At 38.4% G+C, this 248,112-nt stretch overlaps 27 protein-coding genes and 1 long non-coding RNA gene across 57 annotated transcripts in view; 12 read left to right on the forward strand and 16 right to left on the reverse strand.

Moving 5' to 3' along the window:
- The window catches only part of LOC116427197 (uncharacterized), an 18,505-nt gene extending 15,964 nt beyond the window's left edge, over positions 1 to 2,541 (forward strand). For all 4 annotated transcript variants that reach the window (XM_031977243.2, XM_031977244.2, XM_031977245.2 and 1 more), the window contains exon 10: positions 1 to 2,541. This exon is cut by the window's left edge and continues 9,777 nt beyond it. The gene's annotated coding sequence lies outside the window, so the exon portion shown is untranslated.
- Positions 2,542 to 3,404: 863 nt separating this feature from the next.
- SC35 (SR family splicing factor SC35) lies at positions 3,405 to 7,949 on the forward strand. Of its 2 annotated transcripts, XR_004235038.2 has the most exons (5): positions 3,405 to 3,719; positions 3,905 to 4,048; positions 4,169 to 4,366; positions 4,477 to 4,566; positions 6,762 to 7,949. XR_004235038.2 is itself a non-coding variant. In XM_031977141.2 (4 exons), the coding sequence occupies exons 1-4, from the start codon at positions 3,538 to 3,540 to the stop codon at positions 4,481 to 4,483; spliced, it is 531 nt and encodes a 176-aa protein (XP_031833001.1). In that variant the 5' UTR covers positions 3,405 to 3,537; the 3' UTR covers positions 4,484 to 5,629. The 2 variants fall into 2 exon arrangements, 1 of the variants encoding a protein (XP_031833001.1); XM_031977141.2 differs by lacking the exon at positions 6,762 to 7,949 and having other exon boundaries at positions 4,477 to 5,629.
- Positions 7,941 to 10,684, reverse strand: frj (membrane bound O-acyltransferase domain containing farjavit). The gene is made up of 6 exons (XM_031977140.2): positions 10,416 to 10,684; positions 9,589 to 9,860; positions 9,355 to 9,506; positions 9,067 to 9,275; positions 8,676 to 9,000; positions 7,941 to 8,559 (listed from the first exon to the last, which is right to left on the reverse strand). Exons 1-6 carry the CDS (start codon positions 10,625 to 10,627, stop codon positions 8,341 to 8,343), a joined length of 1,389 nt encoding a protein of 462 aa, XP_031833000.1. The 5' UTR covers positions 10,628 to 10,684; the 3' UTR covers positions 7,941 to 8,340.
- A 278-nt stretch (positions 10,685 to 10,962) lies between these two features.
- LOC116427134 (28 kDa heat- and acid-stable phosphoprotein) lies at positions 10,963 to 12,492 on the reverse strand. Its single transcript, XM_031977119.2, has 5 exons — positions 12,344 to 12,492; positions 12,108 to 12,205; positions 11,638 to 11,754; positions 11,444 to 11,574; positions 10,963 to 11,363 (listed from the first exon to the last, which is right to left on the reverse strand). The coding sequence occupies exons 1-5, from the start codon at positions 12,351 to 12,353 to the stop codon at positions 11,147 to 11,149; spliced, it is 573 nt and encodes a 190-aa protein (XP_031832979.1). The 5' UTR covers positions 12,354 to 12,492; the 3' UTR covers positions 10,963 to 11,146.
- Positions 12,385 to 146,694, forward strand: Arl4 (ADP ribosylation factor-like 4). 6 transcript variants are annotated; one of them, XM_076373762.1, is made up of 5 exons: positions 12,385 to 12,533; positions 13,144 to 13,287; positions 83,759 to 84,795; positions 88,493 to 88,708; positions 91,778 to 114,730. In XM_076373762.1, exons 3-5 carry the CDS (start codon positions 84,585 to 84,587, stop codon positions 91,972 to 91,974), a joined length of 624 nt encoding a protein of 207 aa, XP_076229877.1. In that variant the 5' UTR covers positions 12,385 to 12,533; positions 13,144 to 13,287; positions 83,759 to 84,584; the 3' UTR covers positions 91,975 to 114,730. The 6 variants fall into 6 exon arrangements, with proteins under 6 accessions (XP_076229877.1, XP_076229878.1, XP_076229880.1 ...); XM_076373763.1 differs by having other exon boundaries at positions 12,456 to 12,542; XM_076373765.1 differs by lacking the exon at positions 12,385 to 12,533 and adding an exon at positions 12,932 to 12,970.
- Positions 138,259 to 152,026, reverse strand: LOC116427140 (coiled-coil domain-containing protein 38). Its single transcript, XM_076373759.1, has 9 exons — positions 151,876 to 152,026; positions 149,018 to 149,177; positions 146,719 to 146,929; positions 146,052 to 146,309; positions 144,314 to 144,674; positions 142,967 to 143,196; positions 140,173 to 140,496; positions 139,065 to 139,419; positions 138,259 to 138,584 (listed from the first exon to the last, which is right to left on the reverse strand). Exons 2-8 carry the CDS (start codon positions 149,134 to 149,136, stop codon positions 139,111 to 139,113), a joined length of 1,812 nt encoding a protein of 603 aa, XP_076229874.1. The 5' UTR covers positions 149,137 to 149,177; positions 151,876 to 152,026; the 3' UTR covers positions 138,259 to 138,584; positions 139,065 to 139,110.
- A 4,033-nt stretch (positions 152,027 to 156,059) lies between these two features.
- Positions 156,060 to 164,232, reverse strand: LOC116427161 (uncharacterized). 5 transcript variants are annotated; one of them, XM_031977168.2, is made up of 8 exons: positions 163,957 to 164,232; positions 163,786 to 163,868; positions 163,443 to 163,688; positions 161,630 to 161,928; positions 161,423 to 161,527; positions 158,752 to 158,991; positions 157,691 to 158,086; positions 156,060 to 157,328 (listed from the first exon to the last, which is right to left on the reverse strand). In XM_031977168.2, exons 6-8 carry the CDS (start codon positions 158,986 to 158,988, stop codon positions 156,594 to 156,596), a joined length of 1,368 nt encoding a protein of 455 aa, XP_031833028.1. In that variant the 5' UTR covers positions 158,989 to 158,991; positions 161,423 to 161,527; positions 161,630 to 161,928; positions 163,443 to 163,688; positions 163,786 to 163,868; positions 163,957 to 164,232; the 3' UTR covers positions 156,060 to 156,593. The 5 variants fall into 5 exon arrangements, with proteins under 5 accessions (XP_031833028.1, XP_031833031.1, XP_031833030.1 ...); XM_031977171.2 differs by lacking the exon at positions 161,423 to 161,527 and having other exon boundaries at positions 163,543 to 163,688; positions 163,957 to 164,231; XM_031977170.2 differs by lacking the exon at positions 161,423 to 161,527 and having other exon boundaries at positions 163,447 to 163,688; positions 163,957 to 164,231.
- A 95-nt stretch (positions 164,233 to 164,327) lies between these two features.
- On the forward strand, positions 164,328 to 166,151 carry bug (thioredoxin domain-containing protein bug). The gene is made up of 4 exons (XM_031977174.2): positions 164,328 to 164,704; positions 165,119 to 165,252; positions 165,326 to 165,561; positions 165,637 to 166,151. Exons 1-4 carry the CDS (start codon positions 164,659 to 164,661, stop codon positions 165,989 to 165,991), a joined length of 771 nt encoding a protein of 256 aa, XP_031833034.1. The 5' UTR covers positions 164,328 to 164,658; the 3' UTR covers positions 165,992 to 166,151.
- Positions 166,152 to 166,580: 429 nt separating this feature from the next.
- Positions 166,581 to 170,910, forward strand: LOC116427159 (uncharacterized). 2 transcript variants are annotated; one of them, XM_031977160.2, is made up of 7 exons: positions 166,581 to 167,278; positions 167,347 to 167,449; positions 167,522 to 167,787; positions 167,912 to 168,280; positions 168,365 to 168,719; positions 168,794 to 169,098; positions 169,216 to 170,910. In XM_031977160.2, the coding sequence occupies exons 1-7, from the start codon at positions 167,018 to 167,020 to the stop codon at positions 169,765 to 169,767; spliced, it is 2,211 nt and encodes a 736-aa protein (XP_031833020.1). In that variant the 5' UTR covers positions 166,581 to 167,017; the 3' UTR covers positions 169,768 to 170,910. The 2 variants fall into 2 exon arrangements, with proteins under 2 accessions (XP_031833020.1, XP_031833019.1); XM_031977159.2 differs by having other exon boundaries at positions 167,522 to 167,841; positions 169,216 to 170,907.
- A 139-nt stretch (positions 170,911 to 171,049) lies between these two features.
- On the forward strand, positions 171,050 to 172,774 carry LOC116427141 (neuropeptide Y receptor type 2). Its single transcript, XM_031977132.2, has 5 exons — positions 171,050 to 171,365; positions 171,441 to 171,850; positions 171,921 to 172,146; positions 172,216 to 172,418; positions 172,486 to 172,774. Exons 1-5 carry the CDS (start codon positions 171,267 to 171,269, stop codon positions 172,772 to 172,774), a joined length of 1,227 nt encoding a protein of 408 aa, XP_031832992.1. The 5' UTR covers positions 171,050 to 171,266.
- A 116-nt stretch (positions 172,775 to 172,890) lies between these two features.
- On the reverse strand, positions 172,891 to 177,529 carry TyrRS (Tyrosyl-tRNA synthetase). 4 transcript variants are annotated; one of them, XM_031977164.2, is made up of 12 exons: positions 177,351 to 177,529; positions 176,602 to 177,082; positions 176,419 to 176,520; positions 176,209 to 176,330; positions 176,038 to 176,126; positions 174,765 to 175,169; positions 174,408 to 174,670; positions 174,119 to 174,334; positions 173,847 to 174,041; positions 173,497 to 173,761; positions 173,278 to 173,419; positions 172,891 to 173,203 (listed from the first exon to the last, which is right to left on the reverse strand). In XM_031977164.2, the coding sequence occupies exons 1-12, from the start codon at positions 177,405 to 177,407 to the stop codon at positions 173,090 to 173,092; spliced, it is 2,451 nt and encodes an 816-aa protein (XP_031833024.2). In that variant the 5' UTR covers positions 177,408 to 177,529; the 3' UTR covers positions 172,891 to 173,089. The 4 variants fall into 4 exon arrangements, with proteins under 4 accessions (XP_031833024.2, XP_031833021.2, XP_031833022.1 ...); XM_031977161.2 differs by lacking the exons at positions 176,038 to 176,126; positions 176,209 to 176,330; positions 176,419 to 176,520; positions 176,602 to 177,082; positions 177,351 to 177,529 and adding an exon at positions 175,536 to 175,701 and having other exon boundaries at positions 174,765 to 175,151; XM_031977162.2 differs by lacking the exons at positions 176,038 to 176,126; positions 176,209 to 176,330; positions 176,419 to 176,520; positions 176,602 to 177,082; positions 177,351 to 177,529 and adding an exon at positions 175,488 to 175,660 and having other exon boundaries at positions 174,765 to 175,151.
- A 1,581-nt stretch (positions 177,530 to 179,110) lies between these two features.
- LOC143175291 (ciliogenesis-associated TTC17-interacting protein-like) lies at positions 179,111 to 180,711 on the forward strand. The gene is made up of 5 exons (XM_076373900.1): positions 179,111 to 179,472; positions 179,547 to 179,808; positions 179,865 to 180,149; positions 180,231 to 180,321; positions 180,431 to 180,711. The coding sequence occupies exons 1-5, from the start codon at positions 179,111 to 179,113 to the stop codon at positions 180,709 to 180,711; spliced, it is 1,281 nt and encodes a 426-aa protein (XP_076230015.1).
- On the reverse strand, positions 179,304 to 184,839 carry lt (vacuolar protein sorting-associated protein light). 4 transcript variants are annotated; one of them, XM_031977154.2, is made up of 14 exons: positions 184,689 to 184,839; positions 184,485 to 184,622; positions 183,930 to 184,212; positions 183,662 to 183,860; positions 183,419 to 183,573; positions 183,094 to 183,334; positions 182,757 to 183,021; positions 182,190 to 182,681; positions 181,781 to 182,117; positions 181,474 to 181,710; positions 181,356 to 181,400; positions 181,213 to 181,286; positions 181,082 to 181,140; positions 179,304 to 179,452 (listed from the first exon to the last, which is right to left on the reverse strand). In XM_031977154.2, the coding sequence occupies exons 1-13, from the start codon at positions 184,707 to 184,709 to the stop codon at positions 181,087 to 181,089; spliced, it is 2,541 nt and encodes an 846-aa protein (XP_031833014.1). In that variant the 5' UTR covers positions 184,710 to 184,839; the 3' UTR covers positions 179,304 to 179,452; positions 181,082 to 181,086. The 4 variants fall into 4 exon arrangements, 3 of the variants coding, with proteins under 3 accessions (XP_031833014.1, XP_031833017.1, XP_031833018.1); XR_004235039.2 differs by having other exon boundaries at positions 179,366 to 179,452; positions 181,363 to 181,400; XM_031977157.2 differs by lacking the exon at positions 184,689 to 184,839 and having other exon boundaries at positions 183,930 to 184,231; positions 184,485 to 184,605.
- Positions 184,840 to 185,160: 321 nt separating this feature from the next.
- On the forward strand, positions 185,161 to 186,747 carry Nse4 (SMC5-SMC6 complex kleisin component Non-SMC element 1). The gene is made up of 7 exons (XM_031977173.2): positions 185,161 to 185,305; positions 185,373 to 185,465; positions 185,541 to 185,671; positions 185,743 to 185,857; positions 185,934 to 186,224; positions 186,305 to 186,420; positions 186,499 to 186,747. The coding sequence occupies exons 1-7, from the start codon at positions 185,200 to 185,202 to the stop codon at positions 186,544 to 186,546; spliced, it is 900 nt and encodes a 299-aa protein (XP_031833033.1). The 5' UTR covers positions 185,161 to 185,199; the 3' UTR covers positions 186,547 to 186,747.
- A 29-nt stretch (positions 186,748 to 186,776) lies between these two features.
- ATPsynbeta (ATP synthase, beta subunit) lies at positions 186,777 to 190,018 on the reverse strand. The gene is made up of 7 exons (XM_031977175.2): positions 189,846 to 190,018; positions 188,795 to 189,001; positions 188,449 to 188,712; positions 188,018 to 188,361; positions 187,713 to 187,938; positions 187,406 to 187,635; positions 186,777 to 187,317 (listed from the first exon to the last, which is right to left on the reverse strand). The coding sequence occupies exons 1-7, from the start codon at positions 189,949 to 189,951 to the stop codon at positions 187,144 to 187,146; spliced, it is 1,551 nt and encodes a 516-aa protein (XP_031833035.1). The 5' UTR covers positions 189,952 to 190,018; the 3' UTR covers positions 186,777 to 187,143.
- A 52-nt stretch (positions 190,019 to 190,070) lies between these two features.
- Positions 190,071 to 192,105, forward strand: LOC116427166 (protein FAM136A). Its single transcript, XM_031977176.2, has 3 exons — positions 190,071 to 190,639; positions 190,736 to 190,876; positions 190,952 to 192,105. Exons 1-3 carry the CDS (start codon positions 190,553 to 190,555, stop codon positions 191,153 to 191,155), a joined length of 432 nt encoding a protein of 143 aa, XP_031833036.1. The 5' UTR covers positions 190,071 to 190,552; the 3' UTR covers positions 191,156 to 192,105.
- LOC116427218 (DAZ-associated protein 2) lies at positions 191,499 to 208,431 on the reverse strand. Of its 3 annotated transcripts, XM_076373769.1 has the most exons (6): positions 208,261 to 208,431; positions 197,967 to 198,041; positions 197,790 to 197,896; positions 197,232 to 197,393; positions 196,920 to 197,089; positions 191,499 to 196,025 (listed from the first exon to the last, which is right to left on the reverse strand). In XM_076373769.1, coding segments are annotated over exons 1-6 (531 nt in total). In that variant the 5' UTR covers positions 208,277 to 208,431; the 3' UTR covers positions 191,499 to 196,024. The 3 variants fall into 3 exon arrangements, with proteins under 3 accessions (XP_076229884.1, XP_031833167.1, XP_031833168.1); XM_031977307.2 differs by having other exon boundaries at positions 191,499 to 197,089; XM_031977308.2 differs by lacking the exon at positions 197,967 to 198,041 and having other exon boundaries at positions 191,499 to 197,089; positions 208,261 to 208,410.
- LOC143175279 (uncharacterized) lies at positions 204,340 to 206,094 on the reverse strand. The gene is made up of 2 exons (XR_013000058.1): positions 205,944 to 206,094; positions 204,340 to 205,861 (listed from the first exon to the last, which is right to left on the reverse strand). It is a non-coding gene; the product is annotated as an uncharacterized LOC143175279 (long non-coding RNA).
- On the forward strand, positions 208,428 to 212,735 carry LOC116427216 (putative ATP-dependent RNA helicase DDX23). Its single transcript, XM_031977298.2, has 8 exons — positions 208,428 to 209,971; positions 210,043 to 210,387; positions 210,467 to 210,889; positions 210,954 to 211,080; positions 211,169 to 211,408; positions 211,484 to 211,744; positions 211,832 to 212,006; positions 212,074 to 212,735. Exons 1-8 carry the CDS (start codon positions 209,397 to 209,399, stop codon positions 212,295 to 212,297), a joined length of 2,370 nt encoding a protein of 789 aa, XP_031833158.1. The 5' UTR covers positions 208,428 to 209,396; the 3' UTR covers positions 212,298 to 212,735.
- Positions 212,560 to 218,255, reverse strand: LOC116427217 (testicular acid phosphatase homolog). Of its 7 annotated transcripts, none has more exons than XM_076373760.1 (10): positions 218,119 to 218,255; positions 217,741 to 217,913; positions 215,076 to 215,130; positions 214,768 to 214,972; positions 214,496 to 214,584; positions 214,021 to 214,119; positions 213,707 to 213,946; positions 213,405 to 213,590; positions 212,996 to 213,331; positions 212,560 to 212,918 (listed from the first exon to the last, which is right to left on the reverse strand). In XM_076373760.1, the coding sequence occupies exons 4-10, from the start codon at positions 214,817 to 214,819 to the stop codon at positions 212,742 to 212,744; spliced, it is 1,179 nt and encodes a 392-aa protein (XP_076229875.1). In that variant the 5' UTR covers positions 214,820 to 214,972; positions 215,076 to 215,130; positions 217,741 to 217,913; positions 218,119 to 218,255; the 3' UTR covers positions 212,560 to 212,741. The 7 variants fall into 7 exon arrangements, with proteins under 7 accessions (XP_076229875.1, XP_076229876.1, XP_031833165.1 ...); XM_076373761.1 differs by lacking the exons at positions 217,741 to 217,913; positions 218,119 to 218,255 and adding exons at positions 215,370 to 215,607; positions 215,697 to 216,042; XM_031977305.2 differs by lacking the exons at positions 217,741 to 217,913; positions 218,119 to 218,255 and adding an exon at positions 215,697 to 216,042.
- On the forward strand, positions 216,325 to 218,606 carry fest (wurstfest). The gene is made up of 7 exons (XM_076373771.1): positions 216,325 to 216,436; positions 216,876 to 217,079; positions 217,309 to 217,575; positions 217,778 to 217,902; positions 217,963 to 218,080; positions 218,136 to 218,302; positions 218,381 to 218,606. Exons 2-7 carry the CDS (start codon positions 216,885 to 216,887, stop codon positions 218,604 to 218,606), a joined length of 1,098 nt encoding a protein of 365 aa, XP_076229886.1. The 5' UTR covers positions 216,325 to 216,436; positions 216,876 to 216,884.
- Positions 218,607 to 219,104: 498 nt separating this feature from the next.
- On the reverse strand, positions 219,105 to 219,887 carry Pbp45 (proximal sequence element A Pbp45). Its single transcript, XM_031977133.1, has 3 exons — positions 219,726 to 219,887; positions 219,321 to 219,634; positions 219,105 to 219,237 (listed from the first exon to the last, which is right to left on the reverse strand). The coding sequence occupies exons 1-3, from the start codon at positions 219,885 to 219,887 to the stop codon at positions 219,105 to 219,107; spliced, it is 609 nt and encodes a 202-aa protein (XP_031832993.1).
- An 868-nt stretch (positions 219,888 to 220,755) lies between these two features.
- On the reverse strand, positions 220,756 to 223,645 carry AspRS (aspartyl-tRNA synthetase). The gene is made up of 12 exons (XM_031977068.2): positions 223,458 to 223,645; positions 223,207 to 223,244; positions 223,056 to 223,140; positions 222,765 to 222,948; positions 222,597 to 222,699; positions 222,215 to 222,536; positions 221,979 to 222,150; positions 221,749 to 221,896; positions 221,472 to 221,661; positions 221,305 to 221,385; positions 221,128 to 221,239; positions 220,756 to 221,054 (listed from the first exon to the last, which is right to left on the reverse strand). The coding sequence occupies exons 2-12, from the start codon at positions 223,242 to 223,244 to the stop codon at positions 220,891 to 220,893; spliced, it is 1,599 nt and encodes a 532-aa protein (XP_031832928.1). The 5' UTR covers positions 223,458 to 223,645; the 3' UTR covers positions 220,756 to 220,890.
- A 165-nt stretch (positions 223,646 to 223,810) lies between these two features.
- On the reverse strand, positions 223,811 to 226,060 carry Phb2 (prohibitin 2). The gene is made up of 6 exons (XM_031977069.2): positions 225,783 to 226,060; positions 225,379 to 225,641; positions 224,996 to 225,313; positions 224,805 to 224,882; positions 224,626 to 224,722; positions 223,811 to 224,393 (listed from the first exon to the last, which is right to left on the reverse strand). Exons 1-6 carry the CDS (start codon positions 225,907 to 225,909, stop codon positions 224,200 to 224,202), a joined length of 1,077 nt encoding a protein of 358 aa, XP_031832929.1. The 5' UTR covers positions 225,910 to 226,060; the 3' UTR covers positions 223,811 to 224,199.
- Positions 226,061 to 226,272: 212 nt separating this feature from the next.
- On the forward strand, positions 226,273 to 227,603 carry LOC116427215 (succinate dehydrogenase cytochrome b560 subunit, mitochondrial). The gene is made up of 5 exons (XM_031977297.2): positions 226,273 to 226,505; positions 226,583 to 226,639; positions 226,849 to 227,048; positions 227,126 to 227,268; positions 227,377 to 227,603. Exons 1-5 carry the CDS (start codon positions 226,486 to 226,488, stop codon positions 227,479 to 227,481), a joined length of 525 nt encoding a protein of 174 aa, XP_031833157.1. The 5' UTR covers positions 226,273 to 226,485; the 3' UTR covers positions 227,482 to 227,603.
- Positions 227,604 to 227,642: 39 nt separating this feature from the next.
- RfC38 (replication factor C subunit RfC38) lies at positions 227,643 to 229,395 on the reverse strand. The gene is made up of 6 exons (XM_031977296.2): positions 229,258 to 229,395; positions 229,066 to 229,185; positions 228,802 to 228,939; positions 228,557 to 228,722; positions 228,158 to 228,476; positions 227,643 to 228,080 (listed from the first exon to the last, which is right to left on the reverse strand). The coding sequence occupies exons 2-6, from the start codon at positions 229,150 to 229,152 to the stop codon at positions 227,723 to 227,725; spliced, it is 1,068 nt and encodes a 355-aa protein (XP_031833156.1). The 5' UTR covers positions 229,153 to 229,185; positions 229,258 to 229,395; the 3' UTR covers positions 227,643 to 227,722.
- Positions 229,396 to 229,722: 327 nt separating this feature from the next.
- On the reverse strand, positions 229,723 to 234,114 carry RASSF8 (ras association domain-containing protein 8). 2 transcript variants are annotated; one of them, XM_031977292.2, is made up of 9 exons: positions 233,322 to 234,114; positions 233,135 to 233,245; positions 232,625 to 232,936; positions 232,178 to 232,537; positions 231,940 to 232,092; positions 231,753 to 231,869; positions 231,541 to 231,680; positions 231,137 to 231,444; positions 229,723 to 231,059 (listed from the first exon to the last, which is right to left on the reverse strand). In XM_031977292.2, exons 1-9 carry the CDS (start codon positions 233,391 to 233,393, stop codon positions 230,959 to 230,961), a joined length of 1,674 nt encoding a protein of 557 aa, XP_031833152.1. In that variant the 5' UTR covers positions 233,394 to 234,114; the 3' UTR covers positions 229,723 to 230,958. The 2 variants fall into 2 exon arrangements, with proteins under 2 accessions (XP_031833152.1, XP_031833151.1); XM_031977291.2 differs by having other exon boundaries at positions 229,743 to 231,059; positions 231,940 to 232,101; positions 233,322 to 234,113.
- Positions 234,115 to 234,812: 698 nt separating this feature from the next.
- LOC116427212 (uncharacterized) lies at positions 234,813 to 242,177 on the reverse strand. Its single transcript, XM_031977290.2, has 8 exons — positions 242,033 to 242,177; positions 240,821 to 241,049; positions 240,416 to 240,586; positions 238,805 to 240,004; positions 237,876 to 238,628; positions 237,512 to 237,680; positions 236,276 to 236,633; positions 234,813 to 235,461 (listed from the first exon to the last, which is right to left on the reverse strand). Exons 2-8 carry the CDS (start codon positions 241,046 to 241,048, stop codon positions 235,101 to 235,103), a joined length of 3,240 nt encoding a protein of 1,079 aa, XP_031833150.1. The 5' UTR covers position 241,049; positions 242,033 to 242,177; the 3' UTR covers positions 234,813 to 235,100.
- Positions 242,178 to 248,112: the final 5,935 nt, after the last annotated feature.

Raw genomic sequence — 248,112 nt, forward strand, 5'->3', positions numbered from 1 at the left:
CATACGCTTATATGGCATTGCTACGTTAAGGGTTAATAACTAAGAGGAATATTATTTATTCCATTAGAATTCACGAGAATCAGAAAATATCAAGAAATCGACTTAACCGCATCGGCTTCTGACTCAATCGATGTTACATAGACAGCAGACAGAACAGAATGTTATACGCAGCGGTTCGGCTACCGCTGGGAAAGCCAAGGTGTTAGCATGCTGCCGATTTTCCTTGCCTATGTGTATTTTTAGATTTCAGTGTTGACTTAGGACGCAAGAGTTATACAGTACCGTTGTATCACAAATAACAGGACACCCTGCACGCATACGTACAGACACAAACACACACATACACACACGTATACGGGTATGTATGTATACATACGGAGTTGCGTGTACGCGTACATACATACTTATGTATATATTTTAACGTCGTACTGTAAAGAAATCGCGGGTCCCGCGCGCGAAACCGTTGGGACGGTATTAATTTATAAATATCGAAGCACAGTATGCGAAACCTCCCATGACAGTGGTACCTAACTTCGATTTACTTACGGGTCTAACTTGAATCCATGAAATTTTATTGAATTCTCTATCGTGTCTCTATCTTTTACACACACTCTCTTTCTCTCTCTTTCTCTCTCTTTCTCTTTGTTACTCTTCCCGCCTTGATACTTCAGTTAACAAAAACCCCCTTTTTCTCTCATCGAATCGCTATCTTCCCCGCCCTAGACCATTTCCAAATCTCTTTTTTTTTTATACTGTAACGATAAGCGAAAGAACCCTGTTAGACGTTTTAAGCTATTTATTGGGCTGCTATGTGATTTGTTGGAAATTAATTCGAGGCTGAGATGGACAGATGTATTAATTAGAGAAGATAAGGACCTTATTATTAGACTGCGGATTTTATGCATTTATGGCATGCACACACGATTGTGTCATTAAATCCAGTATGGTATGAAGTTTAATAAAGTTTAATGAGGTTTCTATTTTATTGAGAACCCGGAGACGAATTTCTGCGCCGCTCGAATTCGTGTTGGATTGTTCGGGCACGCGCGGCGATTGTTGCTCGATACGTCGGATTACTCGAACCGCTGCGCGAATCGCGCGTTAGACGCATCGGCGAGTATCTTGCTACGTTTCTTTCTCAACTACCGATTCGTTTGTTTCGGCAAGGAGCTCGGTTAGCCGACAAATTTCGCTGAACGTCCAATACTTCTCATTCGAATTGATCGGTGTACCCAACTATACAAGACATCGGACGAATTGAATTCTGTTATTAACGCGTTGACTACCGAGGACTAATTGTGCAACTAGTCCACGTGTGTTAGCCCTGTACCCCGAGACTAACGTACAAGTTATATGAACGGCGAGCAAACTAGTTCTTGAGATATCGCAGTTGAATAAAACTGTCGTACCTCAAATGACAAGTTTACGGACCGTCGAGAAATGGCATTGAACTGTCAAAGTTATCTGTCGCTTAAGTATACATCATCAATATGGTAAAACAACAGAACGATGTTAGAAACAATAGCGACTTAGGGTACAGGGCAAATTCTCGTATTTTCTACCGGCAGTGAACGCGTTAATCGAGTCGAGTTCTGGAGTTCAACTCGGTTTCGGTCGAGCCAGAGAAATCCACAATTGCACGAGGCTCCGCATTCTACACCTGCGATCGATTATACCGCGATCGAGCAAGCATGAGACCGACAATCACGTGTACTTACGATCGTGTTCGATCGGTGAAAACGCAGGACCGAACCCCTTTTGCTTGCCATTTCTGTCTGTTTCGGTTTCGAGGCGACGCTTTTTCTCTTCGGCGACGAGCGGACGAGAGCCTCGTTCGCTCTGGGAAAAGACGAAAGGAATTGCGAGTAACGAAAAAGAGAGAGAGATTTGCGATCACTCGAATTGCCTCTTCTACTTTTCTACGCCTACCGCCTAAGTCAATGAACGTTCGAGCGGACACCGTTGTTCGTCGTTGGCGTCGCGTCGTTTTGCCTTTTGTTCAATTTCTCGTTTTCTCTCTCTCGAATTTTCTGTCCCGTTCGCGGGATCCGCCGGGACCACGCGTTCCCATGTTTTCCCTTTGAATCTTCCGCGAGAGAGCGGAGAGAACCGACGATCGCGCGTGCGCGTCGACGCCACGATATCGTCCCGCGAACGGAGACCGTAAACGCGACAGAGGCGCAGGCGATCGGCGGGCAAAGGACCAAAATGTACAACAATATCGCGTTCGCCCCTTTTTTCTCGCACGGTTGGCACGGATCCGTTTTGTTTCTTTTTGTACAACGCGTATACAACAGAGAGGAAAGGAACGATCGAAGCCGCGACACGTATATATATATATATATATATATGTACATGTATATATATGTATATATATATATACGGACGACGAGTCCGACGATTATTTTTGAGCGATGTTGACGGATTATGTTTTTTTTCTTTTTTTTTTCTTTTCTTGGGGGGCATCTTATTGCAAAAGGGCATTGTTGTGATACCACGGATGCGGCTTCATTGAAAACATGAATAAAAAAAGAAAAGTAATGCGTTAACGATTCGTTTGCGACCAGTGTTTCACTACCATTTTAACGGCGAGCATTGTATAAATTTAATTTTTTATATAAAACTTTATTCGGAAACGGAAATGAACGAAGTGATTGTGACTCTGCTTCGTGCGGATGCAACGCCTCTCAACGAATGTTTTCTCTTCTTGTTTCTTTTTTTTTTATTGTACTTTGTATTATTTGTAAATAATACGGTTGAAAATGAATTTGTTTGATTGATTAATGTTCTCGAAACGATCGCGTGTACAACGGTTCCGGTACCGATTTCGTTGAGAGGAATTGTACGCCCCATGATAAATTGCAGTTTTCTTTTTCATAGAATAATTTTTCATTTCGATAGTCTTTGTTTCCTTCACGACGAGTACTTTTACGAATCTCGTCTGTGAAACGGGGATATCGTAATATCAATACGTTTCCGTTGTGCGCCGCGCGTTCAAATTTCAGATTGACCGGAAGTGGACTACGCGAGTCGTTTCACGTCACGAACGGAACGAATGTAACGCGCAATAATATAAAATTTATCTTCTTACTAATCAATATGAATCTGTAGAAAACGATAGAAATTCTAATCTTACGGGGCGTATTAAAATACGTTTTATTCGTGCCGTTTACGTGGAAAGTATTTTGCTACGGAAAAACGAATGTCAGTATTCGTTGACTTCCTTCTAGGTTATAATAAAAATAGGAAATCGATTAATAATTATTTATTCGAATAACCATCGTTTCCCGAGCGAGTAAAAATAAATATTTCCAGTTGGAAACAAAGCGAAGCGTTTCGTACGGAACGGAATTCGAGTCACGTAGTAGGAAGTATCATTTACGTCATATCCCGGCGTTCTGCGCACAGACGTCGTTCTTCCGTTATTCGCCATCTTCTCTTTGACGTGTGTAGACGTGTTCCACTTAATTGGAAACTGATTTTTCCGGTTAAAGTGTTAATTTTATCTCTCGAAACGAGTTCGGGAATCTCGCCGAAATGAGTTACGGCAGGCCCCCGCCTCGAATTGATGGGATGGTGTCCCTGAAAGTGGACAATCTCACCTACAGAACGACGCCGGAGGATCTAAGACGCGTGTTCGAGCGATGTGGCGAAGTTGGCGACATTTACATACCCAGGGACCGTTTCACTCGGGAGAGCCGTGGATTTGCGTTCGTCAGGTAACCGGAGAATCAATTTTTGGTATTTTTTAAAAGCAATTAACGAGCGTCGCATAAGCACGCTCTTCGAATAACTGTATCATTGTAGCTTGGGTGCTAACAAATGTTACATCTATCTGTTGCCTATATTGCGGCTTGTTCTTGGTTCGTTGAAGAATCGAACTTTTACGTGTGTGGCTTTTCAGATTCTATGACAAACGAGACGCGGAAGATGCATTAGACGCTATGGATGGAAGACTGTTAGATGGTAGGGAACTTAGGGTTCAAATGGCACGATATGGACGACCGACTTCTCCACATCGTAGTCGCGGCAGCCGACGAAGAGGAAGGTGATTATTATTAATATATTAATATAATGTATATTATTGTTATAAATATTGTTTAGAATGATTGTAATTTATTACTGTATTAGTGCATTACTATATAAGTGTGTTTTATATTGTTCCTAGATCACGCAGCAGGAGCAGGGACCGTAGACGCTCAAGGTCCAGATCACGCAGCAGGTCTAGAAGCCGCGATAGAGACCGAAGACGATCTTATAGTCGTAGTAGAAGTCGCTCACGTTCCGACAGTAAGAGCTCTCGAGGAAAGTCTCGTTCCAGGAGCAAGTCTCCTGACAGACAAAAAGACAGTCGTTCCAAATCAAGGTATGTAAAGTATTATACGAATAATTATAAAGTGGAATATATTTTAGTTGTAATTTTAGACATATTGAAGGAGTACTTTAATATATAACACATTTCCTTTCTTAATACAGGGACTGAAGTAATTGAACCATAAGCGAGTACGACTGTGAACAGATGCACGTGCCGCGAGTGCAGAATAATCATTTCTTGAGAATGAAAAGGTATTCTATTACCCTCTAATACCTAGAGCAACACTGTCGCACGTTCACATTTCTTCTATCACTTACATATTAATTATGTCGACGCACTTGTTTGGGTTGAAACCCATAACTAATTTTAATGTAATGTATCTAGACTATGAGTTTAAAGGACTCTTGAAGGTTCTCGTTTGCAAGTTTTTTTTTCTCGTAATTATTCTTACTTCGTTAGGTAACACTGTCACATGCTTATTTTGCTCAGAGAGAAGTACATGTATTCCTATTTTTTTCTATGTATGGTTAAGCTGTTGTAACAACTGAAACAGCTTGTGTTCAAACCATTGAATTCAAGTTTCATTGTGTCTTTGATAAGAGTTTTAGAGACGTGCACTAGCACTATATATTTGATGTTCGAACAATCTTTAAAATTAGAACAGACGAAATAATTGATTTTGCACTCTGTGAATAAATAAAACGGAAGAATTGTTGTCAGTTCGAGCGTACATGATTTTTTACTTTTCGTTGAAGTATAGTGTGCACAACATCTAGTACTTGTCGAGTTATAAGATTGTCGAGTAAGTGAGTTATAACGCAAGTTTATTCATTTTCTTCCATTTTCTTCCATTTTCTTCAATTTTGTTATAACTACTTTAAGCCGTGTCGGCGTGTATAAGTAACTGCACAGGAAAACAACTATTTAGGTCAAATATGTCCATAGCGAAAATTGTTTTTTTTTCCGTCAGTATGAAATTGTTCGAACCGGGCAACATGGATTTAGATATCTCTGGAATTTCATCGGGGTATTGATGTATAATGGTAATTAGCAGGTAATGTAGAACGTATGTGGTCGATTAAGTCCGGTTTCTGTACAAATTTTAGACTGAACCCTTAAATCACATAATCGTTGCCTGAATTTTCTATTATCTGTCGTTGAAACTTGATCGACTTTAATTAGCTAACAGAAAGAAAAGAAACTAGAAGTTCTGGTACACACGATTTTTAGAAGTAAGTTCTGCGTTTCTGTAATAGTATACAGGTTTATTTATGTAAGTTTGCCATTTATAATAAAGTGTAATAAAATGCGGAAGACGGAACTATTCGCATAGTTTTAGACAGTGATTAAAAGTTAAGCGTAATCGTAGGGAATGCAACAGAAAACATGATCAAATCATTTTGTGTTACCTATTTAATTCTATCGGCTGGAAACTTAATTTTCACGTCAGTTAGTTGAATCTTGAGAACGAGATTAAGTTTCATCAATCATCAATCGATACTTCGACATTATGTAAAGTGTATAAATACAGAACAGCTCTCTTCCTAATTTTTTGCTCTTCCTTTAACAAGAAGAGAAGTCATAGCAAAAAGTTCGCAATGAATATTGTGAATTTAAAGAAATATACATGGTGTCTCAGGTTTTAATATTTAAACTTTATCAGTATATTCTATGGCACTAAATAAGAAAAACATGTTCTGCAAACATAGGCCACATAGAGCTTTATTAAAAAGTTATAACAGAAATACGGAATACGAGTAATATAGGAATAGTAACCGACTTGCTGTTACTGGGAACATTGACTTAAATAGATCCATGTGTTTATTACTTAACAATGTCACTGCTAGGGTTAATTAATGCTGCATTTCAAAATATTTAGCTTTCTTGACAATGTATGAGCGACAGCAGTTCAAGATCGAATTTATAATTGCCTAATTATCCATTGTGTTTCATTTCGCTGTGAATGCATTATACATTTTTTGTATCTATTCATTAATATAGCTAACGAAAGCACATTGTATATAAATATTACTGACCTATTTAAGTCACTGCTCGCAATAATAGCAAGTCGGTTAATACGTCAATGTTAATTGTATTCCATATTTTTGTTCTAACTTTTTAATAAAGCTCTATGTGACCTACGTTTACATAACATTTTTTTCTTACGTAGTGCCATAGAATATACTGACAAAGTTTGAACATTGAAACCTAGGGTACCATGTATAGTATCAATTCATCACCGTGTTAAAGTAGTCCTTGGGGTTGCATAGATTTGATAGCATCGTTCATTATTGGTTTCATTCACGTAAAACCGTTTGTTCGTCAATATCCTTCCAACCAAAAAAAAAGAAAAAAAAAGAAGAAAAAGAAAAATATTAAAAATCCTCACACACGGATATAACACGTTTATTCGTTGTAACTAAGTTGTAATTTTATGGTGCCACAGGCGGTGGAAAGGAGTGGCGTGGCGAGTGTAGCCGATGATGGGGTAGCTGAGAGTAAGCAGTAAGCCGAGAGTAGCAGGGCTGTAAGCAGTTTGCAGTAGCGAGCGGTTGGTGGTCTGGTGAAAGCAGGTTCGCGAGTCGAGATCAGGGCGAGAAAAAGAGAGAAAGTGTGTGAGCGAAAGCTGTCTCTCTGGGGGGTCGGCGTGTGCAGAAAATCGCAGAGGGTACGGTCGAGAGCGCAGAGAAATAAGCAGAGGGTACAACCAAAGCTGCCGCGATTGCTGGTTTCGGCCGTCGTCCGGTTCGCAGGTAGCACGTGAGCATCACCAGACCTCGCGAGCAACGACTCACAATTTCAACTGTGTTACGTCTGCCAGATATACTCCGCGTGTTTCTTGACGATCACTTCCAGCAATGGTGTTGATTAGAGGACGCAATTTCTTTTCAGCGGTGTAGGTTCAATTTTGTAAGTTGTGCGGGTGGACTGTCTGTGGTATTACTTAAGGGGGTATTTATACAACCGGTAAAGACATGAGTTATCAGGCAATTTCTTTTGAGATTTGTAGAAAACAGTTGGATAGAGGTCCACGCATAGATGTTAACTTAATTGTGTATTGCAAAAGTTAATGAAAATCCTCCCCACTTGGATTTCTGCTTCAGAAAAGATAGATTGTTCAATTGCTTAAATGAAAATGACCCCCTTGAGAATACCATTTTGAAGTACAAGTTCTTATTTTCCATTCAAATTCGATCCCTTCGAGATACTTAATATTTTATTTGCCATTTTATTATTTTCTTTTCACTTTAGTATCTTTTAATGTGTATATATATATTTAAAAAAGTATATAAAAAATATATATATACACATGTACTTCTTGTCGCGACTGTTTAAGATTTTCATCGGGAAAGTGTAGAGTTTGTAAAGATTTAAATTTTGTGATCATCGCTTGAAACACTTGCCGCCACATTTTCGAAGTAATTGGGAGAGTTAAGGGTAGGGGATGGAATCCTTTTTGCTTTTCCTGTGTTCTTTTTTTCAGGTGCCAACGTACGTCACTAGAGTAAGTATTTTTAGAGGTAAAGTGATGTTGGAATATACAGATGATTTAATTTCTTTTCTTAGAGGAGAGGAGTGAGGCATTGTAGACACGTGGAGGATAAAATCAATAAAGATTACCGTATTAAACAAATGGAATTCTTTATTATTTCTGACTTTACTCATCATTACAAATGGAAGAATAGAAACCTTCGTCATATCCGAGATTATTTCTCTTTTCTTTTCAATTTAATTTGTTAATTTTAATAACAGCTATGGAAGTGCGTTAAGTCAGAATAATGTACTTGGTATCATTACTGACTGACTAGCTCAATCACAATATTAAAGTATGTAATACATACGTATTTTGTAACATAATCATATATTATTAACTTGGCGTTAATAATATGCTACTAGAATTCGTAAAAAGTTGGTACTTAAAAAAAAACTCTATTGCTAGAAGCTATCTTAGAGAGAAGACAGATCGAATTACTGAGGAAATAAGTACATGCAATTTTAAATATATTCCATACTAGCGTAGCAGACTAGTTGTCCTTGGCCTTATTTTCTATGGGTTTTAATATATAGGGTTTTAAAAAGCGGAAGCTTACGTACAGTACAATTGCTAAAATATGACCCGCAAAATATATGCTTTTGTAATATTGTAGCGACTCTTCCATCCCTAACAATAGGAATGGCACACCTAAATATGCCATGCAGGTTGTTTTCTCGTACCACAAAAGTAGGCGCCAACCCATTCTAGCCTGTAAGAATAAAAGTACACATCGTTTTTTCATCCATGCGTAGCTGTTGTTTAACTGTTGATTCATTATTGAAAAAAAGAAGAAATCTGTAGACTGAGAGATTAGTCAGTACTCACCAAACTTCCCTCCTTGCTTTGATTATAGAACTTTACTCCTATATCCTCGCTCATCAAGAATAAAGGAATTTGACACATGCAGAAGTAGTAACCGGCTTGCCAACCGTGCCAAGCAGCCGATAGCGTGAACGTGGCTAAGGTCCGTAAATTTTTATACGGGAATCTTTTGTATATATAAACACCCATCCAGTATTGGATACAAGCATTCCATGATTTCATAGCAGTCCTTGTCAAGTGACATGTTTCCAATTTTGCGACATTCATATTGTACACAGTATCGAAATTATATTCTTCATCTTTCAACTCCCCGGGTGCATTGTGTGTCCTATGGAATTTACTTAGTTAGTTTCTCCTGTTGCTGTAGGATGATAAAATGGAAAGGAAACTTTACATAGTTTCAATGGCTTTGTAATCTCGAGGCCCTAGTCCTATAACAGGATTAGCCTTCACGGGATATGCTCCAAGCCCAGCCATTTGGCAAGCGCATTCTGCTAAGGACATACCAATGTACATTCTTAATTTGAAAGAGAAAAATGTAGGATACATGTAGAAGTATCTGAAAAGAAAACTTCTCTCTGCGAATGCATCTGTGGTGACATACTAGAATTGAAAATGCACAGATTAGAAAATTGACAACTTTGTTCAGCTTGGTTGTTAAAATAATTTTAGTTAATATTACTCTTGTAGGATAACTCGCGTTCATCATAAGATATAACACAATAAATGCTGCAACTTGTTTGAGCTTGGAGTATGTAAGAGGCTTAGGATCCACATATTTAGAAAATGGTCTATGCAAATGATCCCAATATGTTCTATAACGATAATAGGGACCTATAAAAGAGAAATACGTTGTACTTAATATAATATAATGTAAAGATCCAATTGTTGATTGAAGTAATTGGAACAAATTTACCAGTCAAGATTCCCATGTAGCTAAAGCCGTAGTGAAACACATCTAGAACTCCTACATTTTTCAATGCATCAGAATTTACACCTTCTGGATCATCAGATGGTTGACTGGCAGCTGCATTTACTTCAAAGGCTAGCCCAGATAATTTCAGTGTTAATATCATAAGCAGAAGATTTGTGTGGGATGGTGATTCTGGTAGACCAATATATGTCCCTAATCGAAATAGGAACAGTAGATAGAAGAATGAAAAGAAGAAACTAGCCAGGTGACATTTTCTGTAAATGAAAAGTAATTTTAACATATAATTGGGTGCTCATTGAAAGGCACTTAACATTAATTGGTAGTTCCCTTAATGATGCATCTGTGTTTGCGTTCTTGCATGCTCGGATTCATTAACACATTCACAGAAATGCTAGAATGAATTAATCAATGCCTGTTGCAAAATCCCGTGAACTTTGATATTGCAGCAATCAAGTACTATTAATAATACACTGACATTGCTGATTGATATTAAATTACGCTTATCATTTACACCATGCGTAAGATCTAATTTCTCGATAAAGCTGCGGGAAATCGCTTTTTTCTTTCCATGTCTTATTTATTCAGTTCAGCTTGATACATGCATATTAAAGGCAATGAACAGGCGACAATCGAGAAGATAGCACTTGTTAACATCACTGATCACTGCAGATGTACCGCATAAAACTCGAAACGTATTTATATAGCACTGCGGTACTTCGTTAATAAAATAATGAATGCATTAACGAAGCTAACTAAAATAATTTCGTTCTGAGGTAATGAATTGATATAATATTATCAATAAATCGTACTTTGGAGAGATCTTGGTTATAATAATCGCGTTAATCACAGAACAGATTATAGGGTGAATTACATGACTTCCAGAAACTGTAGTGGCTAATATAAATCCCAAGAGTGTACATATCCATTGCTTCTCGTGTACTCCCTCGATCCGTTTATAAAAGTCCCCAATGAATACGCAGAACACAAGTATCGCCACATAAAGCACATCCTCCCAAAACATCGTGTCGGCTTGACTGCAGCAGCTCGACTGCGTCTCCCACCGTGCTACATTTCACTCTGTACTATAGTGCTATAGCGGATCTGTAGAAACCTTTGTACCTAGCATGAATTACAATTATCCTGTAATAATGCATTGATTCATTTAAAAGTATAATTCGTTTACAACCGATAGCTACGTAATTATTGATAATTAAATCTTATTAGAGAAGTTAAAGCGTTTTCGATGATTTTACGACAAATCCATCGTCTTCGATTAATTCGTTACACTGTTAGGTACTTGGTCGTGCACGCGATAGGAAAATGGTGGATCCGGGTAAAGAACTGAATGAAACTATGTTTAATTTAGTTACTATAATAATTGTATTTATACAAACAAGAACATCTTCATCAAACGCATGCTGAAAATGCGTGGATTTAGTCAAATAGTATCAATATGAAAGTAGAGATTGGACTGCTTGTAGTGTTAATGTAATAATAGCAGTGATGCGAATTATTTATAATTGACATAGGTTTCAAAGTTCTAGGACTTTTTGCCGAGGGCTTTCTGCGTCAGTTCCGTCTTCTTTTGCTGAGCAAGTTCTTTTTGTTTTTTCTCGAGTTCCCGTTTCCTTGCAGCCTCCTCTCGTTGCTGCTTAATTATGGCTAATCGAGCTAAATCTGCGCGAGCTTCATCGGTTTTACCCGCCGCGTGTAGTTTCTGGTAATTGGCATAAGCCCTTTGTTTTTCTAGTTGCTCCCTGAATAGAAGGTTGGCTTTATTAATATTTGAGAGACACGCTTAGGCGTGTCCAGTACAGGTAATATCAACAAATATTACCTTTCTCTTCGAGATAACTCAGGTTTCGCAGAGTCTAAAGATTGGTTTAACGTTGATAACTTCTTTGTTTTCTTTTGTACCCTATTTGGATTTTCAACTTGAATTAAATTCTCTACACCTTTCGCTTTCCCCTGAAAGTATTAGAATGTAAATACAGTTGCGCAATTATTAAATATTTATAGTATGTGTACTACCTCTCCTTTAGACTCCGATTCTGAATCACTTTCACTTTCGCTACCCGAGCCACTAGCAAGGGAAGCTTTCGGTTCTTCCTCCTCTTCTTCTTCGCTAGAGCTCTCTCCTCTATTCTTCTGTAAGAGAGAATTTCATTGTAACTTTTACATGTGTATCGTTAGATCTGCAATAAAAAATGTTTATTTACCAATTCCCTAAGTAACATTTATGCAAGATTTTTAAAGGAACAAAACGCGACAGTAATAGGGACACAGAGCATATTTCTGTTTTGCGATTCTTAAGAATTTCATAAGGTTTTCTGCTCGACCTTGCAAATGAAATTCGCATTGCTGTAGAATATTGTGCTCCGAACAAAGTGTCAGCAAGTGGTGCATGGAATCAGACTCGACCATCAAAGGACAATTCGACCTTACGTACTTAACAATAATATCTAAGCCGTTGTGCTGTTGGTTAACCTAAAAATACTGACTCTCCATTGGAGTTTTTTTTCCTCCTGACGTCGCTGCTCCTCCAATTCCTCGGGGCTGGTAAAGTGGCGATTCCGGCCTTTGTGACTGACATATTTACCTGCAAAAATATTTCATTAGATTCAAGTACATTGTTCGAGGTCAAAACGAGCGATATTGCGCTTTTGATTTGAGCGAATGTGGTGGGGACAAGAAGACATTTTTCTCAAGGGAAAAGCGTAATAATTGATGCGCTTACCGCGCGGCATTTTTTTGTAGCGAAGGCCCGAAGCAGCCTGAGTGATATTCTACGAAAATTTATCACGAGAAAGGTTTCAATCTTAATGCGAAACGACAATTTCGTTTGATGTCAGAACAACACTGTGCTGCTGCTGATTTCAACGTCAACCACGAGCCCTAGCGGCATAAAAGCATTGCACGGAATATTCGTGAGTATGGTTAGAAGCTTGCATCATTCTGCTGTAATGTTCCAAGGACAAAGTTGATGTATTTATGTGATTTTTATCTGTTTTATGTTCGTCAATCGTGTTGATATACTAAGCATTATCTTTTTATTTTAATTAAAACGTTGGCGAAAATCAGCACTCGAACTTGTGCTAACACTTGACTCGATTCTCGTATGAATTCTTATTCTCCTATTCATGTAATTCAATTATAAGTAGTTATTTTTCATTAGTATTTTACATGCAAAAGTATTCATACAGTTAACTTGCACCGTTATTACAAAAAATTTATTTAGGAGAAAGTACGCATTTCCGTTAGAGTGCTTCCATATCTTGTACTACGTAGTTCATGCTTTAATACAATTTTTTAACGACGCGGTTTTTGTTAATATTAACCGAAGAACGATGCAATTTATCTAAAAGTAAACAATAAAACAGTAATAAGTTCTATTTGTTTTAGAAACAGTAGAGCACTTTTTATCTATTTCTCTTATACAGTTAATTTTCTGACATTTTTTTTTTTTTTGAATATTCAAACACGGTGTTTCTGCTTAGTGATCATAATAATACTTGTATTCAAATGGCTTGTTTATAGATTCAAATCTAAGTCGGTAACCTCGCAATAATCATTTATGACATCTGGAAAATTGGATATCATCACTGCAAGTCACGCGACCGTGAAATTTTACTTGGGAACTATGGAATTTAAACGTCATCATGCAGTTGTTTATGTTTCCAGGTACTTTGAGTTTTTACTTTTAACTTAACGGCTTGTCGCGTTATTCTGCAAATTCCATTAGAAAATATGTTTCTTTCCCATTTTCTTGGGAACATCATTATTATAAGTCTATTGAAATGGCAATTCAAATGTTCGGGTAACATTTTTGTATGATGATAGTTACCGAGGAATATAAGTTATCTCATTGTTTATACTTTTTTTTAACAGTTCTAGGAACGTCTCAAATTATCTTGTAAAACAAAATTCTATAAATTATATGATTTATTTTTATCCGTGTTCACATCGTGCGAATGATTGAAAAACATTCAATGGACAGGTTAAATTTATTTGAACATTCAGAATCACATAAATGGTGTTTCCGTTGGATTTTGGGAATTTTTCAAACGTGGACCCGAAGTTTGAGTGGTCGGAGGAACGAAGGGCCGGTTCACGAACGAGCAAGCGATCCAGTCCCACGACCTCGGATCCAGCAAATAAGGGCAGAGCCCCAGAGGAGCACAATAAATTATTTGATGAATCGAGGCTGGGCGTTCACTCTCATCCTTTTTCTCGTGCATTGTGTTACGCTCGAACACATGAGCGAAAGACGGATTGCTCGTCCGAGACCGGTCGCTATTGGGGTACGTTCTTAGTCTCCAATTTATATTATTTAAGAACAATTGACTCGGACTGTCTGTCGCTTACTGGGAGGGGGGGGGGGGACCAATCACGGAATGCCGACAGCCCATAAAACCATTATACAGGGTGATTTGTCTGATTCTACGCCGTTGTGTACCCTCATCATTTTATTGAATATTACATACTTACATATTGTCGTATAGTAATACAAAATCTAAATAGGTAAGCATTGAAAGAACCAGAACAGCAAGATATTCAAACATTTCTTACCATGCACATTTACACAATGCATATTCGCGAATTCAATTGTCATTATTCTCCACTTATACCTATTGTTCTATACACTATGGATAATTATCAAACAACGTTAAACAATTTCCAAAACGTCCATATAACTATAACAACATTCATCAAATTTTATAGTGATTACAATATACCATCACGCGAATAATTAACAAAACATTATATAATTGCAAGTGATGACATCAGTAGACCAGATTTTCAGATAGAACATCCCCTTCGTGTTTTACCAATGCAATAATCCCATCGTTAATATTCGCGAAATAAATATTCACCATAAAATTCTCAGACGCCCTGTAGATATTCCAAACGAAATTTTGGTGCGTTCCTCGGCTCTGATTGGAGGATCGTTCGCGGGGTGGCGCTTCTATTGGCGGCATCGTGCCGTGTCGCCGTCTGGCGGGACCTTTCGAAAGCTGGGACCGTTCGTTGACGATCGGCAGCCAGTCTGTCTCGGGTGTTCGTGTCAGTCGGACGTGATACAGGGTGGTGCTTGCAAAGTGTCAACCGGCGGACGATTGTTTTGTTGTGTTGTCCGATGTCATCCGTTTAAACTCACTATCACCGGTCTAGTCGCGAGTGTTCCCGCGCAATTCTCGATACCTGCTCGAGCTGGACCAAGGTACCTTCGACTGGTTGCCCCAACTATCGCGACAAGTGTGTCAAAGCCGATGTAACGTGTTTTCTGTGCGTCCATAGTCACCGTAGCCGAGCAGTCCGTCGAGTTTCGGATACATTTTTCACCGAATAAATATGGTGAGTCAGCGAGCACAGAATCTAGTATTTTAATCGCGTTCGAACGATGCGATAAGGGTAGGACACGTTCGAGGGTACTTTTCTGTCACGTATGCACGCGAGTACAGTGGAACAGTAGATTCCACTTGCGTATACCGAGAACAGAGATGGGTCATGGTATCATTGCTAGGTAGAGAGTCGAACATCGAAGCTGCAACATTATTACTAAAAAATTAGTCAGTAACAGGTTAACATCAGTCTATGGATATTGAAATATTTGTCTATTTTAGAAATTATGTTGCATCTTCAACGTTGATTATTATTAAAAAATCAGCCAATAACAGGTTAACCCCAGTGTATGGTTATTGAAATATTTATCTATTTTAGAAATTATGTTGCACCTTCAAGGTTGATTATTACTAAAAAATCAGCCAGTAACAGGTTAACCTCAGTCTATGGATATTGAAATATTTGTCTGTTTTAGGAATTATGTTGCACTTTTAACGTTGGTTATTACTAGAAACTCATCCAATAACAGATTAACTCCAGTGTATGGTTATTGAAACATTTGTCTACTCATTTTGGTAATTACCACTTCCATGGCTGCACTGAAAAATAAAAAGACTTCATTTGACTTCATTCGTCATACCAGCTACCATAGTACCTATGAATATAAACACTATGATACAAGAAAAAAAGAAAATTCATAACTGGGAAGGTAAAGGTGGATACGAATGACGAGTTAACTCATGTTCCCGGTCAAGGGGTTAATAGTTGAAACATCCGAACTACAAATACACCCTGCTGTCAATAGTTTAAATATTCCAAGTAATATGTATTAACCTATTGTTCCCTTCGATTACATCCTATCGAAAGAACATTATATTTCTCGAGTTGCCAAGCACGGAAATCTCGATTGTGGCCTAGGGAGAAATCGTGCTCCGATATAGTCGAACACGACACAGCTACTGTGCGGCCCCATAAGTTTCGTTCCGCAGCGAAGTGAGCTGCGTATGGAATACTTGTTGAGAGCTAGTATTATTATATATTAGCTGAAATACTCGGCGACTTCTGTTTTCTAATCAGACACCAGCGACATTCTTTCAAACTGACTTGACGAGAAATCGCACGTAAATTTAAATATTTCACATCTCGATGCATTGTGTAAAGTTTAACCCATTGCACTCGGAAGTTTCTCACTAGAAGTATTTGAACAGTTTCTAATGAGATAACGACGATATCTCGTGAAACTAATTTGGAATAATTTGATTTCGAACGTAAATGCTATAGCATTCATTTTCATTGTGTTACAAAATGACGTGAATGCTATATCATTGAAATTTATAAACCACGTTGTCATGAGTTTCATTTTATACAGCCTGAATTTTTTTCAATTATACATTTTAACCCTCGGAATATGGCGTTCACATTTTTCCTATTTTTCCGGCTGATTAAAATTGTTACTTACTGTTCGAGCAATTAAATCATTCGTTCGCTACTTAGTATTCCAAACACGAACTGGCAAAATTTCCATGTATTTATTTTCTCCTTGGCGTTACACTTAAGACCTCAGAGAATAGTTCTCTTATGTGTATAAAGATGCAAATAAATTTGTTAATTACAGTAATCGGTTATTTAAATGCTATGACGCGACAATAGTTCATGTACCACCGGTGGTACATTCCGTCGAGAACGTGTTAACACGTTGACCGCCACGGTCACCGATGAACAAAGTTTCCGAATTAGTGAAGAACAATCACAATAAAAAGCTTGAGTTTAAATAAAAATATTTGGTAACACAAGTAGCTACATCATAGCATAATACGACTACTCTAATACTAAATCATTAATAATTATTTTCAATATCATTTGCCTTTGTTGTTAAAGAATAAATATTGCTATTCGAAACGCTGGAAATTCTCGTGGCAGTCAACGTGTTGACCCTTAGCACTCCGCATAGTTTTGTGATATGTCAGCAACTCCTACCAATTTTGATAGTAGTCTTACTGAAAATTAACAATGTTCTAACATTTCTTAGACCTTTAATTCCCTTCTCGGTACAAACTCTGTATATTTGGAAGATCTAATAATCTTAAGGTAGTTTCCTTAAAATTCATTAAAATATTTAACACGTTGTTGACCGGTCACGAGTTAACTTGTGTTTGCGCCTGCATTAGCTATTTTAATTTTTAGCAAAATATACAAAGTTATATACAAGATATGCTGTAAGTTTCATTTTAATTCATTGTTTATAAATAAAGTATGTTGAAGTTTATTTAGATTGTTTCACTTTCATACTTGATTACAGAATAATAACCGGCGACATGGGATGGCTTTTGCGTAAAATTGCCGGTCAACAATCTGTTAATATTAGAACTGGTGTAATATTGGGGCCTACAGAATTTAAAGGGTTAACACGTTGAACGCCGCACGATATCATAGAGCAAAATACAGAAAGTGGAAAACATATAATATTAAATCATTCGATTGAATCGCGTTATTATTATTGCGCGCTCATCTTGCTTAATGTCGGCGCATTAGGTAGCATTTTTCGTAACATATAAATGTCTTCAAATAATCGCCGTTTAATTGCATGAACTACAGTAATTCGATTTGGTTGAGGTCACCGGTGACCATGGGGGTCACATGTGGTACACGTTAATTTTTATAACAAAATATTTTTAAGTGACACATGGTCAAGAATAGCTATATACGTTACAAAGCACCGAAAACATCAAGAAACGATATCGAACTATATAAAATTAAAAAAAAAACTTGGATATAACTTAACCCTTAGCACTTCAGGTTGTTTTGTAATCTATCAGCAACTGCGACTAATTTTTATAGTATTCCTAGCGAAATTGAGAAATGCTATAACATTCCTTCGATCATTTATTTTCCTTCTTAGTACAAAATTTGGATGTGTGGAAAATCGAATAATTTTAGGGCAGTTTCTTTAACATTCATTAAAATATTTAGTATTGTAACTGGTGCAATATTGGAGCCTACAGAGTTCAGCGGGTTAATATTTTATTTAAAAAATCAGTACAGTTCATAAGCAAAATATGACCGAAATTTCCGCGAGGTTCAACGTGTTAAAGGTAGATTTGGGATGCTTATACGTTTTCGTGTATAACACTGTTTCCTCGTTGGTATCTCTGAAACTTTCAACGCGCACAAAGATCCTCGGTCCGTTGGTAGGAGGTCTAGTTGAAGCCTAGCGAGGTCGGGATCGCGTGTGAATGAATCGACTGGCGACGAGGCGCACCGGCCGATGCGACAGCCTCCGCCGGTGTAACCAAGGTTATTACGTTCCCCTCGGCCGTGCCTTATGAATGGATACCTGTTCCCCGTGTGCCCTTTAATCGAACGTAGATTCTGAAATACCGTCGTCGGATGCTGCGCCCCGATAGAAAATCCACTCTACACACACACATACACACGCATTGTCGGTAGATCATTTGGTAGTTAGACTGAGGAATGTGGGTCCGATCGGTTTTATAGTTATATACCTTTTTTCTCTTTTCGATATTGATTTGTTATTCGCCAATAGGGTTACACGTAACCACATAATCGAACCTATAAACAGGACATCCAGGGAAAAACAACTTTTGCCCCTGTACCATTCCAACAACCATAAAGTCGTCTCCCAATAATACTCGCACGGCAGCCTATCGGGCAGACCCTCTCTCGGAATCCTTGCCATTCGCGTTTCGCGGACCGAACGGCTCCGTAAATTCGAAACGCATCCGACCGGTTGTTGTTCTCGTTTCTGTGATTCCCCCCTCGGCCTTTAATGCGGACAGGCATAACGAAAGAAGAGAAAAACGCGTGAAACGAGCGTAATAACCGCTGAATAACACTAGAAAGACCACTGGCGCGTTTACGGCTCTGGAATTCCCTTGTGCGTGCAGGATTCCTCTCGGTACCTTACAGTTTTTCTGTGCCATCTGAAAAATACCTTGAAAAACAAGCATGCTAGACGGTATTATTAAAAGTAACATATTTCTACGGAGAAAAGCGACGATAACTCCGTGAAATACGCGTATTCCCTTTCAGTCGTATCGCTTCCAACCGATTCTCGGAGTATGAGGCATCGTTACGCGTGGTCAGACTTATATCTGAAAGATTTCACCCTTAACCCTTTGCCCTACGATTCACTTCTCCGCTACGATACGACTAATTTGTCATGAATGATTTACTAAGGGAGTAATAATTGATAACAGAATAATTCATTCGAATTGAAAAGGGTCGAGCAAATGTCCATGCTAGTTCAATTCTGTTTGAAATCTGCACCGTGTATCTGACACGTTAAGGTAATCTGTACGAATGTTATTGAAATGAAATGAAGGAATCTTGTTTGAGACAATTTTCAAAGATTCATTGGAGGAAAACCGATACGGAGGTACCTGAATATTTTTCTTTCTCAACAGAAATTTGATAATGCGGATGGTACCGGGTTGTTCAGGGTTAACGAACCTTTTTCTTTCGTTTTGTCTTAATAATCGATTCGCTGCGGCGGCTCTGATCGAAATTCCAGACGCGAGCCTCGTTTCTCGAATCGTTAGGGAAGCGGCCGGTAGATTTTCCGGATGATTTTCGCCGGGTTTCCCGTGGCGGACGCGGCCCGCAATCGGGTACACCTAGCCGTTGCGCTCGGGCCGCGTTTAGCATTCGGCCGGAGTCATTGCCACGCTTTATAAATATTCAATCGCTCTATAAACGCGATGGGCTCGCGCATCGCGGCGTCGTTTCACGTGCCGAGCTCTCCTCGCGTCGAGGTTGTTGCGTATTCGGTGTCGATACGCTTCTGAGGAGTTCGACGCCTCGGCTGACGGATGCCGGAGTCAGCTTTTACGAAAACGCATCGTTGTTCTCTGAAAGAGAATTCTGTGACACACGAACGATCCTACGAAGTTGCTCCGTGAAGTACGATCGGTTTTCAAGTTGCCGAAGCAGGGTTGGATTAACCAGTTAACTGTGGCGATCTCTTTGCAAAGCGCCCAGTGTGCGTCGCGATAATCAAGCGATGACGGGTATAGTCGTCAAACACGGAGTAAGTGGCGTTGTTGAAATATTGGGTCAAAAAGACGACTTCATTTTAGAAAATGATCAATTTTATTAGTAATATTTACACAGTCGCTCAACGTGAATATATATTTATACATAATGAACGGAAAACTTAGGAAAAAAAATCAAATATTTATAGGTTTTGATACATCAAGATGAAAATCGGGATAAAGATCCAGTGTTACTGCGCTGATTACGAGTTAGCTCTCAGGAAGTTATGCATCCAACTCAAATTATTTAAAATTTTCATTTGTTTGTTTCATTTCGTCTTGACCTCTAAACATTTTAAACATATTAAAATTTACGAATGTAATTTAGTTATCGCCAGAATTACAATTTAAATATCAAATTGTAACAAAGTTTTACGCATGACGGATATAATCGTCATGACACAAGATTCTGCCACATCTCCATGACGGATATAGTCGTCAAACACACTTAACTGGTTAACCCTTTGCGGGCGAAGATTCTCTGAAGTGTACGAAACTTTCTTCGGGTTCTGCTGAATTTGATATCGAATGCTTAAATAATAGGGAATAAGAGAAACTGTGCATCGATTTATTGCTCACCGTGGTTCAGTCATTTGTTTACAACTTGGTATTCCGAACGTGAAGCTTCCTTAGAGTTCCTATAAACAAATTTAAAAATGTCGCTTCGACTGTTGAGCAATTCTACTGTTAACACATTGCGTGCCAGTTAATTCTTAGAAAACTTAAAAATTTCTCAATGAGATCAACCTATAAGTTCGTGATGTATCGCTGTATGAAAAATATTTAAATATCTTATTATTTCATAAGTATTAAATAACTAATCAGTTCTAATAAAATTTAATATTTCTTCAAATGCTGTGGTAGTTCGCGAAATTACAAAAATAGGTTTAACCCTTAGCAGTCCTATGTCCAGTCAGACTCGACATTCTATTTTATTGCAACCTCTGCCTGTTTTAACAATTTTTTCTGTATTTATTTGTAATGTCACAATTGTACCATTTAAAGGTAACATTTCAATGACTCCCAAATATTCTTGAATAAATAAATAGAGCGTCATGTTAAGCTGTAATTGAATGAACTAACGTCGATGTGAACCTCAAAGTGAGAGCACTTCGGACCGCAAGGGTTAATTATCATCTTCGAGTTATAGAAATCGTTTAGTATTACTAATTACTTAAAATCGGCGTGTTCTGGAAAGGTTTCCCGTTAGTGAAACCGCAGGATCTTGGTTAGGTGGTTAACAATTGACTCTCTTACGATGTCACGATTCGAAGTGACCAAAAATGCCACCTAAAGCGTATCGATAAATATAGTTGACCCTCGATTTTTGGAAGCATATTTCCGCGGTAGTTTTTACGCGTGATCTCAATTTACCCGACCTGAATTTAGTAACAGCGAATAAAATATACTTTTGTTTTTTAAAATGTCATTATTATTATTTCCTTTGTTAAGCTGTGTGAAAGAAATACGTATTTCTAAAACTTCTACCAGGTTTTCTCTTCAATATTCTGTTTTCCCTTGTACAGACTCCGTTCACGCGATTTTCGTTCGCGTAAAACGAACCCACGTGGAACGGATTCTCGCGTGAACCGAGGGGTCAGGTGTATACTGAACTTTCTAATTGTAAGTCGAGTAATCGCTTCGAATGTTCACCGATATTTATTATTAGCAAAACTTCCGTCTTTGGTACAAATTCCCAACGGTTCGCCTGCTCGCCCGATCCGGCATAATATCGTTGCATCTGCATACATGTAACCGCGTTCCATTAATTGCTCGGACGTCGCAGCCCGCCCTTAATTGTCCTCGTAAATGTAATGAGCTGCTTGTCCTCGTGTAACGTCGATGAACGGTTGATATAATGGCCGTTCTGCCGTTTTATCGGGGCCACGTTTCGCCTCTAGAATTTTATCACCGACGAATGGTGTAGTTTCCAAGTTATTATTGTCCGCGTCGAATCCGTTAATGACGGGCATTAGGGCTTATCGATGAATTATCTTTGCTCGGCGCATTACTCGGAGGATCGATGGCAACAGCTGGAACGCGCGGGACTCGGGGAATTCCCGCGTTCGACCGGGACTATATTTCCAATCTTTCCTGCGGTCGATCTCGACGCATTTGAATCTGCTCACCTGTGGTCAACGTTAACCTCTTGCGCTGAAGATTAATTCCGAGATTTAACGAGTTTTGAACAACTTTGTTTTTGAGGTGCCACGTGTACCACATACGTTACAAAGCAGTGAAAGCATAAAGAAACAATATCGAAATATATAAAAATGACCAGAAATTTGAATATAACTTATTATTTTATTGAAAAAATCAGTACAGTTCATGAGCAAAATATAACAGAAGTCTCTGTGGCACGGAACGTGTTAATCCTATGCACCCGAGAGGTGACTCAGTCAGCGCTTGATTCGACACAGCGAAACTATAAAGTTGAATATTTAGTATTCTGAATGAAATTTTGTATTGCTATGTGAAATATTTAAATAAAGTAGCTTTGCTGCTTAATTTATCTGTGGATCGTCGTTAAATTAGTTTGAAACAATGTCGTCTCCATCTTGTCGGGAAATGTTGAATAAACCCAGTGAAAAACTTCTGAGCAAAGAGTTAACCCTTTGCACTCGGAAGTTTTTCATTAGAAATATTTTAACATTTTCTGATGACATAAAAACGATATTTTGTGAAAGTAACTCGAAAAGAAATCACACGTACATTGAGGAACAAAGCTATTTTATTTCAATATTTCTCAAGTTGATGCGTTATATACAGTATAATATTAAATATCAAATTTTATAATTTTACTGTATGAAATCAAATGGTGAGTGGGAGTCACCTCTTGATTTGATTTGCAAAATTATAAAGTTTTGTATATAATATTGAGCATTGTATGATGCATCAGTATATGGAATATTCAAATAAAATAAATTTCCTTCTTAATGTATACGTGATTCCTCGTTAATTAGTTTCAAAGAACATCGTTTGTATCTCATCGAAGAATATTGAATATTTCTAGTGAAAAACTTTCGAGTGCAAAGGGTTAATAGTTTTGCATCAGAGTAATACAGTTCAAAGCGATCCAATATGTGTATTGTATCAGGATCATCGATGTATAAGACTTGATCGCGAATCTTGCAGCAAAAGCTTCTCGATATGCATGGCACGTCTTTCCAGTAAGAGGTCAAACACGATCCTAATGGGCCCACAAAAGGTTCACCTTGAACTTCAGCCTCTTCGCATCGTGAAGATCCCAAAAAACAGAGCACCTCTGACCTCGGATTTCATTCAGAACCCTGCATTTCCTTTCGTCCGTTTCTATCAGCCTCGTATTGTCCGATTAATCAGTTTCTCAATTTCTCTTTCATGTCGCTCCGCTTTTCACTGAAAATTTACCATCCAACTCGATTATCTGTATCTTCTAACTATTCGACCAGTTACAGTAAGAATACGTAGTTACACGTAAAGTCTCGTTTAACGTTAAATACCCAGGAGATGAAGTGTTCCCGAAATTGTTCAGAAGAACGCGCAAATTGTCCCGTCAACAATGTTGTTGGCTGTCCGGGATTAATATCGCCGAGTTATTTACTCGTCGCGCGGGTCCGCGTGCCTGGGATCCCACGAATTTCTCGGAAAAACGTGTTGCTCGTGTTCGAGAGAAGGGATTTCGAGCAGTTTCCATCGCGCAGCTATTCACGCGGGAATGTCGCGGGGCCCAGAATTTCAGCCTCGATGACGGTACCGTGGAAAATGAATATCGCGATGCACGGACACGTCCGGCGAAGAGCCTTCGCTCAGAAGTAATGGATTTCCGATAATTACGCGGGCAACTAAAACGATCAAAGAACGATGCACGCGGCCCCGTGACCACGGGGTTAAAAGCCAAGGCCTACGGATCTCCGGTTTCTATTTTCCACTCTTTTTCCCCATTTTTTTCATTCGTTCTTTTCTCGTTCGTAACAAGAGGCAGTTTACCTGTTCGAGCTATTACGATGTTGAAAACGACTTTAATTGTTGCACCGTTACCTTCAGCGACTCGATTAAACTTCAGCGAAGCCTTTTATCGCCGGACTCGGCGTACTTTAAATTCATAGACTTCGTAAATTCGTTGAAGTTACGGCTCTTAGCTGTGCTTTTTATCCTTTCCCGAGAACGTTTAACGTATTTATCGCTGTTTTCCGTGTCGCGAAACGCCGAGGTGTTGCTCGAGAGCGACGTTTTGTGTAATATGAAAAGGGGAAATCCATTTATTTTCCCATCGAGAAACGTCCTCGCGTTTCACGACGTGTCCCACGATCATCTGTACAAACAGCTGTAGCGATTCCTAACAAACGGGGAACACTTGTAGCCCCGCGTTCGAGTAAATAATCATGGGCACCCTCGACGCGGTGTCGTTCTCGCCCCGGCGCGAGAAAACGCCTCGCTCGTCGGCCGCGGAGCATTAGTTTTCGCTCGACGCTTCGCGTTCCTGCAGAGTAATTAAACATTAAACTTCGCCGGAGAAGCTTTTTCGATTCCCTTCGGACTGCGAACAATGTTTCTAGCTCGCTGATGGGAAAAGGTTTATTTTCAGAACTCTCGAGCTGTCTCTACTCTCTTTTCATTCGACTTTCGTTCTCGTGATTGTTTTATTTCTGATGTTGAAATTCTCTCGCGTGAATGCCAGCTGTAATAATAATTTACCGTATAAACGGAATGATTTATAAACGAAACGGATGCGGTATCATGGTCGAGTCGGGTTATTTTGGATGCAAACGGAGATAATATTAATGTTCTTCGTATTCAATCCCGTTCTACCAACGCAACGCCGAGAACGTGATTCTTATGCGATCCGACGGCGGTAGATTACAATTTTCCCGGCTCGTCAGCAGTTTCGGGGTCACGTTCGACGTGATCGGTCTACGAGAAAACACTGTTTCACGATGTAATTAAACGAGACGTTTCTGACACGAATTAACCGATACCCCTCGGAACGTATCTCGGTAACACGTGTCGGTGTATCGTTGTTTCCACTGAGTTTCGAGGAGGCTACACCTCGGACGAGATAAATAACGAAACGCGGCCTAATCTAATCGCGATATCGCAGTCAGGTTCTACGCGAAAGAGCGCGGCCGTCTCGGGCCCGCCGCGATAATTACCTTGAACGATTTACTGCGGTTCTACGCGCAGCGTTCCGGCCCCAAACAAAATACGCCTGTTTTTCGGATCGGTTCTTCTGAACCGGTTAGCTGCTTTCGACGAGTATACTCGTCGTGAGGACATGGCAGAATTTTGTTATGACGAGTATACTAAGTAATTGCAAAATTTTTTGTTATTACGAGTATACTTGTCATAAAGGAATTTCAAAATTTTGTGTTGCGACGAGTATACTAAGTGATTGCAAAATTGTTTGTTATCACGAGTATACCAAGTAATTTCAAAATTTTGTGTGTACTAGCTTTCGAGTGTACTAAGTAGTTGCAAAATTTTTTGTTATGGCGAGTATACTCGTCATAAAGAAATGGCAAGGTTTCGTATTATGACGAATATGGTCGTCACATGTGAAAACTGGCGACGAATTTGTTTCTCGCGCATGCGAACTGTACATGTCTCTGTCGAGTGAATAAATCAGCGTCAGTAATAAAATTCAAAAGATAAAACAGTCGTTCGATTACAACTTAATTCTACGTTATAACAGCCACGCATACTCGGCGTTCGACGAGTATACTCGCGACACAATTTAGGTATGCACATACGTTTCAAAGAGGTCGGCGACGGTTAACTCGTTAATGAGACTCGCGAGATGATTTCGAGCACGTACGCGTTTTTTTCTTCCTTAATCGAATTATCGTTGGATTACCTGTGTTTATCTTGATGAAACTCGGATTGAGTCAGACGATCTTTATGCGACGTTACATAACGAATGATTGAAGTCACGATTTTACCGCAGGTACTACAGCGAGGTGTTCGATAGTACTCGAACCGAGTCACACGATCGCGGCTGATAAAGCCTCGTGGTCAGCGTGTATATCTTTCGCGGAACGTTCCGTAAATCATTTCGCCACGGAGAACAAAGGATATGATAATTACGTTTCCATAGAATATAAAGTAGAGAAATGCTCGTAAGAATTCAAAACTTTTCCATTCTCAGCTTGCTGACGTTCTCGAAAGAACGAATCTCCGCGTGCGTCGTTTCTCTGCTCCGACTTCCGGAAGTTCGTGTTTTACACGACGAATTAGTGTCTAGCGATCATTTCGCTCAATTATTCGCACAATACGAGCTTCACCGGGATATTGTCCGCGTTCGATTCACGTCGATCCGATACGGTACACGGTAGAAAATCACTTTCCTGCGCTCGCCGCGCGATCGAGGCCCGATCCTAATCGCCACGTGCACCTAGTAACGGCATTCTCGGGTGCCGTTCCCTCCGCGAAAGCAGCTTGTTTCGATGCTAGACGAACCCGGTGTTATTTCGAACACGAGGCCTGCTGCTGCCCGTCGCGTCGGGACGATTATTTTCTCAGACGCGATCGTCTTCTACCTCGTTATCGTTGTTCCGCGACAGCTTTTTCTCCCGGTATCCGTGAATACCTTCGCAAGCCATTATTGACGTTCGGACATTCTGCATTTTCAACTTGTCCGCAGTGGAGATATTACGTGACGAATTGAAATATTTGGTATTGAAAAAGCTAGATGGAGTCAGGTAATAATCTTGTCATTTCTAAATTCAAGAGTATTCTCTTGGTAGGATGAGAACACGACTGAATCGAGAGAGAATAAGGATAAACGTAATTAAATTAGAAATGGTCCTTGAAAAGACACCGGAATTAAACTCTTTAGGAGAGCAGAACGATCTAATTCTAAATGAGTCCTCCCGCAACAAAGGAGCGGAGGATGTTTGGAAGGAGTTAAGAAAGATTCGCTGACTGATGTAATTTCCGAGCCTCTTTCCCGCGGTTAATTACTTTTTCACCCAGACACGTTGACCAATTAACACCGAACGTGCCGCGACCGGTCGAGTGACCGGTTTTAAAATTTCATTTAAAATTCTGCATTTTCTTCTGTCCGTTTAACTGTGCGTCGGTTCTTATATTGCGCGATTAATCAGTCTCTCGATTGTTTCTGTTTTGTTTCTGTTCCCGCTGAAAGAAATTTATCGTCTAATTTGATTACCTTTATTTTAAATCAATTATTGGTCACCGTAGGAATAATTATATGTAAAGTGCAGGTACGCGTTAAACTCTTGGTCCATAATATCGTGATAGTCAATTTGACGTATATTGAATTTTATAAACATTATTATTTTAAATCCATGCTTCCTATGATCCAAACGAACGAACAACTTTTCTGGGAACATAAAATGAATTATACAATAAATATCCGCGAATAGTGTTAAACTAAATTTATAAAATTTAACTGTTAGTTACCTTTTTCCAACAGAAATGAAATGTTATATAGTTTTCTAGCATCAGTTGGTAATCTTTGGAGTAAACGTAGACATAGGAGAAGTATCAGATTATCTTCTCTTTTTAATCAATTAACCGTTTGCACTCGGAAGTTTTTCGCTAGAAATGTAAGATTTTCCGATGAAGTGAAGACGATATATTGTGAAACTAACTCGAAGAGAAATCGCACGTATATTGAGGAACAAAGCTATTTTATTTCAATATTTCTCAAATTGATTCGTTGTACAAGGTATAATGTTAACCCTTAGCACTCCAGATGGTTTTGTAATTTATCAGCAACTGCGAGTAATTCTTATGGTATCTCTAGTGAAAATGAAAAATGCTATAACATTCCTTCGATCTTTTAGTTTTCTTGCCAGTAGAAAATTTGGATGTGTGGAAAATCGAATAATTTTAGGGTAGTTTCTTTGAGTCGTTAAAATATTTGATATTATAACTGGTGCAATATTCGAGCCTACAGAGTTCAAAGGGTTAAATATCAGATTTTATAGTTTTACTGTGTCAAACCAAATGGTGACTGAGAGTCACCTCATCACGATGAAGTAGTTTAATCAAGCGAAGTTGCGAAAGAAATCGAAGGGCAAAGGGTTAAACACTGTTCACGTGGTTCTCGTGAATCCGCAGCGACACGAGGCCTCGCCGTCTCGTTAAACAAATAGGACGGTCAAAGGGATGGGTCGGCGAACCTTCGGGGAGCCTAACAACTCGATGGAAAAGGGTCGATCGAGGGCGGAGGTCGCAGACACCGTGAACGCGAGGCCGAGCCGGATCGGAAAAGCGGGTCAGTTTTCACTTTCGGGAATCCTATTCTCGCTCGTTCACCTTTTTCCGCCGATACTCTCCCATCTGCGATACCTTTGAAAGCATTTTTCCGATCTCACGCTGCGGGGAATTGCCTGGCGATTTATTTTTCAACTATAATCGATACACTTTCTTCGTGATTAATAATTCACTGGAAAAAGAAAGAAAAAATTGGACGAAAAATTCTAGGCGTACACGTTTGCTGTGAAACATAATAATTGATAACAGAACGGTGATACTTAGCCCGTAGCGTCATGAAAAAGAAGGCTCTTGTCTCAGTTTTTGTTTAAATTTGATTTAAATAGGAGAATTACAAGTAAAAAGGACGCTAAAGGAAAATACAACGTCATACTCAATTCTCTTGTGATAATGATCAATAAAATTGAGTGATCAACATTAAAACTACCAAGTGCTTCGAATCGAGCATTAACCCTAAAACTACCGAGCAAGTTGAATTAACCTTTTGAAACTTCCCTAAAAAAACTGCAAGAGGGCATCTATTAAGAGTTTCATTGATTTACAATTCAGTTTTCTTATTGCTAAATCAATTTCATTAACAATATCTTCGAAATCTGTTGTCTTTCTAATAATCGGAGAATATTAATCACCGAACTTCCACAATTGAATTTCCTCTTTGGAATCGACCAAATTCTCGAACAACATTGTTCTACGATATTCTTAGAGCGACAATGTTTACCAAGTTAATTAACACGTTCCGTGCCACGGAAACTTCGGTTATCTTTGCTTATGAACTGTATTGATGTTTTAAGTAAAATAATAAGTTATATTCAGGTATTTGATGATTTTTTGTAATTTGATATTGTTTCTTTATATGTTCACTGCTTTGTAACGTATACCACTATCCGTGATCATGTGTCCATTAAAAATATTTTCTTACAAAAATTGGCACGTACCATAGGTGGTACACGTGGCACGGAACGTGTTAATATTCAATTTTGGCCACCGGATAAAGAGGATCTAATTAAAGTTTCCTCGCAAACTCTCGATCCGACGCGTTCCACCCGAGAACCACATCCGCGACTAAATGAAAGGAAAAATATAAATATACATAAAGATCCCCCTACGGCTCGCTACGTTGCGTCCACGTTATACATCAGCACTCTTTGCTGCCATTTTTCGCGAATCACCGTCTTGTACAGTTGGGAGATGACTTGCTGTCTAGCGGAACGCCACATGGGCAACAAGTGTCTTCCGAGTTTACAGTTCCATAGTTTTCATTAGCTACGCGCAACCGTATTGGCGAATAGCAAACTAGCTATCGAAGGTATCAGGAATCAAGAAATACAACCAACAAAAAACTGTCTGAGAATAAATGAAAATCGATCAGTCAGCTGAATCCCTCGCTGAATTATAAACACAGTTGTAACGTTTCTCAAACGTCGTTCAACCGATCGAAACAACGCCAGTGCTAAGATAAACTACAACTGAATCTAGTAAAGATATTGGAAATGGGTGGTCAAATAATGAAAACTAGCTTGGCTCTTTCAAGTTCTCGAATGCGAATGACTCGGAACACCCAAAAGTAAGTTGGGGTCCGCTTTCCTTTACAAGACCGTTTATGACCTTGCCTGGAGAAAAGTCTCTTGACTTCGCACGATAAAATCCAGACGTCTGGTTGCCTTTCTATCGCCTTTGTTTAGACTAAAGATATACGACCGTTGGGCATTTTTGCTTTAGCTAGCTAAGCATTAGTAATAATTCAACAAAAGACAACGCAAGTTTCCCAGTGAAAAACACGGAACTTTCATCTGCAAACTTTCATCTAACGCGTGGAATCTACATAGTAAACAGGCTGCGCGAAATAAACCGTGAACAATGACGAACAGTCCTCTGTCGGGTAGCTGAACCGAACAATGTCTTCCATCTGCGAGCCGAGCGAGTTGCCAAAAATCGTTGCTCGGCAGTTTCGGACGCACAGAGCCAGCTTTATCTCTCTTCGCCGGGAAGAAGGGCAAAGAGAGCGAGCTGGGCGAAGAGGTACGCAGGGGATGGGGGAGAAAGCCGGAGATTATCCGTTCTGCATCCCGAGGCTGCCGGTTCGCGATGACCGGGTGAAGAGTTCGCTGCCGGATTGCTTTTCCTCTGTAAACATGGGCCAGCCACTCGGGCATCGATCCCTCCGCGGATGCTCCACGACATTTCCCCCTTGGTCAGCTTGTTTGCGGAACTGTTTCGTTGCTGACTAGGCCTGCCCCGGGAAATTGGGCATCGGGGTTACCGAGGAATTAGGGGATGTCGCTGGGTATCGCTGAGTCTTGTGTGAGTAAGCCTTCGTGCGTTTGGCGGGGGAAAGGACGATGGACTTAGCAGTGATAGGCTTAGCAGCGATGGACTCTAGTCTGATCGTCTACTTGAATTTTTCTGAATGTCGATTGAATTGAATCAACTATCGCTGAGTCTTGTTTGAGTAAGCCTTCGAGCGTTTGGCGGGAGAAAGGACGATGGACTTAGCAGCGATGGACTCTGGTCTGATCGTCTACTAGAATTTTTTCGAATGTCGATTGAATTGAATCAAGTATCGCTGAGTCTTGTTTGAATAAGCTTTCGTGCATTTGGCGGGAGAAAGGACGATGGACTTAGCAGTGATAGACTGAGCAGTGATGGACTCTAGTCGTCTGCTTGAATTTTTCTGAATGTCGATTGAATTGAATCGAGTCTAGGATATCTAGGTATACTTATTTAACACTTTTACGCAATTGTAGAGAATGGTAAGATATGTTATACGCTAAACATGTATTTAGGCCTCAACCTTTCAGCTACGCGGGGCCGGAGCTATCTGCATGGTAAGGTTTGAGATTGATAGAATTTTCCACCGTGCAATTACGTTAGATCAGACTGTAACGTGCATAGTTGATAACAAAAAGAATCGCTATAGTGGCGTCCATATACGATATACGCGGAAGCTGTAGTGGCGTACAGTAGTAGCTAAAAGGTTGAAGCTAGACGCAGTCACGAGTGAAGTATAACAAAGCTAAACTGAAAGGCTTTGTTTGCATTTCTAGGACACTATGCACTTGTAATCAGTGATCCTCGTGATTCCTCCAGTCCTTATCAAGACTGATTTCCTCTTACGTTGTCCAAGCTAGGAACATTCGATCAAGTTGATGGACAGCTCTATCTCCGTGTTTATCGATCCGCATTGTTGACCGAGGGATTAGACCGCAACGAGCGTCGGCCAATAAATAATTTCGTTCGTGTTTATCAGACCCGTGGAAGCCAAAGTCGCGGTATCGCTGTTTGGAAAGCGTATCTCGGCGATATGTTAATCAAACCTTGATAATTCGCCGGGACGTTGCATTGAGTGCGTTCGTTGTCCGTAGGAAATCGGGAATTTAAACAAGTTCGCGTTATCCGCTGGTTAGATCCGCGGCTCGCGACGATGTTATCACCGATCGAGATAACGCGGTGATCGGTATTCTTCTAATTGGTCACGGAATATTAGATCGGTTGGAAATTTGCGGCGCGTTTCGCAATCGCCGCGAAACAAAAGCGTTCGGTTGCGGCCGTTTCGTGCTCGTAATTGCTCTCGGATGATGCGCAATTTCACTTTCCGCTTTTTAATATCACTCCTCGCGTGTGTCTCGTCGATGGACTGCGAACGGTGGTTGCCTGGAATTATGTAAAACACAATTAGCTTGTTTCAACGTTGTGTACCGGGTGAAGAGATCGGCGAGATAAAGTACACTGATATATGAATATGTTTCAACGTTGACGTCGCGTAGGTGAATATATTATTATTAGCGAGGACGACGTAGATACAAAGCTTGCGGAACAGTTCGACAGAGTATCGGCACTAGGTCTGAATTGATTATCCATTTTACAAGTTATATTTCCGACAAACGTGCGAATAACTGATTTTATTGTCATTAAATTGTACAGTTTGAAACTAATAGTGAGAGAATGATCAGCGAGAAACTAATAGTTAATACTTAGAATGAACATTCGCCTTCGATATCGGTAACAGAAATTTTAAAGAATTGAAAAATCGTCGTTTTACAAGCAAAAAACAAGCAAAGTGAGAAATATCCGATTAGCCGAAAATTCCGAGGAGAAGATATTCCTCACTTTTCAGTTTTCTGCTTATACAACGAAGGTTTTTCAGAGTTTCAATAACTTCTGTTACCAATATCGAAGCTGAACGTCTATTAATAAGAAATCTATGACAAAGAACATTGACTCTTTCTAACTATTAATTCTTCACTATCCAATCAGACCCGATTCGATTATTGTCTGTCTTCTGAAACATAGTTTCCCGAGTCTTCTTTTTATCTACGTTATTTAATACAGTACCCCCTATATTCTCTCCTGCAGGATATTTCTCATAATCGAAGAGCTCGTAAAACACTTTTTCAAACCGGGAATTCTCTTGAATATCCACGGTCCGCGGATAAACGCTGCGAGCGAGCGAAGCGTTGAATTTTTCTTTTACGCGAACGGAGTCCGTAAACATCCGCGGATGAAAAGTTGGATGAAAATTCGATCCCGCTGGAAGAAACGGAACGAATAGCTGCAAGCCGGGGCTTGTGGAGGGAATCCGTGAAAAGAATCGGGGGGAAAGCGCGTAAGCAGATATCGGTTTCCCCGCGGAAAGAGGCGAGGGAACGGCTTGATTTTGACGAGCATCGCTCGTTCGGCTATGGGAAATCAATATTTTCGGGCGACGGTGCATCGGCGTTCAATGGCCAACCAGTCGTACGACTAAATGTAATCCGATTGCGCAATTATTCCGCGTTACTCGCCGCGCTCGGCGCATCTCCGAGCTTTCCCGAGGCTGGTTCTTTAGCCTTTCGAGCGTGGCACGCGTATCTCGTAATCGGAGGATCGGTGCGGCATCTTTCCCGCACGATGCAACCGGAGTGCAACGAGCTCGGCCGAGGCCTGACGTAATTCTCCAATTAATCAATCCGTTCGATTGCGATTACCTTTGACCGTGCTTCATAAATATTCCATTTCGGCGTTGCATTTCATTTTCGTCGAACGGAACTCCGTAATCCGGCTCGCCCGGCATTCTCGATACGAAGATTCGATTGCGCCGCAGAGTTCGAGCTTCTAATGAACGGAACGGATAATGGATGCTGCGGCTGCGACCGGATGTTCTGTAGTTTCCGAACTCATCGTTCTATCTGTGTATTTCATGTTTGAGTTTTCGGAGTTCCGAACTCGATTCCTAGATTCCAAATGTTGAAAGTTTCAAATTTTCGAACGTTCAGATTCTCAAATTTTCGAAGCTTCGAATTCCCGAGCGTTCAATTTTCCGAACCTTTAAACTCCCAAACGCATAGATTCTCGAACTCTCGAATTACCAAACGTTCGAATCCTCAAACTTCCAAATGTCCAAACGATCGATCTTCCGAAGTTTCAAATTTCTGAACGTTCAGATTCTCAAATTTTCGAAGCTTCAAATTCCCGAGCATTCAATCTTCCGAACTTTTAAACTCCCAAACGCTTAGATTCTCGAACTCTCAAATTACCAAACGTTCGAATCCTCAAACCTCCAAAAGTCCAAATGATCGATCTTACGAAGTTTCAAATTTCCGAACGTTCAGGTTCCCAAATTCACAAATTCTCAATTCCAACGTTTCACACATCCAAACCTCGATCGTACGAAACCAACGGCCACCTCCGCTTCAACCCCAAATGATTCGTCTATGGTGGCGAACAGCGCCACTCGAATTGCTTCAGAAGATTCGCAGCGACCGTTTTGTCTCCGGGCTAGAGCCGCGGACGCAGTGACGTCGAGAGAGAGAGACAGAGAGAGAGAAAGTTCGGGGAAAGAGAGAAAGCGGCTCTTCTCTCGTCGAAGAAGAAAGAGACCTCTCTGTTAATTTCCCGGGTTTGATACGAATGGGAGCCGACCGGAGGGCGCCGTTTCGCGCGGCGCCATGGTAACCGGGATACAGAGGAGCCAGGTATGTACCATTTGTTTAGACAATTTAACGGCCCCCTGGAAACGACGAGCACGTCCACGTCGACGTGTCCCGTGGCAGGATGGGGTTGGCTGGCACGCATGCGCCCCGTCGCCAGTCGATAACACCACCGATACGCCGGGCGACCAGCCTCGGTTGCCAGCTGCAACACTGACACACAACTCCACATTGCTAATCCCGACTCGCCAGTCGATGTATTCTTGCCGGGACCGATATAGCGAGTTCGTGAAACAGCTCTCGGATCTGGCGTTCATTGGCTGCGGCATCACGCAATGTCACTGCGAAACGTCGTGGGCTTGTTGATCGATCGTTTCGGTTCTGGGGAACGAGCGACGGTGTAGGCAATTCTTAGAGGGAAGTTCAGAGTTTCGGTTCCCAACGACGCTTTTAGTTGGAATAGATTCTAATTAACACATTGTGCGCCGTCCCCGCAATAATGCGGGATTTTTAGACCATCATTTAATTGATAGCCCTATATTAACCCTCTGTAGGCCCATGTAACTTTGAACATATCAGTATATTGGCATCTTGTTGATTTATTTCATTTTGCACTGAAAGTGGTGAATAAAATTAAGTGATCAGTTTACTTAAACTTCTATATGCCCAGGCGTGAAAGTTTAACGTCGTTGTAACTTGAAAGTTACAAAATATATTTGTTTGATGAAATTATTGAAACTATTGAATACGTTGTTAATTCGTATTCATATGTGGATATTTATTAATTTTGCACTGCGTAGATTTTGTTATAATCATGAACAAAAATTCGGCCCATAGAGGGTTAATGTGACATTTTAGATATGTATAGCACAAATCCAAAATGAAATTACAAAATCGAATTCCTTATTCTTTTTCGTAAGTTACAAATTTTGCTTTGATTGATGTTTAAAAATATATTGATATCATCATCGGCGCTCGCGTTTCTAGCAGCTGCAATTTAGCCAGAAAAACCTAGACAGCTTCGGAGTCTCTGCGAATATTAAAGCGTTCAATTAGATTAGCAACCGGAATCCAATGATTCCGAGTTCCTTGGCGCCTCGAAGACTAAAAGGACTAAAGGATTAACGTAACAGACTTAATGGTTACGTTAAACAGAAGCGCGGTGTATCGGTTAACTGCGTGGCAAAGTGAAATTGAGAGTTATCGCACTCTTTGTATCGAATCTCATGAAGCGGTTAGGTGACATTGGTGGATTGAAACGGTAGGAGTGGACACTGGCTTCGGTGGAATTGTCCGAGAACTTGGAACAGCGAGAATGGGTTTGTTAACACTAGAACTACCGTACCAGTCAAAATGACTGGTTTCGATTTTTTTGTTTAGCAATTATTGATATCTTCGAAGCATTGAATATTCGTAATGATTTTGGAAATAAATAGTTTCATTTGAGTACTATAATGAGTGTCCGAAGAAACTGAAAATAATCTATTGTTACAAATTTTATAGGAATTGCATATTAATCGTATTAAATGCTCGGTAGTTTTAGTGTTAAGGGTGGTTTTCTGGACGAAATATCGCGGTCGCTCGTATGTCCCACTTGGTGCGCCCTGTCGCTTTCGAATTCGATTAATCCTCTTAGCATTGGACGCTTCGTTGTGTGCATGTGTCTTAAGGCATAAGAAATTTGATTCATTTTTCGAGATTGTTCAATTAACCCCTTGGCGTACTATTTGCTTTCGTTACTAAGCTCGTGTAATACTTTACTATCGACAATTTGTAAGAAATAGAACAAAATTTTCCATTCTACTTCAGGTGGAAATTTCATTTGAAGATAATACATTGATAATAGCAAAATAGATGTTTGCTTTGATCCGTGATTGATGAAATTAGTTTGGAAATCTTCATCGCGAGTCCCACTCGTCATTGTACGGCAATCTTGGGGTTAATCTTTAGCCTACAAATCAAGACTCGTCACTCGAAAAGCTTAACACATTCAAACCGGCGCATTTTTTCGAAGTCTCTATGTCCGGCGTACACAAAATGATAAGTTGTTCATTCATTTGGCAGTGCTTGTTTACTTCAGTACTTTTCACGTTATCGGTAACAATCATCTGAGTCTGAGTAGTTGTGTGAGTTCTTAATAATACTGTGATGAAGTTTTCTGAAGGTTTCTGTAGGCGCCTCTCAGTCGCCAATTGATTTGATACAGCAAAATTATAAAGTTTGATATTTAATATTAAACTTTGTATATTTCGACATGTGAAATATTAAGATAAAACAGCCTCTTTCTTTAATTTATGTACGATTTCTCGTTAAGTCAGTCTGAAAGAATATCGTTGATATTCCATTAAAAAATGTTGAGTGTTTCTAATGAAAAGCTTCCGAGTGCAAAGGGTTAAGTCTGCGACAGGGCAGGTTGAGAAGTCGCTAGCAACTTGCCACCACGCGACAGCACGGTTCCATTGAATTTTCGGCGAACGAATCGACAAATGGTAACGGCACCCAGTGAATTCTCGGTGAGTTCTGCTCGAGTTATCGTCGAATTCCCGCGGAATCGCGGTCGAATGCGACTGAACTCGTAATCGAGTTATTATTAAGCCGGTTCCAGGCGGAGTTAGAATCGAGTTTGAATGTTTCCCAGAGTCGTGTCCCGTTGGATTACTGTACACGCGCTCGCCCCGATGACATTGTCGCCGGCCGCCGTCACTGATGCAATATCCCCGTGAGTCGGACCAACCGGCCGGCCGGCCGGCCGAAATGCAATTAAAATTTGCTCGAATTAGACCGCCGCGGTGTCGTCGCACTGCTGGGGGAGACACCGAATCACGGGAGCAACGATCACTCTTGTTGCTTTTCGAGTTGCTCGATGCGCCGGGGTATTTTCGGGCGACGTCCAGGCGCCCGCCAGCAACTTCTCCCCTTTTCTTGCGCACGATCGCGAGCCGTCTTAACGAAGTCAACCTTTAACCTCTCGCACTCGAAAGTTTTCTGCTGGATATATTCGATATTTTCTTGCGGGATACAGACGATGCTCGTTGTAACTGTTTTGATCATTCCTGCGATGAACCGTCAACTTCAGACGAATACCTCGGACAGTTATCGTTAAATTGTTCTGCTTTCCTCCGATGGCGTCAAGAAGACGTTTAACGCGTTGAATGCCGCACGATTTTAACGTGCAGAATATGCGAAATGAAAAAAGTACAATATTAAATGATTTCATTGAATTGCGTTGTTATTATCACAGGTTTGTTTTGCTGAATGTCCCCGCATTAGGTAGCGTTATTAACACTGTAGGAATGTTTTCGTATAATCATTGTTTAATTGAGAGAATTATAGTGACCGAATTTGGGCGGGGTTCACCGGTGACCCCCATGGCATTCAACGGGTTAATCACACTGGTGAGTTGACCCTATCACCACTAGATTTCATATAAAGATGTGCGAAGTACTCAAATAAAATAGTTCCTGAATTCACGCACGTTGCATATTAGTTAGTTTCAAAGAATGTCGCTTACACCTCATAGAAAAATGTTGAATACTTCTAATGAAAAACTTTCGACTGCAAAGGGTTAATTCAGCAGTCTCTTAACGCTAGGATATTACTTTGCCCTCATGATTTTTAACTGTGATCGACACAACATTGTCATTAACCCTTTTCACTCCAGAGGCGCCTCTAAGTCACCAAATGATTTGACACAGCAAAACTGTAAACTTTGATATTTAATATCAAACTTTGTATAATGCATCAATGTACGAAATATTGAAAGAAAATAGTTCTCTTCCTGAATGCATGTGAGATTTCTTAATTCAATCGAAGAAAATGTCATCTGTATCTCATTAGAAAATATTGAATATTTCCGGTGAAAAACTTTTGGAGTGCAAAGGGTTAATAATTCATTAAGGAAAGAGAAAAATTCTATATACATATATTCTATATTCATTTCGCTTTGAAATATAATAATTGATAACAGAAGAATATTTCTTTCGAATCCACAATTGAATAATATTCACGTTCGTTGGATTCTATTTAAAATGTTCATCATGAGTCTCACGCGTTATTGCAAGGCAGGGGTTGAGTTGAAATTTCTCCGACCGCGTAATAATCGTTTTAAAGAAAGGCGAGGGAGCAAGACGAGTCGCATAATCGTTAAAATCGAAGGCGACGGCGGCGGTGATCCGCCGTTGGATCACGATAAATCTCCGCGAAGAGAAAGGGCCCTTCTGGCGATGGATTTTAGGCACACGTGCGTCGATCGCGTATCGGCTTTTACCTTGCCGGGCTTTAATCTAGGTAACGAACAAGAGAAACGAGTTGTCCTTTCTCCGAAAGGACCGTTAGCCTGATTTCCACTTCGTTTCGGATATGTCGGAAGCGAAACAGGTGCCCGTTCCACGGGGCCATGCAAAACTCGTCTCCTCCGGCACCGCTACGCTTCTCGTTAACGTGTCCCCGCTGTCCATTCTTTCAAAACATTCTGCATTTTTCATTACCCTCGGCGCTCGGGAACCTTCCCGCTAAGTCGCGTCGCCTTTTTAGATTGCTGAAAACGAAAACGCTTCGCCGCGCGCTTCTTCCCAGAAGATTTTAATCTATTCTTTAGCAACATTGTGCTCGTCGATGTTGTATTATTAACCCTTCGCAATCGGAAGTTTTTCATTAGAAATATTTTAACATTTCCCGATGAGATAAAGAAGATATTTTGTGAAAGTGACTTGACGAGAAATCACACTTACATTGAGGGACAAAGCCGTTTTGTTTGAATATTTCTCAAACTGATGCATTATACGAAGTTTAATATTAAGTATCAAATTTTATAGTTTTACTGTATGACATCAAATGGTGAGTGTCACCTCTCGAGTGCAAAGGGTTAACACTAAAACTACCAGACGGGTCAAATGATGACCCATGCCTGATGTGTTCTTTTTGCAATTATTAGAAAGGTAACAAATGTTTCTCTGAGAAATTATTAAAGAAATTCATTTAGCACTGCGCAAATCGAATTGTGACTCAATTAAAGTCTGAACAGATGCACTCTTGTGAAACTTATCGTTCCGAAGATACCTGAGGTGCTAATAGTTGTTGCCCTACCTTGTATATAAAAACAGTGGTGCAAGGCGGTGTCCTTAGTATAAAATCGGAAAGCCAAACGATCGGAGTGTTGCCGATGACAGAGTTTTTGCCTACGCCCACATTAATTGTGGTGGAGGTAGGGGGTACGTCGTCCCCTCTGACCTGCAAGGGTACCGGTGGCTGCGCGATCGGGGTTCAAGTGATTGAGTTGCCGTTTTTTATGGTATGTCAACTGCTGGTCAGTTATGACACCAGATGGTAAAATGCAGCTATCAATAAAATGCTTCCAAACGTTAACACGTTGAATGCCACACGATTTTAAGGTGCAGAATATGCGAAATGAAAAAAGTACAATATTAAATGATTTCATTGATTTCATTGCGTTGTTATTATTGCGCGTTCATCTAGCTGAATGTTGCCGTATTAGACAGCATTGTTTGTAATATAGAAATGTTTTCGGATAATCATCGTTTCATTAGGCGAATTATAGTAATTCGATTTGGTTGTGGGTCACCGGTGACCCCCGTGGCGTTCAACGCGTTAATTATATCGTGTTAGAAACGAGCGAGCATAATTGTCCATACCATAAATCTACTCGCACCGACGGCTGTCGCATCCAAATAAACCGTGCCGGAGCACTACTTTTACAGTATAAACATGAGGGTTCGGTAAACAACGCGAGACATACACTTCTACGGTATTCCGTTTTGTTTAGTACAATCTCAGGTTGCTAGATCGATACATAAAATTTCAATCAATTTTGGAAAATCTCATCTGCAGCTCATTAGGAAATATTGAGTATTTCCAGTGAAAATTTGTGGAGTTCAAAGGGTTAACCCTTTGCACTCGGAAGGTGACTCTCAGTCATCACTTGATTTCCTATAGTGAAGCTATAAAGTTTGATATTTAATATTATACTTCATATAATGTATCAATCTGAGAAATATTGACGTAAAATAGCTTTGTTCGTCAATAAACCGTGCCGGAACACTACTTTTACAGTATAAACTTGAGGATTCGGGAAACAACGCGAGACATACACTTCTACAGTATTCCGTTTTGTTTAGTACAATTTCAGGTTGCTAGATCGATACACAAAAGCGAAGTGATTATTATTGTAATTATTGTTTCTAATGAAAAGCTTCCGAGTGCAAAGGGTTAAGTCCGCGACAGGGCAGGTTGAGAAGTCGCTAGCAACTTGCCACCACGTGACAGCATGGTTGGAAGTTGTTAGCGACTTCTCAACCTGCGACGGCTGTGTCGCCAAATAAACCGTGCTGGAACACGCGCGATTTTCATTGAAAACAAATCCACGTGGAACGGATGTTCGCGAAGATCAAGGTGCAGCGGATTTTCAATGTTCTTCAGCTGGGAATGACGAGAGAGGCCGATTTATCGCGACGAGGATTGGAAAGTCGCGGGTTCCGTCCCTTTTCCAATTCATCTCTTATCCCGGCCCGCCTTGGACGATAACGTAATTACACCCGTAGGACCGGTGCCCGGGCATTTTCCCGGCGCCGTTTTACAGCTTCATTAAGGAGCGTTCTCGCATTCATCGCGGAACTTTCACCCCGGTTTTGGCCGTGCTCTGCCTTTAATTCGGTTATTAGCGTCCACCCATTCACCTTGCCCACGCGAAACATTCCCTCCGGCGAATAAACAATGCATCCGAGCGCATTGTTCGGCCGATGCCTTTGTTCTTTCCGTTGCTGCCGGCTCTTGGTCGGAAACTGCGTGCGCGTGCGGGAGAAATCGGACCGATGAAGATCATTAACTCGACTGGAGCCCTGTGATCTCGGTGTTCTTTCTCCCTGCGTTGTCCTTTCTGCGGAGTTCTCTCTCCGTCAGCGAAATTTGATCGACCGTCTTCTTTCGGAGGGTTGGGAAATCTATGGAAAAAGCGTACGTGGAAAAAGTGAGCATCGCGAGAAGCGCACATGGAAAGAATCGCGCAGTGCATAACAAGTATGTATATGAATTATACAATTGTAAAGCAAAAGCGTGGGCGGCACCCCGTGAAGAAACTAACCACACCTGTGCCGATCTTTATTGCACAAATAAATCTCCTCCGGATGCACGGCAGCAACAGCCGTTAATACTTGCAACAAATTATCAGAAGACTGTCGTGTTTCAGAAGAATTTGAAAATACAATCGCGTGAACCGCTTGTTCGGGCAATATCGTGTTGGACCCGTAAGATTTCTATGGTTTAACCCTTTGAACTCTGTAGGCTCCAATATTGCAGCAGTTATAATATTAAATATTTTAATGAGTCTTAAAGAAGCTACTCTAAAATTATTAGATTTTCCACACATCCAAATTTTGTGCTAAGAAGGAAAATAAAAGATCGAAGAAATGTTAAATCAAATTAGTTGTGTTAAATTAATTGCAGTTGCTGATAGATTACAAAACAACCGGGAGTGCTAAGGGTTAACAAATCTGTGTCATTCAGTTTATTCGAGTTCAAATGAATCATTACTTTTCTTGTTAATGATTTGTATAATTCATAGTAAATGCGGATATACAGAAAGAGCATGGGATTTTATTACTAATCCATTATCAACGATAAACAGTTCCAACAAGCGCAACCGCGAAACATCGTAGGGCAAGGGGTTGAACCAGTAATTTCAGTTAATGAAATTATAGTACTCGAGCGACATCTTTCTTTTCGAGATAGCTGCTTTAACCCTTTGCACTCGAGAGATGACTCTCAGTCACCAGATGATTCGATACAACAAAACTATGAAGTTGAATATTTAATATTTCAAATTAAAGTTTGCATTGCTACGTGAAATATTTCAATAAAACATCTCTGTTCCTTAATTTATCTATGAATTATCGTTAAATTATTTTCAAACAATACGACCTATATCTCGCCAGAAAATGTTGAATATTTCCATTGAGAAATTTTCGAGTGCAAAGGGTTAAGGAATCCATCGATTTCTGTAATCATTTTGTTGATCATAGTAATAGTTAATGAAACGATAGTACTCGAGCGACTACTTTCGAAAGCCGTTTCAAACCAATCGAATATGCTCGCTATTTCAAACCGTCAATCCCGGCTGATTCTAATATTATCCCGATCCGACCGTTATTCTGTCCAAAGTAGCCATATTTCTTTTTCAAACCATTAACAATCGATGTATGTACAGCGATTCGACGGCGTCGCTTTATCCTCCATTCACCGGATTCCAATTTCATTGAAAGATTTCCCGGCTTTTCAGTCCGTTGTCCCTCCCCTTCCCGTTCGACATCCATTCGGACCGGCAAGAAGATCGAGGAGATCAGCATGTCCAGGACAAAGGGCCACCTGTCGCGATCGTCCCGCTCATGCAAATGAATTTTCATAGGCGACCGAGCTCGCGGCCGCCTGGCACTTTTACGAGCCTCTCTCATCTCGTTCCCAATTCGATTTCCTCCCCCGCGGATCCGTGCGATCGGAATGGATTTTCTATGGGCACCGGTAAAAACTTCCGAATTTTATCCTTTGAGCTGGAATTATCGGGGGGGAGATATACGAGTCGAGAAGCCAACGCGGTTCAGTCCAGAAAAGGACAATTGAGAGAAGTAACGTTTTCGCTTTTGAACTTATTATTTAATATATTCGAACGCTGTAAAAAAGGGCTTTCTGATCGTAACTATTGACACTAAGAACGGAATATTTCATTGCTATGGGGAAAAAGTAACAGATCTCGTGAATTCTGTTTGATACCAACCCTACCGGACAGGTGAAAACTGATTTCTCGTTTTCGTAATTATTACAAAGGTAACAGATGCAATATACAAATTATATGCATCAAAGAGTGTTGAATATTTCTAGTGAAAAACTTTCGAGTGCAAAGGGTTAACCCTCTGTAGGCCGAATTTTTTTTCGTGACTATAAAGAAATGTGTGCAGTATAAAATTAACGAATATCAACCTGTAAATGCAAATTAACAATATATTCGTTAGTTTTAATAATTTCATTAGAACGAGTATATCTTGTCATTTCGAAATTACAATGACGTTGAACTTTCACGCGAGAGCGTATAAGAGTTTATGTTAATTAACACGTTGACGCTCATTTTGAAATCGGTGAGTGCTTCCAAAAACACACTTCTTCTTTTTTCTGTCAATTATTTGGTTCTTGGGGAGTTCGATCGAGATTTCATACTTACAGATTAACATTATTGTATTTTTTAATCAATTTTCCTAAAAAAAGGTAGACGTCTGTAGCCGTCATTTGTTTTTCACAGATTTTTCGATTTCTTTGATACGCAAAAGACGGCTATAGACGTTTTGGTATCTAACGATATTTTTTGAAAATAATTTAGGACGAAATAAAAGAGGTATATTTTTATAAACATAACTTTATTTTGCACATGAATTTCATTTACATTCTTTTGTAATGTAACACAAAATTGAAAGATACAAGAGGAAAAATTTCTAATACCATATGAAAAATTCAAAAATTCATTTAGAGATATAAAATTTCATTTTAAGAAACATTTGTAGCATAAAGCAAATGATAAGGCTCAAAGCATCCTGGACATAAAGCTGGTTTTTTTCCAGTAATTATTAAAAGAAGGCTAAAGAATTTAGAGGGTAATAAATTCAGCAGTGATATACATTTCTTTAATTGTTTTATAATACTAAAAATATAGGACTACTACAGACTTCGTTTGTATTTACAAGCAATGGACGTCTATAGACGTCATTTACGTCAACGTGTCAAACGTGCTAAACTAAGAGTTATATCAACGTATCAACGGTACATCGTTCGTCCGCGCTGTAAGGGTTAAAGGAAACTAATTATTACACAATGCGCATCCTTCGTTGTTTATGGAGCATCGCGTTAATTGGTACATTGTTCCCTCCTCGACGGGCAGTTTTTCACAGTTCGATTCTTGTCTGAGTGTAATTAAATCCAATGAAAATCGTTTTATCCCCGCGTTCGACGGATCAAAGATCCGATCGTACGGAAAATGAATTTTGATGAATTCCCATTAGATGGCTATCGCGACGAACGTGTTATTTAGATAGAGAACCTCTCGCTTTCTATATTTTTTAATTAAACTTCTCCGAAACCCTCCCGCAGCTACTCGCTTTTACGAAAGTTTCTCTCGGGAAAACACGTGATGGCCAGATACGAAATTTATCGTCGGCCGTTAAAATCGCGCGACAATCGGCTTTCTTTTCACGGGAAGTAAACCGTCCCGCGAGAAAGTCGCCCGTAAACGAATCTCATCGCACCGATGGGTCCCCGTTAGTTAACGCGTTATGTCTGGCCACGGTGGTCCACGGTGACCAGTGCTTCCGAATTGGAAACGATTACGATGAGACGCGAGACGATCGACGTCGAGTGGCAAGTGTTTGTTTAATAACGTAAGTAACTAGATAGCAGTGTAACGCAAGCATCGCGATGCCAAACAATTAACCCTTTGCACTCGGGAGGTGACTCTCAGTCACCACTTGATTTCCTACAGTGAAGCTATAAAGTTTGATATTTCATATTATACTTCATATAATGCAACAATCTGAGAAATATTGACGTAAAATAGCTTTGTCCGTCAATTCGCATGAATTTCTCGTCGAGTTGGTTTTACAAAATATCGTCTTTATCTCATCAGAAAATGTTGAAATATTTCTAGTGAAAAACTTCGGAGTGCAAAGGGTTAACCGTTTGGCTGCTGACGGATTTTTTCGGATATATGCCAAAACTGCGGCACTAATTGCGCGTGTATGGGAAAAAATGGAAAACACTTTTCATGCAATAAACTCACTTATTGCAGCAAAAGAATTTTTCAAAATACCATTTATTTACTTAAATTTGTTTTAATTGATTTTGTGGATAAAATTAGTGAAAAGCACTTATAATTCACTCGAATTGACACAAATAATTTGTTATGATCCTTTACACGAGTGGTTTGCTATACAAAGCGCCTGAATTCCCTTTTTACAAAAACAGCAAATTAATTTTGAACGAACAAAAAAGGAGCACTATCGCGCTCTCCGCAATTTTGGTACAACACAAGAAGAGCGCTATAGTGCTCCTCAGCACTCGAACGGTTAAAATCGTGCGGCGTTCAACGTGTTAAATATGTATCGGTATAATCAGCGACGCTCGCGTTTTTACTAGCTGAAATTTCGCCGGCGTACAATGCGTTAACACTTAGCCAACCGAATGGGGAGATCTCCCAATTTTCACTTATCAACGTACTGCCTTTTATTCCGTTTATCTTTTCTTTTGTTATTTAGTAAGTCTTGAAGTGGGATTATTTGCAATTTATCAAATGCGGTTCTTGTTTTTACAAAACACAGTTTCTAACCGAATTAACTGAATGAGTTCAATTGAAGATAACGAAGGAGTTTGTAGTTATAGTTCTTCTTATATGGTCGCCTAAGTGTTAAGAGCCCGGTGAATAATTACAAAATGGCTGGCCGCGACGGTGGATGCGATTTATTGTTCGCGGGCCGGCGTTTATATAATAAAGGAGCCTCGGTGCGGCAACAGCTTTCACTTCTCGTAACCCCCGTATCAATTTATCGACGCGGAGAGGCTGGTCGCGCCCCGTAAAAATCACGCACGTGACACGGTCATGCATAGCCGCCGCCGCCGCCGCCACTCGGCGTTCATCGCGGAGACTTTGTCTCTCGACCGTTCGTTCCTGTTACCTAACCAGAAGACCGAGGAACGGTTCGTCTAACGATCCTCGATGAGCGGGAAAGGAGCGGACGCGCTCGATCATTGTTGCTTCGAGATTACCTCAGCTGACGGACTTCACGTTTCAGATGATTACACTGTGGAAGAAATTTCAACTTTTTCTTGTGTCTTGCAGTAATCGCTAGGTGATTCTTACGGGGTACGTGCATGTACCATTTTCATTTCATATCAGTATCAATTATAATTTTCTTACTATATTCTTCAAGAAATAAATCAAAGTAACTTTATTCGAAGGGTGAATTTATTAACCCTCTGTGGACGAAGATTCTTTGAAATGTACCAAACCTTCAACACATGAAGCTAAATTATATATGAATTGTATAATTGATAGAACAAAAGAAAACTGCGTGCTGACCTCTTGCTGTTCGAGTAATTAAATCATTTTGCGACTTAGTCTTCGAAATATGAAAATTTTGACCCTTTGCACTCCACAGGCGCCTCTAAGTCACCAAAGGATTTGACGCAGAAAAACTGTAGACTGTGATATTTAATATTAAACATCGTATAATGCATCAATATACGAAATATTGAAAGAAAATAGCTCTCCTCGAGCATCCAAACGGTTAAGCAATTTTGAAGCTCCGGTCACCGGTGACCACCGTGGCAGTGAACGTGTTAACACTTTGACTGCCACGTCACCCGAATTCGGGTGACATTATATTTTACAGAAACGTGGACATTAATTTCTTTTATGACGTATCGAACGAACCGAATTTTGTTGGATATACGAGATGTAAAAAAGATAGTGGAGCAGTTATTAAGAAGAATCTTGATTTCTTAGTTTCTGGTTAATAAAGAAAACTGTTTCAAGTACATGGGAGTTTTGATGAATGTTTACGTGGCAGTCAAAGTGTTAATGGATCACGATAGATCTCAGGATCCCAGCAGTCCCCAGGATTTCCTGAACGAGGCGTAGATGTTCATTCGAATGCTCGTGGCTCGAGCACTCTCTAGAAACGTTGCGGATGCAACTTAAAGGTCTCCGTATATCCTTAAGGCCTCGGCTAAATGACACCGCAATTGTTGGGGCAATCTTCCCCGAGCCTGTTTCTCGTTCCTGCTATTTAGCGGAATGATTGACCGACGGATTAATCGATAAGCCGGCGCAAGGAACGACCCGCTTTCCTCGTCCGTTACAGTACGGAACGACACGTTGCATCGTTGCATCGTCGCGCCGTTGGATCTGTGGCTTATGTCCCATTTACCCAGTTCATTACGCGCATGCATGCGTGAAAACCGAGCCTCTCGCGATTTCACGTCATTTTCTCGGGACGCTTTTCATCTGCGACACACGGGATGGGCGTTCCCGAAAAAGAAAGAGCTCCGTAGAAATCGCATTCCTCTCGCGATTGTCGAAACACATAAATATCCACGTTTAACGTGTATTTACTAGGTTATGTACTTGCTTGTCTTTTGCCAAGAGAAACATGGGAAGAACCTTTCTCTGTGATAGACAACGTTCTTCGATATTGTAGGAGAAAGAGAATTTTGTTTGAAACTGTATAATTGTTTCGTGACAACTCACAATAAAACAATCAATCCAATCAAACAACGCACACACTATTACACTCGGATGCTCTTGTCTCACTCGCACATTCTCTAGAACATTCTTTTTTTACCATGCATTAACTTCACGTATATTTGGAATGTTCTAGATTCATAAAAAACGAACGTTATTAACATAAAAATCAATATAGAGAAAATCAATTTAGTCTAGAATATTCCAATGCTTTGAACATTCATTCAAAACGCGTTCACACATACAGTCGCATCGTTCATATATTGCACACACATTCATCACTCATCAATATATCTATTCTCGCACTCAAATACATCCATTCCCACAATATACTATGTACTCTTAATTGTTCGTTGTTTTCGTTAAGCTGTTTGAAGCAAATACGTATCTATTGCACACACACATTCATCACTCATCAATGTATCCACTCTCACACTCAAATACATCCATTCCCACAGTATTAACCTTTTGCGGACGAAGATTCTTTGAAATACACGAAACCTTCAGCAGATTAAGCTAAATAATACACCAATTGCTTAATTAACAGGAAAAGAAGGAAACTACGTGCTGATCTCTCGTTGTTTGACTAATTCAATCATTCGCGACTTGGTTTGCCAAATACAACAATTTCATCTCGCTAGAATGAAAGACTCGTGATGAAAATTATCAACTGAATTCGACAGATCTAAATGTTATTTATTTAGTTTTCGTGTGAATGAAATATTACTTGTCTATTATCAATCTTTAACCTTTAAAGTAAACTTAGACATTGAATAAGTATCGAATTTTTTTCTGATTCTATGAAGTTATTAACGATAAAGTAGCTTTATCGGACACAGTTGCGAAAGAGATCATAGGGCAACGAGTTAAACACCAATTGGTTCTTCAATTTTACTGTCTGAATTAATATGTTAATATTAACCCTTTGAATTGGAGAGGTGACTCTGTCTCGCGCCATTTGATTTTATATACAGCAAAGTTACTCAGAGTACTCTTTTCATACAATAAACTCACTTATCGCAACAACAAGAATTTTTAAAAATACCATTTATTTACTTAAATTTGTTTTAATTCATTTTGTGGATAAAATTAGTAAAAAGCACTTATAATTCACTCAAATTAACACAAATAATCTTTTACGATCCATTACACGAGTGGTGTGCTATACAAAGCGCGTGAATTCCCTTTTTACAAATAGAGCAAATTAATTTTGAACGAACAGAAAAGGAACGTAGAAACGACAGAGAAAAGAAAAATGGAAATCAATGGTAGAGCGGATTAATCAAGCGCAATCAATCAACGCGTCGCGGATTCGATCGGCTTCACCTTTCCCCGCGTTCCGTTACGTCAGTAAGCGCGGACCGTGCGATCATCGGCTAAACAGAGTCGTGATATTAATTGAATTCATAATTACAGCGACGACGATGCAACTCGATTGAATATTCGATATAATATTCGTCTCGTTCCGAACGGGTTCCGCTCTGAGAAGTCATTCGCGATTCAGCGCGACGATGCCGCTCGTTCGTCGTCTTCGTCAGCGATCGATGCGCAACGGTGACGGTGACAACGCGGTGCTCCGCGAAAAAAATCCCCCGGAGCGTTAATTGCGGTCGATCGTTCATCCTTGAAGTCGCCACAGCCTCATCGACTGACTTCGCGGGACGGTGAAGGCCCGTGCACACGGTTTCTCCTTTGTCGGTGTGTGCGTGCTCGTGCGTGATCGAGCTCGTGGCGCGGAGTGGAGTTTACGGGCCGGCAGGTACGTTACATCAGTGTGTAACGGTATGTTATCGAGCATCATCCCGGTTCACCGCGTCACGAGTTCCACGGGTGAACAGTTCGCTGGAACAGAGCACCCGTGATCCTTCTTCTTTCGACGGTGTTTTTTCTCTGGGAAGGAAACCTCAATGGAGACCTGTATGTACATGTGTAGCCGAGTCACCGTGAAATCTGTAAATTGCATTGCTTCGGGAAAGCGGAGAGATAAACGAGCTGTGACATTGGGTTTGCCAATTAGCGTCTTAATTCTGAGTGGTTGCTGTCCTGTGTTGTTCAGCGGTAGATCGTGTGGTTCACACCTTTCTTTTCATAGTTACTCTGGAGAGATTGGAGTCTTTGTTATTGGATATTGGAAACTTGGACCTTTTATGGTTGGATGTAGGGTATTTAGATCACTTATGATGGAATACTAGGTGGATTCCTTATGATTCGATTTAGGACACTTGAATCGCTTATGATTGAATACTGGATATTTGGATCCCTTATTATTGGACTCTGGATACTTGGATTTTGGAAACTTGGATCCTTTGATTGAATTATAGATACTTGAATCTCTTGTGATTGGATCTAGGACACTTGGATTTCTTATAATTGGATCCTTTATAATTGGATCCTAGATACTTGAATCCCTTATAGTTGGGTCCTAGATATTTGGATCCCTCGTAATTCGATCCTAGATACTTGAATCCCTTATTATCGAATCCTAGATATTTGAATCCCTTATAATTGGATTCTATATACTTGGGCCCCTTATAATTGGATCTAGGATAGTCGGATTTCTTCTGACTGGATCCCCGGCTATAATCAATTCTCCGGTGAACTGCTCTTCCAATAAACCACAGCTCACTGCTATCGTTCCAGCCGTCTTTCTCCCAGACTTTTTCCTGCCTCTCCGTGTCATGTTCCCTGCGTTTCACTGCAGCGATCAGACACGGTTCTAGCCCAGCGAGAAAATGCTGCTCCGAGCCAGCGTCTAGACCAGACCTAGACCTTGACTCGGTCTATCTAGACTAGACCTCGAGTGAACCTGGACTGGACCTAGTCTCGAGTCCGCTAGACCGACTGGGCTTCTAGATTAATTACTTCCGCCTGTTCTCTCGGTTCACAGTCCACCGCAGATTATTTCTTTTCCACTAAACAATCGAGCGTCTTTCCTTGGATTGCCCATTGACCTTCTTTCGTTATTACTTTCTCTCTTTCTCTTTTTGTTAACTTTAACCCTCCGCTAACGAAGATTCTTTAAATTACACAAAACATGCAACATATGAAGCTAAATTATACATCCAACGCATAAACAATAGAAAAAAAAGAAACTATATACTAATCTCTTGTTATTCAAGTAATGAAATCATTCGCTTGCGACTTAGTCTTCCAAACATGAATATTTCATCTAAATTCAAACTGTCAGCGGAGATCGATCTATGCTCGAATTTACTAAAGTATAACAGTTATACACTAGACTTATGAAACAAGTTGATCTGCGGAGCGATCCAATATTTAACCCTTTGCACTCGACAGTATTCTTTATTAAAGATATTCATTACTTTCTGACTAAATATTAACGATATTTTCCGCAACTGACACAATTGATTGTCTTCTATAAATTAAGAGACAGAACTGTTTTACTTCGATCTTTTATGTGTTGATACATTACATAAGGTTTAATCCTTTGCACTCGAAAGTTTTTCGCTTGAAATATTCGATCCTTTCTAGTTAGATGTTGACAAGATACTTTAAAATAAATTTATCAAGAAATCACACATAAATTACGGAACAACGCTATTTCCTTTCAATATTTCATGTCTTGGTGCAGTATACGATGGTGAATTGTAAATACCAAAATTTATAATTTTCCTGTATCAAATCATCTGGCGACTGGAAGTCGCCCCTCGAGTGAAAAGAGTTAATATTGTAGGAGAAAGAGAATTTTATTAGAAACAGTATAATTATTTCTTGACAACTCACAATAAAACACTAACTAAATCAAACAACGCACACACTATTTATATACTCAGATGTTCTTGCCTCACTCACATACTTTCTAGAACATTTTTTCATTACCATGCATTAACTTCACATATATTTGGAACATTCTAGATTCATAAAAAAAAACGAACATTATTAACATATAGAGAAAATCAATATAATCTAGAATATTCCAATACTTTGAACATTCATTCAAAACGCGCTCACACACACAGTCGCGTCATTCATCTATTGCACACACATTCATCACTCATCAATATATCTATTCACACACTCAAATACATCCATTCCCACAATATTGAATTGAAAATTTGTTAAGTTTGCTGCGTCGAATCAGGTGGCGACTGTAAGGCGCCTCTCGAGTGCAAAGGGTTAACCCTTTGCTGATGACTGTTCTTTATAGTACACGAAACTTTTGGTAGATAAAGCCAAATTATATCTCGAATGCTTAGATAATAAAAAAAAAGAAACTAGCTACCGATCTTCTGCTGTTTCCCTAATTAAATTATTCGTTTACAATACTATATTAATATTCCAAATATGAAAATTTGATCGTGTCAAAATGTCGACATTCGTCCTCAAAGGGTTAATAGTCGAGACATTGTCTCTTGCGGTTGTTCCGTTTGTCTATGCGAGTCAGTGCACATACACGGATCGTTGAAGCGGAGCTTTCTATCGTTAGCCGCCGTATTCTACGGCCGACTCTTTCGTATAACGAGTATGTATCTCGTCTCAAATCGGTCCGCGACTTTCTTCCATTTTTGCTGTTTGTTTTGCTCGTTGGTTATCTACATTCGGCTTCAATTGAATCTAGATTGGATCTAGCCTCCGGAGCCCCGAGCCGGAGTAGAATGGGCTCCGGATTAATTACTTCCGCCTATTCTCCGCTCCTCATCGCCGGCTCGTGTTCTACGAACGGTTCTTTCATTCATGGGGTAATGAGTGTCTTCCAACAACGAGCCTTTCTTCAACTTTCTTCTATTTCTTTCCATTTACTTTATTTCCATTAATTCGCGACTCCGTGAATACGGCTCGCAGATTATAATTACTTACGGGGATTTATGTTTCCATTGTTGAACCGTTTGCGGCCGCGACTGTCGACCCCGAGGTTCGATATCTCGAACGAAAACCGCAGTAATTTCATTATTGAAGCAACGAGAGATTGACACGTCTTCTTCTGTTCTGATATTTAACCCTTCGCGGACGAATGTCGACATTTCGAGATGAGATTCTCGTATTTCGAAGGCTATCTGTTGTCTTTTTCACCCTTTGCACCGCGACCTTCAGTCGCCATTTGATTTGACCGAACAAAATGATAAAATTTAACCCTTTGCGGACGAACGTCGACATTTCGGCGAGATGAAACGTTCATATTTGGAGGATTAAGTCGCAGGCGAATGATTTAATTACTCGGACAGCAAGAGAGTAGCACGTAGTTTCTGTTTCTACTATTATTTGAGCAATCAATATATAATTTAGCTTCATCTGTTGAAAGTTTTCTACATTTCAAAGAATCTTCGTCCGCAAAGGGTTAAAATTCAATGTTAGATTTTATATAATGTATCGGCACATCGAACATCGAAATAAAATAGTTATGTCACTTCATTTATACAAGGTATTTCTTTATGTTAGTAGCAAAACATATCATTGATATTTCATCGGAAAATAATTAATATTTGTCGAGGAAAATATTCTCCAGAGCAAAGGGTTAATAATTGTAGAAGGAAGAAATGAGGAATGCGTAGTTTTCACTCGTGTAGATTTAGCATTAACGCTAAACCTGCCGAGCAATTGAATTGATTTTTTCGTAATTCCTCTATAGAAACTTTGAGAGTGCATCTGTTGAGACTGTAATTAATTTAAAATTCAGCTCACGTACTGTCGAATCAGGTTCTTTAACCCTTTGCGAACGAATGTCGACATTGTCGGCGAGACGAATTGTTCATATTTCGAAGAGCGAGTCGCAAACGAATAATTTAATTACTCAAACAGCGAGAAACCACGGGCTTTCCTTCCTTTCTATCATTCAAGCAATTGATATATAATTTTCCTTCGTCTACCGAAGGTTTTGCATATTTCAAAGAACCTTCGTCTTTCAAAGGGTTAACGCTTCGAAGTGTTCACGTTCAAACTGAAATCTTCGAAGACTGTACACAACGAATCTTCATCCGCAAAAGGTTAATCGTAAAAAATAAACTTTCCAAAGAAAATCAAAGAAGCACCTCTGAAACCTTTACGAAAATCCTTTCCCATCGATACCACCAACAATACCGCAATCAGATTTAAAAATTCGATTCCAAATTCTACGTTCCATTTCACTCGCTGAACTTCATATCAACTCCGACGTTATCCGATTAGTCAGTTTCCCGATCTATCTCTTCCCATCGATTTCTATTCCCACTAAGAAAAATGGGTCAACCTTGTCCACGTTCGCTCGGTGATCAACTATTCGTTTCCTTTGGAAACAGGCGTACTTACGGAAACTGGTAGTACGTTTAGTGTTCAAAGGGAAAAAATCCTAGTGAATATCCAGACGCGGAAAAAACGAGTCGATCGAATCGCGCGGCGCGGTTCGATTAATTGGCGCTTAATTGGCGTCTCCTAGTGGTAACCAAGCTGTCCATCCGTCCGCCCGTCTGTCCGTTCGTTCGCGTTACCCAGTGATTTCAGAGGTCGTTAAAACCGCGCGAGCCGCGGAATCGGAAACGAAAAGCCCTCGAGACGCCTTCGTCTGTTCATCGGCCGTGAAGTGAAAGCCTCCTTTGCCGCGATTTTTTTCTCCTCTCCTCTTCCTTTTTTCCCTCCCCGTTTGTTTCGCCTGCCTGTTTTCGTTGTTTTTTCGCCGACCGCGTTTGAAACCGCGCGCGCTACGGCCTGGTTGCATAGCGGCGCGGACGCGCCGCGAATTCCCCCGGCTGGAGGACTCGCTGCACTCCGCGGCGACAATATTTCCCTGTATTCTCATCTCTCCGCGAGCGTCCGAGCTGCGAGCTGATCGCATCCGAATGCACCGACACGATCGATGCAGTTTCTCTCTCGCGTGGTACGGAGCTGTTTCAATGTGTTCTCGGTCCTCGGTTTCACGTTTTCCCTGCGATCGTATTGTTAGTCGGTTGTCCAGACTTTGATTGTTGAACTTCGTCGGTTGTCTCAGTTTTGATAGTCAACCTTTCTTCGGCGTTCGGAGTTCGATTACCAAGTTAGTCGAGTTTCTTCGATTATCTAAGTTATCAACCTGTTTTCCTTCAGTTACTTCGACGTGAATGATCGATCTATTTTTTTGAACTATCTTCGGTTGTCAAGCTATTTTTCTTCAATTGTTTCGTCTTCGATCATCGATTGAATATTTTTCGTCGATTGTCTAAGCTCCGATTGCCAATCTATTTTCCTTCGATGCTTTCGAATTGAATTATCGCTCCATTTTTCGTTCACGTTATCAGCCGATTTTTCTCTGATCATTTCGACCGCAATTGTGCCTCTTCGGTTATCTCATTCACTCGTCGAGCTTCTATTTAGCCCACAAAGTGAAAATAAGAAGATATTTAAAAAGAAGTTACGGCAATTTCTTTGAAATACCCGAAGCGACTCCGGCGCGTCCATTAGAACGTCCATTAACGGAGACGCTCCGAGATTCAATTTTCCCCGGGCCGAAAAAATTCCATTGTCCCCGAAGGATCGTCTCGTCACCACGAAACCTTTCCGATTCCTCGTTCAGACGGGGCCGACGTTTTCTTCGTATCGTTCTCCGTCGAACAAAGAGGAACGGCTCGCCGTTATGCAGATTTTCTTAGAGGCGTGTAATCTTCTTATTACGCGCGATTCCTCGACAAAGGCGATCCCTCGGAAAGAAGTTCCTCCTTTCGCTCATCCGCGATGCTATCTAGCGGCTCCCGGATCATCCTTTGAAAAATTCCCTACTCGTTACAACAAGAGTAGTGCAATAATTTTTATTACCGCGGAATAGAAGGGAAGTGTCTTTCACTTTGTACCTTAACGTATCGTTAACGCTGTGCTCGGGTTCTGAGGAATATCTGTTTCACTTAATGAGAAATTTTCTTGAATATTTATTAATCCTTTGCTATTGAGACTCTCTGTTGCCAGTGGGATACGGGGAAACTATAAAGCTTGATATTTGAAATTAAGCTTTGTGCAAATAACGCGTTAATAAGGTGAAGTACTGAAAGAAAATATCTTTGTTTCTTAACGCTTCACGAACGGTTTATTTCTCTGCCTTATCTCGATTCGCGGGCAGTTTTTAATGCATATAAAAATGAGAAACTAACGCGGCGTAATAAAAATTCAAGCAACAACGTAACATTTACGTGACCGGTTTATTAAGCGTTTATTTATGCGTAAATTAGGGTATTTAATTTATCGTGTAGTTAGTTTTGAAAAGTGTCTGTAACCTATCAGAAAATGTTGAATGTTTCTGGGAGAAAATTGTCGAATGTAGAACATTAAATAATCATACTTCGGTATTCGAGAATTGAAATTAGATGGATGTAGACTAGGTTTCTTCTTTGTTTCCGTTTTGCCCGGCCGCCATCTTGTCGCGACTTCGAGCGCTTCGATCGCAATTACGATAGTTTTCGTTGACTCGTTCGGCGCCAGGCTCGGTTCTCGCAGCGAAGTAACGGGAACGGGACCAGTTCACCGGAAAAATAATAATCACGAATGCGTAAGACGCACGCGGAAACTGCAATTATCCCGTGGCGCGAGTGCATCGGTGCAGAATGCACCGGGACAACAGCGTGCTTCCTCGAGGTAACCGGACGAATTTCGAGCAGAACGCGGAAATATAAATGTCGCTCAATTGTTCTCGATAGAAATTCAGTGTTACTCTTCTCTAATTGTTATATTTTTAATTAACCTGTCGAATATTGCGCGATTTCGCACAGCAGAATACACAAAATCGAAAAAATATAATATAGAATCATTTGATTGAATTGCATTATTATTATTGCATGTTCATCTAGCTGAATTTCACTGCGTTAGATAGCATTATATATAATATAGATATTTTTTTCAAATTGTCGTTTAATTGAATAATTTCATAATTTGCTGGATTCACGCTCATTCTATGTCTACGTTCAATCTAAAGTATCAGAATTGATAATAGAACATTTCATTTGGATTTCCAAGAATTAAGAGACACTTTCGTTTATTCTTCCTTTCTAGTTAATTAATTATCGGAAACAAATTAGCTTCCTAGTAAAGCAGTCGCGAAAGAAATGCCAGCGCAATAAACTTAAGAATGAAAATCGCCTTACGCGCGTGGTTACGCGTTGCTTCCCGATTGAAACGATTGTTTCCCACCTCTGAATGAACCGAAAACGATTGTATAACACACACTTTGCCAGCGCGACTCCTAGGAATTCCTCGTTGCGCGTTTTTCTGGTATCGTTGCATCGAAAAAGTCCGTCGCGTGTGAAGCAGATTATTCCGACGAAAGATAGCCGTGCATTTTTCCGAAGAAATCGTTTCTCGTTTACGTAACCAGGCTCGTTAGGCATTCCTCGGAACCTGAGCCCCGTGTTTCCCTTTCTTCGTTGCGCGTTCGTCTCATCTTCTCGCCTTCAATCCGATCCGATCAAAATCGACGCGTCAAGAATCTTGATACCGTGATCAACATTAGAACTACCGAGTGCTTCGAATCGAGCATTAACCCTAAAACTACCGAGCAAGTTGAATTGACCTTTTGAAACTTCCCTAAAAAACTGCAAGAGTGCATCTATTAAGAGTTTCATTGATTTACAATTCAGTTTTTTTATTGCTAAATCGATTTCTTTAACACTCGGTTTACGGGCATTTATTGTACACTTCATTCTATTATTCCTAAAAGAATTGATGCTCGTTTATTTAGATTGTGGAAACTGGAGATTTGATAGTAGGTAATTGGGGTATATGTCAGTGTGATTGCATCAATAAAAATCGGCGTAAACATTTACAAAATAATATTTCTAAAATCCAATATGCGTCAATTTGACGCGTTCCGTAAACCTAGTGTTAATAATTCCTTCGAAATTTGTTGTCTTTCTAGTAATTGGAGAATATTAATCACCGAACTTCCACAATTGAATTTCCTTTTTGGAATCAACCAAATTTTCGAACAACATTATTCTACGATATTCTTAGAGCGACAATGTTTACCAAGTTAATTAACACGTTCCGTGTCACGGAAACTTCAGTTATCTTTGCTTATGGACTTTATTGATTTTTCAAGTAAAATAATAAGTTACACTCAGGTATTCGATGATTTTTTTGTAATTTGATACTGTTTCTTTATGTGTTCACTGCTTTGTAACGTATAACACTATCCGTGTATCCATTAAAAATATTTTCTTACAAAAATTGGCGTGTACCATAGGTGGTACACGTGGTACGGAACGTGTTAACCAGCGTGAAGTTATAAAGCTGATAATTCGGAAATTTCGTATTCTAAACTCCATGGACGAGACGTTCCGAAGATACGGAACCAGGATTCAGTTCGAAGCTTCAAGAACGGAATCATGAATGAGAAGCGTGTTGTTTCACTGCGCACCGTTGCGAAGTTTCATGCCCAGACTCTCGGTTATGAGTCACGATACGTGTTAAGGGGATAAACGGATGAACGTGGCTAGAAATTTCGATTCGCGTGAACGCCCGCGGCGGTTTTCAACTGGGTCGTGAACGCCGCCGCCGCTGCCGCGTGCATTAGCCGATCGCCGATCGTTCCGCGCGCGCGCGCGGCGAAAGAACGTTATTATATACTTGTTACAGATTACGCCATATTCCAGTAACGATGCCGGCGTATTTTTCGCGTGCTCGTTACCTTCGATACCGATCGCTTTTTGCCATCGCTATATGGAACGACGGTCTAGCCTCCTTCTCTCGATGGAAAATGGAGGATCAGCGGGAAGCGCGCCATTGTTTTGCTTTCGCAGCGCAGCGAACTGTCTCGGACGTTCGATCGAACGATCGAATAGCGAATCGGAGACACGGCAAATTAAATTGGGAGATTTTGCATGATTCGTACAATTATTTTGAAGATATTTGAATAGATTGACATGTCGAACGCTGCACGGCTTCACGTAGCGAAATACACGGAACGAGAAAAGATGTGATATTGAATTACTGAATCGAATCGCGTTATCGTTATCCCTTATCTTGTCGAGTGCCACCACGCTAGGTAATATTATTTATAGTGTATAAATATATTCAAATGGTCACTGTTTAATCGAGCGAAATATAGTCATTCGATTTGGTTTACTTCGGAACTAGAGCTACAGTCGAATCGATCGAACTACGAATAGACTAAACAAATCTCCAGTCTACAGAGAACAAACACGAATTTTCCATGATTTTTGAACAACATACTATCGAATAGACCAAAAAACAGTAATAAAAACCACTGTTGAACGCGCGGATATCGAATTCCCGTGTCTCGATCCGCCGAATCAGGTATCGAGCTGCGCCGAAGCTCTTAATCGCAAAAACCGCTCGGGGAACAATACCATTATCAAAGTCCCGAAGGATTGCGCCGTAAATTATCGTGCCGGGCAATAAGTTATCGGCCCGCAACGGCGAGATATTGGATCGGGCTCCGGGCAAATGGAAAATGCGTTCACGATCGCGCCGGGCGGGGCGTTGCTCAAGAAATTTCCATTGAATCGCGGCGAAACCGAACGGGACGGGCTCCGGTTTCGTGTCCCAACGAAAGCGAACACCCGTGGCTTTCCCAGGGAGAGGCGGCCGCGGACGGACGGACGGACGCAAGCCGCTAATTCAGTCATTCGTCTAATTAGCACCATGTTTCTCACGAACACGACACCGGGAACGTGTTTCCACCGCGTGCCGCAGTTCGCGTTCGGCGGCCGTGCGTTCCATTCGTTGCTTACAATTAGATCGTAGGCAAGCGTATCGATTTATAGTCGATTCGAGACGGTGATTCACGTTTGTCGATAAACACGAAGTTCGCGGAAGCAATTCTCAATTAGAACATCGTCCCTCGTATAAGTTGCGTTTGACGTAGAAACGCAGACATCGTGGAAAGTGCTGGTTTTATTTAGGTCAATCTTTATTGCTACGATGTTTGGTACGATTCAGAGGAGATTGTGAATATCACCCGTAGGATAAAGCTACCTAATATGGAACATCTGATCCGAGAAGCTTGCCAAAACGAGAGTCCGTGCAGTTCCTTCAGTGAAACCTTCCAAACACGAAGAAATTACTAAACGTTCGTATACCGATCGATAACAATGTTAAAGTTTAAATGTCCTTAAACCGTGATGAGAAAATGCAAATAAAGCGGGAAACTGCAATCCGTAAAAATGGCGCCTAATACGGAACACCTAGGTGATCAGTAAGCAAAATTGATTTTTCTCACGAGAAATGAATATTTATAGAATTAAAAGGAATTTTGTATCGAAACGTCGTTCCTTATGACTTGAATTTAACGTGGTAACGCGAAAATTGTGAGAAGTACTCTATTATTTAGGTCAATCTTTATTAGTCCGATATCTGCTGCGATTCAGAGGAAATTGAGAATATTATCGGTACGACTGTATTCTGGACTAATTGCAGATAATTTTTCGTTTTTTGTTTATTGTAAAAGTTCGTTCTTTATTAGCGTGTTGTACGTTAATTGAGCTCGTTAGAATCCGAGGACGGTAAACAGGGGTTTTCTCGAGAAACCGCGTTCGCGGAACGCCCGGTTCAACGGATGCCAGATGCAGCAACCCAATTCTTCCGCGCGATCGCGCGAACGCATCCGCCGGCGATCCTAGAATCCTATTTTCTATTATTAAACGAGGCTAGCCTTGACACCATACGAATTTGTTCGACGCCCGTTGCTCTCGGTTCCCACAAATGCTGCCAAATCGTCCGGTTTAATTTCGTCCTGGCCGGGAATTTTCACGCGATCGGTTCTATTTATAGCCGGCGATCCCCGCGTAAATATTGTTCCGTCGTTCCCCGTCGATACTCCACGCGTTTTCGTCGACCGGACCGGTATTACGCCGAAGCAATGAAATTCAGAAGCATTAAGGTATTCTCCGAATGAAAAGTACAGCGCCGACGTTGGCGAATGTTCGGGCACTCTTTAATTGAGGCGTGCAGCATAGAAATCGAGAACAAAGGATCATATTTTCAATGAAAAATGAAGCATTGAAACGCTCGGTATCCTTGACACGGGAAACCGAGAACCAAATCACATAGAAATTAACAGGTAAAGATATTTTCCAAACGATAAGTAAAACAGCAATTAAGAGCTATCGAATGCCGAACGAGTTCACGCAGCGAAATCCACGGAATGGACAAAAATATAGTATCGAAGTGTTTGAATTGCGTTGTCACTGTTGCTATCTTGTTAAACGTCGCTGTGGGTTGCATTATTATTAATATAAAGAAGTTTTTAACACGTTGAATGTCGCACGATTTCATAGAGCAAAGTACAGAAAATGGAAAAAATATAATATTAAATCATTTGTTTGAAATGCGTTATTATTATTGCACGCTGATATAGCTGAATGACACCGTATTAGGTTGCATTATTTATAATATAGAAATATTTTCAAATAATCATCGTTCAATTGAATGAACTGTAGTAATTTGGTTTGATTGAAGGTCACCGGTGAACTCCATCATCAACTTCAACCAGTTCACTGCGTTCGACGCGGTAAACAAAATTAAAACAAATAGATGAACTTTATTTGATTCTACTAACCGATAGGCTGACACTTTTATAAGTGCTCTATAAGACCGGTTGCAGATCGTGCGTGCAATAATAATAATGAGCATTTGCTAGTTATTCTGAGTAAAGTAGTCGTCGAGATAAGACTTTTTTTGAATTAACAGTATCTGTAAAGTATAGAGAAACGAAATAAACATACTCACCAACAATAAGAAAATTGAGTTTTTATGGCTATCGTTTAGAGACTTTAAAAAACTTTACTGGAAAGCACCGCGACAGAATTTCGCTTCTGAGGACCCTGTTCGAAAAAATCGCCGTCTCGAATGGGTTAACGGATAAGCGCGATCGGTTAACTATTCCTACTGCGAGCAGTCAAATGACTGTTTTTAAAATTTCGATTAGAATTTCCTATAGACAACGTAATTGAATCGCCTTTATACTTCACGACTTTTTGTACAATATGTGTATGAAAAATTTTTCAGTATTCACACCTTTTTTTGTTGTTTATTTTCTGAAAAAATTTGTAGTATGTCTTACCTACCACGACCGGTCATCTGACCGGTAGAACGATTTATATCTTTTTGTAATAGTATTCTCTCAAAGACTCAATTCCGATACTATAAAGTCGTTACAAACGAAACATAATGCAGTTGTGGCATGATTTTAGCCAAGAGGTGCCTTTCGGGGACTGCTTTGCGGTACTTTCAAGTGTTTACAGTTCTCGCTCGCTTATCGGCCTTGGTAAAATCGGTAAAATCTAAATGTCGGAGATGACCTTTACAGGTATTTTTCTATATCCTAGATTTAACCGGGATAAATGCATGGCTTTTATATAAAGAATCCACGGGAGAAGAAATTTCGAGGCAGGAATTTATATTTTAATTGACAGAAGAACTTGCCATTGAATATCAAAAAGAACTAGAGTTAGGCAAAGAAAATCAAGCAACACCCGTCACAAATACAAGTACAGGTTCACGTGAACGGAAACCATGCCAAATAAGATATTGCACGAACAATAAGACTAACAAAATCTGTCTAAAATGTAAAAAGTACGTGTGTGGGAAATGTACAATCAACAAACCTATTTGTAAAATATGCGGTGGAAACGAATAAAACGTAAATTATATACTTCTAAATAAAAGAAACTATAATTGTATGCTGTCAAATTGGCTATTATCTTCATTCTATATTAAAAAATATAAGTTGTGCTAAAGGTCAGTCATTTGACTGGTCGCGGTAGGAATAGGTATACGTGGAGTTAAATATTATTTATTCCATGGAAATGTATGAAAATCAGGAAACATCGGAAAATCGACTTGATCGTATTGGCTTCTGAACGACTGAAATCATTCCTGTCGATGGAACGTTGTCATTACCGCGGCGCGCGCGTGATAAGGGCGCACGGGAACGGCCGTCCGAGCGTTATCAACACGATCGTGAATTACGAGGCCCACTTTGCCCGACAGACTGATTTCCCCTCGCGGACTCCCGCGTTCCAGATACCGCACACCACCGACACCACGGGAAACAAGATTTAACTAACGCGCATAACGGGGTTCGTACTCTGTTACACACGATACTATTATTAGGCATCCTCGAAACGAGGGACACCGCCGGTGCTCCCCAATCTCCGGCCGGATTTTTATTAAAAATAATTCCTGCCGATCGTCCTCTCTCCCCGGGGAATATTACTTTAGCGCGTAGAGCTGCGTGGAAACGTTGGGCAACGTTTCGTCTCACCGTTTCGTAGCGTCCTTGTTGCATTTATTTCTGTAACAATGCTTGCCTGTAACACGGAATTCATTTCCAAATGATACAGAGGTGTATGGAATGTTGGGAAATCATTGTCTCCTTGTTAACCTTTGAACAGCGTTCGACGAGTGCACTCGTCCTTGCTTATTTTCAATTACATATGGAGGATGCAGAATTCTGATAGGATATTGTTATTTTATATGGATATCGTCATTTGAAGTTGTAAACTAAGACATTACTAAGGAATTAATGACACAAGTATTGTTGTTTAGAGTTACAACACGTGACGTTGTATTTATGAAGTCAATAATTCTTCCTAGTTCCACTCTTCAAATATTTCAATGAGGAAATTTGCTGAATTCAATATAATATTGTCACTAAGAAATGAATGGTATAAATATTACCATTTATGGTTATAAAGTACGGAATTCATTTCCGAATGATCCAGAGGTGTATGGAATGTTGGGAAACCATTGTCTCGCTGGTTTGCCATGTCTGTACCGTACTGATTCCGTTAATAAAAGCATTTAACCGAAGAAGGTCGATTCGTTCGGTAAGTGGGAGGAGACGATGGGACAATGAAAATGGATTGGTCGGATGAAACTCGATTCGTCGCTTAATCGATCGAAATGTGTGTTTCGTCGGGGACAGCAGTATCAGCGAGCAAATAACCGAAATTTGGGTTAATTGTTGCGCGCGTGTCGCTCTTTGAAATTTGGATCAAGTGAGGGGAAACGATCGAACGAATGAAATGAGACGTACGGTCGCTGCGCCGTCGGTGTTGTTGCTTTTTAATCACTTGAAAGTCACACAGATTAATTTCATCTGCAGTGTTTAACTCGTTCGCTGCCGGCAATTTTTTCGATAACAGTCGCCGCGGTCACGATATTTTGTTCAATGGAACGTATCGTTTTTATAAAGTATAAATAACAATTAAGAGGAAAAATATATTCGAATTTCTGCATGTTGTAGCATGCGTTATAACGTCATATGAAAATATGAAGCATCGATCGTCCCAAATATGCAATGCTTAAAATTTCATTTAGAGTTTTGCATTTTCTTTCGTCCATTTAACTTCCTTGTCAATCCTTATATTGCCCGAGTAATCAGTTTATCAGCTTTTCCATCCTTTTTTCGAGTTTCTAGAAACTTTGACTTAAACCACAAAAATTGTTCGTCTGATTTGCTTACCTTTAGTTTGTAACTCATTTTATAACTAATTCAGCTCGTGAGAGTTGCAATACGCGTGTAAAATTAAAATATTAATACTTATATATAATATATAGTAATTGATACTATTAATATTGTTAAAAGAAGAACTGTGTAAAGTTCTCGAATTATTCAATATATATTAATTTGCAACGTTCGTTCCGTAAAATTCCTGAGGCTTAAAAACTAATTATCCCTTTGCGGACGAATGTCGATATTTCGGCGAGATGAAATGTTCATATTTGGAAGATTGAGTCGCAGGCGAATGATTTAATTACTCTGACAGCAAGAGATTAGCATGTAGTTTCTGTTTCTATTATTTGAGCAATCAATATATAATTTAGCTTCATCTGTTGAAGGTTTTCTACATTTCAAAGAATCTTCGTCCGCAAAGGGTTAAAACTCAATGTTAAATTTTATATAATGTATAAAATCACTTCATTAATACAAGGTATTTCTTTATGTTAGTAGCAAAACATATCATTGATATTTCATCGGAAAATAATGAATATTTGTCGAGGAAAATATTCTCCAGAGCAAAGGGTTAATAATTGTAGAAGGAAGAAATGAAGAATACGTAGTTTTGACTCGTGTAGATTTAGCGTTAACGTCAATTTAATTGATTTTTTCGTAATTCCTCTATGGAAACTTTGAGAGTGCATCTGTTGAGACTGTAATTAATTTAAAATTCAGCTCACGTACTATCGAATCAGGTTCTTTAACCCTTTGCGGACGAATGTCGATATTGTCGGCGAAACGAATTGATCATATTTCGAAGAGCAAGTCGCGAACGAATAATTTAATTACGCAAACAGCGAGAAACCACGGACTTCCCTTCCTTTCTATCGTTCAAGCAATTAATATATAATTTTTAATTACTCGAACAGCAAGGGATTATCACGTAGTTTCCTTTGTTTCTATTGTTAGAGCAATTGATGTATAATTTAACTTCATTTACCGAAGGCTTTGTATATCCGGGAGAATCTTCGCACGCGAACGGTTTATTACCGGTGTTCCATCGTCGTCGATCGGTCTAGATGGTTGTAATTATGATCGGTATCCTCGAGTTTACGATACTTTCGCGATATCGATACTCTACGGAGCATTAGACGCCGATTTGTAGAACGGAAAATTAGGCGTGACTCGATTCGCCGCGTTAGGGCCTCGATCGAGATAATGAACACGTACCTATACGCGCAGTTGAAACTTCGTAACGCGATACTCGAGTGGAAGCGGCGCGAAATATGCGAGCAAAATCCGAACGGCGTTGCCCGGCGAAATCGAATGGAATTTCCGTTGCTCGCGAGTGCAGGAATTCCTTGTTAACCTTTGAACGCCGTTCGACGAGTGTACTAGTCCTTGCTTATTTTCAATTACATATGGAGGATGAAGAATTCTGTCAGGATACTGTTATTTTATATGAATATCGTCATTTAAAGTTGTAAACTGAGACATTACTAAGAAATATTTCATTTAGAAAATCTGCTGAATTCAATGGAATATCGTCACCGAGAAATTAATGACACAAGTATTGTCGTTTAGAGTTACAACATGTGGCATTATATTTATGAAACCAATAATTCTGTCTAGTTCCACTCTTCAAATATTTCATTCAGAAAATTTGCTGAATTCAATATAATGTCACTAAGAAATGAATGGTACAAATATTACCATTTAATGTAATAAAGTACGACGTTACATTTATGGAGTCAATAATTCTTCCTAGTTCCATTCTTTGAATATTTCATTCAGAAAATTTGCTGAGTTCAATATAATGTCACTGAGAAATGAATGGCACAAATATTACTATTTAAGGTAATAAAGTATGACGTTACATTTATGGAGCCAATAATTCTGTCTAGTTCCATTCTTCAAATATTTTATCTAGGAAGTTTCTTGAATTCAATAGAATGTTCGAACCGAAGAGATCGTCAATGGAAGAAACGGTGGCAGCGAACGCGTTAAAGCATTCGCGCGTTAGAGGCGAACACCCGGGAGCACCATTACGCTTCCGTTTCCACGGTGGTGAATTCCTCGCGTGCCGCGACGTTACGTGAGCCGAGATCGGTCTGTAATTTGCAGTAAAACCGAGCCAATTAACCGATACCCGCGATCCAGCGCCGTTTCGGCGATCCGCGATCCCTCGGAGGCGCTCGAACACCTGTGAACATCTTTCGACGTCTCTGCATTATCTTCGGCGGTATTGCTCATTATAATCACGTGAACGAGCCACAAAGAAACTCGTTGCTTCCCGCCGAGCGTTTTCGGGAAATGAACGGTTCCACGTGGAAGAATCTTGAACTTGGAAAAAAAAATATTAAATAATATGACTAGTAAAGATGAAGTGTTGAATAATATTACTGTTAAATACGCAGTATTAAGTAATATTGATATTAAGTATAAAGTGTTACATAGTATTAACATTGAAATATCGAATATTAAATAACATTACTATTGAATACACAATATTAAATAATATTGATATTAAGTACAAAGTTTTGTATAGTGTTAATATTGAAATATCAAATATTAAATAACATTACTATTGAATACACAATATTAAATAATATTGATATTAAATACAAAGTGTTACATAGTATTAACATTGAAATATCAAATATTAAATAACATTACTATTGAATACAGAATATTAAATAATATTAATGTTAAATACAAAGTGTTACATAGTATTAACATTGAAATATCAAATATGAATAACATTACTATTAAATGCACAGTATTAAACAATATTAATATTGAAATATCAAATATTAAGGAAAATTACTACTAAACATCAAACATTCAATGTCAAAATAAATTCCATATTTTCATTTCGATAACTATAACTCACTAGCAACGCAAGATCTCGAATTAGAATAAAAGTTTCGTTTATCCAGCACAAAAGTTTCCAGCGCACTTTCTTAATCTTCCCGGGAACGAATTTTCCTCGGAAAATCATCGAAGGTTTCCGAGGAAGAGGATAAGTTGTGGGTGTCTCGAAGAATAACGCTGATCGGAGAAAAAAGTAGAACGGGCGAAATCGAGTGAGAGTTCGAAGTGCGAGTATGAAATTTTTGAATTGTGTGTGTAAGAACGTACGCCGATTAACGATTAGTTTTGAAGTTCGACCGCGAATGTTCATCGATGTTCTGTCGATCGTTTTGATTCGATGATCGAGCGATTGCGTCGAAGTAACGCACGTGTTGCTGCGATCGATTGGAAACGTTGCTCGAACGTTTCCGACGTCCATCAGCGAACGGTACTTCGCGTAACTCCGATCGAATTTATTCACCATAAACTTCACCGTAAATAGAATCCCAGCGGTTGCCATTTACCGTTCACCATTACACGGCCGCGAGAAGATTTAAGGAATCCACGAACCTGTTATCGGTGCCAGTTATCGGCGTCGGACGACGATGCGGCTCGTTTGCTCTTATCTTTCTTTCTCATTTTTCGGCGTGCTTGGTTTAAGCAACTGATACGAATGCTTCGGTGTCGAGAATATTGAGCAATCTTCATTATTCTTTGATCTTTAGTGAAACCGATACAAACGTGTCAATAATCTTTAATAATCTTCGCCATTCTTTGATTATCTTCTGAAAAACCAATACGAACGCCTCAAGAAATGTTCATAATCTTCAGTATTTGATAATCTTCGTTTGAGAAACCAATCGAATGCTTCGGTGTCGGGAGTATTCAGTGATCTTTAATAATCTTCACCATTTTTTGATTATCTTCTGAAAAACCAATACGAACGCCTCAAGGAATGTTCATAATCTTCAGTATTTGATAATCTTCGTTTGAGAAACGAATCGAATGCTTCGGTGTCGGGAGTATTCAGTGATCTTCATTATTCTTTGATCTTCTTTCGCGAAACCAATACGAACGTGCCAAAAATCTTCAATAATCTTCAGTAATCTTCAATAATCTCCGCCATTCTTTGATTATCTTCTGCAAAACCAATACGATCGTTTGAAAAACGTTTCATAATCTTCGCTCTCCGTTAATCTTCCGTAAAACCAATACGAACGCCCCAAGAAATTTCCATAATCTTATTCTCTAATCTTCTTTCCGCGAACCAATACGAACGCCCCGGGAACCTTCAATAATCTCCACTGTTCTTTAGTTTTCTTTGCAATTCACTCGCACTCGTTAACCAGTTAATTGTGTTTGACGAGTATACACGTCATCGTAAAGCTTGACACGATACTAATTCTTTTAGCGATGAATTCTTTATTTTTTCACATAAACATGTAATTCTTCTTTGTTTCGCTTTGATCTTTCATTAAAATATATTCTACGCGCATTCGTCCTGCGTTCGACGAGTACACGCTCCATTTTTGTATTTTATTGCGCGCAGAACGAGAGGTTTTTCCAACTAAATTCCACAGTTAACTGGTTAATTTGTCATCGAATCAGCAACGCCCGTAGGAACGCCGGATGTTTCTTGCTCCATCAGGAATCGAGACAAGAGCTCCTTTGTTCGCGAGGCGCACGAGCAGTGATTCAACGTGTTACGCAACATTGGCCTCGAAAAAGGGGGATACTCGAGCGTGATTTTCTATAAATATTCAGGCGGTTGTAAATTACGCCGACCCCGAATGCACTCGGTGGCGAAGGAGGCACGGAGCCATGCGACAGGTAGGCCGGACATGCACGTGCAAAAGTAGGCAAATCAAATTTAAACTGGGAGAGCCGAGAGGAAGGATGCGGCCAGAGAAATCTGGCGTTCTGGGTCATCGTTCGAGCTCCACGCTTGCTCCTCATCGTCGGCCCCTTGATTCCTCTAGATCAACGATGATGGATAAACTCTTTTAGAAATGGGTTGGGAAAACAGAAAGAAATTTTCAGCTAATAGAATTTATTAGAAAACTCAACGAGGACTCGATAAAATATTATTTTAACACCAGAACTACCGTACCAGTCGAAATGACTGATCTCAATTTTTTTGTCTCGCAATTATTGATATCTTGAAAGCACTCAGTATTTGAAATTATCTTGAAAATAGATAGTTTCATTTGAATACTATTATGAATGTCTAAAAAAAACTGAAAATAATGTATTGTTAGAATTTTTATATGGATTACATATCAATCGTATTAAATGCTTGGTAGTTCTAGTGTTAAAGAGAAATTACACGTGAATCAAAGAAAGCTGTTTAATTTCAATATTGTACATATTGATGCATTATAGAAAGATTAATGCTAAATATCAAATCACTCCAATAAATGTCTGCAGAATCTGAAAATAATTTATTGTTACGATTTGTACAGGGATTGCAGATTAATTGTATTAAATACTCGGTAGTTGTAGTGTTAAACATTCTCTTGCGAACTGGGACGTAGTTGATTGTACTGATTCTGAGCAAAGAATTTAAATGCTCTCTGACAGTCATATATATATAACTTACTGTTATTAGAAACAGACTGTCAGAGAGCATTTAAATTCTTTGCTCAGAATCAGTACAATCAACTACGTCCCATATATGTATATGATGAAACAAAGAGCATTAACTTTCTGAGTGTGAGATATCAGAAATTTTTACACCAGTTTCTATTTATATCACAACATTTTGTACACGCGAGAAGATACCTTAACCTCTATGGAAAATTTTGCGTATACAAAAATGGAACTTCAGACCTCTGATGATTTCAAGTCCAAAACTATTGCACCATTTACAAAAGCTACTCGATTAGTCACTCGTAATCTCAATTTTCACGTGACATTAACACTTGCCATTTATTTATTTTTCCTTGTTACTCGGTGAGCTTTCAACCGGAGATATTCGCGATAAGTACTTTCCTTATCACGAAGTGCAACTATTACCTGAATCTATCGATCGAGGCCAATTAAAGTTAACGAACAAGGTTATATTTATACGATTTCTTTCCAAGCGGTCGCCTAAGTGTTAACCCTTTGCACTCGAAAGTTTTTCACTAGAAATATTCAACACTCTTTGATAAAATATAGACGACGTTTGTTGCGACTAATGTAAATAATTTAATCGATACATCAAAGGACAAAGCTATTTTACTCTGATATTTCACATAGTGACACGTTATACAAAGTTTAGTGTTGAACATCAAACTTTATAATTTTACTGTATCAAACCAAGTGGTGACTGAGAGTTACCTGCCGAGTGCAAAGCGTTAATATCAATCGACTTTCGCAGAACACTTTTCAGTTGAACATTTGAACGCTCCAACGCGTCGACGGACAACAATTAAATCTCGAAATATTTTCCACCGCAACGTCGAACGCTGCAACTTGCCGACTCCGAGACAATGCGGAGCCGATAAAAATATGCAGCTCCTTTGAAAACGAACGAAACGCTCGCGGATAATTGTTGCCGCGACTCGTTATTCGGAGCGGCGCGGAATTATCGTCTAACTGTTCCACGTTCCGCGAGCGCCGCGAACATCGAAAATAAAAGAACGCGGGAGACTCTTTGATCGCCGTGGAAGTTGGTCGGTGTCGGCGAACGAGGCGCGAGGCGCGCGTAACAGTTCCGTGGACCGCAGGAAATAAAACAAGAGGGAAGGAACGGGCGTCAGAATTTTCATCGGCGTTGGTCCCTGCCCTGAATGAACACCGAACAATGCGAGCTGTACGTATAACTGTTTGCCCTGGACCGCTAGAGCGACGCTGACACCGCGGGGACCACCGACACACTCTAGAAACCGTCGGACCAACTGGAAACGAGTCGGACCAACACGACCGGAGCTTTTTTTGCCCGTTCTTTGTCTTGGCCTCGTAATCTTCGGTACACAGACCGTCCGAATCGAAATAATCGACGCCTCTACAAAGGATTTTTATGGGAAGCAACCGTTTCGTGGATATTAACCCTTTGCACTCGGACGTATTTCGTGAGAAATGCTTAATATTTTCTAACGAGACGAAGATGATATTTTTTAAAATTAACTCAAAGAGAAATCATAAGTCAATTGAGAAACAAAGTTTTTTTATCCCAATATTTCACACATGAATGCTATACACAGTTCAATATTAAATATCAAATTTTATAATTTTCATCAAATCAGGTGGTGTCTGAGAGTCACTTCTCGAGTGCAAAGGGTTAACCCTTTGCGGACGAAGATTCTTCGAAATGTAGAAAACCTTTAACGGATGAAGCTAAATTATATATTAACCCTTTGCACTCGAGAGGTGACTCAATTTTGATAATTTTGATACAGCAAAACTATGAAGTTGAATATTTAATATTTCAAATTAAAGTTTGCATTGCTACGTGAAATATTGAAATGAAACACCTCTGTTGCTTAATTTATCTATGAATTATCGTGAAATTAGTTTCAAACGGTATGAGCTATATCTCGTCAGAAAATGTTGAATATTTCCATTGAGAAACTTTCGAGAGCAAAGGGTTAATTGCTTAAATAATAGCAAAACCAGAAACTACGTGCTAATCTCTTGCTGTCCGAGTAATTAAATCATTTGCTGCGACTTAGTCTTCTGAATAGGAATGTTTCATCTCGCCGAAATGTCGACATTCGTCCGCAAACGGTTCACCCTTTGCACTCGAGGGCGCTGGAGCGGAGCCATTTAAAATTTGTCCTGAAACTCGAGGGCTCCGCTATGGAGACAATGCAAATAATTTTGGACACCTTGGACGATTGCAAAATGTAATAATTTTATAATTTTTTTTTTATATATTATAACATTTGTATCCATAATCAATTAAGAAAACAATAACATATAACAGTGACTTTTCTTTTAATGCGCATATCATTTACTTATTTATTTATATTTATATTTTATTTTACTTAAAAAAGACTTCGAGTGCAAAGAGTTAACCCCTTGCCTTATGATTTATTTCTTAACTACCACCGATACAACAACTTTATCGTTAACCCCTCGGGGTATTATTTATTCTCGCTACTGAACTCGTGTAGCATTGTACTGTCGACAATTCAGAGAAAACGTAACAAAGTTTTCTATTCCACTTTAACACGTTCAGTGTCACGTGTACCACATATGGTACACGTTAATTTTTGTAAGAAAATATTTTTAAGGGACATATGGTCAAGAATAGCTGTATACGTTACAAAGCACCGGAAACATCGAGAAACGATATCAAAATATATAAAATTAAAAAGAAACTGGAATATAACTTAACTCTTAGCACCCCAGGTTGTTTTGTAATCTATCAGCAACTGCGACTAATTTTTATAGTATTCCTAGAGCAATTGAGAAATGCTATAACATTTCTTCGATCATTTATTTTCCTTGTTAGTACAAAATTTGGATGTGTGGAAAATCGAATAATTTTAGGGTAGTTTCTTTAACATTAACCGTGCAACAGATGCTTCTATGAAATTACTAAAGAAATCGATCTAGAAATACGCGAAATAAGTTCTAAGAGAGATCTCTTTTATAGAAAGAAATGAAAAGAGGTCACGACAGTCTTATTACCAATTACATTTACTAATAATAGATTCAACATTCCCAACCGGCGAATTTTCATTTGGTTCCTCCGAGCTCGGGTGTATTCGATCGAACGATCCGCAGTGCGGATCGATTCACTTTTTCCTTGGAACTCGGGCTACGGGGACTGGTTTCATTTCTGCGCTGGCCTGTTTATCAGTTGTTAAATATTGAGTCAGCGGACCGTCGCAGTATTATTAAATTGGAACACCGAAAGGAGGCACGCACCGCTGGGAAGAGAAAGACAGAGAGAGAGAGAGAGAGAGAAGGAGAGGGAAAGAGAGAGAGAGAAAGAAATGGAGCGAGGGACGAGGGAATAAAAGTATTGGCAGCGACATCGGTGCGCTGCATCTGGTGCATGTGCATCTGCATTGGCTCGCATCCCGACCCACTTTTATCTCCTTTTTTCTGGACCAGTCGGCCGCAGCACCTGCCAGCAGGAACATTTTCGAACACGCTTTCCGCGAGTCCTTTCATTTTTTTCTCCTTCCTCCGCCGCTGCTGCTTTCAGGGACAAGCAACAACTCCCTTTTGCCTCCTTTTTCAGCCGATTCTAATTTTTCTTCGCGGACTCGAACGCTTCGGCGAAGCTCTCGCACGCGACCGGGCAAACTCGTCGGGTTTACTCGCGCACAGAACGAGCCAACATTGTTACGAACGTCGAAGCAAAACCCCCCCGATTCCTAAAAGGACATGCAACTTTCAGTTTTATTCAGGGAATCAAGGTTTCGTCGCACGCTTCGCCGGGCGAACGAACGTCGCACCGCACGATTCCGCTTATCGCGAGGAATCGGGTTTGTACGCTTTTTGGTTTCGCTGGCGCTGCTGGCTTCTATCGGACGTCCCGCGAAGTTGATGTTCTTCGATGTCGCGGCGCGTGGAGATTAAGCGAGAAATGTTCAAGTATACGGATATTCGGATGTTTCCATTTTCGAACTTACGGGTTTGAACATATTCAAATTTTCGATTGTACAAGCATTCAGATTTTGAGGTTTCTGAACTATCGAGTTTTCAAGTTTACAGGAGTGCGAATTTTCGAATTTCCAGATTTACAAATATTTAAATTTATAAACTATTAAATCTTCAAATTTCCAAATTTCCAAATATTCAGGTTTATGAACTATCAAATCTTCAAATTGACAAATTTACAAATATTCAAATTTATAAATTATCGAACCTTCAAATTTAGAAACTTCCAAATATTCAAATTTATAAATTATCAAACCTTCAAATTTAGAAACTTCCAAATATTCAAATTTATAAATTATCATACCTTCAAATTTAGAAACTTCCAAATATTCAAATTTATAAATTATCAAACCTTCAAATTTAGAAACTTCCAAATATTCAAATTTATAAATTATCAAACCTTCAAATTTAGAAACTTCCAAATATTCAAATTTATAAATTATCAAACCTTCAAATTTAGAAACTTCCAAATATTCAAATTTATAAATTATCAAACCTTCAAATTTAGAAACTTCCAAATATTCAAATTTATAAATTATCAAATCTTCAAATTTCCAAATTTCCAAATATTCAAATTTATGAACCAACAAATCTTCAAATTGACAAATTTACAAATATTCAAATTTATAAATTATCAAACCTTCAAATTTAGAAACTTCCAAATATTCAAATTTATAAAATATCAAATCTTCAAATTTAGAGATTTCCAAATATTCAAATTTATAAACTATCAAATCTTCAAATTGACGAATCTCCAAATATTCAAATTTATAAATTATCAAATCTTCAAATTTACAGATTTACAAACATTGAAGTTCTCAAATTAATAAACGATCAGACCTTCAAATTCACAGATTAACAAACATTCAAGTTCTCAAATTTACAACACGATCGAACCTTCAAATTTCCAAATTCTCCGATTTTACCATCGTAATTCCAAGTGCCGCGCACCTCTGTACCGACTTCAGCGACCGATCAACGATCAAAAACGGCGCAAAAGTGGTTCAGAGCGTTCATCATTCCGCTCTCTTTTATCTTTTTCGTCGGGCTCCACGGCGGGGAGACGCGATCGGCGCGAGCAAACGGCGGGATCGTAAATCGCGTCGAAAACAGGGCGAATGCCGCGCGAGTGCGCCGCGTAAACGGACAAAACGAGTATCAAGTGTTTGTTCTGCGGTTTATTGGCTTAGCTTTCGGCGACTCGTGCTCCTCGCGGCGTCGCCAGCCAGTCGGGAAGCCTTAAATTCGCCTCGTTGCGTTCGGATTACGCGTTTCGTCCGGTCTAGCCTCGCGAAAGCGAGACCGGTTGATTCGACGTGTCGCGAGCGTGTTCGTCGCGCCCGTATCGCCGTGAAATCGTCGCTGAAGTTGCAACATAGTTCTCTGTTGAACGTTTACCTCCAAACTTTCTTGTAGAAATCGAAGACTGTTTGCTTTTCGACGACTTTCTTGTCAAAATATCATGGGAGAAAAATCACTTTCTCGCGGCAGAGAAATGAAAATACTTGAAAAGATTCTATAACAGATTCGTCTGTATTTATTACACAGTCAAACCTGTTTTTGTGCGACAGATAGGGACATAAAAGAAACAGCGCAAAAAGAAATGTTCAGAAATTTACGAAATAGTGAGAAAGTGCTTTCGAACGAAATAAGTAATTAAATTACACATGGAATCATTTGAAAAAAATTTAATTTCTCATACATGGAGAAATTTTCACAATGCACATAATTCACTGTTATTCGTCGTAATCCAAAATGCGCATCTTTTTGTGATGAACTGGTGCAATGTCGCTTTCCTCGCTTGAAAAACAACACCGTTGGAATTTATATACCGTATAAAAAAAATCGCACAAAAAAATATCGCATAAAAAAGGACCGCACGAAAATAAGTTTGACTTCAAGTGAAAATTTACATTTGCCGCATTCCTTGTCACATACCACAGCTGTACCATATACTATTCTGCATTTCGTATACTACAGTTCTGTTTATAGTTGACGCATTGAATATTGTTCCGCAATTCCACTCGACATCACAAGACCAATTAATTAATTCATGATCACTCGAATCTCCCAGCGTTCCTTCGTTTAACCCTTAGCACTCCAGATTGTTCTGTAATCTATCAGCAACTAATTTTTATAGTATTCCTAGCGAAAATAAGAAATGCCACTTGATTTCATACAGTAAAACTGTCAAATTTGATATTTAATATTATATTTCCTATAATGCATCATTTTGAGTAATATTCTAATAAAATAACTTTGTTCCTCAATGTACGCGTGATTTCTCGTCGACTTAGTTTCGCAAAATACCGATTTTATCTCGTCGGAAAATGTTAAAATGTTTCTAGTGAAAAACTAGAAGGGTTAACCCTTTGCACTCGAGCGGCGCCTTTCAATCGCCGTTTGATTCGACCGAACGAAATGATCAAATTTAGAATGCAACATCAAATTTGATATAATATATCGACCCATGGAATATCGAAATAAACTAGTTCTGTCACTTCATTTATACAAGCTATTTCTTTATGTTAGTTGTAAAACAGATAACGTACAACGTTCAGTGTATTAACCCTTTGCACTCGAGAATATTTTTCTCAAAAAATGTTCATTATTTTTTTATGAGATATCAAATGAACATTTGTTGAGAAAAATATTCTCGAGTGCGAAGGGTTAATACATTGAACGTTGTACGTGCGTACGAGACAGAACACAATGTCCCGCGTTTCATCCGTTCGCTCTCGCTTTCGCAATGATCCCGGGGCGTCGTTGGAGGAAGCTCAGCCGCGAAATTGCGCGAAATTATCGCCGAGCGGCACTGGAATTAAATAAGCGAATCGCAGAGCGCGCACGGAATCGTACTCGATTCGTTAAGAAGGGGGAACAAAAGCGGCCGGGTTGCGTCATCGGAGAAAATAGACTTTCTGGAACAATGCTCGGGAAGATCGGGCAACGGGAAACGGAGAAAGGCTGAAACGATCGGCCGGATAAATGCCTCGATCATCGAGACCGATCGGCGCCAGGTGTACAGGGAAGAAATACTCTTGATCCGTAAATATTAGGCCACCCCGTGAATAATGTCGTCTCTTATGAATTCCGTTTTTACAATGGGGAACTGCAGGATTTGTTGCATGAATATGTTTAGTTACGTAGATATTTTCGTTTCAAAATTGCCGATCTCGTTTTATAAACATCGATAGTCTTGTTAATTACGCACACCAGATTCTTTTGGAATGTCACTCTGTACAACATTATTAATCCTTTGCACTCGGAAGTATTTCGTTAGCAATATTTAACATTTTCTAACTAGACAAAGACGATGGTTTTTTTTTAAATGAATTCAAAGATAAATCACAGATTTATTGAGAAACAAAGCTTTTTTATCCCAATATTTCGCGCACCGATGCATTATACCTAGTTCAATATTAAATTAAAATATTAAATTAAATATTGATTTAATAAAAAATATAAAAATATTAAATTAAGAATATTAGATTTAATATTAAGAAATTTAAAAAAATATACTAAATATTAAATTTTCTAATTTTACTGCGTCAAATCAAATGGTGACTGAGAGTAACCTCTCGAGTGTAAAGGGTTAACACTAAAACCAGACGGGTCAAAGTAACCGATTTTTGATATCTTCTTTTTTCAGTTAATAAAAAGATGACAGATGTTTCTCTGAGAAATTATTAAAACATTGATTTAGTTATACTGAATTCTGAATCGATTAAAGACTCGATAGATGCACTCTTAGAGTTTCCATAGAGGAATTTCAGAAAGTCGATTTAAGCGCTCCGTAGTTTTAGTGTTAATTAGTAGATTTCGTCCTTTTGCTATTGAAGAAGTAACAGATGTTCCTCCGAGAAATCACTACAGAAATTGATTTAGCAACACGCAAACTGAATTGCAAAACAATTAACATTAAAACTATCGACGGATAGATGAAAGTTTCAGTATTCATTGTTTACACGATTGTTGCTACAAGTTTTTACTACAAGGTGGCACGAATAAAACGATATTGCTTATTGCACGATCTAATAGAGACGCGCGTCGATCGAGCGATCGGATCGCAACGTACGCGGAAGTCAGATCGTGACGGAAATAAGAATAAAGGATTCACCCGACTCGGTGAAAAAAATAAACGATAGACACCGGACGCCGGTGACAATAGACCGGAAGAGAGACCGAACGAGTGTCGGGCGTTTCTCTTTTCTTCTATCTTGCTCTGTCCAACGAAGGTTGTTCTAATAGAACGTTACTATTTTCGATTGATAGGGAATTGTAAGATTCTATCGAGTATTTTCAAGTTCGAAACAATATTCTTTAATCGAGATTCTCAGGTTTCGCCTGTTAAACGAATGGAGCCTTAAAATAACTATTTTGCATGCTCTTTTCGTCTGCTTTGTTCTATTTAACGGAGGTTGTTAAATAATAAACATCAAAAAATCGACTCGACCGCATTGGTTTCTGAGCGACTCGGATATTAACCCTTTGCACTCGGGAGGTCACCTCATTCACCACTTGATCTCATACAGTAAAACTATAAAATTTGACATTTAATATTATACCTCGTATAATGCACCAGTTTGAGAAATATTGAAACAAAATAGCTTCATCCCTGAATGTACGTGCGATTGAATATATATATTTAATTTAAAAGAATATTGGAGGAATAAAACAGCTTAATATAATTTAATTTATACTTAATTGAAAAAATATCTCTCCTCGAATTAGTTTCCCAAAATATTATCTCATAGAAAATGATAAAATATTTCTAGTGAAAAACGATTGTTAACATTTGTCGTAGAAAATAGCGGTTTTAGTTTTTACTATCGTTTTTCAGTTTTCTCGTAACACTTGGTTCTCTGAAAAATTCTACCGTTTTTACAAGAAACCCACTTTTTTCGAAAACTGGGCGTCACCAAGTAATTTGGTTTTCGGATTCATATTTAGGGCAAGGAACTCTATAAGAATTGTGCAAAGTGATTATTGCAAGACACAAAAAAAGTTCAAATTTGTTCCACAGTGTTATTTCTTATCCTCGTTACCACCTTTCCAGCCTGCGGGAAACCCCGAAACGAACATCCACCGGGAAACGGTTTCCCCTGCGCCGAGAATACAATTTTCTCCGGCGGAAAGTTCGACGCTGGCTGATTTACGGCCCGGAAAAGCCCGGCAACTCCGGAGTATCTTTGAAGGAACATTCGGTTTCCGTTTCCTCGGCCCGCTCGCGTTCCCCGTAACTCCTGCGAACACAATTTTCCGACGGAATCGGGGTTCCCCTTTATGAAGCCTGGCCGGGGAAGGTCGTTTCCACGGAAATACGCGAGTTCTCGTTATACTTTCTCACGCGTTTCGGTATTTTTCACGCTGTCACAAGAGATTCTTCCGCGGTTCGCTTAACGACGATTGGTTAAATGGGTTTTTGAAAGAATTCAGCGGGTTTTTAGCTGCGTTGGTGAAATGACCGTTAGAAGAGTAGAAGTTAGTGAAATTGCGGTGGGGAAAATAAGAGTTGGAATGGATATTTGAAGAATAGGTATTTAAGAAAGAAATATCCGAGAAATAAGTACTAGGAGAATAAGGATTTGTGGAATGAATATTTGAACAATAAGTATTTAAGACAGAAACATCCGAGAAATAAGTCCTAGGAGAATAAAAATTTCTGATATGGACATTTAAAAAATAAGTATTTAAGACAAAAGCATCCGAGAAATAAGTCCTAGGAATATAAGGATTTCTGAAATGAATATTTGAACAATACATATTTAAGAAACAAACATGAGAAATAGATATCAGCGAAACAGATACTTGACAAACAAAACTCCCCGATACAAATATAAAGCAAAACCAAACGATTCGACACTGCAAACGTCGAACGATCAAAAAACGAACCCTCAAAACTGAAACGCTTCATTCGAAACGCCCCATATCGCATTAACACTAGGTTTACGGGCATTTATTGTACACTTCATTCTATTATTCGTAAAAGAATTGATGCTCGTTTACTTAGATTGTGGAAACTGGAGATTTGATAGTAGGTAATTGCAGTGTGATCGCATCAATCAAAATCGGCGTAAACATTTACAAAATAATATTTCTAAAATCCAATATGCGTCAATTTGACGCGTTCCGTAAACCTAGTGTTAACGTTACACGCACCGACACTTCGTACATTTTCGTTGAACGGCGATTCGCCTGACAGACTGATATTCAAGGGCTCGCGCATTACCATTAATGAACGGTGCCCCGGAATTCGGTATCTCGCGATCGTTGCGATCCATAAAATGCGGCCGCCTGGAAAGAGAGATTAATCGCGACCCGCGTAACTGGAATACGCGGTTGTCGTCGGGATTTGCATGCGCGCTCGTTAGGCCGGTGACTCTTTGCCAAGGTTACCGGTGCGCCCCGCATCCCTCCCCCATCCGCCATTTTTCCCCGTGGGCGCAGCCCTTAACGAGCTATTCGAATAATCAAATATCTGTCGCTTCTTAATTGTCGGGCACGATTGCGCCTTATATGAACCGATTAATCGCCGTTTAATTCTCGCGGCCGGTGCCACTTTATCCTTTTAAACCTGCTTGCACACTTATGACAACTTTAACACTTTGATAGTGTAAATAACCATTGAAACTCCCATGCAATCGAAACAGTTCTCTCAATAAAGCAAAACTAAAGGGGCAAATTTCTTCGTCACGATTACGTTACTACTCTCCTTGTATCTCGCACGTTCAACGAAACTTCGTTCGATGCGTCGCCAAGAAAATGAATGATCAAGATTACGTTAAAAATGGTGTCACCCGTATTCGGGTGACGTGCAGTCGAAGTGTTAAAAGGTTTCTCGGCTGTGCTTGGAACTCGCTCCGGGACGTCGATGCGATTTCTTTTCCTCCGAGAAAATTTTTTGATCGTTTTACCTTCGCGATCGTCTTTAGCGCGTTTTTACGTCTCCGTTAATGCATTCGCGTGGCTATTTTGTTAATGCGTTATTTGTTAATATATTTATTGTTGAGCTGTCTGTTTTTTGTCTATCTATTGTTAATTTACAAGTTACTAATCTGTCTGTTTTTAATCTATCTATTATTAATCTATATATCATTGACCAATCTATCGTTAATCTATCTATCACTAATCTATATATTATTGACCTATCTATTATTAATCTACACACGACTGATCTATCCATTTTTAACCTATCTATTATTCCATCGATACATTAACACATCAACTAAAAAGAAAGAACTTAAACTTCCACTTCCACAGTAAAATCTAATTATTCTATCAACACGTTAACACTTCAACCGAAGAAGAACAACCTTGCTCAAAATTCCAGTGCTAGAGTAAAATCTTCCTTACTCTTGCCTTCAAGCTGAACTTCAGTTCAGATGTTCCTCTCAACTTGTTACTTTCTTTCTCCTTTCCCCCATTCTCCAAGTTAACAGCTTCTCACTTGAATTCCCCTGGACCGAGACGATCGATCCTCGCAGGACTGGTTCCTCGGCCGGCTATCGATCACGAGGTTCGACCCTCGAAAGAATAACGCGGAGCCACTCGTCCGGATTCAGTAGTTTCGAGGCTGCTGGATCCTCCAGCAGTGGCCTTTGTGCGCGTTTTATAGATCGCACAATTTAGGATCGCTTTACGACGGCTCCGGGCGGCTCACCTGGCCGTTTCGTGTTCCCCGTCCCCCGAGAGGCGCGGGGCCTCGCTTTTGTGCGACGTTTAGGAGTCCTTCCGCTAAAATGCGAATCCTCTTCCCGGAATTAAAGGAGAACGGGGCCGTATTTCACGCGGGTGCCACCGTAAATCTGTTCGACGCGTTAATTGCCGGAGCTTCGGCTACCAGGGCCGGAAATAAAAGCGTCCGAGCCGTCGGAAATAAAAATACCTCGAGCCGCGTACACATGGAGATAAAAGTATTTATTTCTATAGTTAACACGTTCCGTGCCACGTGAACCACCTATGGTACACGCCAATTTTTGTAAGAAAATATTTTTAATGGACACATGGTCACGGATAGTGGTATACGTTACAAAGCAGTGAACATATAAAGAAACAATGTCAAATTACAAAAAGATCATCAAATACCTGAATACAACTTATTATTTTACTGAAATAATCAATACAGTTCATAAGCAAAGATAACCGAAATTTCCATGGCACGGAACGTGTTGACACGTTCAACCCGGCGCATTTTTTCGAAATTTGTATGTTCGGCATACATAAAATGATAAGTTGTTTATTCATCTGGCAGTACTTGTTTACTTCAGTACTTTTTACGTTATCAGTAATAATCATCAGTCTGAGTAATTGTGTAAGTTCTTAAAAATACTGTAGTGAAGGTAAAAATATTTAAGAATATAAGCATTACTTAGACAGGACTTGCATCTTGTTGTTTCTATAAAGAAATTGAACGAAGTCAGCTCTAGCGTTCGGCAATTCGAACTTCAAAGATAATAATTCTCTGTCTCCGCTATTGGAAACGGCTGGAAATAATTCGAGAATACTGTGGATTCTTTGACTAACTTTGTTTTCTTTCATTTGAAAAACCTGTAACGGCATGAAAAGTCTGTTGCCCACTTAACACTTCGTTAAGTAAACACTCGTCGAAACTCCTGTGCAGTCGGCATAGTTTCCTTAACCCTTTGCACTCGAAAGTTTTTCACTGGAAATATTCAACATTTTCCGACAAGATATAGACAACATTGTTTGAAACTAATCTAACGATAATTCATAGATAAATTAAGCAACCAAGCTATTTTATTTAAATGTTTCACACAGCAATACAAGGTTTAATTTAAAGTACTAAATATTCAACATAGTTTCCCTGCATGAAATCCAGCGGTGACAGAGTCACCTCTCGAGTGCAAAGGGTTAATAAAGCAGAAACTAGAAAATGAAGATTCCTCGTGACGATTACTTTCGTATCTTTCTTATATCTCATGCGTTCGATGAAACTCCGGTACGTCACCAAGAATATGAATGTCTATGCTTCTATTAGACATGGAATACCCGAATTCAGATGACGTGCAATCAAAGCGTTCAAAGAAATAGACCAGGACTGCATGCAGTCTATTTTCCAGGTTCTCAGGTACAGACAGTTACAGACCTATTGGTCCTACGTCATCTGGTCTATTCTATTATTTCAATTAACCTGTTAACTGTAGAATTCAGCCTCGAAAATCTCTTATTTCGGTTGCATCAGAATGAAAAAGTGAGTACTAGTCAAACGCAGAACGAACGCATCTGGGGTATATTCGAATGGAAAACCAAAGCAAGACAAAGAAGAATCATAGTTTGTCAGGAAAAATGAAGAATTCATCATTGGGAGAATTAGTATCGTTTCTAGCTTTAAGATGACGCGTATACTCGTCATAGAACTCGAAACGATTAATCTATCCAACGATGAATTAGTTATTTCTTCAGATACACATGTAATTCCTCTTCGTTCTGCTTCAATTCTTCAGTAGAGTATATTATAGGCACGTTTGCACTGCATTTGATGAGTATATACTCCATTGCTTGTCTTCATTGCGTTCGATGAGAGAATTCTCGAACGAAATTCCACAGTTAACCCCTTGCCCTACGATTTATTTCTCAACTATGATCGACACGACTTCGCCGTTAATAATTTATGAAAAGAGAGACAAATTTCAGGTATATTCTACGCCTATGTTCGCTTTAAATTACAATAATCGATAACAAAAGGATAATATTTAATTTGCATTCACAATAATCGACTAACATTTATATTTGTTAAGTTCTGTTTAAAACCTTCGCCACGAGTCTCACGCGTTATTATAAGGGGTAAACTGGTTAACCCTTTGCGGACGAATGTCGACGTTTCGCCAGATCAAACTTTCATATTTCGAATACCGAGTTGCGAACAAATGATTCAACAACTGAAACAACAAGGGATCAGTGCATAGTTTCCTTTTTCTCTATTGTTTAACCAGTTAACTGTGTTTGACGAGTATACACGTCATCTTAAAATTCTTAATGGTGCTAACTCTTTCAACGATGGATTATTTATTTTTTGAGACAAACATGTAATTCCTCTTCGTTTCGCTTTAGTTTTTCGTTAGGATATATCTTAAGTGCATTTGGCCTGCATATAATGAGTATACACTTCATTATTTAATTTTATTGCGCGCACAATGAGAGATTTTTCAAACTAAATTCCACACTTAACTGGTTAAGCATGCGAGACATAACTTGGCCTAATCTGCCGAAGGTTTTTTGTACTTCGAAGAATCTTCGTCCGCAAAGGGTTAAAGACAGTGTCTCTCACGCATAAATTCTCGTTCGCTAACCAGGCGACGCATCATTAGTAACAATCCAACATTCGCGATTGCGTGACGGGTGTGCCCAATCGAAAGATCCGTCCACCGAGAGATTAATCGCGAGCGTGACCGTCCGAGCGATCTGGTCGCCGGATCGTGGCGGGGTGGTCGGAAAAAGGGGATCAGCCCTTGGCGAAAAAGTGATCGGGACAGGGCCAGACGGATCGGTAACGCGTTTCTCCTTTCATTTTCAGCCGGCGCGGTAGTGATCGTGGCCTCGAAGCGAGTCCTTTTACGGCGGGGACGAGCATCGAAAGCGGAGACGGCGTCGGCCAGCGTGTCCTCCCTCTCCTCGGTCCGCGACTTTGGCCCAGAGACACGAAAGTTGCTGCTGCCGGTGCTCGCCGCTCGAACCAGAACCGAGAACAAGAATCGTCTGCGGACCCTAGTCTGACTAACACCCTAAACGGCAGGTACGTCGCGATGGAATAAAAGGGCCGCGGCGTAGGACGATCGTAAAACCAAGAGTATTCGGCTGGAGCGAGAGACCCTTGGGCCCTGGCCGGGGTCAGGTAGCGCCGGGATGAAGTGAAGCGAGAGATCGGTCGCTGGAACCAAGGACTGAGATTCGACTCGAAGAGATGCCGAAGAGAGACTCTGCGAGGAACTGAAGCTATCAGTATCGAGATCTAACTCGAGAGAACCTGAAGACATGCTACCAAGAGTATCCGAGGAACCATCGAGTGCGACCACCTCGAAGGACGAATAGAACGGGATAAGAATTAAGAAGATCAGCGAAGGGTGATCTAGAATTGCACGTCGATGCATCGAGGGAGTAGCTGAAGAGAGGCTGCCGAGGACGGAATGAAGTGAACAGGGGACTGGCGCAGCGAAGGGAAACGTCGACAGTAGGAAGGAGGATAAGATTGCGGAAGATAGAGGATCGAAACTGATTAGAAGAGGAGAACAGGGAGTCGGTGCTAGGGGGACGCGGAGAAAGGAGCTAAATGCCAGATAAAAGGACGGCAGAGGAGGAAGAGGTCTAGGGCAGAGGGTGGGAGGAAGCGCGAGGGAAGAGGAATGGGTGCCGGGATGGGCAGGAGCGGGACGAGCGGCGGGTTCCTCGAGGCGCTTCCTACGGGAACGCCGCTCCACGTGGCCATGCTCGGCCTGGACAGCGCCGGGAAGACCACCGCTTTGTATCGCCTCAAGTTCGACCAATACCTGAACACCGTGCCCACCATAGGATTCAACTGCGAGAGAATTCGCGGTGGCATCGGCAAGGCGAAAGGTAAATCTTTCTTCATTCTATCTTGGCTAGTTTCTCTAGTTGATCCGTTGCTTCCGGGGGTTGGACTGTTCAGAATCGATCGGAAGCTGTGCCTGAAATTCTGTCCGAAACATATCGACAGAATGATTAGAGTGTAAAACCGATGATTAGAATGTCTAGATTGGTACGATCGCTTCTAATTTTCCAAAGATACCACGAAATGAATATAGAAACTATGATCATTGAAAGTTATGGTCGACGTAACGATAAATTACCTTCCCCAGAGCCAACTTCAACTTGCTCTAGTTGATCCATTGGTTCCGGGGGTTGGACTTTTCAGAATCGATCGGAAGCTGTGTCTGAAATTCTGTCCGAAACATTTCCACAAAATGAGTAGAATGTCTAGATTGGTACGGTCGCTTCAGCTTTTCCAAAGATACCACGAAATGAATATAGAAACTATGATCGTTGAAAGTTATGGTCGACGTAACGATAAATTACCTTCCCCAGAGCCAACTTCGGGAAAATCCCTTGACTCGAGAGTTTCCCCAGCGTTCCGTCGACTCCCGCGCTCCCGGTTTCAGGAGACCCGCCCACATTTCCCGAAATTTACGACGCGCCCCGTCGAAATTCCCGGCTCCTTTCCCGAAACTCGAGCCCCGGCGAACGTAAACAATTAGAAGCGTCCCGGAGCCGGCGGCAGAATTCTCGAAAGTCACGCGCCCTCGGCCGACTGAATCCCGCCGCGGATTCCCGTGTCGCGTCGCTGACGCGTTGCATTTTAATCGGGCGTTCGCGCGGATCGCGCGGAAACACCTCGGAATTCCCTTGGTCGGGATTACGGGGAAAGCTCATCGATTACCGCGGCCTCGTTCTCGAAAATTAGGGTCGCGTAAAAGTAAAAGGGATTATTGTTGCTTAGCGTGCGACCGTGTTCGAGATAATAACGCGGGGCTTGCTCCGCGAGTTTCAGTTGTAACGATAGAAATACCGAACGGCTCGAAACGACCGATTTCTAAATTCTTCTTTTAGAATTACGGGTACAGGTACTTCATTAACGCGTTGTATGCCATGGGGGTCACCGGTGACCAAAGTTTCCAAATTAGTGAAGAACAATCACAATAAAAAGCTTGAGTTTAAATAAAAATATTTAGTATAAGTAGCTACATCATAGCATAATACGACTACTCTAATACTAAATCATTAATAATTATTTTCAATATCATTTGCCTTTGTTATTAAAGAATAAATATTACTATTCGAAACGCTAGAAATTCTTGTGGCAGTCAACGTGTTAACCCTTAGCACTCCGCAGAGTTTTGTGATATGTCAGCAACTCCTACCAATTTTGATAGTAGTCTTACTGAAAATTAACAATGTTCTAACATTTCTTAGACCTTTAATTCCCTTCTCGGTACAAACTCTGTATATTTGGAAGATCTAATAATCTTAAGGTAGTTTCCTTAAAATTCATTAAAATATTTAACACGTTGTTGACCGGTCACGAGTTAACTCGTGTTTGCGCCTGCATTAGCTATTTCAATTTCTAGAACGCAGGGCAATAGAGAATATTGTAAAAGCAAAATATACAATGTTATATACAAGATGCGCTGTAAGTTTCATTTCAATTCATTGTTTATAAATAAAGTATGTTGAAGTTTATTTAGATTGTTTCACTTTTCATACTTGATTACAGAATAATAACCGGTGACATGGGACGGCTTTTGCGTAAAATTGCTGGTCAACAATCTGTTAATATTAGAACTGGTGCAATATTGGGACGTACAGAGTTCAAAGGGTTAACACGTTGAACGCCGCACGATATCATAGAACAAAATACACAAAACGGAAAAGATATAATATTAAATCATTTGATTGAATCACGTTATTATTATTGCGATCGTTTCTCGGTCGAGAAAATTCCAAAAAAAGGAAAAAAAATGTCATGGGACATAATGGGTTAACACATTGCGCGCCGGCCCAGTGATATCGTTGCTATCGTTTAATTGCTAATCCTACGTTCATGTAACATTTTAGATATGTATAACACAAATCCAAAGTAAAATCACAAGATCGAATTCCTTATTCTTTTTCGTAAGTTAGAAATTTCGACTTGATTGATGTTTAACACGTTGAATGCCGTCGTGGTCACTCATTGTCGCCGGCCAAATTCGATTGCTGCAATTTCTATAAATTTAAATAAATTTACTTTGATTTATCTCTTGGAAAACATAGTAAGAAAATTATAATTGATACTGATAAACAGAAGCGCCTCCGCGCTCTCCGCAATTTTTCCACAACAGAAGAAGAGCGCTATAGCGCTCCTCAGCATTCAAACGGTTAATCGACGGTCTAATGAATCATCTTCCTCTAAGATCCTAGCATTCATAAGCTATGGGTGCTGTGGCCTTTTGCGGGGTGGGATCCTTGAAACGAATAAAATTGACCCATTGCCGCAAACGACTGTGCTAACGCATTTATTTGTTTATTCTTCAGTAATATATCGAACAAAATTAAATGGAAAAAGTACAACAATAAACCATTTGACTGAATTGGATTATAATCATTGCACGTTCATCAAACTGAATGACACCGCAATGGGTAGCATTATAATATAGAAATGTTTGCGAATAATCATCGTCTAATTGAGTGAATTATAGTAATTCGATTTGCTTGGGGGTTACCGGTGACCCCCATGGCATTCAACGTGTTAATATCTACGTAAATAGGTCTACATCAAATAGGTCTACGTAACATGCAAGTTGATTTTGTGTACGATTTTCCATGACCCGAACCAGTCGAAATAAACAATTAAAAAAGAAACTGCGTTTCTGGGCACGATTTTATAACTAAAAGCGCGCGGCAATGGTTTAATGAGACTCCCGAGGCGAATGGGAATTAAGTTGATTTCATTTCGTTGCGTTCCTCCTCCTTCAAGGTGAAACCATCGTTCAACGCCGGTCAATCGATCGTTCCACCGATACGAACTTCGAAATTGTGAAATACAATGAAACAGATGTAACACTTAACATCATTTCTACCGAAGGTGTTAAAAGACACGTAAAGTGTTAACTCACAACGCCGTTCTCAATTGAATTCAAAAGACATTTTCTATAGTTGATTCTATAATCGATATTAGAAAAGACGACGAATCAATTCAGAATATACGACTGGAGAATAATTTTACCTGATAATTTCGAAAGGTGTGTTGCGACAGCTTCGGTAGAAATAATGTTAATCACTCTTGACTTTCAATATCCTCCGCTATATCGATTCTGGTTTGAATTATTCGTCGCGTAACGAGTTCGATCCTTCAGTCGCAACGAACGAACGAGGAATAAGGTTTACTCGTACCCACCGAATAACCTGCGAATAAAAAACGACTCGTTATTTTCAGAGCTCGTGGTCCGTGACTCGAGAAGATAATATTCCGATCGTGTCCGAGTAATCGACTCCGCGCGAATTTCTCTGTTTATTCGGATCGCATGTGGGTCAAGAGCGGCGTAAACGTTTTATCGAGCGGGGAATTTGCCGGGGAAATTGATTCCGAGGAATTACTGTGTTCCGCGGCGTGTTGTCCGCGTTGTCTTTATAGTTTCTAATTGGAAACGTTGTGCCTCTCGTTTTCTCCGTTTCAACGGCCGCTTCGGCAAGCGAAGCTGGGACTTTCGTTAGTGGAGCAGAAAAGTAAACGGTCTCGCACCGCGGCTCGTTGCAGGTGTGAATTTCCTGGTGTGGGACGTGGGCGGTCAGGAGAAGCTGCGACCTCTGTGGAAGTCGTACACCCGTTGCACCGACGGGATCATCTTCGTGGTGGACTCCTGCGACGCGGAGAGGCTCGAGGAGGCGAAGATGGAGCTGACCAGGACGGCCAGGAGCCCTGACAACGCTGGCGTGCCTATTTTGATCCTGGCCAACAAGCAGGACCTGCCAGGTGAGATTTAACACTATTCCTACCGACATGTATACATTCAATCACACGTACATTCAGGGACGAAGCTATTGCGTTTCAATATTTCGCAAACTGGTGCATTATACGAGGTATAACATTAAATGTCAAATTTTATAGTTTTACTGTATGAAATCAAGTGGTGAGTGAGAGTGACCTCTCCAGTGCAAAGGGTTAATATCCGAGTCGCTCGGAAACCAATGCGGTCGAGTCGATTTTTTGATGTTTATTATTTAACAACCTCCGTTAAATAGAATAAGACAGACGAAAAGAGCATGCAAAATAGTTATTTTAAGGCTCCATTCGTTTAACAGGTGAAACCTGAGAATCACGATTAAAGAATATTGTTTCGAACTTGAAAATACTCGATAGAATCTTACAATTTAATATCAATCGAAAATAGTAACGTTCTATTAGAACAACCTTCGTTGGACAGAACAAGATAGACGAAAAGAGCATGCAAAACAGTTATTTTAACACTATTCCTACCGCGACCAGTCAAATGACTGGTCTTTAGCACAACTTATATTTTTTAATACAGAATTAAGATAATAGTCAATTTGACAGTATATAAATATAGTTTCTTTTATTCAGAAGCATATAATTTACATTTTATTCGTTTTCACCGCATTTTCTACAAGTAGGTTTGTTGATTGTACATTTCCCACACACGTACTTTTTACATTTTAGACAGATTTTGTTAGTCTTATTGTTTGTGTAATATCTTATTTGGCATGGTTTCCGTTCGCGTGATCCTGTACTTGTATTTGTGACGGGTGTTGCTTGATTTTCTTTGCCTGACTCTAGTTCTTTTTGATATTCAATGGCAAGTTCTCCTGCCAATTGAAATAAAAATTCCTGCCTCGAAATTTCTTCTCACGTGGATTCTTTATATAAAATCCATGCATTTATCCCGGCTAAATCTAGGATATAGAAAAATACCTGTAAAGGCCATCTCCGACATTTAGATTTTACCGATTTTACCGAGGCCGATAGGCGAGCGAGAACTGTAAACACTTGAAAGTACCGCAAAGCAGTCCCCGAAAGACACCTTTTGGCTAAAATCATGCTACAACTGCAGTACCTTTCGTTTGTAGCGACTTTATAGTTTCGGAATTGAGTCTTTGAGAGAATGCTATTACAAAAAGATATAAATCGTTCTACCGGTCAAATGACCGGTCGTGGTAAGTAAGACAGACTACAAATTTTTTCAGAAAATAAACAACAAAAAAAGGTGTGAATACTGAAAAATGTTTCATACACATATTGTAGGAAAAGTCGTGAAGTATAAAGGTAATTCAATTACGTTGTCTATAGGAAATTCTAATCGAAATTTGAAAAACAGTCATTTGACTGGTCGCTGTAGGAATAGTATTAAGATACTATGGATAGAAAACGCTTTCGAATAGTTCGAACGTCCGATTCCCTTGCCAGAGAGCAGAATCTTTGAAGTCTTGAGAACGTAGGATCAAGTGGCCAAGGAAACAGCGGTGTATCGGCCGTGGCGTACGGCTTCAGGCTTGGAAGTCTTTGAATGCACTTGACCGCGATTTATAGTGGGACATGTTTAGATTCTAGATCGGTCCCCGCCGAGAGGCGGCTCTTCATCCTCTCGATAAGTGCCGCGGAATAATATTGAAAGGAAATTGTCGTGGAAAAATGAATCCGATCGTATCCGGGCAAAGTCTATTAGGTTAATCTCCGCCGCGACCTCCATCGCGCAGCTGGAACCGTCTGTTGAGCAATCGCGCGTCATCGATTGGGATTATCGGACTGTTACCCCGCGAGATGACATAATTTGCCCGCGGAAATGCGTTCCGGGGCGCATCCACTGCTCCGGGCCGTTTATGAATCGTTTATTCTAATGGGGAATCGCGTGGCAACGGCTCCCTGGATCATCCCGCTTATCCTTTAATCCATCGCGATCGTCGATCAAGGACTGAACATCCATTCCAGTTAACGAAGAACGAATCTCCTATGCATTCCAATTGCAATAGGCAAGAAGACTTCCAAGAAGACTGCGCATCTCATCAGCCTTGGCAAATTAGTCTCATCCAATCAGAGAATCCTCTAAATCCAAGTACCGTGCACCTATCGAGTCTTAGACGACTATCCACGAGCTAAAAGTCTAGAAGCAAAGAGACTTCCACTGGCGGTGCTCGATAGTATTTCTAGCATCAGCGACGGTTTCACGGAATCTTGTTATTAACCTAATCGTATAACAAAGAAGCGACGCGAAACAAACCGAGACGCAAAGATAGAAGTTGCAAGCACAATTCTGAAAGAAATAAGATAGAATGATTCCTCTTTTAGCTTGTGGGTAAACAGGAAAGTCTCTTTAACACGTTGGCTATCAGCGTCACGTATTTGTGACATTTCATATCTTGTGGAAACAAGAGTAAATTATATTTACCTGTGTTCTCGTCTAGCATTGCAACGCGTGGTATACTCTACAGAAAGTTACGAAGTTTTCTTGAATATTCTGTGTACAAAGACGATATGTTCTATTTAACCCCTTGCCATACGATGACTCGCGACGAAGGTTTCCAGATTAATTTAACAAAACTCAGTGTTCGTTTCTAAAATCAATCGATCATTTCTCAATGAAAGAGAAAGGACAATTTTTGCTAGTACCAATGATCACAATCAAATGGTATTAGCAAATCCAGCGCAAGTGGTTAATGTTAATTACGCAATTTTACAATTTTCATGCACCAATCGAGTGGTGACTGAGAGACACAAAGGGTTAACCTCTCGGAAGTTTTTCACTAGAAATATTTTAACATTTTCCGATGAGATAAAGACGATATTTTATGAAACTAATTCGAAGAGAAGTCGCGCATACATTGAGGAACAAAGCTATTTTATTTCAATATTTCTCAATTTGATGCATTATACGAAGTATAATATTAAATATCAAATTTTATAGTTTCACTGCATGAAATCAAGTGGTGAGTGAGGGTCACCTCTCGAGCGCAAAGGGTTAATCCCTGTATCACGAAGACGACGCGTTCGCTGGAACTGACCGAATCGATCTGCTTCGCGTGTCCACAGGTGCCAAAGAGGTCGGCGAGCTGGAGAAGCACCTAGGCGTCCTGGAGCTGGCAGGCATGCCCGGCAGCGCGTGCATCAGGGTGCAGCCAGCCTGCGCGATCACCGGCGAAGGTCTGCACGAAGGACTGGACACGCTGTACCAGCTGATCCTGAAACGGCGCAAGCTCGCCAAGCTGAACAGGAAGCGGGCCAGGTAGGCCAGGGCCTCGGAGGACTGCACGTGCGTCTTCTGATATTGTCAGTCGCGGACAGTCTCTCCTTTGGCGCCAGCTACGCCTTCCACGGTGTCTTCATCCTTGTCCGCCTCGCCGTCGCGCGACGCCGACGTCCGCGGGGTGCTCGAGTGAACGTGCGCTCGTCACGTGGACAATCCTCTGTCTCTGTACCGGGTGAACACGCGAGCTGTTCACCGATTTTCAACGATTCAGCGTCGAACGACGCTGGCGAGCCGGGTCGTGTCCCGGCACGCGACTCGAACGGACTCAAGGTCTCTCATGGACAGCCTTGAGATCGATCTCCAGTCTTCCTTCGAAGTCTCTTCCACTGACGGACAGGAATCGAAGGGAAGCTTGTCCTCGCTGGAGAAGCTCCTCCAGCGAGTTTGCGATTGTCTTTTCTTTTTACCGATCCCGAGGACGGCTCCCCGATTCGCGAGGGAGCGTCGCGATCGAGGATGATGTTCGACGATCGAGGGATCACGGACAGGGACGAACCGGAAGTCGATTCGTTCCTCGAACGACAACGAAAAATTGCTTCGTCGCCGCGTTAGCCCTTTGACCGCTGGACGCTGCTGGAGCAAACTGCCCGCGTGGACTACTGGTTAGGGATAACTGTTGCTAGCGTGAACTTCGATTCTTCGCTGACGTGTACAAGCTTTTCTTTCGTTCGACGCTAGGTTTACGTCAATTCGATGTTGAATTCTAAACGCTTGGTCAGTGTTTATAACACCTTCGCACCTCTAATTTCCAAGGTCTAAACGAGCATCAGTTTGTCCAACGATCGAGTAAACAACAATAAATGCTCGTGGACCGTTCCTGTCGTTGAAAGAATGAATGTATTCGTACACTGATACTTCTGAGTACCAGGGAGATTGGAAACATTCACGAGTGTGTATAATTTCTCCGTAGTCCTTGATACTCTTGACACTTGTACGCGACAGTCCACGCTGGTAGCTTCCGCCGACACGCGTGTCCGCAGCGCTCGAAGGGATAGAGGAAGCTGTATTTCACCGGAGCATACGGTTCCGAGTGTTTGTCAGCGGCGAATCGAGTCGGCCCGAGACGCCCGCCTATTTTGTTACCGAGGGTCGGGTCAGCGGGGAGGTGTCGCGATAACGGCGGCTTCGCGGCCGATAACGATGACGTCGTCCCGTATTAATAACGGTGACGAGTGCCGCGAACAAAGACCGCGCTATCTGTCAATGGGAATGACGTCCGTGGACATGGATCAGCGTTGGAACGATCATTGGCGGTGGGACGCTGGGAAGAAGCTTCTTATCGGGCGGTTCACGCGACGGGACAAAAAACTCCGGGGAAGCAGATAAGGAACCGTTTCCTCGTTATCAATCGGAGAGCAAATTATTTGACTTCGATGACCGTGTAACGAGCGTGAACCCGAGCACCGGGAATTCTTATATTTTTCTTGCTCGACTTCGATAAGGACTTCGTTTTTCACTTTGACTCGTAGGCGGAACTGTTGATTAGGCTCAAGGCCCACATACACGCTGGAACATGCTGCGATTCAGGTGTCACGTATAAAATAGATAAATAGCGAGATAAAGATAAAAAGGAAGTAGTACACTAGGTTCATTCCTCGCGTGGATTAGAACGAAATGAACGAGGTCTGAACTTTAACACTAAAACTACCAGAGGGGTCAAATGACCCATGTCTTCTTTTTGCAATTGTTAGAAAGGTAACAAATGGTTCTCTGAGAAATTATCGAGGATATTCATTTAGCACTACGCAAATTGAATTGTAAATCAAAGTCTGAACAGATGCCCTCTTGAAATTTCTACAGCGAAATTTTCAAAAATCAATTGCTCGGTAGTTTTAGTGTTAATAAGAATCAGAGTGCACGTACGGTGTAATCCGTTCAACTCGTAGATTCTTATGTCACTCGTCTAATTAGTCTAAATCCGCAGAGAAGAATTAAATGGACAATACATTCGCTGCGCTCTTTATTGAACTGAGACTCACGAGTTTCGATACAGAACTGCCTGTGTCAGGAGTTTCTTATATACTAAGTTGGTGAGTAATTTTATCTTTTGAGTTTGGTGCTAGAAGATGAGCGTGTCGCATTGCTACGAGCGATGGGTTTGAGCGTCTGCCACTTTTGTTCGAGTGCTACACGTATAATCAACCTCTGGAAGACTCAAACCCATCGCTAGTAGCAACGGGTTCGAGCCTCTTCCGCTTCTTGCTTGAGTGATACATTTATAATCAAACTCTGGAAGACTGAAGCTCATCATTCGTAATGAGTCTGCATCGTCGCGGGTTTCAACGTATGTGAAGGCCTTCAAAGAAGTTAACCCTCTGCGGACGAAGACTCTACGAAACGTACAAAACCTTCAACATACGAAGCTAAATTATATATCGATTACTTAATTAATATAAGAAGAGAAAATGTGCTGATCTCTTGCTGTTTCACTAATTAGATCATTCACGACTTACTCTTCCAAATTTGAACATTTCATCTCACCGAGATGCCGACGTCCGTCCGCAAAGGGTTAAATTTGGTTCAAGGACGATTCGATCGTCGCGGAAGCTAGTCCCATCGTCAGATCCTTTGTCCATGTTCTTTTCTACGATCATCGACGTTTCGTCAGCCTAATCGACCGAGGACAGGATGGTCCCCGTAAACCGTGGCCGAACCTCCAAACAATCATCGTAATCGATAAATATTTGAGCTAGGAGAAACTCGTAGTGCGCGTCGGTAGATGTCGAGGTGGATCGCGGACCTAGGTGTCCCGGCGACGACCGTGCCTCTCCGGATTTTTGCACCTTTATACGTTGTTGCGTGACGCGGGCGAACAAAAACTCTCCCCTCCCCCCTCCCCCCTCCCCCACCGTGTACGACCGATTTTTGTAAAAAACGATGTGATAACGCCCCACACCCCTACCCAACCCCCTTGTAACTTAGCGTATAATAATCGCGTCGCTGTGTGTACCGCTGTGATGATTCTTGCCTCTCGCGACGTGCTCGTATACGAGTCGCTCGGCAGCCAATGCGGTTAACCGGTTGGCCTATGATTTCTTTTACAACTTTGATCGATACGGCCTCTTCGTCGTTAACACGTTGAACGCCATGGAGGTCACCGGTGACCCCCAAGCAAGTCGAATTACTATACTTCACTCAATTAACCACTTGACGTATCATTTGTTTTCGCTACCAAGCTCGCGTAACATTTTACTATCGGCGATTTAGAAGAAACGTAGCGAAATTTTCGGTTCTACTTCAAGCGGAAGTTTCATTTGAAGATGTCTTCTTTTTGAAATTGTTAGAAAGGTAACAAATGCTTCTCTGAGAAATTATTGAGGAAATTTATTTAGCACTACGCAAATTGAACTGTAAATCAAAGTCTGAACAGATGCAATTGGAGTTTCTATAGCGAAATTTTCAAAAGTCAATTGAAGTGCTCGGTAGTTTTAGTGTTTAGTGTTTAGTGTTTAAGTTTCATTGATAGCGAAATAGTTATGTGCTTCGATCCGTTGATAATGAATAACATTGATTGTTGTCAAATTAGTCTAGAAATTTTCATCACGAGTTTCACTCGTCGTTATACGGTAAGTGGTTAAACGATGATTATTCGCAAACCTTTCTATATTATAAATAACGTTACCCCGTTGCGGTGACATTCATTTTGATGAACGTATAATGATAATAGTCCAGTTCAGTCGAATGATTTAATATTGTATTTTTTCCGTTTTCTGTACTTTGCTCTATGAAAACTACCTAGTAAGTTCGAACAAGAGGTTAACACTACAACTACCGAGCATTTAATACGATTAATGTGTGATCCGTATAAAAATTGTAACAATAGATTATTGTCAGTTTTTTTAGACGTTCATTATAGTATTCAAATGAAACGATTTATTTTCAAGATCATGTCAATTACTGAATACTTTTAACCCTTTGCACTCAGGAGGTGACTCTCAGTGACCACTTGATTTCCTACAATGAAGCTATGAAGGTTGATATTTAATATTATACTTCATATAATGCATCAATCTAAGAAATATTGACGTAAAATAACTTTGTCCGTTAATTCACGTGAATTTTTGGTCGAGTTGGTTTTACAAAATATCGTCTTCATCTCATCAGAAAATGTTGAAATATTTCTAGTGAAAAACTTCGGAGTGCAAAGGGTTACGACATGAATAATTGCGAAACGAAAAGATCAGAACCAGTCATTTTGACTGTTGACTGTTAGTTCTAGTGTTAAGTCCAGAAAACAGACATTGAGAAAATTCACGTTTCGGCTTCTGAAATGATCAACGCTAGAACTACCGAGCACTGAAATCGACTGAAACTTCTCTGTAGAAACTTCAAGAGTGCATCTATTCAGAATTTAACACTGAACCTACCGAACGGGTCAAATTGACCCACTTCAGAATTTTTGTTTTACAAGTATTTAAACTACGAAGGCGTTTTTGCGGAAGATTTCGAATTAACCCTTAGCACGAGAAGCACGAGCACCAGCTCCATGAACATGGTGTGAAATATCTACGGCTTTTTTTTAGATCTAGATGGTTGTGGAAGGGAGACACAGTCCCCTCCCTTCTTGGGTCTTCCTAGTTGCTAATGTTAATAACTAATTCGTCCCGTTTGCAATCGTCGACCGTGGCAGGTAAAAGCAAGAAACGCTTTGGCCTTAATAACACATGTTAACAGACGGGCTAGAGAGTTAAAAATACTGGTGACTGGACGCCAGATGTGAACAATAGACAAGGAAAATCTACAGCAAGAATCGCGGGCCTTATGGGTTCAGGGATTTATGGCTGCCACGGTCCCTTCTCGTAATACCGTAAGGACGATTGCAAGCTGCGAACGGGACGAAGACTGTTATTGTTACGAAAAACTACCAAATGTACAATAAGTCTTAGAAATGATAAAAAGTGTATACAAGACTAAAACTACGATGGTTTAGGGGCTCGAACGAAACGGTAAGGCTATAGGTGACCTTAACACATATTGCCGAATCAATTTCTTTGATAACTCTCAAAGCGTCTGCTATTTTTTTAATAATTGCGAAAGGAAATCTGGAATGAGTTGTTCTGACCCGTTCGGTAGTTCTAGTGTCGGACAAGATATTCAGAAGCTATAAAAAGGCTTTCCGACCTAGAAAACACGAAGAAACGACGAATCCTGGAATAACAATAAAGAATCTTACATTTTCCATTAAAATTGAGAGAAATCGGAGAATATACAAAAACCGACTTAACATTGGCTTATGAGCGACTCGTATGTTATCTGTAACAATTAATCCGGTGTTCTTTCAAGACACATTTATCGTTCACTCGATAGTAGAACTATCAAATTGATTTTTGGATTTTATTTGGCAGTAACATTAGGAGTACATTCATTGGGATTTATAGTTCAATTTGCGTATGGCTGAATCTTTAGCGATTCCTCGAGGAACGCGATCTGTTACGTTCTAATTAACTGTAGAGGAAGAAATCTGACGTTGAAGAGAGTATCATGCATCAACCCTTTGCACTCAAAGGTTTCTCACTTGAAACATTCAATACTTTTCACTTAGCTGTAAACAGGGTTTCTGAAAATTAATTTATCAAGGGATCACACATAAATTACGGAGCAAAGCTATTTTCTATCAATATTTCACGTATCAATGCAGTACACAAAGATGAACCCTTTGTAGGCCCATGTAACTTTGAAGTCACATATCAATATATTGGCATCCTGTTAATTTATTTCATTTTTCATGGCAAAGTGGTGAATAAAATTAAGTAATCAGTTAATTTGAACTGTTGTACGCTCAGGCGTGAAAGTTCAATGTCATTGTAATTTAAAAGATACAAAATATATTAATTTAATAAAATTATTCAAACTATTGAATACATTGTTAATTCGTTTATATATGTGGATATTCATTAATTTCGCACTGCAGATATTTTCTTATAATCATGAAACATAATTTTACCCATAGAGGGTTAATATTAAATTCCTAAGTTTATAATTTTTCTGTATCAAATCGACTGGCAGTCGCCTCTTGAGTGCAAAGGGTTAAATATAGAGAATTCTAAAGTGGCGAAACGTTAAGATTCGAAGTGGTTTCGTGACCGATCGATAAAGCATCGAATTAATTTCTGCGTTGAACGTGTCCAGCGGCTAGGATCATTATAGAGGATTGTCCGAGCGAACCTGTATATTTGTACTCGTTGTCTGTCGTGGTATATAGCCGGGTTAGGGGACGACTGGAGCTCTTCGATGAACCGAACCGATCGTTTTGAGCTTCGGAATCATATACATATCTCGAGGAAGTCGAACGGTGCTGCGCCCGATGATCGTTGGATCCGTGATACACGCGTTATATCGTTTTCTTAGGCTAGCCAATGGATGTTCGTTGAGTTTCCTCCCGATTGCGCGGCTTTCGCGAGTTTACGAATCATTGCTGGTAATCGTCGTTCGGGAAGGGGTTGCTTCTCTAGGGAAACTTCGACTCGGGGATGGGCGAGGCTCTGTTGCAGTATTCTTCGTTCTATCGTGGAAAATATATAACATTGTTTTTTCATGTACGATCCGTTCGCCAAAGTGATCGACCTCGCGGAATTACGATTCCGAATCGGTCGATCTTCGAAATTAACTCGACTGCCACGAGAATTAACGTTTATGGCGACAAATAGAAACGTTTATTTGTTAAATAATTGTTTATTAGCTAGTTACTTAACTTAAGTATTATTAACGTGTCATTGAAATTGCTTTAAGTGTTAAAATTGTTAACACTCGGAAAGATCGGAGTCGATCGCTTTCGATCGTGAATGGATCGTATAGCTCTCGTTATTTCAAGTTTGTTATCTAGATGAAAATTCAGCCCGCCCCGTTAAGTTCGAGGGAAAAGCGTTTTTCTATGTGATCGTTTGTCGAGCGAATGACAGAGCTCAAAACGGTGCGTGCTCGTTGCGTGTTCACGCTAACTTCCGGCAGCGAGTAGCTCCCATCGACCGCCACCTTCGCTGAATAACGTTCTCGCTTCGTTTTTCGAAGGATGCGCGTAACGATCCGCGCGGGGACACTCTCGAGACGGCTCTTCGGAGCTTCGAGTGCGCTCGCCGGGTTAGGCACGCGGGAAACGGGCTTAACGGAACTCGAAATCGCTTCCCACGCGACCGAGCATCGTTATCTGCCCCTTCGAGCTGGGTTGTCAGCTTCTCCTACTCGGGGAAGCGGAGATTACCGACTAGTTGTTAACGATTAGTTGGCAAATCGAAGACCTGGACGACTGTCGATCTTTCCAGTGCTTCGCGCGAATTTTTTCTATGGGAATGATCGATTCTTCGAAGGAGTCTGAGATCGAGTAGGGTAATCGATGAATCTTTAACACGTTGAATGCCGCGCGATTTTAAGGTGCAGAATATGCGAAATAAAAGGAATAGAATATTGAATTATTTAATTGAATTGATGACACCGCGTTAGATAGCGTTATTTACAATGTAGGAATGTTTTCAAATAATTATCATTTCATCGAGGAAATTGCGGTACTCGAATTTGGACGGGGGTCATCGGTGACCCCACGGCATTCAACGTGTTGAAAAGAATTTGAGAATAAGGAGTAGAGTAATCGATGAATTTTTGAAATTTGAGAATAAGGAGTAGAGTAATCGATGAATTTTTGAAAGAATTTGAGAACAAGGGGTGAAGTAATTAGAGAATTTGTGAGAATTTCAGAACGAGGAGTAGAATGTTTAATGAATTTTTGAAAAGAATTTGAGAATAAGGAATAGAGTAATCGATGAATCTTTGAAAAGAATTTGAGAACAAGGAGTAGAGCAATTAATGAATTTTTTAGAAAAATTCGAGAACAATAAATAGAGCAATTAATAAATTTGTGAAAATAATTTCAGAGCAAGGAGTAGAGTATTCAATGAATTTCTCAAAAGAACTCGAGAATAAGAAGTAGAGCAATTAATGAATTTTTGAAAAAAATTTGAAAGCAAGAAGTAGAGTATTCAATGAATTTCTCAAAAGAACTTAAGAACAAGGAATAGAGCGATCAATGAATTCGTGAAGCTGTATGGAATAATCGATGAATTTTCGAATTTCCGTTAGGGATGATGGGACAAGTTCGAATCGAGTACAGAGACTACGTGAACCCTTGTGTAGAGGATGCTGGAATAGTTGCCGGTGAGTCATCGTTCGGTACGTGTCGCGAAGAACGGTGTCGATGAGTCATTAAAACCTTTGGTTGCTTGAAAGGGACTGTTCCGTCACCTGTATAGCCATCGTGATCATCGTGAAGTCTTTATAAATCGTTTCAAACCTTCCAATTCAATCGATTGCTGGATAAAGAACTATCTATTGTCCTCTTCGAGAGCACTCTAAGTGTACTACGTATTTTATAAAAATGCATTCTACAAAACTTCGCTAAATTGACATGCAGATTGTAGCGCGCTCCTTGAATTTTCGAGGGTTTCGAAGAAGATGGCGGCGATAGGAGCTACTCGTTCCAATTAAAAGCACCTGTACCATGAGAATCGAACTGTTTCTGTTCCCCAGAAGCGAGTAGCCTCGCGTCGAAGCTTCGCTTTCGTTCTGTGTTCTCGCGGTCGACCCTTCTGCTTCCGCGTTTTGCTTCCAGCCTGTAACTCTTCCTCCTCCAGAAACCGAGCTCCGATTGGATTCGATGAAAAGAACGTCGGGCGGACAGGAAGATCGATCTTCCGAGGGAAAGGCGCGTCGCGTATGACTTCGCCTTCGATTTCCGTGATGATGGAACTTCTTTTAATTAAACTATCGAACTGGGACGAGGAGGTCTGGGCGAACAAGAGGATAGAAACGGAACGGAGGCTCGATTTTTATGTCTCGCGGAAGATAAACTTTTTTGCCGGCGACAGGGAATTTCAAGTAACGATCGCTCGAGCGCCGGGGAAACCATGGAAGCCGCTCAGGAAACCAGAAATCCCTCGAAAAGAAATTCCCTGAAAGGTTTCCCGTGTTTCGAGCTCGAGAAAAGTGAAAATTTCAATGAAAAACTTCCCATCTCGATTTCAGAACCTCAAGTTGAAATGGGAAAGCTCTCGTTCCAATGTAAGAACTGGAATTTAAACGGGAAAATTTCCGTTTCGACTGAAAAAGAGTCGAATTGAAATGAAAAAGCTCGAACACCGAACGAAATAAATTCCAATTTCACGCCAGAATCTCCAAAGCAGAGGAGTTCTGCGCAAAAGGAAGAGAATCTCGTGGAAGAACAGCGATTAAAATGTTCCGCGTTGTTGAAATACCGGAAGTTCCCCGCGGCCGCTGGAAGAATGAAAGAAGAGAAGCTGGAAACAACAGAATTAATAATTAATACAACTCCGTCTCCGTTGGAAGTTTCTACCGACGTCGGACGGGAACTTCGAGGTTTCCCTTCGATAGAATCGCAAACAATTTTCATTAACGCGTTGACTTGTCACGGGGGAAATAATCAAAGGTTTTCAAATGAAACTAATTCGACATCCCAACAGTTGACTGTAGCCTGATTCAGTAAATTATACGGATCTTAACCCTTTGCACTTGAGAGGCGCCTTTCAGTCGCTATTTCATTTGACCCATGGAAATGATAAAATTTCGAATTCAATATTAACCCTTTGCACTTGATTTGATTTGCAGAATTATAAAATCTTATATATAATATCAAGCTTTGTATGATGCATCGATATGTGGAATATTGAAATAAAATAACTTTCCTTTTTAATTTATATATGTTTCCTCATTAATTAATTTCAAAGCACATCGTCTGTATCTCATCGCAGAATATTGAATATTTCTAATGAAAAACTTTCGAGTGCAAAGGGTTAAATTTTTGTATAACGCATCAACACATGGAACATCGAAATAAAATAGTTCTGTCACTTAATTTACGCAAGGTATTTCTTTATGTTAGTTATAAAACGTATCATTGATATTTCATCGGAAAATAATGAATACTTGTTGAGAAAACTATTCTCGAGTACAAGGAGTTAAGAGTTTAGATGGTAAAAAGTTCAAGTTGGTTAATCATTCAATGTCGTTTGTCATTTTGCAATAAAAAATTAAATACGTCAATTTAACTCGGTATATTGACGTGTGACTTCAAAGTCACACGAGCCTATAGAGGGCTAATTATCGCTCGTCTCTACTGTTCCGCGAGGGAAAGTAACACAGGTTTCATTATAGTTTGTAACACAAGAGAATGCTTTATTTCGTAAATCGAGGTTCCTTTTATAGAGTTTCGCGGTACAGAGTGGGGATTCTTATCTAAAAGAGGGCGCTACAGATGGTTTCTCGCGCTCTCATTGTTCCGCTTGGTTCGAGATTATAAGGCTGACATGGCGGTTGTCTCGGTGGGAGGGATTGCGTTGGTCTTCGTATGGGTACCTCGATTTCAGTTGTTTCTGTTTCGTCGTCAGTTAGTAACCGGTTTCCAGGCGCGTTGGCTGTAGCACTAAAATATTCGTCCGGATTAGCTTGGCTTTTAACCGAAAGTGTATCTGTATCAGTGAAGATTCCCATCTTTAGCAATAACCGACACCTTCTGTGTATTTCTAACCGATCGCTCAACGAAATCTTGTATGCTAACACTTAGGCGACCGCCTAAAAAGAACTATAACTGCAACCCCCCTCTTCGATTGAACTCGTTCAGTCGATTCGGTTAGAAACTGTGTTTTGTAAAAACAAGAACCGCATTTGATGGACTGCAAATAATCCGACCTCAAGGCTTACTAAACAACAAAAGAAAAGATAAACAGAATAAAAGGCAATACGTTGCTAAGTGAAAAGTGGGAGATCTCCCCATTCGGTTGGCTAAGTGTTAATCTGTTTCGCGTTTTCCTGTTTATTGTCTCGTAGATCATTAACACTAGGTTTACGGGCATTTATTGTACACTTCATTCTATTATTCCTAAAAGAATTGATGCTCGTTTATTTAGATTGTGGAAACTGGAGATTTGATAGTAGGTAACTGGGGTACATGTCAGTGTGATCGCATCAATCAAAATCGGCGTAAACATTTACAAAATAATATTTCTGAAATCCAGTATGCGTCAATTTGACGCGTTCCGTAAACCTAGTGTTAACAATACGATTTACGTGGTCTCCCGATGTGTGCGTTTGTTTAGTTAGATTCTCGAGATGGAGTGCGAGATCTTTGAGAGTTTTATCATGTCTTTGGCTGCCGGTTCCTCTTGAGGGTAACTTTCAACAGGATTATCGGTATCGGAGCTACTGGATTCACTGGTCTACTATCGTTCTAGTAGCTCGTACATCTAACAGAATTCGGTTCGTTCGTTACGTCATCAAGAAAATTAATATTTAACATGTTGAGTGCCATGGGGGTCACCGGTGACCCTCAATCAAATCGACTTACTTTAGTTCGCTCAATTAAACGATGATTATTCGAAAATATTTCTATATTATAAATAATGCCACCTACTGCGTTGACGTTCAGCTAGATGGACATGCAATTATAATAATACAATTCAATCGAATGATATAATATTTGATTTTTTCCATTTCGTGTATTTTGCGGCATCAAATCGTACGGCATTCAACGTGTTAAGTTTATAGAAATAATGGTGCCACCCCAATGCGGGCGACCTGGCAGCCAAAGGCATGCAAATCTTCGCCACGTACCTAACTCGATATTGTAAGCCAAGGGGTTAAGTGTCAATCATATTAACCGACATTTTGGCTAGATGAAATGTTCATATTTGGAAGACCAAGCCGCGAACGAGTGAGTTAATTACTCGAACATCTAGAGATCTGCACAGTTTCCTTTTTTTCTATTGATTAAACGATTAATCATTTAGTTTCGTCTTGTACATTCCTAAAAACCTTCGTCCGCAAAGGGTTAACCCTTTGCACTCGAGAATATTTTTCTCAACAAATATTCATTGTTTTCCGATAAAATATCAATGATATGTTTTACAACTAACATAAAGAAATACCTTGCATAAATTAAGTGACAGAACTATTTTATTTTGATGCTCCATGTGTTGATGCGTTATATAAAAGTTTAATATTGAATTCGAAATTTTATCATTTCCATGGGTCAAATCAAATGGCGACTGAAAGGCGCCTCTCGACACTATGCCGTCCGCGCGCGTAATCAAGAATCTTTTGTTTGTCGCCGGTAGGACTCGTTTGAATCATTTGGCCTGTCAACGGGGTTTCCTCAAGGTTTTCGGGAGATCATCGAACGTCAGGTTTTACTAATCTCGATAGTTGTCAATCGTGTCGCTCCAATTCAGCTTTCTGAAAATTAGCCGGTACGCAATGTGTTAACCCTTTGCGGTCCGAAGTGCTCTTTAACAGTCAATATCGTTCATTACCCATGGATCAGAGTAAACAATTATTTTGCTATCGATTTATCACCTTCAAATGAAATTTCCGCTTCAAGTAGATTAGTAAATTTTGTTATATGTCTTCCAAATTGTTGATTGGATTGTTAATTCTATTTCCACTGATCATAGCAAAGTTGATTGTTCATATGGATGTTGAGAATTAACCCTTTACGGTTCGAAGTGCTCTTGGTTTCTCACTTTGAGGTTCACGTTGACGTTAGTTCATTCAGTTGCAGCTTAACGTGACACTCTATTTATTTATTTATTCAAGAATAACTGGGAGTCACTGAAATGTTACCTTTAAATGGTACAATTGTGATACTACAAATAAATATAGAAAAAATGGTTAAAACAGGTAAAGGTTGCAATAAAATAGAATGTCGAGTCTGACTTGACATAGGACTGCTAAGGGTTAACCCTTTGATATTTCTTGAAATCAACTCAACGAGAAATCACAAGTAAATTGTGAAACAAAGCTATTTTACCCGAATATTTCAGAGACCAATACATTATATACAGTTCAATATTAAATATTAAGTTTTATAGTTTCACTGCATCAAATCAAGTGGTCACTGAGAGTCGCCTCTTGAGTGCAAAGGGTTAAACGCTCGATAGTTCTAGTGTTGTGGAACGGTCTGCGATCGAAGGACGATCAAAGATCGAGAAGGGAGACGCGAGTTTCGCCGCGGCGGCGAGAAAACGGCGGTAAGGACTGTGGGGGATCGATATTAAACCGAGGGGCAGGGACACGCAACGCGAGACCGGAAGTCGCGGTCTGCGGCGAACGATACGCGGCGGCGCGCGTTCGTTATCCGGAAACAACGATCTCTCGTGACGGAAGCCGCCGCAGACGGGCTGTCTCGTCGCGAGGGGGGAAACGAAAAATGGAAAGCGGTTGGTTTTCGAGTGTTACCGATCAATTAGATCATTGAATCTTTGAAATTCAGGTATCTTTCCCGAATTATTCGAGTTCTCCATTAACCCTTTGCACTCGGGAGGTGACTCTCAGTCACCACTTGGTTTGATACAGTAAAATTATAAAGTTTGATGTTTAACACTACACTTTGTATAACGCGTCATTATGTGAAATATCGAAGTAAAATAGCTTTGTCCTTTAATTTATCGATTCAATTATTTACATTAGTCGCTAAAGCATCGTCTATATTTTATCAAAGAGTGTTGAATATTTCTAGTGAAAAACTTCCGAGTGCAAAGGGTTAACCCTCTGTAGGCCGAATTTTTTTTCGTGACCATAAAGAAACGTGTGCTGTATAAAATTAACGAATATCAACCTGTAAATGCAAATTAACAATATATTCCATAGTTTTAATAATTTCATTAGAACGAGTATATCTTGTCATTTCGAAATTACAATGACGTTGAACTTTCATGCGAGAGCGTATAAGAGTTTATGTTAATTAACACGTTGACGCTCATTTTGAAATCGGTGAGTACTTCCAAAAACACACTTCTTTTTTTTTGTCAGTTAGTTGGTTCTTGGGGAGTTAGATCGAGATTTCATACTTACAGATTAAAATTATTGTATTTTTTAATAAATTTCCTAAAAGAAGGTAGACGTCTGTAGCCGTCAATTGTTTTTCACAGCTTCGATTTCTCTGACACGCAAAAGACGGCTACAGACGTTTTGGTATCTAACGACATTTTTTGAAAATAATTTAGGAAGAAATAAAAAAGGTATATTTTTATAAACATAACTTTATTTTGCACGTGATTTTCATTTACATTCTTTTTTAATGTAACACAAAATTGAAAGATACAAGAAGAAAAGTTTCTAACATCATATGAAAAATTCAAAAATTCATTTAGAGATATAAAATTTAATTTTAAGAAACATTCGTAGCATAAAGCAAACGATAAGGCTCAAAGCATTCTGGACATAAAGCTAGTTTATTTTTTTTCCAACAATTATGAAAAGAAGGCTAAAGGATTTAGAAGGTAATAAATTCAACAGTGATATACATTTTTTTAATTGTTTTATAATACTAAAAGTATAGGACTGCTATAGACGTCGTTTGCATCTACAAGCACACGCAATGCACGTTTATAGACGTCATTTACGTCAACGTGTTAATTACTAAATTTTACTCGCCACTTTGTTACGGAAAATGAAATAAATCAACAAAATGCCAATATATTGGTATGTGATTCCAAAGTCACACAAGCTTATAGACGGTTAACTCATTTGCACCATAGGAAAAAGTGGAAAATTCCTCCTCACCGCAGTTGTTTCAGTTGCGAAAAAAAGTAAAAAATGGTTCGAGGCGTAAAAAAACTTAAAAACCTATATTGCCACGCAACAGTTATTGCATTCATAAAATGTATCTTTCTCTTTTTTTTCGTTGTGATATACATATTACACAACGGTGGCGCGCATATAACCGCTTACGATGCAAATGGGTTAACACGTTGACCGCGAGCGGAAAACAAGTTACATGAAGAAGAGTGATGTTAAATCGAAATATTCAGTAGCAGAAGTGACCGCATACTTGTGTGCTTTAAGGACTATGATACTAAACCGTGAATAATATAATTAACACTTTCAGTGCCACGTGTACCACATGTACACGTTGATTTTTGTAACAAAATATTTTTAAGGGACACATGGTCAAGAATAGCTGTATACGTTACAAAGCACCGAAAACATCAAGAAACGATATCAAAATATATAAAATTAAGAAAAAACTTGAATATAATTTAACCCTTAGCACTCCGGGTTGTTTTGTAATCTATCAGCAACTGCGACTAATTTTTATAGTATTCCTAGCGAAATTGAAAAATGCTATAACATTTCTTCGATCATTTATTTTCCTTCTTAGTACAAAATTGGGATGTGTGGAAAATCGAATAATTTTAGGGTAGTTTCTTTAACATTCATTAAAATATTTAATATTGTAACTGGTGCAATATTGGAGCTTACAGAGTTCAAAGGGTTAATATTTTACTTAAAAAATCAATACAGTTGATAAGCAAAATGTGACCGAAATATCCGTGGCACGGAACGTGTTAATATGTAATCCGTATAAAAATTGTAACAATAGATTATTTTCAGTTTTTTTGGACATTCATTGTAGTATTCAAATGAAACTATTTATTTTCAAGATCATTTCTATTATCGAATCCTTTTAAGATATTAACAATTGCGAAACAAAAAGATCGAAACCAGTCATTTTGACTGTTACGTAGTTCTAGTGTTAACTCTATTTGATTTTGAGAAAGAATAACCGGTATTCCGCAGAACAAAATTCGCAACGTGTTAATAACGTATCGTAATTTATATAACGAATTGGTCGGATCGAAGATTCAATTATTATTCGCAGTACTTCACTTTCAAGTAGTTTTAATGAGGAAAGACGTGGCTATTAACCCCTTGACGTACTATTCACTTTCGATACTAAGCTTGTGTAATATTTTACTATCGACAATTTGTAAGAAATACAACAAAATTTTCCATTCTACTTCAGGTGGAAATTCTATTCGGAGATAATACATTGATAATAGCAAAATAGTTGTTCGCTTTGATCCGTGGGTAATGAACAACATTGATTCTTGTTAACACACTATCGGCGGGTAACATCATGAGCTTGACTCACATGTATAGCGGGCGAAAATTAGTGAAGTATGAAAGAAGTGCACTTTTTAGAAAACATGTAATATCTTCACATATAATAGTAGGATTTCAATGAAATTTGGAAAATAGGTATCACATAGTATTTCGAAGATGTGGATGAAATTTAAAAGAAAAATTCAATTTTTAATTTAGTCTTCTATTACTTCATTTAATGTATAACATGGACCAAACAATAATTGTTAATTTTTGAAAGTTTTAAAAGTTCATATAGTAAGAGAAAAACGTAATAATGTTTAGGTATATTTTATTATTCAGTTTCGTATATAGTAATTTTATTGACTCTAATATTTTTTTAATGTATGGTATTTTTGAAAACACTCACCTCTATGAAGGGGAATCTGACAAAACTTACATATATAAGAAGTTAAACTTTTCTTTTTATACACTGCACAAACACGACATTAAAAAATTACTACTGCCCAAAAATTAGTGACTGAATGAAAAATTAGTGAAAAAAAACAAGCATTGGTAAGTGTTTTACTAACACTTAGCGTACGTTCTGCATAAAAGAACATCTTCATGACGAGTCTCGCTCGTCATTGTACGGCAAGGGGTTAATTCTCGAAAGAAATATCTGTAATTCGGTCGTTTCGAATATTTCGAAACATTTCGAAACACTCGTGAATGTTTCTGAATGTTTCTGAATGTTTCGAAATACTCGAAATTCTAAAAACAAAACTCTACTGCTGCCCCAAAGCCAGAACCGTTCCATTTGAAACCGGAGATCCCCGGAAAACAATGTCTCCATTCGCGTGCCGCCCCTCCAAGCGAAGAAGAAACATTTTTCACCGTCGATGTGTCGTATTAAAATGCAAATGCGTCGGGACTAACGGTTGGGGATCGCCTCGAAGGAAGAGAACACCTTGCAGATCGATAAATCGCGTCGCGTCGGGTCACGCAGTTTTTGAATATGCAGAAGGAAACCGGAATAACAGCGTGAATCTCGGTCGTCTCTATGGAAAATTCGATCGTTTGCAGGGGAAAAGAGAAGGGAAACAAGTATTATATCCACAGATGACGTCTGCATGTCTTACGAAGTATAGTGTATATGTTACGGTAAATCTGATTAATCCGTTGATTATGTATAATTGCCGGTTATTATCCGTTTGGATGCTAAACAACTTTTGTGGATGTTTACCAAAAATGCGGAAGTGATTAGGTGTGTACGCAAAGAAATTAATAAGAGTAGTTATCTAATGAGATCACGAATATTGTGTTATTACGAAAAGATATCAGAAAATAACATTTATTCGAATAAATTTACTTTGATTTTTTATTGAAGAATATAGTGAGAAAATTATAATTGGTACTGATAAGCAAGCGCCTCCGCGCTCTCCGCAATTTTGGCACAACAGAAGAGCGCTATAGCGCTCCTCAGCACTCAAACGGTTATATGTAATCTCCAATAAGTTTGTTAAATGTGATGAATTCTTGAATATTTATCAAATTAATCGGCGAGTTCATACAATTCCCAACTCGGATACAGAAGTATGAAGATCGCGAATGAAACAGAATACGACGAAGTGAGATACAACAATAGGAAATAAGTATAGCCGTTAATTACCTATTTCTATCTAACTTTGTTATATTGTTTCATTTGCGATATTCGTTGCTATCTTCATTGCAATTTGTTTGATTTGCGACGAACAGAAGTACGAAGATCGCAAATGAAACAAAATAGGACGAAGTGAGAAACAATAGGAAATGAGTATGAGCATTAATTACCTATTTCTATCTCACTCCGTCGAACCAGTGAGAAAACCGATCGAAATCGAGGCACTTGTTCCATGAGTTCGTAGGACATGTGAACAGATGTCGTCTGTGAACAGTAGAAGGAGAGGAGATATTCGTGTCATCGGTGGCCGGGTGCAAGAGCGAGGAACGACGAGGACGAACGAAATAAAGATGCTGCAGCGAGCCGTGAAACGGAACGGGCGACGTCTGAAACGACGCTGGCCGATGGCCCGTGTTATCAGATAGCGGCCAAGCGACATTTCTCAACCGGTGGCAAGACGAAACGCCGGCCAACGGAATTTCTTACCGCCTTATACGGTTTGCTGCTCGGAAAATTGTACGGATCTCGTGATTCCGGCGGGTTCCGATACACTTAACTCTCTATAGGCTCGCGCGACTTGGAACTCTGATCGATATACTGGGTTAAATTGATTTAATTCAGTTCCTACCGCGAAATCACGAATAAAATTCAATGATTAATCCACTTAAACTGTTATACACGCATCCTTAAAATTTCGACGTAATTTTAACCTTAAAGTTAGGAAATATATTCGTTTTAGGAAGATTATTCAGACGATTGAATATATTATTCATTTGTATAATTATAGGTTGATATTTGTTAAATTTGTAATACGTAAATGTTGATACAGTCACGAAACAAAATTCGGAGTGTAGAGGTTTTGTGTTCATGGCTTCGAGATGTTTGGAATTTTCGAAGAGTTCGGAATTTTCTGGGTGAATTGTATCTACTTGTTATTGAGATTTTAACCCTTTGCACTCGAGAGGTTCTCAGTCACCATTTGATTCGATATAACAAAATTACAAAGTGTTATATATCATATTAAGTTTCGTGTAATGCATCAATATGCGAAATATTTCTATAAAATAGCTTTGTTTCTTAATTTACGTATGTTTTCTCATTAGTTCGTTTCAAATAATGTCATCTACGTCTAATAGGAAAGTGTCGAATGTTTCTAGTGAAAAGCTTTCGAGTGCAAAGGGTTAAATTTCTTTGTTGGATACGATGGATCACGTGGGATTTGTGTTGCCAGGGGAAGCTCTCTGCCGATCGTGGAAGATTCTCTTCCGGGAAAAGCGGTGTTTTTGTTATTGTGCATAGTTGCAGCGGACAATGGTCGTTGAATAATTATCGGAAAACCGCGGGACGTCGCAGAAACTTCTACCCGTGCACTATTGTTCACCGAATGAAAAGTTTTAAGGGCGAGAACTTTACGAACGTGATATCCGCGTCGCGGACAGGACAATGGATTGAACTTTACGCTTCTCTTCCTTCCACAGTGTCTTATCGAGCCGATTCTCCTGCGAGGAACGCTGATCTCGATAGAAACTATTTTCTATATCCCTCGCTTCGACGCTGGAGATTTCGAATTATGCGAGGAGGAACCCACTTTTTCACTTTCCCACGGGATTCTTCGGATTCGGACGAACATGTAACAAACATAAAACAGCTCGCGTTATTTTCCAATTTCGACCCTATTCGAAATCTCCCGGATCCTTTGAAATTGAACAAACTCGTTGCCATCTTATCCCCTTGCCCTACGATTTATTTTTCAACTATGATTGACACAACTACTTTGCCATTAATAATTTATTGAAAAGAGAGACAAATTTTAGGTATATTCTATGCCTATGTTTACTTTCAATTATAATAATTGATAACAAAAGGATAATATTTTATTTGAATTCGCAATAATTGACTAATGTTTATATTTGTTAAGTTCTGTTTAAAACCTTCACCACAAGTCTCACACGTTATTATAAGGCAAGGGGTTATTTAACACCAGGACTACCGCGAATTTAACGCGTTGAACGCCGCATGATTTCATAGAGCAAAATACGCAAAATGGGAAAGATATAATATTAAATCGTTTAATTGAAATGCGTTATTATTATTGCACGCTGAGCTTGCTCAAATGAACTATAGTAATTCGATTTGGTTGGGGATCACCGGTAACCCCCACGGCATTCAACGTGTTAAAGCGATCGATATGTAATCCCTATAAAAATTGTAACAAATTATTTTCGGTTTCTTCAAACGTTCATTATAGTATTCGAGTGAAGCTGTTTATTTTCAAGATCATTTCGGATATTCGATGCTTTTAACCCTTAGCGCTCCAGATGGTTTTGTAATTTATCAGCAACTGCGACCAATTTTTATGGTATCTCTAGTGAAAATGAAAAATACTATAACATTCCTTCGATCTTTTATTCTCGTTCTCAGCAAGAAATTTGGATGTGTGGAAAATCGAAGAATTTTAGGGTAGTTTCTTTGATTCGTTAAAATATTTGATATAACTGGTGCAATATTGGAGCCTACAGAGTTCAAAGGGTTAAGATATCAATAATTCCGAAACAAAACAATCGAAATCGTCATTTCGACTGGTACGGTAGTTCTAGTGTTAAAGGTTCAAAATAATTCGTTTAACACTAGGTTTACGGGCATTTATTGTACAGTTTATTCTATTGTTCCTGGAGAGGTTGATATTCGTTCATTTAGATTTTGGAAATCGTATATGTAGAAATAGACAATCAGGATTCATATTCGTGTAATTGGATCAACGAAAACCGATTGGAACATTTACCAAATAATGTTTATAAAATTCAAACTGCGTCAAATTGACGCGTTCCGTAAACCTAGTGTTAAGGATTGAAAGTATGAAATAATCTTGTCGACTAAGACCATCATCGGTCTTTCCTTTGCTAACCTCTTGACCTGGAATATCGTGTCAGTGAGGATTTCAAGTAGAATTCAACAAACGTAAATATTATTCAATCTGTTATCAGCGAGTACACCTCAGGTCACTCGTTGACATAGAATAAAACGTTAATGATTTATTGGGAATAAGAGGGAACTCCAGTTTTGCTGTTAATAATTTCTTGAAAATGAGAGAAACTTCCAAACGAAGTCGGACCGATCGCAGTTCAGCGAGAAATCGGAGTCAAAGAATACCAACAACGTCAGTGACGGTTAACAATTAACCGAGGGAACAATGTTCACAATTGATTTCGAAATTGAAGGAAGCGTATCCTACAGGAGCAGCCGAAACCAGGTTGATCAAACGGAAGAGACTCCTCGTCCCAGTTGCGGCGTCGCCTTAACCCAGTTCCTCCGAACTTCCGGCGGCACCGATCGCCGCTGTTGACGTCTTAATTACCCACGGTTTCTAATTAGCGTGTCCTGGACACTGTCGAAGGGCGGCGGACGAGAACACGTGACGCGACATCCTTGCCCCCGGTACAGGTGCTAAAACAAACAAAAGAACGTCGGAGAGAAAGAGAGAGCGAGAGAGAGTGAGAGAGAGGGAAAGGCAGATTTCTAACGACTATAATGAGTGACGATGCTAGTCGACCCGAGGATCATTTGAAAGGTAAAGAAAAAAAAATGGAAAAAAGACGCGGAAAATGCGGGATGAGAGTTTGGATGACGAGTACGTTCGTAGCGTGCGCCAAAATGAACTTTGTACCGTAAGGATCACTTTGTAAATAGGTAACCAGGCTGTAAATTTCGTAGAGTCTCTCGTCGGCGACGGAAGAACCGTCGGCAACGGAAATTTTAATGGATTTCCGGCCCTTTGCGGACGATTCTGAAAGTGTCTGAACCGAAGTAAAATTTCTATGTCGAACGTGTTTCATTACTATTGAAGGAGGATGTGGTCTAATCTTCTGTTGTTTCAAGAATTTAATCGAATCCATCGGTTCGATCGCTTGTCCGATACTTTGTATTGCAAATATGAAAGTTCGACGTTGAAAACGACGTCTCAAAGGGTTATCTTGTCGGATAAACGCGTTCGACACTTTGAAAAGCTCCGGTTTTCTCGGTAACGAGCGTAGCAATTGGACTGAAGTTTCGTTGGTTCTTGGATGTTTCTAATTAACACTAGAACTACCGAACAGTCGAGTCGACTTTTCGATGTTTCTCTATAGAAACTACTCCGACAGTACTATTGAGATTTCTATTGATTCACAATTCAGTTCACCTATCGAATCAGTTTCTGCAGTAATTTCTCCGAGAGTCGGTTGTTTTCGATAATTGTAACAAGAGAAGACCGGGAATGAGTCATTTTGACTTCTCTAGTTCTAGCGTTAACGAAACAGTGGAAATTTGTTTCTTCGGTTGATCGAGTAGAACGAAGCACTCGAATATTCGTTATCGATCGAACAACGACGCGATCCGCCAGCCCGAAAAATCGCAGCGACCAGAGGAACCGAGGAAACAGTCGCGCGATGAAAAAGGGTTCGAGTAGCGGAGCGAAAACAGAGGAAATCGGGGCTCGCCTCCCAGCCGACGGGTCTCCGCGCGCAACAGAGAGAATCGAGTATCTGTCGAACATGGTTGTTGTTTTTATATCGACTGTCGTTTCAAAATTCTATTGTACACTGTAATACTTGCCCTTGTTGTGTTTTATTATCATTCGATATTTTATCTCGTGCTTCGATCGATCGAAATAGATCGCAATATTTATGTATTATACGTACACCGCTAACCCCATAGCGAATGATTGGAGCGAGAGAAAGCGGACAAACTAGAGCGGGAGAGAAAGAGAGAGAGAGAGAGAGAGAGAAAGAGAGAGAGAGAATGATGGAACGCTTCGTAAAAAAGAGTTTGTACAACGTGAGCGTGTTGGAGAGAATGGGAGTGGGTGATGGCGAGAAACAAATGGGAAAAAGCAAAATGGATGAAACAGGATGCTGAACGAGTCGCGTTTTTACCGTAACAAAAAAAAAAAAAAAAGAAAAGAAAGGAACGAGAAAACACGAGAGAACAATTATTATCGTATCGCCGCTTCGATATTCGTATATTTATGTAGTAGACTCGCCGCCGATTTCTTGTGTGCATAGCTGCGGAAAGAGAGCCGAATGGTGGATGTTGAAAAAATCGGGACGAGGCGGACGGCGACTCCCCCGTCCCGTGCCAGACTGAATGGGATCCTTTTTCGACTGCGAGCGAGGATTTTTCTTTTTCTTTTTTCTTCTCTCCAAATAAATCAGCTAATTCCGTTATGTTTTAATTGGACGTTTGCTTGCCTCCGAGAACCCTGTCCCGTCATTCGTCACCGGGGATCCGGTGCGACCGGCTCGGATTCCTCTCGGACTCGACGCGGATTCGAGACGCCGGCGCAGTTTCGAACGAGGTCTCGATCGCATCGAGATATTGTTTGGAAAGGTAACTATGCGGATGTTTAGGGCAAGGTTTGTTATTCGTTTTCGGTGTACGATCGAAGGTTTCGACGCGACACGCGCGGACATTGCGAAATTGGACGCTTCCCACGGATAACGCGTCCTCGATCTCCTCCTCGAAGTTGAGAATTATCTGAAATCGGGATTACGAGAAGATCATCTGACACCGAGCATCGAGAATCGAAATTCTTTGGACCGATGCGAGCTGCCTAGATCTTCGTAATTCGAGAAGCGTGTCAAACCGTATACCGTGGGCACGTTTGTCACGTCGAAAATCATAGTATTGCGTACCGGTAACGAGAAATCTCGTTTTTCTATAAAGACACTTAGCTATGCAACTTCGCTAATTACCGCAGTATTGAACAAAATATAAAACTTCATTCGAATCGATCATCTATTTAACACGTTGACTGCGACGATGATCAGTGACGACCGGAGCTTCCAAATCGCCGGAGAATAGTTAGAATAAAAAACTTGATTTTAGATAAAAATATTTTGTAACAAAATATTTTCAAGGGACACATGGTCAAGAATAGCTGCATACGTTACAAAGCACCGGAAGCATCAAGAAACAATATCAAAATATATAAAATTAAAAAAAAAAAATTGAATATAACTTAATATTTTATTTAAAAAATCAATACAGTTCATAAGCAAAATGACCGAAATTTCCGTGGCACGGAACGTGTTAACAGTGACGAAACTGAACGCGAACTAAAAGAAACGATACAATTAGCAGTCAACGCTCGTATCCAAAAATACAAAGCCCAACCTGTTCAGATAGAAAAATTAACCCTTTGCACTCGAAAGTTTTTTACTAGAAATATTCAACACTTTCCGACAAGATATAGACAACATTGTTTGAAACTAATGTAACGATAATTCACAGATAAATTAAGCAACGAAGCTATTTTATTTAAATATTTCAGATAGCAATACAAAGTTTAATTTAAAGTACTAAATATTCAACTTCATAGTTTCCCTGCATCAAATCAAGTGGTGACTGAGAGTCACCTCTCGAGTGCAAAGGGTTAACATGATACGCGTCCTCAGTTTCCCTGCGTCTTTCCCAGTCGTCTTACCGCGCTATCAACGTATCCTTAGGATACTTTTCTATAACGTTTATTTCAACAACTCATCATCAACGATCAAGTATCTCCGCATATTCATCATAAGAGACGAAGCGTTCCGACTCGCTTCAGCTGCGCGTCCCCAGTTTTCCTGAGTCTTTCCAGTCATCTTACCTCCCTATTAACGTATTCTTAGGATACTTTTCTATAACGTTTATTTCAACAACTCATCATCAACGATCAAGTATCTCCACATATTCACAATAAAAGACGAAGCGTTCCGCTTCGGCTGCGCCAGTTTCTCCCCGGTTCCAAAGCGAGTCAAGCCGATTCCAGGACACGAGGGCAAGATCCTGGGAAAAGGAAGCTCGCCAATTACCCCGCCCCGAAAACTCGCCGGTCGTAGCACGAGCCAAGAAGCCATCCTCCCTCTGTCATTGCTGGAACCTTGAAATTACCTTCATCCGGCCAATAACAATCGGCCGGTGCGTCGCGCGGAGCGTTCCCACCTCCTCCGGTCTGTCGCCGGTGCTACTTATTCATGCGGATCAGCCCGCGCGAGCGGCTGGGGAAAAAAAATGAAAGAAGGGAAAGGCAGGCGGGCAGGCAGGCAGCGTCGGATGGTTATTGTTCCGCCGCGGATAAGGATACACGGCACGTGGCTCGCGGATGCGGCCATTTACGACGTGCACGCAACGGGGAACACGCCTAGGACTGGGCTGCGCGCTTTCTGGGTCCTGGAGGAGGATCCCATTCACCGGGAGCACCGAGGCAGACCGAGCTGGCTGCGGAACAGACTCGCGTACAGTCCCTTCTGCTATAATACTTTCCTGATAGATTTAGCCCTTTTCGGACGAAGATTCTTTGAAATGTACAAAAGCTTTAACCTCTTAGGCACGACGCGCCACTATAGTGTCTCCGTCGCTACCAGTGTGTCATAGATCATACCCAATTGTATTACTAATTATTACAGTAAATTGTTAAAGTTAAATTATGTGTATCATATCTTTCAGAAAAATTATAATTTAATCATCAAAAACTTCATTCCAATGTACTCGCGTAGAGAACAGCATTGTCCGTACAGAACTCTGCCGTACGGAGAAACAGCTCCGCGCAAAATTCAGCTGTGCCTAAGAGGTTAACCCTTTCGCGACGGGTGCCGTGTATATACGGCAGTCACTTATTGGTTTTTTTATATTATTATTTTATTTCAATAGTGTAGGGCTACTAGAATAAAAACTAAGTCCGTAGTCAGGTTAAATATATTTATTACGCGATGTGGCTCTAGCGGGGAACGGCGACTAACTGCTTTTCCTCAGTTGCTTTTCTAAAAAGGAACACTCTTCAGACGAGGGCGTACGCGACCCAGGTCATGGTGGTCCCCTTGGTCACAAATTAGTCAATGGGCCTGGACTATCTCTCAGGCCCCCAAGTATCGACACGCAAAAGGGCGAACCGTCTACAATAACGAACTCAAAATAAAGCTATAAATACATTGGTGGCGAAGTATGGTTCACTTGCGCTTTCGCGAACGACGACAAAGTATGGTCAGCCGCGCCGTCGCGAAAAGTGGCAGAGTATGGTCAGTCGCACTGTTGCGAAAAGTGGCGAAGAATGGTACAGGTGCGCCGTCGCGAAAGGGTTAACAGCTGAAGCTAAATTCTATATTGATCGTATAAATAATAAAAATAAACTACATGCTGGTCTCTTGCTGTTTGAGTATTTAGATCATTCGTTTGCCACGTACTGTTCCAAATGTGAAAATCTGATCTCGCCGAAATGTCGACGTTCGTCCGCAAAGTGTTAGACAAGATTCGTTAACCCCTTGCCGTACAATGACGAGTGAGATTCTTGATGAAGGAGATTTTAGACTAATTTGACAATCGATGTTATTCATTAACCACGGATCAAAGCAAACTATTTTGCTATTATCATTGTATTGTCTTCAAATAAAATTTCCGCTTGAAGTAGAATGGACAATTTTGTTGCATTTCTTCCAAATTGTCGATAGTAAAATGGTACATGAGCTAATGGCGAAAGTAAATAGTACGACAAGGGGTTAAAATCAGTTTATCAAGAAATTATACATAGATCAGAGAGCAAAGCTATTTCCTATCGACTTTTCACGTATTAGTGCAGTATACAAAGGTTAAGGTAATGGGTGATAAATTCAATTTTAAGAATTCAGTCGCCAAATGGGAAAGAGTGGAAATTACAGCGCCGGTATGAACGTGTTAAGTGAAACTGGCCAAAGTAGTGCAAGGAGAGAGACTGAGCTAGGATAATTGGCTAGACTGAGGAATCAGGGCCTGATTGGTTAGTATTCATCTGTTCTAATGTATTACCTGGCTGGTCAAGTGGAATAGTAATCAGCTAAACCTCTTACAATGATCATATTTTCATTGTTGTTAATAATAACATCACCTATGTTGTTTTCCTTAAGATTTCAGGACTGAAAACTGATAAAGATGTAAGTAGAATGTCTATTAACAATTATAATTATATTATTATTAACACGTTGAATGCCGCACGATTTTATATAGCAAAGTACACGAAATGGGGAAAACATGATATTGAATCATTCGATTGAATAGCATTATTATTATTGCACGTTCTTCTAGTTGAATGTCACGAAATTAGGTAGCATTATTTGTAATATAGAAATGTTTCCAAATAATCGTCGTTTCATTGAATGAACTATAGTAATTCAATTTGGTTGGTGGTCACCGGTGACCCCTACGGCATTCAACGTGTTAAACGATTAATATTAACCCTTTACACTCGGGAGGTGACTCTCAGTCACCACTTGATTTCATGTAGTAAAACTATAAAACTTGATGTTCAATATTCAACTGTATATAATGCATCGGTGTGTGAAATATTGGGATAAGAAGCTTTGTTTCCCAATTCACTTGCAATTTTTCTTTGAGTTAATTTAACAAAATTTCGTCTGTGTCTAGTTAGAAAATTTTAATTATTTCTAACGAAATACTTCCGAGTACAAAGGGTTATCACGTTGAATGCCATAGGGGTCACCGGTGACCCCCAACCAAATCGGATTACTATAGTTCACTCAATTAAACCATGATTATTTGAAAACATTTCTATAATATAAATAATACTAACTAATCTGGTGACATTCAGCTAGATGAATCTGCAACAATGCAATTCAATCAAATGCTTGAATATTATATTTGTTCCATTTCAAGTATTCTGTACCATGAAATCGTGCGGTATTCAACGTGTTAATGACAACATTTTACAGTTTGTAATGACAAATTTTAACCAGTTACGTGTGGAGTTTAGTTTGAAAAATCTCTGATTGTGCGTGCAATAAAATCAAATAATGAAGCGTGTACTCCTTAAATGCAGGCCAACTGCAATTAAAATATATCCTAACGAAAAACAAAAGCGAAAGGAAGAAGAATTACACATTTGTCACAAAAAATAAATAATCCATCGTTGAAAAAGTTAGCACCATTGAGAGTTTCAAGATGACGTGTATATTCGTCAAACACAGTTAACTGGTTAAATGGCTCCGCAATGGAGCCCTCGAGTGCAAAGGGTTAACAATTGTTAACTTACTAGCCCTCGTTGGTAATCATTGGGATCTCTAAAACACCATTGTTCCTCGGCGTCTGCTTTGAGTTCCAGCGCAGAAAGGATCGAAGAACCAAGGAGAGCCAAGTTCAAGTAGAATCAGCTAACCACGGCCAGACCCAGCAGAGAACAGCAGGATCACCGAAATGAATCGCTGATCGTTTCCCAGGAAGATATTTCCACATAACGCTCGTCCCACATTTTTATTAACCCACATTCCCCGCGGCGCACCGTGAAATCTAGGCCTGAAACTAACCGCTGTGAACGAACTGAACCTCGCAATTCAAATCTACGCGAGAAAACCTCTAGGAACACGAGCCCCATGGAGACAATTACTCTCGGAGACAGACAGGAGACAGAGGTATCGCTTTCAGCCGTGATACCGATCCCCAGATCGGTTTCCGCTCGAGCAGCAGGAAACGATCCCTCTCGCGTCTCACTTTCTTCTGTCTTTCAACGTGCGATTAATCCGTTGCAACAAGTTCAACTCGAAGGAAAGAAAGGGAGGAGTATTATCAATCTTCCCATAGAGCAATTAACGAGACAAGAGACAATTACTCGTTCCTTACTTTGTATTCTACAATTATCGAAATCGTGAGAACACTCGCGAGAAATCGTGAAGCGCGTTCACGAAATTCGTAGAAACCGGACAGACAACGGAAAGAATTATTCTTAACTTTCATAAGGACGCACGGATAAGTTGATACTTTCCACTACGAAAGTGTGTTACTATAAATATTCAATATTTTCTGATCAGACGCAGACGACATGCTTTGAAAGCAAGTTAACATTGTGCATTGATTAAGGAGCACAGCTTTCTTTTCATTCGATATTCCACGTATTGATGCATCACACGAAGCTTAGATGCTAAACAACTTTTGTGATTGGGTATGTATGCAAAAAAATGAATAAGAGTAGTTATCTAATGAGATCACAAATATTGTGTTATTACGAAAAAATATCAAAAAATAACATTTATTCAAATAAATTTACTTTGATTCATTTCTTGGAAAACATAGTAAGAAAATTATAATTGATACTGATAAACAGAAGCGCCCCCGCGCTCTCCGCAATTTTGGCATAACACAAAAAGATCGTTACAGTGCTCCTTCAAACAGTTAATATTAAATATTCAATTTTATAATTTTCTATGTGCTGAATCAAGAATCAATCTTGCGCGAAAAGTTAACCCAGCAATCGATATATAATTGAACCCTTTGTACTCGAAAGTTTTTCACTTGAAATATTCAATACTTTCCTGGTAGATTTAGACAAGATTCTTTAAAATCAATTTATAATTTATCTAATTATTATTTTTATTAATAAGCAACAGATCAGTGTATAATTTCTTTTCTTTCTCTCACGTAAGCAATCGATATATAATTGAACCCTTTGCACACGAAAGTTTTCCGCTTATAATATGCTATACTTCCTAATTAGATGTAGACAAGATTCTTTAAAATGAACTCAACAAGAAATCATACATAAATTAGTTAACAAAGCTATTTTCTTTCAATATTTCACGTATCGATGCAGCATAAAGTTGAATGGTAAATACAAAAGTTAATTGTTTCACCGTATCAAATAATCTCTCGAGTTGCAAATTTAATTACTTAATAATTTCATCTGCTGAAGATTCCGTGTATTTCGAAGAATCTTCGTCCGAATCTTCGCGAAGGGTTAATTGCTCGATAGTCCCAGCGTTCAAGGTGAAGCCGCCAATTACGCGAATCGGAAAGATCGCGGCTGCGGATAGGAGTTCCCGCATTCGCGAGTGTTCTGGAAAGTTGCGGCGACGCGACGTAATTACCGGAAGACTCGTTAGAGGACGGCGTCGCGACGCCGATTGTCTCCGGCCCGTCGAAAACAACGAACGAAGTTGTCTCTCAGACGTACGCACGCCGCGGCGACGCATCTGCGCGGAAACGTCCTCCCCCAGAAGTATTTCCATCGCGTGAATTTTACTTGGCTACTGTTGACGCCTAAAGGCGCTTGAAAAATTTGGTTTTCAGATAGTGTTGGCGCCTATAGGCGCCCGGGAAATATTATTGACAACAATTGCAGCAAAGCTCGCTTAGCACTAGAACTACCGTACCAGTCAAAATGACTGGTTTCGATTGTTTTGTTTCACAATTATTGATATCTTAAAAGCATTGAATATTCGAAATGATCTTGAAAATAAATAACTTCACTCGAATACTATAATGAACGTTTGAAGAAACCGAAAATAATTTGTTACAATTTTTATAGGGATTACATATCGATCGTATTAAATTCTCGGTGGTTCTAGTGTTAAATCTGACGTAAGTGAATTTTACTCTGCACTCCAGAGGCGCCTCTAAGTCACCAAATGGTTCGACACAGTAAGACTGTGAACTTTGATATTTAATATTAACACGTTGAGTGCCGCACTATTTAGCCGAGAAAAATATGCAAAATGATAATAAGCATCAACTTATGTAATTGAATTACGTTATTATTATTGCAGGTTTATCTTGTGGAATGTTACTGCATTAGCTGGAATTATTTATAATATAGAACAATTTTCAAATAATCATAGTTTAACACTAGGTTTACGGGCATTTATTGTACACTTCATTCTATTATTCCTAAAAGAATTGATGCTCGTTTATTTAGATCGTGGAAACTGGAGATTTAATAGTCGGTAATTGGGGTACATTTCAGTGTGATCGCATCAATCAAAATCGGCGTAAACATTTACAAAATAATATTTCTAAAATCCAATATGCGTCAGTTTGAAGCGTTCCGTAAACCTAGTGTTAATCCTTTGCACTCGAGAGGTGACTCCGGCGCATCTGCGCGGAAACGTCCTCCCCGAGAAGTATTTCCATCGCGTCGACGTTCGACGATTCAATACCGAACACGCGTCGCCTGAAAAAAACCAACTAGTTCGACGGGTTCCCGACGAATCCCACCGCGACGTTCTATTGTTGCGAGCAGGCGGATCCCCACGTGAAATGGGAATTACCTTCGCTTGATCTCGAAAGGCTGCCGAACGTTTCCTCTGCCGATGGTTTTCGAGTATTAGCGTCCGAATCAGACGATATCGAAGTTTCCAGGTGCAGCATTGAATGGACAACTGGCAACTTGGTTCGCGTGACTTTTCTGGAGATTGAATTATAGTGGATATCGTGGTATTGAGTTCTGTTCCGTCCGATACGGAAGACAATAATAAAAGATTCTCGAAGTTTCGTTTATGACATGGACGGGACGGACAGTTAAGTTTAGTGTTCATTCCTTTTTAATACTTTTGAGTTTTAGTTACTATAATCGACATGTTTACCGTCGCGATAGCAAACATTTATTTTTAGTCAATTTAGATGCGTACAATAGGCATAGAATTTTTTCTCTTTCGTCTTAACCAGTTAACTGTGTTTGACGAATATACACGTCATCTTAAAACTCTTAACCCCTTGCCGTATTATTTACTTTTGCTACTAAGCTCGTGCAAAATGTTTCTATCAGCAGTTCAGAAGAAACGCAAAGAAATTGTCCACTGCTCTTTATGTACAAATTTTCTTTCAAGATAATATATTGATAATAACAAAATAGTTTTTTGCTTTGATCCATGCGCATTGAACAATATTCATGTTTATCAAACTAATTCCGAAATGTTCATCACGATTCTCACTCGTCATTGTACGGCAAGGGGTTAATGGTGCTAACTCTTTCAACGATGGATTATTTAATCCATCCATTATGTAATCCCTATAAAAATTCTAACAATAGATTATTTTCTTCTGATTGACTTTTCTGGAGATTTAATTACAGTGGACATCGTGGTACTGAGTTCTGTAGAGTTTGATATGATATTATATATGGCATTGATTATTATAGTTTAGTACAATAATATAGTATCAATAATATAATAACTAATACAACATTAGTTTCTATCTATAGTATATGATAACATTAAACATTTTAATATCACATCTGCCAATTCACCATCAACCAACTTCATTACGAAATTTCCAAAGAAACGCCTGAAACCGCAATACACCGATCAGATTCTCAACGATAATTTCATCGAGTATCAATTCCACCGTTCCCAACGTCGCTTTCAGCGAAGTCCACGCAACACGAATCAGCTCATTACAAAGGAGAGCTGTGAACGCGTTCACGGAAACAATCATAGAAAGTTCTACACTTGTTACAATGGATTCGTGCTAGATCGGATCGCGACGGGGCTTCGCCGGTCGGCATGGACGGGAATAATTGGACAACGTGTCTCCGTTTCGTGAATTTTCGATGATACGCTGACCACCGGCGGTCAGTCTTTGTGTCCTGGCAAATGAATGGACGCCGAGCGGAAATTAACTGACAAAGAAGCCATAAGTCCGAGTTAAAGGCGGTCCTATTTGAAAAAAAAAGGAAGAAAACTAGCCGGCTCGTCGCCTATTAACGTCGCCGGAGAACAAGTGCTAAGCATAATTGCCGGAAGAGAGTGATCAGAGCCTCTTTGCATTCGAAACGCTCGGGGGAATGAGCGCATTCAGCTTGCAAATTAACCGAGACGAAATGGATCGCCACGTGTCGCGTCGATCATCCGGCCAACGCGTTCCAACCCTCGGACAGTATTCTTAGGAAAACGACCTATCGTCTTTCATGGTAGAACTGCATCTGGCTCCTCGAATATTTAACATGTTGAAAGCCGCACGATTTCACGGAGGAGAATACGCCGAATGGAAAAAATATACGCAATGAATTATAAATTAATGAATATCTTAACACGTCGCGTACCGGCTAATTTTCAGAAAACTGAATTGTGCGGTTGGTAATTTTCACTATACTTATATCACTATACATAGAAAAACTCAGATATCATATTGTTATGTAATATACTTTAACGTTGCCTGCCACAAGAATTCCTATCGTTCTAAACAGTAATATTTATTCATTGATAACAAAGGCGAATGACATTGAACATAATTATTAATGATTTCGTATTACAGTAATCACATTAAGCTACAATCTAGCTACTTATATTGCTAAATATTTTTATCTAAAATCAATTTTTTTATCCTAACTATTCTCCACCAATTTGGAAGCTCCGGTCATCACTGGCCACCGTCGCAGTCAAGGTGTTAAATAGATAATCGATTCGAATGAAATTTTATATCTTTTTCAATACTCTGATAATTAGCGAAGTCGCACAGCTAAGTGTCTTTATACAAAAACGAGGTTTCTCGTTACCAGTACGCAATGTGTAACGCAACATTTTAGATATGTGTAACACAAATCCAAAGTAAAATTACAAATTCCTTATTCATTCGGTAAGTTAGAAATTTCGGCTTGATTGACGTTTAACACAGACGTTTAACGAAATATACAAAATGGAGAGAATATAATATTAAATCATTCGATCGAGTTGCATTATTACTATTCCGCGTTCATCTAGTTGAATGTCACTGTATTATATAGCGTTATTTATGATATAGAAATATTTTCATATAATCGTCGTTTCATTGAGTGAACTATAGTAATTCGATTTGGTCGGGGGTCACCCATGACATTCAACGTGTTAAAAAGGAAGCTAGATCATCGTTTATCCAGATGTACCTGTCCGTAATGTGAATATTGTAATTAATCCTCTATGGGCCGAATTTTTTGTTCATGATTATAACAAAATCTATGCAGTACAACATTAATAAATATCCACATATGAATACAAATTAGCAATGTGTTCGATACTGTCAATAATTTCATCAAACGAATATGTTTTGTAACTTTCAAGTTATAATGACGTTAAACTTTCACGCATGAGTGTAGAAAAGTTTAAGTTTACTGATTACTTAATTTTAATTATCACTTTGAGTGCAGAATGAAATAAATCAACAAGATGCCAATATACTAATATGTGACTTCAAAGTTACATGAGCCTACAGAGGGTTAAGAAGTTTTCTAAGTTTCATTCTTCGTTACGTCGAAATTTACTGCCTATTATTTTGTTCGGAATTGCTTCCGACACGAATATCCAGGTGACTTGTCGGAGGAAGTAGATCGAAACGACATGGTCAGACGTGGGATGCGCGAAGAATGTGGATTAATTGTATTTTCGAATTGTTCTGTGGGTAGGATTCTTTTTATTGGATCATTTCAGGAATATTGAGGTGAAATTTGAATTTATGGTCGGAGACTGTGTACAGAGAAATATAAGAACTTTGAAATTCAGTATTCGAAATGGATTATTTAATATTTAGGATTTAATATTGATGATCCAGTGCTCGAAATTTCCGAATTTAATATTTAACATTCAGTATTCAGTATTTAATATTGAGAATTCTCTTGTCGAAATCCAATATTCAAAATCGAATACTCAGAATTCAACATTCAATATTCAATATTCAAAATCGAATAGTCAGAATTCAATATTCAATATTCAAAGTCCAATACTCAAAAATCAATATTCAATATTTAAAATCCACTACTCAGAATTCAATGTTCAATATTCAATACCCAAAATATAATATTCAAAATTCAGCATTCAAAACCCAATACTCAGAATGTAATATTCAAAATTCGATATTCAATATTTAACATTGACAATACTCTTGTTAAAATCCAATATTCAAAATCGAACGCTTAGAATTCAATATTCAATATTCAATGTCCAGTACTCAAAAATCAATATTCAATATTCAAAATCCACTACTCAGAATTCAATATTCAATGTTCAAAATCCACTACTCAGAATTCAATGTTCAATATTCAAAATTCAACATTCGAAACCCAATGCTCAGAATGTAATATTCAAAATTCAGTATTCAATATTTAACATTGACAATTCACTGATCAACATCCAATATTCAGAATTCAATATTCAAAATCGAATGCTCAGAATTCAATATTCAAAGTTCAGCATTCAAAACCCAATGCTCCCCACTGAAACGTCAAAATTCAACCGTCAAAGCCCACCACTACCACTCAGACTTCAAAATCCAAAGTTCCAGCGGAACAGGCTAAAAAACCAGAAGTACAGCGAGACAAGCGAACAAACAAATCTCAAGTTGAAGCCGCCGAAAAAGGAAACTTTAGGTTTAATGCGCGAGTGGAAAGCCCCTCGACTGTTCCCATTTAACTTTTAACGGAGGAAAATTCAAGTCCGCTAAACGCGATTCCATCCGGTGAATATCTTTTTCCGACGGCCGCTCGTTTAAGCCGGAGACTCGACGTTCCTTAATGATGTTCCCGCGAGCGTGTTTTTGTCCCCGGCTGTAATCCGAACGCGACAGATACGCTGGTGCGCGAAGAAAGAGAAATTATCCCGCGAGCGGATTTCCTTTTCTTTCCTTTCCCCCTTTCCCGTCGTTGCCGCCGTTGTTTCCCCTGTTTTTTTTTCGCCTGTGTTCCTTTTCGACAAAACTTCCCGCCGAGTGTTCTCGTGACACGAGTGCTTTCCTCGGATCATCGTGGGGAATACGTGTGCGCTCGTGGGCGGCGCAGCACGTGCGCCGTATGCGAATATATTTAGATGCACATGTGCGTACAGTTGCGGCAAAAAGTCCAGGGCGGGAGGGAGACGTTCGCGAAAACACTTTGTCCGCTTGCGAGACGTCGGTGTCGATTCAACGATGCGCGGTGTTTTATTTCTGCTGTTCGGAGAAGAATTGTATTTCTATTGTAATTTGTCAGGTTTCAGAGTTTCAGAGTTTGTAATTTGTCAGGTTTCAGAGTTTCAGAGTGTGTAATTTGTAAGGTTTGAAATTTCGAAACTTTCAATTCCTGAAATTTTGGAACTTCGAAGCTTTCTAATTCTTAAACTTTGAAATTTTGGAAATTTCTAATTTTGAAACTTTGAGACTTTGGAACTTTCTAATTTTTAAGGTTACAATTTACAATAGATTTTAAACCTTACAATTTACAATAGAATGTAATATATTCAAAATTCAGTATTCAATATTTTTCTCTTGCGAGACGTCGGTGTCGATTCAACGATGCGCGGTGTTTTATTTCTGCTGTTCGGAGAAGAATCGTATTTCAGTTCTGCAGTGCTCCATAAAGTAGAACGGGAAGAAGCTAAAAACTTGAAATGAGAATCATTTGTTGTTTAACCCGTTGGCTACTGTTGACGCCCAAAGGCGCCCAGGAAATATTATTGACAATAATTGCAGCAAAGCTCGCTTAACGCTAGAACTACCGTACCAGTCAAAATGACTGGTTTCGATTGTTTTGTTTCATAATTATTGATATCTTAAAAGCATTGAATATTCGAAGTGATCTTGAAAATAAATAACTTTGACTTGACGGTATGACTTGGTACAGTTGTTCTAGTGTTAATTCAGTCTAAGAACATTTCGTCTGTGTCTTATTAGAAAATATTGAATATCTCCGGTGAAAAACTTCTCGAGTGCAAAGGGTTACTTCAACAATTACATCTTCCGTTAGTCATATATTAGATAAATGTGACTGTTTCCGATTGGTTTCGTTTAGTTCAATTCAGTGTTTTCATAGTTTTAACACACTTTCTTAGAAATATGCGTTGATGCAAAAAACCTAGCCGAAGGGTTGATAGACGTTGAAAGCAATTTTGGATAGAACTATGCAAACTTCGACAGATGTTTTCGTTGGTTTTTATAATGGAACGATGAATCAGTTTTGATTTAACTAAGACAGTAAATAAACACGTCGGTTCATTTGATTGGGATGTAATTAATAACTAGAGTAACTTGTTTCATAAATATTGTCATGGAGACTGAGATTGGTTTTTCTTTTTAATTAATTATAATTTTATACGGTTAAGTTCATAGATCGCTGTCAGTGCTAATACTATTTTTAATCGTTTCCAACTGGGAAGGTCAAATTTTCTTAGATAGCAGTGTAGTAGAATAAGTGGATCAGAGTCAGACCGCGTAACTCGAAGAATTGGAATTGTCACGGTGACTCGATAAAACAGGTAAACCAGTTGTAATTTTTCCGGTTGGATAGTTTCAATAGGAAGTAAGTGAAACAAGACAACCATGGTCAGCCTACGTTAGCTAACCTAATTAAGAGATCTCTTTACCTTGATCGAACCATTGCTTTCTCTGTCATTTATCTTTTCTTTCGTTACTTAACACTGCATCTACCGGGCGGGTCGAATTGACCGACTTCGGAACTTCTATTTTGCAAGTATTTAAACTTTCAAGCTGTTTATAGCTCTAATTTCCATAAATTTATTTTCTTTAGATATTGCTCTAATTTCCATAAATTTATTTATTTTGATATTGCTCTAATTTCCATAAAAAAGTTGGAAATTCACTGTAATCGTTCGGTAGTTTCAGTGTCGCATCTTATACTATTATTCTTTGGGAATACCTTCGTTTCCCCGTTAAAACAGAATTTTCAATGGAACAAGTCAAACGAGTTCTATCGTAGCTAACACGATTTCACCGAAGGAATACACAAAATGAACAAATATAATATTAAATCGCTCGATTCAATTGCATTATCATTGTTGCACGTTAATCTAACTAAACCTCGCCACATCACGTATCATTCATAATATAGAAATATCTTCAAATAGTCATCATCCCACTGAATGAGCTATAGTAATCCAATTTCATTGGGGATCACTGACTCCGTGGCATTCAACGTATTAACACAAAAACTTACACTGAAATTCATTATGAATATAATTCAGTATATTATAATAAACTATATAAAACTATATAAAACTATATAAAACTATACAAAATGATATAAAACTATATAAAACTATGTAAAACTGTATAAGACTATATGAATAGGTGCAATATATATATATACATAATAAAACTTCCAAAATTTCTAATTTCTAAACTTTCAAACTTTCAAACTCTCTAACTGTTAAACTTCCAAACTGTCAAACTCTCTAACTCTCTAACTTTTAAACTTTCAAACTTCCAAACTTCCAATTCATCAAACTTCCTAATTCCTAAACTCCCAAACGTTCAAACACCGAGATCCTCAACTCTCCAAACTCTCTACCTCCCAATCTTCGCTCCACCCAATACTCCCAACATCAAGCACCACCAAACTCTGCATCATCTTCTAAACCATCTCGGTTCCCAAATAAAACAAACGTCCACCACGAGCGATTATAGCTAAATACAAACCAAAAGCAACACCGATTCGCATATTCTTTCGTTCTACAATTCCCAGGCATCCGTACATATTCCTCGAACTATTACAATCGCGATCCTACAACTTCTAGCTTGCTACTTCTAGTTTCGAAATCCGGCCCGCGAAGCTGCTCGCAGAATCGACGTACACCGCGGCGATTACACCGTTATCGCGTGCGCGTTGCGCCGTCCGGATTATTTTCGGCGCCAGCCGCGTGGGCGTCCGCGATACATCGAAAGAGATTAATTTCAGAGAATAGTGCGCCGCCATATACGCGCGGCGGCACGTGCAATCCCCGCGGCCGCCCTTTTCTATCGTCGTTTCTATACAAGGAGCGAACTATAACGCGCGCGCTGCGCCCACGACCCGACGCCGGCGCCCACGTCGATTTTCAGCACTTTTGATTCCGGATGCAACGGACTTGTGCACGAAAACGACGGTATTTCCACCGTTGTCCATGCGACGATGATGCAATCCCGATTTCCTCGTCGCTTTTGAACGCTTAGGCAACCGTCCGAGGCAAACTGTACCTCAAAGAACAGAATCGACGGTAGGAAAAGCTTGAATTCAATTGAATTTCGTGATTCTTGTTTTCTAGACCGACGTGATCGATCGCTGACATGAATTATTCGAAATCAACTAATTACAGTAGATTCATTTCGGTACATACATACATACATACATATAAATTAGAAAGTTCCAAAGCTTCAAAGCGTCGAAGTTCCAAAGTTTCAAAATTTCAAACCTTAAAAAATAGAAAGTTCCAAAGCTTCAAAGCTTCAAAGTTCCAAATTTCCATAGTTTCAAAATTTCAAACCTTAAAAATTAGAAAATTCCAAAGCTTCAAAGCTTCAAAGTTTCAAACCTTAAAAATTAGAAAGTTCCAAAGTTTCAAAATTTCAAACCTTAAAAATTATAAAGTTCCAAAGTCTCAAAGTTTCAAAATTAGAAAGTTCAAAAATTTCAAAGTTTAAGAATTGGAAAGCTTCAAAGTTCCAAAGTTTCAGAAATTAAAAATTTCCAAATTTCAAACCTTACAAATTACACACTCTCGAACTTTCAAACCTGACAAATTACAGACTCTCAAACTCTCAAACCTGACAAATTACAAACACTCAAACTTCCAAACCAGACAAATTCCAAACTCTCAAACCTTCAAGCTCAGCAAATTCGAACATCCTTTAATTTTGGCATTCGATAATCTGGAAATCCGTAGACCGAATAAACCGTAAGTTACAGCGAGGATCGCCGTCAGACACTGTACCGAGCGTTGTCCCGCGATTTCCAGCGGTCCCCGTATCGCGGTGCCCGTTGTACGTATCGTCCGATGCGCGCAGCGGAAAAAGGAGGGAAGAAGGGAATCTGCTAATCCAACACAGGCTAGGCAATTTCAACAATGGACCTCCGTAGTCCTGCTGAACTACTTTATTCGCTATTCAGCCGTCCGTGAACTCTGAATAAAAGAGCCCTTTGTCTCGAGTGCTACTCGTCCACGCGTTTCAATACGCCAGCCTCTGTTCGCTGTTCCGCGCCAACTACGAATATTTACAGTATTCGGTTAAATGTTGTCCGAATGAAAGGGCCGCATTGTCGAGCGCCCAGTTATTTACCAGACTGGGAAACATTAATTTCGAAACGATGATGGGCTCTGGCTAACCCATTCAAAGTATGATCGATTCGAGGAAAGTCGACTTTAAATTCATTCCAAATAAATGCCATTTATCAACAATTAACAACAACATCCAATTAACGTTTCTAAGAATAGATAACAATCTACATAGCGACGGGAAAGATGAATTCTCTAGAAGTTCAATAATTCGAGAACTGACCGAGGAATATTGGAAAGTTTTAACTATTCGCGTACAAAGATTCTTTGAAATGTACAAAACCTTCGGCAGATGATGTTCAATTATATCTCGATGGCTTAATTGATAGGAAAACAGGAAACTACGTGTTAACCTCTTGTTTTTTCACTGATTAAATCATTTGTTCGCGAAGTTAATGGTCTTTAGGCCTCAGGAATTTTAAGGAACGAACGTTGCAAATTAACGCTAGAACTACCGAGCATTTAATACGATTAATATGCAATTCCTATAAAAATAGTAACAATAGATTATTTTCAGTTTCTTGAGACATTCATTATAGTACTCAAATGAAGCTGTTTATTTTCAAAATCATTTCGAATATTCAATGCTTCGAAGATATCAATAATTGCTAACCGAAAAAATTGAAACCAGTCATTTTGATTAGCACGGTAGTTCTGGTGTTAATATATGTTGAATAATTCGAGAACTTTCCACAGTTCTTCTTCTTTTAACAATATTAATAGTATCAATTACTATATAATATACACTTAGTGCTTGATTTACACGGCATTTGAATTGTACGATTCAGGTTGAACGCGGTTGAAAAAGAACCTCCATTTACACAGTATTTACACTTCACTTTAACCCTCTGTAGGCCCATGTAACTTTGAAGTCACATGTCAGTATATTGGAATCTTGTTGATTTATTTCATTTTGCACTCAAAGTGGTGAGTAAAATTAAGTAATCAGTTAACTTAAACTTTTATACGCTCAGGCATGAAAGTTTAACGTCATTGTAACTTGAAAGTTACAAAATATACTCGTTTGATGAAATTATTGAAACTATTGAGTACATTGTTAACTCGTATTCATATGTGGATATTTATTAATTTTGTACTGCATAGATTTTGTTATAGTCATGAACAAAAATTCGGCCCATAGTGGGTTAACATGGTCGTATTACATAAATACAAGAATTGCATTAACTTTTGTTTGTTTTGTGAATTACACATGCAATCATGTTGGATTAATGAATTTCTCTTCCAAAATATGTACATACTCTTTTATTTTGCAAAAGGGTAAATAATACTGTTTTATTACATATTTATTTTTGTTCAATGTGCATCTCTAAAATTCCCGAGGCTGACTCCATTAACCCTTAGCACTCCAGATGGTTTTGTAATCTATCAGCAACTGCAATTAATTTTTATGGTATCTCTAGTAAAAATGAAAAATGCTATAACATACCTTCGACCTGTTAACACTAGGTTTACGGAACGCGTCAATTTGACGCAGATTGAATTTTATAAACATTATTTGGTAAATGTTTTAATCGGTTTTCCTTGATCCAATTATACGAATATGAATCCTGATTGTCTATTTCTACATCTACAATTTCCAAAATCTAAATGAACGAATATCAACTTCCCCAGGAACAATAGAATAAACTGTACAAAAATGCCCGTAAACCTAGTGTTAATAAAAGTCTAATAATTAACACCAGGTTTACGGGCATTTATTGTACACTTCATTCTATTATTCCTAAAAGAATTGATGCTCATTTATTTAGATTGTGGAAACTGGAGATTTGATAGTAGGTAATTGAGGTACATGTCAGTGTGATCGCGTCAATCAAAATCGGCGTAAACATTTACAAAATAATATTTCTAAAATCCAATATGCGTCAATTTGACGCGTTCCGTAAACCTAGTGTTAATAACAGAAAATCTGATAATATTAGGGTAGTTTCTTTAATTCATTCAAATATTTAATATTACAACCGGTGCAATATTGGATCCTACAGGGTGCTAAGGGTTAAAAATCTCCAATGTTTCTCGGTTCTCGAAATCTTCGATCTCTAATAAATCCATCGTTCCGACGGAGTCGACACCGAGAAGCACGGCGTCGCGTCGCTCGCGACGAAATAATTACAGTGTCCGAGCAAAGCGAACGCGTTACACTTCTTAATGGCTCTCAATTTGTAGACAAAGCGTTCGACGCGGCGGCCAGCCGTAAACTTTCTCACGAGGCCTAGAAAACCGAGCCGATCTCGTTGTTAACGACAACTCTGAGTAATTAACGAGCGTCCGTCGTTTCTTTCCTCGCGGCCGCTTTCCTCCGCGTTCACTTTCGCGTGGCTCGGGTACCTTTCGACTCTTCGCCGGCGAATTCCAGCGAATGAAAATATTTAATAACACAAGTAGCTAGACAACAGTGTAATATAACTACTGTGATATCGAATCATTGACACTAGGTTTACGGGCATTTATTGTACACTTCATTCTATTATTCCTAAAAGAATCGATGCTCGTTTATCTACATTGTGGAAACTGGAGATTTGATAATTGATAGAACAAAGGGTTAATTCTGCATCACCTACACTCCACCTCCACAAATTTATTGAAAAAAGAGAAATCGCAGATACGTTCTCTGTGTGTTGTATGTTTGCTCTGCTATTTCTAGTGAAAAACTATCGAGTGCAAATGGTTAACACTAAAACTACCAGAGAGGTCAAATGACCCACGCCTGATGTCTTCTCTTTGCAATTATTAGAAAGGTAACAAATGTTTCTCTGAGAAATTATTAAAGAAATTCATTTAGCACTACGCAAATTGAATTGTAAATCAATTAAAGTCTGAACAGATGCACTCATGGAGTTTCTATAGCGAAATTTTAAAAAGTCAGTTGAAGTGCTCGGTAGTTTTAGTGTTAATTTCCAGATGCTACAGAGGCCTTGTTTCCATTCTCCAGGGGACAAGGCGACGCTCGGCCGTGGCGATATCGAAATTATTTAGAAGGGCGGCGGAGGGCTCGACGAAACAAGGAGGTCCGATGCAATTACGATTTTCCAGGCTGTCCGTCGAAGACGTTCTTCCCCCAGTATCAAACGGGAACGAAGACGCTGAGAGGCCCGTGGCTCTCGCCCTCGCTGTCTGCCGTCCAATTTAATGAACCTAATTAACCCGAATGTGTAGCCAGCGGGGACGACGAGTCGACGTCAGGTTCGCTGACCCGAGAACTCGTCGAATTAACACGTTGAACGCCGTATGATTTCTTAGTCGAAAATACAGAAAATGGAAAGAAATATAATGTAAAATCATTTGATTGAATTGCGTTATTATCATTGTAACGATACATATTCCATCGAAGACATGGTAGCTACAAATTTAACCCTTAGCACTCCAGGTTGTTTTGTAATCTATCAGCAACTGCAACTAATTTTTATAGTATTCCTAGCGAAATTGAGAAATGCTATAACATTCCATCGATCTTTTGTTTTCCTTCTCAGCACAAAATTTGTATGTGCAAACCAGTTAACTGTGGAATCTAGTTGGAAAAACCTCTGGTTCTGCGCGCAATAAAATCGAAAAATGGAGCGCGTACTCGTCGAACGCAGGACGAATGCGCGTAGAGTGTATTTTAATGAAAGATCAAAGCGAAACAAAGAAGAATTACATGTTTACGTGAAGAAATAAAGAATTCATCGCTGAAAGAATTAGTATCATGTCAAGCTTTACGATGACGTGTGTACTCGTCAAACACGGTTAACTGGTTAATGACAAAGCTGTATGGACAGAGTTACGAAAGAAATCGCGAGTTCGCTCGAAAGTCACGAAGTCGAAGATGAGACGCGGCGAATTCCTCGAAGATTCAGCCGCGGACGTCGAAAACCCGAGGACGAGTGGTTCCCGCGAGACAAAAGGTCCTCTCCGGAGTTCACGGGCAGCCGAACGGTGAATAATATAGCGGGTGGTGCGTGTGTACACGGTGGGAAAGGGCGAAACGCGGGAGAAAGAAGGAAGCGAGGCAACGAGGGAAAGCAGCCGTTCGCGGCGTGTGGCGGCTGGTTGAAAACAGCCGGGCGATCGAGGGGGAGGGTTGGGCTCGTTGAAGAGCGCCCTAGCCTGTCTGCTATCGAGCAATCCTCGTTGCCATGGGGATAATCTCGAAAGGCCTCCTCGAAGTACGCAAAATCCGGGCTCCCCGTCGCCGATTTCCACGGAAACGGGCGGCCATTCTTCTGGGACCAGTCGCCGCTCGCGTTTCTAGCTCTTTTACCGCCGACCGAAAGAATTGTACCGGGAACCGGTCAAATGACCGGATTTCACCCTTTCGAAGATGATATCAAATAAAAAGAAACTACCAAAGGTCATCGGGAACAATGGAGAAATCAGTTTTCTTGTGTAAACGGTACTGGCAAAGAAGAATTATGGTATATTTTTAGTTTGATATAGGAAACGTAGGATAAAGCGTAAATATTGTGTTTTCAATTATTTGTTACAAAGTTATTTATAGGAGTAGCTACAAAGTTATTTGTAGCAAATGTTACGTATAAAATTTCTACCTTATCGGTCTAGCGTGTAGTATCTTTAGCAATTCTCTCTTTTTTCCAATTTTTTCAACGTCTCGCACGGGGATTCTGTCTTTGAGGCTTCCCCTATTAACTTTCTCTATTAACCCTTTGCACTCGGAAGGTGACTCTCAGTCACCACTTGGTTTGATGTAGTAAAATTATAAAGTTTGATGTTTAACACTGTATAACGCGTCACTATGTGAAATATTAAAGTAATTTATCGATTAAATTATTTACATTAGTCGCAACAAGCACCGTCTATATTTTATCAGAGTGTTGAATATTTGTAGTGAAAAATTTTCGAGTGCAAAGGGTTAACCCTCTGTAGGCCGAATTTTTTTTCGTGACCAGAAAGAAACGTGTGCAGTATAAAATTAACGAATATCAACCTATAAATGCAAATTAACAATATATTCGTTAGTTTTAATAATTTCATTAGAACGAGTATATCTTGTCATTTCGAAATTACAATGACGTTGAAATTTCACGCGAGAGCGTATAAGAGTTTATGTTAATTAACACGTTGACGATCATTTTGAAATCGGTGAGCGCTTCCAAAAACACACTTCTTTTTTTTGTCAGTTAGTTGGTTTTTGGGAAGTTTGATCGAGATTTTATACTTACAAATTAAAATTATTGTATTTTTTAATAAATTTTCCTAAAAAAAGGTAGACGTCTGTAGCCGTCATTTGTTTTTCTCAGCTTCGATTTCTCTGACACGCAAAAGACGGATATAGACGTTTTGGTATCTAACGACATTTTTTGAAAATAATTTAGGAAGAAATAAAAAAGGTATATTTTTATAAACATAACTTTATTCTGCACGTGATTTTCATTTACATTCTCTTTTAATGTAACACAAAATTGAAAGATACAAGAAGAAAAATTTCTAATGCCATATGAAAAATTCAAAAATTCATTTAGAGATATAAAATTTAATTTTAAGAAATATTCGTAGCATAAAGCAAATGATAAGGCTCAAAGCATTCTGTACATAAAGCTCGTTTTTTTCCAACAATTATGAAAAGAAGGCTAAAGTATTCAGAGGGTAATAAATTCAACAGTGATATACATTTTTTTAATTGTTTTATAATACTAAAAGTATAGGACTACTATGGACCTCGTTTGCATCTACAAGCACACGCAATGGACGTCTATAGACGTCATTCACGTCAACGTATTAACCGTTTGAGTGCTAAGAGCACGACGACACTCCTGTTTGTCAGTATCAATTGTAATTCTCTTACTATGTTTCCCAAGAACTAAATCAAAGTAAATTTATTTGAATAAATGTTATTCTTTGATATTTCTTTTCCAACAGTACAATATTTCTAATATAATTAGATAACTATTAAATCTTATTAAGTTTCTTTGTACACTCCCAATTACTTCCATATTTCTGGTATATACCCACAAAATTTATTTAGCACTCAAACGGTTAACCAAACAAGTCGAATCGCAACTTTACTTCGCGAGTTCCCCTATCGTTCCAACATCGCGCAGGCGAAATTCACCGAAAACTTGATAACCGCCGACTAGGCCGGCAAGAAACCCGCCGGCACGTGTAATAAATTAGCGAGCCGTCCCCTGAACCGAATGGCAAACACGTTTGTACCGCGAAAAAGCGAACGATAATTAACGAGCGGGATAATCAGATATTAATTACCGGCCGCGGACGCACGCGAACACTCGGATTTGCTTATTCAGCGTGTAAACATAGCGCTCGGTGCACAGAGTATTGATTTTCCATGGGGCGAAGGGAAGACGGTGCATCCTGCCGGTGCCATTTCTGACGTTGTTGCTACTTCAACCCCGTTTCTGTCCCGCGTTTTTCGCCGGACCACTCGCGAAATTGCTTCCTCTTTTCTTCTGAACCCTCCCTCCCCCTCTCTTACCCATCGCGTCTTCCTTCCTCCTACTCCTCGTGCGCACACGTGCCAATCTTCGCGATGATCTTCCTCGTAGCGACGCTTCTTTCTCGCTCGCGAAGCGAGAGGATGCGAAGGGACAAGCCGAAAGTGTATCCGTTTGAGTACCAGAGGTTTTTAACCCTTTGCACTCGAGAATATTTTTCTCAACAAATATTCATTATTCTCTGATAAAATATCAATGATATGTTTTACAACTAACATAAAGAAATACCTTGTATAAATTAAGTGACAGAACTAGTTTATTTCGATGTTCCACGTGTCGATACATTATATAAAATTTGATAGTGAATTCTAAGTTTGATCATTTTGTTCGGTCAAATCGAATGGCGATTGAAAGGCGCCGCTCGAGTGCAAAGGGTTAACGCTAGAACCACCGTACCAGTCGAAATGACTGGTTTCGATTTTCTTGTTTAAGAATTATTGATATCTTCGAAGCATTGAATATTTTCTTTCTTAGTGCAAAATTTGTATGTGTTGAAATATAATGATTGTGTGGTAGTTTCTTTAAGATTCATTAAAATATCTAATACGTGATGCAATATCGGAGCCTACAGAGTTCAAAGGGTTAATCAATTTGCGAGGTAGCTTGTGTATTGCTGAATCAATTTCTCTAGTAATTTAGAAGCATCCGTTATCTTTTTAACATTAACACTATCAAATGGATCAGATTTCCCTATTCCTAAATTGTTCTGAAATCTACCACTTCGTATAAAATTATTGGTAAGTAACATTTCTTTACATATCTGTATATAATAGGCGAAGACACAGTTCTTCGCTCGAGATCCTGTCGAGTTTCTCAATTCGTTGCCAGCGCAAGTGGTTAACTGAAAAAAACGATTATAAAATATTACTATTATTATTATTATTATAAACTATTATTATTATTATGATTGTACACTATTATTATTATTATGATCAAAAACTATTATTATTATTATGATCATAAACTATTATTATTATTATTATTATTATAAACTATTATAAACTAACTTATTATTATTATAGACTCTTATTGTTGTTATTATTATTATTATAAACTATTATTATTATAGACTCTTATTGTTATTATTATTATTATTATAAACTATTATTATTATAGATTCTTATTGTTATTATTATTATTATTATAAACTATTATTATTATTATTATGATTATATTACCAAATTATTATAAACCGTCCAATTATGATTATGATCATTATGATTATACACTGTTGTTGTTGTTGTTGTTGTTGTTGTTGTTATATTACCAAATGATTATAAACCGCCCAATCTGATCGAACTTATTACAAAGAGATGCTAACCTTGTCGATGATTCTGTTACGAATAACAAGCCGGGTCGCTGAGGGATCAGCTGTCCTCAGCATCCTTGTCGGCGTCCTCGATGTCTTCCGGAGCGTGTTCCCGGCGCCGGGGCTGGAAGCTCAGGTCGAAATCGTCCGGGAAACGCGAGCGATACGCGGCGAAGTCCTGCTGGCTACAGTAATCGGTGAAGAAGGTCAAATATTGCCACTCCTCGTCGGTGGGCGCAGGGGGCGGCGGCGCTGGCTTGGCCCTTTGGCTCGCTGGCTCGGAACGCCAGACCAGGGGCCGCCTCTTTATCGCCGGTGGCTCCATGACACGCTTCAGGGAAGCCAGTAATCGATGCATAAGCTCGAACTGCGACAGAAGTACAATCGAAACGGTCGCTTGACTCCAATCTTTATCGCTGCCTCGACGAATCGTGGAAGCGGAGGTTATCGGCTGAAAGGTTTCACCGTTCGCGGACGAACGTCGACATTCGTGTTTGGAAGAATCATTGAATGTCTGTGTTTCTGGTTTTGTAATGAATTATGGACAGTGTCCCTGTTGAATTGGGAAGGGATCGTAGGGCTAAGTTATCTTTATCAAGCTCAATCGGTCAGTGATACTATAAACTCTAGAGTGTCTGGCAGCTAGGATGCTAGAGTCTACAGCTAAATTTGAAAGTTTAGACGATTCGAAGTCCCGAAGTTTCGAAGCTTAAAAATTAGAAGGTTCCAAAGTTTCAAAGTTTCAAAACTTAAAAATTAGAAAGTTCCAAAGCTTCAGAACTTCAAAGTCCCAAATTTTCAAAGTTTAAAAGCTTAAAAATCAGAAAGTTCCAAAGTCCCAAAGTTTCCAAACTTAAAAATTAGAAAGCCCCAAAATCGCAAAGTTTCGAAGCTTAAAAATCAGAGAGTCCCGAAGTTTCAAAGTTTCAAAATTTGAAAAACAGATACATTCCACGCTTATTCTATCTACACATTTATTCAGAAGTATCGCGATTGGTAATAGAAGAATAATACTATAGACTCTAGGATCTCTGGCATCTATGGCTCTACAGTCTAGAGCTAAACAGCTAGAAAATCGCGATAAAACAGTAACGGAGATTAAAGTTTCACAGAGTCTGACCTTCCTAGCAGCTTCCTCGGTCTCCCTGATAGCTTTCAGCTCCTGCCTGAAGCCCTCCTTCTCGCAAGCTTGGACCACTTCCGGCGGCAGCGTGTCTAGCTCGAGGTTCAGCTCCTCGTGGGTCTTCTCGATCCACTTCATCATGGAGAAACTATCCAAATTCGCGTCGTTCGGCCCGATGCAGCTCTCGAACGCGTCCTCGATGAACACTTGGAACCGGAGCACCTCCTCGGAGCTCACAGCCTCCCGGAAAGCTCCCTCGAGCAGCGTGCCCGCGTACTTTTCCAAATCCGCGGCCCTCGCCTCTAATTGCTCGATGTCGGCCTACTTAATCGACCGTCGAGCTTTTATCGTGTAACACATTGTTGACCGGCAATTTTACGCAGAAGCTATCTAATGTCACCGGTTATTCCGTAATTAACCCTTCGCACTCGAGAGGTGACTCTCAGTCACCACTTGATTTTATACAGCAAAATTATGAAATTAAATATTTAGTATTTTAAATGAAACTTTGTATTGCTGTGTGAAATATTTAACCCTTTGAACTCTGTAGGCTGTAATATTGCAGCAGTTCTAATATTAAATGTTTTAATGAATCTTAAAGAAATTACCCTAAAATTATTCGATTTTACACATACAAATTTTGTGCTGAAAAGGGAAATAAAAGATCGAAGAAATGTTATAGCATTTCTAATTTTCGCTAGGAATACTATAAATATTAGTTGCAGTTGCTGATAGAGTACAAAACAACCTGGAGTGCTAAGAGTTAAATAAAATAAATTAATAAAATAGCTTTGTTGCTTAATTTATGTGTGAATTATCGTTAAATTAGCTTCAAACCATGTCGGTTATATCTGATCGGAAAACGTTGAATATTTCCTGTGCAAAAACTGTCGAGTGCAAAGGGTTAACCAATTGGATATTTAACCCTTTGCACTCGAGAGGTGACTCTCAGTTACCACTTGATTTCATGTTGTAAAACTATAAAATTTGATATTCAATATTCAACTGTATATAATGCATCGGTGTGTGAAATATTGGGATAAAAAGCTTTGTTTCCCAATTCACTTGCAATATTTCTTTGAGTTAACCCTCTGTAGGCCGAATTTTATTTCGTGATTGTAACAAAATGTATGCAGTATGACATTAATAAATATCAAGATATGAACAGAAATTATCAGTGTATTCAATAGTTTTAATAATTTCATTCAAACGAATGTGTCTTGTAGCTTTGAAGTTACAATGACGTTGAACGTAAAATCCTGTGTATACGAAAGTTTAAGTTGATCAATTATTTCATGGCATTCGTCAGTTTTCAATAAAAAATTAAAGAAATCGATTTAACCCAGTATATTGATGTGTGACTTCAAAGTCACACGGGCCTGTAGAGGGTTAATTTAAAAAATATCGTCTGTGTCTGGTTAGAAAATGTTAAATATTTCTAACGAAATACTTGGTTAGGTCTTGGTTAGGTCGTTTCGACGCTTCGGGGAGTACCTGTGCCGCATCAAGCGGGAGCGCGATGCCCAATGCCGGCACTGCGACGGGGACCAGGACACGGCGCAGCACACGCTGGAATTTTGTCCAGCGTGGGCTTCCGAGCGTCGGGTCCTGGTCCGCGCCATCGGGCGGGACCTCTCCCCAGCGGGGCTCATTAGGGCCCTGCTGGAGGGGGGTCAAAAACGGGGGGCCGTCGTCTCCTTCTGCGAGCACGTGATGCTGCAGAAGGAGGCGGCGGAGAGGGAGAGGGAGCGCGACTCCCATCCCTCTCGACTGGGTGGGGGGAGGGGTCGGCGGCGCCGCCGGGCGAGAAGTCCGGGACCGCCGGCTCCCCCACTTTAAGATTCTGGCCGCCGGGCCCGGGGTTCTTGACCCACGGAACCGGTGTGCCAGAGGGCCCAAGTCGTCTCTAGTTGGGGCTAGAGGCGACTCTTGCACGGGCCCTGGGGAGGGAAGGGCGCAGTCGGAGTGTTCACGCTGCGTCCCGTGATCCGCGGGGGTCTTGATCGCGTTTTCGTGCATGATGTGTTTCCATGCTGTTAGTGTTGCGTAATACTAGCGTGTCGTGTTGGCTTATACTGGGCCGGGGGGTGACACTGAGGGTAAATGTTTGGTTCCGGTGTACCCCCTGTTATGGCCGAGGCTGGAACACCCCTGGAGCTTTAGTGAGTAAGAATCTCACACTACCCCTCGCCAGCCCCAATGGTGAGGGGTGCCTGATGCAGGTTATCCAGGGTTAAAAAAAAAAAAAAAAAAAAAAAAAAAAAAAAGGTCGTTTCGACGCTTAAAAATTAGGAAGTCCCAAAGTTTCAAAACTTAAAAATTAGAAAGTTCCACAGTTTCAAAACTTAAAAATTAGAAAGTTCCACAGTTTCAAAGATTCAAAGCTTAAAAATCAGAAAGTTCCAAAGTTTCGAAGCTTAAAAATTAGGAAGTCTCAAAGTTTCGAAGCTGAAAAATTAGAAAGTCCCAAAGCTTCAAAGTTTCAAAGCTTAAAAATTAGAAATTCCCAAAGCTTCCAAGTTTCAAAGCTTAAAGATTAGAAAGTTCCAAAGCTTCATAGTTTAAAAGTTTAAAAGCTTAAAAATTAGAAAGTTCCAAAGCTTCAAAGTTCCAAAGTTTCAGTTTCAAAGTTTCAAAGTTTCAAAGTTTCAAAGTTTCAAAGTTTCAAAGTTTCAAAGTTTAAAAGCTTAAAAATCAGAAATACTTCCGAGTGCAAATGGTTAATTGATCCGATTCGATCGTCGAAGAACAGCTGCGTCTGTCCTAGCTCTTTCTGGTCAGGCAAAGTTACCTGAAGCTCGGCGATAGCGTTGCTAATCTCCTCGACTTCCGTCTTAATCTGCTCCTCAGCGGTCTCGATCGTCGTCATCATCTGGGTCATCGGCTCCGCTAGGGACTCCACGTGGATCAGAGCGTTCAGATTTTGCGTCTCTATCGCTCGGAACACCCGGATCAAATCGAACGGGTCCTCGAAGTACAATTCGGTTGGTCCGTCCGTCGAGATGTCGTTCTCGAACTGATCTGTGTTCGCGGAATTCGATTTTATGAATATGGTGAACGTTCAAGTTGATTTTTATCGATGCTATTATACGGTGTCCTCGGTTTCGGAAGTCTTTAACACTAAAACTACCGTACCATTCAAAATGACTGGTTTCGATTTGTTTGTTTCGCAGTTATTAATACCTTAACCAGTTAACTGTGGAATTTAGTTGGAAAAACCTGTGGTTCCGCGCGCAATAAAATCGAAAAATGGAGCGTGTACTCGTCAAACGCAGGACGAATACACGTAGAATATATTTTAATGAAAGATCAAAGTGAAACAAAGAAGAATTACATGTTTACGTGAAAAAATAAAGAATTCATCGCTGAAAGAATTAGTATCGTGTCAAGCTTTACGATGACGTGTATACTCGTCAAACACAGTTGACCCTCTGTAGGCCTATGTAACTTTGAAGTCACATGTCAGTATATTAGTCAGTATATAATCACAAACAGAAATTCGGCCCATAGAGGGTTAACTGGTTAACCCCTTGGCGTACCATTTACTTTCGTTAGTAAGCTCGTGTAATACTTTACTATCGACAATTTGTAAGAAATATGACAAAATTTTCCATTCTACTTCAGGTGGAAATTCCATTTGAAGATAATACATCGATAATAGCAAAATAGTTGTTTGCTTTGATCCGTGGGTAATAAACAACATTGATTCTTGTTAAATTAGTTTGGAAATCTCCATCACGAGTCTCGCTCGTCATTGTACGGCAACGGTTTAAATCGTTTGTTTGCGACTTAACCCCTTGCCCTACAACGAGTGATACTCGTGGTGAATATTTTCAACATGATTCAACAAATATATATATATATTACTCAGTTCATTCGAATTCAAAGTAAATATTATTCCTCTGTAATCAACTATTGTACTTGAAAGGAAATATAGGCATGACATATGCTTCGAGTTTTTCTCTTTTTCCAATAAATTATTGATGACAAAGTAGCCGTATCGATCAGAGATGAGAAAGAAATCATAGGCCAAGGGGTTAATGTTGCAAACATGAACGTCCGATCTCGCCGAAATGTCGACGTTCGTCCGCAAAGGGTTGAATCACAGGTGCCAGAATGGAGGCTAGAAGAGGATCACCTATCAACGAGGTTAGCGAAGCTACTTCGTCGGCCATTCGATAGCGGCCGAAAAGATCGTCGACGGAGACGGTGCACTCGCCGGATTTCGATCGATGGATCCAGTCGTGTTCCTGGCGCCAGGAGATCGGCGAGACTTGGTAGAGGAACCTCTGGCACATCTTCACCATCCTCCAGTTCTCCTCCCACTGGTACACGTCCAATCTGACCTGGCCGAACTCCCGAAACAGTTGGTTCCTCGTGTTGGTCAATTCCCGAGACAATTTCGACTCCTCTTCAGCCCGCACCAGAATGTCCATGCTAACCTCGTGATCCTTGGACAGGAAATCCTCGAAGCCGCTCACGTATCTGCGATAACGACGCTGTCGGGAAAATTTCGCTGCGATGAAGACAAGGTTGGCTTTTGTAACGTACCGTAGTATCTAGAATTGTTAGCGTAGGTTGACACGTTAACACACTGACCGCCGGCCCCGCGATAATGCGGGATTTTTAGTCTATCGTTTAATTGCTAATCCTACGTTCATGTGACATTCTAGGTATGTATAACACAAATCTAAAGTAAAATTTACAAAATCGAATCTCTTATTCTCTTCCATAAGTTAGAAATTTTGGTTTAATCGATGCTTAAAAATGTATCAATATAATCACCGACGCTCGCGTTTTTAGTAGCTGAAATTTAGCCGGCGTTCAATGTGTTAAGTGCCGCACGATTTTATAAAGAAAAATACTCGAAATGGAAAATATATGATATTAAATTATTTGATTGAATTCCATTGTTATCACTGCAAGCTCGTTTAGCTGAGTGCCACCACATTGGTTAGCATTATTTGTAATAAAGAGATGTTTTCGAATAATCATCTTTTAATTGAGTGAACTATAGTAATTCGATTTGATTGGTCACCGGTGACCCCCATGGCATTCAACGTGTTAACACGTTCAACCCGGCGCATTTTCTCGAAGTCTATGTCCGGCGTACACAAAATGACAAGTTGTTTATTCATCTGGCGTATATAGTTTATATATATATAGTTTATATATATCACATTAATATAAAAATATATAAATTATAATTAATACATAAATTAATATATATATATATTATTATAGATAGTGAAAAGGTGGATCTTCAGTAATCGAGAACTAGGAATAAATATATATATTTAATAAAATATGGAAACAACACGGACAACACATAAAAAGTACAACTCAATGCCACGGAGGCCAACACACGACTCTTGCTTCCGCAACTCTCTTACAGACATTCTCTCCCAAAAATCATTCTCTCCTCCATAAGCATTCTTCTCACTCGCACTCATCACAAACACTCGGATGCACCCCTGGAAAGCTGGCCCTGCAATCTTGGGTCAGCAACGTTGTGCAGGCCACTTTCCCTCGACCATTTTACAGCCTGTCCTTCATTCACATTCATTCTTATATTCACTCTTCTTAAAAATACCTTAACCTACGCTAAAAATTCTAGATACTACCCTATTGCCAATTCAGATATCAATTTCGTTCGAAATAATACTGTGGCAAATGAAACATTCGATTGAAGTTCTATTAGAAAATTTTCATCTCGAAACAAATTCTATTTATTCGCACTTTAACCTTTCGCATTATGATCTAACACTCAACATTATTTCCTAACGAATTATGAATAATAAAATGACTGTTATACGCAGAGATCGTAATGAGAAAATATATATAAGAAAATAATGATGAAACAACAAGTCTGACACCTTTATCTTATCCAGTCTCTTCTGCTCCTCGACGAATTGCTGTTCGATGCGAATGCAGTCGTCGGTTTCTTGGCCAGCCAGCAGACGAGTCTTGAAGATCTCGCGGAGATCGTTGACGTACTCGTGCACGGAGAACTTCTCCTTGACCACTCGGTCGTCGAACGTTTTGAAGAATTCCGGGTCTACGTCGGTGATGGCCATCGCCTCGTCGAGGTCTTTGTGCTTCTTCGCCTCCAGCTTCTCCAAGTCAACGTCGACCTAACAATCAACCCTTTGCACTCGACAATATTTTTCTCATTACAAACATTCATTACTTTCTCACGAAATGTTGCTTTCAACAATATTATTTTATTATTGTTAACAATAGTATTGTTAATTTTATTTGATTGTTAACTACAGTATTGTTAACAATTTTATTTTACTTATATAAAGGAACATCTTGCATCAATTGTGAGAATTGTTTTATTTCTTCATGTATCGATACCTTATTCGACATTTTCTATTGAACGTTTCATCATTTTCCTACGTTTCATCGAATGACTGACGGTTGACAGTCTCACAACGATCGTTATCATCGTTATTCAATAGCGATACGAAGATTCGAGTAACTTGAATTTTTCACAGGTGACGGAGGAACCGGAAGTGGGCTTCCATTGGAGTTACTTACGCGAAGACTGCGCAAGAGGTTCTTGTTCCTCCCGGCATCCACGGTGACCCCTTTCCTACGTTCCATGTCCGCGGACCGTTTCCTGGCTTTCCAGTATTGGAAATAAGAGAACATTAGGGAACATGGTGGATGGACGAAAGGTGACTGCTCCTTGTTCACGTCGATCGCTTCTCCCAAGTGTTCGTGGCCCTTCGTGAAATAGTGCTGTGTCCTGTAACAAGGACATTCGATGCAGACGAACCAGCTGCGTCGAATCACTAGAAAACTAACAGTATTATCCCTTTGCACTCAGGGGGTGCCTTGAGTGCAAAGGGATAATACTGTTCGCCACCTGATTCGGCGCCGAATCAGGTTTGAACTCCACAAATTTTCACTGGAAATACTCAATATTTCCTAATGAGCTGCAGATGACATTTTCGAAAATTGATTTGACAGGAAATCGCGCATACATTGAAGAAGGAAACTATTTTCTTTCAATATTTCATATTAATGCATTGTACAAAGTTGAATATTAAACCTCGAACTTTACAATTTAGCTGTGTCAAATCAATTATTGGCGACTGAGAGGCGCCTCCGGAGTGCAAAGGATTAACCGTTTGAGTACCAGAGGTTTTTAAAAAAAAACATGGTCAAAGAAAGTCGAACAGCGCAATAGCGCTTTCCGAATGGAATGCGAAAAGATCCAAGCGGCGCGATGGCGCTCCTTTTATTTCACGTCGAGAAAAGCCAGCGCATTTGAACGAACGGCGCACTCACAATGCGACGAAACGCTCACAATTTTTCAGACGCATGCACATCGTACCGCTACTTTTTTTGCATATAAGTAATCCGAGTAATACATTTTTTATTTCGTTGTTACCTATTATAAATTAATATACAGGGTGGAAATTATAAAGCGTTACAGTCGAATATCTCCGAAAATATCGATTATACGCAAAAATGTTTCAGACGAAAGTTGTTCGATACCGAGGGGGACATCGCGCGGTGGAACTTTTATTTTTCCTGGTGGACACTCCAAGGTGAGGTGAAGGTCAACTCCTTTCTTTTTAAATGCAATGACACGTTTTCTTATCCGCCATCAAATAGTGTGTTTCAAGACGAATTCAACGACCTAATAGTAAATACGTTTGCTTTCATTTCACTGGTAATGACTTTGATGTTGTCCCGAGTAACGCTGACATTGACGCATGTCACGTTTCGCTGTGACTGTTCGAAGGCACGAACTAAAGTACAAATAAAACGATCACACCTTTTCTCCATTTCCCTGCAAGTTTGACTTTGAATGACCTTGAGTCATAGGTCGTTGAATTCGTCTTGAAACGCACTATTCGACGGTGGATAACAAAACGTGTCGTTCCATTTAAAAAAGGAAGTTAACCTTCACCTCACCTTGGAGTGTCCACCAGGAAAAATAAAAGTTCCATTACATGATGTCCCCTTCGGTATTGAACAACTTTCGTCTGAAACATTTTTGCGTATAATCAATATTTTCGGAGATATTCGACTGTAACGCTTTATAATTTCCACCCTGTATATAGATAATAGTATTAACATAGATTAACTCTAGTACTCAAACGGATAATAATGAAAATAATAATAATAATCTTTCTTTAGGCACAGTGAAGCCGTTCAGATTAATTTAGTTAATATAAATATATTATAAATACGAATATAAAAATAATAAATAAATATAGACCTTTCACGTGACTCCTTAACCCTTTGCGGACGAAGATTCTTCGAAACATACAAAACCTTCAATACATGAAGCTAAATCATACATCAATTGCTTAACCCTTTATGTGCCGAATTTTTGTTCATTATTATAACAAAATCTATGCAGCACAAAATTAATATCCACATATGAATACGAATTAACAATGTATTCAATAGTTTCAATAATTTCATCAAACGAATATATTTTGTAACTTTCAAGTTACAATGACGTCAAACTTTCACGCCTGAGCGTATAAAAGTTTAAGTTAACTGATTACTTAATTTTACTCACCACTTTGTGTGCAGAATGAAATAAATCAACAAGATGCCAATATACTGATATGGGACTTCAAAGTTACATGAGCCTACAGAGGGTTAATTAATAGAAAGAAAGAAAACTACGCGCTGATCACTTATTGTTCGACTAATTAGATCATTCTTCCACGACTCAGTCTTCCAAGTCTGAACATTTCATCTCACCGAAATACCATCCGTCCGCAAAGGGTTAAAACGTAACCAGAAGAGTATCCTGATCGTATCGTTTCGTTTTCAGAGACAACAGATCGATCACCGCAAGACGTAATACCTGAAGGACTCCGCGGGTTGCTTGGCGGTCCACTTCCGCTTCCGGCGGTCGGCCCGTCTCGACTTCGAGGAGCACCTTTGCGCATCGGTCATTTTCCCCCGATTCATCCCGCGCTTCATTCAAGCCCAGCTTTTCACCTGTCGGTCGTTCACCTGCGACGCTTTGAAAGAACAAAACGAAAGAGGAGAACGGCAGCTTGCGACACGCGTCTCGCCGAGGATGAAGGCGGCGGATGGCCAGCATTTGATTAAAACTTTCTGAACTCTCCGCTTGTAAAGAGTTCCGTTTTCAAGTAGAACCGAGGGACGACGCGCTGATCGTAAAAGAAGCTTGTTCGGTGCATTGATTTCTTTCTCAACTCTGACCGATACACGGCACTTTGTCATTAATACGTTGAATGCCGCGCGACTTCATCGAGGAAAATACGCGAAATGCGAGAAAGATATAATATTGAATTATTGAACTGAATTGTGTTACTGTTGTTGCACGGTTTACGTTGCTGAATGTCGCTGCACTAGGTAATATTATTAATAATATAGAAATGTATTCGAATAGTCACCGTTTAACACGTTGCCACGGAAATCTTAAGCGTTTTCCCATAGAGTTTGTCATTATTATAATTAATTAATAGTTATGAATTATTTGGCGTTGCAACGTTTGCGTTACACTATTGTCAACTTAGTTGCGTTGTTAAACATTTTTATTTCACATCGATTGTCTTTATGTTACGATTGTTTGTTAGTCGTTGAGAAGCGTCAGTCACCAGTGACTGACATGGTTTGTCTTTTGTAGCAGAGAGAAGCAGGAACAATTATGAAATGTTTGACGTTGCAACGTTTGCGTTACACTATTGTCAACTTAGTTGCGTTGTTAAACATTTTTATTTCACATCGATTGTCTTTATGTTACGATTGTTTGTTAGTCGTTGAGAAGCGTCAGTCACCAGTGACTGACATGCTTAATGTGTTAATTGAGTGAATCATAGTAATTCGATTTAGTTGGGAGTCACCGGTGACCCCCATGGCATTCAACGTGTTAATGATCTATTGGAAAAAGAGGAAAATTCTAAGCATACGTTATGCCTATATTTCCTTTTAACATATTGTAAACATTGTTACTTGTGCAACTTCGTTAATAGTTTTGACAAAAGTAGATAGTTGATTCCCTTTGTATGATTGAAAGTATTTCTATTTGTAATGGAAACTCTCGGAAATATGTTAAATAAATAAACGAATGAATTGAATGTAACTGATATAAGTTGAAATGAACAAAATGGCAATGTGTTAAGTATATCAGTTGGTTACAGAGGAATAATATCTACTTTGCATTCGAATGAACCGAGTAATCTATATGTTACGGTAAATGCGATTAATTCGGAGATTACGTATAATTGCCAGTTATTATATATAATCAACGATTTTAAAAGAACTTTTTATATATACGCACTATTATATATAAGAACTATTATACATAAAAACTATTATATATATATACGCACTATTATATATAAAGTCAAGATTTTAAAAAGAACTTGACAAGCATAAATATTACTCAATTATTCTGAGCACAAATTGAATGTTATTCGTGCGTCATCAATTATTATAGTTCAAAGGAAATATAGACATAGACGCCTATTTGTCTCTTTCTTCAGTAAATCATAACAAAGTAAGCTTACCGATCGTTGTTGAGAAAGAAATCGTAAGACGTAAATTAATGAAACTGATGAATCTAGCATTGTTAACGCCTTGCACTCGAGAGGTGACTCTCACTCACCACTTGATTTCATACAGTAAAACTATACAATTTGATATTTAACATAATATTTCCTATAATACATAATTTTGAGAAATATTCAAATAAAACAGCTTTGTTCTTCAATAACGTGATTTCTCGTCGACTTAGCTTCACAAAATATCGATTTTATCTTATCAGAAAATGTTGAAATATTTCTAGAAAAAAACTTCTGAATGCAAAGGGTTAACACGTTGACTGCCACATCGGTCACCGATGACCGGAGCTTCCAAATAACTTGACAATAATTGTAATTCGTCGGACAACTAATGTCGAATGGAATTATTTCATAGCGTAAATTACTAGACAACAGTGTAACGTACGCATTGCGATACTAAATGATAAATGACTGTTCCTCTTTATCTTCGCTACGAAAGAATAAGCGATACATAAAACTCTGAAGGATTTCGTGGCAGTCAACGTGTTAAATCTACCTTCGCGCAAGTGTCAACCCCTTGCCTTACGATTTATCTCTCAACTGTGATCAATACAATCATTTTGTCATTAACCAGTTAACTGTGTTCGACGAATATACACGTCATCGTAAAGCTCGACACGATACTAATTCTTTCAGCGATGAATTCTTCATTTTTTCACGTAAACGTGTAATTCTTCTTTGCTTCGCTTTGATCTTTCATTAACCCTTTGAACTCTGTAGACTCCAATAAAGCACCAGTTCTAATGTTAAATATTTTAATGAATTTTAAGAAAACTACCTTAAGATTATTAGATCTTCCAAATATACAATGTTTGTATTGAGAAGGGGATTAATAACGGAAACACATTTCATTTACATTCACAAGACTCGAGTAATATTTATTTCTGCTAAATTCTATTTAAAATCTTCATCGCGTGTCTCGCACGATATCGTAAGCTGAGAGGTTAATTTCTCGTTTCACGAATAGAGAGTTCAATACACTGCTCCGAGTTAGTCGGCGTGGAAAGACTAAAAGCGAGATTTAGTTTTTAACGAGTGGCCCAACGAATCGCTCGATCCTCAAAGGGCTCGGTTTTTTCGACGCCTCGAGCGACAGAGTATTTCCCTGTCGAAAAAAAAAACTACTTACCTGTGTCGGAACAAAGGCTCCCGGTATCTATCGCGTTCCCTCTTCGTCGCGCGGAGGTTCGCCGGGACGTTTGGAAATAAAAGAGGAAGCGAAAAGGAAAGAGGAAGGGAGTTCGATAACCTCCATCCAGCTACCACCCTCTTTCGCCGGCTGTCACCGCTGATAGCACGCTGACGTTTCGTGGATCAGCGGTTGTCAAGTGGAATTGTTTGGCATGCGCGTTTTATTTCCGAGAGCACTTTACCCCGCGATCCTTCTCGGTAGATCGTTCCCTGTCAATTATCGGCTGCAGGGGGGTGGAAGCCTTTTGTTCGGGACGTGACGTAATATTGCGCGGAAAATTCGGGAATACGTACGTCTAATCATTTCAATGTTAACACATTGCACGCCGGATAAATTTCAGCTACTAAAGACGCGGCGTCGGTATTGATAGATTTTTAACCCTTAGTCCAGGTTGTTTTGTAATCTATCAGCAACTAATTTTTGTAGTATTCCTAACGAAAATTAGAAATGCTATAACATTTCTTCGATCTTTTATTTTCCATGTTAGTAGAAAATTTGGATGTGTGGAAAATCGAATAATTTTAGGGTAGTTTCTTTAAGATTCATTAAAATATTTAATATTATAACTACTGCAATATTGGAGCCTACGGAGTTCAAAGGGTTTTGAATAATTATTTTAATGAATAAATTTAGAAGAACTACCCTAAGATTACTGGATCTTCTATACATCCAAATTTTTTATTAAGAAGGAAAATAAAGAAACCTAAGAGATGTTATAGTATGACATTTTTCATTTGTGCTAGAGATACTATAAAAACGGCTTGGAGTTGTTGGTAGATTACAAAAACACCTGGAGTGCTAAGGGTTAAACGTATCTGTCATAAGAGAAATCAGGATATGACGATGATTTTTCAAAGTGTCTACAAATTATTCGTAATCGAAGGCAGCGGACATTTGCCGTGTCACGCTCTCGTGACACCGATCGTCAGCACGGTGGTGATTTCTAAAGGGTAAAATCGGCCGATCTCCCTATCCCTGTAACGAGTAAGACAAGGACGGAGCCAGTATGCGACAAGAACAGAGAATTTTTTTTCATCGATAAAGGCCTTAAACCTTAGCGAGTCTATTAGCCTGAGTATTCAGGGTGGAAATTATAAAGCGTTACAGTCGAATATCTCCGAAAATATCGATTATACGCAAAAATGTTTCAGACAAAAGTTGTTCAATACCGAAGGGGACATCATGTAATGGAACTTTTATTTTTCCTGGTGGACACTCCAAGGTCAATTTCCGTTCCGTCACCATCAAATAGTGCGTTTTAAGACGAATAAATGACAACGACCTATGACTCAAGGTCATTCAAGATCAGACTTGCAGGGAAATGGAGAAAAGGTGTGATCCCCTTTTTTGTACTTAATTCTCTTGTACGTAATACATAATTCTGTTTACACATGGATGTATTATTGTTGGGTTAGTTTGCGTTAGTGGTGTTAGTGAGTTAGTGTTAGTAAATAGTAGATAGTGTAAGTTACTAATTATTAGTTAGCCAACTAGTTGGTTGGATAACAATACATCTAGTTTCCTTTTTGTCAGGGAGTATATGGTTGTTTTTTTCCAGGTTTGACAGAGAATTTTTTTTTATTGGTTACTCTAACTAATTACATACTATGCCCATTTATACAGTGGACGGTTTATAAAAGATTAAGTTACATGGTCATATTACACTAAAACTAAGAGTCTACGACGAATTGCAATTTTTGAATTGCACCGCATATTTGTACTTATTTCTTATCCCAATCTACTAGTAAGAGTTTTAATATTAGCCTTAACTAAACTACCCATAGATTTTTTTTTCACTGTGCACAGATTTTTTTTTTATTGAAAAGAGGCTTAGAACCGTTCATGGTCTATTGCCCAGTGTAATGGTTACAATATCTTATTACTAGCTTATACTATTTTTATTTTTATTTTGTTTCTCTTAGTTGTCAGCCATTATTTGAGGAGTTTGGTTTTATTTTCTGTTTGTTATATCTTGATGTTGGTTTCCTTCCACAATTTATCTATTATTTTTAATTGTGTGAGATTTGGTTTTTCAAGAATTGAGTCTATTTGTGTAGGCGGAGTCCATCCTTCCTGTTGCAGTTTTTATATTAATTTTTCTCTGAGGATGTTGTGTTTGAGGCAGCTCCATAGAATGTGGTTTATGTCCTGTGTGGGGTTGCCACAGTTTCAGTTTGAATTATCTTGGATTTTTACTCTGGCTAATGATGCAGCGAGACTGTAGTGGTCTGCTCTGGCTCTGTTTGCACAAACGATTGTAGTTACCCACAGATTTTCGTTGCGGTCGATAGCGGCGCCATCTAGCGGTGGGACGTTTTCGAAGCTTTTTCCCTATACCCGCAACGTGTAAGACAAGGACGGAGATAGTGTGCGACAAGGACAGAGATAGCGATCCCCGTGCCACCTACTTGGGAAAAGCATCTCATCAGTCCCTGGTATGTACTCGTGAAGCATGATGGCAAAGAAGGTATCCGACAAGGGTAGACATATGATTTGGCGGGAAAGAGACAAGGACGCACGATGGCGTTCGCGCAGAACGCGCAATCGATGCAGAATTCATTAATTACTCGACTCTCACGAATGACTCGTTAACATTTGCGATTGACGATCGTGGAATGAATCTTCCCGCGGTTTCTTACATGAATTTCAATGGGATTTTGTTTCCCGTTAATTATTTATTAATTATTTTTCGAAACGGTGTCTCAACACGGTGTAGAAACTTTCGACGGACGCCGAGTAGATGATTAACTTTCTTAGTAAATAGAAATGATTGGTGAACTTTTAGAATCAGGGAAATCAGAGTGGACTCCTAGCAATTTTTCAGTATCGGTTTCGGTCACGTTTGGGTCGTGGTTAATGAGTGATTAGCGATTCTCGGATGGGTTCGTTGTGTCTCTAAGAAACGCGATAAGTGAGACAAGGAAAGACGTATGTGTGCAAGAAGGACAGAGATAGATGCTTAGTGGTGCTACCTGTCGAGGAAATTCTCAAACTTCTAGCCATAATAGTACAACAGTGCCTCCACCAGGTGGCGCCACCGAGCACCTGTCTCCGTCCTTCTCGCACCCGTATATCTTTCCTTGTCTGACTCATTGCATCCCTCATAGACGCAACGAACCATCCGAGAATCGCTAATCACTCATTAACCGCGACCCAAACGTGACCGAAACCGATACTGAAAAATTGTTAGAAATCCACTCTGATTTCTTTAATTCTAAAAGTTCACCAATCATCTCTATTCACTAAAAAAGTTAATTATCTACTCGGCATCCGTCGAAAGTTTCTACACCGTCTTGGGGCATCGTCTCGAAAAATAATTAATAAATAATTAACGCAAAACAAAATCCCATTGAAATTGATGTAAGAAACCACGGGAAGATTCACTCCACGATTCTCAATCGCAAATGTTAACGAGTCATTCGTGGGAGTCGAGTTATTAATGAATTTTGCATCGATTGCGTAGTTCTGTGCGGACGCCATCGTGCATCCTTGTCTCTCTCCCGCCAATTCGTATATCCATCCTTGTCGGATACCTTCTTTGTCATCATGCTTCGCGCGTAGGTACCAGGAACTGATGAGATGCTTTTCCTAAGTAGGTGGCACAGGGATATATATCTCTTTCCTTGTTGGACACTATTACTGTCCTTGTCTTACGCATTGTAGGTATAGGGAAAAGCTTCGAAAACGCGTCGGCGCTAGATGGCGACATTGAAGCCTTGGAAAAATCTTCTATCCTTGTCGCACAGTCGCTCTGTCCTTGTCTTACGCATTATGGTATAGGGAAAACGTTTATGGCCGCTGTCACGTATACGTGACTACTAGCCCCTGACTGCTCGCAGCCAGCATAACGTATACGTGAAGTTGTATGCATCGCAATGCACTTGTTATCAGTACAGCTTTTGTATATGTTAACTGTAAACCTTTTGCAATCAGTATAATGGGATTATGTAATATAATTCTTACATATACTTTTGATCCTTTTTTGCATATTAGGGTGTAAAGTATTTACTTATGTATTTTTCAAATTAATTTTAGTGTAAATAAAAGAATATAGATAATGAGTACATAAATAGAGATAGACGGTATAATTTGTTAATTTAATCTCTTTATTTACTATATATACATTTTCAAAATTGTAGTGTATTCGTTGCTTGAACAAATGAGGTCTAAACAATGAATTATTCAATTTAACAGTGTGTAGATTAAAGAAGTAAATTGTGCATTGTACGGAAAATTTTATATGCGACAATACAGACTACAGATAGATTTAATGTACAAATACTACAACAGGATGACAAATCATTTATAATGAATATTTCTTAACATAGTTCCTTCGCTCAAAAGGCATATAATCACTCATTTTGCAAGAAGGAAATTTACATTCTTAAGTAAAAGAAATTTATGAGAAGATCTTATTGAACAAAATAGAGATGTATGTACATAATATAAATAAATAAGACCGTACGTCAGTTCCATGATCTGTCACCCGGATTTTTTTAAACAGAGTTTAATTCAACGAATTTTATTGTTCTCAAGACTAGACAAATATAAAATCCGTGATTCCAATTTCACTCGAATTTTCACAATGTCCCTAACTTGTGCTTGACTACAAATTTTTCTAAGAGTTACTAACAATGGAAACAGCATAGGGTATGTTATCCATAGCTAATGGTATACCCCATTGAAATCATCAAAGTTTCTTTGATAGCTGGATGCAGTTGTCGCTCAATAAACCTAGTCAAAGCCTGGCTAGCACCTCTGAGAAACACATCCTCCATTTCTCTAGCTACATGTTCTTTGGACTGCCATCCTCTACTATCATTGTCTAAGTCGAGTGAAAATATACTGTCCAGATTTTCATCGGGATATATCTGTCTGGTCTCTTTGGGGTCTTCACTATTTTGATAATTATTTTCTCTTTTGAAATTGTTCTTTGGTTGATTGTCATCCAAGGTTCCCAAGAAACTTTCCGTTTTATTCTCTAAGCTGTTTTGATGGTCAGTACAATTGTTAGTTTCGTTTGTTCTTAATCTCTTGTCGGACAGCGCTGTTGCGAAATCCTTTGGAGTGATCGTCTCCATGGATCTAGAGATCCTGCTGTTTTGATCACCAGCTTCCTGGCCAATTTCGAAAGTTCCTGGAAAGCGACGAACGCTCGAAGTGCCTTCGAGGACATTAGATTCGGGAATGGATCTCCTGTCCCGTGGCGGTGACTTGGTCAGCCAAACGTTCTTTCGCCAGATGCCCAATTTTGAAACCGGTGAACTCAGGAAACGAGAATGACGAGTCTCGTTCGGTATGACAACATCTACTTCTTTCGAAACGCCTATTAGTTGTCGAGGTTCCGCTGCATCGTAGTCGTCATTTTGTATTAAAGGTACCGTAGTATACTGTGACAGAAGAGACAAAGAAATGTTCAATAATAGAATGGACTACATAGAATCTATATAATGCTTCAACGACATTGTATAAACCATTTCAATGTGAACACAATGATTAACACGTTGAATGCACGATTTCATGGAATAAAATACACAAAATGGAAAACATATAATATTAAATCATTTGTTTGAATTGCATTATTATTATTGCACGTTGATCTAGCTGAATGGCGCTGCATTAGGTAGCATTATTTTTAATATAGAACTGTTTTCAAATAATCATTGTTTAATTGAATCAACTATAGTAATTTGATTTGGTTGTCACCGGTGATCCCCATGGCATTCAACGTGTTAAAATATCTAAAGTTTACCGTATTTATTTCATCCCGAGGGGGATGATAAAATGGTGGCCATTTGTCTTGTCTCTTAATCTGTTTGTCTAAACGCCTAGTGTGACAACCGTAAGCATAAATAGAAGCAAATCTCGGCTCCAGGAAACTGGACTCGGTACGAATTCTCATTTGTCCTCTGCCTCTAGCGATTGGGCTGGTTAGAAAATCAATTCCTGCGCGCCTTAATCGCAGACTCATCCTACAGGATTCAGCTGGGATCGGTGGTTGATGATCTCTGGGCACCAACGATACCAAACCAGAGACTGAGAGGTCATTGAACATCACACGAGTTTGGAGAGAATTGTTGTTAGGTTCATAAACACATTTTTCCACTCTGGCCCAAGGAGATTCGACATCTCTAGCACCTTGCGGCAACTGAAAATCATTGAGATAGTTAGAACAGTAGTCTTCTTTTTAATCATAATTTGTATAATGGATTAACCCCTTGCATGATTCCTTTTCCATTTGTACTCCGCAAATATATTTCATTGTTCATAGTTCATTATAGAAGAAAGAAAATTCTACACTTATTCTACATCTACGTTTACTTAGAAGTATTATAATTAATAGTAGAAAAATAATATTTAATTCAGACTTGGGAAAATTAACCCTTTGCACTGGGGTGGTGACTCTCCCTCACCATTTGATTTCATACAGTAAAACTATAAAATTTGATGTTTAATATTATACTCTGTATAATGCACCAATTTGAGAAATATTGAAATAAAATAGCTTAATATAATATAATTTAATTTAATATATATTTAATTCAAAAACTATTGAAATAATAGCTCGTATAATTTCTCTTCGAGTTAGTTTCACAAAATATCGTCTTTGTCTCATCATAAAATGTTCAAATATCTTTAGTGAAGAACTTCTGAGTGCAAAGGGTTAAATGATATTTGTATTTGTTAAATTTCCTATATTTGTTAAAATTCCTCGAATCAAGTGCTAAGCGCTTATATGTATAACCAGCGATACGCTTTCTAAATGGTCCCCAGTCTATCAAACTCCAATGTGATTTGTGCAATAAATATTACTTTAACAGCAATCCGGGAGACTGACATCTCAAGTGGTGCAGAACGAAGTTCTTGCTGATAAGACGCGCCAGATTCCTCGTTTTCCAGTCTGTTCCTTCTGCTAGAATCTCTGTGGAGTGCATCCAAGGCGCGTTCCAACCTTCCACCGCAGGCTTCCCAGTTAGCAATGTTCGCGCGAATGAAGCTGATCGACGAAACCACCAGCAACAACGTCGTGGATAACTTGAATTCCAACATCACCTGTGAAAATCATAAACGTTAATTTAAACCAATAACGACAGATTATGATGAATAAAATTCATCATCCTTGGTTAATAGTTTCCATTTCAAGCTAACGACAAACCATTCTATATTAAACTTTTTTTCAATAACGCTGGTTCAGATTAATTAACACGTTGAATGCTATGGGGTCACCGATGACAACCAAATCGAATTACTATAGTTCATTTAATTAAACGTTGATTATTTGAAAACATTTCTATATTATAAATAATATTACCTAATGCAGTGATATTTAGCTAGGTGATAATGCAATTAGATTAAATGATTTAATATTCCATTTTTCCCATTTTGTGTATTTTACTCTATGAAATCGTGCATTCAACGTGTTAATCCATTTAGTCATCCGTTTAATGGTGTCTATGGTAAATGCGATTAGATCACGGATACTAGATACGCTGGGAACAAAGAAGATGCATCTACGCAGTCGGTGTCATTAAAATATCTCCACAAGCATATCCTGTAGAAACTCAGTGAATTCGAGCCGCTGAAACAGAGCATGAATGTGTCTTCCTTCCGTCTCTGTTTCAACGACAATCGGGTGAAACCAGGAAGCATAATTCGACCGGCTTGTTCAGCGCGAGTTGCCCCTATTGTCCTGCTACTCGACTGTTGCTATTAATTCCGTGCTCTTCCTATGACCGATCATTCACACTGATTCTACGAAGCCGATTTTAACAGAAAAAATTCATGTATCTAACAGCGTCGATCGTGAGACTTCTTTACAATATAATACCACTGTTTTTCCAAGGTATTATCTAATCGCCTCCGTGAAAAGTTTCTAATTATCCTATTATTCGGTAGGAAAAACTCAGAGATGCTCATTTATACTTTGTCCCATTTACTAAATCGTCGAGGCTTCTCCTTATCAAAGAAATTAAACTGTAAATGAACTTCTTTGTTTCTAAACAAGCTAAACGCGGTCTCCTAATTCAAATTGCGGCTTCCTCTGTTCAAAGTGTTCACCGACCTCGTGGAAAACAATGAACAAATTTCCCAGAGATGCAACTCGGTTTCCCAATTTCCTAATCGGCCAATATTGAAACACAACACGGCTGCGCGTGTGTGTAAGTGCTTGAGGAGCACGCCGGAGGAGGCAAGAACGCAACGCAATACTTTTTACGATTCCAGATACGAGATCTCGTCATTGTTTCCGAGGTACAAATGAATCTCGCCGAATAAGGCCAGCGTTCCACTTATTTCTGTATGCTAATACAGCGAACGGAGCTCGGCGTGTTGTTGTCCATATTTCGTTCGCAAACGATTTTCGCGGTTCGTTAACCAGCGCGCACGGTGTGCCTGGATTTTGTAATTTTATCCCGGGAAAACCTTCCCTACGTGTCTTGGATTTTCCGCTGTTCGAATCACCGTAGGGTCCCTCCCTTTTTTTCTTAGGGAAACGATACAGCTAGAATTAACGAAGACGTGCGATTAATCACATGGAAAGAACAACTACAGTTGTTCAGAAAGACAGTCAAATAAGTGAACCCTTTGCACTCGAGAGTTTTTCATTGGAATATTCAACAGTTTCTGAAGAGGTATAGACGACATTGTTTGAAACTAGTTTAACTATAATTCATAGATAAATTAAACGACGAAGCTATTTTATTTCAATACTTCACATAGCAATACAAAGTTTCATTTAAAATACTGAATATTCAACTTCATAGTTTTACTGCATTGAATCAAGTGGTGATTGAGAGTCACCTCTCGAGTGCAAAGATTAATTAGATGAAGTAGTTAATTATTTAAATCCAAAGGCCTCTAGATTATTAGACGAAACCCTAACCAGTGAGCTAACAATTGTTATCAATGTCTTTTTACAAAGGTGTCTTTTTATATACCAAGCAAACTTTCATTGTAACAATTTTTCACTCTCTGCCCTGATTCCAAAGTGTTCTACATTATACAACGTCTTTAACACGTTCGCTACCAGCGCTTATTTCGGTCTCCTCAATTATATTTTCTTCAATCCAATAAATCTAAACAAAATATTAGAAAAGGAAACTGAAACGCATCATTGAGTTCCCAAATATAATGTAGTTTATAATTTCTAATAACAATATCTATAGGACTAATTTCATTTTCATTATGTAAAATATAGTATTACCGTCACAGATATGCGACGTTGGTAGCGAACATGTTAACACATTAAGCGCCACGAAAATCTTAAGCGCTTTCCGCAGAGTTTCTCTTTTGTAGCAAAAAAAAGCAGGAACAATTATTAATAATACAACATTACAATGTTCACATTACACTATTACCAACTTAGTTACGTTATCAAACATTTTCATTTCACATCAGTTGTCTTGCATGTTACGATGTTCTAATCATTCAGAAGCGTCACCAGTGACTGACACGGCGCTTAACGCGTTAACATCCACGAGCTTACCTCGCAGCAAAGAACTCTTGTACAAGATAATAGAAAGAATAATTGTAACAGCAGGCATAAAAAGCGTAGAGGAATAAGAAGACTCCGTTGAACTGGATGCAAAAGCTGTTGAGAAAAAGGAAAGCGTTCCGAGTTATTAATCAAGAGCGTGTACAGTGGCGAGTCGTGAAAGCGAGGGAGAACGTTAATTGATATTTGGATACTCACCGGTGGACTCGGTCGCGCGATTCATCGGCCACAACAAATTTAAGAAGGATCCCGTAGTTTCTCCGGGAGCCGAGAACAGAAGAGGGTCCTTAGGTTGCACCTTCGGAGTAAGGCAGATCGAATAACAATGAAAGTGGCTGGATACGCGCCGCGGCTCCTACTCCTGAGTCTTCCTTTCCTTGTTCTTCCGGCGGCGCGTAGAACACGGTCGAAAGCGGCGAGCTTGATCGTGGCATCGCGTGAGATCGCCGCCGTGAATGAACTCTTTCGTAATTCGCAAATCGACTGGCAATCGTTATCTGTAAATTGAATCGGGATTATTCGAATGCAGTTTCGCTTCAATGACGATGCCTATATTATTAACACTTTGCACTCGAGAGGTGACTCTCAGTCATCACTTGATTTGATACAGCGAAACTATGAAGTTGAATATTTAGTATTTTAAATGAAACTTTCTAATGCTGAGTGAAATATTTAAATAAAATAGCTTTGTTGCTTAATTTATCTGTGAATTATCATTAAATTAGTTTCAACAATGTCGTCTATATCTCGTCGAAAAATGTTGAATATTTCCAGTGAAAATCTTTCGAGTGCAAAGGGTTAACCCCTTGCATTCGACAACATTTTTTATTAGAAACATTTATTATTTTCTGGCGAACTATTAGCAATATTATTTGCAACTTACGTAAAGAAACATCTTATATAAATTATAGGGCAGAGTTGTTTTATTTCTGCGTTTCATGTGTTGATACCTTATTCAACATTTTATATTAAATTTTTCATTTTACAATTTTGCTGCGTCCAATCAAATGGTGAGTAAGAGTCACCTCTCAAGTGCAAAAGGTTAACACGTTGAATGCCGAACGATTTTGCGGAGCAATCTACACGAAATAGGAAAAATTATAATATTAAAGTATTTGAATTGCGTTATTGTTGCATAGATGTTTTGCTAAACGTCGTCATTTTAGGTTGCATTATTTCTAATATGGAATAGTCTTTAAATGATCATCGTTTAATTGAGTGAATTATAGTAATCCGATTTGGTTGGGTCACCGGTGACCCACACGGCATTTAACGTGTTAACCCTTTGCAGTTGGAAATTTTCCAGTAGAAATATTTAAAGTTTTCTAAGAAGATATAGACGACGCTCTTTGAAAGTCAATGATTTATACAAATATTTTACGTATAGATGCATTATACGACGCTTAATATTATGAGATATTATAAAAGCTGATTTCATACAGTAAAATTCTAAAATTTGATATTTAATATTATACCTTGTATAACTCGTCAATTTAAAAAATATTGAAATAAAATAGCTTAGTATAATTTAATATATATTTAATTTAAACAATATTGAAATAAAATAGCATAGTATAATTTAATATATATTTAATTTAAAAAATATTACAATATAATTAATAGCTTAATATAATTTAATTTAATTTAGTATATAATTAATTCAAAAACTATTGAAATAATAGCTGGTATAATTTCTCTTCCAGTTAGTCTTACAAAATATCATCTTCATTTCATCAGAAAATGTTTAAATATTTCTAGTAAAAAACTTCCGAGTGCAAAGCGTTAATACAGGGCGTCGCAGAAAAATGTTACCACATTGTATTAGCTAGTAAAACGTTGAATTAAAAAAAGATACCTTAATATAGTTCATTGAAAGCAAATTGTATATTTAAGAAACAGTTTATAAATTATCAAAATATGGTAACATTTTTTTGTGACACCCTGTATATATTGAATGTTAATAGATTAATACATCCCCATAGAAATAAATTACATAAGTATGTGTATATACCTACTATCCATAAAAAATATGTAATTACGTTAATAAATGGTAATTAAATGAATATAACGATTCACACAAAGTTCCTGGCTTTAATTTGTTGTGGTTATACCGGGTATCACGCTGCAACATATGACTCCTGCGTGTTGGGTCACAATTGGAAAGATTCGAAGACCACTATAGAGTGGAGAAGAAACAAGGTGACGAGATGCGCTCGAGTATGCAAATGATCCGTCGTCTATGACGGTCGGATGGTAACTGAAACAGTCATTTATCATGAGGTTTCACAATGTCATTGTATACGTTTCTAGAACAGAACTGGAAAGGCGCGAAACAATGATGTTCGGATGCGTACAGAATAAAATTGATTTCGTTTACTGATATTCAAAGTATCGGGCAATTCCAGCGATGAATATTTGGTCGACTATTTAAATGATTCTTTGGTTATATGAAACAGAAAAAAATATATGAAAATTGTAAATACTATTTAATATTATACCAGTACAAGTAAGGGAAAAAATTATACCCAGTGTTAATAGCCAATTTTCCGGTCAAAGATAATCGTACTGAAGTTTGCCATTATTCAACTTACGATTAGCGCAAATTATAACAACAATGGCGACAATATAATATCACGTGGTGGTTCTCTTATTGGTCCGTTTGATAGCGAGCAGGATCGTACTGGCTTGCACTATATTCGAACGCAGAATTATTGACGATTATTTCGTTATTGTGTATAAAATTATTAGTAATATGTATTGTAGTTTGTTTCTTTTAATAAATTAGATATTATTTCAGTAAAATATGAAATAGATATAATTACAGTTACTACTTTAAAAGGAATCTTCGTTAAAGCGTATATTTCTGCATCGTGTTACGTTCCTGGAGAAAATTGCGTGTTTATTGTAATCTGCTCTAACCCCGAGTTGTACAGACTTTTAAAACGTGAATCGATAGTAAGAATCGACTTGCAGGATATACGATAGTTAATTAACTCGACTAGAATAATCGATTGTACTTACCTCTGTTCCATCATTGAGAATCAAAATAAAAATAATGCATAAATTTATTTTCCGCGAGTGTCACACCACGTATTACGTACCAATTATGATTGTTCGTTGAACACAGTGCATACTTGCGTCACATATAAATTAATCGAAAATTGGATGCATCTATTTTTCACTTTATATGAGAGACGTGCGTGCAGTTTATAGGTTATGTACATAAGATGTTTTCCCCTAGAAGAAACTTTTGTTTATTTATCATAGCTTTAGGTGAAGTGGCAATATCTTTTTCTATGTTTAAATAAATGGACTGCGGATGTTTATGAAAATTTAGCAATTTCTTGTCTATTTTATACGAGTATTGTTATACTTTCATTAACCTGTTAACCGTACGATTTTTCGATCAGAAATAAATTAAAGATGAATAAAAATGATTTCAAATAATTTTCCTCGTAATTAGCGATCTAATTTATAGATTCTGTTATAGATACTGTTACAAAATTATAGTAAATGATTATATACAAATAAATATGAGTACAAAACACATAGTTGGTTAACAAGTTAAAGTCTTTATATTCGTATATATTTTATATACTTACATTTGCTAGAAATTCATAAAATCCGCTGTCTATCAAAGAGATTGAAATGGTCTATCAAACCAGTAATTTTTCTTTATTTTCCTAGTTCAAACAATAATTGTCCTTGGAGAAACAGAGTCTGAGAATAAAACCATTGAAACGAATGTAACAGTAAACAATTCTTCCTTTAATAAAATTACATTTAATTGTTTGACCGATACAATTTATGGGCCAGTAGAGGTGAGATCTTAGAGATTAAAGAATTGTTGATGTAAAGTATATAAGAGTGATTATAATGTGATAATTATTACAGATTGGCAATGCAACCAGCCTAATGAAATTATTGATCTTAGAACCAGGACCAACAAATAGAAGTAGAAACGACAAAGAAGGTAAACCCTGGTATCAGGTACCAGGAACATGTGTGATAGTATTATTTTATGCAAGGTGGTGTGTATTCAGCAGTCAAGCTGCGCCACATTTTAATGCATTACCACGTTTCTTCCCACACATCAAAGCAGTAGCAATTGATGCTATGAAATACCAAATGTAATACTACAAACTATTATATTAAATTACATTGATGAAGATTGACTATTATTAATGTATTTCATATTCTTACAGATTCAATGCTCAGTATGGAATTGTTGGTGTTCCTACCCTGATGCTAATTCATAATGGGAAACCTGTGGCAAAATTTAACGACACTGTATACACATTGGAATCTTTTGCAAGATTTATAACGTACACGACTAATTTACAACCGAATGGATCCTTGTATGTCACATCATTAGACTTTGCTGGTCCAGTCTCCAGCACACCGTCAAATGAAACGGATTATTGTTTAGTTCTTTCATGGGTTTTCATTGCTGCCTGTGCTCTTTATTTCACATTGCAGAGCAGATGGTGGCAACAATTTGTCGAGTTAGTTCAGAACACGTGGCGTGAAAGTAACGCTCAACATGAACATGCTGACTAAAATATCAAAAAGAGACTATACTTGCTGCTTCATGTACAAAGCATGATGTAAAATACGAACTTATGGTATTAAAAGATTTTTAAGTTACGTGAAGATACGTGTGGTAATTGTTAATTAAAACAATGTAAATATATCTTAATAAATAGAAGGCGTAAATGTTGTTTGGAAAATTAATTTACTCACTCCCCCTGCTTATTACCATCTGCCACCGTTTTTAAACATTTGTACGCTACTGATGAACAATACATTAGATATTATTTACGAATCTAATTGTTTTATACTAATTAATAATTGCCCTCTTAGTAGAAAGGATATATTAATGTCAAATTTATTAATGAATAACGCGCTGTTACGGGAAGTTTCGCAATCACAAAGTTACATTTAAACGGAACTGGAAAATATTGCGCGCCTCTTGTCAATGAACCGACTAATTCGTGTTCCCTTAGTATTGACAAATATAATATTTTTAATGCTGCTTACGTAATATAATAATTTAAGCGACTCAAAGAAAATATAATTCTTATTATCGTGTATTATCATAATTCAGTCGCAAATGACGAAACTGAAATTTGACTTCCATAGTACTACACCGAAACTCGCATGTAATGGCCGACTTCGCGATTCACTTATCACTTCCCTAACTTCATGATTGTTGTGTGCGGCATTTGTTTGCGCTGAAGTTCGTCTCTAATGAGTTTTGTTATTGCAATTATTTCGGAAACGAGGTGCTATTAACTTCTGTGCAATACAATTTGTTAAGAATAAGTGAAATTTTCACGAGAACGGAAAGACCCTGGAGGAAACAACATGACATTGTTCGGTATCCGAACACGTTCGACCAATTTCACTTATTTTCGTGATTCGACGTCAGGTTAGGTTCCTATCAAAAAGAAGCCGGCTTTCTTTTTAAATTAAGGCTAAAGTAGCCAAGTATTAAAAAAATCAAATTAGATTAATATATTAATAGAGGGTCAGGTTAGGGTCAACTAAGATCCTCGACGAGGTCAACGTCTAAGCGAAAAAGATATGGGATCGTTGAACCTTGTTTGTCCTATGTGCTGTGGAGAAACTTTCAACAATCCACAGTCACTGAAATACCATTTATTAAGCATGACAGACAACCTGTACTGTCCTAGTTGTTCCCAGCGTTCTGACTCTGTAATGGCACTTATTCAACATTTGGACCGGTGCGGGCAAAGTGCTGATTCAGAGGAACCATCTGAAATGAAAGAAGAGTCTATAGAAGAGGCTCAACGAGAAACAGAGACGAATACAACAGTGCTAATGGTTGGTAGTGGATAAAGATTTTTATATTTATAACTACCTTGATTTTGATTCAATGATTCTTACTTTAGGACACCAATGTTGAAGATATAGACCAAAGTTTTCTAGCAACTGTAAATGACAGTGGAATTATGATAGTGGGGGGGCCTCAAACTATTCAAGTCGATGAAAATGGTGTGTAAAAATCCTAATTTAATCAGTATTACTTCTATTTTCTATTTTATATTCTTCTAACACACATATCAGGAGAGATTAAAGTTGTAGAGAAAATGGAAACTGAAGAGGCAGACATGGAGCGAAACTCTTTGGAATTTAAAATGACAGAAAAAGTTCCTAGTACTACAGAAAAAGAAGAGGAAAAATCCTTGACCCAGGATCATATAGTAACCATTTCAGCAGCTGAGGCAGACGATAAGGATGGAAATAAAAATATAATTACAATTTTGCCTGAGGGTTCAGAACTTCTTGATGGAGAAACTGGAGATTTGATAAATATAGACCATATAAATGATGTAGGTGAATTAGACGAAGACGGATTGTTACATGTGAAACAAGAACTTTGTGAGGTACAAACAAGTGCCAATATTCAAAATATAGATGAAGCTATTAAACCAAATGCATATTTAACTTTTATAGATAGAACCAGAAGCTGTTTACAGTTGTACTAGCTGTGATATGAGTTTTAATTCCGTTGTCGAGCATATAAAACAATTTCATGATGGCCAAGAAGTATTACTTGAAATAGCTGATCAATTAGATGATTTACCTACTGTACCTGCAACTAATACCGTACCACCAGAATCAGGAAATGTAGCTAATCCACGACAAAGGCAAAGCATGAACACTCTGCGTACAGAAGAGTGTGTAGACAGTGAAGGACGATTATATACGCGAAAAGTAGTACAAATAGAAAGGTTTTGGGATAGATCTCCAGCTCAGTCACCTTTACAGTCTACAAAGGCACCAATGATAGAAAAATTTTTTTCTAATGTAGAAGGAGTAAAAGTATGACAAACGCCTACATATCTGTGACATATTAACTTATAATTAAACCAAATCTTTTAATGTTTCACTTCGAATGAATCGCAGGTACGCGAGAAGAGATTGGCTGCAGCGCCAATGAGAATGTACAGATGTAACCAGTGCCTTCAACAGTTTTCCAAATTAGTAAACTTCCGGGTACACGCGTGTCTCCACGGCAATAACCGTTGCGACAGTTGTGATCAAACGTTTGCAACGCCAAAAGCGTTGCAACTCCACGCAAAGGTTCACGAGGGTGAACCAGATCCGAATCAAAAAACTTTTGTATGTGAAACATGCGGCACGGAGTTCTGTTCACATAAAAGCTTGCGCCTGCATTCTCGAATGCACGCGCCGGTCAGAGCAAGACACGTTGATGCTCCTGAGGGAACACCCAGTGCCACGTTCACGTGCCCTGAGTGCGGTAATAATTCATATTCCATTATCGTTTGCTTGTTAATAAATTATGAAACTTAAGTGTCAACCGATTACTTACAGGCAAAACATTAGCAGAATCATACAAAGAAGCGCACATGGCATTGCATTCTGGTGACTCCGTGACTTGTACGGTTTGCAATCGCAAGTTTGATTCCGCTGATAGTTTAGCGATGCATGCCGCAGTACATACGGAGATCAGTCAGTCGCACTCGCCAACACCGCCCGTGACGGAAACCGTGACCGCAGAACCCACAGAAAATCAAAAGCCCTATCAGTGTCAACACTGCGGTCGTAGATTTACAAGACCTCACGAAAAAGTGAAGCACGAACGAATTCACACTGGAGAAAAACCACATGCATGCGAAGTGAGTAGGATTCATCCGGAACGAGTTTACTTTGATCGTACAAAGTTTCCATATAAAACTATAACTATATAAAATTCGAAATCGTAACGAGATACATTAATGTTTATCCATCGACAGGTCTGCGGTAAAACGTTTCGTGTCTCTTATTGTTTGACTTTACATATGAGAACTCACACCGGTGTGAGACCTTACGGATGTCAACATTGCGGAAAGAGATTCAAAGCGTCCTCTGTGTACAATCACCATTTACTTACACATGGAGACGAGCGTGCTTATACCTGCCCGTATTGCCCGAAAACTTTTAAAACACGAGTTCAATTAGCAGGTCATAAAAACAGTCATACAAAACCGTTCCGATGCACCGAGTGTTCCCGGCCATTTGCCTCGCTGTACGCTGCTCGTGCTCACATACAGACACACAAGAAAGATAACAATTTGAAATTTAGTTGTTATATTTGTGGTGCGTCGTATGGCAGAGCGTTCGCATTAAAGGATCACCTGAAACAACACGGACAAGATGTATTAGCTCCTCCGGAACCAGCGAGAGAAGAGGAAGTTCACGAAGGAGAGGATTTCTTGCTGGCAGAGGAGGAAGTGGAGGATGATGAATTGGTCATCCCCTCTCCATTACCAGTCGCACAATCATCAGAAGCGGAGGACACAGAATAAGACTATGAAAGCTAGTCAAATGTTTGTTATAAATTGTAGTTTAATATTGTTCAATATACCGATGAATGTAATGACGAATTATTTCCTATTTTATGTAGAACTCGGGGATTGTATCGGCAGGATATTACTATTCACGCGTTGAATTAGTATGAAATTTTTAGTTCTAAGGACGAACATTCTAATACAAACTGCTGTGACTAGGGATGAGATAGTATTGGTTTGTAAATAACATATTACAAATTTGTATATCTTCATTTGGTACTGTACGGATAGAGAAAAATGTTAAATACGAGTAGCTATTATATTATGAGAAAGTATAGTTTTTATTGTGCCTATTTAATATATTGGAGTAAAATGAATTTATATTATTTAATTTGTAATGTATTTTAAGATGATAAGTTCAATTGTTTGTTGCAATGTGATTCCCTACAATTTCAATTGTTTTTCTTTATTTCTTTGCTTCTTAATTTAATTCGATATTAAAACAGAAGGAAAAAAGTTACAGAATATTACTTTATTTTGAAACCCCAAATAGAGTAAAGAATCTAACGGAGATCAAAGATTAGTTTTATCGCTAATTTAAGTTCCATTAATGTTAGAATCTACAATAGTATAAAAATACAAATGTATTCGTGTGAACTGTTTTGTAAAGAATTTACGATTTCAATTAATTTTATTCTTTTTCGAGGAGCCAATACTTGTTACTACTGAAAGCGACACAGAACTATTTACGCACGTAACTTAAAACATTTTGAGAGCATAATGTTTATATATTTTTCATATATTGAAACAGAATGGAACATACACTGTATTCTTTGAAAATTATAAGAGAAATGTTCATCCGGATAGTTCTGGGTACGACTGATTAGGAAGTAATCTACCAAGTACAAATAAACGCGAAAAGTTTCATGTGAAATATATAATACGAAAAATAATGCAGCCATAGACAAATTTGTATTTTTATTTGAGCGTGCCAAATTTATATATTTGTATATAAGAGACCAATTAATTTAACCTTACTAAAAAAAATTGAGTGCACACTATTGATAAATATCTGTGTAAAATAAACGTGTACGTACGTGCACAAATTTGCAACCAAATAAAAATAACGTTAAAAATTTAAATAGTATTATCTATAATAAATAATCCATCAACGACAAAAATGTTCAATTATTTATTTGCTACAATAGGAACATCAAGTGTTTACACTGTCGTTTTCCTAAATTACTTAAAAGATTACTTGAATAAAAATTTTGCATTGTAATAAGCTTTCAAATATAATTCAATTTTTAATTCATTCTTTCCGTGTTTAAATATATTAGTTGTAAGAGAACTGAAAGTGCAAATACTTTTTATACCTACTGTATCTAGAGAGCTGTGCAAACAGACTTACTCTTAATACTAATGGGCCATCTGTTATATCCAGATTACAATTATTAAGCCTCAGTACTCTATTTGAATCCTTGTCATGCCCATATAGTAAAACAACTGTAAACAGCATGGAGACTTTGATATTGCAGAACAGAAGCATTATTTTAAACGTGCAATGGAATTGTCACGTGGAAAACAAATATGAAATCTCTACTACTAGTTCAAAAGTATGATTGTTCATTAAACTGAATGTTAATCTATGTCAATTTGTGGAGTAACTGACAAAGTTTGTGGGTTCTTAGTGGGAAGACATCGATACCAGCAAATACCTGTTTCCTTCAGAAATTTGGGGAATAAGACCTACGTGGGAAGTAATCGTAAAAATTCTCAGTGTTCTACCAATCGTCGTTATCGGGTCTCTAGCTAACAGTGGCTTGATTTATGTGGTAGTTAAAGAAAAATCCCTTCAGACTACCACAAACCTCCTGATCGTGAATATGTGCATCGCGGACTTAGGCACTTGCTTGATATGCCCATGGATGTTCCTCTGTACAGATCTATTTGAGAATTATATTTTGGGAGATATTGGTTGTCGACTGGATGGATCATTGCTGCATGCTCTAACGTTGGTAGCTGTCTTTAATTTAAGTGCAATCAGTTACGACCGTGTTTCTGCAATTGTATTCAATTGTGCAGGAAAACTAACGAGAAGGTGACACTAGAAAATAATGTTAAAAACTCACGAGTGCAAAGATGCATTATATCATGCTTTTATGTTTAAGGATGACCTATATATTGCTCTTCACTACTTGGATTTCTGCTATAGCTGTTGCAGCTCCTCTGTCCTACTTTAGGCATTATTATGAGAGACAATGGAAAAATTATTTGGAAACTTTCTGTACTGAAGATGCAGCGTTGGTCTACCCATATTGGCATATATTTGCAGGCTTGAGTGTCTGGGCACCATTGGCCATCATGGCCATATGTTATTCAGCTATTCTAATTAAAGTATTAGTATAAATTTTGTTATTTATAATAAAAGAATATACTACCAGAGGTTTATTTCGTTTTTTGCAGTTAGATCGCTATGAATCACAAGCATTGAGAAGTAAATACCCAATAGTGGTGAAATATAAGGGCAGAGTAGCTCAGGTCTTGGCTCTTATAGTCTTGGTGTTTATAATAGGTCGTGTACCCTTTACGGCATTAATAATTACTAGAAGTCAATTATTACAAGGAATTCCAAAACTAGGACAAGCACGGATCATGTATCCACTATGGTGAATGCTTGTATAACTCTGAACAATTCACATAAAACACATAAAATAATATTAAATTGTATTACAGGTATATGAGTAAATACCTGGTGTTGGTCAATGCAGCTGTAAATCCTTTATTGTACGGTTGGAGCAGCAGTTCATTGAGGAAGGAATTATCGTTATGTTCTGTTACATCCTGGCTTATCCACAAGAAAAAGGAGCAGGAGTCAAAACCATGTAGTATTTCACAGTTGAAATCAGACCATTGCTTAAGACCACGTTCTCCTTGTATAAGAATGAACTATAATGAAAGATATACAATACCAAACATTTTATCTAGTGCCAACAAAGCACACTTAAACACAAATCCAATTTAGTTTGGTATTGTAAATGGAATAGTATTAATAATAAAATTCATCATAAACAATACATCATTACGCTAGTCTAGTAAGGACAGGATAGAGATATTATAAAACATGTACCAACAAACATATACAATTTCTTGTAACGACGTGACTATCTATTCTCGTGAAGGTCACATTTGAAAAATACAAAAAATTTGATGCTAACAATAAAATAAAATAAACCCGGCAATCTTAAATATCAAGCACATTTGTTCAACAGATCACGCGTGATCTATTTTTCGATAAGTAAATAATAAAAATGGAAATCCTAAGTACCCCAGGAATAAATTATTTAATTGGTACGTTTTTGAGGCTGTCGGCTGTAATTTTACCACCGCTGGCAGTGAACAAGGGGTTTCCGCTCCAAGATGCTTCTCCGTTACCATTTACTACAAGATCGGGCTACAAAAATTAAATATTAATAAATCAATGACGCAAAACCTTTTATGCGATAATGTAAAAGGGAAAAAGCATACTTGTAATTTTTCCCACACTTTCTTCTTTGGATTAAGAATGTCATCGGGCGTTCCATTCTCGTATCCTTCCACAGTGATTTTATCACCAGGCTTACTATTTGTTGGAGGTCTTAATGGTTCAACCCGCTTTGTAGGTTCATCTCTATTTGTATTTGAAATTTATGAAAAAAATTATAAGATGTATTATAAAAGAAGAATGTTATCTGATTTGAAACATACACAGAAGCACAGAGAACCATTCCATGAGATTGAATACCCCTAAGGTTTGCTGGTTTCAAATTTGCAAGAATAACCACCATTCTGTCTTTCATCTCCTCTAGTGGTACAAAGTTTACAAGTCCACTAACTATCGTACGAGGTCCATTTTCGTCTCCTACATCTATTTTTTCTACATAAAGTGAATCGGCATCTGGATGCTTTGATACTTCGACTATTTTTCCAACTCTGATATCCAATCGGGTTGGTGTTAGTTCCTCTGTAGCTTCTAAATATTATATCAACACAATTTTCACGTTATTATTTCCGCTGATATATTGACCAAAATTGTAAATGTATGTATCAAATATTACTTTGTTTCTGTGGAGGTGGATATGCTTTACTAGCTAAAGATTTTAATTTCGGATTTGCCTCAAATTCTTTCCTAATTGGATCCAAAAGTTTATTGATATAAATTTCAATCGCATTCTTCAAGTCTCCAGGATGTATTTCTTCTTTAGCAAATGCATTCTCTAAGTCCTCATACGTATCAAACGATATATCTCCACCTATAATGGATGATCTTTATTAATAAAGATCTATATTTGGAAAAAACACTAATAAAATGTTTTAAAATTATATATACCAAATTCAGCAGTTCTTTGTACATTGAATGATTCCCCTTTTTTAAATAGAGGATATATCACATACTTTGCAAATGACAGAATGCCATTATCAGTTATATTACCAGGCTCACAGAATGCTTTCTTTAATTTTTTTTTAACTGTTGCTGCATTATCTAAAAGATCGATCTTGGAATCCTCCTCAGAAGAAGACATCTTCGAACCAGCTAAACCAGGAACTAAAACAAAATTTATATACTTCACTATTTGCACCTACAAAAATATATTTTATTCATACATCTATATACATACTCATTGGATTCATTAAATGGATACACTTTTCGTATCCAAGCATTGGTAAGTACTTTTCTGAAAATGTGAAAATTTTTCTTTGATCTACACCACCAAATTGTGCGTCAACTTTAAGGTATTGTTCATCCAAAGCTTGTAATCCAGGATATAATAATCCAGAGAGCAAAGGATTGGCTACTTGTTTGACTACTTCAGCTCCTGCTTTTTTTGCATCATGCTCAGTTACAATAGAGGTCAACCGATAAACATCCAGTGTATATTCCCTTGCAAAAGAATTTGATAAATTAAGAACATGTCTTCTTGTTTGATGAATTAGAAAAATAATGTTATTCAACACGCTCATTAATAATTACTTACTTAGTTAACTGATAGTCAGTCCCTTTGACAAACTTTAATTTATCTAAAGGTACATCAATGGACTTCAACATTGCTTTAATAACTGCTTCATAGTATTGGGTACGAAGATCTAAAAGTTTCCAAGGAGCTTTCATGTTATCCAGATAAGCGTGAAGATCGGCAAATAATATTGTAACTTCCACATCAGCTCTTAAGAAATCCGCTATCTTGGACATGGGTGTGAAGTATCCAATGTGAGGTTTTCCAGTAGTGGCAGTACCCCAGTAGAGCTTAAGATCTCTCTCTTTTAAAATACTTTTCAGTTTCTCATCACCAAGCCACTCAGCCAAATTTCTGGTGATGAGATCGTACTTTTCTTTCCATTTCGATTCATCCATGTTTGCAATTCTAAATAAAATAAGAAACAATCAGTTATTAAAACATTTAGTGAAAGATAAAAATTCTTCGAGTAAACTGACTCGCATATGCCGGCCACGTGTATAGCAAACTTGTCAAGTTGATAAACTTAACCTCTGGTGCATTATCTAAGTTCTTTACTTAACATAATAACAAAAATGTTACATTCCAGTAGTGGATGAAAGAATAATAACGAATGCAATTCCGTCGGAATAAAATAATTAAAATAAATAACAGTATTCTAAATTGTTCTTGGATCTACATTGAATAAGCTTTTAGTTGTTCAGCAAAAATCGATTTGAAAATAAAATTTCGAAAAAATGTTACCGATTATCGCAAGGTTAAACCCTTTAATATTACTATAAAATAAATTACACTGCGTAGCTTCGATTCAAGTTCCAAAATTTCGCGACACGCGAAACCGGAAGCAGCTGGCAAAGTAAACGCATGCGAATAAATGTGAGCAATCGAATGGATAATGGAGCTGGAGTGCAATTTCTGATGCAATTTTTAAACATGTACTAGTAACGCTATCAACTTCGTTTAAATTTTGCGAGTCTATATAAAATATTATAAATAATACAATCACATATAAAAGACTGTTAGCTTGATATTTTAATTTATTTTATTTTCATAGTTTATTTCATTATTGCTCCCATTCATCGGATTCTCCTCGGGATCGTTCTGATTATTTTCATTATCATTTGGAGCCGAGGTAACATTATCATTTTTGAAATGAGCTTTCCGACCATTAGACAAGAACACCATCTTCTCATGTCTCTCTCTCGCAATTTTATCGAGTCTTTTGTAAAATGTCGATGTCGATGAAAAGGTGCGTTTGAAATCGCGACGATTCAAACGCAGTAATTCGCAAACTTCAAGCACCATTGCTGTTTCCAGTCGCCTTCGATCAGGATAAATTAAAGCGCCTTCTCCAAAATAACCGCCATCTTTTTCATGACATATCTTGCGGGAATAAAAATGAAAATGATGATTTCTCAGGTTTTTCGAAAGAAAACATGTACAGTGTCTATTAGATTTATATTACTTCTTTTCCATTGAACGTGATGAGGGCGACGGTGCCACTAATTATAAAGTACATGTTCTCGCCTTCGGATTGACTTTGATAAATAATATCGTCCTTCAGATAGATAACTGGTTTTAAAATTCCTAAAGATATTCCTACGCTATAATAAAATGCTACAGCTTCGATGTATTTTTTTTTCTATAAAAAGAAGTTCATTTTTTTGCATCATACCCATTAAATTTCCAATAACGTTGCGCGGCAAATAATGAAGGAGCGTAGCTGTATCTAACAATCCACGACTACTGTGTATCATAATCTCTTGGTACAAATGATCTAAATGTAAACATTTATAATTCTAAAATTTGCACTCTAAAGTATTTGGTAGTTATAGATCTTGTTATAGGAAATATTTACTTGATAGAGTGTTGGCTATGTCTTTCTCCTTAAAAAAACTACCTTGAAAACGATACTCGTAATAAGCAAGAAGCTTATTCTTAAGCCGATTTGGAAGCTTTTTCTCGTGGATATATTCGTTTACTTTGTGCATAATTCGTTGATATTTTAGCTCCGGTTCTGCGGCTGATTTTGCCAATTGCAAAATCATTACTTGATAGTAATTAACATTATATGACGTGTAAATTGAGAAACGATATCTTTTTTCAGTGAGTAATTTCATTAACTTAATTGAATAAAAATTACCTATAATATAAATTAAACATCCTTTCCCTAGTATTAAAAGTATGCAACGTATTATTGTATCTTTTTTACTCAGAGAATATAATTCTATAAAACTTGATCCAAAAAAGTTGCTCAGACCCACATGAAAATACAATAAATAAATTTCCGAATTCGATCTTTTGTATATTCCTGTGGTAATATAATACAATCCGCTATCCTAAAATAACAAAGATAGCATTATGTTTCATACCTCTGTCGGTTTTTTAAACAAACTCAAACCTACTTCCATGGTTCTTTTATGTATATATGCAAAAATAATTGGGAAAAGATGTGTTGCACAGCAACACCAGTGGAATATTAATAACATGAATATTATTAACCAAACTGCTTTATCAGTAGCATGAGAAAGTGTAAAACTCTAAAAAAAATTCTGAATCAAACAGTATTTCTTTGAAAGACATCATAAAAGATATCTTCATGCTTACTGCTGTAATTTGCCCTATATAAAAGCGTAATGTACAAATGCGTACGACCTTCAACATTGGTAAAATTTCAGGAATTAAGAAGACTGAATTTGAGTTGGGGCCTGGAGGTAGTATATTGTATTTATAAAACCATACGAATGGAACTGAAGATATAAGATCGAACAAAAAATAGCTTTTTGCATAATGCCTATAAAAAGTATAATTGCTTTAAATGATAAATTAATTACTTTTAAATTTCAAAAGAGAAAAATATAAATTATATTACCATGTTATCAGAACTGGATCTAAAAAGATTTCATGACCCTCGGGTGAAGTGAACCCAGTTATAAAATTTAAACTAATATCGAGTATACAAATTATAAATGCAGGGTATACTCGAGTCCAACTTTCTGGGCCAGAACTTTTTGCTATTCTATGAAATGTCAAAATATATGGTACAGCTATCAACATGTACAAAAAAGTAAATGTCATTAAAATGTCCCAGTAAAACCTACACGAATACATATTCATTTTAATTATCCATTAATAATCTCTTAGTGAAGTAACCGAATAAATAAATCAAAGTTACCTTAAGTCACTGCAAGGATGTATTATCCACCAAAATGATGAACGTCCGTGTCTTCGTTTCTCGAAAGCAATAGCAGCATAACTACGTAGCGTGTTACGCGTTAGTGGATGGTTTACAGAAACCAAAATGAGTTTTTGGAAATTTCGTTTCCAGCGAGCATAAAATTTTGCATTAGGCGGTAACTTTGGTAAATTACTCTGCGACGTTTTTGGTAGCTCGCAAACATGAACATCTAATCGTTTTCTTAATATCTTGTTGGCACTCATTCTCCAACTTTAAGATCTAACCATATGCAATTTAAATTCTCGCTTCAGTCATACAAGCGCATTTTTTCAAAGCGAATTGTACTAACTAACTTCTGTTTGTTGATTTGTTTCTTTAAAACGTTTGATTTGCAAGAAGATCTGGAATGTGGCGTGACAGGAAAGAAATTCCCTGCAAACTGTTTGATATTCAGAAATGGATTCCTGAATTTCTAATTGGTAAATAAAAGTCTGTTCTAATCGTAAGAAACAAATTAAATTCCATTTATCTAGATCAAACGAGCTTTAATTATAAAAATCACCGCGAAAAAGCTTCAATAATTATCCGACGTACAATTTCAAAAGCGGCGTGAAAAATTTATATATTAATTACATATATATATATATATTATTGTTTTTCTGCATTGCGATTCGAAAATCGTATTTACACGAAGACCTAACTCGAGTATTCTAAATGTATCAATGATAATACATACACGTGATCCATGTAAGTACTAATCGAATTTCTTAAGTATTACTGAGCTATAATTATTTTATACAATAATGGCACCTTACTGTACAAAGTAATGATTTCGCAGATCGCTTACTTTTCTCTGCTGCATTTTATACTACAGAATAATTTCATTTTGAAGCATGAATTTATACATAAGTATGTACAGCGAATTAAGGGCTTACGACCAATCGCTTCAAAACGCAACGATCATACACCGATAATAAAAATCTTTAAGAAGTTCTCGAATAAAAACATGTCGGTTTAACACCCCATTCGGACATTTTGTTTCAATAAAAATTTCCCCAACAACGAATAAAGATACGCGAAAAATAAAAATATGCGAACATCCACGGAAACGGTGCGCAATAAAAAATCGACATAGAAAAATATATATAATGTACACATTGGCAAATTTATTCGTCGTTGGCGAAACCAGATGTATATGGAATGTAGTGTGTCTATTTTCTGCGAGTGTTGTGATGAACAATATCAAAGTAGATATCGCGTTTCTGTATCTTTAAATATTTCCTTTCTTCCTTTCTTTTGTACTTCAGACCACGGGAAACGAACAGCTTTATGCTTTCGAGAGACGTTAATGGTTTGTTCAAAAAATGAATTTGCAAAGGACATAAAACCAGTAGGTGGTTATTGCATTCTGGTTGAGTCTATAGGGCCTCAGACTCATGAATTTTTAGTATATGTGCAATCTTCGATGTCCGTCGATGGTCACTTCGGTGGGACAAAAGTTACCAGCTCAGTTACGTCGAAGTTCCACTGCCTAGAAGAAAAAAGAACGGAGTCAGTACTACACACTTTTAATGATTCGATGTTACTTTTTATCTTTAACTTATAAATATAAGAAAATGTTTCAGATTCTTGCACGAAGGTGACAGTTTACATGAAAAATCAATTTATATAGGCATTCAAGATAATTCTTATCATGTGAAACTAACGCGGACTTGCCAATGCGATCAATCCGAAGAAACCAAAGACTTGAGCTTTTGCTGTAATGATCGGTTAATCAGCGAAGGAGTAAATATATTGCTTATGCGATATTTGGCGCTGACAAATTATGAAGGAACATTATCTCTTCAGACCATCACCATAGATGGAGAACTAATAACATCTAATTATGTAAGGAAATACAAATGTACATTGCTTAATGAAAATAAACAATTTTTTCGCGACAGAAATGTACTTCGAGTGAACGTATGGAAATGGATGGACACTTTCTAAATGTCTACACAGTTGAGCGTGAAATGCACAAACAGGATGGAGAGGTACAGTCTATAAAAACTTATTTAACTTCGCAAGGTAGAATACTACGACACAATTGGTTGGATAAGCCTTACATCTTGAAAATAAATCCACTGGCTGATCCAACCGTCACGGATAATACAATCAGCGTGGAGACACCATTGCGGGATCGCTGGGCAGAAGATATCGAAATGTTTTCCAAATATTTAGATAAAAAAGTAAAAAAAACAGTAATAAATACACGTACCATTTGGTACTATATAAAAATTGAAGAAAATATATTTTCAATATTTTTATAGTATTCCAAGATGGTTGAACACACAGAATATCTGGCTGATCATCCGGAAGTGGAACAATTGATTAGAGACTACACTCAAACATTACTAGTTGGTAATCACAGCTGGATAAGCATTGTACAAATTCTTTCTAAACAGGTCATATTACTTATTTAACCAGCGGTTCATTTTACAATAAGTATAAATTTTACTGGTCTCCACAGTAAAACCTGAAAATGTAATTGATTTTACAATACAACATTTCAAAGCATTTGCCAAAGATCCAATATCTTGGGAGACCAGTACACAGAAAGAGAATTCTGATGTTGATGTACAATCGCAGTTAACAAAAGAAAAATCTGAGCTTGTATGCGGTGCTTGTGAATTTAAGATAAAGAGTGCCACACCAAAAGAAATCCCTTCAAGATCTTCTACAGAAGAATGTCCTAATACCATGGTGAGTATTCAATTAAAGATTAAAGTTAATCATAATGAAGATAATTGAATTTCAGGACTCGTATAATTCTGTGCAATCTATACAGTCACATGAAGTATCTATTTCAAAGTCTTCTAAAAGCGGTACAAGTTTGGGAAAAGAATCTATTATCCACGAAGATACTTTACAATTTGAGGCCATTTGCCATAAATGTCACACAACTCTAAAAGTTTGTGACAAACATCAAGTAAATATTTATGTTACACGTGTATTTTATATTTATAATTATTCATGCTAACCGTTATCACTTCTAGCCCTCATCGAAATGCTCTGGATGTCTCAAAACAATTAACATATGTTCAAAGTGTTCCACCATTGATCAAATAATGCACATGTTAAAGGAATGAAATATATTAAAAAATTTAATCATCAATTCTACCTGTATCATTTTCTACCAGGTGACATATCCTTATGTGAGTTACATATGACACAATTCTCCTAAAAAATAAAATTAAAGTGTGTGAAAATTTATAAAGTATTTTATAAGTACTTAAAAATTAACATACATACCACTACTTCGAAATTTGGTAAGCAATCTTCATGAAATAAATGTTTGCAATAAAATACAACTAAGTTCCTTGGTTCTGCAACAAATAATAATTGTATGAATATGATGAAAGTAAAACTTAAGCTTCTGTCATTTTTATAGATACCTCTTACAATTATTTTCCTGTGGCATGCTCCACACATTTGATCATCTGATACAGAAGAATATTATGATTATTAACTCTAATACAGTTTATTGTAATTGCTTCCTAGTAGGTAACTAACCGTCAATAAATATCCCTTTCTGATGACATCTAACCAGCCTTTCGTGTAAATTAAAATAATCAGTAGATAATGTCTTTTTACAACCTTCTTGCACAGAAACTTGAAGATTGTAATCACACATCATTTTGACTAAAGCTTTTTTTAAACCAGGAATTTCTAAATTTGGATCTATTTTCTGTATCATTAATCTAGGATCTACATAAGTTCCTATCTTCTGTAGAAGAAATGTAATGGCCTCTGAAATGAAACGACTTTATTTAGCCAAATTATACAGAAATATCTTTACAATTATACAGGAATTACTTACTAGGTTTATCCAAAGAATAATTAATCAAGTCGTTCCACAATTCCTCATCATCGTGTTCTTGGCAAAAAGCAATTGCGCTTTCCATGTCGTTTAATTCTCGTGTCATGAGTGCTAAAGCTTCAGAAGTGTTTCCAATTCTACCAAGTAAATATACCATTTCTGGATAGAATTTCCGCTGACTACAAATATCCAATGCTTGTTGTATCGGGTAATTGTCAGACCGTCGTAAAAGTGGTAATAATTTATCTCGAGAATAATCTGCATAGAGTCGAACTAGCAATCCATGGTACTTGCCCCTCATACCTTTTGTATCCTTCTTATCTAACGCATCTAAATACTGGTAGTGCCAGTTTTTACATTATTGAGTATCAGTTATTGTAAATTAAGTTACTTATTTTCTATATCTTACCAAGTATAAATATCGATGATTATGTTGCAGTTTCTGTACAACAATATCTGATGGCACTCTGTCTTTCTCTAAAAAAAATTGTATAGCTCGTTCTACATCCAGGTCCATCAAACCTTCTATCATGTCATAGACAGTATAATATAAGTTGTACTTTTTAATAAGGTGAAATACATCTTTATGCCTTAGCTTCAAATACATAGCCAAAGCCTTATCGTATTTCTTGTCATGAATGTATAAAATAGCTAGGGCCTCTAACAGTACATTTTGTCGTTGATTTTGAACTATAAGATGCTCTAAAACACCGTTAACGACAGCTGCAACTTTATATAATGTAGGGGACCATTCTTTGACTAGTTGAAGAAATCCATCAGGATCCATTTTTAAATATTCATATAGAACCATTTCATAAATCAACGGATCTAATGTGACATCGCCTCTTGGAAGATAAGAAGAAATAGATCTTAGTTGGTGAACCCTTGCAAATTTATATACCTGTAGCAAAACATAGCATAAGTAAAATTAAACTCAAACTAGTAATTGAATGGTAATTTAATGAATGATATTAACTTCTTCCTCCCATAATGTTTTATCCTTTCCTAAAACTTTTAAACATAATTTCCCTGCTTCATCATACTTCCCACAAGCTAATAGATGGTCTAAATATACGCGACCAACATTAACTAAGGTATATTTGTTACAATCCTTGCCATTACTTATTGTCACTGCTTCTAATGCTTCCTCAAATTTCCCATGACTTAATAACCATTCAATTCTGTCATCCGCATCATATAAACTAGCTACAACAATGTCTTTTGGACTCACAATAAAAAACCTAAATGTGAAGAAAAGGAAAATTATAAAAGTTATATAATGTGTAATCAAATTAAGTAAGTATTAAGTATACCTATTTTCTTCTTGTAAACAATCTAAATGATAATCATTACAGCTGTACTCTTTATAACCACGAAGTGTAAGAGAATTAGCACAGACAACAGAGAAGTCCTGATACTTTGGTTCAATGACATGTAACGTTGGCCTTTGACTCTTTCCATTTTCATCTAATTCCTTTACACATCCTAATAATACTAGCTGATTTTCTAATGGTGCAATGCCAGAAATGTAAAAATCTACTTGGAATGTAGAAACTGAAATTAAATGCTATTACTTAATACATCCTCATAATCCATCAATACATTCGCGAATAATTATTCGATTACATATAAATGTACCTGGATCTACTACATATTCTGGTAAACTCCTATTAACCATTTCCTGTATCGATCTTTTTCTGATCTGACAAATCCTTACTATATCAACCCAACCAATTAATAATGTTCTATCATCTGACCACCTCAAATTACATCTATAGTGTTCCGGTAATGCACTGCAAAAAAAAAACAAAATTGTATTAATTAGGAAATTATTCTACAACTATGTCTTATCAAACTTTTTAAGATTATACTTTCACCTACTCTGCAGATCTAGTCCATTTAATAAGAACTAACGAACACCTCGCATTTAAATCATAAATCCTAACACCTTTATCCGATGCCCAAGCTACAAAATGTCCAATCCATGCGATTGACTTTACTCCACCTTCTACTTCACATAATACACTAAGTTTCATTCTGGATAAAAATGTCTTTTCATACAAGACTAATTTATCATCACCTGAGAAACAATAATATTAAATCCCTTTCAAAAAATCCAAGAACTAAACATAGTAATTTTAATATGTACCTGTAATAAACCTTCTTCCACCACTGCTTTTAGAATAATTCGGATCTATGGCAATACTTTTTACCAATCTACCCATACTCATGTTATGATTATTTTCTGTGCTATAAAGACCGTATATGAATACTTTTCCATCGTCGCTACAGGATGCAATAAAATCTCCATTATGATCTATAGAAATCTGGTTAACGGCAACAGTATGGGCCTGTAGACTCTTCGACTGAATATTGTTGCCTTGGTGGTCTAGAAGATGGATCATACCCCAATGAGAGCCCAGGCACAGAAACTAAACAAAAATTTAATTGCTGTAATGAAGAACAAATGTAATCTGAATTGTCTATAAAAGATAATAAAGTTCCTTATACATAATAAATTCATTGCGAATAACATGACGAAAAAAATGTTATTTTAATCAATGAAATTCTGTGGTACTTGTAATGTACAAAATATAAAATCGTCTATTGTATTCCATGACTTTGATAAAATGGCTTAACCTCCATAGCATGAGATCAGCAAACTACTACAAAGAAATTTGTAAGAATATTATTTAATTTATACCTTAGGATGTACAGCGATACAACTAGCCGCATCATTCTGCAATATGTGTTCTAAATCGTTTCGCATTCTGACGTACTTGAGCCTGGGCTCTACCTCGTCTATTTCTGAATCTGAATCATCCTGATTGTTCTGTTCTTCCTACAAATAAATTTTATAATAATCACATCATATTCCTTTAATTAATGAGAACATGAAAAACAATACCTTATTCGAGGTGTTTTCCATACCCGTCTTTTTTTTCAAATTTGTATGTAAATTGAAACGTAAACCGTCCGTAACCACGAACTGTCAAAGTTTTCCTGGTACATATAAGTACCTTTCTGAGCAATCACTGTCTCTCTTTTGCACTCGCCTATGTCACTCGAAATTCAATTTGTCTTCCAATACAGAAAAGATAATTAAAGAGAAATGAAAAAGCAATTATGTGAAAATAAATAATTTTGAAAAGTAACATTCAAGACACCGTGGTGAATTAGTTCGTAAATATTAGCATAGCTCGTTTCACAGTGATGAAAGGTTAACATTAGTTAATGCTAGGTCCACTGATTACTCGAGTGTCAGTAAGTTCAGATGATTCGACCTTGAAAACAATGAAAATATTGTAATAGTTTCTTTGTGTGTTTATGAAACTGAAGTTGACAGTGCTTAAATAGTATTGTTACTATCGTTGCTCCGATATTTTTATAATAAATTCTTAATAAAGAAAAACGGTGAAATGTCTGGGGACAGGACCGGCTCAAGTAACAGAGACTCAATTTCGCGATCTCCACAGGAACGCAAGGAAATTTTGAGAAAAATTATAACTAAAACTGAAAATCTTCGTAAGTTCCCGATATAAATTGCTATACTTTTATAAACATAAATTAATAATTAATATTTAAATTTTAGAGGATGTAGTCAACGACAATACAATACACACCTTGGAGTCATGTATGGTAGAAATAGATACCATAAATTCTGAAACGACCTTAGAAGAGAAAAGTATATGCATTTTCATTATTTTCATGTTTTATATAAATTTTTAAATATACCCAATTTTTTGTAATATGTAATTAGTACAGAATCAGGAGGAGGTATTATTGGACTCAGAAATAATGAACATATCTTCTAAAGTTCTGAAACAATGCACCCGCAGTTTAACGAAGTACATGTCATCCTATAATCCTGTGGAATTTGCCCAGAGAGTGGTATGTATTAAAGTATGATACGTAACATCTCCATGTTGTCTCTTGTAACAAATTTTTGATATTCTATTAAGGTACAATACGTAAAACAACTCTCAAACGGGGAATCAGAAACACCGGATTGGTCACTTTTGGAAAATCAAGTCACAAAATGTTTTAAAACAACACCTCAATGCAGCACATTATTAGGTTTTATAATGGTTTTTTAAATATTAATAAATAAAGAGAAGGATGAAAAATACTTTGATTTCATTTTAATTTTCAGGTACCTTAGCTCCATTAGAAAAGAAGGAAGTCAGTAAAAGAAAAGTAACAGTTAAAGAACCTCAAGCACAAATAAAAAGACCTGAAAATGTTGTAGCTGTTGATAAAGAAGAAGAAGGTTTAGAACAGACTGTAAAGATGAAGGCGTTTATTACATCTTATTGTAGAACTCATAAAAAACCTCTTGACTTCTTTCAACTTGTTTTGCATCCTAGTGACTTCGGTAAAACGATTGAAAATATTTTGCAAGTATCTTTTCTAGTTAGAGATGGAAAAGTAAAACTATCAAAAGGTATCTCTTCTTTTACTGATTGTTGGACCATGTAATATTTTTTTTCAAGGTGATTTAATACTTTTCTTTTTTGATTGCAGATGACTCTAGAGTCTTAGTTGTTCAATCATGTACAAAAGACATGATGACTCAAATAAAAGAGGGGAAGAGTCCTAATGTTCAAAACGTGATGACTCTAAATATGGAGCAATGGAAGGTAATGCTTTGACAATTATTTTTGAATTGTATTAACTAGTTATGTCATTACACATAACAAATCTATTTTCTGTTTTAGATACTTAAAGACGTTTATCGATTGGAGAAACCTATGATCGATTTTTGATAACAAACCGTGATATCTGACGAGATTACTTTCGATAAGAATGAATAGTATTATTTTTGTTTATACCTTAACATGTTTTTTTTTTATAAAGAATGTTACTTTAATTAAAGTGACAAAAAGATATATTTTTTCATACTTAAAATAAACATGTATTTTCTATTTATCCTACATTAAAAAAGAAACATGTTTTACGAAAACGAAGGATGATTCTCAAAATTCACATTTATCCGTACGTTTTTGTAAAATTTTATTAATATCTAACATATACTATAGAGTATTAAGTATATGTTGACAATACGTTTTTCGATTTGATCTATGAATAAGAAAACACCCTGAACACAATTACATAAAACCTTTAAAAATTTGTATAGTAATTATGTTCTTGATGTCCTCATCAATTTATTATGGCTTTATGACTTTTTGAACAACAGAAAAACAATCTTCTAATCCCCGTTTTGTAATTTTAATACGAAGACACTGGTAACCCTGGATAGAAGTCAATACATTTTTAACAGATAAAAAATAAACAGGCTTGTATTATTAGAAGATCGTTTTAATTATTTATTAATGACATGATTACGATGACTGTGTTTCGGTTTATTGTTTGGCCAATGACTCTGCCTTTGCTACTACTTCTTCAATAGGTCCGACCATATAAAAAGCGACTTCTGGAAGATGATCGTATTCTCCACCTAAGATCTTCTGGAAACCTTTAATGGTTTCTTCCAACGGTACTAATTTACCGGCATGGCCAGTGAATACTTCGGCAACCTAAATATTAAATTGTTAACAATAGTTATGCAATGAAACAAAAGCAAATATATATTATTGATAAAATATAAACTTAAGATGTATGTACCTGGAATGGTTGAGACAAGAACCTCTGGATTTTTCGGGCACGGGCTACGGTAAGTTTGTCTTCTTCAGACAATTCGTCCATACCCAAAATTGCAATAATATCTTGAAGTGATTTGTAATCCTGCAAGATTTTCTGTACACCACGAGCAACGTTGTAATGCTCAGGACCGATGATATTCGGGTCCATAATACGAGAAGTGGAGTCAAGAGGATCGACAGCGGGATAGATACCTAATGTCATTCAACGATAGGTGTTAGTAATCTTCTAAATTTCATTAGAAACTCGTAAAACCAAGTAATTTAATTACCAAGTTCAGCGATAGCTCGGGACAATACAGTAGTGGCGTCCAAGTGAGCAAATGTGGTGGCAGGAGCAGGATCAGTCAAGTCATCGGCAGGTACATAAATAGCCTGTACAGAAGTGATAGATCCTTTCGTGGTGGTCGTAATACGTTCCTGCATGCTACCCATATCAGTTGCCAAGGTTGGTTGATAACCGACAGCAGATGGAATACGACCCAGCAAGGCTGATACCTTAAAAGCAAATGGTTGTTAATAAAGTTTTGAATTTTATAACAAGTATAGTAAAATATAGTATAGTGTTCACTCTTACTTCTGAACCAGCCTGCGTGAACCTGAAGATGTTATCAATGAAAAGTAATACATCTTGTCCCTCCTGATCACGGAAATATTCAGCAACGGTCAAACCAGTTAAGGCGACACGAGCACGAGCGCCTGGTGGTTCGTTCATCTGACCATATACCAGCGCTACCTTGGAGGTCTTATCTTTCAAGGAGATGACACCAGATTCAATCATTTCATGGTACAAGTCGTTACCCTCACGCGTTCTTTCACCCACACCGGCAAATACGGAGTAACCACCATGAGCCTTGGCTACGTTGTTGATGAGCTCCATAATCAATACAGTTTTACCGACACCGGCACCACCGAACAAGCCTGATATAAATTAAATAAAAATCAATAATATTATTTAAATAATAGTTTCAAGAGGATACAAACACACAAGTAGAAAATAAAATTTACCAATTTTTCCACCCTTGGCGTAAGGAGCAAGAAGATCGACAACCTTAATACCAGTTACCAAAATTTCCTGCTCAACGGACATCTCTACGAATTCAGGAGCATCCGCATGGATGGGAGCAAGCTTGTCGGTAGGAATGGGCCCACGTTCGTCAATTGGTTCACCAATGACATTGATGATACGACCCAAAGTCTCAGCACCAACAGGAATACGAATGGGATATCCAGAATCCAAAACAGATTGGCCTCGAACAAGACCCTCAGTACCTGCATAATTGTATTATATTGTAAAAGGCTATAAATATAACAATCATAATATATTATATGAATGTTAGAGGAAAAAAATTACCATCCATGGCAATGGTACGGACTGTGTTCTCTCCCAAATGCTGAGCAACTTCAAGGACCAACCTGGGGCTACGATTTTGAACCTCCAAAGCATTGAGAATTGGTGGAAGGGCATCGTCGAATTGTACATCAACAACAGCACCGATGACAGCAACAATTTTTCCTTGGGCACCACCCTTGCTGTTTGCCGCTTTTGCATAATCTCTACCTAATTGTAAATAAACATTCTATTCACACATTTGTCTCTACGTATAATAAGTAGATCACAGCTTTCCAAACTTCAAAATTTTGTGTGCAATGTTTAATTATATTTTTAGAAATTACAGACACTGAGACTTACAGGATTTACAAATGTAATAATTATTATAATAAATTCAACAAAATATTAGATAATACTTACTACAGGTAAGTTACATAATACAAATTACATGTGTATACTTCAATGAAAATTTAACAGATTTATGTTCTAAATCCTACAAACATTTTTAATTACCTTAATAGTGCACAAAATGATATATCAATTGAAAATTCAGACTGGTTTAGTGTCTCGTAGACGATAGTAAGGATGATCGATTGTCCACGAAACATGACTGATGGTACCAATAAATTTAAGAAAATCAACCATTTCTTGGATCCTGATTTTCAAGAGAGGATAGGGTATTTAAATAAAATTTAATGTTAGTTGAAATATCATCATTCAGTTACGAAGGGTAAGTCATTTCGATGCAGTCAAAAATTAGTCGAAGTGACCTTAATGCCGCCATGTTGGCACAGTGGTATCACCACTGCGGTACGATCAAATAATACCGATTATATAATCAATACAATACTTTTCTTCGTCGATATTTGTATGTCAGTCGAGAAAAAAAGAAGATAAATGTCACAGTCGATACGGATTGTCAGAATAAGGTGCTGAAATTACAGAGGATGTTAACAATCATACTGTAACACACATCGACTGCAATACGATGATGAACAGTGTGGTCTATGTTACAATCAGAGCTGGGACAATGCAAAAATATGTTTGTGAAAATGATTATTAAATTACTCACTGTTTACGGAGAGAGCTCCGGATATTTTTGCGACTTCATTTTGAAGAAGGGTGGGTTTGACGGCCCTAAGGGCTCCAGTCGCTGCCTTCGATACAGCACTCAACATCTTGGCCGGTCAAGTGAAGAAAGGCGACCGGAATGATTTCCGATTCGTATGAACTGTACCCTACGCTGTCTGCGCGTGCGCTTTATACGATTTTCACGTCGCGCAATTATACTACGCATACTTGTATTGGATCGTTGCGCACAACCGTAAGCCGTATCCTTATGGAATAGGTTTTGGTTTTTGTATTATATATTTAAAATCAAATACAATAATGTCAAATAGCATTTTAATTTTTTTCCTATTTAAAAGCGTTACTTAAAACTAAATTAAATATTTGTTTTATTTTAACATCCGTAATTTCAAGTAATATGATATGAACAGTTCTACTTGCGCTGTAACTTTTACGAGCAACATTTTTATTCAATGAAAAAAATGAAAATGTTCTCTGTTTCATTAAATAATAAACTACTTAAAGCGTAATACATCATCGATTATTTCAACCTTCCAATTACGAATTCCCCTTCAATTATGTAACTACACGTGTAAAAGTTCTGACCTAACCTACGGTTATGCATTAAGCGTTGATGGAGCTCTAAAAGACACCGGGCATTTAATTTTCTTTTGCTTAAATACTGAAACATTTTTAAACGAATACATTAAAATGGTTGAGGAACAGAGGAGACGAGTTGAAGAGAATATGAATAAAATGGTGGAACAGATTGACAAGTCTTATATTAGGAAAATGCAGGTATATTAGTTCACTAGAGAATATTTTCAGGTTATTTCACAACTCACGTTTAGTCAGCAGTGGTATAAGATAAAATTATAGAAAAACTAATTTCAGGGAGATATGCATAGGTGTGCTGCAATCTGCTGTGACAATGAAACTTACAGTATACAAAAAGTACACAACTGTGTAGAAAATTGTAGTAGCTCTTTAAACAAAGCTCAACAGTACATTCAAGGGGAATTCGAAAGAGCTCAGGTATATTATTATCCCATGGAAATAAAAACAGATATTAATCAGAAACTAAAGTAATGTATAAAAAATATTTTCCAGAGTCGATTACAAAGATGCGTCATGGATTGCAATGATAAAATAAAGGATCAAATGGGACCGAATCCCACACAGAATGAAGTGGACAGATACAGTGATCAATTTGAAAAGTGTGCCACAAAATGTGTAGATAACTATTTAGACATGTTGCCTGCATTAGAAAAATCTATGAAGAAAGTGTTAGCTAGTAAAAAGTTTGAACAATAATAAAGATAACAAAAATAGTAAATCATTACTTGAAGCTACCAGACCACCAAGGAATGATTTATAAGATTCTACTTAAAAGAAAATAACGTTTGCATATTAATTAATAGACTGTGGATCTGACGCATTCAAAGCATATAGTAGAGTATGCACACACAACCACAGCTTATTAATTACAAATGAAGGTAATCGGTTAGATTACAAATTACATAGAATTTTGTATTCACATCAGTTGCTAATACATTGTACCTTGACACAACAGTTATTACTATTAAATTGATTTTAATTACTTGTAGCATACGTTATTATAATTGTCGCAAACAAGGAGAAGGCACGTTGTAACAAATTCCATGATCATAGTATTTATTAACTAGTACACTTGTTGATTGCAGTGGTACATTTTCGTTTTCCTGTTTTTATTATTTTCTCTCTCTCGTTCTCTCTCTCTCGCTCGCTCGCTCGCTCGCTCGCTCGCTCAACGTAATAACAAATTCACCGTTGCAATTAATATCATTTTTTTATTGTTACAATAGACATTACGCTTATTGCACACTTTTTTTCATGATATAAAACCTTCCCACCACTCTCGCTCGATACAAAATAATCGGTCAAAATATGTCGCGGTAAATTCGTGATCTAAACCTGTAGAAATCTGCAAATAAATTGTTTAAATAATAATAATTTAAATATAAATATCAACGCAATAATAGTTCACTTGTATCTTCGTGTGTACGAGTTTCTTCTATGAAAGGTGACATTGGGCTTTATATTTGTCTTTAATCATTCCTCTTTTTTTTTTATTTTTTATTTGCCTTTTACTCGTTTCTCGAGACTATTAATGTACAGAGTTCGACTTCGATACGTTCGATCGTTTCGTTCCTTTAAATTTTCATTTTCGTAGCTGCATTTAAATCGAGGTGACTCGGTGCATTTATCGCGCAATGTAAGGGCAAGCGAAGTAGCCGGTAACAACAAGTAGGACTTCGCTGATATGCAAACTCGTAAAAATTCGACGAGAGTGTTTCTGTTGTTGTTGTTGTTGTTGTTGTTGTTGTTTTTTTTTTTTGTATGTTTTGTTTCGTTTTTGTTTTTTTATTACATTCACCGAGCAACGACACAACTTCATCTTTCTTGAAATTTCATCGTTGGTACCGCGTGTCTCAAAGTTCCTAAACATGACTCTTACATGCGTCAATGATAGTAGCTCAATGTCGTTAAGTGGAATGGCATGAGTTTTTTTTTATTCTTTTTTTTCTCGTTTTCTTTTTCTGGAGAGGGGAAAAATGTTAATTTAACTCCGATGTCTCTCGAGAGGTATAAGTGAATGCTGCGGTTATAATTCGTGCTTGGCGTCGCACGACGGTTTGAGAGAAAAAAAAAAGAACGGTCTATATGTAACATATTCTGTATCCCAATCTCAGTCAGACTCTTCGGACTAGATTTTTCATTTTTCTTCTTCTTCTTGTTTAATAAAGATTGTGATTAAAGGCGCTTCCTTATCAAACGCTGGACATTCATACGAGTAGCTGAATAGGTACGTCTGGTAGAAAAAGAATAATCGAAGGTACAAGGTTGGAAACGTAGGTTCACGGCGCTGTGGCAACATGTTTTGGCCGGTGGTGCGTTTCGCCTTATAAAAAACTGTTCGGTTCCCAATTATTGCTCGCATATCTCATATATCTCGTATCTCTTCTCGTTCTCATCTTGAACCATAGAAAGTGAACTAGATTCGATCGACGGTACAAAAGAATCAAAAGACAAGTACAAGACCTACGTTGCTCTGCGTCGGGACTTTTGAGGTAATCGAATATCACAAAAATACAAAGAACGGTATTACATCGTGGGGGTGTCCCAGAATCTTCCGGCCGAAGCTGTGCCCTATGTTCGACGAACCGAAGCGAGAACATTGATAAAATTACATGACTATCGGCACGCAAAGGATAGACGTGTGTATATATATATATAAAAAAAAAAACCAAGAACTCTGAGACCAATGCTTTTCTGGATACAACATTTATGATCGTAGCCGTCCGGTATTCTTTCAACATTCTTTATTCAACACTTGTCGTCACAATTTCACGAAGGAGTAAACTAAAAATTATCCTAAAACAATCAGATTTTCACAAAGAAAAAAAAAAGAAGACATTATTTTTTTCTTCTTTGCGTTCGTAGAACATACCGATACAATCGCAGCGGGAAAATCCTGGAAAGCCTTGTGTATCGATTGTTTTCTCGATTTTTTTTTCATTTTCCCTTTAGGAGGTTCCTGCGTTTTAAAAGTGCAAAATTCAAAATGCCGAGGATGTTTCGAAGAAACGATCCGTTGAAAACAGTTCCCAACTTCCGAAGCGACGAACGCGCGTCTCGTAGAAATTCAACTAATAGTCCTCTTTTCCTTTTTTTTCTTTTTTAAATCCCTTTTTAAGGCAAAATAGAAATCGCTTTGATTCGCGTGGAATTGAATTTGCAACTTCGTTATTTATTGTTGTTGTTGTTGTTGTTTTTTTTTTCTTCCTTTTCTATGCTCACCGAGCAGAAATCACTAACGTCGCGGACAGGGCTTAATCGAACGCTCTGCCCCTCGTAAAAGATTGAAATTGCGAAACGTATAAGAGTACTGATCATGTTTTGCCGGAACACCCATTTCGAAAAATTTCTAAATAGAACTGCGTTTCTTTTTTTGTTTTCTTCTCTTGGTCCTATCCTAAGCTATCACCGATTGTAAATTAGTTTCTTCGATCTTCATTGCTTAATTAATATCGAGTTTAAATTGTGCAGCCTGCTGAATGGAGCATCGACAATGTGTCCCATTCGCAGGCTCACATCGCACTATATATGCTATGATTGCGGAGCAAAACAGTCGTTTCGTAGATGTGCAGTTACATCATGACCATTATTAATTATTCATCAGCGTCAGCATCAGCATTATCATCATCGTCGTCATCATCATCGTTATCATCGTCATTCGTTCTTCGTCATCGTCAACGTCACTGTCATAATCATCATCGCTGTTTTCCTACGTTCTTAACAATACATGATCTTCCTACCTCACAAAATAATCACCCCCTCACAGATATCAACAATTCTGCACTCCACAGTATAATACTTACTCCAATAGCTCCGCTGTTCTCGTCGATTCGAGGGGTGTACGAGCACTATGCGTTTGTGATATATTTGTCGTGTAAGGGAACCCTTCTTTCAAAATCAATTGTTGGGCTTAGACACACTGAATCGATAGTAATTCAAGAATTACGTTTAGACGGCAGTGGACTTCTTGTTGTACGTTTATGAATGCATTAAATGTATCATTGATGAACTATTGTTTCGATTTATTTGCACCAGCAGAAGCTTCATTGATTGATCCGTAACATTCTCGATTATAACGAGAAATAGAAAACTTCTATGTTCTAAAGACGAACAAGAAGGGAGACTCTAAATTAAAGAAATTTCGAAGACACTAGGAACTACTAAAGTGAATACAATATTCAACAGTTCTCACGTAGAAAGTATATCACATACAGATGCTGCTCGTCTTGAGACAAAAGAGTGCTATAGGAGTAAGTATCGTATTCGAAATCGTGGTCGTTACGAACCCGCTGCGTTGCTTACCGTATCATCATTGCAACTCGCCTAATATGGCTGACGATAAGGCTTGACCGCGTCGTCACGAATTCACCCTCTACTTACGTGGATATTCGATTTGTACTTTGAAATTGAGTCAACTATTTGTTTCCTTCGCGAGCTTTGGTCGAAATCAGTTCCCATACAGTCGTTAAACACGTCAATCAACAAACGTATTGGGAAATTTATAGAGGGACGATGGCGTTTTTGAATGATAACAAAGTTCCGAATCGCCAGTGTGACTACTATTCTAGGTAATTGAAAACAGATAGAAAACGGAGAAAAAGAACCGGCTAGGAAACGATAGTAGCTCTGATAGGATCGCTACATGGTAACTGTTTCAATCAAAGCGCAATTGTAACCTGCTTGAAGAAATTCGAGCGGCGCAGTCAAGCCTTTCATTTTCAATTAAATAATAACTTTGTTAGCCGACCTAGCTAATCTGCGTTTAAAAAAGAAACATCAAACAACTAGGAGGAAAGACTACTGATCGTTAAAGAAGAAGAGAGTGCGTACTTTTTCTTTTTTCTTTCGTTTTCTTTTTCATTTAGATAGAGCAGTAAGTATCTTCGAAGTCGTCGAATACGTGAGAATCTTCGGTAATTCAGAACATCTCTTTGTTTCACTTTTGGCACTCCTGAGTCCCAAACATCATCGCCATTCATCTCTTTTTACCGTTCGAATTGCAAGAAACGAAAAAGGGACACCTTGCTCGGGTGTTCTATCTACGATCATATTCGTATAGATGAAAGAAAAAAATGTTATATAAGGTTCAATTACATTTAAAGTATTCGATGTTGAAGCGCGCATCATCGATTGATTCGTCGAATTCGAAATACAAAGCGGGTCGGTCAGTGTCTCGCAACCACGAATGACTCTCACGCATTCCTCAGGCTCCTATCACGTACATATTCTTTTTCTTTTTGTTCTCTAAACATTAGGGCTACCCATAATGATCGTTTTCATAGTTTTGTTATTGTTGTTTTCCGCAAAGTAAACAGCATTTTACCTTGGAAAAAGACTACCCGCTGGTGTCCACCAGGAGTGGGCGAAAAGAATCACGAGAAAGAAACTAGAACGGTTGTCGTGTAAAAAGTAACAGAAATAACGTGAGCAGCCCCTTTGCTCTTCGGCCTGCCTTGCAGAAAACCAAGTCGCGCTTAAAAAAGGCTTAGAACACACTTTGAATATCGATCCCTGTAGGCGAATGAGACAACTCGCATCCACTGGTGCACGTATTCACCCGCTAACTCTAAAAAGAAGAACAACACCGTGTTCCCTACTCTCGCTCGCGTTCAATAACCCTCTTATTAAATTAATTACAAAAACAAAAAAATGGAACATCTCGTGCGTGTCAGTATAGATCGTTAAATGCAGAAGGATCGAGCAAAACGTACTTGGGAGAACGATTCGAATAACTCGGCTGAATAACTCTGTCATAAAATGTGATTACGTTGGCAGTTGTATAATTTAAAACAACATGTCGCTTTTATTTGGTTTTCTTTTCTCGTTTAAATAATCATTTTCTTAGACTCTACTTTAAGTACGTCAGAAAGATTCAATGTATCGCTCGATCGTTCTCGTGAAGTCATTGCTAAGACCATGCCGTATTTCTCTCTCTTTTTTTTTTCTTTAATAAAACACGCTGGTTCTTAATATGAAATTTTCACGCATCTTTTACAAAATATACTTCTGATCTTTACCAAGTTAATTTTTAAGTAGCCGTTTTTCTCTTTTTTTTTGGAGTCCGTATGACGAGCGTCGCACGAGTCTTCCCTTCTTAATGATTCTCTTATTAAATTTCATAGTATGTTCGAGACGCCGACCGATCACTAAGATCTTAAAAAGAAACAAAAATCACATTTTTAACCTTGTTTCATTACGTGTATTTCTCATCTGTTCTCACGTCAGTAGATCATGATTTCAACAAAAGAACAGAATCATCCGTTTGCTAAGCTCTTTGCAGGTTGTTCGCTTCGCAATCGGTCCGCGCTCAAAAATTAATACTAATTCAATTATTAGCTGCTCCCAATGTAAAAAATAGTAGAACTCTAACACAAAAATCAGATTTGCCTACATGGATCATTTCGACAACAATATGCCTTTGTTAGACTTTAGTGTTTTCACAAAAGGTATAATGGTTTACCAAAAGGTGTAACCGCCCTCTGTTCCTCCTCCTAGGAAATTTTTCTTTTGCGATATAGCCACGCTATGGCTCGCCATTGCAGCTAGTTGGGCGGCGTTTGGAACTGTTGGAGGTGGTGGCAAGACGGGTTGTGAGATACTATCGAATCGATTAGTAGCATCGAACCCATTCTATAAAATAGAACACAACAAATCAGCGATCATCATCATCATCATCATCATCATCATCATCATCATCATCATCATCATCATCATAATCAAATGTAGCTTAAACGCTACGATTAAGACCAACAGATGGGAAATCAGTTCTTACAGGCATCACAAGCGTAGGGGGCCTAACTGGAGGCTGCATTGCTGCTGCTGGATAATATGCTGCAGCTGCAGCTAATGGTGAATAATATTGCAATGGCCCGTATGCAGGATAACATGAGCCTAAGTATCCAGGGTACCCTTGGCCGTACATTGGCTGATACATCTGCGCAAACGAATCACATTTTCATTCTCACCTGAATAATATACAATTATCTTAATTCCAAACAAAACCACGATACGAAGGAAACATTCCCCGAAGTTTCAACGTTATATGAAATACTTCTACCCAGGCAGCTATTTTTCTTTCATTCCATTGTTATTAACCCTTTGAAGACGAATATCGACATTTAGACAAGATCAAACTTTGATATTTCGCATACTCTGTTGTAAACAAATGATTTAATTAACGATACAGCAAAAGATCAGTATATAGTGTCTTTTTCTCTATCATTTAAGCATTCGACATATAATTTCGCTTTATTTACTCAAGGTTTTGTATAGTATTAAGAACATTGGTCCGCAAAGGGTTAAAGATGCATGCGCAGACAGAAATTCTCACCATGGGAGGATGTGTAAGGGTCTGATCATATGTCGGTGGCGGTGGACCCTGTGCTGCATAGAGCTGTGGCTGATTAGGAAAGACTCCATAAGGCGCGGCACCTGCAACTATTGTAGAATCTGCATGTAAATGGATCGTTGGTACCAATATAAATTGAACCAGAGATGATTCTCTTACGTGTACCACCGTAGGTAGCAGGCTGTGCCGGCGCAGGGACAAAACCTGTTGGTGGATGAGGTGTCACCGGGTATGCTGTAACACATGCAACGGAAAATGCAGGTCCGTTCACTTTGTTGGCTGTAGGTTCTTCTAAGCCAACGGTACGTGGTACCACTGCCAGAAAGGACAAAGGACGACACGTTTCAGGAACCAACCAGAGGACACGCTGAAACCCTTTTGTTCGCTCGATAAATTCACATTGTATGACTCGATCTCATTAGTTTCTTAATCGGTCTCTCCCTGGTGATCGCCTGACTCGTGTCGTCGATGTCGGGACATCTCCGACGCCATTGTCCATAAAGCATTCCGTCTCTAACGAAAACCGTCGCGTGTCGCTCGGCGACAATTAAATCGTCGATTCTTTCGAAAATTGTGACCGAGCGTCGATCATGCCCCAACTCCAAAAGTGGTACTCCCACACCCAAGTATATCTTACACATGACATACACCGTTTTTATCAAGGTACTATTCAAAGCTCAAACAATGTTAGTCACTAAATAATGGTGAAAAGAAATAACCGAAAAAACGGTATCGCTGCCTTCTTGTTACCGTTAGAGTTTATCGCCGGCACGCAAGGCTCAAGTTTTATCTCATTCACGGAAACATACGTGGAAAGCGAACGCGTGATCGGCAAACCGAGAGAAAGGAGTCTCGATTAAGAGAAAAGTAAATAATATATGTATACAATATATATATAAAATATATATATACACATATAAATAAATAAATATTTATATCTATATATATTTATATATATATATGTATATATATATATATATAAATGTATAAGAAAATAAAAAAGAAAAGTATACGTATAACACGCGTACACGGTGAAACAAGTTCGCGATGCATCCGCGTAAACTGCGCTGGTACAAGACAGGCATCTGATAGTAAAAAAACATTTACGTCCCTGTCGAAAATCCATTTGTTTTCTTTTTCCAACGTGGAACGATCGTGAACGAAAATAGTATCAGCCATCTCGTAGAGGGGAATAGAACGTTCGATCACCGCTGGATTCTCGATAGAGACATAGTTGAAAGCGAGACACTTGAGAATAGCTTAGCGAACTATTTACTTGCGGCCTCGTGGACCGTGAATAAAGAAACAACAGTACGTGTACGTTTGGAATCTGAGAATGGAGCAATCTGTGGTACATCTTGTCACCGATTTCATCGATACTCGAATCAATTTACGGGTTTTACTTGTCCGGAGGGAACTCGAACAGAACAACACGAGTCGAGATTAGAAGAAACGAACGAACAAAAATGAGAAAAGTAACAGAAAAGGAGAAAAAAAAGAAAGAGAAAGAAAGAAAGAAAGAAAGAAAGAAAGAAAAAGAGGAAAGAAAAGAAAGAAGGGAGAACGAAAAGGAAAAGTATGTACGAGAAATTCGAATTCTTTTCACCTTGTTTGAACGTAAATACACAGAAAGTACAATAATAATGTCTAACAATACAGCCACTACGAGTAATATATATATGTGTATATATATATGTATATATATATAAATATATAATATATATGTATCATGTAATGTATCGACATAGTCAAAAAAAGAAATCATTAGAGGCAGTCGGTTTATGAATCGAACACAAAATCAAACAAAGGGGAGGGACGAAGAAGAAGAAGAAGAAGAAGAAGTAGAAATAGAAGTAGGAATAGAAAAAGAAGAAGAAGAAATAGAAGTAGAAGAAGAAGAAATAGAAGTAGAAGAGAAGAAGGAGAAGAAGAAAATGAGAAACTATTCTCAAATGAAAACTCGCGTGTTGATCGACCTACCTTTACTTCTAAAACTAAGATATAATACGAAACCGATCTCAAAGCAAATAGCGTTACGCAATCAAGGTAAAAGCCAAATACATTCGTCTAATTAATCGAACCCCCAGGGACTCGTCGACTGGCCCGATGCACGCGGATACTGAAACGCGACCGAAACACGATGCTTTCCAGATGGATGCTACTTGGATGACTCGGAAAATCACGAGATCGAATTGTCCTTTTTTTGTTTGTTTCTTTTCTCGGAACTTCGAACAACGGAAAATGTAGGCAGTCGGGCAGACGAGAAATTGCATTCGGACGGAGGGGGGCCAATCGTGAATCGTGCAGGCTCGACCACATCGAAAAAAAGAAATGACAAAAAACAGAGCCAAAATAAAGCCATCGGTAAAAGGGAGTAAATGGGGGGTGGGGGTGGGGTTGTTCCAAAAAGTGATGTTAAAAACAAGCCCAGTAATAATCAAGATTCGAACAAGTGAGAGACACTTCTGATTAACCGTAACAAATCATCCAATTTCCGGTCTCAAAAAAGAAAAAAAAAAGAAAAAAAAAGAACGGAAAGAATCAAACAAGAACGTCTCGATTCATGTTCGATCGAACCGAGAGAACAAGCGATTCGTTTCGAATTTTCTACTTTTTTTTTCCAGTTTTTTTCTTCTTTTTGAGATTTTCTTTTCGTTCGGGCGGTGAATGTGTAATTTATACAATGAGTACAGTGGTACGAATGAACGGAAAAGAAATGAAGTAGATATGTATATATATATATATATATATATACATATACATATACATATGTGTGTATATATATATACATATATATGTGTATACGTTATATTGCCCTATATACATATATATTAATATGTATATATAATATATGTATATATAGTGTTCGAGTACCTATATGTATACATACATACATATATATATAAATATGAGTATATGAATGTTTTATGTATATATCAAGTTCCACACATTCAAAAACTTGTGACAAGATTCAGCAAACCACAAATTTCTGCAAATATCCATAAAATAAAGGTCAAACATGATTAAAAGTTATCCGTAATTGCGTAATATATAATTAATTAATTGGGCGCTACTCGCGCGAACCTTGCCACGAGCGAACCTTTTCTCCTCGTACGTTGATCTACCTCTTCACTCTCTCTCTCTCTCTCTCGCTCCCTCTCTCTCTCTCTCTCTCCGTGTCTCTGTCTCTCCCGTTCTCTATCGTTCTCGATGGCAACCGCGAGAACGCCCAATTGTGTTTTTTTTAATTAATTTTTTTTAATAGTCTAAGTTGCGCTTCGTGCCGTTACCATTTGTCACGTACGAAAAGTACCACGGGAAGGAGAACATTCCGTAAAAATGGTTACGCGTCGAGACGGAGGCCATCGGCGCGTCTCCGCGAATCTCTCGAAAGAAAGAAAGAACGAACAAACGAACGAACGACTCGGAATCGCGATAGGTTCGTTTCGCGTATGAAAAATGGCTCAAGCTCAGCAGCAGTGGATGGACATGTTGTACTCTAACATAGACGTCAGCCCACACCAAATTGTCCATGATAATTGGATACTGGTCCAACGCGTGGAAACGAGCTCTCCTCGAATTACGTTCCATTGCTCTCGATCATCTCGCGTGTGTAGGACGGCGCCGTTTCCGTTCCGGCTTTGCCGGCGGTCTGCCATCTTTCTGCCCGAAAAGAATCGGAAACGAAACGCTAGAACACGCGAGGAGGGTGGGAAACCACGGTTGGACTAATCCCCAATCGAATAATAAATTTATGTGTCAGTGCCACGGTGCAAACAATCATCGAATCCAATAACAATTGATATATCAGAATATTCAATATATATATATATGTATATGCTAGTACGAGTTTCATCACTGGGCGAATTTCCTCAGTGTTCCGCCTAATTTTCCCTCTTTCAGTCTCTCCCTCTTCGCCTCCCCCTTTCTCTCAGCAGTTTTTAGCGGATCTCGACCCCTCTTTATCTCTCGTACACGCACGCATTCCTTTTTCTCGTCTTTCTCTCCGTCTGCTTTCTTTAAAGCCTGATTTGTCCCAATGAGCATATTCGACCTAGTTCTACCGTTCGAGCCAGACGGTCTTTCCAGTTTCGTCCGTTTCGAGAGAGAAACCGGGCGAATCCTGCTGCCGCGTTTCCTTTTTCATTTCTTTTTTTTTTGTCTTTTTGCTCTTTTCGGTCTTTACTTTTTTGTCTTTTTGCTTTTGGTTCATTTTTCGTATCGAAATAGACGATCTTTCGGTTTCAATCTCATCGAAATGCTTCGGTGGAACAGTCCTCGTGCCTCGACGGGACCCAGCGACCGAAAGTCTTTTCACCGTCGACGAAACAGAATTATCGAAAGCTTTTCGTTCTAGCGTCCAGCGACTCGAAGTAATGCCGTACGAACTCAGATGTGCGATTTATAAATACCGATCTTTCACGTCTCGCAATCCCGCGTTAACCCTGGACACAATACTCTGTAACCACGTTTCTGCCAGACTGAAGACTGGAAGGTATCGCCGTTATTTATCGATGTTTATCGTTACTTCGATGCAAATAGTAATTCGAGGAAGTTACGTTGATGGGATCACGTAGATTCCGAGACGTGTCACCAGGATAACCGTGAACCGAGCAATGTTGAGTCAAGCTAACGCGATGTTCAGAGGTTTTTCACTGGAAATTCGATTCGATCCGTTAACGCGTTGACCGCCACGGAGGTCACCGACGACTGGAGCTTCCAAAATGGCCGAAACAGTTATACGAAAGAAATGCCGAATCGAAGTATTCGATAACACGAGTAACTAAATAATAGTGTAACTCAAGAACTGTGATACCGAACCGTTAATAACCGATTCCAATACCATTTGCCTTCGTTACGAAGAAACAATGTTATACAAAACGCTGAGAATTCTCGTGGCGGTGAACGCGTTAACCGCTCGACTGTAGCCACCGTGAAATTTTGATAATTTTCGAAGAAAAACCATCGAATCCCGTTCGAATCAATAACCGCGAATTCCAGACGCGTCGCTCGAGAACAAAGCTCGCGCGAAAGTTGCCCGGCCGAACGAAGTTACCCGCTACGCGACGCATAGTTTATTTTTCAGTCTGAATTTCCGACGGGAAGAATCCGATCAATGATCCATTTTCGTCGAACATCGGTCCGGGTCACTGGGTCTCGGCGGTTTTCGAGGCACCTCTCGACACTCTCGGCAACTGTCGACCGTTCTCGTCGACTCGCAATCTCATCTTTAAGCTCACTATTAACAGTATACATGATAGATTCTGCCAAACATGCACATGCAGTTCAAAAATGCTCGAGAGAGATTCCTATGATCTTGCGGCGACAAGCGTAGTTGCCAATCAAACCGTTTTCATTATTTATATCCGTTTCATTCTTTACGTTTTTTGTTTCCTTTTCGTTTTTTTTAATTATTTTTTTTTAAATATATTTTTCTCTAATTATCAAACACACGTATCAGTTACATCGGACAATTGTCGATCGCCCCGATAGGATCCGTCGCGGGGGCAAATGAAAAATTTCACCAAGATGTTAATGAATTCGATGTCTCGTTCACGAGAGGAATAGGAAAGTCTCTGTAATTCGACTCCAAAAAGACACACACTACGAAACTGTAATCGGCTACACGACGATTAAAAAACGACGAAAAAACAGGTCGCTCGGTTCCCTTCTTAACAAGGTTGATCATCGTCCGATCTCGATTTTCTACCCGAAGCTTCGGCGACGCGGAAACGACAGCCGGCCGCGCGCACGGTTCGTTCTCGACGGTTCAAAAATTTAAGAAGGTAACCGGGCGAGCCAGCTAGCGAGCTGAACGGTACGTACGAACGTAAAAAAGATAGAATCATGGAAATATAGGTCTATCACAACAGATTGTATGAGCATGCATTACGACGCGCGGCGCGAACACCTTTTGAAATTGTATTCAACGCACGGCGACCGTATCCTTTCAGCGCGTTTTGTCGCGGGTCGATCGAGGATAACGATAACGGAGATTTTAAGAGGCAAAAGGTGGTCGCGCCAACGCGCGCGAGCGCGCGCGCGTGCAACCGCGCCCGTGCTTTTTCTCTACCGATATACATTCCAAGCATGCAAAACTAAAATTACAAATACGTGAAAAATCATCAAAGCTATGTATATATTTATATACTTGCACAGAAAACCGATCGGGATGCAGGCGAACGGAACTTCCGCGCGAGATACCTCTGTTCCGCAGCGTATTGCGCGCACAACACCCGATTGAAAATCCGCGCGCGGAAACACGCATCGTCGCTTCGATCACCGACGAAGCGTGTTCCTTCTATCTTCTTTATTTTCTGTTCAATTATTCTTTATCTTCTTTTTTTCAATTTTCCTATTTCTTTTCTTTTTTTTCGTTCTTTAATTAGCCGCATACAGCGTCGACGAGATTTTCGATCGATTGCCCGATTGATTCTCGAACGGCGAACACGTACCGAGTGAACCGGTAATTCGCGATACAGAGTGTGCACGTATATATTTTACGTATACACGCTACTTGTTTTTCTTCGTGTTATGTTTCTTTTTTTCTTATTTTTTTTTTATTTTTTTGTTCATTGTTTCCCGTTCAAGATGGAATTAAAGCTAACGCGTTCTACCGTCGTCGAAGGTACAAGTAGAAATTCGTCTGAATATATAAACTACAAAACACGTGCAGAAACGACCACAAGTTTCGTCCCTCTATCATACATCGGTCTCTTCCGATCTTACAAAGTTTGTTTTGACCGAACGAACGAATGAACGAACGAACGAACGGTACGGATATACGGCCGCTCAACGGGGATTGCCAATCGAGCATAATTCCATGTTCCGTTATGCTTTTCTGCCCATTTTCCTTCTTTCTTTTTCTTGTTCTTTTTCATTTTTGGATTAAAACGAGAAACTTGTAGCCCGAGCCGAAGCGACATGCACTATTGTTAAAAGTGAGCTACCAAGTTTCTATCGAGTAGAAGTATCATATGAATACGCTGAGCTTAGATACAGCATTCGTGTCCACCTCGCTGGCTCATCGTGCCCCGCGTCGCATGGCCAATTTATATTTCGACGAGAATACGCGTCGATTTCACTCCGGCGTTCAGCGATCCTTCTTTGTTCGATCGTTCGTAAACGAATTCATCTGTTATAGAGAGAAAAAAAACGGCTGCACCACGTGCGGCACGATGAGTGACCAGAAAAAAAAAATTGGAAAAAAAAGAGAAAAATAAGAGAATAAATTAAGCAATCAGCCAATACCACGGTCTCAGTACGAAATATTTGTACACCCATATCAATATCTTACGTTCATATTGATTTGGATATATAGCAGCCGACGTCTCCAATTCAAAAAGTATAAGTCTCGATCGTGTTTAAACGCATTCATCTCGAAGGACTTACGAAAATACCCCTGTCGTCGTTTCTAAAGGATCACTGTTTCGTTTTTGTTCACATCTTTCTATAACGTACGTTGATTTCCTTGAATATTCCGCGAGCCGATGGTTCTAGGGATCTTCCTACTTCATAGAATGAATGAATATTAAAAGAAGTAACATTTTTTTCTTTTTTTTTTTTAAATATTAATATTCGATGAAAATTCAATGTTCATTAACGATGCAGGAAATTCCAAAATTAATCGCATCGTGATAAATGTTTCGATAAATTAAAAGAAATTCGATTAAGAAATTAAAGAGAACACTTGTTTCGTAATAGCAGCGGGAAACATTTCATGAATGTTAACGTTAACACTTTGGACGCACGGAATTAAATAACACTGTTGATCGATTAATAAAGGAAATATCTGTATAGACGAGTTTCGTGAAATATTTGAAATGAAATTCACGGAAATTATAATTTGAACGTTAAAGTAGGAGAACCCTTTAACCATTACGCGACCGGAAATGTTCAGATCATTCTTCGGACATAAACTCTAGAAACACAGCACTTCCGTTTCCGTTACGAAACGGCAGATTTTCAACGAGCGATCTCTTTAAGATTCAACGCGTATCTCTCGATCCTCTTATCGCTGCCAATCGTGGCACTAGCGCATAACCAACACAAACCTGGAAAAACGAGGAAACTGAGATTAGTCACATTCATTCCATTATTTTTCCCAGATTTCCTCAAAATGTCATCGTCACATACTATTTAGTTTTTGGTTTCTATTTAATATGCACGATATCTCTTGGTACCACGATCTGCCAATAAGATTAACGACACGGGGAACCGGAAGGAGCTGGACAAAATTCGATCTCTCGAACAGCCTATGGCGGGAAATCTAGGCTTAACCAACTTTCTATTATGTCGTTAGCATGTCTTCACTTTTTGAATCGGGAGGCGCACGGTGCGTCTATATCGTCATATATATATTGGTGGAATATATATATAATATATATATATCGTGTGATACGTAATATATGTTGGTATATAAACACGTAGTGAGTTAAGGTAATATATAGAGTAAGGTGAGGTTAGATACGTGGCTTAGGCTGCGCGAACGCCGGTCTCCGAAGCTCCACCTACTGACTGGGATCAAATCGTCTTTGTAATGGTCCGCTGCAAACATATTGACAGCCACAACTGTAGGCGCTATCCTTCGGTTTTTTAGCGGCTATACCGTGTCACGATAATACGCTCGCAGATTTGCACCAGTATTATCCTCGATTCTCGTTATTAATTTCTTGCCTGTGCGTTTCGTTCACACAGTGTATTAACTGATCTACTTACAGACTAAACTTTTACACATCCCTTAAATGCTACGCTCTGTAATCACACACGTCTGCCTTAGGAACAGAGCCGACTGAATTAGGAATAATCGCATAACTGTCCGAGCTGTTAATCAAGTACGATAATGGATTACTATGAAACAGTGTAGTGGTCCGAGCTGTACGTCGGTTCAAGATTTCCATATTGCACGTACCAAACTTGAGAAAGTCTGTTGCCAAAGTAAAATTGTGTACCTCACTCGTACGAGTAATTTCTTTGTAAATGGTCTGATCGAATGTTATTATGTACATACGTATACTGATCATTGGTAATACCCGTAGCAATGTTGCACCATCCAATATTGATACGTTTCGAGAAATATTTTTTGGACTGTACGTAAATAAGGTTAAAGATCTTTATATATATACGATCAACTTTACGTTAAGTTCATCCGTGTCAAATTGAACTCAATAGTTTATGAATATATGAACAATTCCAAGTTATTGAGAGTATGCCCATTATGTAATGAACCAATAAATTATTCAAGGAATTATGACTGAACTAACTTTTTACTATTAACTTATTCTTTAAATGCCATATGAATGAATATGAATTAACTTCTTTATTAATTACATTGTATACATATATATGGCTTCCAGAGATCTTGCATTAAAATATAGAAATAAAAGTTAATCTTTTTTTGATTTTCAAGAATGAAAGACGGATCAAAAGAAAAATTTTTCTTTGTTTGACTAGTTTCTTGAATGATATGCCTGAAATTTATGCATCGTGACTCTATTCAAATTGATGATCATACAAAAAGTTTCATAATGAACATAAATGCAGCTGCGCTACATTTTACTTTGAACATCTGTATTATCACTTTTACAAATTAATGTACATGGAATCGACGTTATAAATTTACACAGTTATTTTGCTTTGTTAATCACACAGTTCATTAATAACCATTCTTATGAACAATATGATAAATAACTTGTTCTTTAAGTTTGCTCACATTACTGTATTCTCCTAAAAGTATTATTCGAAACGAAAATTCACGTTTCTTTGTTTGCAATAGAAAAAAACATAATTTCGTTCCTTAAATATCGAATCCCGTTTTAAATATCTTAATAATTCATTCGTAAAACCTCATTTCATTACTTTCGAATAAAGGAAATATTAACATACAATGAATCTGCGCGAAGTTTAATAATTCGTCGGTCAATAAATTTTTTTTCAATCGCACGAAGCACACACAACTCCTGAATATATGCATAATGCGTTCTCGAGTATGCACGTCGGTTGAGTCAATGAAAAGTGCATAAATAAAGCGAAACGTGACATATAACGAAGAAAACCGATAATGCCGTAACGAAAACCGTTGTTTCCCGCATCGCATTCGAGTTTTAATAAAGAGTCGTTGCGAAAATTATCCAGGACGAGCTCTGGAAGCCATTTTGTATTTCCCACACAGAATGCGGTATTGATTTATCTGTCACTGGGCAGTAATTCAAGTTTTTTTCTCGTCGCGCGAGTACGAGGATCCGTTTGCGGAACAAATGATACAAGCTTTCGATCGAATTTGAACGTGCACCATTCTTCACAGGTGTCGGATAGCTAATAGCTAACAGAAAAAAAGAATTGTCCGTCGTACGAGTGACAAGTGGGTATATCCTCGACTCGAAAACACGAGATATTCTTAACGTGTGTAACACATACTGCTAATCGTTATTACGCGGTTACGATGTATAATTACCTTTCTTGTCGGTCATTATTGCTTAAAGTTTCACAAATTCTAGCAAAAAAATACGTTATTCCTAATTAAATCACCGATTCAAGTTTCAATACTGAGGAGACGAGCAACGGCTGTGACACTTGACGGACACTAGCGCCCTTTATTGAGCCTGCCCGTGGCTCCTCTGATGCCTTGACGCTATTGGTCGAAAATTTTACGCGCGGCTGCCCAATGAATGCAACGTTTTCCACTTGATATTGACCGCCAAAAATTCAATAATTTTCGGAGCAACAAATATTTATAACAATTCCATATTAAACTATAATCTCTTTTCGTCGTATACTATTATTGTAAATTTACAACTGGAATTGTTTACATAGAATGCTACCTTTAGATGCACAATGCATTAAAAGCACACTGATAAAGAAAATTCATAACAATACAGAATAATACAAATTACATATTTTTATGATAACGGGCAGCTGATTCTTAGAAATAATTTTCATTATAATTTTTTATCTCTGTACAGAAAGATAAATATCGAGATGTAGCGTTGAAAATTTGCCTAAGTGCGTAGCACGACTTCCGATTAATTGAGTACTAAAGATTCTAAAACAATTTACAAATAGCTACTTTTTTAGGAGGAATATGAAAAATTTATAATTTCTTTGAAAAATTGATTTCACGTTGTTTGTATTGGAAAAGTAACCAAAAGCGGTTTTTGTCGTACATTGCGATAAATTTTATCGGATATATATACTTCACTGAAAATTAATATTTATTTAAAAGGAAAAAAGGAACAATATTGTACTAAATATATGTTCCATTGACTCATTCGAATATTGTAATTTTTAATGTTATACTTGTTTGATAACTTCAAGTAATAGCATTTTATCGTATACTTGGCTATATTGTGACATCCAACAACGTTCCGCAGGAAAGTATTTAAAATCTATATCAATTGAGGAAAAGATGTTGCTGTTATGAATAATAAACATTATTGTAACGAAACAAAATATTTTCGTAAATAATAATATGTTCATTGTTTAAAAGTTGCTGTATATTGAAATTTTAGCTTTCTAACCTTAATATTTATCAAATTTTTCAACTGTTGAAAAGTATAAACAAATTAAATAAACTATTTTCTGTAAACTATCATGGCACACGATAAAAAAACTGTAAGACGGAGTCGATCCCGTGAACGGGATCGTGATCGTGAAAGAGAGCGTGAACGTCGTGATCGGCGACGATCTAGGAGCAGGTCAAAGGATCGTAAAAAGGATAGAAAACGTTCTAGATCTCGAGAACGTTCACGAGAACGGGATAGATCGCGTGAAAAAGACAGGGACAGATCTAGGGAAAGACGAGAGTCTAAGGATAAATCAAAGGATGAAAAGAAAAGAAAGCCAAGTCCGATATTTGTTATGGAAGATGAGAACAAGAAAGAAAATAAATCTGATACGAAGAAGGAGGAAGAGGAGATGGAAGATAAAGCAAAGCTTATTCCTAAAAAAGAACCGCTTAGTTTAGAAGAATTATTGGCTAAAAAGAAAGCTGAAGAAGAAGCAAGGGCCAAACCAAAATTTTTAACTCAGGAGGAGCGTGCAGCTTTAGCATTACAGAAGAGACAAGAGGAAGTTGAAGCTATTCGAAAACAGCAGGATGAAATGCGTAAATCTTTGTTTCATAATGAGAGTACTGGAAAAGAACGAGAATGGGATGAAAGAGATAGGTAAGTAAAATCTTTTACGAGTAAACGCAATTAAATGATATTTAATATCTCTCAATTTAATGTTTCAACAGTTTATTAAGTAGGCGTAGAGATGGTCAGCGCACAAGGGAAGAAGAAATTAAGGACAAAGATAAAGAAAAAGAAGTAGAAGCTATTAAAGAACGTTACTTAGGATTAGTAAAGAAAAAACGTCGTGTTAGAAGATTAAATGATAGGAAATTTGTATTTGATTGGGATACTTCAGAAGACACATCTGTTGATTACAACAGCATTTACAAGGAACGTCATCAGGTTCAATTCTTTGGTAGAGGAAATCTCGCTGGTATAGATATCAAAGCACAGAAACGAGATCAAAGTAAATTTTATGGAGAACTTTTAGAAAAGAGGAGAACAGAAGCAGAAAAGGAACAGGAGAAGTATATATTGGTTGCAGTATAAAAAATTATTTACATAATGTCTATTTATTTACATTAACATCTATTTTCCACTTTCAAGGATGAGATTGAAAAAAGTGAAGAGGAAAGAAGAAAAGCAGAAGTGGGATGATAGACACTGGTCAGAAAAAGCTCTTCAGGAAATGACTGAGAGAGATTGGCGTATATTTAGAGAAGATTACAATATTACAATAAAAGGAGGTCGCATACCAGATCCAATTAGATCATGGAAAGAATCAGGATTCCCTAAGGAAATTCTCGATATTATTGACAAAGTTGGATACAAAGACTTAACACCTATTCAAAGACAGGCCATTCCTATAGGTCTTCAGAATAGAGATATCATTGGTGTTGCAGAAACTGGTTCTGGTAAAACTCTGGCATTTTTAATTCCATTACTATTGTGGATTACCAGCTTACCAAAAATTGAAAGATTGGAAGAAGCGGATCAGGGTCCATACAGTATAATTTTAGCACCAACCCGGTATGTTAGATTATATAATATGCATTGCCTGAAGTATATTCTTATTTATAAAACATGTTTTTAGTGAATTGGCTCAACAAATAGAAGAAGAAACTAACAAGTTTGGACAACCATTAGGTATAAGAACAGTCGTTGTTGTTGGTGGTCTTTCAAGAGAGGAACAAGGCTTTAGATTAAGAATGGGTTGTGAGGTATCAATTTGTTATTGTGCAGATATTATCCATTATATACCTGTAAAATGCAAGTTTTTATATTATATAGTAAATTTTGCCATTACAGATTGTAATAGCTACGCCTGGTCGATTGATAGACGTACTAGAAAATCGATATTTAGTTTTAAATCAGTGTACTTACATAGTACTAGACGAAGCCGACAGAATGATAGACATGGGATTTGAACCAGACGTGCAGAAGATTTTGGAATACATGCCAGTTACAAATTTGAAGCCAGATAACGAAGACGCCGAAAACGAGGAAAAACTTTTAGCCAACTACAATACGAAGAAAAAATATAGACAAGTAAAAAATCATTCTTTCCATTACATTAACTTGTTCATCCAAATGACTGCTTAATTGTATTCCTATCATTTTCAGACTGTGATGTTCACAGCCACTATGCCACCTGCGGTAGAACGATTGGCCAGAACTTATTTAAGGCGACCAGCTGTTGTGTACATTGGCAGTGTTGGCAAACCAACAGAAAGAACAGAACAAATTGTGCATATTATGGGTGAGGCTGATAAGCGTAAGAAACTTATGGAGATCCTCAGCAGAGGAGTAGAACCACCAGTGATTATATTCGTAAATCAGAAGAAGGGTGCCGACGTACTTGCAAGAGGTCTAGAAAAACTGGGTGTATGTTTCTTTTTCACATTAACATTAACTTTTGATCGTTCATATTATATATTTAATTCCACTTCATTATTTTATTTTGTTTTTCAGTACAATGCTTGCACACTTCACGGTGGTAAAGGACAAGAACAGAGAGAATATGCACTTGCATCTCTCAAGAGTGGTAGCAAAGACATTTTGGTTGCTACCGATGTTGCCGGTCGTGGTATAGATATTAAGGATGTTTCGATGGTTATTAATTATGACATGGCTAAGACCATAGAAGGTAAGTGGACTCTTATTTCTTAATTAAAGGGATTGAAACTGGTATTATTTCTTACCTTTGTTTTTAGATTACACGCATCGTATTGGTAGAACTGGTCGAGCAGGAAAGGCTGGTCTTGCTATTTCGTTCTGTACTAAAGACGATAGTCATCTGTTCTACGATCTTAAGCAAACAATCCTCGCAAGTCCGATTTCTACTTGTCCACCAGAGCTACTTAATCATCCAGACGCGCAACATAAACCTGGCACAGTAGTAACGAAAAAACGTAGAGAGGAAAAAATATTCGCCTAAAAACACAAACACTTAATTGTAAGCATTTGTTTATAACCGACCCGTGTATTTATGTCTTATACATAGATGCATATTTTTTTATAATGTTTCATCAGGGTAGGAATGTGACTGTCAATGTAAACAAAACGAATAAAATGTAAATACATACTACTGAAATAAATTTTGTATTATTTCTGCTTGTATAAGTTGAGGATCTATGGATGTAGTGTCTGGGATCGAAGTGAAGAAATGTGATCCTATTTCAGCAGTCATCTCTGAAAAATATGTTAACATATTATCCGATATTTTATTTTGCAACGAATCATTTTAAAAAGTCTACAATTTCACAATTATTTATTACAAGAATTCCGGCTTTAAATGTTACTTATCGTTAACAATTACTTAATTATTTTCCACTTTTTTAAATAATGTTCTTCATTTACACTGTTAATAAAATAATTATAGTCAAGGAACTGGAGCAGGCGGAGGAGTGTAATCTCCTTCAACTTTGCATTCTTCTTTCCAGTCATCTGGTATCATTGGTTTCATAATTTGTATAAATTTGTCAAGCGGACAAACCGTTACGCAACCAGGAATAGTCAGCGAATAAGGTTCGTGATTAGTTGTGTTTCTTAAGAACACCTATGGAAAAAACGCATAAAAGCTATGCAACCGTTATCTAAATATCGTCGACTCTGCATAAAACATAAAGGCCTTACTTGAACATTCCAACCATCTTTGTCCTCGTGTAATTCGATCATGGTCATAATATTATAATGTGGCATTTGATTGTTCCATACGTGCATAACATCCAACAAAGTTACAACTGTACTATCATGACCGATATACATAAACATTTTCCTGTGTTCAGGAACGATAGTATTATCTTTCTTCGCCAACATGTCAGTTACGATCTTCTTAAGGAATGGTCCACCTTTGAGTCGTCTTAAAAGATCATTATATACATTCAGTTCAAAATCGTACAGTGTTAATGGTTCCATCTTATCAGGATAGTAATCGTCAGTCCATTCAGGAAGGGTCAAATTCATTTGTTTCTAAAATATAGAATTTATGATTTTCATAGTGTTGCCTTGAATACATTTAGTCTTTGAAGGAAACAATACGCACCTCGGCTGTTAATGTTCCATAAAGAGAATTGACGTCTTCAGGAGATGATATTGCCATACCTGTTAAGTTCGTTAATTCATTGTACAAGTTCGTGTTATCACTTTGAATCTTTTGCACTTCTGGTAAAGACATAATTGCGCGTCTTAGCTTGGTATATTTCGGGCATGTATCCCATATTAACATTAACTGCAGACATGAGATTAATTAAAAATAGAATAATAAATTCCATAAGTATGAAATAAAACCTGAATATAAAAGAAAAAAAAATATATATATGTATGTGTGTATATATATATATATACAGTATCTTCCGAACGTGGTTGATAAAACAAGGTGACTGGTTGCCAGGGTAGATCAGCTTTGAAAGACTGCTTTTCGTTTGGTTTCCACAGAGCAGCTGCTTCTAGCAAAGCAGACATCTTTGTACGATCAACCGCGGTAGATTGTAGATAAAATATTTCTGGACTGTAAATTGGTCCCAGGAAGTCATCGTAACGATTGCGTAGGAAAAGTCCTTGATTATACTGACTTCGTCTTCCCTCCTACACAGCAGTTTTGAAGTTTATCATTGAATCAAACCTTATTGTTAGGTCAACCAATAACAAGAACTTATTACATTCGTCAGTTGACCCCAACCATAAGGTTCCATTGAATCATTTAGGTAGGGATCATTTGGATAAGTATCTTGTGGTGCTCTTTCTCCATGTCTCATTACCTAAAAATTACTTTTTTTACTACCTTCTCCAACAGATACTATTGTTTAATTATTTCTTTTTACCGTCTTCTATTCTTGCACAATTGTATACTAATTTCAAAAGAGTAAATTAAGTGACAGAACGTGTACCGCGAAGATAAGTAGTTCAAATAAATGGAGCTTGTTCCTACTATTGTAGTATCTTTCAAAAGAAATGGATTTACATTGTCAAGACCTTGCGAAACATTTAATGATCGCACGATAAAGCTAAGCCCGTTACAGATATGTCTACCTCGAATAAACGCATACAAAAAGAGACACACACACACACTGATTACCAGACAATGAAATACAGACTGAACTTTTTCAATTTAACACAATTTTTTCACGAACCTACCACTACAACCAGACGAAGAGTAGTATCTCCAGTTTTTCTTTCATTTTTCTTATTATTAGTCCCGCCCTCTTCGAGTGTCACAGGCGATCCTATAAACGGAGAGAACCGGATACATTAAATAACACTTTCAAGGACGTTTGTGAAACTAAATATATGATAGAATTGAAACAATCATAGGAATAAGTACATATCAACTATTATAAGTGAAGCTCGATACGACTGCTGTGGAAAAATTGTGATTTTTCCGCAAGTTTATTAATGAAACAATTTACCTGACGACAAGTAGACGGCGGCGATAAAAATTAGAAGTTTAACAGCCAGCATTTTTAAATATAGTCGAATAATTTTTTTAAGGACCGCCTTCCATTGACTAGTCGACTCCAACGAGCTGCTACACGTGCTGAACGGCTGCAGACTGGGGCCTTAAGAACTGCTAGCAGATAAATTCTGTGTCCCCACCATGCGAAAAGTTGTATTCTACAATATAATGTTACTAGTAACAAGACCGTCTTCTGTACTCAAGTGTCGAACATTTATTCTATTGATGTCAGTCGGTCGCGTGAAATATAAAAGATTGTACCTCGCACGTGTCCCGATTCTCTCCACTTTCGTATGCCGTTAATAACTCTAGGAACCTGGAACATACATTGTAAATTAATAAGCGATGAATAAAGATATATTTTCACCCGGTACGAAATCATTCATTCCCAGCCCTTTTAATTGGATTACTACTCCAGATTCTTTGATCGTATTACTGTATTACTTTGGTCTTCCACCGTTTCCAATAATGCGAACAGTGTCTCCATTTGGAGATAAAAAAAAACTGCAAAGGAAGCAAGGATTACGTAGTTATGCAATAAGCCGATTGACTTGCAGTAATTTCTTGTTGTCGAAGTTCATGCTTTATCCATGACTGGACGCTCCGAAATGAGAAAAGGACGTCTTAATTGCTATCCTTGAGTACGAGTGACGGGGTATTAGAAAGCACGTGCTACGACACTTTTAGAGTTCAGGTCGCCTGGTAGTCAATTCATTGTAAAATCCCACGGATTATACGCAAAAAAAAAATCACAATATTCGAATTCTCTGAAGCTCGTATTGAAGCGATCAAGCTGAAAAAAAAGATTCGTAGCGTCGGAACCGGTAGCGACTCGTTTTTAATGAAATGCGAGTATAATTGCTTTTCAATAATAGGCATTACTTAAATATCATTTAGCATGATAGAAGGAATCATGTAAACACGCGGCTGTTACTATTCGATCATACACAACGGACAAACCAAACTTGAATATTCTAAGCAACGTTCATAATTAATGCGAACGCAGTTACGTTGGCAGGTTTTATAATTGATAAACGACTATTGTGTAACCGCTGTGCGTTAACGGTTGCATTTATGTTTGTCAATGAGTTGTCAAAGCTTGGCGAAAGAAACTCGAAAGAAATTCGAACGACCTTAAATATTACCGTATCGTTACAACCGTCCCGATAATGGTAATTTCAATTTATGAAAACGATTCCGGTACAGTCTGTCTATTCTCGTTTTGACGGAGTTCGCCCGGAGTCAGTCTTTTGTCATATTTTATTGTCAGGGCAACGACAAATCAAGATGCTCATTTATTTTATCGAAATATCCAAAACCATAATCCTTGCAAGCCTGTACAAGCATCTAACGGGCTTTGCTCTTTGTTGACGCGATCCACGAGCTCACGAACGCCGAACAAGAAGACTCTGGGCGAGAAGAGAGTCACGTATGCGAAGATCTTCGTGAAACCCAAGTACCGGGAATCCGCCAGATACGCGGATTCGTTGGAAGCCCCCAATCCTGTGGATAGACAAACAGCTTCAGCCGTGGATCGCATAAACAAGGGTGGTCAAACGGTGGTGTCGAAACCCCGGAAATCTCGCCGCAAGAAGTCGAGAAACGCTGCCACCAACTCCAAGGTCTCTCTCACACGATTATTCGTGAACCGATTACCAAATCGTTCGCCCTTCATTTCTACTTTCTCTTTACATAACGGAGTGTTGCAAAATTAACTCGGAAACCATTGACTTCGTTACAATAAATCCGTTATTCCGAAAGAGTCGGAGCACGTTATCCTGTTAATCCCTAATGTTCCAGTTTTATGACATTTTCAACTGAACTTTCTAAAAAAATAATCACAATAGATTAGCGTTACGTTAACGATATATATATATTAATTATTATATATATATATATAATTCTTTCGGTTATTCAATTTCCGACCGTACGATATTAAATTTTTCCCCGATAATGTAATAACTTTGTTGCGTATGGTTGCACGAGGTATTACAGCTACTCGAGCTAATCCACGGTTATTTCGAGTAATCTGTTCTAACGTGTCTTCTCGTGAATTCAAAGACAAAACCAATGGCAACTACTTGCGGCGAATATCGAAAAGACACCCAGAAATGTAATACACAAGCGGGAACACAGTCGCAGAATCAACAACCGTGTTCCATGCCAGCAATTCAGAATCAAACGAATTCGACGACGCCGATGCGCCTGAGATCTCTTTACACGGCGCACAGCTATCATACGCAAACAGACGAATCTAATTACCAGGTACATCTACAAGTACAGCTCGAAAAGTTAAAAGAGATCCCTGTACTTTCTAATTCAATAATTTCTCCGTCTATAGGCAATCTCGCTGATTTTATTCCAGCGTTTAATATTTAAAACTGCGAGGCGTGTTCATACTGTAGATCATTTTTAATTTCTTGAGCTGTACTTTAAAAACGGTCCGCGGATCATAAGAATCGTTTCCCTCTAGCGATACAGTGAATTTTCCAAGTATTTTGAAGCACCTCCGTCGGAACAATGGGGCGGGCTAACGAACGCAACGCCGTTCTCCAATTCAACGCTTTGGCGGCAGCCACGGAACTCGAAAGTGGTTATGCCTTACTACGAAGAGACCTGCGTCTACGCGGAAAACTGGAGGGAACACGATACCGATGCAGCCATAGTTACCACGCCGCATGGGACCATTTCCCTGAGACTTCACAACAGAATTCGAGTAGATATGACCATCGATCGCGCGGTCAGAATAATTAATTTCAAGGTATCCCTTTCTTTTCCTACATTAAAGCAAGATTCCAGTTGAGAATGTATCGCTTGAAATTATTATCAAGACTTCTACCAAAGAAAAGAAACAAAGAGCTATGAAATCGACAGTAGGATGTTCGCATTGAAAAATTGAAAAAGGAGTAATATGGTTTATACTTACACAATTTTTATATGTATTTCATTTATCGTCAGCGTAGAATAACATTGTACTATCGTTGAGTGGTTCTGGGGCAACCGCAGCATTACTGCACCCGAATGGAAGAATATATCAATATGGATCACGAGTTGAAATCTTGGCCCACGACGCCCATGGCAATAACAAGTTAGTGGTATCTGTAACATCGTTAAAACATTATTAACTATCGACATTGTCATTCGTTAGATACGCAAAAATGTGGTACAAAGGAGTCAGCTTCACGTCCGAGCAATGTGCTCTTGTCTATTTAGTGGACACAGCGGGAACGAGAACGACTACAGACTCGTTTTCTGACATGAGTCAGGTATAGTAATGTAATACATATTTATAATGTTTATTTACATTATACCGCCTTCCAGGATTTTTCTGTAAGTGTCTTTTATTCCCGTTCTCGACACGGTTTAACGTGCCTGCAAGAAGCTGCGGCCGCTCTAGACTCTGCTCAATACTGGTTAACGAACGAAGGAGTAGAGAATTGGATTATCAATAATGTCAGAGTTTCCCAAACACCTGATGGTCTTGTTAGGTACCTTCAACTCGTTACGATTCAGAAAACCATATTAATATTATGAACACATAAATATGTAATTTATGTTTCCGCTAGAATCGCACGGAATAGTAACAAATATCAGTTGCGCACATCCCCTAGTAATGGTACTGCTTCGTTAACAACGCCGTTTTTACATTGTACCGCTTCTTTGGGCCAGACATCCCATCTTTTCGTGCGTCGCGGAGAACGACGTATGCACTACGATGGAACCAGTTTTATTGTTCGCAACGCAGGCCACAGCGCTGGATTCGATGACAATAACCAGCTGAAAGTTTACTAAGAAATTCTAATGCCAACTTTCATTGTCGTGAACTTTGTAAAAGCTTTCCTCGCGATCACACAATTCTCGCATCCAGTATACAGATTCGCTTTTAATGTCGTACACTCGGTACAGCTATGTGGAACTAAAAAATATCTGTTGCATATTTTGGAACTTGAACTCTTGCAAAGTGACTAATTACCCCAGCAAACTGCCAAATATTCTAATCAGTTTTTAAGTTTAGAAATTCACTTGAATTTCATTTTAAAGATGTTTTGTAATTTAATGAATTGTCTTCATTTACCATAAAACGTAGCTACAAAAATGTGTACAATTTGTTCTATAAAGAGTTTTCCATAAATTTGGAACGATTGATATTTTCACTAATTTGTTCCTTATGCTACTTTGTACATTTCTCAATAAATAATGATTTAAATATAAACACCATTCTGCTTAGCATTTTCTGTTATTACAAGATAATAAACTTACAGATAAAAGATGTATTCTTCATTAATATTTTTACTCTGAATCTAGTATATCTGAATCATAATCGTCAATTTCTAAGTCCTCTTCAGAGTCATTTGAGTCTGTTTCATAATCATCCTGATCAAGCAGTGGTCGTATTCTTTTATTTGTTCTAGTATTACCTTTCCTAAAGTTTAAAAGTATAAATCAAATAAGTAGACAATTGTACTATCAAATATGTTATAAAGATACAAAAAAATATATACTTACTTTCTGGGTTCTCCTTTCGAAGTAGAAGCATTGGAACTAAACGCGCTTTGCATCTGCTGATTTCTTCTTTCCTCTTCAAATTCTCTAATGTCATTAATAATTTCCCCAGCAATGTTGGGATTAAACATATTTAAACTAGTGGCTGACTCAGTTTTAGACATCAGTATCTGTTTCTTTTCTTCGTAAACTTTACTTAATTCATCAATTTTTGAGAGAATTTGGTGCTTGTCTGTCAAGTCTTTCAAAGTTGATATTACAGAATACGGATTAAAGGAGTGTGATTCCTTTTTACGATAATGTTTCTCCAGGCCATACTAAAAACAAGAATATATCAAATTATGATACAATACAAATTTCTTCATTATTTTTTAAAGGTATAAAGTCTTGTCAATATTAGTCAATTACCTCTTTATCAAAAATACAAAAGTGAAATGCATTATCTACTATTAATTTAGATAATATATAATTGGCATCTAAATGCTCAGCCTCCTTTATTTCTGCATGTAGCTCCATAATATTTCTCCAATCATCTAGTTTCACTCGAATTTTAAACAGATCAGTAGGCATCTTATAATATATTCCATAAAGAAGATACAATCCTCCAATGCGTTCTTTAAATCGAGGAGGTAAAAGAAGAAATTTTTTGGAGGTATTTAGAGCTTCTTCACAAAATTCTAACATTTCAATGTATGAAGGACGTCCACTAAAAATATAGAGAACATTAATTTCAAATAAGTATAACTTTTTAATGTAACTACTTATAAAGACAACATTGTGGATGCTTGTACAAATTTTCATTTTTGTATTCTACTTCACAGAAATCAGCAATTGAAGAAACTCAAATTCTGAATTTCTTTTACACTTTTTTGCAATGTTCGTAGGTAACTTACGTGAAAACCAAAGAAAATTTCATATCTTTCCAAATCTCGCAAAATGTTTGAAATCTGATATCGTTCGCCTGTTCAAAACGGGTAATTAATTGTTCACAATCTTCTTTAAACCCGCTTAAAATCAACGACCTGCTTGTTGCCATTTTGAAATCTTTAAAATATAGAAATGTTATCAGGAATTAATTGTTTACTGTCAAGTAGACAGCAACAGTCAGCGATGACGCAGTATTTTGCACGATTACTTGTTATTTCTTTTAACTCTGGTATATACACACAAAACTTTAAAGCTCGCGTTCGAAGACACTTGCTCTTGTTTGACATTATTCTTTCGCAGTATACAGTAGAGACATCTATGACGACATATCCTTAAACGCGGATAATTTGAATAACACGAAATATCTATTAATTTAAACGATAGACGAATAGAAGTCAATTTACAACAACTTTCAGAATCGAATAAAAATTAATTGAAATTAGATCTTGATAAACAATACAATTAATTCGGAGATCGTATACACGTGAAAACCAAATGATTTAAAACCATATTCAAAATGTTTTATTTATTAATTTTCTTCTATTGGAAAAGTAGTTAACAATTGTTTAAATTTATTAACTATTTTTGAAGTTCCATAAAGCAGTTCGATGCATACAAGATTAATGAAGAAGTAAAGTCTTAAAATTTAAGGCGTTAGACGTTTCGGATCACGAGGGAACATTGAAACCTTTCTGATATTATCTAAACCAAGATACAACATTACGACGCGCTCCATTCCGATTCCGCCACCAGCATGAGGAGGGCAACCATATCTAAATGCGTCGATGTATGCTTTGATCTGTTCTAAATCTAAAATATTAAAATAATAATAATGTATTAAATATATATAATTATACACATGATAAAACGTAGATACCCTTACCAATTCCATGATGTTTGGCACGTTCTGTCAGAAGTTCAGGGTCATGAATACGCTGCGCACCAGAAATAATTTCTTCGCCTCGCATAAACATGTCGTAAGAATTCGATGCTTTCTGTAATAAATATTATGATATCTATTCGACAAATTACCTTAATATACTGAATTACATCTACTCACAGGATTATTTGGATCTGGCATTGTGTAAAAAGGTCTCACTGCGAGTGGATACTTATCCAAAATATAGAAATCAGTGTCATACTAAAAGTAAAATTAGAAACACTGTTTAATTAACTTCTGATATTATGTACACAAGTTAAGATATATTCTGTGCAAAAAGAACTTACTTTTGCTTTTACAAGTTTACCCAGTAATTTCTCATCGGGTGTAGACAAATCATCTTCTTCACCTAAAGTTACTCCAGCATCTGCCAATAATTCAATTGCATCAGTGAATTCTAATTTTAAAGGTGGATCTAAAAATTTGAAAGGTTCTACATTGTACTGCTGACGAACAGCCTGAATCTCAGCAGCGTAACTAAAATCATATAATACAAACATCTTTATAGACTGCAGAGAAAAATGAATTCTTCTGTACCTATATTAATGAAATATGTTTACTAACGTATCACGAAGACCTTTGAACATCTCCGTAAATAATTGTCCAATAGTATCCACTACCTCATGATAATGATACTTAAATGCCATTTCTAAATCAAGACCGACGAATTCTGTCAAATGTCTGTGTGTATTAGAATCTTCAGCTCTAAAAACTGAATAATTATTACATATAGTAAATAATCGTAATTCATAGGATATTTAACTTATTGATTACATTTCTAAGTCTTAAAATACCTGCTCCTACAGTAAAAACTTTGTCAAAGTCTGCAGCTATAGCCATTTGTTTATAAAGTTGAGGAGATTGGGCTAGATAAGCATTTCCTTTAAAGTATGACACTGTGAACACATTTGCACCACCTTCGCTTGCAGCAGATATAATTTTTGGTGTATGAATTTCAACAAAACCCTATAAATAAAACATGTAACTATGTAAATCGTTATTAGATAAAATCTTTTTAGTAATTACTTACTTTGCTTGTCAGAATGTCTCTAAATAATTTACATATAGCTGCTTCAACCCTATATATAGCTTGATTCGCTGGAGTTCTTAAATCTAAAACTCTGTTGTCTAATCTAGTGTCTTGATTCACTTTGATATTCAGAGCATTGTCATCTGCTTCTCCCATAGGCCTTGAAGCATCCTCAATTTGTAAAGGTAATTGTGGCTTTGCAGCACTTACCACAAATACTTTTTCAATATGAACCTCTACATCTTTCTGTGTGCATGATTCAATTTTGGAAGGTACACGTTTAACAACTGCTTCTACATCCACAATAGACTCTTTTGTAATGCTGCAAAAATAATATAATAAAATGTCGAACAAAGTTTCAATGTTTACACTTTCAACTTACTTGGATATGAACTTAATCATCTGTTTGCTAATATTTTCATTTACTGCAGCCAATCCTTGGACTGTATACGATTGTTGTCTTAAGACAATAAAGCATTGTTTACCTACAACAAAATATTTTTATAATATGCGTAATGAATTGACCATCAATTTATTTCACACAATATACCTTTGGCACGGCTAGTATGTAAACGCCCTCTTAACCATACAGTTTGATTTTCTAATTCTGGAGTCAAATTTTTAATATCAATAAATTTCCTTTCCACATGTTTTTCTTTACTCTGTATCAATCCTGTGTCCCCATATTTCCCCACTGATACGTCTTCCTCTTGATTTGCTTCTTGTTGTGCTTGCTACATTTGTGGTTTAAAAATATAGTTGTTTTTATATTAAATTATTCACATACTACAAAAATAAGTTTCTTCTTATTCTGTATATTTACAATAATTCTTTAGCTTACAACTTGAGCTTTACGTTCAGCTTTCTTTGCCGCTTTCTCAGCCTCTTTCTGTTGTTTCTTAAGGGCCTTCTTTGAAATTTCATCTCTTGCAAAAAAACGTATCTTTAAAATATGAATTAAAAAACATTCAAAAGAATATCATTTGCCTTACCCTCCTACAGGTGATTCTGCTGGCTTATCTTCTCCCATCTATAAAAATGATGTAATAAAATGTCATAGTGTACGTGTCATAGTGTTATTTTTTACATGAAATATATATATGATATCACGTTAACATATGAATATATGAAATACGTAAATTATACTCTATTACGAACAATTATAGAAAACACATATGGAAATGATTAAAAAGAAGGTTAACCCAATTTCATGGCTTGAAAATTCTATTTTAATTTTACGCACCTTCGTTTCTTTGTGACTAAAATTTCTTTGCTAGAATTCCAAACCTTCTAATCCCCTTTTATCACAAATGAAGAAGAACTATTTAAGATAGTTGTATACTAATTTAAAATTTGCCGGATCTGGGCAATGTACAACTTTAAAGTACGTTCTGAAGTAGTCTGCTCTTTTGCCCTCTCCATAGATCTTTATTCTGACAGACACAAATGTGTTACAGTATGTACTATTTTAAGAACACACTGTATGCATTACTAATTATTTACAAAATTTATAATTACTTTTCAGCGAAAAGAATAATACATTTTATTATCTTCATTTAGAAACAAAGATATATAACAGTATAAATAATAATGCAATTTTCTTTCCTAATAACGAGTGCTATATTTGAGATATAAATATTATTACACAAAATTATTATAAATTCACTTTGTACTTGTAAAAAATAAATTACGAGAAACAAATATTTTTATAGTATCGTACAAAGATAAGATATCTACTATCTTTATACGGATATTTTGTGCTAGAACAATGTATGAACAAATCCTAAAATAATCTTTATGACTCTACTGGTAATATGCAATGAACATATTCTTAGAAAATTATTGTAATTTTGCCATTGGTTCTATTAGTCTAATGCAAAAACATTTCATCAGTATTCTGTATCGGTGATGGGAATAGGATAAGGAATAAATTAAAAAAGACGAGCTCGCATCGCAAGATCTCTTTAAACCTTTAGGTTTTCAATTCAAGAAATTATCATTTTTGCACCATCGTCCGCAGAATCCAATAAAGTTGATAACTGTTCCTCTGGAATTATCGGCGCAGTTTGAATTAACGGCTTTTTATTGATTTTCACCGATGGTTGGGGGTTGGATTGTAATGATTTCACCGCAGATTGCGTAGTTTCATTCCAACTTTTCCAGCTCACTTCTTCTTGACCTGCAAAAACATGAACTCGAGATTTGCGAGCGAGCATCATCGTAATATAGGGTGTATAATGAAAGGGAACCAGTACAGGTACAATAATAGTATGCATCTAATACATCTATTAAATCTTATTGATACTTTTTGTCGATATCTACATAAGTAACCATTTTATGCTTATTGTGTTACATTGCTTATAACGAAAAATGCAAGAGTAAAAAAATTTTACATAGCCTTTACTTCTTACTTTTTAATTTGTCTGATGAATCATCGAATGATGGATCTTGAATATTCAACATAAGACCACTGCCACTAAGATAAATGCGATTTTGAGAGGCAGCAATCTGAAATAAATATCAAATTTATAATTAAATTGTTTAATTAAATTATTAATACTATAAATACAGAAAAATTTGTTATAATTACTGTGCGAGAAATATTCTGCGCTGCTCGAAGTTTTCTCAACTTTAGATAGCCAGGATTTTGGCTAACAGCTAAACCAAGGTGCATAGAAGTTAAGGATATATCTTTCTAAAAATAAAATGTTTAATGAATAATAATCATTTTTCTATGTTTGAAATTTAAAAATTGTTTGTGTTATTATTATTAAAGGATATCATTTTAGCTGCTTCTGCTTCTCCTTCTGCTTGTACAATTTTCTGTTGCCTCTCTTGTTTTGCTCTTTCGACAACAAAAGCTGCTCTTTGTGCTTCTTGTTGAGCTACTTGCTTAGCTTCTACAGCAGCAGTATATTCTTTACCAAAGCTTAGTTCAGTAATAGACACATCATCTAACACTATGTTGAAGTCACGTGCACGCTCTGTTAATTCTTTTCTTACTAAATTTGATACCTGTTGTCTCTGTGTTATAAGCTGAGATGCATTGAACTTAGCCACGACTGACTTTAATACTTCATTACAAATGCTTGGTAGAACCTAAAATATAATTATACCAATAAAAATGAATTTGAACATAATCGTATATTAAAACTCTCACCAACCTTTTCATCGTAATCAAGCCCTAAATTACGATACATTGTAGGTAACGAACTGGCATCAGGCCGGGAAAGTACACGAAGGGAAATGTTAACCATCTGCAGATCTTTAGATCCGGTAGGAGAAGAGATCTTTTTGGGCCTACTTCTAATATCATAAATTATTGGACATTGGAACCATGGAACGCGAAAATGAAGACCTTCGGCAAGAATTTCTTTCTGAATACCTCCTATACGAGAGAATATAATTGCTCTATGTCCAGCCTCCACTGAAATAAAACATGTGTGTTCTTAACTTAGTTGCGTCATTCAATGCGTACATCATACATGTTCGGATATATGAGTTTCTACATTATTATACTAACAGTAGTAATTAAAGATCATTAGTGATATATAAAAATTATATTAACCTGTATACATAGATTTTGCAGCACTATAAACCGCCACGCTTCCTGCTGCAAAGAGCTTAACAGCTAAATTCATTCCATTTGGATTTTTGGACATTCGTGTTATAAAGTCTCCAAGTTTATCTGCCATTGTTAATTATATTATTATATCGTTGAACGAAATTAAAAGTGGATGACTTTTATTAAACTACAATTACGACGTGATCGGAATCAGAATTCACAATGCCGACAGTCTTTGATGAAAAATGGCAGACATCATACTGAGTTTACAATGAAGAAGAAGCATTAGTGAGAGTTTTCATGAATAATAAATTACTTTAAGGGCGATTTGTATGTAAATTAAACACGTTAAAGCAGCATTTGCATGAAATAAATAAAACACTTTTATTTATTCATTTTAGTAAAAATGATGAATTTCTGTTGTTATAACTACTTTTATTTTATTTGCGTATAGGTTCATTAAAAATTTGAGAGTTCTATTTCAACTGTAATGACATATGTTGATATGACAGTATGTTTGATATGTTAGATGAATTCTGGGATTATGTACTTTGTTTTATCTCTGCGAGCTAGCTAATATTAAAAATTAATTTTTGTAGAAATCTTTGCAACGACTTAAATCATTTGGCGATAACAAAGTTACTCGCTATCTATAAAGTGTGTTTATATATCCTGCAGACGAAAATACTAAGCAATCAGGAAAAACATGGCGCTGTGCTATACAAGGTAGTGAAATGTCGCTTAATATTTGTATTTTGTTTCACGATACTTAAGAAGATTTATGATGTAATTGATTCTTTTAGGCTGCTTTGCCGACGAAGCATCGATCTCCGAAATTTCCGGAGTTTATACACCTGCAGGTGACATATTACATAATATATAACCCTTTCAGTTCATTTCGGTATGAATAGAGTAGTTAAATTAGTATTATTTTATATTTCTAAGCAACAGAAATCGGTCAGTTTTTACTGAATTTCAAATAGTTCAACGATTAATATTTATAATTTCTTTTTAATATTATATGATCTGTATGTATGAATGTTAATAGTTGTTGAAATAAATAATTTAGCCCGCTTAATGTTGCTGTGTCAAAACCTCTGTGTTCTGGATCTGCGATATGCGAGTCTCACGATGACAAAAATATACGTCTTAAACGGCCTATGTCACCACATTTGACCATTTACCAAATTCAATTAACAGCATTCTTGTCAATAACGCATCGCACAACAGGGATGATATTATCTAGTTATGCTATGTTACTTGGTTTAGGTAAGATTATGATTCTTTTACTTGATAATTACAGATGTGATAAGTATGTACTGAGAATATGTAATCTGTAATTGTAGGAACGTTGCTTATACCTGGAGGTATTCCATGTCTTATAGAAATGACTCAAGATTTAGGTTTGTCTTCTGCTGTTCTTTTCTTGGGGAAAACTGCCCTGGCTCTCCCTGCTACATTTCATACAGTTAACGGATTCCGTCACTTGGTAAAATAGCAGTTGGATGTCTTTTATAATTAAGCATTTTGTTTAATAATTAATTCTTAACCGCGAGCATGAGATACTGTATAAATTTTCATTGGCAATATTTTGCAGGCCTGGGATATGGGAAAGTTTCTTACTATTAAAGAGGTATACAGCACTGGTTATGCAGTATCTGCATTATCAGTAATTTCTGCTATTGTACTTGCTGCATTATAAGTTCAAGTAATATCATTACTTTCAGTTGTGATACAATTTTCATTGTAAATTATCAGTATGAGCAGACTGCGTCATCTAATTTGTAAAATCTATTAAATCTAGAATAAAAAATTTTGTTAGACTGTTCTATTAATTATAAATTAATTAACACAATCTAGAAAATGTATAATTTATTTAAAAAAACCTATGTAATGTTTGAATAATTATAGTCTTAGTACATTTAAATATATCAATAAATATATCACACAAAACCCTCGAGAGATGAATCAATGAATTTTTTGTAAATTGCCATAAATCGAGCAACGAATGCCTCTAAATGAAAAATAGCTTTTGATCCCCTATGCATTTTATGTTCATATTCTGCTGCAACCGTTGCAATCTCAATTTTTAATTGAAGATCACAATTTTTAATGCATTCTTGCAGAAGCCCCTTAAATATTAAGTCCGTTGGTATAGCATGCGTCAATAGCTCATACAGTCTATTTCGTATTTCCAATAGTTTTTTGGGACTTTGTTCACTGACCATCATGTTAGCAGTATTTCTAATGTATACTTGCCAATCTGGTTCTGTAATTATTTGGTCTGCAGTAAATGGGTATCTGAAACCAAGTAATTTAGATTCAAAGTCTTTTATTATAGTATTTAACAGTTGCTCTGTAAATCTAAGCACACTTACTGTTCAACTTTACAAGCTTCAAGCATCAGTATAGCTCGTCTTAGATTCCTGCCACTAGCATCAGCCAATCTAACAGCTAGTTCATCTGGCAGAGTTAAGCCTTCACGTTTACAAACTAAATGCAAAATACTTTTTATGTCTGATATCGATGGAGCTGGTACTCTAATTCCTAAACATCTAGATTTTATAGCTGGTAAAACTTTAGATGTTGAATTCGCACAAAGTATCAATCTACATGTAGCAACATATTTTTCCATTGTTCTTCTAAGTGCATGTTGCGCATCCTTTGTGAGTTGATCTACATTTGTCAAAAGTACCACTGGAATAAACTAGAGTTAAGTGAATCTCCAAAAAAAATTTAAATAATAATAAACTATAATCGGTGATGATTTAAGATACCTTTAAAGTCTCTTTGTCCGCTTGAATCTATTTGATGGGTCTGAGCAGTTGTTTTTACTAAGTCCATGACAACTACTCGATCATATATACCTACATCACTAGGATTCACTTCTATATGATAATTGCTGCTTATTGTTGTTATTTCTAATTTCTTTTTGGATGGTGTCTGAAGATTATTTTCATAAAAACATATAAAATCAAATTTTTTCAAACTGGAAAAGAAGATAAATAAGAAATGAATATACTTCAAAATTCATAGTCTCCATCCTCAATCTTTCAGCTCCACTTCCATATAATTCTTTTAAAACACACAATATACGAGTCTTTTTTCCTGCACCGGGTGGGCCGTATACTAACAAATGTGGAAAATCTCCTTTCTGTACCTGTAAATTACACATTAAAATTAACATGAAAATTCAATAATCACATACGTAATAGCATAACAAATAATGGCGCCTTTTTAGATAACCTCATTGTCAATTCACGTATACACGAATAAACAGAATTACCATATTTTTTAAATATTCTGCTTGCTCCTTGTGATAATCTAATTTTCCCAGCGTTGTTGGCCGATATTTATCTACCCAAAGACTCATTTTCGTTTAAATTGTTGTAGAAATGCAACGTTACTGAAATAAGTTACTTGCTCCTTAAACGATTTCACCCATATATATAATTATGAATTATCACATCACACATACAATATCACATTTATTTACTGAATACATGTACTTATATAATATAGAATTAAACAATGTTCATTTAATTGTTTCTATATGAGACAGATATGAAACAAATGTTAATACCGGCAACTTATATTATCCAGAAGTAAATATAACTTCAAAAGCGCGCGAAAATGTAGATTATAGCGCTTGATTAATTTTTTGTTTTTAAATATTTCAATAATATATAGTAAATATTTTATTTGACTTCTCAACAAATAAAATTAGTTTAATGACTGGGACACATGCGTAATTTTATTCGATCTTGACTTTTATTTGTATATTCAATTATACAATAAGTGCTTGCTTCTTCATCAAAAAACTAACACACTTTGGTAGATACAATAAATCATTGTACGAAATATTAGTATTATTCATAACAAAATTATTACACACTAAGAAGTACCATCAATTCTATATAAAAATGTAATTATACACAAAATAATCTGAATTATTAGATTTTCAAAATTATTACTAATGATAATGGCAGTTTGTGGATATGGATCTAAAATGCATGCTGATAATGAATGTATAGAAGAATGAAAATTACTAGATAGATCTATTATATAAAATTAATATAAAGTTTACTTCGATTAACGGACTCAATTTGACCTATTATATAAAGAGCTTGCTTTTGGAATGAAAGAAGATAGCTTCTTATCTATTTAAAAATATGAATAATGCAAACTAGAATGTTTCGATAATGTCTTTCAGACTTCTTTATCACATACTTTCAACGATATGTACAAGATACATATAGTAAACGTACTACATTCGTATTCTAACTACATAGTGCACCAGTATGTAGATGCGTTTAATTCACAGAATCATTTTGATTATAGAAAATATAGAATATTATTTTGAGAAAGTATTTCGTGCTGCCGGCAACAATTTCTAAGTACATTTTTTAAAACCGTACAATGGAAGAGCGTTGTACGGTTTACAGTTTTTAATACTTTGGATAAATGTATTGTCTGGTATCTATAATCCTTCATATACGAGAATAATATTTAAAATGATTACTATTTGACGCTTACATCTAAGTTTGCTGAAAATTATATGGCCAGTGGATGAAATGAACGACAATAATAAATTGTGTTCACAAAGAATACAAAAGGAAAATACTTTCTTTGCTTTTAACATTCTTAATAAATGTTCACCCATCTCATAAAAATCTCATAACAACTTTCAAACTATATTTGCACAATCTAATCCTCCAGTTATCCTTTGCAATTCCTTATTTTAATGTGGTTACATTTGGAGGAAGTCTTCATTTCCTCTTTCACTTGAAGAGGATATGACTTCACATGGAGTGGGTGAGTTTCAACCACCTTGTTTCGATCATGAATTTTCTACAGATAAAATTCAAGCAGTCACTGATAATGAAATCAACGAATTTAGGCAGCTACTCAAGTGACGATACACATAATCTCCCTAACATCTCATAAACTTTAAGTAGACATTTTGGTTTCTAATGCACAGGAATCTAAAGAAATGAATTCAGTCATTTATAATTCTGTCATGTAAATTCAGGAGCCAATTTCAGCCGAATAAAAATCTCAACCACAATCTAAATAGATTTTTTTTGCGCGGATATGAGCACATATTCTTTACACGAAATATTAAAGGAATAAAAGTTGTTATGTTTGACTTATTGAAATACATTGATGTAATGTACATTTATACCCAAACACCGTGTGGATTTTTGCTGGTGGGTACTGCAGTCTCTAATTGCCTCGGGGAACCTATCATTTTCCGTGTACTACCCGGCTTATGAGCACCTATGTTATAAGTTATTTTAAAACATATTAGTAAGCGAATACATTTATCATTTGTTTTTACAATTAAATTTATGTACCTTCTAATAACGATTTGACTTGTTCATCTTGGCAAGCAACAGCCAGACTTTGTAAATTAGCTTCCTTCATATCAGCTACCAATCGTTCTACTTGCAATTTCTTTTCAACAATGGCAGATTCTAGACTCACTACTTCAAGCTTCAATGACTCTGCACACTGTGAAGCTAACTCAGCAGATCGTTTGGCTTGTTCCACCTCATTTTGAAGATGCTCAACTTCGCTAATTATTTTACGTTCCATTATTTGCCTTTCATCGGTTTCACGACTTATGTTATGCTGTTCTATGGCGAGTTCCTCCATGACTAATCTACAATGAGGAGAAAAGACATTCATGCTATATTGTATAACTCATAATGACATATAATGTATAACATAAAAGCATATTTATAATTTATGTTTTTACCTGATTTTATTTTTACACTGAAGCAACTCCGTTTCACAGTTTGCTAATTTTGATCTTAATAAAGTAATTTCTGACTTTAGTGTTTTTTCTTGTTGTCTAACTATTTCGCTTTCCTCTTCTACACGTGCTAGTTCTTTCAACTATAAAAATAGTGAGTGTTAGTACATATATGATATTAATAAAATATATTTCAATACATCTAAGAAATATACCTGCTCTTCGATAAGACGACCAGTAGATTCCATGCGGGTTACTTCCTGGGAAATATAATCCATTTGATGCATCTGCTTTCTATTTTTAGTTTCCCAATATAATATTTCAGCGTCAAACTGTGAAAGTAACATATTCAATATATTTTACCACTCCATTTTTCCACCACATAGAAGATTTTTTTCATACTTTTGTAAGTTCCGCTTGTTGTGCATTAATGGTATCACGTTGCTTATTGACTAGCCTAATAAGTTCAACATATCGTTGAGTGTAAGCAACAGTGACCATATTTTGGGCTTGACCAGATAACTGATTTACAGACTGAGTCTGTCCTTTCGTATCCTGGAATTCCTAAACACACAAAATAGATGAAGAGTTTGTATTTTGAGAGTATGTATAGATGTACAAAAAATCTTTTTCATAGAACCTGAATGAGATTTCTCTTCAGTTTAACAGAATTACTAGAAGACGGTTGATCCTCCTTGTGAACATGAGGACTTCCACTATTTGTACTAGATTGAAACTGTGATCTTCCCGGACTATTTAAATTAGGTGGTGGCGGATCCCTATAGGGGGGTAAAGTTCTTAAAGGCGGAGAACCAGGTCCTGGAGGATCCCTATAAGGTGGAACTTCGCGCACTTTCTTCTGTGATACATGAGTATTACTTTCACTGCTGCTGGCACGAGTGGGAGACTGTGCTGGTTTTTGTATATTTTTTCTTATGCTCAATTCCTTATTTTTTAAATGAGGTGTAGGTTGAACTATGGCAACATTTTCCATCTGAATCTAAAGTATAGCAAAATATGAGTTAGAAATTAAACAAAATTATTCAACATCTTTTTAAATATTTAAGGTAATATGCAAATCATTTACTTCTGTATTATTCTCCATCATATTTCCATGCAATCCTCCAAATGTTAATGATTTTCTGGTATCACGATTTCTATCAAGACATCCTTGGAAATCATCAAATTCAGAGTTTAAAGTTGTAGTGGCATTCTTGGTATCATCCTGTCCACCAGTAGGCGTAGTGGCATGCTCTGAAGCAGAGCTAACCACTCCGTTTGATCGTGGACCATGATTCAAACGTGTGCCCAATGAACTAGGAGCTTTATTGCTATCCGGTGTTGAGCGTCTTAATATAAGCTGTACTTCTGATGAATATTCCCCCCACTTCATTAAAATCTTGTAAAAGAAAATAATTATTTATTATAAGACCAATAATTACTTTCTTAATATTTCATTTGTGGGTATATTATACTTATTTTCACTGTTGGCAATGGATAGTTTTAATATCCTTTATAGCAATAATTAGATTCTATCCATGAGAATTATAATAGTCCCACAGAGAAAGGATGAGGAATTAATTATATGTGTTAATACCTTTAACGGATTGTCATATGGAGCTAAAAGACGCTCGTTTGTTCTCCATCTTTCTACCAAAGTGAATCTACCTGTTTGTCCTGTAGCATGAGCAAGAGCATACACTATGTCCTGAAAATTAATTTTTGATTATACACTATTTACTGCAGCCAAATATTCACAAAATATTTACATAAATCATACCAACCTGACATGTAGTGGTTTCTGTAACACCACAAACAATACGCTGTATGCCTTCTACCCATACTTTCAGCTCCATAACGTCACCAATTTATAAACATAAGATTAAGCTTTCGCATCGCAAAATCGTGATACTCAAAACTAACAAACCATTTATCGAATTCGAATTTAAGTGATACCGTCTACAAGAACGATTTTTGCGCAGAGAAAATTATCGATTCGACACGCGTCTATCCAACGATTGTTTTTAAATGTTGTTGGCCATCGATTCTTTCAAAATCTTAATTAATAACCCGACAAAATCCGTTTTCTTTAACCTGTAACGTATAATTATCAAAATGACAGATTTACGTCCATGATAACGCAGAAGACAGGCGTACACTTTTCTCTAACTCTCTGTGATAGCAATGTTACGCTACTTTGTCAAAGCGTCATGCTTCTGTAATTATAGATATTGTGTGCGTGGAACGAATGCAATTTCGCTGCACATCTTCTTTTAGGCTTTTTATACATGCGAATACTGTTTATTTCATTCTTTATAATAATGTGGAATTAAGAAGAATCAGCCGATGTTAATTGTTTTCCACTCCACTAGGCCATGCACGTCTCCATTTGAAACGAGAGCTCTCTCTTATGCCTGGATATTCAATGGTACGTAAAACATGTGTGGTTCTTCGGCCTGCGGATTTTAAACTGGTCAGACAAATTGTACAGTAATTTTATCCGAAGCACAGACGAGGTACAAGGATAGACATTGCAGCTTACGGGACTTCGTGTCACATGTCCTGAATTACCGACCGTGTACAATATTAGAGAATTTGCTCTGCCCTCTACGCCTAGAGAACGGTGAATAGGAAAAGTACATCAAGCAAAATCATCGGAGTTGATTAAGCAGTAAATATGTTAAACCAGCATACAAACGTATCCGTTACATTGTTAAAAATCCTGAAGAAGGATTAGTATTTTGAAGTTTGAAAATTTGATGCTTTTCAACGTACAAACTTTCAAAATAAACCATATAAAATTGATTATACTCTTTCGCCTGGACAGAATAAAATCCGGAATAATTAGAGGAAAGGATTGAATCAATTTTATTCACGTCTATCGAACAATTCCTAAATTTTCAATTCCAAATGTAAACAGTAAACATATACGTAACGCCATCTACGTTAGCATGCTCGAACTAAACACTAGTAATTAATACTAGAGAATCTTACTAGATGGCTGCACCGTTCGGTTGATTGAAAAATTGCGTAGTTATATTATGAGACTAATTATAATGCAAGGTACATGTCACTCGTGCTATTTACAACATAATGAGGATCAAGGCTCGAAAAGTTATCCAGTCAACGGATTAATCTAAATTTATAACGAGGAACAAAGAAGTGCGCAAGCGTGCCAAACACTTTGAATGGCTCGATGACGTAACAGTATGTCGGCATAATTTCATGTACGCATTAACGTTATCAAAATCAGGAGGGAAAGAAAACAACGAATCGACGATGTAATTTTTATTAGAATGAAGTTGCGTAACAAACAGGTTGCAAATAAAATGCATTACTCAACGATCCGAAGGTATTTCGAATCAGGTCCTCAACAAGAACAACAAAAAGCGTCGACACGGTATGTACAATGGTTCATCGAAACTCCCGCCATTCACTCTCGCGCTTCCTTATAAATACATTACGCGCCCTCTAGTACATTTTGTATAAGTTATACGCATAGAAATAGATGAATATTTATATGGATAATGTTTGAAAATAGTCTGACAACGAGGCGGGACGAATCAGTAGCGATTTATAATTTGTTGGATCCAATCGAGATAGTAGGAGACACGGGAATAGACACCTGGAACGCCCGCCTGCCCACACCCGATACCCCAAGACACGATTCCCGCCAACTGCCAGCGGCCATGTCGTTCGCAGACCATTGGACCACCGCCGTCGCCTTTGCAAGCGTCCTTTCCTTCCTCTCCCCCAGCACAAATGAATCCTGGGTGAAGATTGAATCCTGGACCTAGCCTCGTCCTACGCATCTGGTGCTCGCAAAGCTGGTTGCTGACCACCGGTACGTCCACTTCCTTCAGAATATTCTGGTACTTGCCAAAATCACCGAATGCGTCCTTGCCCCAACCAGTTGTCCAACATCTGTCGCAATGAATCATTGTTCTTTACTAATAGGACCAACTGATTGTTATGGATATCATAACACACATGGAGAACAGATGCTCTAGGTAAGAATCACCGTTGATGATAATAGAAGTTCATCGATAGACTTCTTGTTAACCGTTCGTTAACGAGTCTAATCGTTATAGGTAATTTTTTTATGATTCAGTGGATTATCAATGATAGACGATTAACACTAGAACCAATCACTTAACACGTTGAATGCCGCACGAATTTGTAAAGCGAAATACACAAAATGGAAGAAATATAATATTCAATCGCTTGATCGAATTGCGTTATTATTGTTATGTTTATTAGAAATGTTTCCGAATAATCGTCGTTTAATTGAGTGAACTATAGAAAATTGAATTTGGTTAGGAGTCACCGGTGACCATGGCATTCAACGCGTTAAACTGATTTTTGCAAATTTCTCTATAAAAACCATAAGCGTGCGTTTACTAAGATTTCAATTGAGTTGCATCTCAGTTTTTCCATTACTGAATTCGTTAATAATTGTTCGTAGAAGTATCTGTACCTTTTCAGTAATTGCAAAAGAGGAAATCAGAAATAAGTCTTTTTGACCCATCTGGTAGTTCTAGTGTTAAATAACCTGCGACAGGTGAAGCGTTGATAAATGGGACGTCAGGCACGATTCGCCTGTTGTCGAAGGCTGATAAGTTGGAAATAGACGGTTTGAAATAGTCATACCGTGCGGATGCTGTAAATAGGCAACGAACGACCACGTGTTCTATTCCGCCGACACAATTAGAAGGAAACGAAGACCATGGGAACTCACCTGCTCTTCGCGAAGTCGTCACGTTTGTCCGGTAAACAAGCAGGGCTGATGTGCGGGTTCTTCTGGAAGTCGACCTCGTGATCTATCCGCAGTATAGCGATGTCGTTGTACAGGGTGCCAGCGTAGAATTCAGGGTGCACGTTGATGTTGGCCACGTCGCGCTCTATGTACGGATAAAATTCAACGTCGTGGTTCACGTCCCATTCACCGAGACGGACGCGAAGGTCGCGGGCTGCGTACGTTTTCACGCAATGCGCCGCCGTCAGGATGTGCCTCGGAGAGATCAGCGTACCGCCGCAAACGTAGACGCTCTCGGTCGGGTCCTTCTTCAAGATAGCGACTTGCCACGGGTATTCACCTGTAAATTACAAAACGGTCCAGATGTTCACGCGTGCTTAGCTCTTTGCACTCGAGAGGCGACGCTGAGTCGTCATTTTATTCACCACAGCAAAACTGTGAGATTTAAAATTGTTGAATTTTAATTCAATTTAATTCGATTCTTTTTAACCTTAATTAAGTCCTTTAACCTACGCGAGCTTTCTCTTTGCCTGAATTGTAAATAATATCATTCATAATCTATTAGAAGATAACGAATATTTATACTGAAAATTTCTGTCGAGTGCAAAGGGTTAACCCTTTCGCTATTATGGATCCATGAACGTATTTTTGTTATTGTTTATGTTGTCTTAACTTTTGGCTCCATTTTTGTGAGTATAGACTCCCAAAGCCAAAAAGTTAAGACAATATAAACAATAAGAAAGATACGTTCATGGAAAAATTAAAAGCACATTGTTTTGAACACATTTTGCTTCGAAAAGCAGCGTCACAACGGCGTTTTTGAGACAAAAGGGCCCCGAATGCTGAAGACTGCGCGCGCTTAACACTAGAACTGCCAGATGGGTCAAAATGATTCGTTCCTCATATATTCTTTCATAACAATAGAAAGTATACAAATGCTTCTTCAAGAAACGATTAAAATAGTTGATTGATTAACATACAAATTAAAATATAACTTAACTGAAATCTTAATCACTTCTACGGTTTCTCTAAAAGAATGTTCAAAAATCAGTTCAACTGCTCGGTAGTTGTAGTGTTAACGTTCCCACTTTTGTTACGGCGCTCCGTTCTACACGAGAGACTTCGCGGCGAAGCCGTAGCGAAAGGGTTAAGACTAAACAGAAGACCTAGCACCAGGCCTACCAACTTTCCGCGCACACGATTGAGTCGAAAACCTACCGAACTCCGCGTCACCGTCCACGTTCACAGGCGTCTTGATGCGTCCATTGATGCCCTGCGTGTACCGGGTGCCGCATTGTCCCGGCCTCGGTTTCATGAGCTGTGGCCTCCTGCGACAGCAAACGAATCCGGGACCGCAGGCTCGCGGAGCGCCAGGAATGAACTGTCTCTGTGGAGAAAGCAAACGACATTTCGTTGGGCGACGAGCTCGATGCATCGAAGAATCGCGACGTCTTACGGACAAGTGCGCAGAGTCGCCTGAACCGGCAGGTTCTAGCGAGAGGAACGCCTGACGAGCCTCCGTACTCTCCGTGACTGGCTGGAGCTTCGTCGATCCGACGACTCTCCGTTGCCTGACACTTACCTCGATCGTCTGGTTGGCGAACCGCAGCTGATCCAGCTGCGATCGCGCGTCGCGCTTTCTTCTGCTTGGGAACGATACCTTGCCAGAGGTTCCGGTGCTCGGGGCTGTCCCCTCGAGCTTCCGCTCGTCGACGCGCTCATCACTGTCGCGCGCGATCTCCGCGTTGGACCGCGCTTCGCCTTGATACCTGGATCGGTCACCGAGCGACCGATCCTCGTAATCGTAATCGTAATCGTCACGATAGTAATCGGAATAGTCCGCGGTCAGGTGAGGGGGTGGTTCGCGATGATATACGGGACTGTGGACAGGGTAGGGCGGTTTCGCGTAATGATTCTCGTAATATACGCTCGGCTTCGGAGGGTAGTGGTAGTGGGGCGCGTAATCGGGCCCGTAATGCCCGTAATGCCCGTACTGGCCGTGGATCGCCTGCTTCTTGTACGCTAGGAGGTCACCGAGTTTCTGGACGATGTGCCGATTAGGCGTCACGTGGAGATTTACAAACGGTTTTACCACTTTGTCGCCGTACTCGTCTTTGCTGAATTGCACGGCTAGTAGAGGGTTCACGGAAACCAGGCCTAAATTAAGGCCCTGCCCGGCCAGACCCGGCCCGTAACCGCCGTACGGGTTTACCAAGGGATTGCCACCGTAAGGATTGATCGGGTACGGGCCGCCGGTTTGCGGTAGACCGAAACTGATCCCCCAGGTTGGCTTCAAGTTTAATTTCGACGAGTCCAGATCGGTAGCGTCGAGTCTCTGCAACCAGGGAGCCGAACGGGCACGCAGATAGAGACATCCCAGAGTCCGTAATTCGCGTCTTCGCCGACCGAACGCGGTGCTACCGGAAATCAAGCTATCGCAGGAAGATCGACGTCGCGAAGGCGTCTATCCCGAACGGTCTTACAACGGTAAATCAAAAGTCTTCGTCTTACCCCTTCTCCGTTAGCCTTCTTCCTGCCCTCGATGCTCGCGTCCTCGTCTGTCGCCGCCCTCTTGCTCCTAGTCTGCGTCTCAGCCACGGTTCCGTTCTGCTCCAGCCCGGACGTCTCCGTCGCGTTCTCAGCTTCGATGTTCTTGTTCAAGTGGCGTGGATCGATGGCCAAGTACAGATCGTCCTTGCGCCCGGCGTGCTCGGACGCCGCGCACTGCTCGTAGGGCACGCACACGCAGTCCGGAGGGTAGTTCGAAGAGAAATCGTTCCCGAAATCGTTTTCGTTCTCGTTCTGGTGGTAGTAGTTGTTCAGGTTGCTCGGCGAGCCGAGCGTGAAATCATTAACGCCGGAGTTGATCGTGTTCTGGGAAAGGTAGTTGCTTTGCCCGTAGTACTTGCCAGCCTTCTGCCCGTCCGATTTCCCATAGGTGAAATCTCGCGGCGGTTTCTCGTAGGTAGGATACCGATCGGCGTAGTTGTTCGCCGACGCGGAACCACCGGAACCGCCGAAAACGGCTGGTCCGTTCGCGTCGTTGGCGCTGGGCGCTTTCACCTTGAACGCTTTCTTGTAGTCATCCGAGTCCTGAAAACCGCCGGCGTACACTTGTCCAGCTGCTGGTGGGTCGTAACTGGTCCCTGCCGATCCGTAACCGATCGAATGGCTGCCGACGAACCCGCCGTTGCCTGGTCCGCCCTCCGAGTGATGATAGTGATGATGCACGTGCTGCTGAACCGCGTCCGACACCGCCGACAAGCCGGGCCTCAATGCGATCTGTTTCTTGTCAATGTACCGATCGTTGCTGTCGAAGTCGAAGCCCTCGGCTATGGGGCCGGCTGACTCGTAGATCGGCTTCGAAGCCGCGTACGACGGAATAGGGGGTCCGGGTTTCTTGAAGCTAGGGTAGGAGCTGATGATTCCGCCGGGTAGAGAGCCAGGGAAATGAGAGACCGATGGCGGTGGCACGGGCCCACCTCCAATTCCGTACACGATGTCAGAGGTCAAGCCGGGGGGACCGAAGCTACCGGAGCCTGATAGAACCGGTGGCCCGGGCTTAGGCGGTCCGTACGGTCTCTTCACCGGAATCGCTGGCAACGGTCTGCCCACTGGCTTTATGGTCACCGGTTGCGCGTAGATGATGTCCTGAGGGTGGATTCCGCGGTGGGGAGAGTAGTATGGCCTTCGTCCTTCGATGTTCTCGCACTGGGGATAAAAAGATCGTCGTAGAGATGCGCTCTTTCTTTGTTGATCAGCGGGTTTCGCGTTTTAACATGTTGAACGCTGCACGATTTCATAGAGCAACATACACGAATTGGAAAAAATAATATTAAATCATTTGATTGAATCGCGTTACTATTATTGAGTGCTCATCTTGCTCAACATCGCCGCATTAGGTAGCATTGTTCGTAATATACTATAGTAATTCGATTTGGTTGCGGGTCGAATTCTAATTCAACAATTATATATTCTGTTAGTCATATATTATATAAATGTGAGTATTCTATATTGATCTAATTTAGTTCAATTCATTGTTTTGACGGTATTAATATATTTGTCTAGAAACGCGCGGTGACACAATATTCTGCCGTGGCCATGGGGTTAAGGCGTACTCACGTTCATCAGTCCCAGGTTGCACAGTTTGTCCCTGATGAAGGATCGAGCGACCGTGTCGTTGCCCAACTCCAGAGCGTTCTTCACGTTGGGATCGGCGTAAACTTGATCGAAACCCTCGATGTTGCGACCCTGACGGTTCGACACTAGGATATCTTCTACCACAGCTTCCACCTAGGTGGAGATGTTATTTAGAGGCAAATTCAAGGTCTGCTTTCAACACTGGGTTCACGTCAATTTAACGCGTTAGAATTCTATGAACATTAATCGGTAAGTGTCTACGTTGATTCTGATCTAATTTCGAAGATCTTAGTTAAGGAATGTCAATTTTTCTATGGACCATGGAACAAATTGTACGATAACCGTCCGCCGGCCTAGCGTTAAGACTGATAACAGAGATCTGTTTACCGAGCGTTGCTCTTTCCGCTCATCGTCGAAGAAGTCCGTATTCTGAACCGTGCTTGGAATGGCTCTCTTCTCTGTCCCTTGTTCTTGCAGGCTGTCCGCTGATTCCGCGCTATCGGAACTCTCGGGATTTTGCCAGGACCATTGGGGCGCCGTTTCCACTGACACTTGCGTCGCGATGGTGCCAGCGGCCACGCCGCAGCACACTATCAAAATCGCCCACAATCTCATCCTGCAACGAATCATTCAGTTGTACGTTTTTGCAACAGACGGAATCACGGTACTGCGATTTTAACTCTTTGCGGACGAAGATTCTTTGAAATATAAACCTTCAGCAGATGAAGCTAAATTATATATCGATTGCTTAAGCAATAGGACAAAAAGGAAACTGCATGCTGATTTCTTACTGTTCGAGTAATTAACACGTTGACTACCACGAAAACCTTTTATGTATCGCTTATTCTTTTGTAGCAAAGATAAAGAGAAACATTTACACTGTTATCTAGTTATTTATGCTATAAAGTATTTTCATTCGACATTAGTTGTCTGACGAATTATAATTATTGTCAAGTAATTTGGAAACTCCGGTCATCGACTTAGTCTTCCAAAAGCAAAGATTCCATCTCGATTTCATCTCGACATTCGTCCACAACGGGTTAATAATATTCATTCGTTCTCAGGTTTTATCAACCGCGATGCAGGATATTAGGAAAACCAGACCGGTCGGAGAACACTGAAGAACTGTCGTGGGTTTTAAAAAGAAATCCGAGTCCATACGTTACGACGGTACCTCCGAGAAAAGGATCATTCGTCACGCAAAATGTAAACGCGGTCGGTTGACCGAGAAATCGAGCGACCAACGAAAGCGAGAGGATGCCGGGAGAAAGTCGTCGTAGCTGGCCTTAGCGTGGCCTCCGCTTCTTATGTTCATCCCACGCGCCCCTTTCTTCGAGGCCGCTCTTTCGAAAATTTTCGAACCCGGTGAAAGTTGTTGCGTAATAATCACGGGACCCGGGCGAAACGTTTCCCGGTCCTTTCTTTGTTCTCTTCGACGATCGGAAAACACGAACAGGGCATAAATCGCGTAAAAACGCGAGAGTGTCGAGCGGGGTACCCGAAGAAGAGGAAAACTATTAATAAGAAGTTGTGAAGGGGTGAAAGAAGATCGAAAAAGGGGAACTTCTTGTAGGGAAATTCTGCTGGTGGAAAACTCACCTTAGAGCTTGAAACGCGTCGAGGTCCGGTTCGCGTCCCGATACGAAATTTCTCCGCGTAAACGATCTCTGTAATGAACGGCTGCCGGCGAACGTCTGCGATGCGTCGAGGAGTTTCGCTCTTTAACCAAACACTTTCTCCGTGAACGAGGTTACACTGCGCGTTCCCCGGTGCCATTCCTATCTTATATAGACGTCCCTTTTCGTGATGCTGGAACGGTTGTACGAAACGACGGTGGGGTTACATTCGTGACTCACCGTGCGGCCCGCCGGACATCCGTCTCGAATAGATTCTTCGAAGCGCATCGTGTTCCCGCCGAATGTGTCCGTTTGCCAAACCGCGTCGATCGTGTCACGGATCGATTCTGCACCCAGCTCGCGTCCCTCCGATCGCAATAGTAGAAACACATCCGTGTCAGCCCATTCTTTCCATTGATCGCATCCATCGATCGCCTTCGCATGTAGATCACACTCGGTCGTTCGAGTAGGTTCAAAGTAAGAAGGGGCTTCGTTCTGAAGATCTGCTTCCTTCGCGGTCTAGATCTTTCAATGGTCTTGAAAGGTCTGAATATCTTTGCTTTTAACCCTTCGCACTCGAGAAGTGATTTTACCATTTGAATAGATGTAACAAAATTACAAAGTGTTATATATAATATCAACTCTTATATAACGCACCAGTACGTGAAATATTTATATAAAATAGCTTTGTTTCTTAATTTACGTATGCTTTCTCATTAATTCGTTTCAAACAGTGTCGCCCATGTCTCATCGGAAAGTGTCGAATGTTTCTAGTGAAAAGCTTCCGAGATCAAAGGGTTAATTGTACCTTTGTGTATAAATTAAACCTTTGCGGACGAACGTCGACAATTCGGCGAGATCAGATTTTCATATTTGGAACAGTACGTAGCGAACGAATGATCTAATTATTCAAACAACAAGAGACCAGTACGTAGTTTCCTTATTTTTCTTATTTATGCGATCGATATAGAATTTTGTTTCGGTTGCTAAAGGTTTTATATATTTCAAAGAATCTTCGTCCCGAAGGGTTAAGTTACCGCGCATTGTTATTCAGTTACGAATAACTCTACCAGTTTTAATTGAAAACTTCAATTCCTCGTTTCTTCGAGCCCTTTAACCAGTTAACCGTGGAACTTAATAAAAATGAAAAAATAAAATCGAAAAATGGAGCGTGTATTCGTCGAACGCTGGACGAATGCACGTAGAGTATATTTTAATGAAAGATCAAAGCGAAATAAAGAAGAATTACATGTTATGCGAAAAAATAAAGAATTCATCGCTGAAAGAATTAGTATCATGTCAAGCTTTACGATGACGTGTATACTCGTCAAACACAGTTAACTGGTTAATAACGTTTTCCCACTTGAGTTTCCCACCGATGGAACCTTTGCTCTTTCATCTACGCGCAATTCAAAGCGACCAGAATGTCACGAATGAAAAGAGCGTCGCCATAGGCAGGTTGACAATAGAATTTATTCGTTGATCGATCGCTCCACGATTGGGACATCCAAAAATGGATGACTCGTCCGTCAGCTACGTAGGTGCGTGCGGACGTACGCAAGCAAATTGTGTAATCCGGGCTTTTCGTTAATAGGGTTACGCAACGAACACTAAGAAACATCGTAGAACCATCATACGGGCGTGTTTCTCCAAAGAAGTACGATTCTTAGAAGACAGCGGACACTTTCTAGGTCTCGATCACCGGGACTAACACGCGGGACCTTTTCGCGACCAAGAAACTCCTCTTTCAGCGATGTTCAGCTTAACAAGACTCGCGGCAGGTTCTAACCCAGGTAAGATCTATTTGCAGACACGACATTTGCAGTTGCACCGTCAGCATGGTCAATGGATTCTCTATCTTTCCACAGATTCATATTAGCCCACGTCGATCTAGAGAAATCGGACGGCGGAACGTAGCAAGTAGAGCTTCACGTGTTCGAGGAATGGCTTTAATAGAGTGAAAATGAAGTAACGCTGCAGTGTTCGGTCTGAAGAGATTTCTATCGGCTATAAATGCACAGAGATACGTTGTCTAGCGATTAGCATAGGAGACGCCGGGAGCCGGCCCGCCGTAAGAAAGTTTCTCCGTCGTGTCCGCGGTGTCGGATGGGGAAAGTGATCCGCCGATTGTTCCAAGTTCGAAGCCTTTTTCCGATTTTGGACGCGGTCGAAAGCTTCGTCTCCAAACTAGCCGCGGAAGACGAAACAGACAGACGTCTTTTTCGCGAATCCGTCGATCTTTCTTTCTCCTTCCAGTTCCGGGAGAAAGTGTTCCTTCGCGTTCACGAAAACTTGACTCCGATCCGCGAATGCGAGCGAAAAGGATCGTCTGCCGTCATTGTCTTGGTAGCGAGCCAACTGATTCCGTAAAGGCGTCGACCAATTAACACCTTGCACTCCGGAGGCGCCTCTCAGTCGCCAATAATTGATTTGACACAGCTAAATTGTAAAGTTTGAGGTTTAATATTCAACTTTGTATAATGCGTTAATATGAAATATTGAAAGAAAGTAGTTTCCTTCCTCAATGTATGCGCGACTTCTTGTCAAATCAATTTTGGAGAATCTCAACTGCAGTTCATTAGGAAATATTGAGTATTTCCAGTGAAAATTTGTGGAGTGCAAAGTGTTAACACTGGAATCACCGAACGGGTGAAAACGAGGCATTGTAGCATTGTTTGTCTACAGTTATCGAAGTTGCGAAGGTATTACCGTGGAAAATTAGATTCTAGTATTTTCTTGTATTTTGTATTTGAGAGCTGCTTCAAATCCGAAGAAACGTATTCTCCTAATTTGAGAAATTGCGAGCAAGTCTCCCAATCGCTCGGTATTTCCAGTGCTAAGGATCGCGAAATCGCTCGTTTCTCGTGCTCGCGGTTGCGCAACACCTGGGTTTTCCACCCTCTCTCGTAACCCTCCGGGTTTTACGCGGAACTCGCGCGACCCGTTTCGATCGACGCGAGATCTTTATCGAGCGGTTTCCCTTCGCAACTCGGGCGTACCACGAATGTTTCTTAACACGTTGTCCGCCACGTGGTCACCAATGACCGGAGCGTCTAATCACTTGAAAATAATTATAAGAAAAAGGCTGATGTGTTATCAAAACATATAGTCACGTAAATAGCTAAATAACAGTGTAACTTAACACGTTAAGCGCCACGAAAATCTTGATCGTTTCGTAGAGTTGTTCTCTTGTGGCAAGAAAAAGCAGACAATGATTAATCTTCACCGATGACCGAAGCTTCTAAAATACTTGAAATCAATTACAGTAAGAAAATTGATATTGAATCAAAATATTTAGTAACACAAGCTAGATAATAGTGTAATATGAGTACTGTAATACCAAAACATTAATAATTATTTCTAATACTATTTTCCTCTATTATAAGGGAATTAATCTTATTATAACAAAACGCTCGAAATTCTCGTGGCAGTCAACGCGTTAACACGTTAAGCGCCACGTTTTTTATTCTCGTTATTTTGACCGTTTTTTCGTAGAGTTATTCTTTTGTAGCAAAGAAAAGCAGAAACAATTGATCATTTGGCGTTGTAATCCTTGTAGTGCACTATTATCAACTTCGTTACGTTATTAAATATCTTCATTCGACATTCGTTATCTTGCATGTTACGATTGTTTCCAAGTAACACTAGTACCGTCAGTCATCGACGACTGACATGGCGCCTAACGTTAAGAACTGTAATACCAAATTATCGCTAATTAATTCTAATACCATTTGCGTTTATTATGGTGCGATAAGTAATATTATATAAAACGCACTAAATTCTCGTGTCAACGTGTTAATCAACTCTTTCGCTGTGACTGTGGAAAAACAGTTGCGACGGTTGACTATATCTTCGTTGATTTCTAGCGAATCTACTATGGAAGGATGGGGTCATTTTAATTTCCGGTTGATCGTACTCGAAACGTATCCAGTAGACTGTCAGATTATTAAGACATTAAATTCTCAGTATCAATGATCGATGAGAGAATAGCCAATACAACGAGCGAGAAAAGCTTCGGAGAAAGCAGAGCCTGTTTTCACTTTCCGTTTCATTTTACGATGACGCTAGAGGCAGGGCGATGGAGTGGGGTCGGGGAGAACACAGATGATCGGAGAAGGTCTCGTTGTCTGGTTTCGTAGACGGAATATGTATTTCAGTTTGCTGGCCGCGTTGTGACGCGAGACGAATTTATCGATGCAAGGTACAAGAGAATTCACCGGTGAGCGGAGGAGCCGGGGTCTGCAGCTGATACTCGGGTCTTGGCTGGATCAACTCGATGACGCGTTGTTACCGCGCGGAGCGAACGTGAACGGCGATCGCTGGCCGATCCGCTGAATCAGTAGGTAATGCGGTAGCCGTGTTGTTCGATGGAGTAGCTGGAAGGTGCCGCTGCCAGTTCCACGGAGGCCAGAGCCGGCGCGGTGTAGATGAAAGGCGAGACCTGCAAGAGAGATGTTTCAAGTTTCTCGTGCTTTGTGGACCGGACGCGGAAGTTAGAAGCTAGAGACGCTTCTCTCGCAGTAATGACTTGCATCGAAGTCAGCCGCGGATCGTTGACACGGGACAACGTAATCAATGATGCTAATGTTTTAGATTCCTGGAGTCATTCTCGGAGAGCAAAGCAGAAGCGGTAGAAATGGAGCAATCTCTCTGTACCCGAAGTTGAAGGCACTATTGCTCGTAATTAGCTCCCGAAAGTCGGGATCGTAAACGACTCAATTAAGTCGCTCAGAAGCGGGGGCGGTTAACACGTTTGCTACCAGCGTCACATATTTGTGACGGCCGTAATCCTATATTTTACATAATGAAAATGAAATTAATCCTATAGGTATTATTATTAGAAATTATAAACTACGTCGTTGTATTTAGGAACTCAATGGCTGGTTTCTGTTTAATTTTTCTAATATTTTGTTTAGATTTATTGGATTGAAAAAAATATCATTGAGGAGACCGTCAGAGAAATAAGCGCTGGTAGCGAACGTGTGGAATCGATTTTTTGATATTCTCGGATTTTTATGAATTTCAATGAAATAAGTAATATTCTTTTTAGTTGTTCAAGGATCTACTCGTTTCTTCTAGGTCGAGAAGTTCTTTTTATAGCTTCTGAATGTATTGTATAATAATTTCTGAAGAAAACATTAATCTTCTCAATTTTTCTTTTCCAGACATGACGGCATCGGCTTCCGAGCGACTCAGTTTGCCAGTGTAGAGCTTACCTGTCGAGTCGAGAGCAAAGGTGTTGCGGCGATTGGGGTGAGCACAGGTGCGATCAACTGTGGACTGCCGATCTCAGATATCAGAGAAAGAGCTTTCGCTGCCGGGACGCCAGCCTTCAGCGTAACTGGGGCTGGAGCTGGAGCCGGAGCCGGAGCCGGTGCCGGAGCCGGCGCCGGAACTAAGGCTGGAGCTAAGGCTGGGGCTAAGGCTGGGGCTAAAGCTGGGGCTGCGACCGGCGCCAATGCCGCGCCTGAAGCGGCTGCCGCGGATTCCTTCAACCATTCCGGCTTCGCCGCGGATTCCGACGCCTCAGAGACCAACGGCGCGGCCAGGAGAGCCGGGTCCTTTTGCAGCAACGCAGCCGGCGCTTGCTCGAGCTTCTGGTCCGATTTGGTCGTTGGGGCTGTTGGCGCGGCGATGGCCGTACCGAGAATTGCGAGGAGAATCTGCGAAAGAAACGGGAACGCCGTTGAGATACGATCGGCCGCGCGGCGTACAGAAGCACGGATCGAAACGCTCTTCTAGAAATAGCTGTTTCAATAGGTTGTTATATAAAGCTTCTTTTCCGAGGAGCTAAGAGGAACTTTTATTCCGAGCAACTGTTGCGAGGAATCGTCCGCACAATGCTGACGCTTTTACGGGCGCTCGAAGACGAAGGGAATCTATGTTGTAACGCGGGAATGAAACGTAAGAGGAAAATGCCTGTTGTTGGATTAATTTCGATATTTCGCGACAGTTCCTCGGGACAAAGGTTTCCAGCGGGTATTTGTAGAACCGAGAATATCGTGAACAGTTCCGAACCCTCGTAGAGAAATCCGTACTTACGTATGCGTACATGATGATTCT

Source organism: Nomia melanderi, chromosome 14 (genome assembly GCF_051020985.1).
Source record: "Nomia melanderi isolate GNS246 chromosome 14, iyNomMela1, whole genome shotgun sequence".
NCBI lineage: Eukaryota > Metazoa > Arthropoda > Insecta > Hymenoptera > Halictidae > Nomia > Nomia melanderi.

Excerpts from the sequence above, each read along its gene's own strand:
- LOC116427141 (XM_031977132.2), top strand. The coding sequence starts at position 171,267 with ATGGAGACTTTGATATTGCAGAACAGAAGCATTATTTTAAACGTGCAA. Across the intron at positions 171,851-171,920 it reads GCAGGAAAACTAACGAGAAG|GATGACCTATATATTGCTCT; the intron begins GTGACACTAGAA and ends TTTATGTTTAAG. Across the intron at positions 172,147-172,215 it reads ATTCAGCTATTCTAATTAAA|TTAGATCGCTATGAATCACA; the intron begins GTATTAGTATAA and ends CGTTTTTTGCAG.
- LOC143175291 (XM_076373900.1), top strand. The coding sequence starts at position 179,111 with ATGTATATGGAATGTAGTGTGTCTATTTTCTGCGAGTGTTGTGATGAA. Across the intron at positions 179,473-179,546 it reads CTAGAAGAAAAAAGAACGGA|ATTCTTGCACGAAGGTGACA; the intron begins GTCAGTACTACA and ends AAAATGTTTCAG. Across the intron at positions 179,809-179,864 it reads AACTAATAACATCTAATTAT|AAATGTACTTCGAGTGAACG; the intron begins GTAAGGAAATAC and ends TTTTCGCGACAG.
- LOC116427166 (XM_031977176.2), top strand. The coding sequence starts at position 190,553 with ATGGTTGAGGAACAGAGGAGACGAGTTGAAGAGAATATGAATAAAATG. Across the intron at positions 190,640-190,735 it reads CTTATATTAGGAAAATGCAG|GGAGATATGCATAGGTGTGC; the intron begins GTATATTAGTTC and ends AACTAATTTCAG. Across the intron at positions 190,877-190,951 it reads GGGAATTCGAAAGAGCTCAG|AGTCGATTACAAAGATGCGT; the intron begins GTATATTATTAT and ends AATATTTTCCAG.
- Nse4 (XM_031977173.2), top strand. The coding sequence starts at position 185,200 with ATGTCTGGGGACAGGACCGGCTCAAGTAACAGAGACTCAATTTCGCGA. Across the intron at positions 185,306-185,372 it reads AACTAAAACTGAAAATCTTC|AGGATGTAGTCAACGACAAT; the intron begins GTAAGTTCCCGA and ends TTTAAATTTTAG. Across the intron at positions 186,421-186,498 it reads TAAATATGGAGCAATGGAAG|ATACTTAAAGACGTTTATCG; the intron begins GTAATGCTTTGA and ends TTTCTGTTTTAG.
- lt (XM_031977154.2), bottom strand. The coding sequence starts at position 184,709 with ATGGAAAACACCTCGAATAAG. Across the intron at positions 183,574-183,661 it reads AAATGGACTAGATCTGCAGA|TGCATTACCGGAACACTATA; the intron begins GTAGGTGAAAGT and ends TTTTTTTTGCAG. Across the intron at positions 181,287-181,355 it reads CAGGAAAATAATTGTAAGAG|AACCAAGGAACTTAGTTGTA; the intron begins GTATCTATAAAA and ends TATTTGTTGCAG.
- LOC116427161 (XM_031977168.2), bottom strand. The coding sequence starts at position 158,988 with ATGTTGGAATTCAAGTTATCCACGACGTTGTTGCTGGTGGTTTCGTCG. Across the intron at positions 158,087-158,751 it reads TCTCCCGGATTGCTGTTAAA|TTGCCGCAAGGTGCTAGAGA; the intron begins GTAATATTTATT and ends AATGATTTTCAG. Across the intron at positions 157,329-157,690 it reads CTCGGGATGAAATAAATACG|TATACTACGGTACCTTTAAT; the intron begins GTAAACTTTAGA and ends CTTCTGTCACAG.
- LOC116427134 (XM_031977119.2), bottom strand. Across the intron at positions 11,755-12,107 it reads AAAAAAAACTCCAATGGAGA|AAGAATAGAGGAGAGAGCTC; the intron begins GTCAGTATTTTT and ends TCTCTCTTACAG. Across the intron at positions 11,575-11,637 it reads AATCGGAGTCTAAAGGAGAG|GGGAAAGCGAAAGGTGTAGA; the intron begins GTAGTACACATA and ends TAATACTTTCAG.
- bug (XM_031977174.2), top strand. The coding sequence starts at position 164,659 with ATGTTTTCCCCTAGAAGAAACTTTTGTTTATTTATCATAGCTTTAG. Across the intron at positions 164,705-165,118 it reads TTTATTTATCATAGCTTTAG|TTCAAACAATAATTGTCCTT; the intron begins GTGAAGTGGCAA and ends TTATTTTCCTAG. Across the intron at positions 165,562-165,636 it reads GATGCTATGAAATACCAAAT|ATTCAATGCTCAGTATGGAA; the intron begins GTAATACTACAA and ends ATATTCTTACAG.
- ATPsynbeta (XM_031977175.2), bottom strand. The coding sequence starts at position 189,951 with ATGTTGAGTGCTGTATCGAAGGCAGCGACTGGAGCCCTTAGGGCCGTC. Across the intron at positions 188,362-188,448 it reads CGCCAAGGGTGGAAAAATTG|GCTTGTTCGGTGGTGCCGGT; the intron begins GTAAATTTTATT and ends AATTTATATCAG. Across the intron at positions 187,318-187,405 it reads TCTTGTCTCAACCATTCCAG|GTTGCCGAAGTATTCACTGG; the intron begins GTACATACATCT and ends TTTAATATTTAG.
- LOC116427217 (XM_076373760.1), bottom strand. The coding sequence starts at position 214,819 with ATGCTGGCTGTTAAACTTCTAATTTTTATCGCCGCCGTCTACTTGTCG. Across the intron at positions 214,585-214,767 it reads CGCCGTCTACTTGTCGTCAG|GATCGCCTGTGACACTCGAA; the intron begins GTAAATTGTTTC and ends CTCCGTTTATAG. Across the intron at positions 212,919-212,995 it reads AAGATGGTTGGAATGTTCAA|GTGTTCTTAAGAAACACAAC; the intron begins GTAAGGCCTTTA and ends TTTTTTCCATAG.
- LOC116427218 (XM_031977307.2), bottom strand. Across the intron at positions 197,897-197,966 it reads TGCTACCTACGGTGGTACAC|TTGCAGGTGCCGCGCCTTAT; the intron begins GTAAGAGAATCA and ends ATTCTACAATAG. Across the intron at positions 197,394-197,789 it reads CCCTTACACATCCTCCCATG|ATGTATCAGCCAATGTACGG; the intron begins GTGAGAATTTCT and ends TCGTTTGCGCAG.
- Arl4 (XM_076373762.1), top strand. The coding sequence starts at position 84,585 with ATGGGTGCCGGGATGGGCAGGAGCGGGACGAGCGGCGGGTTCCTCGAG. Across the intron at positions 84,796-88,492 it reads TGGCATCGGCAAGGCGAAAG|GTGTGAATTTCCTGGTGTGG; the intron begins GTAAATCTTTCT and ends GGCTCGTTGCAG. Across the intron at positions 88,709-91,777 it reads CAACAAGCAGGACCTGCCAG|GTGCCAAAGAGGTCGGCGAG; the intron begins GTGAGATTTAAC and ends GCGTGTCCACAG.
- TyrRS (XM_031977164.2), bottom strand. The coding sequence starts at position 177,407 with ATGTTGAAGGTCGTACGCATTTGTACATTACGCTTTTATATAGGGCAA. Across the intron at positions 177,083-177,350 it reads ATATAGGGCAAATTACAGCA|GATAGCGGATTGTATTATAT; the intron begins GTAAGCATGAAG and ends TTGTTATTTTAG. Across the intron at positions 174,335-174,407 it reads CCATTTAATGAATCCAATGA|TTCCTGGTTTAGCTGGTTCG; the intron begins GTATGTATATAG and ends ATTTTGTTTTAG.
- Phb2 (XM_031977069.2), bottom strand. The coding sequence starts at position 225,909 with ATGGCAGATAAACTTGGAGACTTTATAACACGAATGTCCAAAAATCCA. Across the intron at positions 225,642-225,782 it reads TGCAAAATCTATGTATACAG|TGGAGGCTGGACATAGAGCA; the intron begins GTTAATATAATT and ends GTTTTATTTCAG. Across the intron at positions 224,394-224,625 it reads TTCATCAGACAAATTAAAAA|GTCAAGAAGAAGTGAGCTGG; the intron begins GTAAGAAGTAAA and ends ATGTTTTTGCAG.
- Pbp45 (XM_031977133.1), bottom strand. The coding sequence starts at position 219,887 with ATGCCTACTGATCTGTTTAAAATTCGAGTGAAACTAGATGATTGGAGA. Across the intron at positions 219,635-219,725 it reads TTTGTATTTTTGATAAAGAG|TATGGCCTGGAGAAACATTA; the intron begins GTAATTGACTAA and ends TCTTGTTTTTAG. Across the intron at positions 219,238-219,320 it reads TCGAAAGGAGAACCCAGAAA|GAAAGGTAATACTAGAACAA; the intron begins GTAAGTATATAT and ends TTTAAACTTTAG.
- RASSF8 (XM_031977291.2), bottom strand. The coding sequence starts at position 233,393 with ATGGAGCTGAAAGTATGGGTAGAAGGCATACAGCGTATTGTTTGTGGT. Across the intron at positions 231,681-231,752 it reads GTCGTCTTATCGAAGAGCAG|TTGAAAGAACTAGCACGTGT; the intron begins GTATATTTCTTA and ends CTATTTTTATAG. Across the intron at positions 231,060-231,136 it reads AGTCAAATCGTTATTAGAAG|GTGCTCATAAGCCGGGTAGT; the intron begins GTACATAAATTT and ends CTTATAACATAG.
- frj (XM_031977140.2), bottom strand. The coding sequence starts at position 10,627 with ATGTTTTGGGAGGATGTGCTTTATGTGGCGATACTTGTGTTCTGCGTA. Across the intron at positions 9,276-9,354 it reads ACGCGAGTTATCCTACAAGA|TATGTCACCACAGATGCATT; the intron begins GTAATATTAACT and ends TTTCAATTCTAG. Across the intron at positions 9,001-9,066 it reads TACAAAGCCATTGAAACTAT|GACACACAATGCACCCGGGG; the intron begins GTAAAGTTTCCT and ends TAAATTCCATAG.
- SC35 (XM_031977141.2), top strand. The coding sequence starts at position 3,538 with ATGAGTTACGGCAGGCCCCCGCCTCGAATTGATGGGATGGTGTCCCTG. Across the intron at positions 3,720-3,904 it reads CGTGGATTTGCGTTCGTCAG|ATTCTATGACAAACGAGACG; the intron begins GTAACCGGAGAA and ends GTGGCTTTTCAG. Across the intron at positions 4,049-4,168 it reads GGCAGCCGACGAAGAGGAAG|ATCACGCAGCAGGAGCAGGG; the intron begins GTGATTATTATT and ends TATTGTTCCTAG.
- LOC116427216 (XM_031977298.2), top strand. The coding sequence starts at position 209,397 with ATGGCACACGATAAAAAAACTGTAAGACGGAGTCGATCCCGTGAACGG. Across the intron at positions 211,081-211,168 it reads GATTAAGAATGGGTTGTGAG|ATTGTAATAGCTACGCCTGG; the intron begins GTATCAATTTGT and ends TTGCCATTACAG. Across the intron at positions 211,409-211,483 it reads CGAAGAAAAAATATAGACAA|ACTGTGATGTTCACAGCCAC; the intron begins GTAAAAAATCAT and ends TATCATTTTCAG.
- fest (XM_076373771.1), top strand. The coding sequence starts at position 216,885 with ATGGCAACTACTTGCGGCGAATATCGAAAAGACACCCAGAAATGTAAT. Across the intron at positions 217,576-217,777 it reads TCAGAATAATTAATTTCAAG|AATAACATTGTACTATCGTT; the intron begins GTATCCCTTTCT and ends TCGTCAGCGTAG. Across the intron at positions 218,081-218,135 it reads CGTTTTCTGACATGAGTCAG|GATTTTTCTGTAAGTGTCTT; the intron begins GTATAGTAATGT and ends ACCGCCTTCCAG.
- LOC116427140 (XM_076373759.1), bottom strand. The coding sequence starts at position 149,136 with ATGAAGCGCGGGATGAATCGGGGGAAAATGACCGATGCGCAAAGGTGC. Across the intron at positions 146,930-149,017 it reads CAACCCGCGGAGTCCTTCAG|GACACAGCACTATTTCACGA; the intron begins GTATTACGTCTT and ends TCCTTGTTACAG. Across the intron at positions 139,420-140,172 it reads CCGAGGAAGCTGCTAGGAAG|TTCGAGCTTATGCATCGATT; the intron begins GTCAGACTCTGT and ends CTTCTGTCGCAG.
- AspRS (XM_031977068.2), bottom strand. The coding sequence starts at position 223,244 with ATGGGAGAAGATAAGCCAGCAGAATCACCTGTAGGAGG. Across the intron at positions 222,151-222,214 it reads GAGACATTCTGACAAGCAAA|GGTTTTGTTGAAATTCATAC; the intron begins GTAAGTAATTAC and ends TTTTATTTATAG. Across the intron at positions 221,055-221,127 it reads TGCCAAACATCATGGAATTG|ATTTAGAACAGATCAAAGCA; the intron begins GTAAGGGTATCT and ends TTAATATTTTAG.
- LOC116427212 (XM_031977290.2), bottom strand. The coding sequence starts at position 241,048 with ATGAGATTGTGGGCGATTTTGATAGTGTGCTGCGGCGTGGCCGCTGGC. Across the intron at positions 240,587-240,820 it reads AGCGGAAAGAGCAACGCTCG|GTGGAAGCTGTGGTAGAAGA; the intron begins GTAAACAGATCT and ends ATCTCCACCTAG. Across the intron at positions 238,629-238,804 it reads AGAAGGCTAACGGAGAAGGG|AGACTCGACGCTACCGATCT; the intron begins GTAAGACGAAGA and ends CCCTGGTTGCAG.
- LOC116427215 (XM_031977297.2), top strand. The coding sequence starts at position 226,486 with ATGGCGCTGTGCTATACAAG. Across the intron at positions 226,640-226,848 it reads CGGAGTTTATACACCTGCAG|CCCGCTTAATGTTGCTGTGT; the intron begins GTGACATATTAC and ends TAAATAATTTAG. Across the intron at positions 227,049-227,125 it reads TGCTATGTTACTTGGTTTAG|GAACGTTGCTTATACCTGGA; the intron begins GTAAGATTATGA and ends CTGTAATTGTAG.
- LOC116427159 (XM_031977159.2), top strand. The coding sequence starts at position 167,018 with ATGGGATCGTTGAACCTTGTTTGTCCTATGTGCTGTGGAGAAACTTTC. Across the intron at positions 167,842-167,911 it reads TGAAACAAGAACTTTGTGAG|ATAGAACCAGAAGCTGTTTA; the intron begins GTACAAACAAGT and ends TAACTTTTATAG. Across the intron at positions 168,720-168,793 it reads GTTCACGTGCCCTGAGTGCG|GCAAAACATTAGCAGAATCA; the intron begins GTAATAATTCAT and ends GATTACTTACAG.
- RfC38 (XM_031977296.2), bottom strand. The coding sequence starts at position 229,152 with ATGAGTCTTTGGGTAGATAAATATCGGCCAACAACGCTGGGAAAATTA. Across the intron at positions 228,940-229,065 it reads CAGAATATTTAAAAAATATG|GTACAGAAAGGAGATTTTCC; the intron begins GTAATTCTGTTT and ends TGTAATTTACAG. Across the intron at positions 228,477-228,556 it reads CGGACAAAGAGACTTTAAAG|TGGTACTTTTGACAAATGTA; the intron begins GTATCTTAAATC and ends AGTTTATTCCAG.